The sequence below is a fragment of the Myxine glutinosa genome, chromosome 11 (genome assembly GCF_964187855.1).
Source record: "Myxine glutinosa chromosome 11, kmMyxGlut1.1, whole genome shotgun sequence".
Taxonomy (NCBI): Eukaryota; Metazoa; Chordata; class Myxini; order Myxiniformes; family Myxinidae; genus Myxine; species Myxine glutinosa.
The window spans coordinates 116,783,594-116,995,921 of record NC_136271.1 but is presented as its reverse complement, the minus strand read 5'-3'; the positions used below and the strand labels follow the sequence as shown (position 1 = coordinate 116,995,921).

The following is a 212,328-nucleotide window of genomic DNA, read 5'->3' as shown; positions in this document are numbered from 1 at the left end:
TTTCATCCAAATCCGTTCAGAACTTTTCCAGATATCTTGTTCACAAACACACACACACACACGGACGGACACGATCGAATGCGTTACTCCCTGGCGGGAGTAATAAACCTGAAAATCGCAGAGCCAGAACCAGAATTATTTATTTGGTCTGGGAAGCCCATGCGAGGTTTCTTCTTCTTCAGCCTCACAACCCCGGGTGAATATGCGATCTTTCAAAAAAAAGTTGGAATTTTGCCAAATCTGTTTTATTCATTTGTTGATATACCTCAGCCATTGACAAATCTGGAACTAAGTCTTTATAAGTTCATCAAATACTGACACCGCGATTGACATTCGCTGAGCTAAATGTTGATATCTCTTTGAGGTAAAAAAAAAAACAAGAAAAAAAAGAAGAAAAAAAGTTTTAAAGCATTATACGTATCAAACGATACATTTTATGAAACGGGGAAACCTAATACACACTTTGGTGGTTTTAAAATGACAGAATATGTCTTTATTATAAATTTAAAAAATGAACATTGAAGACGACGCTGCTAAAAAAAATACACTGCTCTAACGCATAACCACGAGTTTAAACTACATTTACAACAAATATGAAAACTATTTTCATATCACAATGTTAAATATAGAATATATAGAAGATAATGTTTAAAAAAATGAGCCCTATCTTCCAATGGTAAAAAAATCCTTCAAAAAATTCCTGGATCCGGAATAATATCCTGAGCTTCACCAAAAACGAATCAATTCTTCCTTATCCCAAGGGCAATCATCCCACCAACTTTCATCCAAATCCGTTCAGAACTTTCCCAGATATCTTGTTCACAAACACACGAACACACACACACACACACTGACACGATCGAATGTATTACTCCATGGCGGGACTAATAAATATAATAATAAATAAATAAATAAATAAATAAAAGGATCTGCACACATTCAAATGGATCTAAATGTATTAATTGCAAAAACCTTGCACAGCATCAGGTCCAATCACGTCTAATAAATAAATAAATACCTCGCTAATTTAGATTCCAACCACTGATCTCTACAACCACTGGATAGCGCATTGGCTGATCGATCTGACGCCAAGCGCCGCCATCTTAACCACTCGCATTGATTCTCCAAGAAAGTTCGCGTTAATACTCCTGCCAATACATATATAATTTTGATTCGTTATTACTATAAATGGACTCAAGATGCCTTCATGTGCTGCGGTCAACTGTACAAATAGGCAGTTCAAGGGTTGCAATCCGACATTTCATCTGTAAGTATAATAAAGTTACTGTTGGAGCTGCGCTCCAACGCGAGTCGAAAGAATTGACGCGACCAAAGACGGAATTCGTCCGAGTTGCTTTATTGAAACAAAACAGCTCAGGTATTCTGACAAAAGCCCGTTTATCGGGCAGCAATATATATACACATTTATGTCGGGAAGTTTGCCCGGCAAAAGCTATACCGGGCATGCCCGGGTGTCAAGGGCGAGCCTTGGAAAGGCGAGTCTGGACCTGCCCGGGCGTGTTTGGCTGCGGCCTGGCAAGTCGAGGCTGGGCGTGCCCGGGCGCTCTGGACGAGCACTGGAAAGGCGAGAGCGGGCATGCCCGGACGCTCTGGGCGAGCCCTGGAAAGGCGATAGCGGGCATGCCCGGACGCTCTGGGCGAGCCCTGGAAAGGCGATAGCGGGCATGCCCGGACGCTCTGGGCGAGCCCTGGAAAGGCGATAGCGGGCATGCCCGGATGCTCTGGGCGAGCCCTGGAAAGGCGAGAGCGGGCATGCCCGGGAAAGACGAGACCGGGCGTGCCCGGGAGGTTCGGGCGTGCCCGGGAACAGTGAGTCCGGGCATGCCCGGGAACAGTGAGTCCAGGCATGCCCGGGAGAGGCGCGTCTGGCCGTGTTCTGGCCGGTGCAAGGCGATTGTGTGCATCCAGCGGTAACCGCTACACACGCCCCTCCAGAATCGACCTGCACCGGCAGGGTCAATTTAAGGGGGGTCCGGATGACCCGGCCGAAGCGACCCCTGGAGGGTCGTGGGGAGGGGTCCGACGTGGTGGTGGGTGGTCGAGCGGGGGGAACTGTGGACGGGGGGCGGCCTCGCCGCGGAGGAAGGGCCACCCGTGGTGGTCAGTCGACGTCCATGTGCGCCGGTTTGAGGCGGTCCACAGAGATCCGGTCCGACCGGCCGCCAACGTCGACGACAAAGGACTTGTCGCCCCGTCGCAGGACCCGGAAGGGCCCGTCGTACGGCGGCCGGAGTGGCCCCCGGTGCGCGTCATGACGCACAAAGACGTACTCCGCTGTGCGAAGCGCCGGGGGGACGTAGGACTGGGGGCCACCGTGGCGGGACGTTGGCACGGGGGGCAAATCGGCGGGCGGCCTCCTGGAGGCTCGAGCACTGGTGTGCGGCGGACCAGGGACTGGTAGCGTCGGGCACGAACTCGCCCGGGACGCGGAGCGGCTGGCCGTAGACGAGCTCGGCGGCGGACGCCCGGAGGTCCTCCTTGGGGGCCGTGCGGAGGCCCAAAAGGACCCACGGCAGCCGGTCGGTCCAACCATCGTCCTGAAGGCCGGCCATGAGTGCGGCCTTCATGGAACGGTGAAACCGCTCGCACAACCCGTTGGCTTGGGGGTGGTAGACCGTGGTGCGGTGCAGCGTGACCCCCAACGAGCGGGCGACCGCGCCCCAAAGTTCGGACGTGAACTGTGGGCCGCGGTCGGACGAGATGTCCGCCGGTGCGCCGAAGCGCGCGACCCAGGTGGCGATGAACGCCTGCGCCACGTCGGCGGTGGTGGTGGAGGTGAGGGGCACGGCCTCTGGCCACCTGGTGGTCCTGTCCACCATGGTGAGCAGGTGGGTGAACCCCCGCGATGGGGGCAGGGGACCCACCAGGTCCACGTGGACGTGGTCGAAACGCCGTGCAGGCACGGTGAAAGGTGCCAGTGGGGCCTGGGTGTGGCGGTGGACCTTGGCCCGCTGGCAGGCCGTGCAGGCGTTGGCCCAGTCGCGGACGTTCCGTCGAAGGCCGTGCCAGACGAAACGCGCCGACACCAGCTTCTGAGAAGCTTTCCGGCCCGGGTGAGAAAGGCTGTGGATGGAGGCGAAGATGTGGCGCTGCCAGGAAACGGGCACGATGGGGCGAGGCTGGCCCTGGGAGACGTCGCAGAGCAGGACGGTGCCCGCGAAGGGGATGTCGGCCAGGCGGAGGCCCGTGTCCGCCGCCCGGAGGGCCTGCACCGCGGTGTCGGTGGTCTGGTCGGCCGCCATGAGCGCGAAGTCCACGCCGAGGTGGACCGCGTTCGCGCTGGCCCGAGAAAGACAGTCGGCCACAGCGTTGTCTTTGCCGGCGACGTGCCGGATGTCCGTGGTGAATTCCGACACAGCAGAGAGGTGGCGCTGCTGGCGGGCCGACCACGGCTCCGTGACTTTGGCCATTGCGTAGACCAACGGCTTGTGGTCGACGAAAGCCGTGAATGGGCGGCCCTCCAGGAGGTGTCGGAAATGGCGAACGGCCAGGAATAGACCGAGCAGCTCGCGGTCAAACGTGCTGTATTTTAACTCGTTCGGCCGGAGCTGCCGGCTGAAAAAAGCGAGTGGCTGCCAAACCCCGTCCACCCATTGTTCATGGACGGCGCCCACCGCGTAGTTGGAGGCGTCCGTAGTGAGGGCGATGGGCGCGTTGAGCACCGGGTGAGCCAGCAGCGTTGCGTCGGCGAGGGCCCGTTTTGCGCTCGCGAAGGCCGCGTCCATGGCCGCGGACCAAACGATGTCATGCTTGGCCGGCTTGCCCCGGAGGGCCTCGTAAAGGGGCCGCATGAGCTGAGCAGCGCGGGGCACGAATCGGTGATAAAAATTCACCATGCCGAGGAACTCTTGTAGGGCCTTGATGGAACGGGGACGCGGGAACGTGGTGATGGCCTCGACCTTGGTCGGCAGCGGCACGGCCCTGGTCTTGGTGATGCGGTGGCCCAAAAAGTCAACGGTCGTCGTGCCGAAGTGGCATTTGGCCGGGTTGACAATTAAGCCGTGCTCGCTGAGGCGACCGAACAGTGTTCGGAGGTGGAGGAGGTGCTCGGCGCGGGACGTGCTGGCGACGAGGATGTCGTCCAGATAGACGAAAAGAAATGGCAGGTCGCGCAGCACGCCGTCCATTAAACGCTGGAACGCCTGGGCCGCGTTCTTGAGGCCAAACGGCATCCTCAAAAATTCGAACAGGCCGAACGGCGTGATGACGGCCGTCTTCGGGACGTCGGCCGCCCGGACAGGTACCTGGTGGTATCCCCGTATCAGGTCAATTTTGGAAAATATGACCCGCCCCGCCAAACGGGCGGAAAAGTCCTGGATGTGCGGGATCGGGTACCTGTCGGGGGTGGTAGCGTCATTGAGGCGGCGGTAGTCGCCACACGGGCGCCATCCGCCCCCCGGCTTTGGCACGATGTGCAGTGGTGAGGCCCACGCGCTATTGGAGCGCCGCACGATGCCGAGGTGCTCCAACGCGTCGAACTCGGCTTTTGCCATGGCGAGCTTGGCCTGGTCGAGGCGGCGGGCCCTGGCGTAGACCGGCGGGCCCGTAGTGGGTATGTGGTGCTCGATCCCATGCCGCACTGCGACGGCCGAAAACGTCGGCCGTGTGAGGGCCGGGAATTCCGCAAGCAGGCGAGCGAACTCGTTCGCCGTCGGGAGGGCGCACGCCAGTTCGGTCTGCGCGGAGCTGCTCATCGTGCACGCCAGGGAGCTGAAGGTCTCGGCGTTGACAAGGCGACGACGTTTGACGTCGACCAGCAGCCCGTGCGCGCAGAGGAAGTCGGCGCCCAGCAAAGCCATGGGGACGCAGGCGGTCACAAAGGTCCACTGAAAGCGCTGGCTGCCGAAGCAGAGGGTGACGTTGCGCGGGCCGAAAGTGCGTATGGCCGAGCCATTAGCAGCGACCAAAGAGGGGCCGCAAACGGCATCCCGCCTGTCCTGCTCGGAGGCGGGTATGACGCTCAGTTGGGCGCCGGTGTCACAAAGGAAACGCCGCCCGGACGCTTTGTCTCGAATAAAAAGCAAGTTGCCCGAGTGGCCGGCGCTCATGGCTGGGAATGAACGCCGGCCCGGCCGTTTCCCGACTTGCCGAAAGTGCACGGGGGTCGGCACGTCCGAGCCTTGTGTCCGAACCTGGCGTGGTAATAACACCACACCTGGTCAGGTGGAGGCCCCGGCCGTCGTGTCGGAAGTGGTCGGTGCGGCGTGGCGGCCGCCAGTTTCACCGGCAGTTCGGCCTCCAACCGCGCAGGGCGCTCGGGCGTCGTGGGCGTCGCCTCGGACGGCGGCAGGCTCCAGGTAGCCGCGCCGATGTGTTGGCCCGCCGAGGAGATCTTATCGGCTTCCCTGGCGAGGGCGCGGGGATCGGTGATCGACGTGCCAGCCAGGGCGAGGCGTACCGGGTGAGGCAGCTGGTGAAGGAACAACTCGCGGAACAGAAAATCCAGAGAGTGCTCACCGAGCAACGACAGCATATAGTCCATGCGCTCGGACGGGCGCGTGTCACCGAGCTCGGGCAGGTCGAGCAGGCGCCGTGCGCGTGCAGCCGGTGAGAGGGCGAAAGCGTCGAGGAGGAGCGTCTTCAGCGCGTCATACTTGTCGGCAGCCGGCGGGTGCTCGAGGAGGCTCAGGGCACGGGCCGCGGTGGCGGAACCGAGCGCTGCCACGACGTGGTGGAAGCGGGTGTTGTCCGCGGTGATGCCTCGCAGGGAGAACTGGGAGTCCGCCTGGGCGAACCAAACAGCCGCGTGAGCCTCCCAGAAGGTAGGCAGTTTAAGAGTCACTACCGTGTCCATGTCGGTAGGTCACCAGTGAAGGAGCTGCGCTCCAACGCGAGTCGAAAGAATTGACGCGACCAAAGACGGAATTCGTCCAAGTTGCTTTATTGAAACAAAACAGCTCAGGTATTCTGACAAAAGCCCGTTTATCGGGCAGCAATATATATACACATTTATGTCGGGAAGTTTGCCCGGCAAAAGCTATACCGGGCATGCCCGGGTGTCAAGGGCGAGCCTTGGAAAGGCGAGTCTGGACCTGCCCGGGCGTGTTTGGCTGCGGCCTGGCAAGTCGAGGCTGGGCGTGCCCGGGCGCTCTGGACGAGCACTGGAAAGGCGAGAGCGGGCATGCCCGGACGCTCTGGGCGAGCCCTGGAAAGGCGATAGCGGGCATGCCCGGACGCTCTGGGCGAGCCCTGGAAAGGCGAGAGCGGGCATGCCCGGGAAAGACAAGACCGGGCGTGCCCGGGAGGTTCGGGCGTGCCCGGGAACAGTGAGTCCGGGCATGCCCGGGAGAGGCGCGTCTGGCCGTGTTCTGGCCGGTGCAAGGCGATTGTGTGCATCCAGCGGTAACCGCTACACTGTAAATGAGACTGTTTAGAGTTAATAGCGTGCAACACATGAACGAGTTAGATGTTTGTACAGACCCATGTGTAGATTCCCTTGTTAGTTGCTGTGTAAAAAAGTTCTATATTTTAGATTTACATTACAATCTAACTTTTAGTTAGGCTACGTTAAAACAAATAGCTTGCAAAACCACAGATTTGTGTGGAGCTAAGTATGAATTATTACTTAATTGTAAGTGAAGAATAAAAATCTGTAAATAAAATGCACAAAATTACGGTGTAAAACTGTAATCAGATCTAGATCTGATTACAGTTTTACACAAATGACAATGTGACTAGATCTAGAGTCTAGACTCTAGATCTAGTCACATTGGCTTTGAAGAGTCTGGACTCGGAGCTCAAGCAATAGACGGATGGATGCTGGTGGACGCCTCTTGAAGAGAAAGAATCGGGGTGGCCTTATCAAATCTTCTGATGTGGTGAAGGTGTGCAAATCTACTGAGCGATGCCTCCAGAGACTGCTCCGTACAACAGACGGTGCTCTACCTCGGTCCGAAGGGATTGCATCTGCCCTATCGACGGCTGTTCTGCATGATGTCGGATCTCAATGTTTGTTTGCACAGCTGAACGATCACATGTTCGACTGTCCGCCAGACCACAATCACGTTTTTGTGCTTATCAAGTGCATTGCAGCATGTTACATCAAGATCCGGATGCATCACCTTGCCAAGTGCTTCACCGAGAAGATAACAGGACCCAAACTACGCAAACAATTGTCAAAGCTCAGCTTATTTAGGCATGAGTAGTTCGAACTATTAGCAGCTTTCATGAACAAGGAAACTACCCGCATCCTATTACCATGGATGGACGTACACGATAACTTTTTAGATATTTTATCTAAATCACTACATCTGTTGACTTTGTCAATGCAAAGCAAAAGCTTGCAAGTCAAAGACCCACAGCAAATGTAGGCATATTAAATGCAACTTGAGTCCCCCTGTGGCAAGTCGCTGTAATGAGAATAGCCTCAGTTGATAACTCATTGTACCAGTACAATTGTACTCCTTTAAATAGCAACGTTGCCAAAGGACAATCAATTACAAATTGCCTTTCATTGCCACAACTGTACTTTTTGCCTTACAAATTGCCTTTCATTGCCACAACTGTACTTTTTGCCTTACAAATTGCCTTTCATTGCCACAACTGTACTTTTTGCCTTACATATTGCCTTTCATTGCCACAACTGTACTTTTTGCCTTACATATTGCCTTTCATTGCCACAACTGTACTTTTTGCCTTACATATTGCCTTTCATTGCCACAACTGTACTTTTTGCCTTACAAATTGCCTTTCATTGCCACAACTGTACTTTTTGCCTTACATATTGCCTTTCATTGCCACAACTGTACTTTTTGCCTTACATATTGCCTTTTATTGCCACAACTGTACTTTTTGCCTTACATATTGCCTTTCATTGCCACAACTGTACTTTTTGCCTTACAAATTGCCTTTCATTGCCACAACTGTACTTTTTGCCTTACATATTGCCTTTCATTGCCACAACTGTACTTTTTGCCTTACATATTGCCTTTCATTGCCACAACTGTACTTTTTGCCTTACATATTGCCTTTCATTGCCACAACTGTACTTTTTGCCTTACATATTGCCTTTCATTGCCACAACTGTACTTTTTGCCTTACATATTGCCTTTCATTGCCACAACTGTACTTTTTGCCTTACAAATTGCCTTTCATTGCCACAACTGTACTTTTTGCCTTACATATTGCCTTTCATTGCCACAACTGTACTTTTTGCCTTACAAATTGCCTTTCATTGCCACAACTGTACTTTTTGCCTTACATATTGCCTTTCATTGCCACAACTGTACTTTTTGCCTTACAAATTGCCTTTCATTGCCACAACTGTACTTTTTGCCTTACAAATTGCCTTTCATTGCCACAACTGTACTTTTTGCCTTACATATTGCCTTTCATTGCCACAACTGTACTTTTTGCCTTACATATTGCCTTTCATTGCCACAACTGTACTTTTTGCCTTACATATTGCCTTTCATTGCCACAACTGTACTTTTTGCCTTACAAATTGCCTTTCATTGCCACAACTGTACTTTTTGCCTTACATATTGCCTTTCATTGCCACAACTGTACTTTTTGCCTTACATATTGCCTTTCATTGCCACAACTGTACTTTTTGCCTTACATATTGCCTTTCATTGCCACAACTGTACTTTTTGCCTTACAAATTGCCTTTCATTGCCACAACTGTACTTTTTGCCTTACATATTGCCTTTCATTGCCACAACTGTACTTTTTGCCTTACATATTGCCTTTCATTGCCACAACTGTACTTTTTGCCTTACAAATTGCCTTTCATTGCCACAACTGTACTTTTTGCCTTACAAATTGCCTTTCATTGCCACAACTGTACTTTTTGCCTTACAAATTGCCTTTCATTGCCACAACTGTACTTTTTGCCATACATATTGCCTTTTATTGCCATAACAGTACATGTATTCCTTAAATGATTTTAAAGATTCCTTCATGCCACCCCCCCCCCCCCCCCCCATTTACTACTGAAAAAGGGTTTACTTCTGACAAGAAATAAGAATGGAAATAAATCACAGGAAAGTAATTACCTTTTTTAAATTACTTTTATTCAGCAAAGAAAACAAATTACCATTCAATAAGAACTGTTAGTGGATGCCATTACTGATCTCGGCTGCAAAATGCTGCAACATTAATAGCATTGTTTTGTTTTGAAGAAGGAAGCAAACGATTGGGACTTGGTGTAGTGGGGGACATTTTTTTGATGATTAAACAAGTTCATGTTGATGTAGGCCTCTATTACGAGAATACAATTTGAAACTATAGTATAAGGGATTTGATATAAAGTCCAGATCTGAAGGAAAGCAGCGAGCTTAGTTGGGAATCGCATGCAAATTACGTGTTGTTCACTCCCTGACTCCTGACGCGTCCGCAGACGATGCGAGTGGTTAAGGTGGCCGACCTGTGTGTGCGGCAGCGTCACTTGTGTGTTACGTTCAGTGGGCGATGCGCTATCCAGTGGTTGTAGAGATCGGTGATTCCAACCAACCCGTTGTTCGTCACGTGTGCCATTGCTGCGACTTTATAGCTGGTGACAAATTGCAGCTTTATCGATGTTTTCAGGCTGAACGACTCGACTTGCGGTAACGAATTGCCTGGTGCTTCGATCGGTGACGACTGGAAATTCCAGAACCAAAATGCAAAAATCTTTTTCATTCCAAGTATAAGCTCTACGTCTTGACTTCCGGACACCACTAGACTAGTTAGTTACTCGTGGAACTACTGAGTTCATGAATGACAAGGATGACATATTGGCACTTGGTGGTTTGCCTTTGCCTTCCCTGTGGTATTCAGGGTGGGAATTTGGAATTTGTTCAAGATTTTATTTATTTATTTTACAAGGGTCGAGGCTCATGGAAGACCGAAATAATTACAACTGAACGTGAGACCCTTAAGCCTCTACCCTCCGTCTCTACCCATACCTTCTTAGCTTACTTACAGAAAAGGATTTGTGATGGATCTTACGGAGAAGATATAAGGCCTTGTACTGGGTGAGGCATCAATGTGTGTGCGCGTCAATGATGGACGTGAAACTGGGTAACACATTAGTTATGGATGTTAAGGATCCCACAGTGTCCTTCGCAAAGAGTAGGCGAGCTATCGCCGGCATCCTGATCAAATTACAAATTCCTGCTCTGACGTATAGGGGGTGTAAGTATTACATCAGCAGAACAAGCGCACCCCAGCGAATGATACTCCTTGCAGCATTGTGTTGCATCGATCGAAGAAGAAGAACTACAAAAGAAGAAGAAGAAGAAGAGGATTTATCCCTTGGCCCGCCCATTGTGGCGGTTGCTATGTTATGTTATGGCACCCCCTTCTGAATCTGCTGACATATTCTGGCCTTGAGGGTTCATGCGCGATCTCCCGACCTCCACGATCCTCTCATGAACCCTGAGTCGATCCACTTGCATCCTGGACATTTTCACTCCCATGCTGGAAGCGTGTGAGATGGTTGTGGCGGTTAACCAAGGTGTGAGCTTTACCTTCTGCCACGCTCATGCAGACCGGGTCAGAGATGGTCCAACCAAGGTCCATGCGCTGGGCCCATGGGTTCCTCTCGGCCCATTGCGAGATTCTCTGACCTAGAGAATTCCGGTCAGTTTCTCCCGATGAGGAGGATAATGTTGAAGTCCTCCCTCAGCTCTGGAACGTTGACCGCCACAGATCTGAGATGGAGAAAATCTAAACACAGTTCCAGAGATGGGATCTCGCTCCTATCCCTGGGGATCTGTAGATTATCGATGATCATCGGCAGTCATTCCATTTTCCCATCTTGGGCCTCCACTATCAGGCCATTTTCAGGTCTTCCTTATGCCGTGGCCTGATGTCTGCAGCAAGTGGAGAGCTCATAGGGCAATGTCGGAGTTTGAGGGCGATCTTGGGGATATATCTTGCATAGAACAATGTTGGAATAAGATCATGTTAAGTGACATGTCAAATGAGTGGAGCATTTCGTGTCGCCTCTGTGGTTTTGGTGTTTTCCTCATGTTTCTCATTTTGGGTTTTCCCGCCATCTAATTTTGGAATTTAATGCATGGAGGAGGCGAGTTCTTTGCTTTTGAAAGTCTTGCACTTCAGTGTTTGGGAAAATAAATAAATAAAAGGCCTTTTCTCTCAAGAATTGTTGAGTATGTTGAATGGTGGGTAAATGCCATTCGCCATGTTGGATTTTGAGGGACATTTTCTCCATTCGTTGTGGATATGAGAAGGTAGTTTTTAGCCGCGTCGCAAGACGCTGGTCATAGAGTGCCCTCTGCTGTTGTTCTTGTTCTTCTTGTTCTTCTTGCAGAGAAGACAAAACCTCAAAGCTCCACCCATTCTGGGAACCATAGCTCCACCCATTGTGGGAGAGGCTTCATATAAACAAATATCCACCATTTTATTAACTCGCATAGGTTTGAGGCCTGTTTTGTAGGCCCGTGGTGTCTTCCTCTCTCACACAGTTTTATTTCAAATCAAATTCGATATATCATTTCATTTTTCACAGTCGCTAACATAGTTTTAGACTCGGTTGAAAAAAAACGGGAAGAAAATCCGATGAAAGTTGCCCTTTATAGAACGAAATGAATTCTCAAAGGCCTGTAACTTCAAGTCCATTGAGATATATTTTTTTTAAATCGCGGCATGCTCAGTCATACACCGCCCGAAATAACAGACGGGAAAATGCCGAGATATATATATTTTGTTTAAATCACGGCATGCTCAGTCATACACCGCCCGAAATAACAGAGGGGAAAATGCCGAGATATATATATATATATATATTTTAAATCGCGGCATGGTCAGTCATACACCGCCTGAAATAACAGACGGGAAAATGCCGAGATATATTAAAAATTCGTCGCCACACACGGGAAATTGCCGAGATATATTTTCACTTTGCACAAAAATAACATCAAGTAATCGAATCAATAGGAATGTCCTGTGCCTATAACATCGACGTTATAGGCACAGCTGCATCTAGGCATTGTGTAACATCGACGCGGCTTTTGTTTTAATTAAAACTTTTTGTACTTGTTCAAGAATCAGGTGGAGAATGTGCGTGTAGTTTCGGAGAAGGACGCAAATATCTATTTTGGGGGGTCAAACCTGGACCCACTTTGACCCTCCATAGACCTCCTTGGACCTTGATTTTTTTCGTGCGGTGAACAAACTTCGGTACATTATGGGTGGTGAAGGTTGTGGTGAAGTTTCATCGAAATAGTGTGTGTAGTTTCAGAGGAAAAAGAAAATTCCTTTTTTGGGAAGTCATACCTGGACCCACTTTGACCCCCGGTAGACCCCCTTAGACCCCGATTATTTTAATGCCGTGAACAAACTTTAGTCACAACACAACAAATATAATTTGTGCCAAATTTGGTCGCAATCCCATCAGCGGTTTCGGAGAAGGGAGCAAATATATATTTTGGGGGGTCAAACCTGGACCCACTTTGACCCTCCATAGACCTCCTTGGACCTTGATTTTTTTCGTGCGGTGAACAAACTTCGGTACATTATGGGTGATGAAGGTTGTGGTGAAGTTTCATCGAAATAGTGTGTGTAGTTTCAGAGGAAAAAGAAAATTCCTTTTTTGGGGAGTCATACCTGGACCCACTTTGACCCCCGGTAGACCCCCTTATACCCCGATTATTTTAATGCCGTGAACAAACTTTAGTCACAACACAACAAATATCATTTGTGCCAAATTTGGTCGCAATCCCATCAGCGGTTTCGGAGAAGAATTTGCAAGTGTTTACGGACTGACGGACGAATGGACGACGCGCCATCGCATAAGCTCCCCTGAACTTCGTTCCAGGTGAGCTAAAACTCGTGCCCTAAGGGGATTTACTGGGGAGGGGCGTTGCCCCCCCCCCCCACCCTAATAGGTATTCCGAAACTACACACACAGTTTTGATGAAACTTCACCACAACCTTCATCATCCATGATGTACCAAAGTGTGTTCACCGCACGAAGAAAATCAATGTCTAGGGAGGTCAAAGTGGGTCCAGGTTTGACCCCCCAAAATAGGTATTTGGTTTCTTCTCTGAAACTACACACACGATTTCGATGAAACTTGACCACAACGTTCCGTTCATCAGCAATAATGTACCAACGTTTGCTGCCAGCCTTAAAAAAAAAAGGGGTCTAAGGCAGTGGGTTTGGGGGTGGGGGAGGGGAGGGCAATGGGCATGTTGCCCCCTCCCCCTCAAAGTAGGTATTTGCTCTTTTCTCTGAAACTGCATACACGATTTAAATGAAACTTCACCACAACCTTCATCACCCGTGATTAGGTTTTGGTTCAGGTCCGAATCCAGATCCGGCTTATCGGTACGATACAAAACGTAACCTGGCGGAGGTATGCTCTCCACCAAATGCCGTTCCAATTACTTTTCGAGCCACTCGATTGTGATTCAGTTCACCTTTTAGCAATACTGCACAGGTGTAATTTATACATCCTAATTTACTACATTATTTGTACGTTCTCAATGACGTACCTGCGAAATAATAAATTAAATTAAATATACACGCAAAATCCACAAAGGTAGCAAGATATTCCAAACAAAAATGTTCACCTTTACCAGGTACTGCAAGTGCAACACGGAATGTGTTTTGCTTTGAACAATTACAGGTCATTGTCGCGCATGCTCAGCTTGGGGTCGTGACGTCAGAGCACACGATACAGGTGACGTGTCAACCTGACGCCTCAGGTTAACAAACGCAAATGGAGCGCCATTACCCTGAAGCAGTTAAACCTGATGAGGGCATCAACAGGAAATTGTTTCTCTTGCAAACCCGACCGTGTTTACAGGAAACCGGGGGAAAAATCCGTTATGGGATGAATTAATGGGTCCCACACGGTATTATTATGGATATTATCATTTGCTGCACCGTTTGTAGACGTTCAGCGGATGATCGAACCGACGAAAGTCCTGATAGACTTTGTGACGAACTGTTCCCGAGAATTACAAAAACGAAACCTGAACATGTGTGGGAAAGGCCACTTTGGGGTGGGGGGTCGAGGACTCGGTGGAACGTACCATTCTGAGAGGGGACGAGACATACCATTTACATTAGCATGTATTACTGAGGAAAAGAACTCTGGGAAAATAAAACATTTGCTTTTATAATTTGATTGTTTTTATCATCACATTACGAATATCGGCGGATTAAGTATTAACGAGGAACGTGGAGGAGACATTTACGGATCGCATGGACAAGTGCCCGAATGGTTGGGTCCAAACCGGCCATGCTGGTTGTTTACAGGCTGAGGCGAGGGAGTGTTGTGGCGCCAGGCGGCCGGCAAGCCGGCTAGAGAGCGAGGCTGCCGGCCGACCGATCGAGGGAGCGGTGCGAAATGGCGCTCTCGCTGTGTCGACAGCAGGTAGACCCGGCCGCACTGCCCTGGGAGATCATCGTGCACGTCTTGGCCTTCCTCCCCGGGCGGGACCGCCTCGCCGCCTCGTCCGTGTGCAGCCGATGGCGGGCTTGTCTCTTCCATCCGTCTCTTTGGCCTCGGCTCCACCTCCGCCTCGCCGGCCCCGCGACCAGGTCGGAGAGGGTCGGCGATGTTAACAGGGGTAACGAGGAGAAAGGCCGCGAGGATGACCGTGACAATAATGGGGACGACGGGGAGAACGTCGGACACTGTCTGCAAGCCGCGGCGTTCCTCGTCCGACGCTGCGGGGCCTTCGTACGCGACTTCTCGCTCGCCATTGAGGTCGTCGGTCGGGGCTTTGTGTCTGGAGATGGGAGCTTGGACGCGCTTCGGAGCCACGCCGCTGCCGCCGTGGCCCTGCTGCGACCTTTGGCGCGAAACCGTAACCTGGAGAAGCTGGCCTTGCTCGGGGACAGCGTGGTGGACGTGCTCGGCCCGACCATCGGGACCGACACCGTTGTTCAGAACCTTTCGTACACTCTGCTGGATCCGGACAACGAGAAGAGCAAAGAGTGAGTAGATCGACAGAGAGTGTATTCGTTTGAGTGGTTGTAGACCCGGTCACCTGCTCTGCTCAACCACCACCACCACCTGTGTTACAACATACTCTAACTTGTATCTGGTATAAACGATAGTTATAATTAATTTATTACGAGATAGCACGACAAGCTTAATAAGCTTACATTGTTAAATATTCATTAAATAATTGGTTTCATGTCCGCGCATGTCTTTTAACAGATCTACTGCAACCTATATACCCTGCCTCTAGCAGATCTACTGCAATCTATATACCCTGCCTCAAGCAGAGCGGTGCAATCTATATACCCTGCCTCTAGCAGATCTAGTGCAATCTATATACCCTGCCTCTAGCAGAGCTGGTGCAATCTATATACCCTGCCTCTAGCTGTCTAGCAGATCTAGTGCAATCTATATACCCCTGCCTCCTGCAGATCTACTGCAATCTATATGGCCTGCCTCCTGCAGATCTACTGCAATCTATATACCTTGCCTCTCGCAGATCTACTGCAATCTATATATCCTGCTGAGTGTGCATTTTAATACGACTTCCCTTGCATTCTTACAAGGAACTTCAACGCAGGAGGAGCCCATTAAAGCCCATCATGCCTGCGCAACAATGACAGGTCTCTCACCAGATCGTTTAATCTATTTCAATAAAAGGAGCCGTGTCTGTCTGTTTGTCGTGTTACAACTTGAGAATGGATCAACGGATTTCAATAAATCCAACTACGGTCGATTCGGGTAACTCCCGCGAGTGTTTGTGATCCCCCAAATTTTTTTAATTTTTTTTTATGGGTTCCCTGGACACCCTGTCAAAACTGCAAATGCCAACGTGGTGTTGGTTATGCCTGCATGGAGAGCAGGATCTTCTCTGAATCCTTTTTTTTTCTTCCCCCATAGATTACCCATCACAGCAAAGATTAGTATTTCCGTCAGTGAAGCGACGGGTCTTATATTCTAGTTCTTCTTTATTTATCAAGTTTGGCTTCTTTTATTCAGACTCAGGTTCGTACAGTTCATCCATATTACCCACGGCATCGTCAGTTGTCATTGCTTTCATCTGCAGCAGCTTCTGGTGGAACTGGCACAGGAGACTCCAAGTCATGGGGGACCGGCTTCAGAGCAGACGTAGTCTGGATATACAATTTTTGACGACTTTTTCGTTGAGAAACCAGCAATATTTGTCATACAAAAGTAGCAGTCAGTCGTGATTCGTTGGCTCACGCCATATTGGCACAACAAAAGGCATTCCCTGCCTTTTACCACTGAACCACTTGGTAAGCCCCGAGTTACACACGGTGCAGCAAACATGAGGTGCCCAGCTCTTGTCTTGGTCTCCAACTTTACATTCAATATATTACTTGTAAGCAGCTTTCACCCTCTTGGTAAGGTTCTTGCGCTGGCTACGTGGAGTGTATTTCCCACAGATAAAACAAAAGTTATCAGGGTGTTTCACACAGCCTCACCTATTCATGATCCGTGCAGTAACATATGCCGAACCTGAAAATATACAGAAAAATATATTCGGTTTTAACCTGAAAATATATAGATACTATTAGCATGATATGAATTCCAAACTTGATACATTCTTAAAATATATACATTGCATTTAAACATTTTAGTATCAAGTTATTAACTACTCTGGTGGCCCTGTGCTGTGTGTAGGAAGGGTGTCGGAGTGAACTCCATTCAATGTACAATGTGCGCTGAGTGGGTTCATCAAAAATGTAGTGGTCTGAGAGGGTCATTAACCAGTGTGGCAGCTACATTCAAATGTAAGGTGTGCACAGAGGGAGCTGCAGATGGAGGAAATGTTGAGTTGGATCTTGGAGACGGCGTGAAGCTGGAAGGTGTGAAAACATTTTGCTACCTCGGCGACATGCTGAATGGAGAAGGTGGATCAGACTCGGCAACGGTTGCTCGAGTGAGATGTGCATGGAAGAAGTTTCGGGAACTGAGTGGCGTGCTGATGAGGAGGGGAGTGTCGTTGAAGCTGAAGGGAAAGGTGTATGCTGCATGTGTGAGAAGTGTTATGATTTATGGGAGCGAGACATGGGTAATGAACGTAGAGCAGCAACGAAGGTTGGAAAGGGTGGAAATGCGAATGGTTCGGTGGATGTGCGGAGTATCGTTGAGAGAGAGGAAGACAAATGATGAATTGCGAAAGATGATGGGAATAGAGCCTGTGATTGATGCTGTGAGGAGGAACAGGTTGAGATTGTTTGGTCATGTGTTGAGGAAGCATGAAAGTCACTGGTTGAGAAGTGATGGAAATGAATGTAGAAGGAAGTAGAGGACGGGGAAGACCGAGAAAGACTTGGCTAAAGATGGTGGAAGAAGAAATGCGGGCAAGGGGATTAATAAGGAGAGATGCAGAAAATAGGGCAAAATGGAGAAGATTGTCATGGGGACCGCAAGGCTAACCCCCGCTCCAGCAGGGAAAATGGCCTTTAAAATGCATGTTGTTGTGTGTTGTTGTTATTAACTACTCTCAGCACGGAAGCAACACGCAAAATTGTAATGCCGCGTGGAAAATTTTACTTAAAAATTCATAGCTTGGTCAGTTTTCATCCATTTTAAATAATTTAAAGTGCATTCTGAAGCTCATTTTATGAGAAATAATATTCTACAACAGTTGTATTGCTGTAATTGAAACAGAAAATACCAAAAAAAAATAATTTATGAGGCTAACCCCCGTTCTAGCGGGGAAAAATGGCCTTAAAACGATCATTCATTCATTCATCACAAAATCACCCACCACGGCAAGCTACTGTAATTGGACCATATGTACAACTCAAAATCCTGACGTGCTGACTTCAGATTCAGAATCGGCGTACTCAATTTAGTCGAGAACACATGTTTCAACCCCAGTAGCAAAATCTTTGTTGTCCAGTGTTATATACCATTTTAAAAGTTGTTTGTATGACTCGGCTTGGGTCGGATTCGAGCCGTTTCACCATCGAGTCTGCTTGATAAATAAATCAATTGGTGGCGACGGTGATATTAGTTTCACAGAAACCTTGGTAAAGAAGTCATGGTCACCTCGTCCTGGTATGATGGCTTATCCGTAGGTGAATGACACCGACCCAAACACACAATATGTGATTCGCGACTGCAGACCCGGTGATTGGGTCTATAGCATACCCTTGTTGGTTTTGCTTCGAAGACCATGGCAGGGTTTATTACCTTTGCCACCAAAGGTGGGAGGAGGTTATGTTTTCACCCTGTCTGTCTGTTTGTGTATGAACAGGATAATCTCAAAAGGCTGTGGATGGATTCGGCCGAAATTTGTGGACAGGTTGGGTGTGTGACAACAACGAAATGATTACACTTTGGTGAAGATCCGAATCCGGTTTATTAATTTTCTAAGTGATACATCACCATTGAGAGATGATACCAAAATATATATAACAAGATTTTTTTTTGAGTTATGACAGGTGGATGAGTTATGACAAAACTATGTGAATAAGTTGGTTAGGTGACGAGAATAAGCAGATTACATTTTGGTTCAGGTCCAAATCCAGATCCAGCCTATCGGTGGAATTCAACATGTAAATTGTTCAGCCTGGCAAAGGTATGTCTGTCTCACCTGTGGTTTTCTGGACTTTTTCTCCATACGCTTTAACATATTCAACAGAAACTTGGTACATGGCTCTAGAATGATAAGTTACAGAACAAGTTTGAGTTTTGGGGAAAGAAAGAAAGTTTTGGGTTTTGGGAGAGAAAGAGAGAGAGAGAGAGAGAGAAAAAGAGAGAGAGAGAAAAAGAGAGAGAGAGAGAGAAAAGAAAGAGGGCAGGGTGGAGGGGAGAGGTGAGGGAACAGTCAAACAAATAACTGTTAAATGGCATGTGATTTTAATATTGTTTAGCTACTGTAAGATTCAACATTCCACATCATACTTTATTACCACATCAACTTTACAGTTGCGAAGAATTTGAGGTAGTGTGCTCTTAAAGACAAAACAAGCGTTATGCCTAGGTCCCCCGTCGGTGAAGTGATGTGAGTTGACAAAGTGGAAGACGCAGAAAACATGCCATGATATGATATTTCGCTCAAGGTTCAGACATACATGGAGGCGGCCATCTTGGATTTTGACGTGGCGACCCAATTTTCAATAGCGTTCTTCCTTATGCCGAGATACACCTACACACCAGATTAGAAGTTGGCACTTCGCTTATTTTTCAAGATATTAATCTCACAAGGTTCAGACATACATGGAGGCGGCCATCTTAGATTTTGACATGGCGACCCAATTTTCAATAGCGTTCTTCCTTATGCCTAGATACACCCACACACCAGATTAGAAGTTGGTACTTCGCTTATTTTTCAAGATATTAATCTCACAAGGTTCAGACATACATGGAGGTGGCCATCTTGGATTTTGACGTGGGGACCCAATTTTCAATAGCGTTCTTCCTTATGCCTAGATACACCCACACACCAGATTAGAAGTTGGTACTTCGCTTATTTTTCAAGATATTCCGCTCACAAGGTTCAGACATACATGGCGGCGGCCATCTTGGATTTTGACGTGGCGACCCAATTTTCAATAGCGTTCTTCCTTATGCCCAGATACACCCACACACCAAATTAGAAGTTGGTACTTCGCTTATTTTTCAAGATATTCATCTCACAATGTTCAGACATACATGGCGGTGGCCATCTTGAATTTTGACGTGGCGACCCAATTTTCAATAGCGTTCTTCCTTATGCCTAGATACACCCAAACACCAGATTAGAAGTTGGTACTTTGCTTATTTTTCAAGATATTCATCTCACAATGTTCAGACATACATGGCGGTGGCCATCTTGGATTTTGACGTGGCGACCCAATTTTAAACAGCGTTCTTCTTTGTGCCTAGATACACCCACACACCAGATTAGAAGTTGGTACTGCCCTTATTTTTCGAGATATTTCGCTCACAAGGTTCAGACATATATATATGGTGGCGGCCATCTTGGATTTTGACGTAGCGACCCAATTTTCAATAGCTTTCTTCCTGATGCCGAGATACACCCACACACCAAATTAGAAGTTGGTACTTCGCTTATTTTCAAGATATTCATCTCACAAGGTCCAGACATACATGGCGGCGGCCATCTAGGATTTTGACGTGGCGACCCAATTTTCAATAGCGTTCTTCGTTATGCCGGGATACACCCACACACCAGATTAGAAGTTGGTACTTCGCTTATTTTTCAAGATATTAATCTCACAAGGTTCAGACATACATGGCATCAGACATACATGGTGGTGGCCATCTTGGATTTTGACGTGGGTTGCACCCACACACCAAACTCGAATGCGGTCCTTCGCTTACGCACACACGCACGCACGGACGGACGGACGGACGGACACACGGACGGAGGGGAAAACCATAGTCCCCCTTTCACTCCGCCGTGCGACGGGGGACAACAAGCATTACGCCTTGGTCCCCCGTCGGTGAAGTGATGTGAGTTGACAAAGTGGAAGACGCAGAAAACATGGAAGAGTCGATAATATTTCCGAGTGGGTTGGAGACACACCCACACACCAGATTAGAAGTTAGTAGTTAGTTTATTAGTCCCCTACCGGTGTACACCGGAGGGGACTATAGGTTTGCACGCCGTCCCTCAGTCCGTCAGTCAGTCAGTCAGTCCGTCAGTCTGTCAGTCTGTCAGTCAGTCCGTCAGTCTGTCAGTCCGTCAGTCCGTCACGCAAAGAACAGTTTTCCGGACTGTTTTTCTAAACGCTTAATGCTAATGATTTCAAACTTGGCGCATCGTTTCCTCATGATAAGTTACAGATTAAGTTCGAACTTCACGATGTTTCGGTCATTTTTGACAAAGTTATGGCACTTTGAACTTTGGGAATTCTGATAATTCTGATGATCCTTAACTCAGTGCCATTTTAAGTTTTAATTTCCTTTAAAAAAGATTTTCTCTGCAATAATAGGACCGATTGAGATCAAATTTTCACCATAGGAGGGACTCGGTCTGTAGAATATTTTAATGGTAATTATGACGTCGCAGGTCACGTGGTTCGGGCGCCATATTGTTTTTCGTGAAAACACGAAAACCCCTTTTTCTCTGCAACGGCTGAACAGATCGAGGCCAAACTTTGCAGGCAGAATCGCATACCCATGACGAACAAAAAAGTCAGCCAGCATGACGTCATGCGTCACATGGTTTCAGAGTTATGACGTTTTTAAGCATGAACCTTTAAAACCGAGCCCCTCCCTCATTTTTGATCCAATCGAGGGGAAACTTCACAGATCTGTTCCGCATGTCAGTCTACTACAATGTCGTTTTGGAATTTGCGATAGCTCACGTGGTTTGGCAGATATCGTTAATTAAACGAAAATATTTTAAAAATGGATATCTCTTGAATCGCTTTATTGATCGACGTGAAACTTCATACTATAGTAGACGTCATGAAGAGTAACAAGTGTGCAAAATTTCAAGATGATTGGATGTACGGTCTGGAAGCTAGAAGTTGTTATTGCTTGAAGAAGAAGAGGCGTCAAGTGTGCGGATTTAATTATTTATCACATGTACAGACTGAAAGCATCGTTGGACACGACCTGTCGCGGTCATTTTAACCTCAAATAAAATTCTAATTTAAGATTTGTCAATAGCTGAGGTATATTAACAAACGAATAAAACAGATTTGGTCAAATTCTGACTTTTTTAACTCGATTGCATTTGACAGAGTTGTGACAAGCTGAGGAAGAAGAAACCTCGCATTGTCTTCTCCAATGTGCCATAAAAAAATGGATATCTCTTGAATCGCTAGTACCTAAGACCGTGAGTTGGTAATAATTTATATAATTCACACAGTGCAATACGTGCAGGCCGCTCCACGGAGCGACCTTGCGGGCTTATCAACGAGGCGAGGCGTGACACACGTGTCTCAGCATACCTCAGATCAAGTTTGAAAACCAGTATCAACCGTGCATAAATTTGCATATTCGATCATTTTTGACAAAGTTATGGCACTTTGAACTTTGGTAGGGGACATGTATTGCAGCGCAATACTCAGAATGCTTGGTTTTCAAGATATTTCGCTCACAAGGTTCAGACATATATATGGTGGCGGCCATCTTGGATTTTGACGTGGCGACTCAATTTTCAATAGCGTTCTTCCTTATGCCTAGATACACCCACACACCAGATTAGAAGTTGGTACTTCGCTTATTAGTCCCCTACCGGTATACACCGGAGGGGACTATAGGTTTGCACTCCGTCCCTCCGTCTGTCAGTCCGTCACGCAAAGAACAGCTTTCCGGACTTTTTTTTCTAAACTCATAATGCTAATGATTTCAAACTTGGTTAGTGGTTTCCTCATGATAAGTTACAGATCAACTTCGAACTTCATGACGTTTCGACCATTTTTGACAAAGGTATGGCACTTTGAACTTTGGTAATTTCCCCAACAGTTTTGCTGACGATAGACTGCCGGTAGGGGACATGTATTGCAGCGCAATACTCAGAATGCTTGTTAGTCCCCTACCGGTGTACACCGGAGGGGACTATAAGTTTGCACTCCGTCCCTCCGTCTGTCAGTCTGTCCGTCTGTCAGTCCGTCACGCAAAGAACAGTTTTCCGGACTTTTTTTCTAAACTCTTAATGCTAATGATTTCAAACTTGGTACATGGTTTCCTCCTGATAAGTTACAGATTAAGTTCGAACTTCACAACGTTTCGATCATTTTTGACAAAGTTATGGCACTTTGAACTTTGGTAATTTCCCCAACTTTTTTCCGGACGACAGACTGCCGGTAGGGGACATGTATTGCAGCTAAATACTCAGAATGCTTGTTTTTCAAGATATTCCGCTCACAAAGTTCAGACATACATGGCGGCGGCCATCTTGGATTTTGACGTGGGTTGCACGCACACACCAAATTAGAATTCGGTCCTTCGCTTCCGCACGTACGCACGGACGCACACACGGACGGAGGGGAAAACCATCGTCCCCCTTTCGCTCCGCTGTGCAACGGGGGACAAAAAACATACCTTAATGGGACATAGAAAACCTCCAAACATTCAGTGGTCGTTGTATACATTATAAAGTGCAACAAAACAAACAAACAAAAAAAACACATTAACAAGCATTCTGAGTATTGCGCTGCAATACATGTCCCCTACCGGCAGTCTGTTGTCCGGAAAACTGTTGGGGACATTACCAAAGTTCAAAGTGCCATAACTTTGTCAAAAATGATCGAAACGTCGTGAAGTTCGAACTTGATCTGTAACGTATCATGAGGAAACCATGTACCAAGTTTGAAATCATTAGCATTAAGAGTTTAGAAAAAAAGTCCGGAAAACTGTTCTTTGCATGACGCACGGACAGACTGACAAATAGAGGGACGGAGTGCAAACCTATAGTCCCCTCCGGTGTACACCGGTAGGGGACTAATAACGCATGGTAAACATCCAATCATTCAGTGGTCATAGTATACATTATAAGGTGCGTATAAGAGCAATTGAAATGGCCTGCAGCTAAAGTGCCAAGTGCATTATAAGCTCAACAACAACAACAACATGCATTTTAAGGCCATTTTCCCTGCTAGAGCGGGGGTTAGCCTTGCGGTCCCCATGACAATCTTCTCCATTTTGCCCTATTTTCTACATCTTCCCTTGTTTAACCCTCTTGCCCGCATTTCTTCTTCCACCACCTTTAGCCAAGTCTTTCTCGGTCTTCCCCGTCTTCTACTTCCTTCTTAATTCATTTCCATCACTCTTCTCAGCCAGTCACTTTCATCCTTCCTCAACACGTGACCAAACCATCTCAACCTGTTTCTCTTCACAGCATCCATCACAGGCTCTATTCCCATCATCTTTCGCAATTCATCATTTGTCTTCCTCTCTCTCAACGATACTCCACACATCCACCAAACCATTCGCATTTCCACCCTTTCCAGCCTTCGTTGCTGCTCTACATTTATTACCCATGTCTCGCTCCCATAAATCATAACACTTCTCACACATGCAGCATACACCTTTCCCTTCAGCTTCAACGTCACTCCCCTCCTCGTCAGCACGCCACTCAGTTCCCGAAACTTTTTCCATGCACATCTCACTCGAGCAACCGTTGCCGAGTCTGATCCACCTTCTCCATTCAGCATGTCTCCTCGGTAGCAAAATGTTTTCACACCTTCCAGCTTCACGCCGTCTCCAAGATCCAACTCAACATTTTTTTTTTTTTTTTTTTTTTTTTTGGATACAAGATCGAGGCTCGTGAAAGAGCTAACATCAATCATACAAAAAGTCAAACCGACACAAATAACATAAAATAAGGGGAGTGGTCGACAAGATGGGGAGAGAGGGGGAAGGACACAAACACAAAATTTGAGAGCAAGGACATCGAGAGAACTGAGGGAGAGGGCTTGGGGGGAGGTGGGAGAGGTATAAAACATATGGACACTGCAAGGACTTCCAGGAAAGAAGTTGGAATTTCAAAAAAGTGTATGTGGTGAAAATTAGCGGGGGTAGAAATGATCAAGGTTTTGGATGGGGGAAGATAAGAGATGGTGGTGAACAGCTGTTTTGCTTTAAAGACCTGGAGGGAGGAGTGGGATTGAAGGGAGTGGGGGAGTTTGTTCCAGAGGCGGGAGAAAAGGGGAATGAAAGAGCGAAGGTGAGCAGAGAGCCTAGATTTTAGCAGTTTAACCATAAGAGGGTTGCCGGCAGATCTTGTGCGACCTGTAGGAATATTTGGGGGACATAGCACAGAGAGAGCTGGGGGAGCAATACCGGAGAGGAGTCGGTAGAAGACAGAAAGACCACCAACCTGCCTGCGGTGAGTGAGTGAAAGGCCCTCGGAGTTAGCTTCATCGCAGGAGATTCCAATGATTTTGAAAGCTTTGGTTTCAACAGCGTGAAGCCAAGCTAGGTGTGAGGCAGGAGCACCGCCCAGAGGGGGGAACAGTATTCCATTGAGCTGCAGATGAAAGCCTTGTATGTGGTGAGGAGCTCAGGTGTGCCGAGGAAGGACCTCGCACGACGGAGGATGCCCAGTCGGCGACTGGATTTGTAGGCCAGCTTGGAAATGTGGTTTTCCCAAGAAAGATCATGGCAGATAGTGAGACTCAAAAGCTTGAGTGACAGAACTTCTTGGAGAGGATTGTTGAGAAAGTGGATGGGAGGGTTTTCCAGTCGGTTTTTTCGGAGAGACATAATAAGAGTGTGAGATTTGTCAGGATTGAAAGACATGTTCCACTTGTTTGACCAGTCTGTGATTTTGTCCAGGTCTGCAGAGAGTGAGCAGGCTGCTGACTGCCGATCTGAGGGAGGAGGAATGGAGCGGCAGAGAGTGGAGTCATCAGCAAAGAGATAGAGAGGATTTTCCAGAGAGTCGGAGAGATCATTGATGAAGACCAGAAATAGCACGGGGCCCAGAACACTACCTTGGGGAACTCCAGCCAGAACAGGAAGGGGAGATGAGAGAAAACCATTCAGGGCCACACGTTGGCTCTGACCAGAGAGGAAATCCGCAAGCCATGCGAGGAGATTTCCATGGATACCATAGGAGAGTTTGGTGAGCAGAGCTGAGTGCCAGACCGTATCAAAGGCACGTCATATGTCAAGTGAGACGGTTCTGATTTCCTGTTTGGCATTGAGGACCTCCATCCATTGTTGAGACAGCAGAAGCAGCATGTCCAGAGTGGAATGACCTTGTCTGAATCCAAATTGATGATCGGAGATCAATCCATTGGAGAAGAGGAAGGATTTGATATCCGAAGCAATGATGGATTCCATGACTTTGCTGATAATTGGGAGCAGGCTGATTGGTCTGTAGGTGCAAGGATCTGTTTTTGCACATTTTTCGTGTAAAGCGGTAATGTTTGCTGATTTCCAAAATGCTGGCAGATGAACTTGAGCAAAAGAGAGGGTGAAAAGAACAGAGAGTGTGAGATAGAACGGCAGAGCAGTATTTTAGGACCCGTGGGCTGATGCTGTCTGGTCCAGTTGCAGAATCAGATTCGAGGTTTGACAAAAACTTCTCCACCTTGTCAGGAGAGAAGGACACAGAGTCCTGGAGCAGTTGGGTTCGACTGGGTAAGGTGGGAACAGAGAGAGATGGGTTTGGGACACAAGATTTTGAGGCAAACACAGAGTTGAGGCATTCGGCTTTGTCATGTGCAGTGTGAACTGTGTGGCCATTTGAGGTAAAGGAGGGGATGAAGGGGGAACAAACACCAGAAACGGATTTGACCAGACGCCACCAGGATTTTGAGGAAGGAGACAGGTTTGAGAGTTCATTCTTGAGTGTGGAGAGATTGTGCTGCCTGGCACTCCTGAGGGTAGACACACTTGTTCCGAGCTTGGTGGAAGGAGCTGAGATTGCCTTCAGTTGGATTTGCCTTCCAAGAGGCAAAGGCCAGTTGTTTCAGGGCAACTGCCTCACCACAAGACTCAGTGTACCATGGATGGGAGGAAGGGTAAGACAACTGAAGACAAGATGGGATAAATCTGTGCATCAGAGAGAGCAGTTTGCTTTGGAAGAATTCCCAGGAAGAATTGATGTCAGAGTCAGTGGAGTTGGGAGACCAGTCCAGATGATTGAAGACTGCTTGCAGACCGTGCCAGTCAGCCTGAGTGAAATGCCAGACTCGTCGCCACTGAGGAGGCTCTCTGAGAATGGCCAGAGAGATGTCCACTTTAACAAGCACATGATTAGAAGAACCGATTGGAGCAAAAGAAGAGCAGCAGACATTTGCAGGGAAGTTTGTCATAACCAAGTCTAGAAGAGAAGATACTCCATTGACTAAGATCCGGGTCGGGAAATTGACAGATTGTGTCAATCCCAAAGAGTCGCAGAAGTCCTTTGCTGAGGTGCCATGGCTGGTGAGAGAGGAACCCACACCCAGCCAGCTGGCATGATGACAGTTGAAGTCACCACATATGAGGAAGAGAGAGTTTGGATGAGTTGATAGAGGTTGGTCCATGTTGTCAGGCAGCGAAATGTAAATGGAGTCATCACTGTTTGGAGGACGGTACAGAACACATATGAACAAAAGGTGGGAGCGGAGAGGAAGTCGTAGCCAGAGGTACTCCTGGAGGTGGGGTGGAGCGAGGGCAGTGCAAGGAGAGTGAGGAAGAGAGTTTTTGATAAAGATAGGAACCCCACCACCAGGACGAGGCTCATGTCTATCATACCGGAGGAGGGATTAACCAGGAAGAGATATTAAGGAATCGGAGACATCTTGAAGGAGGAAAGTCTCTGTTGAGCAGATCAAGTCTGGATTGTCAGAAGCAACCTGAATGGAGAGATCAATCAGGTTTGAGTTTAGGCCCCGGATGTTTGAGGTCCATACCGTTAATGAGGAGAGAGGGGGGGCATCGGGTGCAGGACAGGGGAGGGGAGGGGTCGGGTCAGATGAAGCATGAGAGGGGGAGGTAGGGAGAGCAGTTGATCGTGTGTCAGAGATTACAGAAGAGTTACAAGAAAGGGAAGGATGAGGAGGACGAAAGGTTTGATGGTGATGGGATGTGGCACAGTGAGGGGTTGTTTGAGGGGGGCAGAGGAAAGTAGAAGTTTGGGGGAGGTGGAGGTATGACATAGAAAGGAGACGAAGTGGGGAGGAGGAAGCTTTGAGGAGGGGGGGAGAATTGGTGGGGGATGGTAGGGGGGGGGGGGAGATCTGAAGGGAAGGGTTGGGTGTGAGTTTTGGAGGGGAGGGAAAGGGGGGAGTTTAGGAGGGGAGGGGCAAGGGGGGATTTGGTGGGGAGGGGCAAGGGGGGAGTTTAGAAAGTGGATGATTAATGAAAGACCAACATTTATAACAAATTGGGTTTATTGTGATTTTCAAAGTTTGCGATCCGTTTAAGAACGATGGAGGAGGGGTGGAATGAATGTGAATTTAGAGCATGTAGTGAGAAATAATTGTAAGAGATTGAATATTTTTTTGAAGTGGAATGAGTTGAAGAGGAAATTGAAAAGAACCTTTTAAATAGTAAGAAAAACAGCCTGTTGTAATATACCACTGAATAAAACACTGCAGGGGAAAGGTTAAACATATTTAAAGAGAACTGTGAAGAACAATCTTGTATTCACAAAATACCAACGGGGAGAGGGCCTAGAGGGACAACCACGAGTCATGTGAACAGGGCAAAAGGTCGAAGGCAAAAGCACACGTGGAGAAAGGGAAATAAATGTTTGTTTGTTTTTGTTTTTTTTGTTTTTTTGGTGGTCGGGGGGGTTAAAACGTTAGACAAAGAGTAGATGATTGGGGAAGTTCGGGGGAGAAGGGAAAAATCTAAGAACCAAGCAAAAATAGCGAAGGAAGAAACTTAAGTGAACAAACTTCGACAGGGGACGGGGGAAGCCTGAGGCTACAAGGCCGCACACGCCGGGCAAACAAACGATTAATTTATGAAAGATTAACACCGAGAATCTTCCTCTGGACACACTATAGGGGCACTTAACTTCGAAAACGTGGAGTACGTGTAACAGCTTTGAAAAACCGTGCCATCTGCCCACAAGATCTCGCAAGATCTTCCAACAGTTTTGACCAAAAGAACAGTTTTGTTTGGTTGAACAGCCTTTTCTTTTGTACAAAACTAAACAGTTTTGTACATTTCCTTCACCTGCAGCTCCCTCTTTGCACACCTTCCACTTGAATGTAGCTGCCACACTGGTTAATGACCCTCTCAAACCACTACATTTTTGATGAACCCACTCAGCGCACATTGTACGTTGAATGGAGTTCACTACGACACCCTTCCTGCACACAGCACATGGCTACTTCCCAGTTCTTTCCACCTCACCACATGCTTTACCACTTGCCATCACCTTCGTCTTTTCGATATTCACCTTCAGACCTTTTGTCTCCAACCCTGTGAGGTGATAAAATAATATCCAAGGATAATTGACATCATAGATAATGATACTGGCTGTGAATAGATCCAGATGTGATGATCAAACGCATTGTAAAAATGCCCTATCGGATTGATAAATCTCAGCCAGGGCCGTTGTGTGAAATCCATATGATATTGTTATGTTTGTGGGAGGTGAATGGGGAGGGTTATCGAATACATTGCAACTGTATAGAGTGGTATGGTCTGTGTACGAGTAGTTAACCAATCTTGATTTAATGAGCAGGGACATGCAGCTTGAGGATTGTTTGTTTGAATGTCCACCATACGGAGGGTAGTGTGTTGTAATAAATAGCGAGGGTTTAGAGTGAAGGAAAGGTGTGTAAAACCTGTTGTAATCCACTGGTTATACCAGGTGTTGTCATAGAAGGGTGTATACGAAATAGAATGTCCACACCTCAAGAACAATGTCAAGATTTAATTCATTGTAGAAGCCTCACTCGAATATAATGAAGATTACAACACAGTTAAACAGTACTATGCCGGATTGCCGGCGTACTCAAACAGGACTCCAGACAACATATCGAGCAGGTCTTCTGCCCGATTCGGTCTGCATCTTGTCTTTATAGTGTTTTGTTGAAAAAAAAGAAATTCTTCGGGGCTTTGGGGTGTCGGCTTGAGCAATGAGGGTTCGAACAAGAGGTCAGGGGTTCAGATAAGCAAGCTCAGGAAAGCATCTGGTTCGCATTTCAGCATAAGCCATAAAGATAAGCATTTTAGGACAAAGAATCCAGACATTCCATTTTGGCTGGAAGAAACAGTTTCAGGGTTTCTTGAAGTAATCTACATATATAAAACACAGTTTGTGTGTGTGTGTGTGTAATGTTACCGATAGACTCCTAAACGGAGAGGCTCACGTGCTTGATATTTGGCATAGACATGGCCATTGAGCCTGGGAAGAACATGGCCGACCTAAAAAAAATTATTTCATAATATTTTTTTACCATATTTTACCTCAGCGCATTTCAGCGAGGAATATTATGCACGGAATCTGAGGCGGTGGCAGAGCAGCGCGCTGATTCGCTCAGAGCGATCACGTGATGTTCCTTGCCGCCATAACTCAGTTACGCGATTCGCACGTATTTCAGAGCGAAAAGCGATTGCGTTTTTTCACATTTCAGCGAGGAACATTGCCATTCACACCACATAGGTTTTTTTTCTTTCATCTTTACGAGATCCATATTTTTATTCATATTTACCTCAGCGCATTTCAGCGAGGAATATTATACACGGAATCTGAGCAGGTGGCAGAGCAGCGCGCTGATTCACTCAGAGCGATCACGTGATGTTCCTTGCCGCCATAAACTCACAGTTACGCGTTCGCACGTAATTCACATGTTCAAAACAAACGAGAGCCGCGAAGCGAGTTGGTCGAGTCGTGCTAACCAAGATGGCGACACGGCGGCTTCACTTTTCACGGAGTATGAGCGTTCTATATATTTTCAATTCAGTGCGCCCGACTCGCTCACGTACTTGATTTGTGGCATAGACATGGCCATTGGGCCTTCACGGTGTAATTTGTGCGAGGCTTTTGTCCAAGTGAGCTTGAGTCGAGAGGGCGAATGTACGGGTTGGGAATGTACGGGTCTCCCTTCTCCCGCCCGGCAACGCCGGTACTGGAGGGCGTCACAGGATCGGTGAGTCTCCAAATCCGCTTCGTGCTGTTGCGAAGATGCAGGACGATGTCGCGATTGTTGTGCTGCACTCCGACCATGAGAACTGCAACGTCATTGTTGACTGGCCTCCCCTTCCCTCCCCTTCCCTCCCCCTTCCCCCCCCTCCCACCCCTCTCCCCCTCCCCCCCCCCCCTCCCACCCCTCTCCCCCCCCCTCCCACCCCTCTCCCCCTCTCCCCCCCCCCTCCCACCCCTCTCCCCCTCTCATCCCTCCCCCTCCCCACCTCTTCTCCCCCTCTCATCCCTCCCCCTCCCCACCTCTTCTCCCTCCCCTCCCCCTCCCCTCCCCCCTCCCCTCCCCCTCCCCTCTCCCCTCCCCTCCCCCCTCTTCTCCCCTCCCCCCCTCTTCTCCCCTCCCCCCCTCTCCTCCCCTCCCCCCCGTTCCCCTTCCACCTCCCCTCCCTCCCCCGCCGGCATTGCCGGGTACTTCTGCTAGTATTGTATAACATCGTTGCACAGCTGATCAATGTAAGCTGTATTCCTTTAAGTATATCTAAGCACAGCACATGAGAGGAGAGGAGAGGAGGGGAGGGGAGGGGAGGGGAGGGGAGGGGAGGGGAGGGGAGGGGAGAGGAGGGGAGGGGAGGGGAGAGGAGGGGAGGGGAGAGGAGAGGAGAGGAGATAACAATGGGGCGGAGAAAGGGGGTGGAGCTATGATCGTTTTGTGGATGGGGTGGAGCCCATCCTTTCGAGGGGCGGAGGGTTGTCAGAGAGTGGAGGGGAGCCCGGTACGCTTGGAATCGCACTGATTCAGAGCAGATTCAAAGAGGTTTTAGGAGAATTGGGAGTGTGCCAGGGAGAGCATCGTGCTCTGAGGACTTTAGAGAGCATCGTGCCAAGGAAAATGGCATTGTGATTCTAAGGAGAAACGTGCTTGTTTTGTCTGCTTGCTGCCTGTTCATTCATCGCCCACTCGTCCCACCTGTTTGTGGCTGTTCAGTGCCCCCATCCTGCTCCATTACCACCATCTCTTATCCTCCCCCATCCAAAACCTTGATCTTTTCTACCCCTGCTAATTTTGGTCCCCTTGTGTTTTATACCTCCCCCCCCCCCTCCCCTTCCCACGCCTCCTGCCCCCAAGCCCTCTCCCTCCCACACTTCTCCCTGCTCTCAAATGTTGTGGTTGTGTGCTTCCCCTTCTCTCCCCATCTTGTCTCCCGCTCCCTCTTTTTGTATATTTTGTTTGTCTGGTTGATTTGTTTGTGAAATAAATGTTAGCTCTTTCACGAGCCTCGATTCAGTATACAAAAAAAAAAAAAAAAAGCCACCCGGTTTTTGGCCCCTTTCCCTATTTGTGATGAAGTCCGGTGTGTGATGCCATAGGTTCGTAGTTCTTTTGTATATAGTTATTATTGTATTCAGACTTCCCTGTTTATTTGTTGTGTTCTGGATTAAACCCATTAGTTTTTAAAAGATGTAAGGTTCTTGTCTCTCTCCTCGGTTCTCACTCGCGCGTAGTCTGCCATAATTTGGTTAAAACCATGTTTGTAGATTGCCAGATTTTAACCCCCTACCGCAACTTGTTCAACGCCAGTTGAGCTGTTGGCGCTACAATATTGTCCTGTCACCCGGTGGTTAACATCGCTGGATGACGGAAAGCCATAACCATCCTTGATTGAGGCGTGTAGCCGACATTTTGGCTGTGGTTTTTATGGCACGCACGGTACAGAAGGCAAAAGGGTGCTTACCTGGACGGAAGCCACACGGGTTTATTCTCGGACACACGCACAAATAATCACACACACAAATGAGAAAAAATGCCACAATAATGAATTTAATGAAATTAAATGCAAGACGATAAAATGAAGGTTGAGGTAAAATAAATCCTGCAATGAGGGGACCCTCCATGCGGACTCAAAAACAAAGGGGAAGATAAAATAAAATAAATTGTTTTGTTGAGTCGGGCGGTACTCAGCTCTGGTCCAAAATGTGTTGAGGGGTTTGTTGGTCAGCGCCGCTGGTGTAGCCACTAGCGTGGGAAGTGCTCCGACAATGGTGCCGAACCCCAGCGTCAAACGCCCAGGCACGAAGCAAATGGTGAAACAGCCATTCCTCGCTTCCACTGCCGAATGCAACGCGGCTCCAGCTCCCCCGAAAAGCACCACAGCACAACAACACCCCCTCCTCCAACGTTGCAAAGGTTCGCAGAGCTCCGAAAAGTTCTCCTCACGATCGCACACGAGCCAGGAACAGCCAAGCCAGAGACAAGAAAATGACCGACCGAGAACACACACACACACACACAGAGAGAGAGAGAGAGAGAGAGGCAGACTCTTCTTCTTCCTGCTCTTGAACCTTCCCTGTCACGCCGTCCAATTGCCCGAGCTCCGTCAAATCACCCCATGTCTCCACAACCAATGACGAAGCTCGGGGCGTGGCCTGTCGGTTACGATAGTTTGGAGGCGGGGTTTATTTGCCGTTCGCTCTGCCTGAATTGTTGTAACTGAGGTGTTTATGGCCGGCCTTGTTGTAGTTGTAAAAAAAAAACGTCGGGAAAAGCCACAGGAGGCAATCACAGACGGGAAAACGAACTTTAATCCCTACCTATTTAACATAGTTCCACCCTCCCGTCCCCCCGCTCCCCTCCCGTGAAGACACAAACAATCTTAAGCTCCAGTTCCCCTACTTAATACATCTAGATGTCTCCTACACGTCCACAGTCCATGCTACACCTATATGATCCTGCCTCCACGATTGTAATCCATCATCTGCCCCCACTTACATAACAATATAATATGGTGTCGTGACCCTTTTGAGCCAGGATTTTGTCAAATCAGCTTGCTAAGCAGAAGTCTAGTTTCTTGTGTCCTTGCTGTGATGATTCTTCCCAAAGCAAAATTTAGTTGTGTGATTATGAAAATGTGTTCAAATAGGTGATTTGCAATCTGACTAATGCACCTTGATATTCGTAAATGAGGCTCTCTTTAATAATAATAATCAAGTCTTCGGTTTTTTTTTGGCCTTCAGAAATGACAATGGAGTAAATTTAATTTATCTATATATATATATAAAACACAGTTTGTGTGTGTGTGTGTAATGTTACCGATAGACTCCTAAACGGAGAGGCTCACGTGCTTGATATTTGGCATAGACATGGCCATTGAGCCTGGGAAGAACATGGCCGACCTAAAAAAAATTATTTCACAATATTTCTTTACCATATTTTTACCTCAGCGCATTTCAGCGAGGAATATTATGCACGGAATCTGAGGCGGTGGCAGAGCAGCGCGCTGATTCGCTCAGAGCGATCACGTGATGTTCCTTGCCGCCATAAACTCACAGTTACGCGTTCGCACGTAATTCAGAGCGAAAAGCGATTGTGTTTTTTCACATTTCAGCGAGGAACATTGCCATTTACACCACATAGGTTTTTTTTTCTTTCATCTTTAGATCCATATTTTTTTTCAGCGAGGAATATGATACATGGAATCTGAGGCGATGGCAGAGCAGCGCGCTGATTCGCTCAGAGCGATCACGTGATGTTCCTTGCCGCCATAAACTCACAGCAAGTAGCATAGATTTTAGCATGATTAGCATTTAGCATGATTTAGCATGATTTAGCATAGATAGTGTTGTGAAAATCAATCAAGTCCACAACTTTGTCCCATAGGTAGGTTTAATAACAATCAGATCTCTGGCATCATCCTGTAGAATACAATCATGCAATATATATCAGGATCGTGGCATCATATAGGAAGGATCGATAATATTAGTCAATGCAAGCAAGCCTAGAATGTCTGCATGTACGTACCATCCGAGTCTACATGTCAGAGTAAATGTCGCAGGAGTGGTCCGGAGTCGTGGACGTCCGAGGTCTTATAGTCGCCTCTCAGTGGTTTAAGTGAGCATCACACCTGGGTTCAACTTTGATACATTTTCACTACAGATAGTAGCATGTTTTACATAGATTTTTTTTCAGCAAGGAATATTATACACGGAATCTTAGCCGGTGGCAGAGCAGCGCGCTGATTCGCTCAGAGCGATCACGTGATGTTCCATTCCCGCCGCCAGACCATTGAACATAAAACACAGTTTGTGTGTGTGTAATGTAATGTAACCTCCCCTCCTCCCTCCGTCCTCCTCTCCCCTCCATCCTCCCCTTCCCCCCCTTCCCCTCCATCCTCCCCTTCCCCCTCCCCCTCCCCCCTCCCCCCCTCCCCCTCCCCCTCCCCCTCCCCCTCCCCCTTCCCCCTCCCCCTCCCCCTCCCCCCTCCCCCCATCCTCCCTTCCCCCCTTCCCCCCTCCCTCCCCCTCCCCCATCCTCCCTTCCCCCCTTCCTCCCTCCCTCCCCCTCCCCCCTCTGCTCCCCCCCCTCTTCTCCCCCCCCTCCTCCCCTCCCCCCCGTTCCCCTCCCCTCCCCTCCCCTCCCCCCTCGGGGAATGTAATGTAACCTCCCCTCCTCCCTCCGTCCTCCTCTCCCCCTCCATCCTCCCCTTCCCCCCCTTCCCCTCCACCCTCCCCTTCCCCCTCCCCCTCCCCCCTCCCCCTTCCCCCTCCCCCTCCCCCTCCCCCCTCCCCCATCCTCCCTTCCCCCCTTCCCCCCTCCCTCCCCCTCCCCCATCCTCCCTTCCCCCCTTCCTCCCTCCCTCCCCCTCCCCCCTCTGCTCCCCCCCCTCTTCTCCCCCCCCCCCTCCTCCCCTCCCCCCTCCTCCCCTCCCCCCCGTTCCCCTCCCCTCCCCTCCCCTCCCCCCTCCCCTCCCCTCCCCCGCCCGGCAATGGCGGGTACTTCTGCTAGTATCACATATTTGGTTCAATCAGTGCAATGTCCATGTATAATGATAAATGGCACTTTGTGTGCAGGTTGCAGTGGTTACTACGCCAGTTGCTCCGTAGCTGCAAGAGGTTGCGCTGGCTTTCGCTGGCTTTCATGCTCGAAGCCGCTGCACCTGACTTGCTTCAAACACTCCCAAGTACCACACTCGCCTCTTTGCAACACCTTAGCCTACTACGCCTACATGGATCTCTGCCACTGGACAACAGCGGTGGAGATGCTCTCCCTTTGCTGCGTCCCGCTGAAGCCAGCCGCCTTATGGCACTGCGATGCCTGGCTCTCGATGCACCCGACTTCACCGCAGAGCTGGCGCAGGCGCTGGCCCGTCGTGGTGATGCCACACCACTCTCCCGCCTTTGCCTGTTGCTTCATCACCAGCACCCCCGGCTGAGTAAATCTTTGGACGGGATGCCTCAGGTGCCGTACTGTTGGTGATGCCTTTGTTGGTTTTTATTTTTTGATGTGGTGCCTTTGAGCTTTTTGGTTTACAGATATGTTGTATGTCATTACAGAATTTAGCTGTTTATGACCATGACTAGGATGAGCAAATTGATTTAGCCTTGAGGTATTTTTGCTTCTAGTTTCATGGGAATTGGAGACCCTCTGGACTGTGGCTCGTATCGAGCGATAAAGTTATTGGAGCATGGAATGAAGGTATTGGAAATGTTGTTGGAGAGGAGGATAAAGAAGAAAGTGAAGATTGACGAAATGCAGTTTGGATTTATGCCAGGAAGAGGAACGACAGACGCACTTTTTATTGTGAGGCAGTTGCAGGAGAAGTACATGGAGAAGAGGAAGAAGTTGTTTCTTGGGTTTGTTGATCTGGAGAAAGCATTCGATAGGGTTCCACGTGAAGTAGTGACATGGGCATTGAGGAAGTTAGGAGTGGAGGAATGGTTGATCAGAGTAGTGATGGCAATGTACAAAAGAGCGCGCACAGCTGTAAGGACGAAGGACGGGAAAAGTGGTGAGTTTGAGGTGAAGGTGGGAGTGCATCAGGGGTCGGTACTAAGTCCACTACTATTTGTAGCTGTGATGGAGGTGCTGGCTCGGAATGTAAAGAAGGGTTTACCGTGGGAGTTGTTGTATGCAGATGATCTAGTGTTGATTGCAGAAAGTATGGATGGACTGAAGGAAAAGATGAACAAGTGGAAGGAATGTATGGACACAAAAGGTCTGAAGGTGAATATCGGAAAAACGAAGGTGATGGCAAGTGGTAAAGCATGTGGTGAGGTGGAAAGAACTGGGAAGTGGCCGTGTGCTGTGTGCAGGAAGGGTGTCGAAGTGAATTCCATTCAATGTACAATGTGCGCTGAGTGGGTACATCAAAATGTAGTGGTTTGAGAGGGTCATTAACCAGTGTGGCAGCTACATTCAAGTGTAAGGTGTGCACAGAGGGAGCTGCAGATGGAGGAAATGTTAAGTTGGATCTTGGAGACGGCGTGAAGCTGGAAGGTGTGAAAACATTTTGTTACCTAGGAGACATGCTGAATGGAGAAGGTGGATCAGACTCGGCAACGGTTGCGAGAGTGAGATGTGCATGGAAGAAGTTTCGCAAACTGAGTGGCGTGTTGACGAGGAAGGGAGTGTCGCTGAAGCTGAAGGGAAAGGTGTATGCTGCATGTGTGAGAAGTGTTATGATTTATGGGAGCGAGATATGGGTAATGAACGTAGAGCAGCAACAAAGGGTGGAAATGCGAATGGTTCGGTGGATGTGTGGAGTATCGTTGAGAGAGAGGAAGACAAATGATGAATTGCGAAAGATGATGGGAATCGAGCCTGTGATTGATGCTGTGAAGAGAAACAGTTTGAGATGGTTTGGTCATGTGTTGAGGAAGGATGAAAGTGACTGGTTGAGAAGAGTGATGGAAATGAATGTAGAAGGAAGTGGAGGACGGGGAAGACCGAGAAAGACTTGGCTAAAGATGGTCGAAGGAGAAATGCGGCAAGGGGGTTAACAAGGGGAGATGCAGAAAATAGTTCAAAATGGAGAAGATTGTCATGGGGACCGCAAGGCTAACCCCCGCTCTTGCAGGGAAAATGGCCTTAAAATGCCTGTTGTTTTGTTGTTGTTTGTTTCATGGGAATTGACAAATAATTTCAACCTGAACATTTTTGGCAGGATCAAGACTGGAGAGCTTTGGCAACCCGCAACCCGTTGCTCAGAGTCTATGTGATGGCGGTGGGAGTTGGTGCAGAACCGCTTCACCGTCTTTTCCGCCCAGGTTTACCCCTAGAGCGCCTTCACCTCGATGGTTGTCCCGGTGTATCGACTGCCTTGCTTGATAATGTTGGGCAACAGTACAATCGCTGGCTTAGCCACATGCTTCTGGTGCGTGAGATGAACGACATGGGCCCCCCAGCACTCAACCTGAACACAGACCGAGCTGAGGACCCCCTCGTCCTACTTGCTTGGAAGTGCAGTCATCTTGCACGGCTTACTGTGCACGGTATGGAAAGCTCTGATGAATGTAGGAATGGCTCACTGTTCAGGAGGGAATATATTGCTAAATTATTTTGTTCTGATTTTTTGTGTACTTGAATTTTTGACAAGACCTAAAACACAAAGCAAATCCTGTAACGGTGTGACAATGATCATGTGGTGCTGTGATGGTATCATCATGATGCCATGTAGCATTGTTTTGTTGATTTAAATATTTTTCTGTTGTAAAATTTGAGTCTGCTAAAGATTGTTTTCCCCACCAAGTGTAGAACTACCAGTGTGGCATTTCACGTAGTGGGAAATCACCAAAATAATGTCCCAAATGTGGTGGGACCATTTGAGAATTGTAAGGGATTCTGCAATTGCCCTGCATTTAAGAATGCATGTTATTTGAATTTAATTTGAATTGAATGTTATTTGAAGTTTGACGTTGGAAAAGCAGGAGAATCTGCAGCACCTTCCCCTGCCCCTCCCCCTCTCCCCCACCCCCCTCTACTACTACTTCAACAGAATGATGTTTTATTTTCTTCTTTTGTTTGTATACAAAGTCAAGGTTCTTGGAAGACTCAGAACACAACGGAACAAAAGGAATAGTCGAAAGAGGGGGGAAACTCCAACAACAGGGTTGAGGGACGAAATAGATTGATACTTGGACAAATAATGGATGTAGAGAGGAAGGAGAGGTTGAGGAGGATGCATTGGGTGGACAAGATGGATAAAGAAGCAAACTCTCAGGAAGGAAGAACCGGAAATTTGGAAGGCGTTGGATAAGGGTGTGGGGAGAAGGGGGGAGGGGGGGGGTGGTTGTCGTGGGTAGAAAAGATCATTATTTTGGATTGGCGGGTAATCTGAGATGGTGGTGAATAGCCTTCTTGAAGACCTGGATGGAAGAATAAGATTGGATGAAGAGAATGTGGAAGTTGGTTCCATAGATGGGGAGGGGGGGGGGGGGGCAGGGAACAAATGAGTGGAGGTGAGCAGTGATACTTGATTTTGGTAGTTTCACCAGGATTGGTTGAAGATTGACTGTGTGTGCCCTGCAGAAACCTGATGGGGACAAATTATGGAAAGAGCAGAAGGTGCAACACCAGAATGGAGATGGTAGAAGACAGAGAGACCACCGACCTGTCTGATGGGAAAGTGATAGGCCCATAGACTCAGCTTCATCACGTGAGATTCCAATAACCTTGAAGGCCTTGGTTTCCATGGCGTCACGCTGAGCAAGATGTGAGGCAAGGGAGCCACCGAGAGTGGGCAGCAATACTCAAGCTGTAGGTTGATAGGAGTTCAGGTGTGCCAATGAAGGACTCTGTACGATCTGGGATGCCCAGTCGGCGGCTGGCTTTGGAGGCCAACTTTTAAATGTGGTTTGTCCAAGAATGATCATGGCTGATGGTGAGACCGAAGAGTTTAAATGAATGAACTTCCTTAACAGGATTATTGAGAAAGTAGATGGGAGGGTTTGCCATACGGTCCTTTTGGAGAGGGAGAGGGAAAGGAAGAGGGAGAGTGTGAGAGTATGAGATTTGTCTGGATTGAAGGACATATGTATTTCAAGTGTTTGACCATATTGTGACTATATCGATGTCTGAACAGTGGGAATAACATGCTGTCTGTCTGTCTGAAGGATGAGGGATGTCAACAAGTTGGAGTGTGGAGTGAAGGATGAGGCAGAGGGAGGAGTCATCAGCAAATAAATAAAGAGGATTTTCCACCAGAGATTCCAGAGAGATCATTGATGAAATTCAGGAATAGGACTCGGCCCAGAACCCTGCCTTTGGCGACTCCAGCCTTGATGGGAAGAGGAGATGAAAGAATTTCATCGAGTGCTACACATTGACTACAAGAGTAGAGGATGTCAGTAAGCCATGTGTGGAGTTGTCCTTGGATGCTCTAGGCAAAGAGTTGGAGAGCAATTTGGGATGCCATACTATCAAATGCACGAGATATGTCCAGAAAAACGGCCCTGATCTCATGTCTAACATTGAGGGCCTCCATCCATTGTTGGGAGAGTAGGGGCAGAATGTCCAAGGTGGAGTTACCGGGTCTGAATCAGAATTGATGATCTGAGATACGGCCGTTGGAGAAAAGGAAGGATTTAATATCAACTCTGATGACGGATTCCATGACCTTGCTGACTGACGATTGGAAGTAAGCTTATTCGTCTGAAGATAAAGGTATCAGTTTTTGCACCTTTTTATACAATGCAGTGATTTATGGAAGATGTCAAAGTGCTTATGATGGGGTGAAAAGAGCAGAGAGAGGATGTGCAAGAGCAGTGAAGCAGTTTTTTTAGGAGGTCTGAGCTGATGCCATCCAGTCCTATTGTAAAATCAGTCTCGGGTTACCAGAAAATTAACACCTGATGGAAAGATCCAAGTGGGCATGGAAAATAGGGATGGTAGGTTTGTAGGATTGGGGAGTTATGTGGGAGGCTCAAAGAGAGATTGTGACTGTTTACTCTGTTTATCAGTGGTTTTTATTGGACTTTCATTTCTTTACTATTTCTATTTGGTAATGATGCTGGTTTCTGGGATTTGATTTTGGTGTTGGATAACCTTTGTTTATGCTTTTTTGTCAATTTTGTTTTTGCCCTTGTGCTAACGATTATGACTTTGACATCTACAATGAAACTTGTATTCCTCTGCTTGTCAGGTTACCTTATGTGGGACTATGACATTGTGGCCATTGCTCGGCTCCGAGGTCCAAGTTTGCTGGTCTTGGAGGTGACTGAGGAGAGCTTAGATTTTGATCTGGAAGCACTGCAGCTGGCGGAGGGCTTGGAAGGCCGACAGCCACAGTCAGGTTGGAGAACATATCGAGAAGATCCATTGAAGATGCTCGAGCATCAAGTGGCAACTGCTCTTGGTAGGCAATGGGCCCCAACACCCCTCGGTCATAAGCTGGATGTGTTCAATCAGCCAACGTGGACCTTCTGTCGGGAAGTGGAGAGCTTTGGGATTGATTAGATTGTACTTGCAATGCCATGCTCCTCTTTATCACTCCTTCCATCGACATCACATTCGCCCATCCTTCCAAAAACCCATGCAACATTTTCTTTTACTTTTCACAAAATTTAAATCGCTCCATCTCCTTCTCATCGTCAACGCTTTCACATCACTTAATTTATCGTCCTACATAAATCTTTTCCTTTATGTTTATATTATATGCATATTTGTTTGGGGGGATGAGGCTGCAAGCAGAATCCATTCTGGGATAATTGCTGTTCGCATTCGTACTTTGACGTCCATCTTGGTGATAATCGAACCTCCTCCTGCATCCAGATGCTTTCAGTGGGCTCAACCATTCGCACCTGTAAATGGCTGCGGAGAAACGTGACCAAATGCATACAAGCCCTGGAATGGGTTCATGTCAGGGCCCAATTTTCTTTTTATCTTTTGAAGCATTATCTTTTCCTTTTATCTTTTTTTGGGGAAGGATGCTTTCTTATCTTTTTCCTACACGCCAATAGCTTAGGTTGCAGATCTTAGGCATCTTTGCATATTGTCTGCTTTTCTGATTTGAGATAGCTTTGTGTATCGTGACCGAGACAGATATTTTTCCCTTGGCTTTGCTTCCTTATTTTTTGGGGGTTGGGAGGTTGGGGTTATTTCAGACTAGATAATTGATTAGAAGTGATACAAATCATTTATGCGCACTTGTGGCAACATGCACTTTTTTCCCCCCACATCCCATGATTGCCTGACATGTGGTGTGCTTTATGTACCCATTTTTGTCGCCTTTCTGTACGCACCCATTAACTTCGCCCTCCTCCCCATTTTTGTTGCCTCCAGTGGCACCTCCACAGGCACACTGCAGCTCAGGGTAAGTGAGGGTCGAGCTGCCGGTGCCAGCACAATGCCGTTAAGGCTGTGGAGGTCACAATTAACGAGTTTGTTTTTCAGGCCAGCGTGTCTCTCTCTCTCCTTTCTCCTTGTCCCTACGACCGTGCTTGTGCCATGCAAAGTAGAAGCCTTTTTTGCAAGGCTGGAGTTTGTCGAGCGCAATTGCTTAATATTTATTAGGTGTCACTGCTTTTAAATTGCCTCTAGTGGCAAAATATACTAGTATTGTTGAACCTTTATATTCAGCAAATGCTCGATTACCTTTGCCTCTGGTTATCTTAATTGAAATGTATATTTTTTTTGGAGTGGACAAAGATATCGAATGTGACTGACTGTCAGGTAGCAACAACTTGACTTGCAGCTGAATGTTTTCCTCTTGCTGCTAGGACCCTTAATGAGCAAGCAGTGTTGCTCTCAAGACCAGATAGGAATGTAACCTGCTAAGAACTTGCACCTAAGACCAGTGGGGCAGTGCCAGTCCTCCAAGAAACACTGGCAAGAAGAAGAAAAAAAAAAAGAGAAGGGTTTATTATGAACCATTTTAACAGCCTTAATTATGTTGTACTTGAGAAGCACGGATCAAACATGCACAGCTGCGCTGTGGCTCATTTGCTGCTATGGTCAGAGAGGTGACAGCCACGACGAGGCCTCCATCACGAGCGAACCGGCAGCGCCGTTGTTCGGATCTCGAGGTGAGAAAACAGCTGGGAAGGCTGATTCCTTAATTATAGTTCTCGGATATCGCCCAGCGGGCCATGTTGAGAGAAATCTTCGTCCGATCATCGTTGGGATGTTGCTTTTCTATTTTGAGCGAAACATTGAGGCCGATTTGAATGTGGAATCGTTGTTTATTCGCGAGGGCTCTACCAGTTTCGGAATGAACATAAATAACTGTTTAATCTCCGAATACCGGTCTCTTGCATTGATAGCAGAATCACAGCCGTTCTATCGTTATCTCTAAACTCAGTACTGCGTTTTTGGCCTTCAGAAATACCTCTGGCTCCACGAGATGGAACTTGGTAAGATAGCACTTTATCTGGGGAGTCTATCATTTTCTGCTCCCCCAACATTTCGATCGGCCTGGTACATCTACATCGGCCATTCCACAGTATTTCTCGTGTGCCGATTTGCATTACCAAGCGTTACTGCCTGTATCATACATTTTGAGGCTGACTCGAGTGGGTGCTTACTGGAGAGATTAAATGATGTTAAAAGCAAATGGCCGAATGGCTTTTGCCAGCCATTATTCCCCCCGCAGTGGAGTTTGGTCAGCCTAAGGTCAGCTGAACTAATGAATGCAATGAACACATTCCAAGCTTGTTTTAAACACCGTGTCGTACGGGTGAAAATGCCACCGTCATCTCTGTGAGATCACGGACAAGATCTGTTCTTCTGTTTCATTTAAATTTTTTTTATCTTGCGCGTAACAACAGTGTTTTTAGTTTGACAACTGGAGAGAGGAATAACTAGCTCCTTATTTTATACCCTTTAACATCAGCGTTTATTATTGAAGCCCAGTGCCAGATGCCTGATATATTTATTTATGACCATTTACCTTGTGTATTTATTAGCATATGTGCGTAACCATTTTTAAAAAACACAAACAATAATAATACCTGTTTGGGTGTTTAACGCTGACACTGGTGTGAGTAAAGCTGAGGTGAAGTGCTTGTTCACTCGTACCTCAAGCTGCTGTCATCTGAGCGGTGCATCGTACTGCAAGCTGGCTGAGAGCTGCTCAGTGATGCCACACATGATGGTGGAGGTCCGAAGTCAACTCTGCAGAGTCAGAGGCTTTCATGTTTCTTTTAAATAAAAAAAATTGTTTTGAATATTTTTGGACTTTGGGGATGGTTGATGTTAAACTGTGTGAACTATTGTATTGTTCCCCTTGTATTTTTGTTTTTTGGTTTTTCCTGTCCAATAAAGTGTTTCACAAGCACGATTGTAGAACTTTGTGCTTTCTTTTTTGTCCACTGATGTCCGAAGAAAGCAAAAATTTGGGATTCGATTTTATTATTATTATTATTATTATTATTATTATTATTATTATTATTATTATTATTATTATTATCGCTAGCAGAGTATCCGCCTGGTATGGACGATCTTGTTCCAAGCGTGCAACATGTTCTTCTGACGCATCCCTTTATTTTGGGCAGTGTACAGTGCATTCAGAAAGTATTCAGACCCCTTCACTTTTTTCACATTTTATTATGTTGCAGCCTCATGCTGAAATCGTTTAAATTCATTTTTTCCCTCATCAAGCCACACTCAATACCCCATAATGACAGAGAAAACAAGATTTTAGAAAGTTTTGCAGATTTATTAAAAAGAAAAAAACTGAAATATCACATTGACATAAGTATTCATACCCTTTGCTATGACGCTTGAAATTTTTCTCAGGTTCCTCCCATTTCTCTTGATCATCTTTGAGATGTTTCTACACCTTGATTGGAGTCCACCTGTGGTAAATTCAATTGATTGTCCATGATTTGTAAAGGCACACACCTGTCTATATAAGGTCTCACAGCTGACAATGCATATCGGAGCAAAAACCAAGCCACGAGGTCGAAGGAACTGCCTGCAGAGCTCAGAGACAGGATTGTGTCGAGGTACAGATCTGGAGAAGCCTACAAAAAATCTCTGCTGCATTGCAGGTTACCAAGAACACAGTGGCCTCCATAATTCTTAAATGGAAGAAGTTTGGAACAACCAAGACTCTTCCTAGAGCTGGCCGCCCGGCCAAACTGAGCAATCAGGGGAGAAGGGTCTTGGTAAGAGAGGTGACCAAGAACCCGATGGTCACTCTGGCTGAGCTCCAGAGATCCTGTGTGGAGATGGGAGAAACTTCCAGAAGGACAACCATCACTGCGACACTCCACTGATCTGGGCTTTATGGCAGAGGGGCCAGACGGAAGCCTCTCCTCTGTGAAAGACACATGAAAGCCCGCTTGGAGTTTGCAAAAAAGCACCTAAAGGACTCTCAGACTGAGAAACAAGATTTTGTGGTCTGATGAAACCAAGATTGAACTGTTTGGCTTCCGTCTGGCCACTCTTATTTTATAAGTTTGAGTGTTGCAAAATTACCTGTATATTGTCATTTTACTGGTTTAGCAAGTAAATCTTACTTTTTTGACAATTTTGTTTTTGGTATCGCGAGTTGCAAGGACATAGTCATGGCAGAAAACTTCAGTAAAGAAGACGTCGGAACTGTCGTTGAAAAACCTCACATGAAATCAACAAAACACAACAACATGCATTTTAAGGCCATTTCCCTGCTAGAGCGGGGGTTAGCCTTGCGGTCCCCATGACAATCTTCTCCATTTTGTCCTATTTTCTGCATCTCTCCTTGTTAACCCCCTTGCCCGCATTTCTTCTTCCACCATCTTTAGCCAAGTCTTTCTCGGTCTTCCCCGTCCTCTACTTCCTTCTACATTCATTTCCATCACTCTTCTCAACCAGTCACTTTCATCCTTCCTCAACACATGACCAAACCATCTCAACCTGTTCCTCTTCACAGCATCAATCACAGGCTCTATTCCCTTCATCTTTCGCAATTCATCATTTGTCTTCCTCTCTCTCAACGATACTCCGCACGTCCACCGAACCATTCGCATTTCCACCCTTTCCAGCCTTCGTTGCTGCTCTACATTCATTTCCCATGTCTCGCTCCCATAAATCATAACACTTCTCACACATGCAGCATACACCTTTCCCTTCAGCTTCAACGACACTCCCCTCATCAGCACGCCACTCAGTTCCCGAAACTTCTTCCATGCACATCTCACTCTAGCAACCGTTGCCGAGTCTGATCCACCTCCATTCAGCATGTCTCCGAGGTAGCAAAATGTTTTCACACCTTCCACCTTCACGCCGTCTCCAAGATCCAACTCAACATTTCCTCCATCTGCAGCTCCCTCTGTGCACACCTTACATTTGAATGTAGCTGCCACACTGGTAAATGACCCTCTCAGACCACTACATTTTTGATGAACCCACTCAGCGCACATTGTACATTGAATGGAGTTCACTCCGACACCTTTCCTGCACACAGCACATGGCCACTTCCCAGTTCTTTCCACCTCACCACATGCTTTACCACTTGCCATCATCTTCGTCTTTCCTATATTCACCTTCAGACCTTTTGTCTCCATACATTCCTTCCACTTGTTCATCTTTTCCTTCAGTCCATCCATACTTTCCGCAATCAACACCAGATCATCTGCATACAACAACTCCCACGGTAAACTCTCCTTTACGTTCTGAGCCAGCACCTCCATCACAGCTACAAATAGTAGTGGACTTGGTTCCGACCCCTGATGCACTCCCACCTTCACCTCAAACTCAGCACTGTTCCCGTCCTTCGTCCTTACAGCTGTGCGCGCTCTTTTGTACATTGCCATCACTACTCTGATCAACCATTCCTACACTCCTAACTTCCTCAATGCCCATGTCAATACTTCGCGTGGAACCCTATCGAATGCTTTCTCTAGATCAACAAACCCAAGAAACAACTTCTTCCTCTTCTCCATGTACTTCTCCTGCAACTGCCTCACAATAGAGAGCGCGTCTGTCGTTCCTCTTCCTGGCATAAATCCAAACTGCATTTCGTTGATCTTCACCTTCTTCCTTATCCTCCTCTCCAACACCCTTTCCAATGCCTTCATTCCATGCTCCAATAACTTTATCACTCGGTACGAGCCACACTCCAGAGGGTCACCTTTCCCCTTGTATAGAGGGACGAGGGTACTCAGTTCCCAAGCCACTGGAATGCGGCCTTCTTTCACCACCAGATTACAGATCTGTCATTCTCTTCACACCCCAACTTCCTGCTGCCTTCAACATATCTGCCACAACTCCCGTCGGCCCTCCCGCTTTTCTACTCTTCATTGCTTCTATCGCTTCCTCAACTTCCTTCTCAGTTATCTTCTCTGCCGGTCCTAAAACTGGGTTACTCTCTATGTTGCCATCCCATTCATTCTCTGTATTCAACAGCATTTCCATATATCTCTTCCATCTTCCTTTAATTCCATCTGGGTCCACAATGATTTGTCCCACTTCATCCTTCAAGCAACTCACCCCCATCACATCACACCTCTCTTTCGCTATCTGCTTTGCAATCCTGAATACCGTTCTCTGACCCCCTTCCGAATCCAAGCGTTCTCCGAACATTTTCCTACATGCCTCCTGCGCCGCTGCTACCTCTTTCTTTGCAGCCTTCTTGGCTGCCTTATAACTTTCATGCTCTGCCTTTTCTGCTCCCGTACCCTTCGCCTTCTGCCACTCCTTGTACATGTACATGAAATGTACTTTGATGTACATGAAATCCATTAAAGGAATTTCTTGGAATTCTTCCTAACATTCGTCTGCATTTAAGAGCCGTTCAGCATAGGGCATCATCCTTCCTGGAAGGAAAATTGTGCACAGCCATATCCCCTGTGTTAAGGAGACTTCAGAAGGAAGACTCCTTTAATGGGGGCAATCAAATAATTAGCTGTCCGTCAGATGTGTCTTGAATAGGATGGAGAATGTGTACCACAATGTGACTAAAGTTTGTTATCGATATTATATGTAGGCGGGGACAAATTTTGGAATGACCCTCGTAATTAGAAAACAATTCGGGTTTAGCTAATTATTCCAGCTCACATATTTCTAGCATTAATTCGTGCCATTCTTATTGCAATGTTTACGTAAAAGCCTAAGTATGCCTTCATGCAATGAAAATGAAAATCGAGTTTACCCAATAACCTGTCCCTATTTTTCAAATCCTCTGAGTAAACTTTCCCTACATAATTTGCTCTGTGTATGTAAGATAACCTTCGTCTTCTTTCCATAACCCAACACTGGATGAGGTTATTTAGATTTCCTTCAATATCCTTCATCCCATCCAGATCGTTCGAAATAACACGTAAATATGTTTACGATTTTTCCTACAGAATGAAGAACCTACATTTTTACGCCTCTGCCGACGAATTCACTGGAGGCATTGTATTTTCGGGTTGTCCGTCCGTCCGTGATAGGATAGGTATTCGTTCCCGCGATAACTTGAGAATTGGTGCAGGGATCCCAGTCAAACTTTGTGCAGGTATATATGATGACGAAAATATGGACCGATTTTACTTTGGGGTCAAAGGTCAGAGGTCATGTTAGGTGAAAATCCTGTTACACCTTGTGAACCAGTGATGGAATTTTGACCAAAGTTGGTGCAAGTATGTATTATGATGCAAAAATGAACCGATTTTACTTTGGGGTCAAAGGTCAGAGGTCATGTTAAGTGAAAAATCCTGATTACACCTTGTGAACCAGTGATGGAATTTTGATCAAACTTGGTACAAGTATATATTATGATGCAAATATGAACTGATTAGATTTCTGCATCAAAGGTCAGAGGTCATGTCAGGTAAAAATGTGATACCTGAGAACAGCTGAAGGGATTTAAAGGAAATTTGGTACAAGTACTATAATCTTACTATAATTCACCAAATGTCCGTTCGAAGGTACCGCAAAAACGGCTGAACCGATCGCAACGAAATTTTGGGTGGGTAATCATGGGCCCCCTGGAGTAAAATAGGCTATGTTGTTTTTCCAAATTTTCCAGTTTTTCCAAACGATGGAATAATATTTACCGATATGAACAGTGATGTGGCTATTATTGAAATTCTACAAATACTGTTTAGATTTTGATGATTTGCATGTGATATGATTTAACGGATGTTTATATAAATCGTTTAAAATTAAAAAAAAGCCTTCAATTTCTGATATTTTGCCTTTTCATTTGGGCCTCCTAATTGAAGCCCCGCCCATAGGGCGGGTACCGTTGCTGGTATATTATAATGACGTTTTTAAATCATTTGAATATGTATAGATTGATACTAGTTCTGCTTCACATTTGCTCAGAACAGCAGGCACAACAAGCTGTGAAAGAAAAACAACCGAAAGCAAGATTGGCTGCATGAGTTTGCTCGATGGGCTGATTGCACAGGAGCACACCAGCAGGTTGGCAATGCGAGAGCACAGTGTTTATAAAGCCATAGTGCTGAATGCATGAATATCAAGTGCAGGGTTTGGCCTTGCAATCTCACATACTCCAGCTGGTTTCTTGGAGTTAAAAAGGTGATGAGCCCGAACGTGTCGGTAGGCAGATTTCAGAATGCCAAATAAGTGACGATCGATCTCTGTTATTTCCAGGGAACCCTCACGAGGATGAGCCTGCCTCCAAAATAGAAAACGAGAACGACCCTCGGTAGAGTGCATACTGTTGTGTTTAAGAAATTATATCCGGATCACAGGCTTACAATAAACGGGCTTTACTCAATCACCGCCATATTTTCTCCAGCTCCTTTCTCCGCCCCCTTCAAGAGCGCCCTTCCGTGTCCAAGATCACATGACCATTTACATCACCAATGTAATAACAGGACACAACATACCTCCACCAGGCTAAACAGTTTACGTTTTGTATCCTACATTCCACTGATAGGCCAGATCTGCATCTGCACCTGAACCAAAATCTAATTGGCTTATTTTTGCGCCTACTCAACAAGTCCACCTAGTTTCATCCGAATCCATCGATAACTTTTTAAGATGTCATGCTATATATTGTTTTCCCACTTGTAGAACCACCTTCCACACTCTTCAATGTCATTCTTCTCTCCCAGTCTTTCACACAGCATTTCACCTTCATCTCAGGTCATCTCTCATCCAAAGTTTGTGTAACTCCAAAGCAACATCCTGTGTCCCAAACCCATCGCTCCCTGTAGCCACCTTACCTATTCCTACCCAGATGCTTCTGGACTCTGTGTCCTCTTCTGACAAGGTGGAGAAGTTTCTGTCAAACCTCGACTCCGATTCTGCAACTGGACCAGACGACATCGGCCCACGGGTCCTAAAATCTTGCTCTTCCGCTCTTTCACACCCTCTCTCTATTCTCTTCACCCTCTCTATTGCTCAAGGTCATCTGTCATCTGCTTGGAAATCGACTAACATTACCGCTTTACACAAAAAAATGTGCAAAAACAGATCCTTGCAAGTACAGACCAATCAGCCTGCTCCCAATCATCAGCAAGGTCATGGGATCCATCATCACTTCCGTTATTACATCCTTCCTCTTCTCTAATGGCTTGATCTCTGATAATCATTTTGGTTTCAGACCAGGCCACTCGACTCTGGACATGTTGCTTCTGCTGTCTCAACAATGGATGGAGGTCCTCAATGCCAAACAGGAAATCAGAGCTGTCTCCCTTGACTTATCTCGTGCCTTCTATACAGTCTTGCACCCCACCCTGCTCTCCAAAAGTGCTGCTTATGGTATCCATGGAAATATCCACGCATGTCTCGCAGACTTCTTCTCCTGTTGTAGTCAACATGTGGCTCGAAATGGAATTCTCTCATCGCTTTCTGTCCAGTCTGGAGTTCATCAAGGCAGTTCTGGGCCCTGTGCTTTTCCTGGTCTTCATTAATATTCTCTCAAACTCTGGAAAATCCTCTCTATCTCTTTGCTGATGACTCCACTCTCTGCCGCTCCACAACTCAACCCTCAGATCAGCAGGCAGCAGCCTCTTCACCCTCTGCAGACCTGAATAAAATCACAAACTGGTCAAACAAGTGAAACACATCTTTCAATCCTGACAAATCTCACACTCTCATTGTGTCTCTCTGAAAAGACCAATTGGATAACCCTCCCATCTACTTTTTCAACAATCCTCTCGAAGAAGTTCTGTCACTCAAGCTTTTGGGGTCTCACTATCAGCCATGATCTTTCCTGGGAAAACCACACTTCCAAGCTGGCCTCCAAAGCCAGTCATCCATGCTGGGCACCGTCCGTCGTGCGAAGTCCATCCATGGCACAACTGAGCTAATCAACACTTACAAAGCTTTCATCCACAGCTTGATGGAATACTGCTCTCCCCTCTGGGGTGGTGCTCCTGCCTCACACCTAGCTCGGCTTCACGCTGTAGAAACCAAGGCTTTTAGAATCATTGGAATCTCCCGCGATGAAGCTGATTCTGAGGGCCTTTCTCTCTCTCACCACAGGCAGGTAGGTGGTCTTTCTGTCTTCTACCGATTCCTCTTTGGCCTTGCTCCCCCCTGCTCTGTCTGTGCTCTGTCCCCCAAACATTCCTGCAGGACCCAACAGGATCTGTCAGCAACCCTCTTCTGGTTAAATCGCCAACATCAAGACTCTGCTCACCTTCACTCTTTCATTCCTCTTTTTTTTTTTCGTGCCTCTGGAGCAAACTCCCACACTCTCTTCAATCCCATTCCCCCCTCCAGGTCTTTAAAACAGCCTCTTTTCAACTTTAAAACCACCATCCAAAACCTTGATATTTTCTACCTCTGTTGATCCACCTCAAATCCACCTTCAAATTCCGTCTTCTTTCCCGAAAGTCCTTGCAGTGTCCATCTTGTTTGTCCCGTGCACCCTGACCCAGGTCTCTCCCTTCCACAGATCTCTCGATGTTCCTATTCTCTTTTGTTGTGCTTCCCACTCTCCCCCTCCTCTTGTCTCCCGTTCCCTTTGTTATATGTTCTATGCGTTTGCTCTTATACAAGTCTTGACTTAGTGTACAAAATAAATAAAAGTGTGTAAAAAATAAATAAAAAAGCTTTGATCTGTTCTCCACCACTTAAACCACCCCCCACTCCCACCTAAAATTTGGCTTTATTTCCATCTTGTCCACCCTTTGCGTTCTCCCTTAGCCCTCATCGTTATGTGCCTCCCTTGTTGGTACGTTTCTCTTAGTGTAGCAGCATAGCAAACCTGTTGTGCATTTTGTGATACAAGCACCAAATTTGGCACAAATGTACATTAATATGTTGCGAACATTTTCAGATATTGGGCCACTTGAAATTCCATAATTTTTTTTTTTCAAATTTTTTCAAATTTCGTAATTTCAAATTTTTCGGGTGACACCGTCACAATTTCGGTCTTCGAGGCCGGCCGATATAGTGGGGTGGCTTAGCCCAAATATTCAAAAGAATTGTGCATTTTGTGATACAAGCACCAAATTTGGCACAAATGTACATTAATATGTTGCGAACATTGTGTGGTCAGCAATGAAGACGAGAGTCTGAATTACATGTATGCAAAAGACCTTGTGAACCAGTGAAGCAAATACACGGGTAAGCATGAATTAAATCTAGGGCATGATATAATTTCCATGATGTTTACCTCTACACAATGGTGGAAGGAGGTAATGTTTTGATCCCAGCTTGTCTGTATGTCTGTTTGTCTGTTAGTCCACAAAATTCCAGACAAAGCTTGTAGTAGTGGTAGTTGTAGTGGTAGTGGTGATAACAGAAATTGTTATATAGAACTGAACTTATATTATTATTATATGCAGAAAATAACTTCATTTCTATATGCCCTGCAGTGGACAGGTTAATTGGTTTATGCACTGAAGGGGTCACCCTGGTGTGCACTGCTGTGTTCTGCCTCACTGAGTTGTTCAGGTATGATGTACTCAGCACAAGCTTCCGGTCGGCCCGGAGGTGGGGGTGCGGGGCCTGTCACGGAACGTCAAAACAAACGGCCTGCCGGGGCCGCCCAAAAGTCGGGCGTGAGGGGCGCGTCCACTAATGGAACGCATCTCGCTTCCCAGATCGAGGGCCACGTGGTCAGGAGAACCTCGTCCCTTCCGGTCACACTTTGCCTATCGGCCGGCCTCGAAGACCGAAATTGTGACGGTGTCACCCGAAAAATTTGAAATTACGAAATTTGAAAAAATTTGAAAAAAAAAATTACGGAATTTCAAGTGGCCCAATATCTGAAAATGTTCGCAACATATTAATGTACATGTGTGCCAAATTTGGTGCTTGTATCACAAAATGCACAATTCTTTTGAATATTTGGGCTAAGCCGCCCCACTATCTTGGCTCTTGGTGTTTGCCCTTTCTCCTGCTGTTCCCTTTTCTTATGTTGTGTCCTGATCTGTTCTGTGTCCGAGCTCTTCTACGAGCCTAGACCATGTACAAACTAGAAAGAGCAATCATAGATTGCAGACTCTTGCCAGGACATGTTTGCAGTGGTTTTTAAGGCTTTTGTGTTAAAACAAATATGGTGACCGATGACGTCATAATTTTTTTTTTCTCCACCAATTTATCCCTAGATGCCGCTCAAGAAATTAAATTTTGATCGGATGAAGTTTTGTACTTGTCGAATTATGACTTTATAATGGAGGGACCTATGACGTATGACATTATCATGAACATATTTTATTCCCCATGGAGAGTTCTTTACAATGAGCCATGTCTCAATTCTTTTTATGCAGCGCTTTTGGAGATTTCGAGGTGCAAAGTTTTTCGGTTTTTCCAAGATGGCGGACGAACCACGTGACCTATGACGTCATAATTATCATTAAAAAAAAATCTACAGGTGGAGTTGCACCTATGGTGAAAATTCCCTATCGATCGGAGCAACAGTTGCAGAGAAAATCATATATATTCTGTGTGGGAAAACAAACAGACAAACAAACAGACTCAAATGCAATACCCTATCCTCAGGTGAGCTGTTCAGCTGTTCTCATGTATCGCATTTTTACCTGGCATGACCTCTGACCTTTGATGCCGAAATCCCATCAGTTCATCTTTGCATCATGATATGTACTTGTCCCAAGCTTGGTCAAACTCCATGTTCTATCACTGGTTCACAAGTTAGCACAGTAACAGAATTGTTACCTAATGGGACCTTTGACCTTTGTCCTCTTGACCCCAAAATCAAATCAGTTTGTCCTTACATCATTACAAATACAGGAGACCCTTTTATAATGTGGAGGATGCGTTCCTGAGAAACGCTGTTATCGGAAAATGTGTTATAGAGCAAATATTTATCATGTAAAAATCGGGGTTATGCTCCCAATGTGGACGATTTCAACCTTTTAAGGCTGAAGACCTTTATGAAAACCTCAAAAAAACACTAAACAATGCATACATGAAACATATAACAAATAAATACATTAAAATGAATTACTTTTAAAAAGTGTTCCCATGATTTGAGTGAGATACAGCACATATTGCTTGTGCCAGGCTTATTCAGGTGTGGCAGGTTGTCCAGTTGAGGTTGAAGTTGACTTGAGAAGATGAAATGGAGGCTCATTCGCTTGGGATCTTTTTTGAAGAACTTCATAATGGAGCTTTGAGTGGCTGCTTTCATTTTCTGTTTGTGGACCTCCTTGTAACATTTCAGGATATTCTCCATCTCCCTCCGCACCTTGGGACGTCTCATGCAGTTGGGATAACGTTCATCAAAGATGGCCATGGCTCCATCGACCAACTTGAAACCTTTGTCCATGACCTTTGTCGTGAGGGTTTTAACAGGCACAAACCACTCAAGACTTGATCATTGACCTTGATGCCAAAATCGAATCAGTTCATCTTTGGTATCATAATATATACTTATACGAAGTTTGTTTAAAATCCCACCACGAGTTCACAAGTTAGTGTGGTAACATAATTTTTTACTTTACATGACCTTTGACCTCTTGACCCCAATGTCTAATCAGTGCATCATTCATTATACATACCTACACCAAGTTTGGCTTAGATCCCTTTGGCTGTTCTTAAGTTATCGTAGTGATGACATATTTTTACTTAACATGACCTTTAACCTTTTCACCCCAAAATCGAATCAGTTCATCTTTGCATCATAATTATTAATAGCCGGCGAAGCCGGTGTTGTGAATAAACGCGAACGTATTATGTTGAAAACCAGATTATGCTGGAACCTTTCAGAATTCCAAGCTTTGACGCACCAAATCGCTCAATGGAGGCCGCCATTTGCGGATGCGGAAGTATGCATAAAAAATTTGAAAAAGTTCAATAAGAGTTTGTTTGACCAGTCTTTGTTTGATTCACAATCCATGCACCTCTAATTTGTAATTTAAATACTTTAAGACCAACCTCGGCCTGCACGGGCCTGGTTATCTTCAACGAAAATCGTCACCAAACACCGGAACCAATGAGATTCGAGCATTTGAAAAAATATGTAAAAAACCAAATCACTCAATGGAGGCCGCCATCTTCCGGATGCGGAATTATGCATAAAAAAATTGCGAAAAAGTTCAATAGGAGTTTGTTTCACCCGTCTTTGTTTGATTCACAATCTTATGCACCTCTAATTTGTAATTAAAATACTTTAAGACCAACCTAGTTCCCCGGGCCCACAGGGGCCCTGGTTATCTTCAACGAAAATCGTCACCAATTACCAGAACCAATGAGATTCGAGCATTTGAAAAAATATTTCAAAAATGCTTTTTACAACATTTCGGACGCTGAAAACGGCGTTAAATATTCTAAAATTGACGAAGAATTATTTTTTAGAAATCTCGCGGCCGTAGGGGATAGTTTTTCACGGCTGGAAATATCCGAAGTTGAGACGGAATTCACCGAATTAATCAAGATGGAAATTTTATAAATTTTTATCTCATCCAGAATGCAAATGGTGTCATTTTGAACTACGTACGGTACCTACTACACCTACCTACTACCAACTACCTAACCCACTGATGCCATAGTGATGGGTAAAATAGTGGCAAGAGGCTTTGGCTTCGCCGGCTCATTGCGGCTTTGCAGTCGGGTACTAGTAGCCGGCGAAGCCGGTGTTGTGAATGAACGCGTACGTATTATGTTGAAAAGCCAGATTTTGCTGGATCCCTTGAGAATTTCGAAGCTTTGACGCACCAAATCGCTAAATGGAGGCTGCCATCTTGCGGATGCGGAGGTATGCATAACAAATTGAAAAAAGTTCAATAGGAGTTTGTTTCAGCAGTCTTTTTTTGATTCACAATCTTATGCACCTCTAATTTGTAATTAAAATACTTTAAGACCAACCTCGTTATCTTCAACGAAAATCGTCACCAAACACCGGAACCAATGAGATTCGAGCATTTGAAAAAATACTTCAAAAAAGCTTATTACACGTTTCGGAGGCTGAAAACGGCGTCAAATATTCTAAAATTGACGAAGAATTATTTTTTAGAAATCTCGCGACCGTAGGGGATCGTTTTTCACGGCCGGAAATATCCGAAGTTGAGACGGAATTCACCGAATTAATCAAGAAGTAAATTTTATCAATTTTAATCTCATCCAGAATGCAAATGGTATCATTATAGGTCTGAATTTGCGAAATTTTGTGAGCTGACCAATGAGCGATCAGCTTAGGTCAGCCAATCAGCGCCATCGACACGGTTTGATTAACAGTCTCACATTGCCGTTGAAACGGCGCTATCGTCTGATCTGTCGGCACTGATCTTACTGCAAGCTAACTTCTTCTGGTGGAGGAAGCCGCAGTGCCCGGAGAGAACCAGTCCTGACAGCGACTGAAGTTAAAAGACGACACACATACTGTGAAAACGTATATTAAGCCCAGTTAAAATTTCTTAAAATAGGCCCTAAGCTAGCACATCGTATAGTTACTTCCTGAAGCTTCTTGTGACATTTATTGTATGTAGGTATTGGGGAGGACTGTCTGCTCTTCTCTTTTACCAAGTCTTACCAGGTACGGTACCTACTACACCTACCTACTACCAACTACCTAACCCACTGATGCCATCGTGATGGGTAAAATAGTGGCAAGAGGCTTTGGCTTCGACGGCTCATTGCGGCTTTGCAGTCGGGTACTAGTAGCCGGCGAAGCCGGTGTTGTGAATGAACGCGTACGCAATTCTGTTGAAAAGCCAGATTTTGCTGGATCCCTTGAGAATTTCGAAGCTTTGACCCACCAAATCGCTCAATGGAGGCCGCCATCTTGCGGATGCAGAAGTATGCAGCACAAATTGAAAAAACTTTAATAGGAGTTTGTTTCACCCGTCTTTGTTTGATTCACAATCTTATGCACCTCTAATTTGTAATTAAAATACTTTAAGACCAACCTCGGCCGACACAGGCCTGGTTATTTTAGCTCTTTCACGAGCCTCGATTCAGTATAAATAAATAAATAAATTAAAAAAAAAGAAAATCGTCACCAAACACCAGAACCAATGAGATTCGGGCATTTGAAAAAATATTTCAAAAAAGCTTATTACCACGTTTCGGATGCTGAAAACGGCATTAAATATTCTAAAATTGACGAAGAATTATTTTTTAGAAATCTCGCGGCCTTCGGGGATAGTTTTTCACTGCCGGAAATATCCGAAGTTGAGACGGAATTCACCGAATTAATCAAGAAGGAAATTTGATAAATTTAATCTCATCCAGAATGCAAATGGTGTCATTTTGAACTAGGTACGGTACCTACTACACCTACCTACCACCAACTACCTAACCCACTGATGCCATTGTAATGGTGTAAAATAGTGGCAAGAGGCTTTGGCTTCGCCGGCTCATTGCGGCTTTGCAGTCGGGTACTAGTAGCCGGCGAAGCCGGTGTTGTCAATGAACGCATACGTATTATGTTGAAAAAACAGATAATGCTGGATCCCTTGGCTTGAGAATTTCGAATCTTTGACGCACCAAATCGCTCAATGGAGGCCGCCATCTTGCGGATGCGGAAGTATGCATAACAAATTTGAAAAAGTTCCATAGGAGTTTGTTTCACCCGTCTTTGTTTGATTCACAATCTTATGCACCTCTAATTTGTAATTAAGATACTTTAAGACCAACCTCGGCCCGCACGGGCCTGGTTATCTTCAACGAAAATCGTCACCAAACACCGGAACCAATGAGATTCGAGCATTTGAAAAAATATTTCAAAAACCAAATCACTCAATGGAGGCCGCCATCTTCCGGATGCGGAAGTATGCATAACAAAATTGCGAAAAAATTCAATAGGAGTTTGTTTCATCCGTCTTTGTTTGATTCACAATCTTATGCACCTCTCATTTGTAATTAAAATACTTTAAGAACAACCTCGTTATCTTCAACGAAAATCGTCACCAAACACCGGAACCAGAGATTCGGCCATTTGAAAAAAATATTTTTAAAAAGCTTATTACGCGTTTCGGAGGCTGAAAACGGCGTCAAATATTCTAAAATTGACGAAGAATTATTTTTTAGAAATCTCGCGGCCGTAGGGGATAGTTTTTCACGGCCGGAAATATCCGAAATTGAGACGGAATTCACTGAATTAAGAAGGAAATTTTATAAATTTTAATCTCATCCAGAATGCAAGTGGTGTTATTATTTTGAACGAGGTACGGTACCTACTACACCTACCTACTACCAACTACCTAACCCACTGATGCCATAGTGATGGGTAAAATAGTGGCAAGAGGCTTTGGCTTCGCCGGCTCGTTGCGGCTTTGCAATCGGTACTCGTATATACATATATCAAATTTGGTGAAAATCCAATCACTTTCACAAATTAGCTTGGCGACGGAATTTTTACTTATCTGGGCCTTTGACCTATTGACCCCAAATCAGTTCATCTTTGATGGAGCCTCGACCCCCGGACGCCCGAGAGCGCCCCCTGGAGGCTGTACGTACGTACCCATCCGACAACCCGTCCATACTGGCGCTGGTATCCAGATCTTCAACAAAATCGTATCAATTAAACCTGCAAGTGGGGGAAAAAGAAATAAAACTGCAAGAGAAATGGGTATCATTTATATTTTTACTTTCATTTTGTAACACTTCAACAAAAGGAAGTCTTCGTTTATCGGGAATGAAGAAATACAACAGTTTAATAACGGGCGGTGTATAGGTACGGATTCGGTTGATGACGTCAGGCCGCCGTTTTCTTCGTTCCACCGTTTTCTCCTTGGTTCTTGTTAATGTTATTTGTATATTTAATCGTGTGGGAGCGAAATTGAGGAAATTTGTTATCAACAAACATTTGTTAACAATAAAACACAAGAACGGAGATTTGTATTTCATTTTCTCAATTTCTCCGGTTTCTCGCCGGCTGTTTGTTGCTATTTCAAGTGTGCAAATATTATTTTCGGATCTATCAAATGTTATAACCAAACGTCCTCTTGCGAAACCATAGATATGCGAATTAAGCGCGTTTTTCTTCAACAAAACGTCGTTGAAATTGATCGTTAAGAAAGGAATTCAATTTTCTTTTTCGTGACAGGAACATATTGTGAGGTTTGTATGAATTAACAAAATCTTCATTTGTGTTTCCTTTTTTTTCTACAATCTACGTAATTATTTATTTATTTAATAACGCGCTATTTCTCTCACATTTTAAACGATTAATTGGTATAACGCGGATGTAAAACGGATTTTTTTTGTTACTTATATAATGTTGCATTATTACTTGATAATCTGTATTTAATCCGAAATATATATATATATATATATATATTTCACCCAACATGTTTTAATCAAGAGAAATATTTGTGAGCAACGAGGAAATGTCCTGTACTTGGTATAGAAGAGAGAGGTTTGGCAGAAGTGGTTGGAAATCATGAAAGAGTCCTGTGGGATTATCATAATGCATTAATGGGAGTTTTAGTGAGGTTCTGGTCCAGTAAGGAATCATCCCCATAAAATAGCACAAAATGAAATTACTTGAGTGGTCAGGATGGTTTAGGCTTACCCTGGGCCCTCAAACGTTGAGGGGTCAGGATGGTTTAGCCTGGGCCCACCAAGGCCCCAAATCCTGAGGGGTCAGGCTAGATTAAACTGGGCCCACCAATGCCCCAAACCTTGAGGGGTCAGGATGGTTTATCCTGGGCCCACTGAGGCCCAAAACCTTGAGGGGTCAGGATGCTTTCGGCTTACCCTGGGCCAACCGAGGGCCCAAACCTTGAGGAGCCATGATGGTTTAGACTGTGCCCACTGAGGCTCAAAACCTTGAGGGGTCATGATGGTTTCTTCTTCTTTCGTGTATCATCAGATGGCCAGCTCAGTGTCGTGCAGCCATGCCCTCGGCTCTGGACCTACGTCGAAGAGGCCGGCTTCTGAAGGTGGTCTGTATAGGGGGCAGGTGGTAATTATGTGTTCGGCAGTCTGCTCAGGCTCGCCGCACTCGCGCGGCGCTATCTGCCGGGCCCCACATCTTCAGCGATGATTTGAAGCGGCCGACCCCCGTACGTAGACGGTTCAGCAAGGTCCATTGCAGGCGTGGTAGGTCTTCTCCTACGACGCCTCCTCCTGGGTCCCAGATGTAGCGGTGGATGCGGGTGGGCCCGGCCATTTCCCACACCTGCTTCCAAGAACCCGCCAGCCATGCGCTTCTAGACAGGTCCTCAGGGATAGAACTGAGCATCTCTTGTGCCGCCTTGTTGTTGGGATGGCGGGACTTGAGTCTGCTTGGAGGCGCCACTATCATTGTGGTGTTGTGCAGGATGTGCCAGTCGTGTTTCTGGGCATTCCTTGCCAGGGCAAGGATAGCAGCCTCCCGTCCGAGGCCGGCCGGGGCGATTCCCGCTAGGACTGGCAGGTGTAATGCTGGGGTGGGCTTCAAGCAACCAGCTACAATGCGGAGGGCGTTGTTAATGGCAACATCAACCTTTCTCACGTGTGGGCTTCTGCTCCAGGCTGGGGCGCAGTTTTTGGCTGCAGAGAAGACCAGGGCTTGCGTGGATATTCATAGGGTCTTGGCGGAGGCTCCCCAGGTCGTACCAGCGAGACATCGGATAAGCGAGACCCTTGATGTCACCTTGGCCTTAACTTCTTCTCGGTATTGCTTGAAGAACAGTATCCGATCTAGGCGTACACCGAGGTACTTTGGGGCTTGCTGGAACTCCAGGCGTTTGTTGTCAACAAACACATCCAGTTCCCTTTTTGCTTCTCTGTTGTTAAGATGATATGCTGCTGACACTGTCTTACCAATGCTGAGCTGCAAACGCCACCTCCGGAGGTAGGCTACCAAGGTGCCCTAGTCTTGGTTGATGCCGTTTTCCATCGCCTTCCATGTTGGTCGTCGCAGCATGATGGCCAGGTCGTCCGCATAACCGTACTTTCTGGATGTTGTATCCGGCAGGTCGTAGATGTAGATGTTAAACAGCATCGGCGAGAGAACAGAACCCTGCGGGACACCATTCCTCAGTCTTCTGAGCCTGCTGCGCTGGCCGTCGCTGGTCTGTAGGACGAAGCTGCGGTTTGACAGCATCTCCATGATGAAGTTCACCATATGCCGGTCCGGGATTGTCGTCAGCAACTTCAGGTGGAGTCCACGGTGCCAAACGGTGTCGTATGCAGCTGTCAGGTCCAGGAACACTACGCCAGCTTTCTCATTGTCCTGGAAGCTGTCTTCGATATCTTGTGTGAGTAATGTTACCTGGTCCACTGTTGACCTGCCACGACAGAAACCGGCTTGTGCCCGCGGGAGCTGTGGGTCCACCACTGGGTCGATGCGGCTGTGGATCATCTCCAGAATCTTAAATGGGACGCAGAGCAACGAGATCGGTCTGTCGGACTTAGGATCTTCCGCAGGTTTGTTCGGCTTCGGCAGGGCTATGATGGAAGCACGGCGCCAGGTCTTCGGGAGCTTGGACCTCCGGAGGCACGACGAGAAGAACGAACACAGCCAACCAGATGTTGTGCTCTGGTGGATGACGAACTCCGGATGGATGTTTTCACGGTCTGGTGACTTACCCGGCTTGAGTTTGCTCATGGCGGCACTGAGTTCGGCTGCTGTGAAGTCTCCAGAGAGATTGGCATCGGCGCTGACCGCCCTGGAGAGAGAAGACACCTCATGCAACGTCAGGCGGGCAAAGTTTTTGTCTGCATCCGGGAAGCGACCGTTCTTCAGGAGCTGGGACGCAATGGCATCTGCTGTCACCGGGCACCTGAATGGCATTGTATTTTTGCCTGTCAGCCGGTTGATGGTCTGCCACGCCTTGTGACTAGAGTGGGTAAAATCGATCGACTCAACTATTTCAGTCCATCTGGTCCTACGGGTTTCGACCCGAATCACAGGTAATCGACCTGTGATTGATGCTGTGAAGAGGAACAGGTTGAGATGGTTTGGTCATGTGTTGAGGAAGGATGAAAGTGACTGGTTGAGAAGAGTGATGGAAATGAATGTAGATGGAAGTAGAAGACCGGGAAGACCGAGAAAGACTTGGCTAAAGATGGTGGAAGAAGAAATGCGGGCAAGGGGGTTAACAAGGAGAGATGCAGAAAATAGGGCAAAATGGAGAAGATTGTCATGGGGACCGCAAGGCTAACCCCTGCTCTAGCAGGGAAAATGGCCTTTAAAATGCATGTTGTGTTGTTGTGTTTGGTCCTACGGGTGGCGTCCAGCTCCTGGAGTAGTGCTGTTGCAGTCACGTCCACGTCTTCCCTGGAGCTAGCCTGCTGATGGTCGCGCAGGAGATGGCTGCACTATTTATGGTTTAGTGCAGCCATGATGGTTTAGACTGCGCCCACTGAGGCTCCAAACTTTGAGGGGTCAGGATGGTTTAGCCTGGGCCCACCAAGGTCCAAAACTTTGAGGGGTCAAGATGCTTTAGGCTTACCCTGGGCCCACCGAGGCTCCAAACCTCGAGGGGTCAGGATGGTTTAGCCTGGGCCCACCAAGGCCAAAAACTTTGAGGGGTCAGGATGCTTTAGGCTTACCCTGGGCCCACCGAGGCTCCAAATCTCGAGGGGTCAGGATGGTTTAAACTGCACCCACTGAGGCTCCAAACCTTGAGGGGTCAGGATGGTTTATATTGGACCCACCAAGGCTGTAAACTATATCCCTCGTTATGGCCTAGTGTATCCCATCTTTACCCCAAATGGGAGATCGTTTTGTGTTATTCCATGGAAAGCATTTTTTTGTGATGTAAAGGAACAGGGTGATGTTAATCTATACTATAAGAGAGCTGTTTGTGTGTCTAGCTGAGTGTCTGTCTGGCTGTTTGTCACCATATGTCTTAGAGATGGCTGAACGGATCTTCGTCAAACTTTCAAAGGTTCATCAGTGGGTGCCGGGGAGTGTTGTAGACCAAAATAATATATTAAAAGTTTGATTTTTTGGGGAATTTTTCGTAGCTCTATCGTGTAAGGCTTTGGTAATATTATGTGAATTATGCTATGTGAATAATGCCTTTGGTAACATTATGTTTTGTGAATAGTAATATTAAATGATCCCATTCCCATTCCTAGGGTGTGTAGGGAAGTGTTTTAGGCCCATACCAAAAAATAAAAAAAAAGAAATTTTCATTTCTTCAAAATGCCAACATGATGAAAACAGCATCAGGCAATGCTGTTTTACTTCTAATACTTATGCTAGGTCACAATAAATGAAATGGACAAAGGTACTGGTAGAGATTACAATATTGTGTATTTTGTAATCCATAAAATACATCCACCACTGAAGGTGGACGGAGGTTTTGCTTTCACCCTTGTCTGTTTGTTTCTCTGTCTGTGAGCAGGATGTCTCAAAAAGCTATGGACGAATTTGGTGGACAAGTTGGGTGTGTGACAAGGACGAATTGATTCGATTTTGGTACAGATCCGGATGCTTGATTCGTTTTTTTAATTGTCAAGTGATTCTTCACCATTGAGAGATGGGGCCAAAACCGATATATAGCACGATATTTCAAAAAGTTGTGGACGGATTGTGACAAAACTAGGTGGATAGTTTGGTTAGGTGACAAGAACAAGCTGATTAGATGTTGGTTCAGGTTCGGATGCAGATGGCTGGCCTATCTGTTCTGTTCAGCCTGGCGGAGGTATGCACTTTGCCGAGTACCGTTCCATTTATTATTTAAATAATTGGCAATCTGGCTGTGATTGCATTGGTGTATTCGTGAGTCCTGTGTAATGCAAGACGTTTGTGGTGATTTTCATTTTGATTGTTTCTTGAGGCAAGGCAAGTAAGCTTCACCAGCGATAATCAACAGCAGTAGCATTCCTATGTGTATGACACACTTTAGGTTGGCTGGCTTATCGGTACCAGGGGTGAGGGGAGGGATGTTTGTCATCCTACTTGCGCTGCATGGAAGGTCACCATTCTGGATATTGGTGGTGATGCAGCGAGCGGAACAATTCAGTTCAGTTTGAAGTCATTGAATTCAGGCACCAAAAAATCAGTGGCATGAAGTAGTTTGGTGCGGTGCCGACAGAGCGCCTCATGGGGTCGTTCATCACAAGACGCAGTTGACTCGGGACTGTGCAGCAGTGAGGGAGGTGGAGAGCTGAGGACACTGACTGGTGACAGGCTTGGTATTCAGAGTGGAGGAACTCACTTAACTACACTACAACTACTTAACTTACTTAACTTAACTACTTAACTCACTTAACTTAACTACTTAACTTAACTTAACTACACGTGGCTCTATAAAGGCCGGCCGTGTGGTGCCTTCATTATTCTCTTCCTTTTTTTCTTGTCTGGGCATTCTTTTGATTTGTTAATTTGCTTTTCCCTCCATCCCTGACCCAAAACCTCCATTTTTGGCCTTAGTTAGAAGTATTTGCTTTATTTTGTTGTTCACTCGGTGTGTCTTCATTGTCAGTGCACTGTTGAAGTTCTATTGCTTTTGTTGCCATCAGAAAATAAATTATTCGTTCATATTCAGCACAAGACATATGCAGCAGTGTCACTGAGGTTGTGGCTGTGTTACTGATGCAACGCCCTCTGTAGGTTATGGCATGAATTGGACACCGCTCCTTTCTTATTCCATTTCCAGGCGCTGCATGACGTCATCGCCGGGTACCAAAGGGGGCCCAGCGATCATGCGTGCTGAAAGATATATATACGTATATGTATATATATACATACATACATATAAATTATTATAATTATTATTTTTTGCATACAAGATCGAGGCTCGTGTAAGAGCTAGCGCATTAAACACAAAAAACATAATAAAGGGAGAGGGAGACAATATGGGGAGAGAGAGGGAATCACACAAGCACAGCAGTAGAGAACAGGGACATCAGGAGATCTATGGAAGGGGGTGGGAAGGAGGGAAGGGGTACACGGTATAAATGAAATTGACACTACTAGGAATTTCAGGAATGAAGTCGGATATTGAAAGAGGTGGATTTGGGGTGTATTAGTGGGGGTAGAAAAGATCTAGGTTTTGGATGGGAGAAGATAAGAGATGGTGGTGAACAGCTGTTTCAAAGACCTGGAGGGTGGAGTGGGATTGAAGAGAGTGAGGGAGTTTGTTCCAGAGTCGGGAGGAAAGAGGAATAAAAGAGTGAAGGTGAGCAGAGAGTTCTAATGTTGGCAGTTTCACCAGAAGAGGGTTGCTGGCAGTTCTTGTGTATCCTGCAGGAATATTTGGGGGGCACTTGTTTTTTGATTAATCAATTAATTTATGAGTTACTTAATTATTATCGATTTATTACGTACTTATTTATTGCCTTTCTCATCTGGGAGATATCTCGGGCACCTTTTTAGCTCGGAAGCTGATATTCGGATACATAGTGACCAAGTGATGTGGCTATCTATGTATCTTCTATCTATCTATCTATCTATCTATCTATCTTATATCTTCTATATATATAAAAGAAAGTTTTTGTTTGTTTGTTTGTTTGCACGCGCTAATCTCCTGAACGGTGAAAGATAGGAGGAAACCTCTGAAACAAAAAATGTCGGGACGGGCCCCGCGAAGGTTTTAGGCTAGGTGGCGAGGCCGGTCGAGGCCCACCTCGGCCGGGCTGGGCCCATTTCGCAATAAATCTTCTTCTTCTTTCAAAATTATCTTGAAGTACAACTTATGCACTTAATAGGAATATCTGACTGATTGCAACAGATGCTTTCAAAATTCTCTCTCACGGGGCCCGACAGAAGAAAGAACAAGGAATCGTTGAGCACGAACTGATACTCGGCTCGCGTCAGACGTATGTACAGAAGATTAAATTCATTCAAAAAGAACCCGGGCAACGCCGGGTGCATTCAGCTAGTAAAGGATATTTTTGATTTATTGATTAATCGATTTATTATTTATTGATTAATCTATCGATTTTTTTTTTTTCGATTAATGACATTTAATTTTCAAAAAGTTACAGCTTCGGATGAAACACTGGTGGGTTGAGGTATGCTATTAGCCAATTGATGAAGAAATTATTTTACGATTATTGTTTATTGATTTTATTTACGCAATTAATCAATCAATTTATTGTACCCCTCCCTCCCAATACCGTTACTATGAGCTGCACGGCGGATGCCGCACTGGAGGATGTTATTTATTTATTTGGCATGGGGGTGGTGTACTTTGAATGTATCTGTACTTGTTTAGAATTTATTCAGGATGCCGGCAATATGTCACCCAGTCTTCATGAAGAACGCCGTGGGATCTTCAACATCCACCAACGAATGCTTGCAAATGGGACACCGGTTTAACTTAGTAGACCAAGCGTGTTTGGGTAAAATGTATTCCCCTTCAGATATAAACGTGGCAGCCAAAACCCTGTGTGAGCCACCATTAATACAAATCCCTCTGATCTGTCAGTCAAATCACTGGTGAGTGCCCGTGTCAATATGGACTTTATTTTCACTTTGCGTTTATTGTTATGAAGTTGAATAACTTAAAGTTGTTGATTAAACTTAAACTTAAACTTAAACTTAAATTAAAATTAAATTAAAATTAAATTAAATTAAACTAATTAAATTAAATTACATAAATTAATAAATTAATTAAATTTAATTAAATTAAACTGAAAGTTGAAGTTGGTTGTTGGTTTTTAATAATAGCAAACTTTTTTTTTTTCACTCTGCCAAGAAATATCACTTGGTTTTCATCAAAAAAGGTCCAGCTAGCTGTGGTTCTCTTTAATTAATACACACAACAATGCTCTGCAATCTGAGAGAAGAAGAAGCATTTTCAACTTATAATCCTCCAAATTATTTTGAGACGCTTCATTGATATTCGTTGTTATTCACCGTTTGCTGTAATCCAGATGGTTTCACGATTTCCTGTCTGCTAAAAGCATGAACCAGCTCACCAGGAACCATTCGAAGAGATTTTGCAAGACGGAGCACATGGCAGAGGAGACGTCACCTGATCCTGCCATCAGCCACGGTATACCTGCAGCGGGATCCAAATTGCTAATCGTATCTGGTTGATCTCTGTGAGGTGAACCAGCTATCCCGTACATGAAGTCTAATCATTCTCCGTTTCATGAGCTCCTACCCGATTGCTGAATCATATTTGCGTTCCAATGTTTTTGTGCTAACCTCTGATGGTTTTTTGTTTCTCTTTTCGTACACCGTTTCCCCTGTGCAGAGGTCCAGGTTGACTTGGCCTTACTTATCGAATGCCTGAAGTTCCAAACAGGTGAAAGTAGTTATCAGAAGCAGGCGTTGGGCACCATCGGTGACATCTGTGCGCATAACGGTGCCTGCAATTTCTTCACACACTCTCTCTCTCTCTCTCTCTCTCTCTTTCTCTTTCTCTTTCTCTTTCTCTTTCTCTCTCTCTCCCTTCTCTCTCTCTCCCTTCTCTCTCTCTCCCTTCTCTCTCTCTTCTTCTCTCTCTCTTCTTCTTTCTCTCTTCTTCTCTCTCTCTTCTTCTTTCTCTCTTCTCTCTCTTTCTCTTTCTCTCTCTGTCTCTTCTTCTCTCTCCCTCTCTCTTTCTCTTTCTCTCTCTCTCCTCTTCTCTCTCTCTCCTTTCTCCCTTCTTCTCTTCTCTCGCTCTCTTCTCTCTTCTCCTTCTTCTCTTCTCTTCTCTTCTCTTCCTCTCTCTCTGTAGTAACCTGTCCGAAGGCAGATTCAATGCTGCCAGAGCAGCGCCATAATGAGGATTGCTTTGGGTAGTTTGCCTTTGTTTTGTCAGCAGTAGTCAGGTGGTGGTGTTGGCTTAGCGGTTAGGGTGCCGGCTTGGGATACCTAGGATCCTGGGTTCGAATCCCGGTCGATCGCTAAATTAACGCCAGGGGGGTTGACTCAGCCTGTCATCCTTCCGAGGTCGGAAAATTGAGTACCAGCTTGCTGGGATGAATGATCCCGGTGTGTACCCCGGTTTAGAATAGGTACACCGTATCCCTGTGCATCGTAAGAGGCGACTAAGGGTTGGCGTCAGGAAGGGCATCCGGCCATAAAAAAAACATTGCCTCAAACAGGGAACCATGATTGTCATGGGGCCCGCAAGGCTAACCCCCGCTCTAGCGGGGAAAATGGCCTTAAAACGATCATTCATTCATTCATTCAGTCAGGGCAGGAATTTGTAATTTGTCCAGAATCTTGTTGATATCTCGTATAGACTTCGTGAAAGACACCGTGGGATCTTTAACGTCCTCCTGCTAATGCTAGCAGATGAAAAACTCTGTTTAACCTCCATCCAAGGGACAAATCACGTTGTGATACAACCCCCTGTATCCGAAACACCATTCTGACAATTTACAGTTGGGTCAGGAAGCAAACCCAGACCAGATGGCTCAAAGTTGAGTGCTCTACCTCTGCATCATGCCTGTCAGACATGACAAGGACAATGCGAGACAGTGTATCACGGCAGTGTATGGGCTTTTAACCTGGTCAGATGGCAATGACAAATATGCCAAACTGCATCAATTTATTCACTTTGTTTAATGGAACAGAAGAAGAAGCATTTTTAATTTATGCACTTTCAAAGTAATTTTGAGATGTTTGATCTTTATAGCTTGGTACGTGGCCATCAATCATAAAATGCAACCAATGCTTTGATTGCGTTCAGCAGATATTATGTACTTGTGCTCTGTTGCGTCTCAGCACTCTGCTTGGAATAATGACCTCCGCCACCAAAGGTGGATGGAGGTTATGTTTTCACCCCTGTCTGTCTGTTTATTTGTGAACAAGATATCAAAACGTTGTGGACGGATTCGGACGAAATTTGGTAGAGATGTAGCGTATGTGACAAGGACGAAATGAATAGATTTTGGTGAAGATCCGGATTCGGATCCGGCTACTAGAAATTGTTAAGTGATTCTTCACCATTGGGAGATAGGGCCAAAAACGATACATAGCAGGATATCTCAAAAAGTTGTGGACAGATTTGGACGATACTTGGTGGACAGGTTGTGTGTGTGACAAGGAAGAATCTATTCAATTTTGGTGAAGATCCGGATTCGGATCCGGCAAGTGGAATATTTTAAGTGATTCTTCACCATTGGGAGATCGGGCCAAAAACAATACACAGCAGGATATCTCAAAAAGTTGTGGACGGATGATTTTGATTCAATGCGATTTTGTATTGTGATTTTCTGGTCTACTCTGGGATACAAAACGTAAACTGTTCACCTGGCAGAGGTATGCTCTCTACTGAGTGCCGTTCTAGTTTGCATTGTTTTTTACTTGGCAAAAACATTTTTTTCCACACGTATGTTGATCACTCCAGTTTGTGTGTGTGTGTGTGGTTGTGTGTTTGTTTGTCTGTCCACTCAATTATACTTGCCTACAGGTCACAATTTTAAACTGATCTTCACGAAACTTCACCAAATGGTAGAGTTGGTGGTCCGACAGAATCATATTATTTTTGAGGTCAAAAGGTCAACATAGGCCAAAGGTCAACCACTTTTTTCAAACTTCTAAAATCCTCAATTTCATCTGATTGACTTGAAATTGGAATAGGATTTACATATCAGCAAACTGAATTCAACCAACAACTATTTTGAGGTCAAAATAGGTCACAAGGTTAACATAGGCCAAAGATAAACAACCTCATTGCTGAAATCCTCAATTTTCATCCGATTTGCTTGAAATTTGAATAGGATTTTAATGTCGGCTTACTGAAATCAACCACCATCTATTTTTGAGGTCAACATAGGCCAAAGGTCAGCCCCTTTTTTCCAAATTTCTAAAATCCTCAATTTCCATCTGATTGACTTGAAAGTTGAATAGGATTTGCATATCAGCTAACTGAAATCAACCACCAACTATTTTTGAGATCAGCATAGGCCAAAAGGCCAACATAGGCCAAGGATCAAAAACCTTTTCAAATTTCTAAAATCCTCAATTTTCATCCAATTGACTTGAAATTTGAATAGGATTTTCATATCAGCATATTGAACTCAACCACCAATTATATTTGAGGTCAACATAGGCCAAAAGGTCAACATAGGCCATATTTCTAAAGTTGTTAATTTTTGTCTGATTAACTTAAGATTTGAAAACTATTTGCATATCAGGTCACTGAATTCAACCAATTATTTTTGAGGTCAAAAGGATGCTCAACTGAGTGCCATTCTACTTTTCTCTCTTTTGCCAAGTGTCACTCTATGAGTGATTTTTCATATGTTTTGTTATATGCTTGGAATAATATGCATATATTTTGTCATCTTAATCCAGCTCGAATTCTTCCATTGCCTTGTTCTCAATATTACCGCAGTTGCAGCATGTGAGTACATGTGTGAAAGTGGTGGACTTAAGTTCCTGATGGAGATGTCCAGTTCTTTATGCTGCTTGGAAGTGAAAGAGACAATCATGTACACACTGGGTGTGTTGGCAGAGAGCAGCGGTATGTTATATTCGGTGCATAATTAATGCATTGTAGACACAATTCATGTCTTTAATGAGTATCGATGTGAAAAGATCAGCAATTTATTAATGATTAAATAGCCCCACAAAGAATACTGGACTTTTCAACAATTTCGCCACATCAATTCTGGAACTTTGGTCTGACCAGAGACCAGCAATATATTTTTTTCGGCCTTACATATATTTTTAAGAGCATTTTTCAGGAGTGATCAAGGCAGCGGTCTGTTGCCTATACACCACCACTCGGGTGTAAGAACACCACCCTTGTGTTTCGTATTCATATGAAAAAGTGTAAGTGTAAGAACAGTGTAAGAAAACGGATATTGTCAGTAGTAACTAGATATACCATATTACTTTTCTGCTAAATCTCCAGAGCGATCTACACATTTATGCCAGTGATGCACGAGCTTAAATATCATGCTGCGGTAGAAGTCCGCTCCAACAACTTGCGTCCGTTCCATTGCAACACTTCACAAATAGCTACGCATGGATATTTTGACTGCCTCGTCATTTTCATAGTGCTGGTCTTTCATGTGATCTTTCAAAGGCCTGAACAGATGGTCGTCCAAGGGGGGCAATTCCGGACTGTACGGGAGGTGGGGGAGCACTTCCCAGCTTTTCTTTGAGATTCCTCAAATGTCAGATGCGGAGTGTGAGGTCTAGGGTTGTCATGTTGAAAGATGATGACTTTTTTCATTGGGCGCTTTTCCCGAAGTGCATGCTTCAGTTTTTTAGCGTCTGAATGTAGCGAGCCACATTGATGGTTTCCCCATCGGGCAGGGAATTAACCGGTAGACATCCCAGAACACGCTTCTCATAACTTTTCCGGCTGAGGGTATTCTTTTGGCCTTCTTCTTTTTTGGAGATGTGAAGTGATGCCATTCCATGCTTTGCTGCTTGGTTTCTGGCTCAGAATGGTGGAACCAGCTTTCATCACCAGTCACAATATAGCACAGGAAGTCACCGCCCTCGACAGCACATCGTTGAAGTAACTGTGATGACACATCCATGCGTGTGTTTTTGTGCTCTTTGGGGAACCCAACAGGACAAACCTTCCGATATCCCAATGTCACTATCATCTCCTGTACAGCATCGTGTCCTATGCCAAGCTGCGCTGTGATCTCCCTAACCATCACCCTTCGGTCCTCACTGATGAGCGCATCATCTTTCTGCTCGTTTCATTCAGCCATGGTGCTGCCTGGCCGACCAAAGCGTGTCTGATCGACGATGTCCGTATTTCCGTCTTTGAAGTGCTTCACCCACCCTCTGATACTACCAGCGCCCATGCAGGCATCTCAGTACACCTGACTCAATCGGCCGTAGATATCTGCAGCTGAGTTGGTCTCCTTGATGAGAAATTCAATCGCTGCACATTGGCCTAATGATATATCGTTGACAGCCATTTTGTCACAATAGATTGTGGTAACACCAATGCTGTGCATGTGCCGGGCCTATGTTTATAATGGAATGGATTGATGTTGCTAATACCTTGCATTCTACTATACTAGCAACGGTACCCGCCCTAAGGGCGGGGCTTCAATTGGGAGGCCCAAATGAAAAAGCAAAATATCAGAAATTGAAGGCTTTTTTAAAATTTTAAACGATTCATATAAACATCCGTTAAATTATATCACACGCAAATCATCAAAATCTAAACAGTACATGGCGCCCATTTTGAAAAAAGATTGAATTCTGCAAAACGGAAGCGGCCGCTACACGTCTTTCTCAGTCGCACGTTTATGTGTGAAGAGTGCGCACCGAATCTGTAACACGGAAGCGGCCACTGCATCTGTTTCTCAGTCGCTTTGCACACGCTGCCGTGTTCCTTCGGAGCCGCACGTTAATATAGGAAGAGTTCGTCAGGAGTCGATCTACTCTCTCCTGGTACGTAGAATTTCAACAAAAGCCACGTCACTGTTCATATCGATAAATATTATTCCACCGTGTTTGGAAAAACTGGAAAATTGGAAAAAGTGGAAAAACAACATAGCCTATTTTAACCCAGGAGGTCCCAGGATTACCCATCCAAAATATCGTTGCGATCGGTTCAGCCGTTTTTGCGGTACCTTCGAACGGACGGATGGACATTTGGTGAATTATAGTAAGATTCGGCACAAACGTGTGGAATCCACTCATGCTCATGACTTTTAGTACGGCCCTCGTATAAAGGATGGATGATTTAAAGATGGATAATGATAAAATTTTATAAATCTCAGTTTTTTGGAATTCGACTGTTTTTCTCTTTAACGTGCTTGCAAACATCATACAATCTCTGCAGTTTCCAATTATGTAAAAGGATTATTTTGATCTTGATAACCAAACTCATGCAGTATATAATTCTTTTGATATATATTTATTTAAAGCTCCACATTGATTTTTCTCCCTCCTGCCAGTGCTGTGCCAGCAAGTGCTTTGCAGCTCAGAGTTGTTAGCTCACTGCACCTCTCAGCTGCTTGCCACAGCCACTGTCCCAACCAGACTGCGATGCAGCAGTGCTTATCTCCTCCTTTCACTGTTCTCCAATAATAGTGAGTACTACGCATCGAGGACAAGTCAATTGTTATCCATAGGGTTCTTGGCACAGGTTTTGGACTGGTGTCGAGTGCTAACAATGGAAGGTAATTGATGTACGGTGCTCAACTAGAATTACATTTTCCTTTTCTGCTCTTACTTATGCTGTTGCTGTTTCACTCTTTCTCTCTTATAACTAGGAGCTGGACAAACACTGGCTAACTCCAGCAACTGTTTGAATATACTGTTGGCGGTCTATAGGTATGTTGCCACAACTTTGTATGCACAATGCTGCCTTTTTACTTGACTTCCCTTACCTAAGTCTATTCAGTGTTATCACCAAGTATTACAAGACTTCACCTGTTCAAATATTTGCCATATAATTGGGTTGTTTTTCATCGTAAACTGATTTGATGGAAAGAAAACCCAGTAGATTAATTAATATAATAATTCTCCTTCTTCTTCTTCTTCTTCTTCAATCGGCTCTCAGGCCAAACTCAGATGACATTGATCCTCAGCTTCCAGTCCTCTCGATCAAGCATTGATGTGTGCAATTCCTCCAAGTCACTGTCACTTGGCAGATGTGTGTGAAGTTGAGTATGGTATCCACCAAGTCCCTTCTTGCGGTTCAGAATGAGGGTCCATGCTTCACTTCAATAAAGTAGGACGACTCAACTGTTGCCGTGAACAGGCGTTCCTTGATACGCTGAGAGTGTCGACTTCCATATTCTTGAAAGTTTGTTGCAAGCTCTCCTTGTGGCAGCTGTCCTTTGTTTGATATCCTGAGCAGTCGTGTTAATCCAGGAACCAAGATACATGAAGTCGTTGACTGTCTCAAGTTCTATTTCATCATTTGATATGATTGAGACTTCGCTCGACTGGTTGAACACCATCACTTTTTTATTAGCATGAATTGTTAGTCCTATATTATCGGTGTTTGTTTTGACTACCTCCAGAAGTTATTGAGTTTGTTTAATTTATCCTGACAATAAGGCTCTGTCATCGGCATCAAGATCAGTAGGAACCTTCGGTTTGACTCTTCTACTTTTTCTTCGTTCGAGTTGGAACCTCAATTGCTCCTCCTTGCCGTTGATAGCATTTGAGCATGTAATCATTATCTACTTACTGAATGCATATTTTACCAGGATTCGATTGTGAGTGTATCCTCCTGGTTGCTGTCGTTTTATTTGGTACTTTGGGTGCATTGGAACAGTTGATGCAGTAAACCTTGCAAACTGTATCACTCAGAATATGAATGAATGAATGATCGTTTTAAGGCCATTTTCCCCGCTAGAGCGGGGTTTGGCCTTACGGGCCCCATGACAATCATGGTTCCCTGTTTGAGGCAATGTTTTTATGGCCGGATGCCCTTCCTGACGCCAACCCTTAGTCGCCTCTTACGATGCGCAGGGATACAGTGTACCTATTCTAAACCGGGGTACACACCAGGATCACTCATCCCAGCAAGCTGGTACTCAATTTGCCGACCTCGGAAGGATGACAGGCTGAGTCAACCCCCCTGGTGTTAATTCAGCGATCGACTGGGATTCGAACCCAGGATCCTAGGATCCCAAGCCGGCACCCTAACCGCTAAGCCAACACTCAGAGACAGAGGCAATTTGGTTGCAGGACCAAGCCAAAGACCTCTTTTTCAAAGGGCATCGTAGAAACTTTAACATCAACAACTGAGTTCCAGCAGATATGACAACTGGCTTAAAACCCAGTGAAAGGATGCCCATTGCAGGAAATGCACCATACAGCAGTTTTCTTTGCGCATTGCATCATTTTGCGTAGGGATAAAATGCAGAAACACAGTGTTTAAGTGAGCTCACTGCAAAATTAGCTGCCCCTGCTACTGTAAATTCCATCACATTTTTACACAGGTAAACATTGCAAGTTATATCCCCTAAACTAAAACGGCATTAGGTAGAGCGCATACCTCCACCAGGCTGAACAGTTTACGTTTTGTTGTCGCACTGATAGGCCGGAACTGGATCTGGACCTCAACCAATATCTAACCGGCTTATTCTTGTCACCGACCCAACCCATCCACCAAGTGTTGTCATAATTCATCCACAACGTTTTGAAATATGCTATGCTGCATATCGTTTTTGGCCCTATCACTCAATTGTGAAGAAACACTTTTTTAAATTCTCGTGTCCGGATTCGGATCTTCACCAAAATTGAATGGATTCTTCCATGTCACACACCCAACTCATCCACCATGTTTTGTCAATAGTCGTCCACAACCCTTTAGAATATCATGCTATATATCGTTTTTGGCCCAATCTCTCAATGGTAAAGAATTACTTGTAAATTAAAAAGATTCTCGTATCCGGATCCCGATTCGGATCTTCCCCAAAATCCAATCCATTTGTCTTTGTCACAACCAAACCTATCCACTGAGTTATGTCCGAATATGTTCACACATGTTTGAGATATCCTGCTCACAGATAAACAAGCAGACAGACAGATAAAGGTGAAAACATAACCTCCGTCTACTTTCGGTGGCAGAGGTGAAAGTAAAAACTAATATTTTAGGTTGTTTGCTGCTTGCTTACCTTTAATTATACTTCCACTATTTTTTACATGGTACCCTTTTACTCTAATGAACTTTTTGTCCTTCTTGGTGTATTTGTGCTGTCACTTGGCATTTTGCCAGCATATTAAAACATGTTCTAAATGTCTTCTTTGCTAATTCCCATAATGCAGTGCTAAACTTCAGTTCTTTGTTGTTGGCCAGGGTACCAAGAAAAACATAAATACAACCATCAATATTACAGAAAATTTTATATCAATCAACTGCAGTGCATGGCAAGGTTGCCTATTCTACTTTGTTTCCCAGGGAGGGAATTTCGTGCCTGGTGGGTGGTGGTGGTGATTGTGCTGGCAGTGACGGGCACAGTTCAATAGCACCCCAATTGTGGACTATGGTTGCAAGCATTCTGGCAGCAAGCGCCAACAACCCTCAGAATGGTAGCTATACAAGGAAGGATAAACATTAACAAGAACAACCTTGTAAATTAAATTGCATGTGAGTATGTATGTATGTATGTATGTATGTATGTATGTATGTATGTATGTATGTGTATATGGCTAAACATACACTCGTGTATATATATATATATATACAGTGAAACCTTGACTTACGAGTTTAATTCGTTCTGTGACCGAGCTCGTAACTCAATTTGCTCGTTTCTCAAATTAAATTTCCCCATTAAAATGAATTGAAATGCTATTAATCCGTTCCAGCCCCCCCAAAACCACACCAATTTTTTTTGTTACGTGTTTTTAAATAAGAAAAATGTACTTTATAAATAACAAATAATGTATAAACAAGCACGACCTCGTATATACTGTACATAATAAAAGAGAATGTAAAGAAATAAACTGGTTTTATTAAGTGTATTTACTCACACTCCTCACTGTATTTACTCACTGTATTTACTGACACTGTCAACCACACAAACAACAACTTCTCCATCTCTTCATGGACAGAGGTCCGGAGCTTTGAAATAATCTTAACGCCCTTGGCTGGCGTTATAGCCTTTATCGACTCCTTCTGCTTCAAAATCGTACATATCGTAGAAGTACTATGATCGTACTGCCTCGCCAAGTCGACAACACGCACACCTCGCTCATGTTTTTCGACGATTACATGTTTTATATCCAAGCACATCATCCTTTTCTTCTTCTCAGCACTGCCCTTGGCACTCAATTTCTTAGGACCCATGGTTAAAACTAAGAAATTTTCCAAAATAAACAAAATGCGAAAACAAAGCAACAGCGATACGGCAGAGATGCTTGCACGGCAAGATAACCACGTGACCTGAACGCTCGCTGGGCCACCTAGTGGCGGGTGGCGTAAGCTCGCTCGCTCGTAACTCAGATCTCGGCTCCCATCACAAAGCAAAAAATCGACCGAGTGACGGCTCGTATCTCGGAAAACTCGTAAGTTGGTGCACTCGTAAGTCAAGGTTTCACTGTATATATATATATATATATATATTTAATATATATATTTACAGACTTGGCATTTAATATGGAATTTTTTTTTTGTGGGGGTGAACTTACTTTTCAAGATGTCTTAGAACCAAAAGTTCATTGGAATTATGTTGAAATTATTCTAGATTTTGTTAAGGTGACCTTTAAAAGAAACAAAAACCACATTTGACATTTCGAAACAAATAAATTGATCCTTGAAAGTGATGTAAACTGATATCGAACTCAATTCATGGACAGTACTGTGTTAAACTTCTGTACGTTTTCCAGAAGTATCTCTTTATTTTGCACATTAGCCAAATTTTTTTTATAACAAAAACAAAAGTTAAATTACGACTGGGATTACGGACAGTAAAATTACAGTTCAGTATTTCGTGTAACCCCCACGAGCATTCAGGAGAGCACGTACACGTTGAGGCATGCTGTTCACGAGATTTGCCAAGGTTTGGACAGGAATCGCTTGCCATGCAGTGACAATAGCCTGCTGCAATTCACGCACAGAGGTCGGCTGCTGGTCCAAGTGGTCGATTTGACACGTTAATTCTGCCCACAAGTTCTCTATCGGATTCATATCCGGGGACATGGCAGGCCACTCCATATGCTCTACACCACGGTCAGCAAGAAAGTGTTGGATCATGCGAGCACGATGAGGCCGTGCATTTTCATCTTGGAAGACAAAGTTTCCTCGAAAGGCTGCACTAGCAAATGGAAGCAATGTTTCTTCCAGAATGGCCCTGTGCATGAACTGGTTCAGGTTTCCATTCAGAACAACCAGGTCAGTTTTGCCCCCTGCATGAAAAGCAGAACAAACGGTCACCCCACCACCTCCAGCTTGGACTCTTGGCACTATACAATCTTTGTTGTAGGCTTCATGCACTTGTCTGCACACTCGGACGCGACCATCGTGACGATAGACCAGAAATCTAGACTCGTCACTGAAGATCACGTGATTCCAGTGTCCTGGCTGCCATTGACGGTGCTCTCTGGCCCACTGCAATCGGTGCTGGTGGTGTTGTCTGGTCAGGCGTGGCTTTCTCAGGGGACGCCTGGCACGATAGCCTGCTTGAACCAGTCGTTGGTTGACTAGCCTTCTGGATACAGGCACATTTGTCAGTTTCTGCCACTCAGCCCTAAGCCGATTAGCTGACTTGGTACGGCCATTGCGGACAAACCGGTGCAGCTGGCGATCATCCCTCCTTGTGGTTCTGCGGGGACGTCCTGGCCTCGGTATTGGAGTAGGGACACCCCTCTGAGCATTTAGTTTCAGGATCTTTGACACCTGACCTTGAGTGATGCCATACTGCCGAGCAATAGCACGCTGTTTCATGCCGTAATTTCGTAAAGCCACCACTCCATGACAAACAGCATTGTCGAGTTGACGGACCATCTCCAGAGGAAGCGGCAATAACTTTTGGAGACGTGCAGCAGTTGTTTTCCACTAATACAGAACGCAACAACCCTTGTATACCCGACTGTGAAGCCAATCATCAAATGCACCTGTCCATACATTTTGCCACGCCACCTGTGATATAATCCTGTTGTTGACTTCTTGCTGCGACAGACAATCAGTGACATGCTTCTTTTAACAAATAAATCACCAAAGTGTAAAATAAACTCACTACATTGATATACTGAGTTAAGAAAGTAAACCCACGTCAAGAAAAAAAATATATTCCATATTAAATGCCAAGTCTGTATATATATATATATATATATATATATATATATATATATATATATATATATATATATATATATATATATATATATATATATATATATATATATATATATATATATACTAGCTTGGTGAGGCGAGCGCGTCGATACTGAGGAACGGGCTTATTTTAACTGAGGCTAATGACTGTACCTGAGTTGCTGTGTTGTCATGATTTTCACCAATCATAATACAAACAATTACTTTGCACAAATGTATTTGTTGTGTTTGTGATATTACATTTTTATAGGCAATTTAGGTTGAAGATTTAGGTTGAATGTTTTTTTTTCAAGAAAGAACCCCTCTGCACATACATAGGAGAGGGGTAGGTGCAGACTGGAAGTTTGGGACGATTACGCGTCACCACCACGTAATTCAAAACACCTCACCACCAAGTAATTCAAAACACCTCACCACCACGTAATTCAAAACACCTCACCACCACGTAATTCAAAATACCTCACCACCAAGTAATTCAAAACACCTCACCACCAAGTAATTTAAAACACCTCACAGCCATAAAACACGTAATAAAAACACCTCACAGCCATAAAACACGTAATAAAAACACCTCACCACCACGAAATTAAAAACACCTCACAGCCATAAAACACGTAATAAAAACACCTCACAGCCATAAAACACATAATAAAAACACCTCACAGCCATAAAACACGTAATAAAAACATCTCACCACCACAAAAATAAAAACGCCTCACAGCCATAAAACACGTAATAAAAACACCTCACAGCCATAAAACACGTAATAAAAACACCTCACCACCACGAAAGTAAAAACACCTCACAGCCATAAAACACGTAATAAAAACACCTCACAGCCATAAAACACGTAATAAAAACACCTCACCACCACGAAATTAAAAACCCCTCACAGCCATAAAACACGTAATAAAAACACCTCACAGCCATAAAACACGTAATAAAAACACCTCACCACCACGAAAGTAAAAACACCTCACAGCCATAAAACACGTAATAAAAACACCTCAGCCATAAAACACGTAATAAAAACACCTCACCACCACGTCATTTAAAAACACCTCACCACCAAGTAATTCAAAACCTCACCACCACATAATTCAAAACACCTCATCACCAACTAATTCTAAACACCTCACCACCACATAATTAAAAACACCTCACCACCACGTAATTATAAATACCTCACCACCAATGAACTCAAAACACCTCACCACCATGTGATTTAAAAACACCTCACCACCATGTGAATATAAACACCTCACCACCACGTCATTTAAAAACACCTCGCCACCACATAATTCAAAATACCTCACCACCACGTGATTCAAAACCACCACAACGTTATTAAAAACACTTCACAACCACGGAACAAAAGTTTGAGGGGGTCGTTAAGTGAGAACACAGGCACTACCCAGATGTGTAGATATATAGATAAATGACTGTACCCGAGTTGCCGTTTTGTCATGGTTTAAACCAATCATAATTCAAACAATTATTTTGCACAAATGTATTTGTAATATACGTGATATCACATTTTATAAACAATTGAAGTTGAAAAAAAAAATTATTTCCCAAAAAAATTCCCCAAAAAAAAAAAAAAAATGGAACATTTTTCTAAAAACATACCCTTAGGACATACCGACGGGAGAGATATGTGTATTCCAGAAGTTTGGTACGATTTCACAAACGTTTGAGAAAGTAGTTCAGTGACAACACAACACAACACAACACAGGACAGGACAGACGCTGCACAGATATATATATATATATATATATATATATATATATATATATATATATATATATATATATATATATATATATATGTATATATCCAAGCTCTTCTGGCTAAACAGTTGCATAGGCTCCGCCTATTAGGCATGAGCTTCACCTATTCGGCTCCAGCCCCCTGCTTTTCAATGGGATGTACTGTAGTCAATATTGGGAAGAGAGTTTAATTCTCAGTTTTTATAGACCAGTCCACTCTGGAGAGGGAACATCCACGAACACGTGTTTTGGGTTTGTTGGCCTTCATCAGCTGGAATACAATCCTACGGGACATACGTTTCGGGGTACAGTACAATTGTGCGAAGATGTAGGGGGCTGTAGCTAAGCTCATGTCTAATATGCAGAGCCTATGCAACTGTTTAAGCAAAAAAGCCTTTAAAATGTAAATTGTTCCTGGCTGCTTTTCCACTACATTGGCTCTATGCTTGGGGTCAGTGGCATGTTGGAAGATTAATCCCTGCCCAAAAAGATGTGTTCCTGAGGTAATAGCATGATTGAGCATGATTGAATAGCATGATATAACCATATTCATCTCTGAAGATAAAGATGCATGCCATTGATAAGATTAGCGACTATATTTCATTAATATACACGATAGAAAGACAGAAACACCTAATAAACTCTTATTATTAAGATCAATGTTTTTCAAGAGTTCATTTGGATGAGAATTAAACGATGGGTCTTTCACGGTTTTGGTGATTTTGATGAATAGACAATGTTTCTTTCATTTCCATGATGTGGGCCTAGAGGTAAACCAATGGGCCTGTGCCTCTGCCTTTCCTGCCACCGTGGACCTACTACACTCTACCATGATTTCTGGAGTTCTTCGTACTCTGTGCACATTCCTGTGTGCCATAATTTCCAACAACGGTAAGGTCCATATTTCTACTATATCTCTCAAAGGAAACACAACCCGTAATATTACACTAACCATAACAGTTACTTGCACATTTAAAGAAAACTTATGATCCGATCAAACCTCTAATTTCATGAGCTGGCTGATGAAACACATTTTAATTGCTTTTTATTTTGTTCTGAAGTCCCAGGTCTAAAATCCCAAAGAAACCCAACAGGACAAATACCATAAAAATAGAGGGAATTGGACCTGTGGTATTATCTATTGGTTTCAATAAGGAAAGTGAAATACTGGACCAGTAGAAAATATCAATTAAAAAAACCAGTAGGTCAATGGGGGACCAGCAGGAGACCAGTAGGAGACCAATGATGATGATGATGACCACTCCTGCATCTTCAGATACATATGGCTGCCAAGCAGATTCTTGGCTATTGGGCACAATCCTGGTTGGGGCATCACTCCTATTTAGGATACTTGAATGTCTCATTCATCCCAGTAAGATGTTATTCATTTTTGCCGACCTCAGAAGGATGACATGCTGAGTCAACCCCACCTGGTGTTAATTCAACGACTGACCGGGATTTGAGGTCGGGACCCTAGAATCCCAAGGCAGCACCCTAACTGTTAAGCCAAGTACCAGTGCTCTGCCATCTGATCTATCTGGTTCCTGGATTGCAAACAACTTGCATTCACATATACAACAAAGACTCTACAGGGAAACCCTGTTATAAAGAACATCGTATGAATCAATTCTATATGGAACTGTGTTTTGCGTTTGTTTATAACAAAATATAATTAAAGTATTTTGGTTGGTCTGGGTTTTCAGAAAATGTCTGGGTCTGAAGATGGGTTTTCAGACGAGTTAACTCTAATGGTTTCTACAGGACCAGTTGAACTTAAAGGTTCCGATTGGTTTCCATGGGTTTCAGACCAGTTGCATCTAATGGTTTTTAATTGTCTTTGAACCGAATCTGCTTGGGTTTCTACTGGAAACTCTACCGGTTCCTGTAGAAACCAATAGAAACTGTGATTTCCAATAGAGACCCATGTCCTACAATCTGGCCCAACTGGTCTCCATAGAAATGTCCTACTGGTCACTATTGGTTTCTATGGAATTTTCGACCTGGGGTGTATGTTATTTTCTCTTTATACCATCCAGGGCAATGTCAGACAGCTCTAGTGCGAGCAGGGGGGCTTGAGGCACTGGCGCAATTGCTGACACAGCTGAGCGACGTGGCACAAAGCGATGACAAGGCAGCACAGCTGGCAATTTATGTTGCTCAGACACTTGATAATTGCATCTCGTTGAATGGTTAGTACCATGCACTCACCATAAATGCTACCATATGTGCTTTCCCTTTGCTGCTGTTACAGGTCATGCCAAATTAAAGGTCCTTCGTAGAAGTTGTAAAATTTGATCATGTTGAGGTGTTTGATTTCAAATCAATTAGCTTTGTCTTCCAAGTCCGTCAGTATGATTGAAAATTATGGTGACAGCATGTTGCATACTCCAACTCAATGGTTGAACTGACGGTTCAGTACAACCGTCAGACAGATAAAAGATGGTTATCTTTTCCTCCATCCTGTTCTCCCAACTGTCTCGGCATTCTGTCCACTGGGAAGACTGAGTTTTGCAATCGTGTGTGTGTATGTACAGGTAGTAGACAAAAATATGGAAACATCTGGTTAAATGCGGGACACCAAGCAACGCTTCCACACAAGCGTGGCCCATGTGTTAATTAAGCAAAAAACATCCCAGCATGCTTAAGGTCATCTACAAAAATGCTGCACAGGCCTGGTTCCCCATAATTATGGCTATCATGGCTGCAAGAGGAGACCCCCACAATTTCCCCATTCACAAAACACGTGTGGTCACCCAATGGTTTGATGCGCATGACCCTGATGTTATCCATATGATATGTCATGGCCCTCTCAGTCACCAGATCTGAACACAATAGAGCATTTATGGGATATTCTGCAATGATGCCTGAGACAGCATTTGCCACCTCCATCAAACAGATGTGAGTTGATTGACTTTCTCGTCGAAGAATGGTGCCGCATCCCTCACACAGAATTCCAGACTGGTGGGCCCTATGCTACAGTGCGTACTGGCCGCACATGGTGGCCCAACATCCTATGACGTGACTTTACATAGGTTTTTCCATCTTTTTGTTGTGTGTGTGTGTGTGTGTGTGTGTGTGTGTGTGTGTGTGTGTGTGTGTGTGTGTGTGTGTGTGTGTGTGTGTGTGTCCGTGTGTGTGTCCGTCCATGCCATAATGTTTTTACCATTTGAGCTTTTGTCGTCAAAATCTCAACAAACCTTGATCATGAGAATATAGAGGACATTCATTAATAAAACGAGCATGTTTTATGTTGGACTTTATGTTGGACTTCCGCTTCCGGTCTTGCCGGCGAGGTTTCGTTTATTCGCAGCTGTCCACGCTCTCCATCGAAATCGAAGTTAAGTAATTGTTCCCATTTGTATTTTCGTTATAACTGTATTTATTTTATGGTGTGTGTACGTATAGTGTGTCCCGAAGAAGATTTTCGGTGCAAATCTTTCATACCTGTATAGAAAATCGTGTTAATTAGTGTCGTGTCTTTTGAGGCCTTGTACAGTGTCCAACCTTGAGGCTTTGTTTTTCTCTCAGCGGTCCATCGTTTTGTGCTCCAATAACTTTCGTTCTCTGTTTTTCCCAGTCTTTTCACCCCATAGCCTACTTCCGTGTTTAAAATCTCAACTAAAAAAAAAACTAAAAACCAAAAAAAAAAATTCCTTCTCTGTTCTTATTCGTTGTTCTCATTCGTTTATTCATTCTTATTCGTTCGTTCGTTCTTCGACCACGTGTTTCTCCCCCATTTCCCCAGATAGTTTTCACTGTTAAACTTTAAAATGTTTACACTTTCCCCTCAAGTTCTGTATTCCGTCGTATATTATAACACCTTTTTCTTCTTCTTCTTTAAAAGGTTGCTTTCGACTTGCTCACCAAATCTATTCATCCCAAAAAAAAATTCCATCTCTTACAGTGCCTCTTTTCTACATTCCCTAAACTCTCCTGCACTCCATCCTCCCTCCAACGTCCTTAAACGTATTTTTGACTCGAAGGTCACAAGAAACTCATTTTGCAATAAATGTTTGTTTCCCATTAATCGTACACTTTCTAAAATCCAATCTCACCCCTCCCCTCCAAATCTTCCCCATAACCCCTCCTCTCCAAATCTTTCCCATCACCCCTGCCCTCCAAATCTTCCCCATCACCCATCCCTTTCAAATCTTCCCCCTTGCCCCTCCCCTCCAAATCCTCCCCATCACCCATCCCTTTCAAATCTCCCCCCTTGCCCCTTCCCTCCTAAACTCCCCCCACACCCCTCAAATCCAAGACTCCCCCTCGCCCCTCCCCTCCTAGACTTCCCCCTCACCCCTCCCCTCCAAATCTCCCCCATATCCCATCCCTTTCAAATCCCTCCCCTTGTCCCTTCCCTCCTAAACTCCCCCCTCGCCCCTCCCCTTCAAATCTCCCCACCCTCATTTCTTCTCAATTTCCCCCCTCTCACTCCCCCTCCTCAAAGCGTCCTCCCCGCTTCTTCCCCCTTCCAACTCTCACCTCCATCTCCCCCAAACTTCTGCCTCGCTCGTCCCCCTCCTCAAATAACACCTCATTGTGCCTCACCCAATCACCATCAAACCTTTTGTCCGCCCCATCCTTCCCTTTCTCCGAGCTATTCTGAAATCTCTGACACACCTTCAACAGCTCTCCCTACCTCTTCCACCTCTTCCACATCTTACTCTACCCCTCCTCCCCCCTGTTCTGTATCCGATGCTCCCCCTTCCTCTTCATTAACGGTATGGACCTCAAACATCCGGGTCCTTCGTTCAAACTTAACTGATCTCTCCATACAGGTTGCTTCTGTCAAACCAGAAGTGATCTGCTTAACAGAAACTTTCCTCCTTCATGATGTCTCTGATTCCTTAGTATCTCTCCCGGGTTACTCCCTCCTCCGGTATGATAGACCTGAGCCTCGTCCTGGAGGTGGGGTTGCTATCTTTATCAAAAACTCTCTTCCTCACTCGCCCTGCACTGCACTCTCTCATCCTCACCCCCAGGAATACCTCTGGCTACGGCTTCCCCTTCGCTCCCACCTCTTGTTCATATGTGTGTTGTACCGTCCACCAAACAGTGATGACTCAATCTACATCTCGCTGTCTGATAATATGGACCAACTTCTATCTACTCATCCCAACTCTCTCTTCCTCATATGTGGTGATTTCAATTGTCACAATGCCAGTTGGCTGGGTGTGGGTACCTCTCTCACCAGCCATGGCTCCTCAGCAAATGACTTCTGCGACTCACTGGGACAGACACAATCTGTCAATTTCCCGACCCGGATCTCAATCAACGGAGCATCTTCTCTTCTGGACTTGGTTATGACTAACTTCCCTGAAAATGTCTGCTGCTCTTCTTCTGCTCCAATCGGCTCATCTGATCATTTGCTTGTTAAAGTGGACATCTCTCTGACCATTCTCAGGGAGCCTGCTCAGCGGCGACGAGTCTGGCATTTCACTCAGGCCAACTGGCACGGTCTTCAAGCAGCCATCAATCATCTGGACTGGTCTCACATCTCGTCTTCAGTTGTCATACCCTTCCTCCCATCCATGGTACACGGAATCTTGTGGTGAGGCTGTTGCCCAGAAACAACTTGCCTTCGTCTCCTGGAAAGCTAATCCAACGGAAGGAAATCTCATTTCCTTTCACAAAGCCCGAAACAAGTGTGTGTCCACCCTCAGGAGAGCCAGGAAACAATATCTCTCCGTTCTCAAGACCGAACTCTCTTATCTGTCTCCCTCTTCCAAATCCTGGTGGCCTCTGGTCAAGTCTGTTTCTGGTGTTTGTTCCCCCTCCATCCCCTCCCTTACCTCAAACGGCTACACAGCTGACTACCCACGTGAAAAAGCTGAATGCCTCAACTCTGTGTTTGCCTCTAAATCTTGTGTCCCAAACCCATCCCTCTCTGTACCCACCGTACCCAGTCGTACCCAGCTGCTCCTGGACTCCGTGTCCTTTCCTCCTGACAAGGTGGAAAAGTTTCTGTCAACCCTCGACTCTGATTCTGCAACTGGACCTGAAGGCATCAGCCCACGGGTCCTAAAATCCTGTTCTTCCGCTCTTTCACTCCCTCTCTCTGTTCTCTTCACCCTCTCTTTTGCTCAAGGTCAACTGCCATCTGCTTGGAAATCAGCCAACATCACCGCTTTGCACAAAAAAGGTGTAAAAACAGATCCTAGCAACTACAGACCAATCCGCCTTCTCCCAATTATCAGCAAAGTCATGGAATCCATCATTGCTTTGGATATGAAATCTTTCCTCTTCTCCAATGGCTTGATCTCTGATCATCAATTTGGTTTCAGACCAGGTCACTCTACTCTGGACATGCTGCTTCTGCTGTCTCCACAATGGATGGAGGTTCTCAATGCCAAACAGGAAATTAGAGCTGTCCCCCTCGACATATCACGTGCCTTTGATACGGTCTGGCACCCCGCTCTGCTCACCAAACTGTCCTCCTTTGGTATCCATGGAAATCTCCACGCATGGCTGGCGGACTTCCTCTCTTGTCGTAGTCAACGTGTGGCCCTGAATGGGTTTCTCTCATCTCCTCTTCCTGTTCAGGCTGGAGTTCCCCAAGGCAGTGTTCTGGGCCCTGTGCTTTTTCTGGTCTTCATCAATGATCTCTCTGACTCTCTTGAAAATCCTCTCTATCTCTTTGCTGATGACTCCACTCTCTGCCGCTCCATTCCTCATCCCTCAGATCGGCAGTCTGCAGCCTCCTCACTCTCTGCAGACCTGGACAAAATCACAGACTGGGCAAACAAGTGGAACATGTCTTTCAATCCTGACAAATCTCACACTCTTACGATGTCTTTCCGAAAAGACCGACTGGACAACCCTCCCATCTACTTTCTGAATAATCCTCTCCAAGAAGTTCTGTCACTCAAGCTTTTGGGTCTCACTATCTGCCATGATCTTTCCTGGGAAAACCACATTTCCAAGCTGGCCTCCAAAGCCAGTCGCCGACTGGGCATCCTCCGTTGTGCGAAGTCCTTTCTTGGCACACCTGAGCTCCTCACCACATACAAGGCTTCCATCCGCAGCTCAATGGAGTACTACTCTCCCCTCTGGGCTGGTGCTCCTGACTCACACCTAGCTCGTCTTCACGCTGTTGAAACCAAAGCGTTCAGAATCATTGGAATCTCCCGCGATGACGCTATCTCCGAGGGCCTTTCCCTTACTCACCGCAGGCAGGTTGGTGGTCTTTCCATCTTCTACCGACTCGTCTCCGGCCTTGCTCCCCCAGCTCTCTCTGGGCTCTGTCCCCCAAATATTCCTACAGGTCGCACAAGATCTGCCTGCAACCCTCTTATGGTTAAACTGCCAAAATCAAGACTCTCTGCTCACCTTCACTCCTTCATTCCTCTTTTCTCCCGCCTCTGGAACAAACTCCCTCACTCTCTTCAATCCCACTCCTCCCTCCAGGCCTTTAAAACGGCTCTTCACCACCATCTCTTTTCTTCCCCAATCCAAAACCTTGATCTTTTCTACCCCCGCTAATTTCACCCCAAATTCACTTTTTTGAGGTGCCGACTTCTTTCCTGGAAGTGCTTGGTGTCCTTGCGTTTTATAATTATCCTGCCTCCCCCCAGGCCCTCTCCCTCCCACACATCTCCCGATGTCCCTGCTCTCAAATGTTGTGTTTGTGTGCTTCCTCCCCTTCTCTCCCAATCTTGTCGACCGCTCCCCTTTTTATATACTTTGTTTGCTTGTTTGTTTGAATTGTTTGTTTGATAAATGTTAGCTCTTTCACGAGCCTCGACTCTGTGTACAACAAAAAAAAAAAAAAAAATGTTGCCTGTCACACACGGGATTCTAAATGGAGTAGGAGGGATGGAGACGGCAAAAATGCAAATAGTGTCTTCTGTCATCGAGATGGCAAGCTGGGAGCAGCAATTTGCATTTATTGCCACATCTAATATAATTTAAATGCTCAAATGGTGGCGAGGTGCTCTATTTGAAACTGGTTGTTCGATTGTACACTACATGGCCAAAAGTATGTGGAGACCTGAACATCACACCAGTATATGCTTGTCGAACATCTCATTCCAAAATCATGGCCATTAATATGGAGTTGGTCCCCCCCTTTGCTGTTATAACAGCTTCCACTCTTCCAGGAAAGCTTTCCACTGGATGTTGGAACATTGCTGCGGGGATTTGCTTTGTGAGGTCGGATATATAAATATATATATATATATATACATATACACATACATTCAGCTACAAGAGCATTCGTGAGGTCGGGCACTGATGTTGGGCGATTAGGCCTGGCTCACAGTTGGCGTTCCAATTAATCCCAAAGGTGTTCGATGGGGTTGAGATCAGGGCTCTGTGCAGGCCAGTCAGGTTCTTCCACACCGATCTCGACAAACCATTTTTGTATGGACCTCGCTTAGTGCACGGGGCCATTGTCATGCTGAAACAGGAAAGGGCCTTCCCCAAACTGTTGCCACAAAGTTGGAAGCACACAATCATCTATAATGTCATTGTATGCTGTAGCATTAAGATTTCCCTTCACTGGAACTAAGAGGCCGAGCCCGAACCATGAAAAACAGCCCCAGATGATTATTCCTCCTCCACTAAACTTTGCAGTTGACACTATGCATTTGAGCATGTAGCGTTCTCCTGGCATCCGTCAAACCCAGATTCATCCATCGGACGGCTAGGTGGTGAAGCGTGATCCATCACTCCATTTTCACTGCTCCAGAGTCCAATGGCGGCGAGCTTTACACCATTCCAGCCGACGCTTGGCATTGCGCATGGTGATCTTAGGCTTGTGTGTGGCTGCCCAGCCATGGAAACCCATTTCATGAATCTCCGAACGAACAGTTGTTGTGCTGATGCTGCTTCCAGAGGCAATTTGGAACTCGGCAGTGACGGTTGCAACCGAGGACAGACGATTTTTATGTGCCTCAGCACTCGGTGCTCCCGTTCTGTGAGCGTGTGTGGCCTACCACTTTGCGGCTGAGCTGTTGTTGCTCCTAGACATTTACACTTTACAATAACAGCACTTGCAGTTGACTGGGGCAGCTCTAGCAGGGCAGAAATTTGACAAATTGACTTGTTGGAAATGTGGCATCTGTCGGGGATATTTTCCCTACAGTAGTATGTAATATATGAACCAAGAAATTCAATGTCCATCATTTGTCAGAAGTCACAAATTTAATTCCCGAGGAGGATAACACTTTCTGTCTACAAAGAAATAACAACAAGAAAACAATAACCTTTATCAAACCATATTACAATTCACAAATTACATTTCAAGATTCACAGAAGGTCCCAAGTAAAGGGATGCACAAAGAAATGCCACACCAAACACCAGCATGCATAGAGTACAGTTAACATACAGTGCAAACATACAGAATCATAAGGATACAGTAGCATGCATAGAATACAGTTGACATACAGTATGAACATACAGAATCCTAAGTACAGCAAACCAACATCCTACAGACCCAGTGCTAATCCTAAAGTACAACAAACCATCATCTTACACACCCAGTGATAATCCTGGTTATTTGGTCATTCGTCCTGATTTTTAAAACATTTCAAGTGGGAGGAGCAAGAGGAGGGGGGAGGAGTAAAGAGAGGGGAGGAGAGCAGTAGGATTGGTTGGGCAAAGTTTGGGTGGGAGGGGACAAGTGGAGGGGGGAGGAGCGAAGAGAGGGGAGGAGAGCAATAGGATTGGTTGGGCAAAGTTTGGGTGGGAGGGAGTAGGTGTCGAGGATGAGGTTGCCTCCCGCTGAGAGTAGATTTGCATCCCAAATCTCAGTGAAGTGGATATCTTTTCAGCGCAGGGAGGATTACTTCTTCCATTGTTTTAACTCTGCAATAATTACCAAGTATTTGCATTGTACTAAGTAGATCATTCACAGTCACAATGAAAGTTTGTTTGTCAGGCCCCTTGCTCCACCAACAATGGACAGTTCTGAATACTAATTTACTCAGACATTGCGGTCAGCTGTCAGACATACTAAGAAAACCAATATCGTACTCATGGAACTTCAATAAAATTAAAATAAAAACCACCTTTAGAGGCCATTTTTCCCCGCAAGCGGGGGTTGGCCTTTTTCGGGAACTGTGGTTGTTGTTGTTTTTCGGTCCCCTTTTTGAAGCAATGTTTTACGGCCGGATGCCCTTCCTGACGCCAACCCTTTTTGCCGCCTTTTAACGACAAGCAGGGAATTACCAGTGAACTGGTACTCAATTTGCCGACCTCGGAAGGATGACAGGCTGAGTCAACCCCCCTGGCGTTAATTCAGCGATTGACCGGGATTCGAACCCAGGATCCTAGGATCCTAAGCCGGCACCCTAGCCGCTAGCCCAACACCAGGGACTCATGGAACTTCAATGAGACATATTATTTGAAAAGAACATCCCATATATAATACATATTCCCTTCAGTTAGAGAAATGATTTTGCCATGGCAATATGCGATCTGCCATTGCCTTATTTTACTTTTTCTCGAGCAACTGATTCTGGGCAGAGTGTCGGAGATAACGTAAAAAAACACCTGCAGACTAGGAATGCAGGGTTGAGGCTCATAAAAGTTGCTTGCTTCATAAATTTACACTTCCACACATCCTATGACGGTGCCACGTTGAAAGTCACTGAGCTCTTCAATACGGCCCATTCCACTGTCAATGCTTGTCTATGGAGATTGCACAGCTATGTACTTGATTATATATACCTGTCAGCAATGGGTGTGGCTGAAACAGCCGAATCCACTAACTAGAAGGGGTGTCCACATACTTTTGGCCATGTAGTGTATATGTCGCTTTTTGATGCCTAGGGTCCTTAACAAAATTGTGTGGCGTCAAAGCCAGTGACCTATTGCAAATTAATCGTAGAATTACTCTTTCTTTCCTTTTCTTTTTTTAGCTGCTGTGTTTTCATCAAGTTTAGTTTGAGAACAAAGTTTGAGAACAATTTTTATTGTAATGCTCTGTTTTTCTCCTTCCCAACAGCAAGCATTGCAAAGCAGGTCACTCAATATGGAGTGGTCTCTAATCTGCTGCACCTGCTGAGAGACTGCAACCCTGATCCGGCAAACAAACTTTCTCTCCTGCTTACCATTGGTCATTGTACCGAAAATTGTGGTGAGAGCTTGTGCCTTGCTGTGACCTTTTCTTCACATTCTTTTTCTCTGCTTTCTTTTTAACTTCACTCGCGAAGAAACCGTCCTTACGGACAGGTTGATTTCCCAAGAATTACGAGGAGACGACTTGTAATACCCAACTCCACTGGGAGGTGCGGCACGACATGGTAAACATTTACGTTGAGAATCGGGGTGCTCCTTCAACCCCCATGTTATGATTTTTTTCAAACTTCCTAAAATCCACCCATGTACACCCCAAGTACAACCACCAGTTTTCAACTCATTCCCTCTATCGATTCCGGAGTGCATATATGTCAAACAAACAGACACACAGACACTTCTCGAATTATATATATATATATACACTACCGGTCAAAAGTTTTAGAACACCTCAATTTTTCCAGTTTTTATTGAAATTTACGTAGTTTAATGTCTCAATGTACTTTGAAATTAAGCATAGAACAAATAAACAATTCGAGATAAAAAAAGAAATTGGTTCACAAGTTATCAAGTGACCACTATATTCGTCACGTGTGTGTGTGTGTGTGTGTGTGTGTGTGTGTGTGTGTGTGTGTGTGTGTGTGTGTGTGTGTGTGTGTGTGTGTGTGTGTGTGTGTGTTCGCAGCATAACTACCCGATATCATCCGATCTTGATGAAACTTGGGTGGGAGGTTGATATCATGATCTAGTTGTGTCCTGCCGAGAGTGGGCATATTGCGCCCATTGTGGGCGGAGCCACACCCGAAAAAGATGTCTTTTTACGGGGTAATCGAGTTCAAGCTACATCTTCTCTGAGGGGTTTAGTGGAATCTGACAGGGGTTTCGGTATTTGGTTAGGCCAATGTCATGTGTCTAGCCCCACAGAGTTCGATTTTTTTTCCCATTTTTTTTTTCCCCCATTTCATTTTTTGCCGAATTTTCGGTATTGTGTAGCTACCTAACCTCATAACTGATTATACATTACTAGCTGAGGTACCCGGCTTCGCCCGGGTTGAGTAAGAATAATACAAATATATGATGAAAAGAACATGTATATTTTAGAGCAATATCACAGTACATTTCCTACATGACGTTTTTTCAATTTTCAATTTCTCAAAACCTCGGTATACAACATTTCTGGTTTTCTTACTTGGTGCCAAGACATAAAGATTGCTTGGTTTTCCAACCCTCGAGCAGCCCACGTACAGCTGGCCATGGGCAAACACTTGTTCTGTGAAGTTCAGGCCTACAACCTTCATTGATTGCCCCTGCGCCTTGTTGATGGACATAGCAAAACATAGCCTGATGGGGAACTGAAACCTCTTGAAGGAGAATGGAAGGTCAGGTGGAATAAGTGGTATCCTTGGAATGAATACTTTCTCTCCTCTGTATTGTCCTGAGAGGATGGTTGCCTCTAGGACATGCGGCATCATTTGCTGGATTGTCAATCGTGTTCCATTACACAGCTTTGGTGAATCAAGATTCCTTAGAAGCATGATTGGTGCTCCCACTTTGAGAATCAACCTGTGTGTTGGGAGTCCTTGAGGCTGAAGACTGTTGAGAAACTCAGTTGGGAAGTTTACTGCCTGATCTTCATCTGTCACTTTGTCAAGAGAATCATAATTTCTTTCATGACCGGGAAGTTGGTGGAGGAGCAAATTGTTGATCTCTTGAACAGCATTGTTCTTGGGGGCCAAAATGTCTCTTTCGGCAAGCCATGATGAGTCCTGGAACTGGGTCTCCATATTGGGAAAGACCATTTTGATCAAGTCATCTTTTGTTTCAACAAACTGTCCAAATGGTAGAATTATTTGTTCTGATGCATCTTGAGGGTATAGGCCATTGCCAACTTTCAAAAGCTGGCTTGAGAACTCCCCTGCAGTGTTGTCACCAAGAAGGTGGACTCTCATGTTGGTATTCAGGGTAAGTCTTTGCACATGTGGCCAGAGGAGATAAGAAGACTTGATACAGGCCTTGACTTGATCTGCTTTTGTGCCCCGTTGGATGACTGGGAGAGTCTGACGAAAGTCTCCAGCCAGAACAGTTGTCACACCACCCATGATTTTCTTGTTGTTGCGAATATCTTGGAGTGTTCTGTTCACTGCTTCGAATGCCTGCTTGTGGTTCATAGTAGCCTCATCCCAGGTGATGATTTTGCACTGTTGAAGGATCTTGGCGTTTGCTGAATTCTTGCTAATGTTGCAGGTTGGGGTGTCTTGCTTGGTCAAATCCAAAGGCAGTTTGAAAGTTGAGTGTGCTGTCCTTCCTCCTTCAAGAAGTGTAGCTGCAATTCCACTTGAGGCCACAGCCCGACTGTTGAGAAACTCAGTTGGGAGGTTTACTGCCTGATCTTCATGTCACTTTGTCAAGAGAATCATAATTTCTTTCATGACCGGGCAGCGAACGTCATTATGTGCGACTTTACGTCACTCCTACGGACATGAAAACATTTGTTTTCCTTAAATATATATTTAAAATAAATAAAATAGTACATAAATTAACAATAAAAGAAGCTAAAAAACAATTTAAAATACAATAAAAAGCACATTAAAAATATATAAATATGTATGTACAGTATACTGTACGTACGCGCAACCGCTCATTCTCATTCAAAACAGAGGCGACGTACAGTATTCCTTTACTGTGTCTGTGTTAGCCATGGGTCCGAAGAAGGATAATGCTAGTGTTTCCAAGCGTAATGTGGTTACGATGGACGATAAGGTAAATCTGATTAAAAGGTATGGAAAAGGTGGAAAAGTGTCGGTGATAGCGCATAGACCTTATTGCGAATCGGAACCACAATGCGTCATGGGATCGGAAAGGGGCAATAGCGCCGCCACAAACTACACCATGGAATTGCAGCTGGCGCGGTTTTTTAAACCATTGATATTAAAATAAAAAGTTGCCTATAACCACCGGAATTTTATGCTGATTCCGAATCTGTGTCTAAAACTTTTCTCCGATGTGTAGTTCTTGAGTTATAAGCGGACATCCAGACAGACAGACATTCCTCCTTTATATATAGAGATTTTCTATCTCATTTCAAGGTCAGTAACCTTCGTTTTGACATTTCCGGGCCTGGCCTGTCCGGGCCTGTTTCGGTTACAGTCCATCCTTTGTCAATGAATACCGCTCGCTCGTGAACCATTGTCGTCTCCTGACTTGTCATAGAATCATTTTGTTTAACAAAATTTAATTTAAATTTTTGACTCGGCAAAGTCGCCACCTTTTGCAGATATAACCGCCGAACACACTCGTGGCATTCTTTCTACAATGGAAATCAAATATTGTTCGGGAAGTTCTTCCCAACACTGTTGCAGAAGTTCCCACAAATGTGTTGCACTTGTAGGTTGCTTTGCTTTCACCCTTCTGTCCAGTTCATCCCAAACCAGCTCGATGAGGTTTAAGTCTGGAGACTGTGCTGGCCATTCCATGATTTGAAGCCTACCGTCTTGTTCTTTTCCTCGAAGGTAGTTTTGACATAGCCTGGAGGTATGTTTAGGGTCATTATCTTGCTGTAGGATGAACCCCTGACCAACTAGGCGTATACCAGAGGGTATTGCATTGGGATGCAAAATGCTGTGGTAGCCCTTTTGGTTCAGGGTGCCAGTCACTCTGTGCAAGTCCAGTTTTTTCCACTCTGGATCCAGCAAAAGAGCCCCAGACCATCATGCTTCCTTCTCCATGTTTGACAGTTGGTGTCACACACTGAGGAACCATCCTTTCGCCGACTCGACGGCATACAAAACCCTGCGTGATGAACCAAAGATTTCAAATTTTGATTCATCGGTCCATTAGACCTTCTTCCAGTCTTCAGTATTCCACTGGCGGTGCTTCATGGCCCAGGCAAGCCTCTTTTTCTTATTTTGCCATCTTAGCAATGGCTTTCTTACTGCCACTCGACCTGTCAAACCTGCAGCTCGAAGTCTTCTCTTCACAGTTGAAACTGAGACTTGCTTACTTCGACCATTGTTAAGCTGTGCTTGAAGCTGTTGTCCTGTGAGCCGCCTATCACGCAAGCTGTTGACTCTCAGAAACTTGTCTTCTGATTCTGTTGTGGCTTTGGGTCTGCCAGACCTCTTCCTGTCAATTTCCTCCAGTTTTCAATATACTACTTCCTGCAGTGCATATTGTCCAAATAATGCTTCAGAGGGTGTAATAACAGTCTGTTCCAATAATGCTTTTATACAGACAGGGGGTTTGTAATCAAGTAATCAGCAGAGGTTGGGACACCTGAAAGTATGATTGAAAGTATGTAGTATGATTCTCAGGTATTGCAATTAATCTGGATACAACTTGCTTTCTTTTAATCATTTATATTGAAAATCTGAAAGGGTTTAGATGATTTAGTCATGAAAGGACAATGTATATACACAGATGATGGTATTCATGAAACTAAGATGACAACCCAAATACCACCTTTTTGTGTCTGGGTTTGTTCCTGTTTGTCTTTCTGTACTCAGAATTTTGGGAGTGTATATATTGTTGTGTTTGTTGGGGTAGGGATACTTTAGTCAAGGTAGATTTGTATAGGTACAGTCGGTGCTCCGAATGTGGTGTAGAAACCTTGATGTAATCAGTACTTGTTTAGACCATGTGTTCGGATTAAGCTTGTATCTTCGTCTCCATTACGAAGAATGGGGCAGGTTAACTAGTATAGGGATTATGTTAATTTCCCTGTTCGTCAAACCTCAGTGATTTATCCTTTGGCTCTTTTGGCACTGCACCATAGACACTAGTGAGAAATGCCCATTAATTGCACTAAATAATAACCATAAAACCAACCGGAAGCCAGTTCTGAGCACTACTATTTGGGATGCACCAGCTACATCGCCGAAGACACGCCCCAAGGAACCGTGATTGGCCAGGGCGGAACAAGAAGCAAACTTCCAAAATCATCAATTTTCATCTGAAAAAACCATCAATTTCCATCTGGTTAACTTGAAAATTGAACAGCATTTGCACATTGAGTCATTAAATAGGGAAACCAACAATCAATCAATTTTCAATCGAAATCGAATTTTCCATCGTCAATTTTAATCTCGATGAAATTGACAATTTGATGGATCAATGGCAACCTTTTTTGGGGGAAGGGGGGAATTTTCCAGCTATCGTGCTCTGCATGACGTCTTCTTGTTTATGTCTTGCTTTGACATAAGCACGTCACTTTATTGATATGCTGTCAACAGTATGGACCATCGTTTCATGTGCAATGTAGTTCACTTGAGTGCTGTGCTCATTGAGCTCACAAACATGATTGGCGAACGATTGTGTGTCTGCAGAACAGAACCAGCGGCAACTGCTGGAGGCAGGCGGCATCGGGGTTTTGCTGACCTTAATGGCAGAGACTGAGGGGGATGATGAAATGAGCCATGCTACACTCTTTGCTCTCCATAGCAGTGCTCGTCTTGGTCAGTAACAACTTGGTTTTCCTCATTATCCCCACACCCTTTGACAAAATTTGGGCTCACCTGGTAAGACCAGTGAACACCACTGGTATGTTGGATGACCCACAAAATATATAAAATAGCAGATGGTTTGAACAAACTTGTGAAAACACCATCCAGAGACGATGCCTACCAAGTTATATCTAAATCAGGTGAATACGTTTTTGAGAAGAAGTCAAAAGTAGCGATCCCGAAATTGTAATGACCTTTCACCTTTAAAGTGTGTTACGTACTCCTCCCCAAACCCCGGTCACGGTGTACCTCCGAGCCCCGAGAGGAGTCACGGCAGAAAGATGTGTTATTCTGTGTGTCAAAGATCAAAGGTGAAACCACACCAATATTGTTACCAACAAACAAGTATTGTATTAAGGTCACACAAGAATAACAGTACAATAACAATATTAATCAATTGTACAACCAATATATCATTCCTATGATGGTACCATCAGTTTCGTACAATATAACTCACTGTGCTCCAAGTGAGCGAAAATAACATTCCCAATGTCTCTGTCTCAGCTTCAAACCAAAGTCGATCCACGCTCCAGTGATCGTCAGAACAATGTTGTATCGAGACCAGAATCCCTCTCGGTTGACAGTCACACTGCCAAAGATAGGCAAAAGTGTCCTCAAGAGGCGGAATCACACCTTCGGGTATGGACGTTCAACGGCTCCCAATCGGCGAACCGCAAATTCACACTCAAAATCCACGTTACACACACACCAGGTTAACGTCTGGATGCGGTGAAATGGTTGAAGCGAGGTGAAAAACCTGGAGCGATGCGAAAATCCAGCGCGAGGCAAAATGGCCAACGGTCTGTTCTCGAAACGTAACGGCACTCCAATGATTCTCTTCGGAATCAACCGCAAATCCTGTCATGCAGGTTTATCTGTCACAGCGATAACAACTCTGTCGCAGGAATCCCTTTCCCAGGAAACCCCAAAGTTCGCTAGTGACCCCCGTTCGCCAGCGTTTGCTCCAGACCTCCAAGTAGCTCGGCTCCTTCTCCGACCTTACTCGCTCCGCCTCTTCTTCCTCTTTTTCTTCCTCCTCTTCGTCCGGTTCCCGATCTGGTTTCCGGTTTCTTTTAAAACACTAACTTTTTTACCTTTTGAAAACAGTAATCTCTATTTCACTTAAACGATAACAATAATAGTACATGCAACCAAAAATGTTTACAGTGGATGAGAACCACAACAACGAAAGTGACGAATCCGTAACAAGTGACCTTTAAAAATGATGAGTACAGAAGTCAAGACCCTCCTTTAGACTCCCTTAGACCTGTGTTTTTTAATGCCATGAACATACTTTACTCCGTCACGGGTGATGAAGGTTGTGGTCGAGTTTCATCAAAATGTGTGTGTGTCGTGTCGGGGAAGAAGATCCGAGTGTTTACATACTGACTGACCGACTGATGGACACCACACAATGCTAATACCTCACCTGAACTATGTTCCAAGTGAGCTAAATAAAAAAACGACGGGTATTGTAATCGGCTCCATCTGTCTGTCCTTCATGCAATCTCCTAAACGGTTGTGCAAAAATTCACCAAACCTGGTAGTTATGATCACCACATGACAAGAAGGTGCGAGAGCAATTGCATTTTTACCCCCGCCTCCTGGACTGGATCAAAATGTCAAATGGTCAAATACCAAAAAATGCAATTGCAGGAATATTTTTTTATGAAACTTTGTATATGCAATCAACATTGGGGAACATCTGAAATATTTCACGAATCTGTGGATTTGACCGCCAGTTCATGCCTCAGGGATGGGGACTTAGGGTCGCAGGGGTCAAAACAGAGTAAAAATTAACTCAAAATTTGATATTTGGTCATTACTGGTGGAAGTTTTTGCCATCTTTCAACTTTGCTTTAATCGTTGCGAGCATGTGGATTTGCGATGGTGCGCTACCGACCGCTCTAGTTTTAAGTTAGTGTGATTTATTTTTAATTTTCGGTTAAGCAGAAGTTATCTGTGCTGTTTTAGAATACACATAATTTTAGTACTATCCTGAGTGGTTCTGAGGACTTGGTCAACCACAATGTGTAGCCTGGCGTCATCATAGACCAGACAAGGTAGGGCTAGCAGATTACCTCTTTTGTGAAGGTGATTAATGAGCCAGCTGGGTTTTTTTAAATCACCAATCCCACAGTGTCAAGGCCTGATACTAGCTCGGTTTTGCAGAAGCTTAAAGTCCAAACATTTCCTAATTCTGCCTTCAGCTGCATTCAAATATGCAACCTCTAGGATGTCAGTAGGTCACCACATAATTCCTGTCTTCACTAATCCATGAATGAAACGAATGATCGTTTTAAGGCCATTTTTTCCCTGCTACAGTAGGGGTTAGCCTTGCGGGCTCCATGACCTCATGGTTCCCTTTTTGAGGCAATGTTTTTATGGCCGGATGCCCTTCCTGACGCCAACCCTTAGTCGCCTCCTACGATGCACAGGGATACGGTGTACCTATTCTAAATCAGGGTACACACCGGGATCATTCATCCCAGCAAGCTGGTACTCAATTCGCCGACCTCAGAAGGATGACAGGCTGAGTCAACCTCCTTGGCGTTAATTCAGCGATCAACTGGGATTCGAACTCAGGATCCTAGGATCCCAAGCCTGCACCCTAACCGCTAAGCCAACACCAGGATTCCTTATATCAATATTGATTCCTTATTGATATGAACGTAGAATAAAAAATGGATATCTTGATTGATTCTGTTTCCAGCAAGTATGTTTCCGGAGCCCTGCCTTGGAGTGAACACTCAGCAGCATCTGCAGGAAGAGAAACAGCAGAAAGAACATCAGCTGCAATTGAATCAGCAACAACAGACAAAAGTAAGTGTGGCTGGAATGCAACACACAAGCTACCACCAGTAACATTGAAAGGAAGGCATGCTTGAGGTCCGAGGAGTGTGAATCACAGAAGATACAGATGGATATCAGCCGTGGTGCACGGAGCCAGGTGCTGTAATAATTGTGATGAACACTGCGTTTGGGCGTATGTGCTGTCCATAGTCCTTATTAATGAGATGGTATTATCCATTAAGATCAGCTGCAGTAAGCTTTTGTGAGACTAAACAGTGTTAAGTTTAATGAGGTTGTTGATCATGGCCTGTTTTTGTTTGACGATCCATTTTTGTACATACAGGGTGTTTCAAAAAGAGTGATACAACTTTCAACGTTTATTTACAATGAAACAGAAACCTCAGGAACGTGAACCAAACATTTCTTGAAAGCTTATGACATGGTATTTTCTATCACTGATTGCTATTGAAGTAAGTTATTGCTAGTTAGTGAGAGGCCAAGGTCTGAAATTGGCATTTACGTAAAATCCTTGTAATTGACCTGCTCGATGTGTGCCCCTCCACGTTCAGGCAGGCATTGATCCTGACTCCAAAGTTCTGTCCAACTTTCCTGTAGCTCTCAGGTGGTTCTGCCCACAGGTAATGTTGGTGTGATTGTTGATGGCACTGTTCAAGTGGAAAAGGTCTTCGTTTCGAAATGGGCAGTTGCTTAGTGAGAATACGCCAGATGATGTTGGTTTGATGCCCCGCTCCTGGGAACGCCAGCGGTGGGACTTCTTAGGACTGTCCAATGCAGAATCCCGCACGGCGTCAATGTTGGCTTGGCTCTTGGTTACTGATGCTGGCCTGCCACTGTTGCCCTTGCTCTGGTTGTGCACTGTACCCTTGTTCTCAAAATGTTTCACAATACGTTGAATGGCACAATTTGTGGGTCCATCACGTGTTCTGAGGTCGTATTCCCGGCAGAACCTCCGGCAGGTGTCTACATAAGATTGTCTCATACCACAGAACCACCACTTTTGTCTTCTGCTCCACTGTCAATGGCATAGTTGAGCTATGGAGCTAGAAATCCCAGGGAACAAATAGCATGATAACACCACCAAACCCTGAAAAGGAAAATAGTATAGGTCAAAAAACAAAGAAATGGCAGAAAGTCAAAGTTGTATCAATCTTTTTGAAACACCCTGTATATCATTGCTCTTGAAAGGGCTAGGTTACAGTGGTTATCAACACATAATAAGGAATTATAGTTTGGAGAATCAGTATTACTAGATATAAAAGACGCATCTGATCTGTAAAACTACTCTAGTAATAGGCGTCCACAACCATCCTTGACCATGTTGTGAAATGTTGGTTGAGGCCCTCACTATTTTTTTTTTCTTCCGCCCTCACTTTTCCACCTTAATTCGTTTTTAAATTCGTTATAAACGAATCTCCGCAACCGCTTGAGCGATTGATACAAAACTTTCAACATTGGAGCGCCTAACCATGGAGAACTTCTCAACAAAGTTACGTGATGACCTGATGGAGAGTGTGGACAGCGTTCCAAAAAGTCTTTTTTCAGTAGGCATGGGTTGCAGGGTGTTTCACGTATAAGGAATAAACTACCTCAATGTCGCTTCGCTCAGCCTGGGCCGAATTACCTACTCGAACAATATTTTGTCAAAAACATAGCTTTCTCTAGGTAGTACACAGACAATATGCCAGATTTTAATATTACAAAAATGGGTTTGGCAACATTAACCGAGGGCTCAGTCACAAAATTAAATGCATCATTCACATCACTGCTTGAGCGTGTGTGTTGTGTGGGTGCATGTGCATGTTCGGCGGCATCATTCAAATAATTACATTTTATAAAATGTTCAGTGGTTAATCCATTATTCATTGTACCCAAACATGGGAAATCCATTTAAAATTACAGTTTTTGTACTTTATTAACAGCTTGATTCATTGGTAAGACAAATGTATAATTGTATGTGCGAGGTAATGTGTGATGTGCAAGATAGTGTGTGATGCGCAAGGTAAGGTGTGTATGTATGGCTGGTTGGATTATGTATGCACTGGTTAAGTGAGGGAGCGAATGCATTATATAATGGAATGTACCATAAGGATTATGAATATACGAGTAAAAAGCCCGTGAAAAATGACGGGTTGGAACAGGTTATTCTATGGTACAGCCCCGTGAGCATACCAAAGTCTAAAGCCTAGGCCTAGCATCAGGTGTGCTTCTATCTTTATTCTATCTTTACTTGTGAGACGTCCTACTGAAGTAAATGAACACTCTTCTTGCTCTGTGCGCATTGCACGTCACATGCAGCGAATTTCACCTCACTATATTTGTTATTTTGAAAAAAAAAGCTTCTGTACACTGCCCTTGAGGCTCGGTTTGCAAGTACAATTCCAATAGGAGAGACATAATTACTGTTCTATTGGGTCTTTTGGGGTCCTTTGAGTGTTTTGAGTTCTTGGAGTCTTTTGTGTCTTCTGGGCCATTTGGGTAGTTTTGGTCCTCTGGTTCTTTTGGGTCTTAGGGGTCCTCTGGGTCTTTTGGGGTATTTTGGGTCATAGGAGTATTTTGGGTCCTCGGGTATTTTGTATCTTCTGAGTCTTATACTTTGGAGAATCAGTATTACTAGCGTCTTTTTGGCGTCTTTTTGGTGTTTGGGTTATTTTGGGTTTCAGTCTTTTCAGTCTTTTTAGTCTTCGGAGTTTTTTTTTTTTTTTTTTTTTGTTTTTAGGTCTAAGGGTATTTAAGGGTCTTCAGGGTATTTTCGATCTTCGGGGTATTTTGGGTATTTCGGGTCTTCTGGGTCTTTAAGGGTCTCCGGAGTCTTTTCGGTCTTTGGAGTCTTTTTAGTCTATGGGGTATTTTGGGTCTTAAGGGTCTTCAGGGTATTTTAGGTCCACAGGGTATTTTGGGTTCCGTGGGGTCTTCAAGTGTCTCTGGGATCTTTTGGGTCTTTGGGATATTTCGGTTTTTGGGATATTTTCGATCTTTGGGGTATTTGGGGTCTTTAAGGGTCTTTTGTGTCATTTCGGGTCTTTAAGGGTCCTCAAGATCTTTTGGGTTCTCGGGATCTTTTGGATCGTCGGGGTCTTTTAGGTCTTTTGACAAGTTGTGGACACACAGTCATGTTCAAAGATTTCCCATAAAAACCCCACTAAAATCTCTCCTAAAACGCTACTCAAAGCCTTTAAAACCGACCCTTATGAAGGGGGGCGGACATCAGATATCTGTACAAACACACAAACAGACATTGTGTTTTATATGGTAGGTATGATTAATACCCGAATGCCTTGAGGGAGGACTGGAAGGTATAAACATATTTTGGTAAAGAAATAAGTGATTTGTAGAGAGATATGAAGTGACATTGCATTGCAGAGTTGATTGACTGAATGGACACAGCTGAGGTCATGGATCTATTGATGTAGACCCATGACCAAGGTTGTGGACCCACTGTTTGTCGAGGTTCTGGGCATAAAGGGTCGAAACCTAGATGAAGAATGAAGTCCAGCTGATGATCCAGACAGTCAGAAAATCAGGCAATGGGTTACAAATGACTGAATGCTGATTATACATGAAGTGTCATTAAAATGTTTTAAAATGTGCCCGTAATCGCATTTTTTGACATTTGATATTTTGGGTGGGGCCAAACGCGACGCTGCTCTCGCACCTTTGTGCCTTGTGGTTATCATAACTACCAAGTTTGGTGAATTTCTGCAGAACCATTTAGGTGAAGATCGTGTACCGGACGGACAGACGGAACAGATTACAATATCCCACTGTTTTTTTTCAAAGAGCGTGGGGATAATAATGGTACTGGTAGCAGATATGAGATCAGGGCCATCTGTCTAGACATATCTTCAGCATTCGATACAGTCTGGCATCCCACCTTGCTCTCCAAACACTCTGCTTATGGCATCCAAGGCCAACACGTGCCTCTCAATACATCCTCTCATCTCCTTTCCCTCTCCCTGTCAGGCCCAGAGTGCCCCAATGCAGTATCTTGGGCCCAATCCTTTTCCTAATCTTCATCAACAATCTCTCTAGATCTCTGGAAAATCCTATTATCTCTTTCCTGATGACACCACCTTCTGCCATAACACCCCTCATCCTTTAGAGATGCAGGCAGCAGTATATTCTCTCTTTGCAGACCTTGATAGAATCACAAATTGTGAAACACTTGCAATATGTCTTCCATTCCTGACAAATATGACACCCTTACTCTGACTCTCCGAAAGAACCGACAGCACTGTGGACAGATTCGGACGAGATTTGGTGGACAGGTTGGGTGTGTGACAAGGACGAATTGATTAGATCTTGATGAAGATCCGGATTTGGCTAGTATAATTTTTAAGTGATTCTTCACCATTGTGATATAGGGCCAAAAACTATATATAGCATGATATTTCAAAAAGTTGTGGATGAGTTATGACAAAACATATCTTTATCTATAATTCCACAGTCCTTTTAACAAAGAGAAACTTGAAAATGCATGAAGTGATTGCCATGGCCAAAGAATGGAAAGTGTGGAATCATTTTTTGCAACCTCATCATTCATCGCTAAGGTTTTATAACTGATATACAATAGAACGGGGAGGAATTCCTAATTGTTGCATCATATTTTAATGGACCCCACAACCCCGAGCCTTCAGCTCGATCCTCACGATGGCTTGACACGAGACAAAACCTCTATTTTCCCTTACAGGTAAACGATGACCTTCCTAAAGATCGGATGCTCAACAGCACCTCTACCATTGTGCCCACCTGCTCACAGACAAGGCCCAGCATGGGGTGCATGGCAAGTCATGCTGTGGCTATTACATCACACAAGGGAATGACTTTCAGAAGTTTTTCCAAACCTCTCAAAATTACAAAGGTATGTAGGTGATGGATAGTGTGTATGTAAAAGTGTGTGGGTGGGGATGCGGAAAGGTTAGGGTCGATTTTATTGCAAAAAGGCAAACAAAAATGTTTTTGCTGCATCACAGTACACCTTTACCTTGGAAATAAAATGTAAACACAGCAGTGATTTTTGATGTAGATGCCCAAATAAAAAATAAAAAATGGTAGTGGCACAACTCGTGAATCAGTTTTCCACCTTATAGCATGTGCACCCTCTCTACAGATGAATAGGAACTGGAGAGAGAGAAGGAGAAAGAGAAAGAGAGAGAGAGAGAGAGAATGAATGAATGAATGAATGCTTAAACCTGGAAGACTGATTTAGTGTGGGTTTATGGCGCAGTGTTTGTCCGAACGTAAATCGTGCGATGGCTGAACCACCTCGATACGCACCCTCTAATTGCTGCATCATCATGTGATGTAACATCACACCACTCACATCCACCCTCTGGACTTGCATGTCCTACTGATGGACATTACTTTGTGGTGGTATTGAAATCGGATAACAAACCAAGAACGGCCACCAGTCGGATTTGACGCCCCAAACTGGGGTTACAGGCCTTAAGTCCTGATACCTGGTCAAAGGGCACAAAGCTGACCGAGGGTTACGTGCTCACACAGTGCGCCAGTCATATGTATAACCTAGCGGCTGCTTATGACGCACTGTACATTACTTTACTAAGCGCTAATCACTTTTACCCAATTATGCACCTTAAGGGCACCAATCGTGAAAACTCTACCACAAGTACAGCAGGAATGGAGGCCAGGCAGGAGTTGCAGTTCATGGGTTGTTATTAAAATAAAAAACACAGCAAATCGTCATTAAACAATTCACAACAAACAATAGTTCCCCAAATTACCCACAATGCGATCTCAAACGACCCAGGTTCCTGATCAGTTCTTATCTTAGGACCCGTTCACTCACTCGACAAGAACACAGTACATGGGATACAGTACAAATAATTATACCAAGAGGTTGTTTTCAAACCCAGAGGCAAGCTGTGCAGGAGTCCTGGAGCAGAGTTCTCGGGAGCTCCCTGGCACAATGCAGCGTAAAAACTCCTCAAGGCCCGCAACTGTAACTTCCTCAAAGCCCTCGTTGCTTTTGGGGATTAAGTGTTCACAGCTCTGGTACTCTCCGCCCCGCACATCCAAAGACCGAGGCGCTCTCCTTCCTCCTGCCATTCCTCCAAATAACTCTCTCTCTCTCTCTCTCTCTCTTGGCTTTTACACCTCTCCTTGTCAGCTGCATCACCAACAGACCTCCACATTGCTCCCTCTTTCCAAGCAGCCATTAACGGGCCACACGTGAGATCAACTGATAAGCCCCACGCCGGGCTGTGTGACCTCGTGGTGATGCTAATTGCAGACTTCTTCAATGCAGATTCGCCACACCTGCACATTCTCTTTGCTTGACCTGCAAAGCTCTCGTGTCCGCTTAGTAAAGACATGTAAACAGAAGAAAAGAACATTAACAAGAATGACAGCACTGTGGTTACAACCTGCGACAAAATCCGGTAACAGACCAATTGGGAAGCACGCATTTAAAGCACTCTTAAAAGTTGAACACATTTAATGTGTGTTGATTGGGAAACACACATTTAATGCGCTATTAAAAGATTACCTTGACACCTCTGACCCATGACAGCCTCCACCATGGTTATATCAGAACAAGATGATTTGGATAAACCACGGATTGTTTAACCCCAATATGGGGCCGTTCAAAAATTACGTAACGCTACTTTTTTAGGGAGCCACCCATGTACTGTTCGTGCTGATAGGCTTGATTAAACCTTACTTATACTTTTTATTCGACATTGATTCGATTTTTCGGGTTACCTCATTGTGTGTAACACTCGACCAAAACAAAGGCGACGGAAATCTGATGCAACAAACCCGGGCAGTATATATCAGCAGAGGCCTACAGGTCTGATGTCCTATGCCCACCAGAAAACCAAGATGGTAGCCATTTGTTCAGGTCAGTCTTTTGGGATTGCCACTGGTAACATATAAACCAGTGCTACCTGCCGCATTGTCGGGTTGTCGCGACTAAACCGACACCACTCACCGGCTTAGCTAGTGGGGAGGGTGACTGTGACACCCTACCAGGATCAAAAAAACACCTGGCAAAGGGTGGATGAGCTCCTGCAGGGAGCCAACGGCCATCCAGTAAGGAGATGGTATCGCCTAAAAAACACCCAATCCGGTTTGGACCGGTTAAAGTCATACCAAAGACTTTAAAAACGGTACGTGCTGCTTCCTTGTTTGAAAAGGATAGAGCACTGACAATCCCCATCATTTGGCATCCATGGGGAGGAGGAAATTCCTCTTGAGGAAATGCCCCACTGAGTACGGTGACAAAAGCGGCACCATTGTAATGACGTCACTGACACCCAGAGTATCCCGGGAAGTGACAGCACTTCCCCCAAGCTCAGTGGCTATGTTGTGTGTGTGTGTGTGTGTGTGTGTGTGTGTGTGTGTGTGTGTGTGTGTGTGTGTGTGTGTGTGTGTGTGTGTGTGTACGCTATATTACGAGCCTTAGCCCATGTATAAAATTTAAAAAAAGAACAGTATTTTTGAGTTTATTATTTTATACATGGTACCTGTAAGTACCACATAATTCACAATATTTTCATTTGTCCTTTGTTTATTTTTTGAAGGCTACCAGTGCAGTTCCTGGATCTGTGGATCTTGCCAAGCCCAAGTTCAAGATTGCAGGAAGGAGAGCTATAAACTTCCCAAAAGCATGCAGCAGTGTTTCAATAAATACCAGTCGGTATGTCACCTCCATTTGTCATCTTTGCTTTATGCACTAAATAACCAATGTTTTTTTTTACAAATACCTTTAATGATCTGAATCGGGAAGACCAAGGCATTTTCATTTTCCATACTTTTTGAACCTCTGTATGCTTAATAGGTACATCATGTGAAAATGAACATATCGTTGGGAAATCTCATTTATGCATATCATGGAAATTGAGATGCTGCTTGAGTATTGTTTCCACATTCATCATTAAGAAATGATGGAAATAGTCATGGGAATGTATTTTTTTAAATCAAGAACTATGATAAAGACCAACTTGGGATGCACTGAAATGGTTGAAGTCAAGGTAGGATTATACTCGTGATCAATTTTAAGTCTTCTACTGTGTGTAATGATATTGAAAGAATTGACGAGTAATGAAAGGTTGTGATGCCCACGTAAGTTATTGTACGCTGACTGCTTAAAAATGCAAAAGTGCAATAGAGAAGAGGCTTACATGTCAACGTTGATAAATTTAAGTGATAAAATCAATATGTTCAATATGTGGCAAAGGAAAAGGAGTTGAAAGGAATTAAATTAAATGTAGGCAGTATTATAGCCAGGGCCGGGTCTACAAATGGCCCCCTGGCACCCGACCCACACTCACAGGGGGCCGATAACGACCAAAATTATTACTTTAAAAAAATTAATTATTTGAAAGGTGGGTGTGTGTATGTTATGTGAACCGTGGTGTCTGTGCGTTTGGCTGTCTCTTGTTTCTGGCGACCGCTTCCTGTGCTGCATTTGAAAAGCGCCGCACGGAAAGCATGGCATGATACCAAATGAGATATGTTTTAACCCTAACTGCATTGGTGGGGGTGAGGCAGGTGGGGAGAGGTTGGGATGCCCCTTCGACTTTTTTCGCAACTTCAGGGGATTTTGAATTCTCCTCTCATGACCTTTTTCTCTAAGATCTTGTGTTACGGATTCGTCACTTCCGTTGTGGTGGTTTTCATCCACTGTAAACATTTTTGATTCCATGTACTATTATTGTTGTCATTTAAGGGAGATAGAGGTTACTATTTTCAAAAGGTAAAAAAGTTAATGTTTTAAATGAAACCGGAACCGGATGATGACGAAGAGGAAGAGGAGGAAGAGAAGGCGGAGCGAGTGAGTCGGACAAGAAGCCTAGCTGCTTCGAGGTCTGGAGTGAACGATTGGCGAACGAGAGTCACGAGTGGACTTTGGGTTTCCCAGGAAAGGGATTCCTGCGACAGAGTTGTTATCGCTGTGACAGATCAACCTGCGTGTCAGGTTTTGCGGTTGATTCCGAGGAGAATCATCGTAGTGCCGTTACGCCTCCAGAACGGGCCCTCGGCCATTTTGACTCGCGCGCTTTGCGCGTCGCTCAAGGTTTTTCGCCTCGCTTTAATCATTGTCACCGCATTCAGACGTGGATCTGGTGTGTGTGTGTGTGTGACGTGGCTTTTGAGTGGGAGGTCTGCGGTTCGCCGATTGGGAGCCGTCGGGCGTCCATACCTGAAGGTGTGATTTCCCCGTCGCTTCTCGAGGTCACCTTCACCCATCTTTGGCAGGGTAACTGCCAACCCAATGGGATTGTGGTCTCGATACGACATCGTACGGACGATCACTGGAGTGGATCGACTTTGGCTTCAAGCCGGAATTAACTTTGGCTTGATGCCGGAATAGAGACATTGGGAATCTTCTTCTTTTCGCTCACTTGGAGCACAGTGAGTTATATTGTACGAACCTGATGGTACCATCATAGGAAATATATATTGGTTGTACAATTGATTACTATTGCTGTTGTACTGTTATTCTTGTGTGATCTTAATACAATACTTGTTTGTTGGTAACAATTGGTGTGGTTTCACCATTGATCTTTGACACAGAATAACACATCTTTCTGCCGTGACTCCTCTCGGGGCTCGGAGGTACACAGTGACCAGGGTTTGGGGAGGAGCACGTAACACTTGTGTACATTTTGAAACCACATACGTCCAGATTGGACTTACCGTTCAGGGGTGACATGCCAATTAGTAGTCACATGTCCTAATTTAAAAACTACAATTTTTGCACATGTTTATATACAACAAACACATGTGAATAAGGGTTACATACATTAGGACACTGATGGTGTAAATTAATTGGCCTGTAATTTGTTGTTTTAGCATGTTGTCCAAGACATACTGAATAATTATAGCACAATATAATTCGGCAATAATAAGACAAATTAACATACGAAAAAAAGAATTTTACCATCACGTTCATAATGTTGATATATACGTGTGCAAATTTTGTAGTTTATCAGACCATCGACGGCCGAGATCTGAGCTTTTCCAGTTTGGAAAAGCTCAAAATCACCTAGTGTTGTTAGGGTTAAACAATAAATACAACATGGAATCGGTTTGTTTGACAGTGCGTTAAGATATGACTAGATTTATCACAAAATTGAACAAACCATATCAGCATCGTTAATAGCAGTAACCTATATCGAAAGTATTTGAACAAAGGTTGCAGTGCATTGCGATCATTACGTCCACCACCGAAGGTGGACAGATGTTATGCTTTCGCCCCGTCTGTCTGTCTGGAACAGATTCGGACAGAATTTGGTGGACAGGTTGGGTGTGTGACAAGGAAGAATTGATTCGATTTTGATAAAGATCAGCATCAGAGAATTTTTTTAAAGTGCTTCTTCACAATTGAGAGATGGGGGCCAAAAACGATATACAACACGATAGATTGGGTATGTGACAAGGAAGAAGAACCACCTTTAGAGGCCATTTTTTCCCGCAGAGCAGGGGTTGGCCTTTTTTGGGCACCATGGCCCCCTTTTTGAAGCAATGTTTTATGGCCGGATGCCCTCCTGACATTTATGGTCCGGATGCCAACCCTGTTGGTCGCCTCTTGCGACATACAGGGAATTACCAGTGAACTTGTACTCAATTTGCTGACCTCGGAAGGATGAACAGGCTGAGTCAACCCCCTTGGCGTTAATTCAGCGATCAACCAGGATTCGAACCCAGGATCCTAGGATCCCAAGCCAGCACCCTAACCGCTAAGCCAAGTATGTGACAAGGAAGAATTGATTCAATTTTTGTATATATTGACTTAATGATATGTCACCAGCACCTCCTGACACTATCATGATTACCATGAGCAAAGCACAGAAACTGGACAACATTTCACACTATTCACCGCTGATCAACCACTGTACAAGTTTACCGTAGAGGCCCAGTGGGCTCATCCAGATCTAGTTCCACATCTGATTCTCAGATTAGGTGAAATGCATATGCTGATGAGTTGTTTGGATACTGTTGGAACATTGATGGCAGAGTTTGGCCTAGCACAGATTTTGGAGTCTGTATTTGGAGGTGTGGGCAAAATGCTAACTGGAAAAAGGTTTCCAATGAATATGAGAGTTGTGCGCATGGTGGCTGAGGAGCTACTCAGAGATGTTGTCAGACAAGGTCACCTAAAGCACCATGATCATCTTTTGACTGTGCTGGAAGACCTGACATCTACAAGTCGCACTGCAAAGATGTGGGTTGATATCTTCATAAACCAGTACTTATAATGATGCTGTATGTAAGGGCAGAACGAGAAGGTGATTGTTGGCCTCTTCACCTACAGGCAGTTAAACTTACTTTTTTTTTTTCTTTTTTTTTCTTTTTTGTATACAAGATCGAGGCTCGTGAAAGAGCGAACATTAATCACACAGAAAGACAAACCGACACATAAAACATATAACATCGGGAGCGGTAGACAAGATGGGGAGAGAGGGGGAAGGACACAAACACAACATTTGAGAGCAGGGACCGAGAGACATGGAGACATCGAGAGATCTGAGAGAGGGCGAGGGCTTTGGGGGGGGGGGCATGGGAAGGGGGCGGTGGGAGAGGTATAAAACATATGGACACTGCCAGGACTTCCAGGAAAGAAGTTGGAATTTCAAACAAGGTGGATCTGGGGTGAATTAGCGGGGGTAGAAAAGATCAAGGTTTTGGATGGGGGAAGATAAGAGATGGTGGTGAACAGCTGTTTTAAAGACCTGGAGGGAGGAGTGGGATTGAAGGGAGTGTGGGAGTTTGTTCCAGAGGCGGGAGAAAAGAGGAATGGAGGAGTGAAGGTGAGCAGAGAGTCGAGATTTTGGCAGTTTAACCATCAGAGGCTTGCTGGCAGATATTGTGCGACCTGTAGGAATATTTGGGGGACAGAGCACAGAGAGAGCTGGGGGAGCAAGGCCGGAGAGGAGTCGGTAGAAGACAGAAAGACCACCTACCTGCCTGCGGTGAGTGAGTGAAAGGCCCTCAGAGATAGCTTCATCGCGGGAGATTCCAATGATTCTGAAAGCTTTGGTTTCAACAGCATGAAGCCGAGCTAGGTGTGAGGCAGGAGCACCAGCCCATAGGGGAGAACAGTATTCCATTGAGCTGCGGATGAAAGCCTTGTATGTGGTGAGGAGCTCAGGTGTGCCTAGGAAGGACTTCGCACGACGGAGGATGCCCAGTCGGCGACTGGCTTTGCAGGCCAGCTTGGAAATGTGGTTTTCCCAAGAAAGATCATGGCAGATAGTGAGACCCAAAAGCTTGAGCGACATACTTCTTTGCATCCAGGCACTAGTCAGGTTCACTTTGTTTTTTCATTCAAAATTTTGGTAGATTAGCAAAACTATACATTTTTGGAATATTCAGAGCATGAGGAATCCAAAAATTAATGTTTACATTTGCGTGGACACCTTTGCGAAAATGACACTCAGGACAGTGATGAAGATCTGTAAAAGCATATTCCTGAACGGTATAGACCTCATAGATCCTGTGTATAGGACTTATAGTTCAATCTGATACTACCTATAACTTCCTATAACAACCTATAACTTCAAAGGACTTGCAATATCATGTATTATGTAATACAGTTATATCACAAATATAAAGACAATGGTTTTCAATTACCTTTGTTTGTTGCTTTTCTATAATCCTGAGCACTATTTTGAGGCCTTTATTGGATTCCTTGACCCAGAAAACATAGGATTAGCATATTTAATTAAGTCTCTAGGTTGACTAGAAGCCGAGATAGCGCAAAATATGTATTTTATGGCGGCCATTTTCAAAATCCAAAATGGCGGCCATGCAGGTGTCTGTGCAAATGCCAACATTGATTTTCAGATTCTCCATGCTCTGAAGATTCCAAAAATGTATAGTTTTGCTAATCCCAAAATTTTGAAAGAAATTATATTTGTTAACATAGTGTTGGTGTTGGGCTAGCGGCTAGGGTGCCAGCTTAGGATCCCAGGATCCTGGGTTCGAATCCCGGTCGATCGCTGAATTAACGCCAGGGGGGTTGACTCAGCCTGTCATCCTTCCGAGGTCGGCAAATTGAGTACCAGTTCACTGGTAATTCCCTGTTTGTCATAAAAGGTGACAAAAAGGGTTGGCGGCAGGAAGGGCATCCGGCCGTAAAACATTGCTTCAAAAAGGGGACCAAAAAACAACAACAACAACCACGGTCCCCGAAAAAAGCCAACCCCCGCTTTGCGGGGAAAAATGGCCTCTAAATGTGGTTATTTTTTATTTATAACATAGTGAACCTGACTACACATCAATTATGCAAGATATATGGTGTGTATTATCTGAGGAGCATGGAGGCCTTACCAGCAAGCGTGCTTGAACTCTTCATGAAAGATTCTCATGTGATGAGGCACATACTGTGATTGTGGAATGGCATCTGGAGTGATATGTGTATTGAGACAAACAATACATCGATATTATGCGACCTCAAACATGTCTATATTGAAGACCTGAGTGAAATATACAATATTTATCAGCTTGACAATACTTAGACTATTTGGATATTTGTTCAAGAAGAAATTTTGTATTTTGGCAGCCATTGTGTTGTATGCTAATGATCTCAAATTGCCCAATGCTGACAGAAGTCGAGTAAAAATATTTTTCAAATTTGTGGTCTTTGCAAGTGAAATTCACCAAAAAAAAACTTAAGATGCCAAAACAAGGCTATGACCTGAAAACATAGTTTGGCTGTCGGACTAAACCGGTATACGACTGGTATTGATGTATGGAAGTGAAAAGTGATCATTGGGGATATAATATTTCAAAAATAATGGAAAGAACAGAGTTGAGAATGATACGATGGATGAATGGATAGTCTCGGAAAGAAAAAGTCCAAGCTCAAAAATAAGGAAGAGATTTGAAATCGATACGAGTAGTGTAGAAGAACTTAGGAAGAGAAGACTTTGTTGGTATGGCCAGGTGCACTGAAGATCAAAAAAGATGAAGCTCTAAAGAAAGCAAGGAAGAAAACCGAACAGACGTCTTAAAGAAGCATGGATTGAAAATGTCAAGAAAGACATGGAATGCATGGGTTTGCAGGAAACTGATGAGATGGATAGATCCGTACAGTGGAATGCCATCATCATGGAATGCCATCAACAACGTTGTTGTTGTTGTTGTTGTTGTTGCTGCTGTTGGTTTCATTATTGTTGTTCATCGTGTAATGCAATCATTCTTCTGCAAAATCTTCTGATCGCAGTTTTTCATCACAGAGGCATTCATCCAGTAGGTGTGACTGCTGTGTTGCTTTGCATCACTCACTCACACAGTGCAACTTGCACGATTGGACTCTAGCTCAGTGGAAGTACACTGTACACATCAGCACAACTATAAGCATTCTTGCATGCCAATCATCCAGAAGCCTATTATCATAATTTGTGTGCCGACTTAGGAGATATGTTCCATTAAGCATTAAGGGTAGGAAATTTATAACTGTGTAACTGTGCCTTTTCTTTCCTCATTGATTATTGTGACTGTATAAATGTGTCTCTTTCATGATTAATCCTTGTAAATATTTGCTTCTTTGCTAAATGCTTTGTTTCCATCCTGCCCGTTTCATCTCATTTCCTTTTGGCTTGGTTAAGTGTGTAATAGTTTAGATAGTCGGGAACTTCTTCCCCACTGGCTCCGTAATTTAGCCGGGTATGTAATTGATGGTTCCATTCGAACACACCGAGGGTACGTGCCCCAATTGACAATCGCCAACCCACCCGGAAAGGTAACGAGTTTTGTAAAAGAGCGAGGACCCTGCCAGGTTTGGCGGTATCAATCGGCGTCTGTGGTTGACTAGCAACCCGCCGGACCACGGAGTTATCCGTGGCTTGTGGTCTCGGGACCGGAGTTCGGGAGGAGTCTGAGAAGTCCCCTTGTGGTAAACCCCGAAACCCGGCACCTGTAACAATACTTTTGGTAGATGATGTTAAATTCCAGGTGATTGTTGTGCTGTACACTTCTCTTTCAGGAAGAAAGGAAGTGGGAAGCAAGAAACTCCTTGGCTAGGAATATCAAAAGAGAATATCGGTGAGTTTTTTTTAATCTTTTACTTTCTTCCATTTTATTTGTAAAGTGCATGCTGCTGTTAAAATTGTTTGGGTGTTTAATCGGTTGGACATCTTGACTTTGGTAACATAATTTCAGCCAGTCCTCATTTTCCAAAGCCAAAGCTAAAAATAACAAGTCCAATGTGCTTCCTGCCGCACTCTTGCTCTCCTTTTATTCACCATGACGTTTCTGAAACTTTTTGAATACCATGCTATACCTGCAGATTAAACATGTAGCAAACATTTTTCACCAAAATTGATTTTGTATGCATTTCCCACTGTATTGTCATCTTAACATCCCATCCAACCTTGTTTTGTCTGTTCCCTTCCTCCACGAGGCAGATGTCAACCCGATGCATATTTGCCGAGAAGAGATCGAGCAGGAGATTACAAGGCACAGAAGGAAACTTAGCATCTGTTGCTCCAGCACACGCTGCTTAGGTAATGTCACTCGATTTACTGTACCACCCACAAATGGTCTTGTAACAACTAGGCGGACAGCTGCAGTGCCAGGTGAACATGACCACAGCTCGTAGTTGCAGAAAAGTTCGAAATATTAAAATATAGCTCAATTCCATCAAAGCAAGTGGCTCTTAACATCCCTCCTGTTTGCCTATCAGCTTGCTCGGCCAATGGCTTTCTGCTGAACAGCATCAACTTTGTCTCCACACTGATGAACTGCAATTCCACGTGTGATCTGCATCGTAAACTGTTAGAAATAGAGCGAGCATCCTGCAGGAAAATAGCTGCTCATCATGTTTCACGAGCAGGTAGGCATTTTTCTGTTCTCTGTTGGTGTGCAGACTGTTTAATACCTGATAATTCATATCCAGTAATTTGAATAGGGTCTTCAGTGAACAATATACTCCATTTTGAATCCACCACTGTGTTTCAAACTGATTCAAGACCTGAAGTTAATTTATTTATTTTAGTTGGGACTATCATTTCTGCAGAGCATTCCATCTAGCCAGTTATAATGAATATAATGTTTGACGTATATGGCATACATACGTATATGGCAATTAAAACATACACCCATTCATTTATGCTACTTAATTGTGCAATACACTTTGGGCTCCACTAAGTTTCCAGGAACTAGTAATGCTGAAGGACATACAAACACAAAACTGAATGCAACAAATTGAGAGGTATTTGCTTACCTGCAAAAAATATGTGAAACACTTGATAGAGATGGAGATCAAGCTGCTATGTAGGATGGAAATAGATACGTAGTAAACATTTCTACAGGCCAATGGCATGATGAAGCCTGATACCAAATGTACTTCCTGTTCTTTGACCCAGATTTGCATTCTCGTGTTTGCATTAACAGCATATCCCATTCATGGAAACCGCAGCCATATGGAATCTGCTCAAAGAAATAATGTGATTCTGAGTCATGATAGCAGAGGTTTTGAGCAGTTTTCATACAATGAAGTGCCAGTACTTGATGCATTGCCATAAGGGCCACTTGCTTTTTCAATGGCAATTAAAAGCTGAACGCCAAGCCTGAAGTGGTCTGGTCAAAGCACGGTGTCTGACAGTCGTAATAAGTCCATCTTCACTCAAATAAATAATTGCAGCTGTCAATTACACATTTTTAGGTCATCTCATCTCGATTCTCGAAGAGATTTACTTTAAAAATGGATCGTGACATCCGAATGTCTCTCCCTCCATCCGGTCATCCGTTAACTTTTTGCTAGTCCTCCCTTATCACCCGGCTGATTGTTCTGAAACCTTAAAACATGAATACAAGACAGTAGCCCGCAAAATTGCTGGGGCTTAGATGTTTTGATTTTGGATCATGGGGCTCCCAGGGGTGTTGACCCCCAAACTTTGGATCCATACTCGTCCCTTACTTACCAAGCGGTTGCTCTGAAACCTGATACAGCCCTTCTACTTGATGGTCCACAGGATCGCTTGGTCTTAGATTTTTCGATTTCGAATCAGCAGTCCTCCCAGGGGATCAAAGGTTCTCCCAGGGAGGGGTTATCCCCTGAAACTTTGGATCCCTAGTCTTACCTTATTTACCAACTGATTGCTCTGAAACCCAACACAGACCTTCTATTCGATGGTCCACAGGATAGCTCGTTTTAGATTTTTAGATTTTGGATCAGGGGTCCTCTCAGGGGATCAGCAGTTCTCCCAAAGGGGGGGGGGGGGGGCGGGGAGTATCTCCAAATCAGTAGAGATAATGGACTTTATGCTTTGTCAAGAAAATGGACAAAAAACAGTGGTATAAACCATTTTAATACAAACATTCCTACATTCTACACTGAGATAATACAGCATGTTCTCTCTCTATTATGCATTTATGCTGCACCCCATAGCTCAAATACAAATATCAATTTGAAGTTGCATTGTCAAAATGTAGTTATTTAATTATTTTATCTTCTTATGAACAAAATAATAAACATTACTCTATTTATTTATTTTTTTTTTTTTTTTTTTTGTATACTGAATCGAGGCTCGTGAAAGAGCTAACATTTACTTCACAAACAAATCAACCAGACAAACAAAATATATAAAAAGCGGGAGCGGAAAACAAGATGGGGAGAGAAGGTGAAGCACACAAACACAACATTTGAGAGCAGGGAGATGTGTGGAAGGGAGAGGGCTTGGGGGGAGGAGGCATGGGAAGGGGGGGGGGGGGGTGGAGGAAGAAGTATAAAACACAAGGACACCAATGACTTCCAGGACAGAAGTTGGTATTTCAAAAAAGTGGAATTGGGGTGAAATTAGCGGGGGTAGAAAAGATCAAGGTTTTGGATGGGGGAAGATAAGAGATGGTGGTGAACAGCTGTTTTAAAGACCTGGAGGGTGGAGTGGGATTGAAGAGAGTGAGGGAGTTTGTTCCAGAGGCGGGAGAAAAGAGGAATGAAGGAGTGAAGGTGAGCAGAGAGTCTTGATTTTGGCAGTTTGACCATAAGAGGGTTGCAGGCAGATCTTGTGCGACCTGTAGGAATATTTGCGGGACAGAGCCCAGAGAGAGCTGGGGGGGCAAGGCCAGAGAGGAGTCGGTAGAAGATGGAAAGACCACCAACCTGCCTGCGGTGAGTGAGTGAGAGGCCCTTGGAGTTAGCTTCATCGCGGGAGATTCCAATGATTCTGAATGCTTTGGTTTCAACAGCGTGAAGACGAGCTAGGTGTGAGGCAGGAGCACCAGCCCAGAGGGGAGAGCAGTATTCCATTGAGCTGCGGATGAAAGCCTTGTATGTGGTGAGGAGCTCAGGTGTGCCAAGGAAGGACTTCGCACGACGGAGGATGCCCAGTCGGCGACTGGCTTTGGAGGCCAGATTTGAAATGTGGTTTTCCCAGGAAAGATCATGGCAGATAGTGAGACCCAAAAGCTTGAGTGACAGAACTTCTTGGAGAGGATTATTCAGAAAGTGGATGGGAGGGTTGTCCAGTCGGTCTTTTCGGAGAGACATCGTAAGAGTGTGAGATTTGTCAGGATTGAAAGACACTAGGGCATGCCCGTACTATATCTATATCTAAAATTATATCCCCCCCTCTATTTACATGAAATGGTTTGGTCCATGAAATGTTTTGGTCCATTCGCAACGCCAAAGCGAACGGCGAACGCTTTACATGAAATGGTTTGGTCCATGAAATGTTTTGGTCCATTCGCAACGCCAAAGCGAACGGCGAACGGCTTGCGAGTACAGTGACAATCCCCCCGGGGTCCCCCCCTCTATTTATATCCCCCCTCTATCGAGAAATTATTATTTTCTCCGGAAGAAATCGAATTACGTACCGTAATGGCGCACGCGCTGGGCTCAGCATCAGCTCGCTCTCACATCGGCCACGCCTACGCAATAACGCGTTCTGTAATTGGATGCCGGAAGTGCAGTCCTCACTGTCCGGAAGGTCGTATATCGCAGTTACGATGAATCGCAAATTCGTTTTTATTAGTTTTAAAACATAGTTTAACGCCAACATAGCGCCAACATAGTTTGCAAACGTGAAATAAATGAATACGCTCTCAAATGTGCCATCCGAGGCAGAGTGTGTTCGCCACGTTCGGCACACGCGATAGCTCGCTGCTCTCTGATTGGTTGAATCGTTTTTTGGACATAGCTCGGTAAGTAATTGTCCGATTAATATGAAACCTTGAAAAGGCACATCCTCGGGTCCCCAGCAATATACCTGGCAAGTTTCAAGTATATCGGACCCGTGGTTGTCGAGAAACAGCGGTCACAGACAAACAAACGTACAAACAAACAAACGTACAAACAAACAAACACACAGAGATTACTGGAATTATAGATAGATGTTCCACTTGTTTGCCCAGTCTGTGATTTTGTCCAGGTCTGCAGAGAGTGAGGAGGCAGCAGACTGCCGATCTGAGGGATGAAGAATGGAGCGACAGAGAGTAGAGTCATCAGCAAAGAGATACAGAGGATTTTCAAGAGAGTCAGAGAGATCATTGATGAAGACCAGAAAAAGGACAGGGCCTAGAACACTGCCTTGTGGAACTCCAGCCTGAACAGGAAGAGGAGATGAGAGAAACCCATTCAGGGCCACACGTTGACTACGACTAGAGAGGAAGTCCGCCAGCCATGCGTGGAGATTTCCATGGATACCAAAAGAGGAGAGTTTGGTGAGCAGAGCGGGGTGCCAGACCGTATCGAAGGCACGTGATATGTCAAGAGAGACTGCTCTAATTTCCTGTTTGGCATTGAGGACCTCCATCCATTGTTGAGAAAGCAGAAGCAGCATGTCCAGAGTAGAGTGTCCAGGTCTGAAACCAAATTGATGATCAGAGATCAAGCCGTTGGAGAAGAGGAAAGATTTCATATCTGAAGCAATGATGGATTCCATGACTTTGCTGATAATTGGGAGAAGGCTGATTGGTCTGTAGTTGCTGGGATCTGTTTTTGCACCTTTTTTGTGCAAAGCGGTGATGTTGGCAGATTTCCAAGCAGATGGAAGATGACCTTGAGCAAAAGAGAGGGTGAAGAGAACAGAGAGAGGGAGTGAAAGAGCGGAAGAACAGGATTTAAGGACCCGTGGGCTGATGCCGTCAGGTCCAGTTGCAGAATCCGAGTCGAGGGTTGACAGAAACTTTTCCACCTTGTCAGGAGGAAAGGACACAGAGTCCAGGAGCAGCTGGGTACGACTGGGTACGGTGGGTACAGAGAGGGATGGGTTTGGGACACAAGATTTAGAGGCAAACACAGAGTTGAGGCATTCAGCTTTTTCGCGTGCGGAGTCAGCCGTGTGGCCATTTGAGGTGAGGGAGGGGATGGAGGGGGAACAAACACCAGAAACAGATTTGACCAGACGCCACCAGGATTTGGAAGAGGGAGACAGATAAGAGAGTTCGGTCCTGAGAACGGAGAGATATTGTTTCCTGGCTCTCCTGAGCGTGGACACACACTTGTTTCGGGCTTTGTGAAAGGAAATGAGATTTCCTTCCGTTGGATTTGCTTTCCAGGAGACGAAAGCAAGTTGTTTCTGGGCAATCGCCTCACCACAAGATTCCGTGTACCATGGACGGGAGGAAGGGTATGACAACAGTGCATGAGAGGAACAGGGTATGACAACATATGACAACATGGGTATGACAACAGAAGACGAGATGGGATAAATCTGTGCATGAGAGAGAGCTTTGGAAGAATTCCCAGGAAGAATTTATGTCAGAGGCAGTAGAGATGGGAGACCAGTCCAGATGATTGATGGCTGCTTGAAGACCGTGCCAGTTGGCCTGAGTGAAATGCCAGACTCGTCGACGCTGAGGAGGCTCTCTGAAAATGGTCAGATGACTGATGATTTTAATGACTAGCATTGAACCTGTCGCTTCGCTGACGGTCGTTGAACAATATAACATATATGTTACAGTACAGTAAAACGGTTTATTGACAGTCGATATTTGCAAAAAAAAAATTTTTTTCCAGAAACATTTTGTTTGATGCTAAAAACCGAGTATTAATCCTTACTATAATTCAAGGACCGGGGTGTGTTTGTTTGTGCGTGTGTGTTTGTCGCACTACTCCTTCAGTTCTGGGCTGATTATATCCAGACTTGCTACGTGGGATCAGCATGACCCCACTTAGTGTATAGGGGTGTTTTGATTTTTGCCAGTGGTATTGGTGGGAGGGGGGTGGGGGGGGGGGGGGGGGAGGAGGCGGGGGAGACGCAAATTCTCTGTGTAAATATGTATCGTGTAGCACAACTCCAGGTGGGAAAGGGTATTACAAGTCCCTGCCCTTCACAGTACAGTATTCCTCTCCCCACGTTTTCCAGTGCAGTGAGGTATTTTGAATTACGCAGCGAGAGGTATTTTGAATTGTGCATTTGAATAAGGATAATAACATAACCCCTTGGCTTCTAATTTTAGTAATATGCACACTTATTCACCAAAAAACAATATTATGAATTTGTTTTGTGTTCCCAGGAATCAGATGTTATGCTGGTTTTTTGTTTTTTTTCAAGTTGCAAAATGCATGAAGTCTTTTGTCATTTATACTGTTACTGATCGCGGTTTAGATGTTACGATGGGCCGAGCGGATGGTCCAACCGCGACCTAACAGGATCCCCAATTGGCCCGACTCCCCCAACGTTGACCAGATCGCACCACAGATATTCAATCGGGAAACCTCTAAAGCGACCGAAAGAGAAGGAAAAGAGAAGAAGACAGAGTACGGAAGAAGAACAGATTTATTATACACACACAAGCAAAAAGAAAGAGCGACCAAAATTATTTACAGCAATGGATGGAAGAAGCAGTCACACAGTGCATCGTTAGCTTATACTATTCAATTTACTTAACCCCAGGGCAACGATTAGGACAGACGACGTTCACACTTACACGGGGGATATTGCAGGCAGGTATGGCTTGAGGTGGATTGCTGGAGAGGGAGGCAGGGTAGGAGGCAGCAGCTCTCAATTCCTTGCGTTTTTGGCGGGAAAACCCTCGGCCGCGTATCCGCTGCCGATGCTGTAGACGTCACGCGCTGGCTCGGTCACACCTGTTCCTCTCCTTCTGGTGGAGCCGTCTCCCTCCTCTCAGCGCGTCTCTTTAAACCTTGTTTCCTCCCCAAGTATCTCTCCTTTTTGGGTTTGGAGCGTCTCTCGTCTCACAGCTCACAGCTCCTCTCGCAGGTCACCTCTTCTCTCATCTCCTGAAGCAGTCCCTTCCAGTCGCTTTTATTACTCCGGGCGGAATCAAGCCGCCGGCTGCGAGGGCACGCCTACCGGGTCGCTAACCGCGGTGCTGGTTGGCTGTTAGGGCTGTCCGATTCCTCTTTTGATCATGACGACGTGCCACGCCTGTGAGTTGGCGGCTCCTACCCCCCTCTTCTCCGAGATTAGCACATGGGCAATGGCGGCTTGCGGGATTGAACACCACTCGCACCGCTTTTGAAAGGAACTTTGGGGGAGCGGAGATGATTGGGGAAATTGAAAGGGGCCTACGCTTATTTCGTTTGATACAATGCAGAGTCAATCTAGTGGGAAACACATATTTAGCCTCCATGGAATAAGGAAATACACTATTTAAAAAGATATATCGTGGCCTGTGTGTAAGTTTCATGGAATTAACTTGGAGGACGGCTGCGACCATTATTTACATTACGAGGGTGTTACACACAACAAAACCATACTTTTCACATTCGTTACACTTCCTCCAAAATTGTTACACTTCTCAAAAACCGTTACACTTCTCAAATTCGTTACACTTCTCAAAACCGTTACAATACCTTGTGAAAATTGTTTTATTCCTGCCCTGACTGACTGCTGGGAAGGCAATGACAAACCACTGAGCATAACCCGGGCCAAGAAACCGCTTTGGCAGCACCAACACTCTGTAAAGAGTGTGCTACACATCATCATAACTTTAAGCAAATTTGTCTGAAAGACTTAATGCTTCCCCTTCCTCTCTCTCCTCTTTTTTTCGTTAGCTCAATCCCTCGCTTGTTGAATCCTACTGAGCTAACTGTCCAACTGAGTTTGTTGCCTTATTTTCCTTTTTTTTCTTTACAAGATCAAGGCTAATGGAAAGGTGAGGTGCAAGAGGGTATAAATCCATGAGCTTCCATGAACCTCAGTTTTGTAAAGCAAGACTGTGGCCTAACAAAACTTCATTTTAATACGCACAAAAAAGTGCCCTCGTCGAATTAAATATAGGGGAAGACATTGAAGTTTGCCCTTTCGTTCCTGATGCCATTGCATTGACAAGTGTGTTCTGTTTGTGTTTTGTGCAGCCTTCGTACAACCAAGGAAGAACTAGTTCTTTCATGAGAAAGATCAATGCACAAGTGCCATAGTCATCTACAAAGAGAAGGAATTTTCATATTATTCTTTCCTTTTATCATCTCCTGGATATTTCTTCTTATGTAATTTCTCTTCTTTTTCAAGCTGCACGATTGCCCAGTTGAGTGATTTATTCCTTGTACTTTGGCAAAAAGCTTGAGGTTAAGCATCATTTTATTAGTGAGAATGTTTGGTTGATCACCACCATAACTCATGAAGTCAATTTTGAGACTGCTTTGTGGTCAATTCTTATTGGCATCATACTTGCATTTAGAAATTTCATTTCCATAGAAACATTGAATATATTTAATAAAGACTGATGTACTGTATATTCATGAAAGTAAATAAACTCATTTACCACCTCTCAATTTTAGTCTTAGTCCTACCATCCTTGTAGGCAGGCCAGTGCATTAATGAGCATTCCACACTTTGAAGGGGATTTTAAGCTTACTCTTCCTTCTGCCATGGCATCTTTCAAAAGTAGTAGGCCATTGTGTGCTGATAACCTGGCCGTGATGTTTTGGCAACACCTTGCCATGAAGTAGCGAACCATTCACGCCATATTCTCAGCTTGGAAACGTCCAAGACCCCGATGGACACTCTCTCTCTCTCTCTCTCTCCCCCTCTCTCTCCCCATCTTGTCTACCGCTCCCAATGTTATTTGTTTTATGTGTCTGTTTGTCTGTTTGTCTTTCTGTGTGATTAATGTTCGCTCTTTCACGAGCCTCGATCTTGTATACAAAAAAAAAAAAAAAAAAAAAAAAAAAAAAGACCCCGATGGACACCAGATGGGTAAGTTTTACCATTCACTTTACATGGAGAAAATATTTTCCCACTGAGCCAGGTGAGGTTACGATAACCATTGTTCCAAAAGCATGCCATATACTGTATGTACAGTCTGTACATACAGTATGTACATATACTGTGTAGATGTGTGTGTACAGTCGTTGCCAAAACTATTGGCATGTTTACATGCCTTGAATGTGTGCATGGCATCATGAAATCAGGAGATTATCAAGGCATTTTGGAGCACAATGTTCAACCCAGTGTCAGAAAGCTGGATCTCCATCGAAGGTCATGGGTCTTGCAGCAGGACAATGACCTCAAACACACTTCAGAAAGCAGTTATTTTGCAGTTATTTTGTCCAAAGGTTGTGCTACTAAATGTTAAGTCAAGGGTGTCTATAATTTTGTCAATGCCATTTCTATTTATTTGCTGATTTAAAAGGATATATTATGTTCTGAATAAAAAAGGTTCTGTAATATTAACAGTGAAATAAAGAATTGTGCAGACCAAATACTTTGGTCAATTTCAACTTATTTTTCGAGAAAATGAATGATCGTTTTAAGGCCATTTTCCCCGCTAGAGCGGGGGTTAGCCTTGCGGGCCCCATGACAATCATGGTTCCCTGTTTGAGGCAATGTTTTTTTATGGCCGGATGCCCTTCCTGACGCCAACCCTTGGTCGCCTCTTACGATGCACGCAGGGATACGGTGTACCTATTCTAAATCGGGGTACACGAGAAAATTGTGAGTTATTTGAAACAAGTGCAAAGGTGCCAATATATTTGGCCACAACTGTATCGCTGAGTGTATATATATAGAAGAAGAAATAGAACCGCCTTTCGAGGCCATTATATATATATATATATATATATATATATATATATATATATATATATATATATATATATATATATATATATATATATATATATATATATATATACAGTGGTACCTCGGCTTACGAGTTTAATCCGTTCCGTGACGGAGCTCGTAAGCCAAATCGCTCGTAAGTCAAAGCAAATTTTCCCATTCAAATGCATTGAAATGCTATTAATCCGTTCCAGCCTCAAAAAAAAAACACCAATTTTTTTTGTTAGGTGCTTTTAAATAACAAAAATGTACTTTATAAATAACAAATAATGTATAAACAAGCACGACCTCGTATATACTGTACATAATACAAGAGAATGTAAAGAAATAAACTGGTTTTATTAAGCAGAGGAGAAGAGCATGCCAGGTGAGGTGTGCGTGTTGTCGACTTGGCGAGGCAGTACGATCGTACTCCTTCTACGATATGTACGATTTTGAAGCAGAAGGAGTCCATAAAGGCTATAACGCCAGCCAAGGGCGTTACGATTATTTCAAAGCTCCGGACCTCTACCCATGAAGATATGGAGAAGTTGTTGTTTGTGTGGTTGAAGGAGAAGCAGCTCGCAGGAGATACCGTGACCGAGAGCATCATGTGTTTGAAAAGATTGAAACTCGGATATCGAGCACGGACCACGAGGTGTTTTTTCTTTTTTCTTAATCTCGGTTTCAGTGAACTTTTGCTCTGTGCTCACGTGTACTGTACCTGTACCTGTAATGGTACGTCAGAGGATGGCACCTGTTGTCATCATATTAAGTGCAAGATGTTCTGCATCGTAAGTTGGTACACCGTGGTCTTTCGGCGGTGTTTAAGCCGGCCGTCTTGGCTTCTGTCACCATTGGCATTGAGTCTTTCGATGTAGGTAGGTCGTTGTGTGCCGGTGCCTTGGCCGAATTCCTTCATTGCTGCATTGTTAGCTCACCTGGTTTTTTATACCACATCTTTGGTTATCGGACCAGCGAATGACGTCATCTCCAAAGTATGGCTTATTCTCACTTGTCTTGGACGATCTTCTACTTCTAGCCTTCCACCGTGCATTTGGTGTCCACTGTACTTACTGTACAGTGCCTGGTAAAATTGATGTAATGGGTTTTTGACCGTCAACGCCATGAACCGTCATGAACCGTCATGAACCGTCATGAACCGTCATGAACCGTCATGAACCGTCAACGCCATGAACCGCTAACACTCAAAAGCCCATTTATCGCGCCTTATAAAGCAAAACGCAAACCGAAAGCCATGCCTCTCAAGCGAGGCGTGCTTCCGTGGTCACGTGATCCACAGGTGTAGCTCATTATACCCGCACGCGCGACACGCTTTGGCGGTCACGTGACCAGCCACTCTGGAGGCGGGGATCCCCGCCGATGACGTCACCGGCTGGAGCAAGGAGATTCCTCGCTCATTTATTTCGACGATTGCGTGTTTTATATCCAAGCAGAGATGCTTTCACGGCAAGATAACCACGTGACCGGAACCGGAAGCCACAACCGGAAAATTCAAAAAAATAAATTTTTTGAGCTCGTACATCGGATCTCGGCTCGTATCCCAAAGCAACAAACCGCCCGAGCGACGGCTCGTATCCCGAAAAACTCGTACGTTGGGGCACTCGTAAGCCGAGGTACCACTGTATATATATATATATATATATATATATATATATATATATATATATATATATATATATATATATATATATATATATATATATACAGACTTGGCATTTAATATGGAATTTTTTTTTTTCTTGACTTGGGTTTACTTTCTTAACTCAGTATATCAATCTGGTGAGTTTCTTTTACACTTTGATGATTTATTTGTTAAAAGAACCATGTCACCGATTGTCTGTCGCAGCAAGAAGTCAACAACAGGATTATATCACAGGTGGCGTGGCAAAATGTACGGACAGGTGCATTTGATGATTGGCTTCACAGTCGGGTATACAAGGGTTGTTGCGTTCTGTATTAGTGGAAAACAACTGCTGCACGTCTCCAAAAGTTATTGCCGCTTCCTCTGGACATGGTCCGTCAACTCGACAATGCTGTTTGTCATGGAGTGGTGGCTTTACGAAATTAAGGCATGAAACAGCGTGCTGTTGCTCGGCAGTATGGCATCACTCAAGGTCAGGTGTCAAAGATCCTGAAACGAAATGCTCAGAGGGGTGTCCCGACTCCAATACCGAGGCCAGGACGTCCCCGCAGAACCACAAGGAGGGATGATCGCCAGCTGCACCGGTTAGTCCGCAATGGCCGTACAAAGTCAGCTAATCGGCTTAGGGCTGAGTGGCAGCAACTGACAAATGTGCCTGTATCCAGAAGGCTAGTCAACCAATGACTGGTTCAAGCAGGCTATCGTGCCAGGCGTCCCCTGAGAAAGCTATGCCTGACCAGACAATACCGCCAGCGGGGATTGCAGTGGGCCAGAGAGCACCGTCAATGGCAGCCAGGACACTGGAATCACGTGATCTTCAGTGACGAGTCTAGATTTCTGGTCTGTCGTCATGATGGCCGCATCCGAGTGCGCAGACAAGTGCATGAAGCCTACAACAAAGATTGTATAGTGCCAAGAGTCCAAGCTGGAGGTGGTGGGGTGGCCGTTTGGGCTGCTTTTCATGCAGGGGGCAAAACTGACCTGGTTGTTCTGAATGGAATCCTGAACCAGTTCAAGTACAGGGCCATTCTGGAAGAAACATTGCTTCCATTTGCTCGTGCAGCCTTTCGAGGAAACTTTGTCTTCCAAGATGACAATGCACGGCCTCATCGTGCTCGCATGATCCAACACTTTCTTGCTGACCGTGGTGTAGAGCATATGGAGTGGCCTGCCATGTCCCCGGATATGAATCCGATAGAGAACTTGTGGGCAGAATTAACGCGTCAAATCGACCACTTGGACCAGCAGCCGACCTCTGTGCGTGAATTGCAGCAGGCTATTGTCACTGCATGGCAAGCGATTCCTGTCCAAACCGTGGCAAATCTCGTGAACAGCATGCCCCTACGTGTACATGCTCTCCTGAATGCTCGTTGGGGTTACACGAAGTACTGAACTGTAATTTTACTGTCCATAATCCCATTCGTAATTTAACTTTTGTTTTTGTTAAAAAAAATTTTGGCTAACGTGCAAAATAAAGAGATACTTCTGGAAAACGTACAGAAGTTCAACACAGTACTGTCCATGAATTGAGTTCGATATCAGTTTACATCACTTTCAAGGATCAATTTATTTGTTTCGAAATGTCAAATGTGGTTTTTGTTTCTTTTAAAGGTTACATTAACAAAATCTAGAATAATTTCAACATAATTCCAATGAAGTTTTGGTTCTAAGACATCTTGAAAAGTAAGTGCACCCCCACCAAAAAAATATTCCATATTAAATGCCAAGTCTGTATATACATATATATATATATATATATATATATATATATATATATATATATATATATATATATACTGTATATATATATATATATATATATATATATATATATATATATATATATACATATATATATATATATACATATATATATATATATATACATATATATATATATATATATATATATATATATATATATATATATATATATATATATATATATACGTATATATATATATATATCTGTGCAGCGTCTGTCCTGTCATGCCTCGTGTTGTCTTGTCACTGATCTACTTTCTCAAACTTCTGTGAAATCGTACCAAAGTTCTGGTATGCACATATCTCTCCCGTCGGTATGTCCTAAGGGTATTTTTTTTGGAAAAAGTTTCCAATTTTTTCTAATTTTTTTTGGAATGTTTTTAGGGAAAAAAAAATTTTGCAACATGTTTTCAACTTCAATTGTTTAGAAAATGTGATATCACGTATATTACAAATACATTTGTGCAAAATAATTGTTTGAATTGTGATTGGTTTAAACCATGACAAAACGGCAACTCGGGTAGTCATTTATCTATATATCTACACATCTAGGCAGTGTCTGTGTTGTCACTTAACCACTCCCTCAAACTTTTGTTTCCGTGGTTGTGAAGTGTTTTTAATAACGTTGTGGTGGTTTTGAATCCCGTGGTGGTGAGGTATTTTGAATTATGTGGTGGTGAGGTGTTTTTAAATCACATGGTGGTGAGGTGTTTTTAAATGACGTGGTGGTGAGATGTTTTTAAATCACATGGTGGTGAGGTGTTTTTAAATCACGTGGTGGTGAGGTATTTATAATTACGTGGTGGTGAGGTATTTATAATTACGTGGTGGTGAGGTATTTATAATTACGTGGTGGTGAGGTATTTTTAATTATGTGGTGATGAGGTGTTTTGAATTACATGGTGGCGAGGTGTTTTGAATTACTTGGTGGTGAGGTGTTTTTAAATGACAAGGTGGTGAGGTGTTTTTAATTTCGTGGCTGTGAGGTGTTTTTATTACATGTTTTATGGCTGTCAGGTGTTTTTAATTTCGTGGTGGTGAGGTGTTTTTATTACGTGTTTTATGGCTGTGAGGTGTTTTTATTACGTGTTTTATGGCTGTGAGGTCTTTTTATTTCGTGTTTTATGGCTGTGAGGTGTTTTTATTTCGTGTTTTATGGCTGTGAGGTGTTTTTAATTTTGTGGTGGTGAGGTGTTTTTATTACGTGTTTTATGGCTGTGAGGTGTTTTTATTACGTGTTTTATGGCTGTGAGGTATTTTTATTACGTGTTTTATGGCTGTGAGGTGTTTTTATTACGTGTTTGATGGTGGTGAGGTGTTTTTAATTACTTGGTGGTGAGGTGTTTTTATTATGTGTTTTATGGCTGTAAGGTGTTTTTATTACGTGTTTTATGGCTGTGAGGTATTTTTATTACGTGTTTTATGACTGTGAGGTGTTTTTAATTCCGTGCTTGATGGTGGTGAGGTGTTTTTAATTACTTGGTGGTGAGGTGTTTTGAATTACTTGGTGGTGAGGTGTTTTGAATTACGTGGTGGTAAGGTGGAATCGTCCCAAACTTCCAGTCTGCACCTACCCCTCCCCTATGTGTGTGCTGAGCGGTTCTTTCTTGAAAAAAAAAACATTCATCCTAAATGAATGAATGAATGATCGTTTTAAGGCCATTTTCCCCGCTAGAGCGGGGGTTAGCCTTGCGGGCCCCATGACAATCATGGTTCCCTGTTTGAGGCAATGTTTTTTTATGGCCGGATGCCCTTCCTGACGCCAACCCTTGGTCGCCTCTTACGATGCACGCAGGGATACGGTGTACCTATTCTAATCGGGGTACACACCGTGATTATTCATCCCAGCAAGCTGGTACTCAATTTGCCGACCTCAGAAGGATGACAGGCTGAGTCAACCCCCCTGGCATTAATTCAGCGATCGATCGGGATTCGAACCCAGGATCCTAGGATCCCAAGCCGTCACCCTAACCGCTAAGCCAACACCAGGCTAACATCCAACATCCTAAATCTTCAACCTAAATTGCCTATAAAAATGTAATATCACAAACACAACAAATACATTTGTGGCAAATAATTGTTTGTATTATGATTGGTGTAAATCATAACAACACAGCAACTCAGTTAGTCATTATCCTCAGCTCAAATAATCCCGTTCCTCAGTAACGACCGCTTGGTGAGGCTCGCTGCGCTCGCCTCACCAAGCTAGTGTGTATATATATATATATATATACATACATACACGTACAGTCACGTGAAAAAGTAAGTACACCCCATGTAAAGTTTTGTCTTTTTCAACATATTTCAACATACAGCTATTTGATCTTCATTTCAACAATATTGATAGATAAAGGTGATATAACATAACAAATATCATGAAACATTTTCATTTTGTAGTCCATTGTATAATTTAAATAAACATAAATGCAAATTTCGCATGTGCAAAAAGTAAGTACACCCCTACATTTATCACTACTCCATATACCTAAAATTAGAATCAGGTGCACCAGCTCAGGTGCAAATGATTAGAACATCGTTAGAGAGGATCTTGGAGGAACCTGTCATTCAAACCTCAGACATTTAGTTTGGTTTGCTCTTTGTTGTTGAAGTGTGCGGCGTCACCATGCCTAGATCAAAAGAGATCTCTGCGGCCTTCAGAAAAAAGTTATAGATGCCTACGAGTCTGGGGAGGTATTTAAAAAGATCTCCAAACAATTTGAAATCAATCATTTGACTGTCCGGAAGATCATCTACAAGTGGAGAAGATTCCAAACAACTGCCAACTTGTTCAGGCCAGGCCGCCGCAGCAAGTTCAGCCCAAGAGCAGACCGCAAGATGCTGAAAGAAGTCTCTAAGAACCCCAGAATGTCGTCACGGGACCTACAGGTAGCTCTTGCCTCTGTTGATGTCAAAGTGCACGAGTCGACCATGAGAAAGAGGCTGCACAAATTTGATCTTCATGGGAGGTGTGCCAGGAGGAAACCTTTGCTGTCCAGAAAGAACATCAGGGCAAGACTAAAGTTTGCCAATGAACACCTCGGCAAAGACCAGCACTTCTGGAACAATGTGCTCTGGACAGATGAGTCAAAGGTAGAGCTATTTGGCCACAGTACCAGAAGACATGTTTGGCGAAAACCAAAGACAGCATTTGACCACAAGAACCTGATACCAACTGTAAAGCATGGTGGTGGAAATATTATGGTTTGGGGCAGCTTTGCTGCATCAGGGCCTGGGCAGCTCACCATCATATAATCCACTATGAATTCTTCATTGTACCGGAGGGTGCTTGAGGATAATGTGAGGCCATCTGTCGGTAAGTTGAAGCTCAATCGAAGGTGCACCTTGCAACATGACAATGACCCTAAACATACCAGTAAATCCACCAAGGAATGGCTGAAAAGAAAGAAATGGAGGGTTCTGGAATGGCCAAGTCAAAGCCCGGATCTAAATCCCATCGAGATGTTGTGGGGGGATTTGAAACGAGCTGTGCATGCAAGAAACCCCTCAAACATTGCACAGCTGAAAGAATTCTGCATGGAGGAGTGGGCAAAAATTTCTCCCAGTCGATGTCAGAGACTGGTAGACAGTTATAAGAAACGCCTACTTGAGGTCGTTTGTGCCAAAGGGGGCAATACCACCTATTGGAGCCAAGGGTGTACTTACTTTTTCCACATGCGAAATTTGCATTTATATTTATTTGAATTATACAATGGACTACAAAATGTAAATGTTTCATGATATTTGTTGTATTATATCACCTTTATCTATCAATATTGTTGAAATGAAGATCAAATAGCTGTATGTTGAAATATGTTGAAAAAGTCAAAACTTTACATGGGGTGTACTTACTATTTCACGTGACTGTATATACACACTGTCCCCTAATATGAACTTAGCCTGGGACTCAGGTACAAGCTGGTGTTTCACATGCAGGATGATTCATCAATGTGTGTGCTGTCCCTCAGATGGACGTTAACCTGGGCGTCCCATCTGTCGGCCTTAGTTGGTGGACGTTAAAGATCCCACGGTGTCCTTCATGAAGAGTAGGTGAGCTATTGCCGGCACACTGAACAAATTACAAATTCCTGCCCTTATCTTTCGGGGGCATTCCATCAGCAGCACAGCCACACCGCCTCATACTGCATACAAAAGACGAGGACGAGGACGAAGAAATGTAAATCTAGCACAATTGGAGTACTCGAAAATTTTCACATGATGTGGCAATGAAGCACCGTGTAATGATGTCACATACCAGTTGAATGGAAATTTATTTATTTGTTCACAAAAAATGGGATATTTCAAGTGGGTCAAATGTTTTTGATTTACAAGTATTTGAAAAACTTTCGGGCCATTCCGCTAGGGTTTTATCGGAAACAATTAATTTTGGTAAGAAGATACGCCACGCCATTTTCTTTTTTCAGTGAATATTCTGGATCATTCACTGTGTGTGAACAGCTTCACTGTATGAACATGAAACAAGGACTGATGTTTTCTTTGAGTATTTGAATTGCACCATGTTAAAAAGCAAACATTGTGTCTTGTTTATGGAGAAGCATTATGAAGGATGCACCATATGCACCATGTTAACAGGACTGCTCCAGAGTCTCTGACGATCCAAATTCAAACGTCGTGTTTTTGACATTCATTCAATGTAGTTTGAGGCCTGTAAAAAAAATCAGCTGCCCGGGAGGGGGGGGGGGGGGATCTGGATTGTAAACCATGTGCAACATGGGCACCAAAATGAAATGTTTCGCAAGAGGATGCACGTCGTAATCACAATATGGCCGGGTCACGAATAATGGTCCCTGCATAAAAGAGATTGCTCCAGGCTTCGTGCTTGTGCCTTGTTTGTAGCATAGCTCATTGATGTCTGGACTGCTTAGTGCTTCATTTTCTTACCCCTCACTTTCCTTGTCTTCGTAGAATCCTTTACACCCTTGGTCTGAAAAGAGAAGAATGGCAAGCATTTATTTACATCACAATTCCCTTATTTCAAAATAATCACTTAATTATAACGACTACTGATAACGATATGCTAGATGGTACCAAATGCAGACCTTTCCAAATGACATATATATTGTTACGGATCCGGGGGACGGCACTCCCATTAGCAAGGGGGGGTTATTCCCCATGTCCTGTTAAGCTGGCCGTCCGACTGGTCCTGGTACTTGTAACGCTCTTCTGCGGGGTGGGATTGATCAGGGTTATTGGTCAAGGTATTGTCCCGAATACCTTCACCAATCCCTCCGCAGAACAGGGAGACAAGTACCGCTCGAACCATGGACAAGATGGTATTTGCCGAGCGGTTTAGCAATCCGCAGTTCGAGCCGTTATCAGCAGACTAAACCCGATTAAAAGCGGTTCGGCCAAAATCGCGCCACAGGTACTCAATTGACAGAAATCACGAAAGCGATCGGACGAGAATGAAACCAAAGAATAAGGAGGAACAGGTATTTATTAATTATTTACACAAAACCAAAGGAACCAAAGGAGAAACGAAAGCAATATACAGAAGAAGAAGAAGACACAGCACAAACCTTAAAACAGTCTTAATTATATCCCAGACAACAAACAGGACAGACCACGGACTTACACGACAAAGGGATTGGCAGGAAGGAATGGCTGGAAGGAGAAGGTCCAGGCAGACGACAGGGCAGGAAGGTCCGGGCAAATGCACAGCGTCGAGGTTGGCTCCAATCCACGCTCCGGGCTCGAGGCGAAGCCCCGCGGCAGCTGCACGTATTCGTTTCACGCGGGCTGACAACGTGAATAGACGGCGTACTGTCAGCGGACCCACTCTTCTGCCTCACGATCCTATGCACTCAGCTCTCCGCTCTTTGATGTCGTGATGCACTCATCCCTCTCACTCATCTGCGTAAGCAGTCCCTCTTCTTGCTTTTATTGCCCCCTCTGAAATCAAGCCGCCAGCTCCGATGACACGCCTACCGGTTGGCTCACCTCGGCGCTGGTTGGTCGGTTAGGGCTGGCTGACTCCACCTCCGATGACGAGCTGATGCCACGCCCGTGATCATGCGGCTCCTCCCCCTTCTTCTCCGAGACGGAGCACATGGGCAATGGCGTCTTGGGGCAATCAAACGAGCCAAACCAAAGGGCAGCGAACGCTGCCTGGCTGTTACTTTGCGGAAACGCGGGTGAGGCGATTGTGGAATTGAAAGGGGCCTATCTTATTTGATTAATGAAACGCAGAGTCAAACTATTGGAAACACAGCCTTACCTGAAACACATAATAACGAGATAACTACGAAGAGGGCCTATGGCTCGCTACGTGTTGCGATGTGGACTAACTAGGGGACGACCGTTGACCTTTACAAGAAATGGAGGTATGTACAAAGAGAATTATTTACAAAGGGGTATATTTACCACAATTTACTACAGTGCAGGGTTCTCAAAACCCCAACAATATATATATACAGTCACGTGAAAAGGTAAGTACACACCATGTAAAGATTTGACTATTTCAACATATTTCAACATACAGCTATTTGATCTTCATTTCAACAATATTGATAGATAAAGGTGATATAATATAACAAATATCATGAAACATTTACATTTTGTAGTCCATTGTATAATTTAAATAAACATAAATGCAAATTTCGCATGTGGAAAAAGTAAGTACACCCTTGGCTCTAATAGGTGGTATTGCCCCCTTTGGCAGAAACAACCTCAAGTAGGCGTTTCTTATAATTGTCTACCAGTCTCTGACATCGACTGGGAGAAATTTTTGCCCACTCCTCCATGCAGAATTCTTTCAGCTGTGCGATGTTTGAGGGGTTTCTTGCATGCACAGCTCGTTTCAAATCCCCCCACAACATATCGATGGGATTTTGATCCGGGCTTTGACTTGGCCATTCCAGAACCCTCCATTTCTTTCTTTTCAGCCATTCCTTGGTGGATTTACTGGCATGTTTAGGGTCATTGTCATGTTGCAAGGTTCACCTTCGGTTGAGATTCAACTTTCCGACAGATGGCCTCACATTATCCTCAAGCACCCTCTGGTACAATGAAGAATTCATAGTGGATTCAATGATGGTGAGCTGCCCAGGCCCTGATGCAGCAAAGCTGCCCCAAACCATAATATTTCCACCACCATGCTTTACAGTTGGTATCAGGTTCTTGTGGTCAAATGCTGTCTTTGGTTTTCGCCAAACATGTCTTCTGGTACTGTCGCCAAATAGCTCTACCTTTGACTCATCTGTCCAGAGCACATTGTTCCAGAAGTGCTGGTCTTTGCCTCGGTGTTCATTGGCAAACTTTAGTCTTGCCCTGATGTTCTTTCTGGACAGCAAACGTTTCCTCCTGGCACACCTCCCATGTAGATCAAATTTGTGCAGCCTCTTTCTTATGGTAGACTTGTGCACTTTGACATCAACAGGGGCAAGAGCTACCTGTAGGTCCTGTGATGACATTCTGGGGTTCTTAGAGACTTCTTTCAGCATCTTGCGGTCTGCTCTCGGGCTGAACTTGCTGGGGCGGCATGGCCTGAACAAGTTGGCAGTTGTTTGGAATCTTCTCCACTTGTAGATGATCTGCCGGACAGTCGAATGATTGATTTCAAATTGTTTGGAGATCTTTTTTAATCCCTTCCCAGACTCGTAGGCATCTATAACCTTCTTTGTGAAGGCCTCAGAGAGCTCTTTTGATCTTGGCATGGTGACGCCGCACACTTCAACAACAAAGAGCAAACCAAACGAAATGTCTGAGGTTTAAATAAGACAGTTCCTCCAAGATCCTCTCTAACGATGTTCTAATCATTTGCACCTGAGCTGGTGCACCTGATTCTAATTTTAGGTATTTGAAGTAGTGATAAATGTAGGCTGTAGGGGTGTACTTACTTTTTCCACATGCGAAATTTGCATTTATGTTTATATAAATTATACAATGGACTACAAAATGTAAATGTTTCATAATATTTGTTATATTATATCACCTTTATCTATCAATATTGTTGAAATGAAGATCAAATAGCTGTATGTTGAAATATGTTGAAATAGTCAAATCTTTACATGGTGTGTACTTACTTTTTCATGACTGTATATACACACACACACACACATATATATATATATGTGTGTATATATATATTGTCTATATATATATTGTTCAATATTATATATATATATATATTGTTGTGGATATGAGAATGTTGTTTTTTTTATTGTTGTGTAATGAATTGTTGTAAAATGTCACCCTCCTTCCTGCATTTGTTGTTGTGTAAAGGTCAGAGGGCGTTCCCGTAGTTAATTCCATAAAACATACACGAAGGACACCATATATCCCTGTTCAGTAGTTATATCCTTATTATGTGTATTTGTGTAAGGCTGTGTCTTCCATTAATTTAAATACTCCATTGCACCAAGTGAAATAAGAGTAGATCCCCTTTCATTCCCATTCCCAAAGCCGCAATTGCCAACTGTTCCCTCCGCGACTCCATTCGCCACGAGGTAGGCTCGGAGAAGAAGGGGGAGGAGCTGCCGAATCCTGGGCGTGCCCGCCCATCGTCATCAAGGGTGGAGCCAGAGGGCCGTGCCGACCAATCAGGGCCGAGGCGAGCTCACCGATGGGCGTGTTCTAGAGGCCGGCGGCTTGATTTCCCCGCGGCGTTATAAAGAGTGCGCGCGGAGGCCGTTTGAAGAGAAGTGCGAAAGGAGGGAAGAGAAGTGCGAAAGGAGGGAAGAGAAGTGCGAAAGGAGGGAAGAGAAGTGCGCAAGGAGGGAAGAGAAGCGAGAAGGAAGCCTTTAACACAAGTTCACGAGAGAAGCGCGGGGGAAGCCTTGAGAGAAGTGCACGACGTCACCCTGCTCGCTCCCAGCCTGACGAGGCCCGGTTTGCTGTGCGCCCTGCAAAGCCTTCCAGCTTGTGGTCCGAGCTGAACCTTCCTCCCGGTCCAGCCAATCGTTCCTGCCTCCATTCCCCATTCGTGTGAGTCCGTCTTTGTTTGTTCTGTCCAGGGTATAAGTTAAGCCTGTTTAGATAAGCTAGAATTTCACTGTCACCTTTCCTCTTCTGTATTTTATTTTCTTATCCTTCCTTCTCCTTGGTTTCTTTGATTGTATAAATAGTAGGAATAAATTTAGTAGCATTTCCAACCTTTTTGCTTTGGTGTTCTTCTTCTTCACATCCTTCGTTTTAGTCTTTTCCCCATTGAATATCTGTGGCGCGATTCGGCCAATGTTCAGGAATCGGGTTAGTCGGGGTAACTGTTCGGGTGCGGCGGCCATCCGCTCGGCAAACAACATCCTCGCCGCGGTCCTGTAACAATATATATTGTTGCGGATATGGGATTTGGATCCATCCATATCCGCTTGTAAATATTCCCCTATTTCCCCAATACTTCCCAACTATCCCCAATCCCCCATTCCCTAGTCCCATTGTCTGTAAACAACACTCTGTAGACCCGATCTTCCCCTATTTCCCCCATTAAATGTCGCATCCAGGTCCACCACATCTCACGTAGACAACTATAGGACATCTTGCTAGTTATTCTTAGTCTATGTCAGTTAAGGACTCGTTTCCATTAATTCTGACTCTTCGTTGCACCAGAATGTGATTGTATGGCACCGTTAGAAAGTTTAGGACCTCCCAATACCTCCCCGCAGCTCTTCCTCATGGTACAACAACAACAACAACAACAACAGCGGCGGCGGCGCGGGGAGTGTGCGTCCTCACTCCGGCTTGGTTAGCCGCCATTGAACATGTGCTCCGACGGGGTTACCACGCAGGGGCTCGCTGTCAGCTCCTCGTCAAGGGCGGAGCCCGGTAACCCCCCGCACCCAATGGAAGCGGCGGACCGATTCCATCTGGGGCGGAGACAACGAGCCGAGGGCGTGTCACTCCCCGCAGAGCATGCGCAGAAAGAGGGAGGTGACGTCAGATGCGCCTCAGCTTGGAGAGAGGAAGACGCCACCTCCGAGCGCTGAAATATACCTCCCCGCATCTCTGGACCGGACCGCGTTTGATTCTGCCCCTGAGCCAAGGTGCACCTTGAGCTATCGACTGCCTGTCCTTCCCTGCCATCAATCCCCGTGTAAGTCAGTCTTGTCCCGTTTGTCTGTGGTCTGTCGGGGATAAGATAAGACTGTGTCTAAGTGCCCATCTTTTCTGTGCTTTACCTCTTACCGTGTAATCTACCCGTTTCTGCATCACCAATATTATATCCTCCTCCGGAGGTCTTGAGAACTGTACCCCTTGTGTCGTTGCATTTATCCCAGCCGTTGTGTCCTTTCCTTCATTGATTTAGCATAGCGCGACTTGGTCAACGTCGAGTGGAATCGGGCGGGATAGGGTTCTAATCGGGGAGTAACTGTGCGGACGCGGTAATACCAAACCGCTCGGTAAACTAACATCTAAAACCGCGTCTGTAACAATATATATATATGGACTGTTTATAAACAGTCCACAGTTTACCAGCACAGTTTACCCGATTATACTCGAACGTTGGCCGAGTCGCGCTACGCTAAATCAATTGAGGAAAGGACACAACGGCTGGGTTAAAATGACATGACACCAGGGGTACAGTTCTCAAGACCTCCGGAGGAGGTTATAATATTTCGGAACGTTAGATTACAAGGACGAGAGAGACAGCATAGGAAGGTAGGCACTTAAATACGGTCTTATAGTAGCCCTGACAGACGACAGATAAACGGGACAAGACTGACTCACACCGGGATTGATGGCAAGGAAGGGCAGGTAGTCGAGGCTCAAGGTGCACCTTGGCTCAGGGGCAGAATCGACCCGGTCCGGTCCAGAGATGCGGGAGGTCTCTCAGCGCTCGGAGGTGGCGACTGGTTCTCTTTTCTTCAAGCTCGGGGCGCATCTGACGTCACGTCCGGTAAGTCGCTGCGTATATCCGGCGGGGAGTGACACGCCCTCGGCTCGTTAGCTCCGCCCCAGATGGAATCGGCCCGTTGCTTCTTATTGGGTGCGGGGGGTTACCGGGCTCCGCCCTTGACGAGGGGCCGACAGGCAGCCCCTTCGTGGTAACCCCGTCGGCGCACATGGGCAATGGCGGCTAACCGAGCCGGAGTGAGGACGCACACTCCCCGCGCGCTGTTGTGGTAGTTGTTGTTGTTGTTGTTGTTTCATGGGGAAGATGGGAGGAGGTATGGGGAGGTCCTAAACTCACGACTGGTGCCATACAATCACATCCTGGTGCAACGAAGAGTCAGAATTAATGGAAACGAGTCCTTAACTGACATAGACTAAGAATAACTAGCAAGATGTCCGAAAGTTGTCTACGTGAGATGCGGTGAACCTGGGCACGACATTTAATGGGGGAAAAAGGGGAAGGTCGGTTCTACAGAGTGTTGTTTACAGACAATGGGACTAGGGAATGGGGGATTGGGGAGTATTGGGGAAATAGGGGAATATTTACAAGCGGATATGGAGGCCAAATCCCATATCCGCAACATTGCACCCTTCTCTACCCTCGGGGCGGCCCGACCCGATAAATTTTTACCTACTTTAGTGTGGCACTCAGATGTAGTTCCCTCTACTATTAACTCTACCCTGAGTGCGACAGTTTTACAGATGTTCACAAATGAGTAAATATGTCCCCCTGCGACGTTGCACCCTTCTCCTCACAGAAACACACCCACAGGATAACCGAATCGCGGAAAGAATTCGCAAACTAAACATACAGCCGGTAGGGAGCATTATTTACATAAGACTACGCTGATATTTACACTACGATCCAGGACCTGTTTTTTTTTTGGAGGAACACATGCAGATGTTATGCATAGAGAGAGCACGCATGCCAGCATCGATACACCAACCCACGAGTGCTCTGTGGCCTTACGGCCTTTAATAATGTGCAGAGCACCCCTTCCAAGCACCAAAAGCACCACCCCTTAACACAGTCAGCACCATCCGGTGCACCAATAAAGTGTTTATAAATCACCGGTGGTGTCGCAGCCGGCCGATGTTCTGCCGCTGGTCTTGCCTTCGTGTGGTGCACTTGGCCTTCTTGCTTCTTTCAAAAATAAAGAAAGGCGCCAACCGCGTCCATTTCTTTATTGTGGCCGTCAGGGGGCCAACTATTAGTGGTTCACCTGTCTGGCATAGGTGCCACGTTGACCCATAGGTCCATCAACGGGTGGTGCTTGCCCGCAAAAGACTGCGGTCCATGGTGGGCGGCCACAAACATTGCGGTCCATATGGTGTATCGATCCAGGCAGCAAGCAGCGAAAGTGCAGGCCCACAACTGTGGAGCCAGCACCTCTCTCTCCTCTCTCTCTGCCCCAAAGCCAGATCCTCGGAGGTGGGAGACAAAAGAAGAAAACAAGTGAGTAAGGTGGTAAGGGCGCAAAAGTGCACGCAATACAAGGTGATGCACACTGGGGGCACATGGGAACCAGGTGAGACAGGTACGTTCCTATCGTACGCCCCCCCCCCCCCACCAGGTAACCTACATTGCCCCTCCCTTACCCCTTACTGTATCCACAAAACACAACACTACCCATAAACATCTACTTTACAAATCAACAAACGTCCCTACTGTCTTCCCCGTTCCTCCCATAAACCAAATTCGTCTTCTCTCCCTCCTAACCAAACAAATTTGCCATTTTCAACTCTCATCAAAATTTGCCATCACCAATTCATCATCAGTCCTTCCTAGGGAGGGAGAGATGGAATCACCCCAATGTCTCATCCACGTCGTGATGCGTCTCACCAATCCACACAGCAATTCTCATTTCCTGCACACGGAACAAAGAAAACACAGGTGTGGAGTCATCATCATCACCTCAGGTAAGTGGCTGCGTATGGTGCGACAGGTTCATTAATCCTAACTATTTCCTAAATGACTTTAACAACTTTACATTACCCGGGGTCTTTCCCTGCCAATCCATTGGCCAACTTACACTATGGGTTCTAAAAACCAATTCCCATTGACCAAACTGTGGTGCTTTTCAATTTGGGGTCTCACTCCCCCGATTCATCTCCCGGTGCCCTCGCACAATTTCTGGGCCGCGACGTGTAGCTCTCCCAGCAGGTCTACCCACCTGCACACCTCCACCACTGCAGTTGCCTCCGAGCTTACCTGCTCCTTACCCTAACCTAACTACCTGGGGAAGGCCCTCTGGCGCTCTCCCCACTCGGTGCCCTCTCTGGCACTGGGCTACCCGGGTCCGTCCTCTGGATCCTCGGGCCCCACTGACACTAACGGCTCCCAGAGCCCACCTGCGGCCTCACCTGGCCGACATCCTCACAGTGGTGGAGTGCCCAACCAACTACACACACTAACAGGCTACACGCCCAGCCATTTCCACAACACTAATGCACCCATCCACAATACCATTCTGCAACCGCACCACAAATGCCAATATCCAACCACAATTTACCTATACCCTCTACCTAACACTTACACTACCCGCCCCGGGTATCCGTGATGGGGGTCCACTCTTCCCCCATTCACACCTTCGCACCATGCACACCACTCCGTACCACTTACTCCATGTACTCCACCCACCTGTACTGGCACACCTGTGCTCTCATACTTGGTGCCGCCTGCACCCTTCTCTCCCCAAGCGCATTCGCGCTGATCCACACACTCACTACTCATACACTGCTCCACACACCTGTCCAGTTGCACACCTGTGCAATCACACCTGTTCAATTCTCACACACACGGCATCATCTCAGCTAACTACTCCCTTCTGAAACTTGCGCTTCCCAGTCGTCCCTTTAAACTATTGCGCTCCCACGTCATTATAATCCACACTAATCTACCTGCGTCCCCACTGCAGGTATCAGTCACTAACTAACCTTAACGTTACCTAATGTCATCTTCGCTAGATCCCTATCAATATCCTAACCCACCCGGGCTAGTTTTCACTGCCATACACCCCATAAGCTATTGCTCCTTTGCCCCCACCATGGGAAGGGTGGCAGGGATGCCACCCTTACCCACCGGGCCCATCGCTCACTACCAATTTTGCACATCAAATTTCAACAAATCAAAAATTTGCCAATCACTACCCATCATCTGCCAATCACTACTGCCAATCCCTTGCCAATCATCAAATTTTGTTTTTCTCTAATTTTGGGTCCAAAACACTAACCTCATCACCCAGTCTACTCACTAATGCCTCTCGGTGCGCCAATTCCTGTCCAAAGCCCGGCTTCGTAAAGCCAAGCCATGAATGCGGGTTGTTCTGTGCCAGCGGCTGGATGCGTCCGGCACTCGGTGCAGGGACGGGGGCTTACCCGGGCCGAGATCCCACGCACCATCTCGGCGTGGAGCCATCCAATGTCCCGATCTCGACCTGCCGGAATGCCTCAACAAAAAGTGGTCGCCATGACGACCCTTTCTATCGGGCTGCCCGCTCCGCCTAGTGGAGCACGGACGCGGCCGTTCAAAGCGAGGCCCAGCACGCACCGAGGGCCCGATTCGGCTAAAAGTCGCTCTAACCTCTAAACCGGTTACCGTCGATGCTTCACCTGGACGCTTACACCCCGCAGCCCGTTCCTTGCTCACACATCCAGCCGTTTCCATGCTCCTCGTACCTTTCCTTACACACCCAGGTACACCCATTCCACTCACAGCCTTGGTCACACACCTGACCACCGAACACTTTGGCACACATTCGTTGGTCGCACACCTCACCAACACACCTCTTCGCGCCCCCTCCTCTGTCACCTCCTCTGTGACAATCACAGGTGTGCTCTCATTCGCACACCCAACCACGTGCCTCACCACCAACTCCAGCGTGCATTCCCACTCACGCTCTACCATTCCAGGTGTGCATCCTTCCATCCCAGGTGTACATCCTCGCTCACCTGTCACAACCAACTCACTCTCCTTGTCACTCTCACTACTCTCACCTCCATTCTTGACAGCGCACTCACCCTTACTCTTGACAGCGCACTCTTTCCTCATGCACCTGTCCGTCACACACCTTTCTCGCGCACACTCTCCCGTTACACCCTCTGTAACACTTACCACACCGCGCTTCCATGTGCTCCCTCGCACACGCGCTACGACCGACTCATTCTCGCCAGCACCCTCACTCCTTGGCACGCACTGTTTCCTCACACACCCCAGAGTCGGACTTTCTCGCACACCTCCTTTTTCGCACACCAGACCTGTCGCACACTTCACCACCGGCCTCTCACGAACACCCGGGTCTATCTCGACCCCCAAGCTTATTAAATCCCCTGGCGCATCATACGCACGACCATATTGGTCACCACTTACACCGGGTCCTCTTCCTCTTCGCTTCTCCTCCATCACCTGCGAATCCCTCATCCGGTTAATGAGCACATCATTACGATCCGAACACAGACTTTGGACCAATTCTTTTACCTCCTCTTTTATCTCTTTCTTATCCCCTCTCCGTCGCTTGTTAATTTCGCTCACCCCTTCTTCCACTTCTTCTAATTTCTGCTTCACCTCTTTTATTCCCCGGTACGTCTCCTCAAGCTCGTCCTCCAAGGCTACCTTGACCGTTTCCATGTGCGTCCTCACCTGCCGGTCCTTCGTCTCCATTACCTCTATCACCTCGTCCAACCTCGTTGTCAATCCCTCACGTACCATCTGACATTCCCTCTTCGTCGCTACCAAGTCATTTTTTAGGTCATTTTGTGTCGCTTTTAACCCTCCTATTACCGCAGTGTTCCTTTGTACCTGCTCCACTAACTCCGTCTGTCCCACCGTCAGCTGCTCCACCTCCTGCGTCAGGTCCTCTATGCCCCCTTGTAACTTTACAGTCCCCTTTCTCACCTCCTTCTTCATGTGCTCCTTACAGTGCCTCACCTCCTCGCGCACTCCTCCGACCTCCTCACTCACACCTCTTCTGATCTCCTCTCCCATCACTTGCATCTCCTGCCCAGATGCCACCCTCATCTGCTCCATTTCCTCCCTGTGAGCATCCAGTTTGGTTTCTACCCCCATTCTGACCCCCTCTATCTGCTGCCCCATTTGTTTAACTTCCCTTTCCGCTTGGTCCCTCATGTCCCTCAATTTGCCTTCCATCCTGTTTTCTAACCCCTCTAACCCCTTTTGCATCCCTTCCATTTGATTCTCCTGGGCAGCCATTCTATTTTCTACCCCCGTTAACCCCTCCTGTATTTCCCCTAATCTATTGTATAATTTCCCAAATTTCTTGTCTAATCCCTTAAAATTATTGTCTAACCCCTCACCGGTACCCCTCGCTTCGTCCCTCATTACTCCCAATTGCTCACTCTGAGCATCCATCCGGTTCCCCATTACCCCCATTTTTGCTTCTAGCCTCTCCATAAGGGCCCCCATTTGCAACATAAAAAGGTTCGAATCCACCTGCGGCGCTACCACGGTCGCGGGCGTGGTCGCCGTGGCCATCTGCGAGGCGCCATTTTGCGCGCCCGCTACCTCGTGCGTGACGGCGCTATTTTGCAAATCTACTACCCCCACTGCTTCGCTCTCCTCTTGTCCCTCAATTTGGTCCTGGATCGACCCTGCCTCACTCTCTACCGGAACCCAGCCGTCTTGGTCTGCCATAGCGCGACTTTAAAAATTCGGGTTTTTATTTTCGTAAAACAAAATCAAATTTCGCCGTTATAATTTCGAGCGCGTGAAACGCGCTCCGGATCGAATTCCACTTCCCGACACCAAAATGTTACCCTAATGGTACAATTGGTGTTCCAAAATTTGGGCCTAACTGAATTTAGTCCCAGGTCCGAATCCAACTGTCGACACCAAATGTTACAGACGCGGTTGTGGATGTTGGTTTACCGAGCGGTTTGGTATGACCGCGTCTGCACAGTTTACCCGATTATACTCGAACGTTGGCCGAGTCGCGCTACGCTAAATCAATTGAGGAAAGGACACAACGGCTGGGTTAAAATGACACGACACCAGGGGTACAGTTCTCAAGACCTCCGGAGGAGGTTATAATATTTCGGAACGTTAGATTACAAGGACGAGAGAGACAGCATAGGAAGGTAGGCACTTAAATACGGTCTTATAGTAGCCCCGACAGACGACAGATAAACGGGACAAGACTGACTCACACCGGGATTGATGGGGCAAGGAAGGGCAGGTAGTCGAGGCTCAAGGTGCACCTTGGCTCAGGGGCAGAATCGACCCGGTCCGGTCCAGAGATGCGGGAGGTCTCTCAGCGCTCGGAGGTGGCGACTGGTTCTCTTTTCTTCAAGCTCGGGGCGCATCTGACGTCACGTCCGGTAAGTCGCTGCGTATATCCGGCGGGGAGTGACACGCCCTCGGCTCGTTAGCTCCGCCCCAGATGGAATCGGCCCGTTGCTTCTTATTGGGTGCGGGGGGTTACCGGGCTCCGCCCTTGACGAGGGGCCGACAGGCAGCCCCTTCGTGGTAACCCCGTCGGCGCACATGGGCAATGGCGGCTAACCGAGCCGGAGTGAGGACGCACACTCCCCGCGCGCTGTTGTGGTAGTTGTTGTTGTTGTTGTTGTTTCATGGGGAAGATGGGAGGAGGTATGGGGAGGTCCTAAACTCACTACTGGTGCCATACAATCACATCCTGGTGCAACGAAGAGTCAGAATTAATGGAAATGAGTCCTTAACTGACATAGACTAAGAATAACTAGCAAGATGTCCGAAAGTTGTCTACGTGAGATGCGGTGAACCTGTGCACGACATTTAATGGGGGAAAAAGGGGAAGGTCGGTTCTACAGAGTGTTGTTTACAGACAATGGGACTAGGGAATGGGGGATTGGGGATAGTTGGGGAGTATTGGGGAAATAGGGGAATATTTACAAGCGGATATGGAGGCCAAATCCCATATCCGCAACAATATATATATATATATATATATATATATATATATATATAAATATATATATATATATATATATATATATATATATACATATTACATATATATATACATACGGTACACACATACGTAGTGTGTTCAAAAAGTATCCGACCTTTATTTTTCGTGCGTAAAAAAAAAGAAGCTAGGGAGGCGTTGATTGGTGCACGTATGTAGGCGATCCTAATGCACACGCGTGAATTTTTTCCCACCTGCAGAAGCTGTTATTCGACGGCAGACCGCCGAAGAGTGAGGACATGTAAGCGAGTGCCATCGGATTTTCGTTTTTGACAAAATGACGGAAAAACTTGAACAACGCTACTGCATCAAATTTTGTGTTTGTTGGCCTCGGGGATGTTGGATGCTTCCATTGTGATGACTGCAACTTGGTTTCTGGGTCGTACCCATAAACCCAGGACTCATCGCCAGTGATCACTGTGTTGAGGAAGCTGGGATCGCTGTTCACAGTCTCCAGCATGTCCTGTGCGATCTCCAAACGGAGTTGCTTCTGCTCAATCGTTAGCAGCTTTGGTACGAACTTCGCTGAGATTCTCCTGAAGCCCAAATCCTCCTTCATAATGGAATGAACGGTGTTGAATCTTGCGGATCGTTTCCACTTGGGAATCGCCAAGCTTTACACAAAATTTGATGCAGTAGCGTTGTTCAAGTTTTTCCGTCATTTTGTCAAAAACGAAAATCCGACGGCGCTCGCTTACATGTCCTCACTCATCGGCGGTCTGCCGTCGAATGACAGCTTCTGCAGGTGGGAAAAAATTCACGCGTGCGCATTAGGATCGCCTACATACGTGCACCAATCAACGCCTCCCTAGCTTCTTGTTTTTTATGCACGAAAAATAAAGGTCGGATAATTTTTGAACACAGTAGTATACATATATATATACACACATATATATGCCAAATGAGGCCTTTTGTGCATGCGCTGGGTGTTTTTACATTGACTCGGTTCTGCTCGCTGGACACTTTTATCCTGCCGTTTCTAGCGCAAAATTTATAATTCAAATGGACTTTTAAACACAATTTTTCATCATTTATACAAAAGAGTGGCATTAGTACAATGGTTAACCGTAATTATTGCGTTCCTGGATGCAAAACAGACTCACTAAAATATGGTATATGAATAAGAAAAATATCCGTGGATGAGAGGTGTCAGGTTTTGTACCATTTCCTGTTAATACAAGCTAGCGGTCACAATGATTATAAAACGAAAACGCACACACACACACACACACACACACACACACACACACACACACACACACACGCACACACACTTCTCCTTTTAGCAATAGATGCAAAAATCAACGATAATTTCTCTTGTGGCCCCAGTACCAAACAAACAATATATTTATAACAGCCATCATAGCTCCCACATCCCAAATATGATTAATAGTAAAGATCATAGTTTTAAACTTAGTCTGTACATTCACAAGCTCCATATATGTCCTTCCCATCAGTGTTCAGAAACACCTAATCCAGATACACAGTCCATTCACTGGTAGCGATCCGTCAGAGTTTTGTGTAGCACATGCCCGTCTACTCGGGCCTTGCACAGGCCCACATGTTCAGAGGTGTATAGGCACCTGTTCGGCAAGCTGAGAAAGTTATCCAAATCTTTCATTGTGCAGAGGCACAGCCCTTTTTCTCAGAAACTTTTCCAAGTACTTTTAACTTATTTTAGAAGCTTTTTGAGCCATTTCAGATAACAATCCTTATCCCGTACACAATAAAATACTGTACTTTATTTCGCCCCGTACACGGCAGTTTCCTGGGGTTTCTGCGCATGCGCACCATTCACTCAGTGACAGATTACACCATTTCAAAAGTCCCGCACTGAATGGCACTATTGCCACATGGGTGGTTTAAATTATTTGTTTATAATAGCATGCATATAACCTTGTCAATAGGCCTGATGTTTTCATTGACTAAAAATTTCACAATTATTTGCTGTTCGCACTCTTCATCTCATTTGCTACCCTTATTATTTTCAATAGGTGTCTCAATGCAGGAAACCCGTGATTTTGGGTTTTGGTTACAACACTATACGTGATAAATTCCCTCAGCAATGATTAATCTACCTGCATTACTTTACTCTGCCTTTAACAAAGGATGTACATTATGTGAGATTAGAACCACTCTTGCACAAGTGCTTGGAGCTTTTCATGGTTTGTTTGTTTGCTGGCTGCTTGTTTGTCTCTGGTCTGAATGAACAGAACTATACTGTTCTGCGAATATGGAGAGGTGTGTTTAGCAAAGTCGTTTTGATGTGGAGTAGTTTGTAGAGGGTCATGTAGTGGGGATGAAAGGCAGCATTACTTACGGAAGATGGTAGGTATCCATGTACCAAAAGCAGACTGCGTGCACAGTTGTTAATGTGCTTAAACCGGTCTGGGCCAAGCAAGATACCACCAAACCAACGGGACACCACGACAACAACATCCTTTGCATCCAGAACCTGAGAGTGCACGTACATGGATTTATACGATGACGGAATAATTGTAAAGGAAGAAAGTGGGAATTGATGGCTTACAGGAGGACTAATTACCGGCTCACCTGCAACAAGTGAAGCAATCTACCACCCGCAGCTGCTTCCCCATCATCATCGCAGTCCTGCAGGAATGACTTGCGCTCCTCGCTCCAGATTCTGTAAGCGAACACATAACCAAGTTGCCTTGCTCTCCTATTGGTATTCGAGCGTCATTTGTGGTAGAAATCTTCACTTGCACATTCAGAATAGTTTTTGTTTTTTTGGATACAAAGTCGAGGCTCCTGTTCACTGCGTTGTTCCAGCTTGCGCGGCCAAAATGTAAACGTAGATGTGCCAAGGTTAATTGAGAAATAAAGCGGAAATGGCAGATGTGAGGCTTGTGGAGGTTTTTCGCACACCTTTATCACACCTACCCATATAAAAAATCAGGTATCATTTTAGCATCTTACTATAATTTTAGCATCTGGTCATTTTTAGCATCTTTTTTTTTAGCATTTTAGCAACTTTAGCATTTTAGCATCTGGTTTTAGCATCTGGTCTTTTAGCATCTGTCTGTCCGTCCGTTCGAAGGTACCTCAAAAACGGCTGAACCGATCGCAACGATATTTTGGGTGGGTATTCCTGGGACCCCTTGGCGTAATATAGGCTTTATTGTTTTTCCAATTTTTCCCCAATTTTCCAAGTTTTCCAAACACGATGGAATAATATTTACCGATATGAACAGTGATGTGGCTTTTGTTGAAATTCTACGTACCAGGAGAGAGTAGATTGACTCCTGACGAACTCTTCCTATATAAACGTGCGGCGCCGAAGTAACACGGCAGCGTGTGCAAAGTGACTGAGAAACAGGTGTAGCGGCCGCTTCCGTTTTACAGAATTCAATCTTTTTTCAAAATGGGCGCCATGTACTGTTTAGATTTTGATGATTTGCGTGTGATATGATTCAACGGATGTTTATATGAATCGTTTAAAATAAAGAAAAGCCTTCAATTTCTGATATTTTGCCTTTTCATTTGGGCTTCCCAATTGAAGCCCGTAGGGCGGGTACCGTTGCTAGTATCTCCAAATGAGCCGATGTAACACCATAATTTCAATAACATATATAGTACTGGCTCAATGTAGCTGACCATAACATGAAAAAAGGTTTGAAAAATACCCTGAAATCTTGAATAACAATTTCCAAATATCATTATTTAGTGACAGAAAAGTAGGAAAACAGACGTCACATCTATAATGGCACTCGGTAGAGAGCATACCTCCGCCAGTCCGAACAATTTACATTTTGTATTTCACTGATAGGCCGGATCTAGATCCGGACCTTAACCAAAAGCGAATCAGCTTGTTCTTGTCACCTACTCAACTCATCCCCCATGTTTTTCCAAATCCGTCCACAGCACTTTGAAACATCGTGTTGTATATCATTTTAGGCAGCATCTCTCAATGGTGAAGAATCTCTTAGTAATTCAAAAAAACTCTCGTATCTGGATCCGGATCTGATCTTCACCAAAATCGAATAGATTCGTCCTTGTCACACACCCATACTGTCCACCAAGTTTCGTCCGAATCCATCCGTAACTTTTTGAGATATCCTGCTCACAGAAAGGTGGTGAATACATCACCTCTGTCCATCTTCAAAGTTGGAGATAAAAAGGATTTTACAAAATGATTTTGTAAAAGCAATACACAGCATGTTATTGGCATCGTGAACGACTGCAAGAAATTCCTCGGAGGGAAAAAACGCGAATTGGTAACATCATGCTCTGCCCTATGTTAACTTGCGCAGTCTCGACGTTGGACTTTAACCCTGACTGCACTGGGGGAGGGGTCTGGGAGCCCCCCTCGACATTTTTCTATTTTTCTGGGGAGGTACTGAGGTAGTTTAGTTTACAAAGTTTACAAGCTCGACCGGTTTGAACAAGGAACGTATCGACACGTTTTTACCTTAATCAACATGGATTATCCATATGTTGAAAATGTAGACCCTCACCGGTAGGCCATGATGTTGTGGGTTGCTGTTGCGATTTTTCTTGTCTCTTTGAGTCTTGCAACAACTTGCTGTACCTGGCAAAAGATCAAATCAGTAACGCAAGATGTGTTTGCCGATCCTCTTGCCTTTTCCTTTCCTGTTTCTCATAGCTATCCTCTGACCCTATAATTCCTTTCCTTAACCTCCCCCTCAGTGATTTGTGAAGGGGTTAATTAAAAGATGAAGTATCTGTTGGAATTCTATATATTTGATGAGAACATTTCACCTTGTGTACAATTTGCATTTTCTTGCATCATGTCGTGATGGGTTTTTAAGAAATTCTGAGAAGGTTAGAAACAAACAAATCGCACTCAACCTGGGGATCTTCTTGGGGGTAAGGTTTTTATGAAGGCTTGAGAGATGCAAAAAGGAAACGTTTGGGTCATACCAGTGATTGAAAACTTCTGATGGGGAAAATTACATTGTGTTTGGTTTGATTTAGCTATTCTCTCCCAACGCCTTGTTGGAGAATGTAGTTACAACTTACTTTCCTTCAACAAGGCCTTAGGAGAGCTTGCACTTACAAACAAGAAACAAGAAATGTAGAATGATTTATTGAACAATCAAGTTCAATCATTCAAGAACAATGTAATTAAATGAACAATCAATCATTCAATTCAATCATTCAATCAATCAATGAATCAAATCAATGAATTAATTGAACAATCAATGTAATTGAATCAAGTTCAATTTATAGAACAATCAAGAACAATCAAGTTCAATAAATGAATCAATCATTTATAGAACAAGAAATTTATGTAGAACAAGAAAGAGCAATCGGAGATTGCAGACCCTCACCTGGACGTGTTTTTAGTGGTTTTCAAGGCTTTTGTGTTAAAACAAATATGGCGGCCGAATCACGTGGCCGATGACGTCAGCATTATTGTTTTTCTCCACCAATTTATCCATAGATGATGCTCAAAAAATTTCATCTTGATCGGATTAAGTTTTGTACTTGTCGAATTATGACGTCATAATGGAGGAACCTATGAACCACATTTTGAACCACCTTTAGAAGCCATTTCCCCCCGCAGATCAGGGGTTGGCCTTTTTTGGGCACCGTGGTCCCCTTTTTGAAGCAATGTTTTATGGCCGGATGCTCTTCCTGCCGCCAAACCTGTTAGTCGCCTCTTGTGACACACAGGGAATTACCAGTGAACCGGTGGTACTCAATTTGCCGACCTCGGAAGGATGACAGGCTGAGTCAACCCCCCTGGCGTTAATTCAGCGATCGACCGGGATTCAAACCCAGGAATCCTAGGATCCCAAGCCAGCACCCTAACCGCTAAGCCAACACCAGGCTTATAATCTCCTCCGGCGAGGGTAATAAGGACAATAACGAAAGACGGTAGTGTACTTATGCATTAATTGCAAATACTGCACAATAGTGTGCCTGGTGGTGACTTAAAGGTAAAGGTGGCAGGCTTAAGATTTTTCGGTCTTGAGATTAACAGCAGATGGGTTGACTCAGCCTGTCATCCTTCTAAGGTCGGCCAAATGAGTACCAGCTCACTGGGGTAATAAGCCATTGAAGTATCGTGCATCAGAATGGCGACCCATCCATGATTGTACTCCTTACCCAATGAAACTGCATAGGTAGCCCTAATGCACCTCACACCATGATTGTAATGGTTATTTTACTGTACAATAGCAGAGAATGGACAAACCAACATAGCATGGGATTTGAACCTGAGTGCCCAGTATCATGATTTCTGTGCTCATTTGGGAACACCAAACAGACCAACTACTTAAACGGCCTCAAGTATTCTCACATTATTGTGGTGTCGGCCAGGGAAAATGCTTGGCCCGGGTCTCACAAACCAACTGGCCAGGCCTAACTGACATTTGACTGAAGTTGAGAGGATACGGGCGATAACTCGCCTACCCTTTGTGAAGTACATCAAGGGATCTTTGACATCCACCAACTAATATTAGCAGATGGGACACTCAACTTGATGACCATTCGAGTGACGGTGGACTTTGTGATACAACAAACTACCTGCGAAGCACCAATCTGGCCATTTATAGTTGGGCCGAGAATCAAACCCAGGGTAGACAGCTCAAAGGAAGGTGTGCTACCTCTGCACCATCCTGCTAGGTCTATACACCAAACGTACCAAACTAAATCCCAACATGGTATTCAGCCAAAACACAAACTGCCTGTGATGTGAATGACATCTTCCCTATCCGCCATCCCATGTCAATTCCAACTCCCAATCATTTGACGGACCTTGCTTCTCAGACTGGGAACTGGAGAGCAAGCAGATTTTTCTCTACCTTTTAACACTACCTTTCCACACTATCTATGTAACTGTGCAATTAAGTGCTCAATAGTGACTGCCCCAGAGCAATGTGGGAAAAATATTTGGTTATGCCTAGAATTGGGAAGATGTAAGTGAAATCCTTTAGCTGATGAATCTCCGGCAGCATCCCACATGAGCAAATGCATTATGAGAATTGACTATTGCAGTCACTGCTGCTGCTTCCAGGACAGCTGGAGGAATACATCTCACTTGCTTTGTCTTCACAACTGGAGCCAGGTGAGCTTGAAAGGTGCTTCGTCTGTCAGTTAGCGGCTCTCCGTGTGCGATGACTGGCGTGAAAGGGTGATCTGTCGTAAAAGAGCAACAACTATAACCAGGTGGCTTAAATAGTTTTCTGTTAATCAAATTGCTGCAAGACCAATTTTGAGCATTTAATGCATCCACCATTCAAAGCTAAGTGTCATACCTGCAATGTTGTGATTGATAGAAATGGTATCCAAAAGCTTCAGAGAAAGATTTCCATCATCAAAGTCCTCTGCATCTTGGTCAACATCTTCCTCATCACTTTCTCCATGCCCCTGAAATTAGAATTTGCTGTTTGGCCAGAAGCGACAGCTTATTTGACACTATGGTGCGAATTCGACCTGGACTCTTGTTTATCAAAGGTAACGCGTGTATATTGATAATTGTCGATGGAGTTTGTGTTTATGGTGTTGTTAGCCAAGACCCATAATCACGTGTTTCCTGCATCAAGGAATGTGCTGCAAATAATTGTTATTGAAAATGAGATATAGAGGGTGGAAGAGCAAATAATTATGACGTTTCCGGTCAATAGAACCTGAGATTCATACAATATTTGCTGCATAGTATGTTGATGATTTCCTGTTAAAGGCCTCTGTGTTAAGGAGCATTTTGGGGGCGAGCGGTTTTTGACCGATGAGGCTATTAAGATTCTTTTTCCAAATGAATTCTGCAAGCATCCACTCCGATGTGAGAAGTGCATCCTCAAAAGTAGAAGACTCGGTGGTTTAATGGTTCGAGCATCCTCCGAGTCTGAGGTGGCGGCTCAAACCGAGTCATAGTGACCTGGTCTGAAACCATCCAAAACCTTGATCTTTTCTACCCCCGCTAATTTCACCCCAGATTCACTTTTTTGAAATACCAACTTCCTTCCTGGAAGTCCTTGCAGTGTCCATATGTTTTATACCTCTCCCACCTCCCCCCAAGCCCTCTCCCTCCCACAGTTCTCTCGATGTCCCTGCTCTCAAATGTGTTTGTGTCCTTCCCCCTCTCTCCCCATCTTGTCTGCCGCTCCCCTTATTTTGTGTTTTGTGTGTCTGTTTGATTTTTCTTGTGTGATAAATGTTAGCTCTTTCACGAGCCTCGATCTTGTATATGTATACAAAATATATATATATATACCAAAGCCTTTACAAATGACACGTACTGCTTCCTTGCTAGACGTTCAGGAATTAAAAGCATAGAGCACGGACAATCCCCATAGGGTGGCATCCATGGAGAGGAGGAAATTCTTCCTGCGGAAATGCCCTGTTGAGTGCGATGAGAAAGGCTGCGCTATTGTTGTGACATCACTGGTACCCAGAGTACCCTGAGAAATGATGGCACTTCCGCCAAGCTCAGTTGCTATGTTTGACTCATCTTACAGTCCTGTGTCGTGTTCTCATTTATTCGTCTGTACGTCCGTGTATGTCAGATGCATTTGTGGCAGCTCCACTACGATGCTTAGATCCTGTTAAAAAAATAATTGAAAAGTAATGTACGATTTTCGAAAAAGAGAAAAATGCAACCTTGGTTACGAGTATAAACAAAAGTCCAGGATCAATTTTTAAACAAACTCAAAATACGTGACTTTCAAAATGACGTATGAATGCCAATGAGACCTTCTGCGCATGCACTTTGCATTTTCAGTGACTCATTTATGCTTGCCGGCTAGTGTGAAATGTGTACTTCAAATAGTCTTTTAAACATAATTTTCAGCATTTAGACAGAAGAGTGGCAATTTCAGTGTGGTTAACCCAACTGTTCTGTTCCTGGATGCAAAACAGACTCACAAAAGATAGGAATACGATAAGTATCCATTGATGAGCGGTGTTGGGTTCATACCTTTTCCTGTTGGTACAATTATCGAGTGGTGGCCATGGATATAACAGATACACACACACGTCACATACACACACACAAATATACACACACACACACACACACACACACACTTAATTAATTGTACAGTATCGGTTGTTCCTAAACTTAAATAATTTAAAGGATTGTTGTAAATGATGTTAATTTATATACACATCGAGTACAAATCGAGTACACACACACACACACACACACACACACACACACACACACACACACACACACACACACACACACACACACACGCACATATATATATACACACACACAGACACACACACACACACACATACATATACACACACACATATATATATATATATATATATATATATATATATACATATATATATATATATATATATATATATATATATATATACTGTATATATTGTTGCGGATATGGGACTTGGCCTCAATATCCGCTTGTAAATACTCCCCTATTTCCCCAATACTCCCCAACTATCCCCAATCCCCCATTCCCTAGTCCCATTGCCTGTAAATAACACTCTGTAGAACCGACCTTCCCCTCTTTCCCCCATTAAATGTCGTGCCCAGGTCCACCGCATCTCACGTAGACAACTTTCGGACATCTTGCTAGTTATTCTTAGTCTATGTCAGTTAAGGACTCGTTTCCATTAATTCTGACTCTTCGTTGCACCAGAATGTGATTATATGGCACCAGTAGTGAGTTTAGGACCTTCCCATACCTCCTCCCATCTTCTTCCCCAAACAACAACTACAACAACAACTACAACAACAACTACAACAACAACTACAACAACAACTACAACAACAACTACAACAACAACTACAACAACTACAACAACGGCGCGGCGCGGGGGGAGTGTGCGTCCTCACACCGGCTCGGTTAGCCGCCATTGACCATGCGCTCCGACGGGGTTACCACGAAGGGGCTCCCTGTCAGCCCCTCGTCAAGGGCGGAGCCGGTAACCCCCCCCCACGCACCCAATGAGAAGCAACGGGCCGATTCCATCTGGGGCGGAGCTAACGAGCCGAGGGCGTGTCACTCCCCGCCGGATATACGCGGCCACTTACCGGATGTGAGGTGAGATGCGCCCCCAGCTTGAAGAAGAGCCAGTCACGACCTCCAAGCGCTGAGCGAGCTCCACGCATCGACCCGGTATTGCAGTACCTCCGAGAACGGTGCACCCCCTCCGAGAACGGTGCACCTTGAGCCATCGACTGCCCGCTTTCCTTGCCATCAATCCCCGTGTGAGTCAGTTTTTGTCCTGTTTATCTGTCGTCTGTCAGGGAATAAGATAAGTGTGTCTAAGTGCCTATCTTCCTATGTTGTACCTCTCATCGTTGTAATCTGACCTTCCGCCATAATATAACCTCCTCCGGAGGTCTTGAGAACTGAACCTTTGGTGTCGTGTCATTTTAACCCAGCCGTTGTGTCCTTTTCCTCAATTGATTTAGCATAGCGCGATTTGGCCAACGTTCGAGTGGAATCGGGTAAACTGTGCAGACGTGGTCATACCAAACCGCTCGGTAAACCAACATCCACAACCGCGTCTGTAACATTTGGTGTCAGGAGTGGGATTGGACCCGGAGCGCGTTTACGCGCTCGAAATTATAACGGCGAAATTTGAATTTGTTTTACGGAAATAAAAACCCGAATTTTGAAAGTCGCGCTATGGCAGACCAAGTCGGCTGGGGTCCGGTAGTGGAGAGTGAGGCAGGGTCGGTCCAGGACCAAATTGAGGGACGTGAGGAGAGCGAAGCAGCGAGGGTAGCAGACGCACAAAATGGCGCCCCGCTGGTCACCGCGCCCGCGACCGTGGCAGCGCCCCTGGTGGATTTGAACCTTTTCCTCCTGCAAATGAGGGCCCTTATGGAACAAATGAGTGAGCGATTAGAGAACCAAATGGGGGACATGAGGGACGAAGCGAGGGCTCGGAGTGAGCAATTGGGGGTAATGGGAAACCAATTGGGGGTAATGAGGGACGAAGCGAGGGGTACCGGTGAGAAGTTAGACAATAATTTTAAGGAGTTAGACAAGAAATTTGGGAAGTTAGACAATAATTTTAAGGAGTTAGACAAGAAATTTGGGAAGTTAGACAATAATTTTAAGGAGTTAGACAAGAAATTTGGGAAGTTAGACAATAATTTTGAGGGGTTAGACAACGGGATAAAAGAGGTGAAACATGGGTTAATGGGGGTAGAAAATAGAATGGCTGCCCAGGAGAATCAGATAGAAGGAGTGAAAAATGGGTTAGAGGGGTTAGAAAACAGTATGGAAGGCAAATTGAGGGACATGAGGGACCAAGCGGAAAGGGAAGTTAAACAAATGGGGCAGCAGATAGAGGGGGTCAGAATGGGGGTAGAAACCAAACTGGATGCTCACAGGGAGGAAATGGAGCAGATGAGGGTGGCATCTGGGCAGGAGATGCAAGTGATGGGAGAGGAGATCAGAAGAGGAGTGAGTGAGGAGGTCGGAGGAGTGCGCGAGGAGGTGAGGCACTGTAAGGAGCACATGGAGAAGGAGGTGAGAAAGGGGACTGTAAAATTGCAAGGGGGCATAGAGGACCTGACGCAGGAGGTGGAACAGCTGACGGAGGGACAAAAAGAACTAACGGACCAGGTAAAGAAGAACACAGCGGTAATAGGAGGGTTAAAAGCGACACAAAATGACTTAAAAAATGACTTAATAGCGACGAAGAGGGAATGTCAGATGGTACGTGAGGGACTGACAGCGAGGTTGGACGAGGTGGTAGAGGTAATGGAGACGAAGGACCGGCAAGTGAGGACGCACATGGAAACGGTCAAGGTAGCCTTGGAGGACGAGCTTGAGGAGACGTACCGGGGAATAAAAGAGGTGAAGCAGAAACTAGAAGAAGTGGAAGAAGGGGTGAGCGAAATTAAGAAGCGACGGAGAGAGGATAAGAAAGAGATAAAGGAGGAAGTAAAAGAATTGGTCCAAAGTCTGTGTTCGGATCGTGATGATGTGCTCATTAACCGGATGAGGGATTCGCAGGTGATGGAGGAGAAGCGAAGAGGAAGAGGACCTGGTGTAAGTGGTGACCAATATGGTCGTGCGTATGATGCGCCAGGGGATTTAAGAAGCTTGGGGGTCGAGATGGACCCGGGTGTTCGTGAGAGGCCGTTGGTGAAGTGTGCGACAGGTCTGGTGTGCGAAAGAGGAGGTGTGCGAGAAAGTCCGACTCTGGGGAGTGTGAGGAAAAAGTGCGTGCCAAGGAGTGAGGGTGCTGGCGAGAGTGAGTCGGTCGTAGCGCGTGTGCGAGGGAGCACATGGAAGCGCGGTGTGGTAAGTGTTACAGAGGGTGTGACGGGAGAGTGTGCGCAAGGGTGTGCGCGAGAAAGGTGTGTGACGGACAGGTGCATGGGGAAAGAGTGCGCTGTCAAAGGCAAGGAAGAATGCACACCTGTGGTGAGTGTTACAGAGGGTGTGACGGGAGAGTGTGCGCAAGGGTGTGCGCGAGAGAGGTGTGTAACGGACAGGTGCATGAGGAAAGAGTGCGCTGTCGGGAGTAAGGGCGAGTGCGTTGTCAAGAGTGGTGGTGAGAGGAGTAAGAGTGACAAGGAGCGTGAGTGGGAATGCACGCTGGAGTTGGTGGTGAGGCACGTGGTTGGGTGTGCGAATGAGAGCACACCTGTGATTGTCACAGAGGAGGTGACCGAGGAGGGGGCGCGAAGAGGTGTGTTGGTAAGGTGTGCGAGTGACGAATGTGTGCCAAGGTGTTCGGTGGTCAGGTGTGTGACCAAGTCTGTGAGTGGAATGAGAGTACCTGGGTGTGTAAGGAAAGGTACGAGGAGAATGGAGACGGCTGGATGTGTGAGCAAGGAACGGGCTGCGGGGTGTAAGAATCCAGGTGAAGCATCGACGGTAACCAGGTTAGAGGTTAGGTCGACTTTTAGCCGAAGCGGGCCCTCGGTGCGTGCCGGGCCTCGCTTTGAACGGCCGCGTCCGTGCTCCACTAGGCGGAGCGGGCAGCCCGATAGAAAGGGTCGTCATGGCGACCACTTTTTGTTGAGGCATTCCGGCAGGTCGAGATCGGGACATTGGATGGCTCCACGCCGAGATGGTGCGTGGGATCTCGGCCCGGGTAAGCCCCCGTCCCTGCACCGAATGCGGGACGTGTCCAGCCGCTGGCACCAAACAACCCGCATTCATGGCTTGGCTTTACAAAGCCGAGCTTTAGAAGTGAATTGGCGCACCGAGAGGCATTAGTGAGTAGACTGTGTGATGAGGTTAGTGTTTTGGCCCCAAAATTAGAGAAAAACAAAATTAGATGATTGGCAAAGGATTGGCAGTAATGATTGGCAGATGATGAGTAGGATTGGCAAATTTTTGAATTTGTTGCAATTTGCTGTGCAAAATTGGTAGTGAGCGATGGGCCCGGTGGGTAAGGGGGGCGTCCTTGCCACCCTTCCCATATGTGGGGCAAATGCGCAATAGCTTATGGGGTGTATGGCAGTGAAAACTAGCCCGGGTGGGTAAGGTTATATTGATAGGGCCCTAGAAGATGACATTAGGTGACGATAAGGTTTAGTTAGTGACTGATACCTGTAGTGGGGACGCAGGTAGTTTAGTGTGGTTGATAATGACGAGGGAGCGCAATAGTTTAAAGGGACGACTGGGAAGCGCAAGTTTCAGAGGGGAGTAGTTAGCTGAGATGATGCCGTGTGTTTGAAGATTGAACAGGTGTGATTGAACAGGTGTGATTGCACAGGTGTGCAACTGGACAGGTGTGTGGAGCAGTGTGTGAGTAGTGAGTGTTGTGGATCAGCGCGAATGCGCTTGGGGAGAGAAGGGTGCAGGCGGCACCAAGAGTGAAAACACAGGTGTGCAGGTACAGGTGTGTGGAGAGAGTTGGAGTAAGTGGTACGGAGTGGTGTGCATGGTGCGAAGGTGTGGATGGGGGAAGAGTGGACCCCTTTCACGAGTACCCGGGGCGGGTAGTGTAAGTGTTAGGTAGAGGGTATAGGTAAATTGTGGTTGGATATTGGCATTTGTGGTGCGGTTGCAGAATGGTATTGTGGATGGGTGCATTAGTGTTGTGGAAATGGCTGGGCGTGTAGCCTGTTAGTGTGTGTAGTTGGTTTGGGCACTCCACCACTGTGAGGATGTCGGCCAGGTGAGGCCGCAGGTGGGCTCTGGGAGCCGTTAGTGTCAGTGGGTGCCTGAGGATCCCGGGTGTGGATCGGGCAGCCCGTGCCAGAGAGGGCACTGAGGGGGTGAGAGTGCGAGAGGGCCTTCCCCAGTTAGTTAGGTTAGGGTGAGGAGCAGGTAAGCTCGGAGGCAACTGCAGTGGTGGAGGTGTGCAGGTGGGTAGACCCGCTGGGAGAGGTACACGTCGCGGCCCAGAAATTGTGCGAGGGCACCGGGAGATGAATCGGGGGAGTGAGACCCCAAATTGAAAAGCACCACAGTTTGGCCAATGGGAATTGGTTTTTAGAACCCATAGTGTAAGAGGGCCAATGGTTTGGCCGGAGAAAGACCCCGGGTAGTGTAAAGTTGTTAAAGTCATTTAGGAGATAGTTAGGATTGATGAACCTGTCACACCATACGCAGCCACTTACCTGTGGTGATGATGATGACTCCACACCTGTGTTTTCTTTGTTTTGTGCAGGAAGGAGGATTGCTGTTGGATAGGTGAGACGCATCACGACGTGGATGAGACATTGGGGTGATTCCATCTCTCCCTCCTTAGGAGGGACTGATGATGAATTGGTAATGGCAAATTTTGATGTTCAGTTGGAGATGGCAAATTTTGATGAGAGTTGAAAATGGCAAATTTGATTGGTTAGGAGGGAGAGAAGACGAATTTGGTTTATGGGAGGAACGGGGAAGACAGTAGGGACGTTTGTTGATTTGTAAAGTAGATGTTTATGGGTAGTGTTGTGTTTTGTGGATGCAGTAAGGGGTAAGGGAGGGGCCATGTAGGTTACCTGGTGGGGGGGGGGGCGTACGGTAGGAACGTACCTTTCTCACCTGGTTCCCATGTGCCCCCAGTGTGCATTACCTTGCATTGCGTGCACTTTTGCGCCCTTACCACCTTACTCACTTGTCTGCTTCTTTTGTCTCCCACCTCCGAGGATCTGGCTTTGGGGCAGAGAGAGAGAGGAGAGAGAGGTGCTGGCTTCGCAGTTGTGGGCCTGCACTTTCGCTGCTTGCTGCCTGGATCGATACACCATATGGACCGCAATGTTTGTGGCCACCCACAATGGACCGCAGTTCTTTTGCGGCCAAGCACCACCCATGGATGGACCTATGGGTCAACGTGGCACCTATGCCATACAAGGTGAACCACTAACAGTTGGCCCCCTGATGGCCACAATAGAGAAATGGACGCGGTTGGCGCCTTTCTTTATTTTTTTGAAAGAGGCAAGAACACCAAGTGCACCACACGAAGGCAAGACCAGCGGCAGAACATCGGCCGGCTGCGACACCACCGGTGATTTATAGACACTTTATTGGTGCACCGGATGGTGCTGACTGTGTGATGGGGTGGTGCTTTTGGTGCTGGGAAGGGGTGCTCTGCACATTATTAAAGGCCGTAGGCCACAGAGCACTCGTGGGTTGGTGTATCGATGCTGGCATGCGTGCTCTCTCTATGCATAACATCTGCATGTGTTCCTCCAAAAAACAGGTCCTGGATCGTAGTGTAAATATCAGCGTAGTCTTGTAAATAATGCTCCCTACCGGCTGTATGTTTAGTTTGCGAATTCTTTCCGGATTCGGTTATCCTGTGGGTGTGTTTCTGTGAGGAGAAGGGTGCAACGTCGCAGGGGGACATATTTACTCATTTGTGAATATCTGTAAAACTGTCGCACTCAGGGTAGAGTTAATAGTAGAGGGAACTACATCTGAGTGCCACACTAAAATAGGTAAAAATTTATCGGGTCGGGACGCCCCGAGGGTAGAGAAGGGTGCAATGTTGCGGATATGGGACTTGGCCTCAATATCCGCTTGTAAATACTCCCCTATTTCCCCAATACTCCCCAACTATCCCCAATCCCCCATTCCCTAGTCCCATTGCCTGTAAATAACACTCTGTAGAACCAACCTTCCCCTCTTTCCCCCATTAAATGTCGTGCCCAGGTCCACCGCATCTCACGTAGACAACTTTCGGACATCTTGCTAGTTATTCTTAGTCTATGTCAGTTAAGGACTCGTTTCCATTAATTCTGACTCTTCGTTGCACCAGAATGTGATTATATGGCACCAGTAGTGAGTTTAGGACCTTCCCATACCTCCTCCCATCTTCTTCCCCAAACTACAACAACAACTACAACAACAACTACAACAACAACTACAACAACTACAACAACGGCGCGGCGCGGGGGGAGTGTGCGTCCTCACACCGGCTCGGTTAGCCGCCATTGACCATGCGCTCCGACGGGGTTACCACGAAGGGGCTCCCTGTCAGCCCCTCGTCAAGGGCGGAGCCGGTAACCCCCCCGCACGCACCCAATGAGAAGCAACGGGCCGATTCCATCTGGGGCGGAGCTAACGAGCCGAGGGCGTGTCACTCCCCGCCGGATATATGCGGCCACTTACCGGATGTGAGGTGAGATGCGCCCCCAGCTTGAAGAAGAGCCAGTCACGACCTCCAAGCGCTGAGCGAGCTCCACGCATCGACCCGGTATTGCAGTACCTCCGAGAACGGTGCACCCCCTCCGAGAACGGTGCACCTTGAGCCATCGACTGCCCGCTTTCCTTGCCATCAATCCCCGTGTGAGTCAGTTTTTGTCCTGTTTATCTGTCGTCTGTCAGGGAATAAGATAAGTGTGTCTAAGTGCCTATCTTCCTATGTTGTACCTCTCATCGTTGTAATCTGACCTTCCGCCATAATATAACCTCCTCCGGAGGTCTTGAGAACTGAACCTTTGGTGTCGTGTCATTTTAACCCAGCCGTTGTGTCCTTTTCCTCAATTGATTTAGCATAGCGCGATTTGGCCAACGTTCGAGTGGAATCGGGTAAACTGTGCAGACGTGGTCATACCAAACCGCTCGGTAAACCAACATCCACAACCGCGTCTGTAACAATATATATGCACACACACACACACACACACACACATATATATATATATATATATACACACACACACATACACACACACACACACATATATATACACACACACACACACACACACACACACACACACACACACATATACACACACACACACACACACACACATATATATACACACTACACACACACACACATACACAAACACACACACACTTTTCCTTTTACCAATAGATGCACAAATCTAGTATAAGTTCTCTTGTAAGTATAAGCCCTGCCACAGAACCAAATATAAAATATATATTTATAACACCTGCTCCCACTCAACACTCAACCCAAACGTGATAAATAATATTAAAATATTAATAGCAAATATCACATCATTTTTAACTTATCCTGTGCATTGACAAGACCCAGGTATGACATCAGTGTTAAGAAACGTGAAGGTTTGGGTAGAATGCACCCATCTAAGAACCTTTGGGCCTTGCACCGGTCTACGTCCTCAGTTGTTTGCATTACGCCCCGCTTCAAGCCATCAGCCTTTTGGGCGAGTTAAGAAAGTACCCCAACTCTTTAGTTGTGCAGAGGTACACCCTTTTCTCGCAGGTACATTCCAAAGTAGTTTTGGCTTATTTTAGAAGCTTTGTGAGTGTGAGTCCTTTTTGGGGTAACAATCCTTATCTTGCTTCTGCGCATGCGCACCGAGCATTTTAGAGCAGATTACGCCAATTTGAAAGTCGCGTATTAGCACAAGAATAGTAGAATGCATCAAGTGACGCAACACCGGAAAAGAGCAATGGCCGCCGAGTCGGATTTTTGCTAACCGTTTGGCTTCCTGCACCAGGCTCGTCTGTGCTTTCCAGCTTTTGGAGAAATTCTCGCAGCCGCTCCACCCAGAGATGCACCATACTCTCCCCAAGATGCTCGCTGTCATGGAATGGAAGAGCAGGTGACTATATACAGCCTTCGGCATAGCTTTTGAAAACATTTTTTAAAATTGCAACATTTACAGCAGAGCGCAGCAAAATGCAATTCCATTGATGTCTCTATAATTCACCCGATGTTCTTTAAATGGCTAAGTTTCATCTACCCACCTGAATAAAGCCTGTACTGTGGGGGATACCCCATAGAGGCATAATTCACGAGCACGGGACCGGTGGGTCTATTGACGGTATGGGCGTGGCGTGCGCTCGGGTGTTGGAGCCACGCCCCTTTAGGAGGATCGGGCGGAAGTCATTGGGGATATAAAAAGACATGAGTTCCGGTCGGGTTTGAGTTCTGTGGAAATAAAGGAGCCTTGAACAAGTCAAGAAGTTTTTACCCTATCGTTGTCCGCAACTCCTGCAGTACTATTGTTTTAATCGTCAAGATGTTTAGCTTAAATTATGTACAAAATTGTTTTCCATAATATTTCGACTGATGCTTAAAAATGGTGAGTTTGTACGCCTCCCCTTAAGGGGAGGTCTTTGGGGAGATCGGGGGGGGGGGGGTCTTTGGGGAGATCGGGGGGGGGTCTTTGGGGAGATCTCTCTCAGGAGTGGTGAAAAGTCGAGGTTCATGGAAGAACCGGAACACAGAATAGAATCAAAATAACACAGGAGAAACACACTAACAGTGGGGTAAAAGGAACAGAGGGACACCTGGAGAAAGAATCGGTGAAGGGACAATGAGAGAATAAGGGGACAGGGGGTGAACAACCTGTGGATACAAGCTCAAACACGGAACGAAGCTTTCTCTTATCTGATGAATCTGTCTATTGATTGGTCAATCCAATTTGATGTAAATTACATCACCATAAATGGGACCGACCTGTATATCTGCTCCAAGCTGCATCCCAGGGAATACAGCTGTTCTTGCGAAAGCCAGGCACAACTGGGATATATAGCACATGCAGAACGGTTAAAATGTATCCACATCTTTCTTTTTTTTGGAAACAAGATCGAGGCTCGTGTAAGAGCTAACATCGATCACAAAAAAGACAAACTGACACATAAAACATAAAACATATGATAAAGGGAGCGGGAGAACAAGATGGAGAGCAGGGACATCGGGAGATCTGTGGGAGGGAGAGGGCTTGGGGGGAGGAGGCATGGGAAGGGGCGTGGGGGGGAGAGGTAAAAAAACACGTGGACGGTAATAATTTTAATAATTTTTAACGGTAATAATGGACCCCTGATTTAGATATAGGTCTGGTGTTGGCTTAACCGTTAAGGTGGTTGGCTTGAGATCTTAGGGTCTTGAGTTCAAGCCACTGTCATGCCGTTGAATTAACATCACGTGGGTTGACTCAGTCTGTCATCCTTCCGAGGTCAGCAAAATGAGTACCAGATGACTAGTAATGGAGGGCATTGCATCGGTGGCACAGCCTCACACCCATAAAATGATGACTAGCCACAGTCTGCACACGAACCACCACCACTGATTTAGCTAAGCCCTGTTATGTAAACAAGTCTCACCTGAGCTGGTATAATGGAGGTGCATTGGAAGGGTATTCTGGTGGAAGGGTCATCTGTAGGATAGAAGAGCAGATGATCTAATCATTGTGTTTCCTGCCTGGACTTACAAGGATACACAAGAAACTTGGATGCAGGTGGTGGCCATTTGGCCCATTATGCCTGCACTCTATCAACAACACATCAATTAATTAAATATATCAGCTTATCAACCTGATTTCACTGGGAAGGGTGAGAGTAATATGTAGAGTAGAAGAGTGGAGCATGCATGGGGGAGGGTGGTTGGTGGGGTTGTGGTAGTGTGGGTTGGAGGGGAAGGGGATTGGGGGAGTCCTGTCTGTTTTAGCCTCTTCATACCTTGGCTCGTCAACCCCCGGAATCAATCCAGTCGCTCCATACTGAACTCTCTCCATGGCACCTATTCCGTACGTTTCTTAGACGTGATAACCAAAAATGTAAACGATATTCTTGGTGTGGGCCTCACTAAATTCCTGCACAAAATTTAACTTTAAAAAGTTCAAATTTTGAAAAAACATTCCTCAAAATTTGATATTGGGTCAATCCTGGTGGAACATTTTGCCATCTTTCAACTTTGCTTTAGGTGGAAAGTGTGGGAATTTGTGATGTAGTGACCACTGACCGCTCCAGTTAAGGATTATAAAAGGTAGTGTCGGATCAATGATCAAAGCTGTTGGACAGAGAGGAACACAAAATGTGGAGTGTAGCGTAAACCTGAAGACGAAGGTTGCGCCCATCTGCACAAGATCCATGAAACCAGACGACCCTTTGTTCTGCATCCAGCAAGTGCAATTCCGGTCCGTAGATAGCTGAAAGTGCCTCCAGCTCTTCTGCCTATAAATAAGCAATAATTCACGTGGTAAAATGACAGTTAAAATATTCCAAAACGAAAAAAATCCTGGTGTAATTGATAGTGTTGGACTGGCAGGATGGCCTCGGCCCTAGACCCTGAGATACGCAAACTCGCGCTCTGAGCTGTTTAGCTTGGGTTTGAATTTCAGCCCAGCTATAAACTGTTTCCAATGCAGGGCGACTCATCAATGCGTGTGGTGTCCCTCGGACTGAGGTTGAACCCGTCTGCTGGCAATAGTTGGTTGATGTTAAAGATCCACAGGGTGTCCTTCGTGAAGAGTGGGCGAGTTATACCCGACATCCTGGCAAAAATTCCGAACACTCATATTTAAAAAAAATAATTAAACGGTGTGTTTGTGTTTTTGTTTTTTGTTTGTTTGTGTGTTTTTGTTTTTGAACTCTCCATTCTGCTTCAATAGCGCGAAACTTCTGGAATTTTTAAACGATCTTTAAAATCATCATTTTATTTAAATTTAAGTATACAGACAACATCTCCGGTCCGGTCTGGAGAGGACGCTGGCATTACTTGTTCTCCTTGTTGTTCTTCTCCGACTGGGCCATTGTACATCGTTTGCTTTTCTGGTGGTCGTGGCGGATTTTTGACCGTTGGGTCTGCCCTCTGCTCGGTCCCGGCTCTGCTCCTGGCTTCGCCTGCCCGGCTCCTCCACTGTTTCCTCAGGCCCACTCCCATTGTTTGTGGCCGTTGTTTGCGGCGGTGGCTGTTTGCCGCTGTGGTCTTGATTAGCGGCTGCGGTCGTTTGCCGCTGCGTTTGCCGCTTTGCCTCCTCGACTTTGGCCTCGTACTCGTCCCTTCGCTCCTGCCTGGCATGGCTCTGAGGTACTCCGCCGCAAGGCTTCTTCTGCTCAATACTCACTCCACCCCATCATGCATCTCTGCAATCAAATCCCACGGACTCCTGCGACGACCCAGATACATTCATAGAGGCTCCGGTCGTAAGTTTGTTTACTGACAAACAGGTCACTCCATTCCCGTACTCTGGTCGGCTCAGCGCACTCCCAATCATCGTCCCAGCACACCTGGTCACAGCAACGCACACGATCGCACCTCCTGTCTGCAAACCCTGGCTAAATCACCTGAGTTCATCCCCACCGTACAAAACAACATCAAGCTCACCCTGTTCAATACCCGGTCCCTCAACAACAAAAGCCTCATCCTGAACGACTACATTCTGGATAATAAACTGGACTTTCTCTGTCTCACTGAAACCTGGCAACAACCTCTGGACTACTTCTCACTCAACATCACTACACCCAATGGATATTCTTACATCAATAAACCACGCTCGGAGGGCCGAGGTGGTGGAATTGCCGTAATTCACCGGCAGGACATCAAGACCAGCCTCATCTCCATCTCATCTGCTCCATCATTTGAACACCTGGCTTTGAAACTCTCTGGTCACACACAGTCAGTGATGGCTGTCGTCTACCACCCTCCCAAACCACACCCATCATTCCTGTCTGACTTCTCCTACTTTCTGACCCAGCTATGTTCCCTCTCCCCCTCAATCCTCCTCCTCGGTGATTTCAATATCCACATGGACTCCACTGACTCCACAATAACCACTGACTTCACTGATTTACTCATCTGCTTTAACCTCACTCAACATGTCAACTTTCCTACCCATAACCGTGGTCACATTCTGGACCTTGTCTGCTCTACTGGATTAATTTTGCACCATCTCTCTGGCTCCGACCTCACCCTCTCTGACCACTTAGCCATCACTATGACCATCAACATCCCCACCCCAGCACCAAGGCATTATCGCACTATCAACTTCCGTAAGCTAAACGCTCTTTCACCTACCTCAGTCTCATCCACCCTCTCTGAAAAAATGTCCACTTCTCCCTTCGTTGACCTCCACACCCCTTCTGACCTCACTGACTACTACAACCACACTCTCTCCTCCTGCCTTGACCAGCTTGCGCCTATAAAAACCAAAACAGTTTCTTTCACCCATTCTGCTCCCTGGTTTACCCCTGAACTCCGCCTGATGAAAACTCGTGCTCGCCAACTTGAAAGACCGCAATAAAACAGGTCTCACAATTCACTCCCAAGCCTACAAGGACCACCTACAACACCACAAAGATGCCCTCTCCCACGCCCGCTCCGCCTACTACTCTCAAATTATCCACTCTGGCTCCGGAAACCCAAAAGCACTCTTCTCTACAATAAACAAACTCCTCAGCCCCCTGAACACCACCACCCAGTCATTCACAGTAGACAACTGCATCTCCTTCCTTTCATTCTTCCAATGCAAAATTGACAACATCTACAACAGCTTAACCACCACCGCACCCACTCCCCCTCAAACCACCTGCCCCCCCCTTATCCTGCCAACCCCTGTCTCAATTCTCCCCAGTCTCCCCTACTGACCTCTCTGAGCTCCTCATAGGAATGAAAACTGCCACCTGCACTCTTGACCCCATCCCTCCAGCTTTGTCAAGGCCTCCCTTCCTGCTCTCTCTCCACTTATCACTGCAACAATAAACTCCTCCCTGTCTACAGGCATCGTCCCACCATCCTTCAAAATTGCTGCTGTTACCCCCATTCTGAAAAAACCTGGACTCAACCCTGACACCCTCAATAACTTCAGACCCATCTCCAACCTACCCTTTCTGTCAAAAGTTTTGGAACGCGCTGTAGCCACTCAACTCAAACATCACCTCTCTGCCAATAACCTGTATGAAACATTCCAATCCGGATTCCGCTCCAACCACAGTACTGAAACTGCTCTCCTCAAAATCACCAACGACCTTCTCTTCTCCTCTGACGCTGGCAACCTCAACATTATCATCCTCCTCGACCTCAGCGCCGCCTTTGACACCATCAATCACACCATCCTCCTCACCGGACTTGAAACCACCTTTAACATTACCGGCACTGCCCTCTCTTGGATCAAATCATACCTCTCTGACAGACGCCAGTTCATCTCCATCAATAACTGCAAATCCCCCACTGCTCCCCTCCCCCAAGGTTCAGTTCTTGGCCCCCTCCTCTTCATCCTGTACCTGTCCCCCCTTGGTCACTTAATCCGCCGTCATGGTCTCCAATTCCACTGCTTTGCCGATGACATCCAGCTTTTCATCTCCACCAAGTCCATCTCCACCGCCACCCACTCTATCCTGACAAACTGCATCACTGAAATAAAATCCTGGCTTCAAATCAACTTCCTCAAACTTAACTATGATAAATCTGAAATAATCATCGTTGGCCCAAAAACGCTCACCAAATCCACCCATAACTTTGCCCTCAACATCGACGGTTTCCCAGTATCCACCTCCCCTCACATCCGGAATCTTGGCATTGAAGGAGCGGCGCTCCAACGCGAGTCGAAAGAATTGACGCGACCAAAGACGGAATTCGTCCGAGTTGCTTTATTGAAACAAAACAGCTCAGGTATTCTGACAAAAGCCCGTTTATCGGGCAGCAATATATATACACATTTATGTCGGGAAGTTTGCCCGGCAAAAGCTATACCGGGCATGCCCGGGTGTCAAGGGCGAGCCTTGGAAAGGCGAGTCTGGACCTGCCCGGGCGTGTTTGGCTGCGGCCTGGCAAGTCGAGGCTGGGCGTGCCCGGGCGCTCTGGACGAGCACTGGAAAGGCGAGAGCGGGCATGCCCGGACGCTCTGGGCGAGCCCTGGAAAGGCGATAGCGGGCATGCCCGGACGCTCTGGGCGAGCCCCGGAAAGGCGATAGCGGGCATGCCCGGACGCTCTGGGCGAGCCCTGGAAAGGCGATAGCGGGCATGCCCGGACGCTCTGGGCGAGCCCTGGAAAGGCGAGAGCGGGCATGCCCGGGAAAGACGAGACCGGGCGTGCCCGGGAGGTTCGGGCGTGCCCGGGAACAGTGAGTCCGGGCATGCCCGGGAGAGGCGCGTCTGGCCGTGTTCTGGCCGGTGCAAGGCGATTGTGTGCATCCAGCGGTAACCGCTACAGCATCATCTTTGGCCAAACCCTCTCCTTCGACAAATACACTAAACAGATCACAAAGACAGCCTTCTTTCACCTGAAAAACATCGCCCGTCTCCGTCCATCCCTCTCCTCCACGGCTGCAGAAACCCTCATCCACACCTTCATCACCTCCCGTCTGGACTACTGCAACAGCCTCCTCTATGGTTCACCCTCAATAATCACCAATAAACTCCAATACATTCAGAACTCCGCTGCCCGTCTACTCACCCATTCCCGGACCCGTGACCACATGACCCCCGTCCTTTACAAGCTTCACTGGCTCCCCATCCCCCAGAGAATCCAGTACAAAATCCTCCTCTTGACCTACAAAGCCCTTCATAACCTGGCCCCATCCTACCTGGCTGACCTCCTCTCCAGACACACTCCCACCCGCAACCTCCGCTCTGCTGGTACCAACCTCCTGACCCCCCCCCCCCCATCCGGACCAAATTCAGATCCTGGGGGTACAGGGCCTTCTCCATCGCTGCTCCCATCCTCTGGAACTCACTACCTCACACCATCAGAGACTCCTCCTCACTCACCACATTGAAAACATCACTCAAGACCCACATGTTCAACACTGCATTCAACATTTAACCCACAGCATTTAACCCCTGACTATCTCTTCTCCTTCTCCTTCCTTTCGCTTTGATTATTTACTCATTGATTTTTGTCTTTTTGCACTTGTTTTTTGTACTCTGTCAAAGCACCTTTGGGCTTCTTGAAAAGCGCTATATAAAATAAATGTATTATTATTATTATTATTATTATTATTATACTTAAACACTGTGTGGGGTAACATGTTCTATGAACTCTCCAGTTGTTGTACACCGCTCCTTTCCTATGCCACCTCCAGGCGCTGCATAACGTCATTGCCGGGCACCGGAGGGGGCTTGGCGATGACGCACGCTGAAAGGGAGTACTCAGTTTTCACTCTGGTTGTTTGTTACTTGTTGGAAAAGGTTCCGGCAAGTATGTTGATCTGTTCGTTTGTCTGTCTGTCTGTCTGTCTGTCTGTCTGTCTGTTTGCAGCACTACGTCTACACCGTTGCATGTAGAATCTCCAATCTTTGCATACATATTGGTCTTGCCCTGGAATAGACTGTGCCCAATTGATGACGTCAATGGTCACGTGGTTCGGCCGCCATCTTGGAAAACCGAAAAACTTAGCACCTCTATATCTCCAAAAGTGCTGAACAGAAAAAAATTGAGACATGGCTCATTGTAAAGAACTCTGCATGGGGAATAAAATATGTTAATGATGACATCATCGGTCACGTGGTTTGGCCGCAATATTTTTCCAAAATGGCCAATAAAAAAGTACATTCCGGCAAGTCCTCTGACCGATTTTTCATTTATTTGTTTTCTTGTTTTCTTTCTTTCTTGTTTGTCTGGGCGATATCTCAGCCATCCTTTGAGCTAGGAAGCTGAAATTTTGGCATAATAGTGAGCAAGGGCACCGAAAGGGGCCCGGCGATGACGCACGCTGAAAGGGAGCTACTCAGTTTTCACTCCGGTTGTTTGTTTATTTGTTTTCTTGTTTTCTTTCTTTCTTGTTTGTCCGGGTGATATCTCAGCCATCCTTTGAGCTCGGAAGCTGAAATGTTGGCACAATAGTGAGCAAGTACTTTGTCAAAAAAGGTATTTGTTGTTTTTTGATTAACCAATTAATTGATTCGTTATTTAATTATTAGCGATTAACTAAGTATTTATATATTCCCGGTGTAATTAAGTATTTATATATTTATATATTAAGTATTTTTTTATATTCCCGGTGTGTACCCCGGTTAGAATAGGTACACCGTATCCCTGTGCATCATAAGAGGCGACCAAGGGTTGGCGTCAGGAAGGGCATCCGGCCATAAAAACATTGCCTCAAACAGGGAACCATGATTGTCATGGGACCTGCAAGGCTAACCCCCGCTTCAGCGGGGAAACTGGCCTTAAAACGATCATTCATTCATTCATATTCAATTAAGTATTTATATATTTCCTTTCTCATCTGGGCAATATCTCAGGCACCTTTTGAGGTAGGATTTGGACATGATAATGACCAAGTGATTTGGCTGTCAAGGCTATTTTTGATTTATTGATTAATCAATTAATCGATTAATTATTTATTGATTAATCAATTAATTATTAAATTTTTTATTAATGATTTATTTAATTAAATTTCTAAAAGTTACATCTTCGGATGAAGCACTAGTGGTTTAGTTATGCTTTTAGCCAATTGATTAAGAAAATATTTTATGATCATCTTTTATTGATTTTAATTAAGCAATCAATCAATCAAAATATTGTGCACCTCTCCCTCCAAATACAGTCTCCATGAATTGCACGGTGGTATTGCCGAAGGCGCCCTGGCAATGCCGCGCTGGAGGATATTTAATTATTTGGCATGGGGGCAGTGTACTTTGAATGTATCTGTACTTGTTTTCTTTTTGCTTTTCATCCGAGGGTCTTTTTGACCGTGGATTGTTGTTGTTTTACCACACGTGTTTTTTTAAGCGTGTCAGTGTTTTCAAATTTTCATCCGAGGGTCTTTTTGACCGTGGATTGTTGTTGTTTTACCACACGTGTTTTTTTAAGCGTGTCAGTGTTTTTAAATGATCGGATTTAAAAAAAATAATCGTGTGACTGTTTTATCAAAATGATAATCCACGTACTTGCCTCTCCACGTTCTCATCACGCTCAGCCATTATACTGTATTCTTCTTCACGAAAGTTTCTTCTTCACGCCAAGGCATCGATGACACACTATTTAATCATTACCTAATTAAACTTACTAAACCTCATTCTCTACTTTTGCACCAACTTTAAACACTGTTGCCTCCTTGAAATTTGTAGCAGATGGAGGAGCAACACGCCGCCGATCCGTGGCCACGCCCAACCCGGAAGCTGTCAGCCGTCTTTCCTTCAATAAAAAGAGAATAACAGTGTAAATGTGCATCTAGAATTGCACAATGTTTTGCAAAAATCCTATTTTATTGCAATATTTCGGACGTCACGGCCCGAAGTTCATCTGTACGTGAACACCTTCCTACCTGTGTCGCTCCTTGGGAAAGGTCGGCAACTGTTGACAATCCATTAGGTGTTACAACTTACAACAAAGTGGTTTTACAATCTCTCAGAGTGACATTAAATCACAAAGACTCGACACCTCGCTCACTTGTACAGATGGTGATTCAAAATGTGGGTCTCATGGCCAAAAGACAGATCGTGCGTACGTAATTAATAGACCGCCCTTCAGACATGAAAATGACAGTTTTGTCAGTGTGACGTCGTTGCTCGTAGCCTGAGATGACAATGACAGGCTGTTTTTCGTTTTAATTAAGGTCTTTAAATCTTCTTTTTTTTTCTTTTTTTACCTCGTACTATACAGTTGAATGAACGATGCTTTGTTTACATTAGAATTATGAGGTGAATGAAATATTATTTTGTTTGTATATAATTGACCTCACACAATCCCAATGTCGAGTCTGTCATGTGACAGGGAATCGTTCATTTGATAATTTTATTTTGTTTCACACAAACCTCAATGTAATTTGCGGTGATTTTTGGGGCAGTGTATTGTAAAGCGTCGTTTGATATTTTCGTTCGTTCTTTTTGTAAATAACATTTTAAATCCGGTTTTGTCAACGGTAATATAAAATTGGAGTCATAAAGAAAATTGAATGTGAATAAAATGTCAAGGTGGGTGTTATCTGTGGGGTTAAATGATTTTAATTTTATTCAAATCAGTATCCGTCTGGACGGAACATTTTCTTCAGTTTAAAAAAAATTGTCTTTCATGTGGTTTGATTTGCAGTACAAAACGAAGTCATTAAACGATTTTTTATTTTTCAATCTCCGGCTTTCCCGGAAGCACGGGGTGCTCGTGGTCTCCGGCTGTTCGAGACGCGAGGCCCGAGGTGGGTGTCCCGCGAAGCTTCGACGTCCCCTACAGTAAACGGGGTTTTGCCGCGTTTAACGCGCCTCCATAACCTGGTGCAGCCAGAGGTGTGCTCCCTCTACCCAGCTGTCACTGCCCGTACGCGCCATGCCAGGTGGGGACACGAGGCGGGTACGAGGCCCGGACGAATCGCAATCACCACTGCTGTTCTGCGGCGCTGCCGCTGGGCCCGGACGTGCGGATAGGCCGTTGCTGGACGCGCAAGGAAAGCGCGCCGACGGACGCGGCGCCGACGAACTCCGTCCGCTCTTCTACCGCGCCGGTTTGCTTAACCAGGCCAAGGGCTCGGCGTACGTGGAGATGCAGGGCACCAAAGTGATGTGTGCCGTGTACGGACCCAGAGAGGTACCCAGACGGGAAGACTTTAGCTTCAACGGTCGTCTCGTCTTCGACGTTCATTTTGCTCCGTTTTCCCGCCCGAAGCGCCTCCCGCCGGCTCACGGAGCTCCGGAGGAGCGGGAGCTCTCGTCCGCCATCACCAAGGCCCTGGAGCCCGCGGTCTGTCTCCAGCACTTCCCCAAGGCGCAGGTAGACGTCTTCGCGAGCGTTCTCCAGGACGACGGCTCTGCTGCGGCGGCTGCGATCACGGCTGCGTCTTTGGCTCTGGCTGATGCCGGGGTGCAGATGTACGACCTGGTTCTTGGTTGTGGCCTCAGGTTTTCCACCGGTCGCTGCCTCCTAGACCCCACGGCGGCCGAAGAGTTTCCGGGTTCTTCGGGACCCGCGGCTGGTGTCGCCGGCGGTGAAGGAGCCTTGACGGTGGCTCTGCTTCCCTCGCTCGGGCAGCTTTCGGCCTTGATGGGTTCCGGAGAGTGGTGCGGGGTACAGGAGGTGCGGCAAGCGGTGCAGGCAGCCATGGCGGCTTGTCAGCGGCTCTACCCGGCCGCCCAGCATTGTCTCGCCTGCGCCTTGCGATCCCGTGCGCCTCCGCCGGGGCAGCACGAACGGGCGCAGTCTGGAGCACGACGTACGAAAAGTCAACCCGAGCAGCAGCGGCACGCTGCGGGAAACGAGGACGAAGAGGCCCCGCCTTCCCAAGAACGGGAGAAGCGCACCGAGCACCGACTACCGAAAGCACCACGAGAGGACGACGTGGAGGAGAGTGCGCCCACGGACCCCAAAGAGGCACCGCAGGGCCTGAACCTAGCCGTGTCCCGGCTGATCGTCGAATGCAGGAAGCAGTCGCAATCCAAAGGAGCTTCGGACACACGGCAGCAAATTGAGCCAAAGGAAGCGCAAACCGGAACTCGTATGCAGCAGCAGAAACCACGGAAGCGACGCTAGCACAAGCGCTCTTTATAATATAATGACGATGTAATAACATTTTATCATCTCCTGTGCTCTTCTTATCCCATTTTCTCAGTGTTATTTATCCCTTGCGGGAAAGTCCAATGCCCTCCATTTTTCCCGCTTTCCGCGGTGTTTAACGGATTGCGTCTCCGCTTTGACTTCCTGGACTTGCAACTTCCGTTGTAACTTTTTACTCGTAAATACTGGGTTAGATGTTTCAGGAGTTTGATTGTGTCTCAGGATCTAGACATGTGACCTTGAGGGTTAGGGGAGGTTAAGAGGTCAGGGGTAATGGTTTACCCTGAATCTCCCAATTGGAGTTCAACCTTCGTTGAGTAATGCAAGGTGTGGAAGTTTTAATTTTAACAGTAATTATGGCTGGTTGTGGCCTCTTGATGGTTGGTAGCTGATCTGTCAGTATTTACTAACCTTTTCTTTGGTGTGCAGACCTTTTCCGAACCTCCGCAAGGTTTGCATGTCGCCACGTATTTCCATCATCGTGACGTACAGCTGCTCGGTGCAGACGGAGGTCCCTTGTGTTCGCTCATTTGTTTGGGCCATTTTTATTTTGTCTTTGTAAATGTGACTCCTTGTACGACACTTGAATGCTGCAAGATGGGTCCGTCGATTTGGGTTGGGGTAACTCTTCCTCCCGCCCCCCTTGCCCCTTGTTGACCACAGGTTACGAGACACTAATCAAAGTAATACGTCTTGCTTATGACTATTAAATAATTGATTCTCCCAGAATTTGTGTATTTTTACCTCTGCCACCGAAGGTGGATGGAGGTTGTTTTCATCCCTGTCTGTCTGTTTGTTTGCCTGTCCGTTTGTGAACAAGTTATCTCAGAAAGTTGTGGATGGATTCGGACGAAATTTGGCAGACATGTAGTGTTTGTAACAAGAAAGAAAGAACCACCTTTAGAGGCCATTTTCCCCCTCAGACAGGTGTTGGCCTTTTTTTCAGGCACCGTGGTCCCCTTTTTAAGCAATGTTTTGCGGCCGGATGCCCTTCCTGCCGCCAACCCTTTTGGTCGCCTCTTGCGACACGCAGGGAATTATCAGTGAACTGGTACTCAATTTGCCGACTTCGGAGGGATGACAGGCTTAGTCAACCCCCCTGGCGTTAATTCAGTGATCGACCGGGATTCGAACCCAGGATTCTAGGATGCCAAGCCGGCACCCTAACCGCTAAGCCAACACCAGGCTCTTGTTACCCACCTGAATCCACTAGTGCAATGGTTCCCAACCTGTGGTACGCGAGGGCCTTCCAGGTGGTTCGAGACTCGACCTTTAAAAAAAATGATTTGGCCTGATAATTTTTTTATTTCTGATTTTCTGATTATATTTCATGATTTCCCATGTGCTGTGAGCAAAGTTATGCCCCGCATCGACCAGCTGGTGGAGAAGAAACAGATGCAGCCCTCGCATTAAATTGAAATAAGCCTGATATCTTATGGAATTGAGTTTTTCTGGAACCAGGTGGTACGCGGATTGAGTTTTTCTGGAACGAGGTGGTATGCGGCGACGGTACGGGACCTCCAAGTGGTACTCGATCAGAAAACGGTTGGGAATCGATGCACTAGTGAAAAGGTTAAATGTCTCCATCGCGATAATCTTCAAAAATCGATTTGACATTTTGGGGCATTGTAAAGTTTGAGTATGAACAGCTACCACTTAAGTGTATACACACACACATCTCGTTTTTTCATTTCTGTTCCTCACAATTCTATCTCTCTTTTATTCACAGACACACACACACTCACACACACACACACACACACACACACACACACACACACACACACACACACACACACACACATACAGTGCCTATATAAAGTCTACACTCCCTTTGAAAATTTTTCACCTTTTGTTACCTTATAGCCTGGAATTAAATTGCATCAAATCAAGCTTTTCCCACCTTTATTTACCCATTGTAACCCCCAACTTCCAAGTGAAACACAAATTCTACAAATTTCAGAAAATTGATTAAAAATACAAAACAAGAACATCTTGATTGGATAAGCTCACTCATCTTTATTGATGATGTAACTAATGATGGCATCAGCAGAATTAATTAAGAAGTGCACAGACCATTTTATCTGCCTAGGTACAAGAAAATGCTTCCAGACCCATTGGGTGGCGCTTCACCATGCAGCCAGACAATGACCCAAAACAACCAAGTACAAACAGGCAAAAGCAATGAAAAAATGGGGAAGGTTGTAGACTGGCCAAGTCAATCTGATTTAAATCCAATGAAGCATGCATTTAACTTGTTGAAGAGCAGACGAAATTCAGAAACCCCCAAAACAAACCAATTAAAAATGGCTGCAGTAAAGCCTTGGCAAAGCATCTCAAAGGAAAATACCAAGAGTGTATGTAACAAGGCCGAAATGATTACATTTTGGTGAATATTTGGATTCGGCTCCTAGAATTTTTAAGTGATTCTTCATCATTGGGAGATAGGGGCAAAAACGATACATAGCAGGATATCTCAAAAAGTTATGGACTCATTTGGAGGAAACTTGGTGGACCTGTTTGGGTGTCTGACAAGGACGATTGGATTTTGGTGAAGATCTGAATATGGATTTGGATACGAGAATTTGCCTGTTTGTCTTTTCGCGGACAATTCTTGCTTCATTTTTCTGCCCTTTTTTTGGGAAGCATGGTGTTGTCTTTGCGGTTAAGGTGGTTGACTTAAGATCTTAGGGTCCTGAGCTCAAATCCTTGTCGTGCCATTAAAGCAACACCAGGTGGGTGGGTTGACTCAGCTTGTCATCCATGTGAGTTCGGAAAAATGGGCACAAGCTTACTGGGGTAATAACCTGTTCGAGTGACGACCGACCCATCCAAGATTGTGCACCGAGCGAAGGAAATTTGCATCAGCGGCCTGGAATTAGCGGCCCTGTGTGTCTGAAGACACCAAGTAGTGGTTCTTCTTCTTTTTTGATGCAAATTATGGAATCCACAGTTTATTTTGAGTCACCATCTCTTGCCTTTATGGGACAGAAATTCGTTGTCAATCAAGTCTTATGCCTATTATGGGCAATCGTTGGCCTTATAAAAGGCAAGATAATATGGCTGTCTCAAATTTCTGGCAAATTCACTTAGTTTTTCTGAAATCATGATGTTTTTTTATACAAGGATGAAAAGAAGAAAAACAAGTACAGATATATTCAAAGTACACCGCCCTCATGCCAAATAATTAAATATCCTACAGCGCGGCATTAGGCGCCCCGGCAATACCGCAGTGCAGCTCAATCAATTGGCTAATAGCATAACTAAACCACTAGTGCTTCATCCGAAGATGTATCTTATAAAAATTTAATTAAATAAGCAATTAATAAAAAAATAAAATAATTAATTGATTAATCAATAAATTAATCGATGAAATGATTACTCAATAAATCAAAAATATCCTTGATAGCCACATCACTTGGTCACTGTCCTGTCCAAATATTAGCTTCCGAGCTCAAAAGGTGCCTGAGATATTGCCCAGATGAGAAAGAAAATAAATAAATGATTAATAATGAAAATAAATAAATAATCATTAAAAAAATTAAATAGTTAATCAATTGGCTCATAGAATACATAAACCACCACCATTTCATCCGAATCTAACTTTAAAATAATTAATTAATTCAATCATTCATCAAATAATCGATTAACTAATTAATCAATAAATCAAAAATACCCTTTACAGCCAAATCACTTGGTCATTGTCATGTCCAAATATCAGCTTCCGAACTCAAAAGGTGCCTGAGATATTGCCCAGATGAGAAATAAAATAAAGAAATAATTAATAATGAAAATAAATAAATAATAATCATGAAAAATGAAATACTTAATCAATTCGCTAATAGAACACATAAACCACCACCATTTCATCCGAATCTGTAACTTTAAATAATTAATTAATTAAGTCATTCATGAAATAATTAATGGATTAACTAATTAATAAATCAAAAATACCCTTTACAGCCAAATCACTTGGTTATTGGCATGTCCAAATATCATCTTCCTAACTCAAAAGGTGCCTGAGATAATTGCTAGAAGAGAAAGGAAATAAATAAGTACTTAATTAATAGCTAATAACTAAATAATTAATTAATTGATTAAACAAAAAATAAAGTTTTTGACAAAGGACTTGCTCACTATTGTGCCGAAATTTCAGCTTTCGAGCTCAAAGGATGGCTGAGATATGTCCCGGACAATCAAACAAACAAAACAACCAGAGTGAAAACTGAGTACTCCCTTTCAGTGTGCGTCATTGCCGAGCCCCCTTCGGTGCCCGGCAATGACGTCATGCAGCGCCTGGAGATGGCATAGGAAAGGAGCGGTGTACAAAAATACCCTTTACAGACAAATCACTTGGTCATTGTCATGTCGAAATATCATCTTCCTAACTCAAAAGGTGCCTGAGATAATGGCTAGAAGAGAAAGGAAATAAATAAATACTTAATTAATCGCTAATAACTAATCAAACAATTGATTAAACAAAAAATACCGTTTTTGACAAAGGACTTGCTCACTACTGTGCCGAAATTTCAGTTTCGTAGCTCAAAGGATGGCTGAGATATCACCTGGACAAACAAGAAAACAACCAGAGTGAGAACTGAGTACTCCCTTTCAGCGTGCGTCATTGCCGAGCCCCCTTCGGTGCCCGGCAATGACGTCATGCAGCGCCTGGAGATGGCATAGGAAAGGAGCGGTGTACAACAAACAATCGGATATGTTAATTGGATTGTCCGGATAACTTTGAAGCTCGAGGTACGTGCACTCACCTGTGAACTGTCTCGTCTGGCTTTGAATCCCAATACAGCGATAAACCATCACCCTGGTGTTCCGCAGGCCCGAGGATTCGACACGTGCACCGTCCATCAGAGGGACACGAAGCCGGAGGACCCGTCTACCGGTTGTCGGTGGTCGCTAAACACCCACGGTGTCTTTGGTGAAGAGTGGGCGAGTTATCGCCGGCACCCTGGCTAAACCCTAAATTCCTGCCGGTCGGTTCCAGAAAGACCTGTCAGAAGCATTCCCGACTTCCCATCATTCCAGCTACTCCCAAAGAAGGTGGAAATATTTATTGGTGCATCGTGGAACTGTTCGTTTGGTTTTTCCTTTGTCACTTTTGTCTATCATTTTTGAAAGGAATTGTTCCGAATCATTTGTACAGTGGAGTCGTGCATTGCACAGGAAAGGAGCTAGGCCGGAAGGGGGTTGTATAGATTTTTCTCTTTGTACTTTCGAACCAAATTTGTTGGGAGTGAAGCATTTTTCCATTACCCATGCCCGATCATATGGATGTGTGTGATAGCACATGATTAGTAATAAACAGACTTCCCAACACAGGTGTTTTGTTACACGTTCAGCGGGGCATGGACACTTGGAATTCGGTAACCTGTGTTTGTGTTGCAACCTTGACGTGAGATGAACTCGATCCATGTTGTCTGCTGTGCTTGGGAATGTTGGGTATGTGACCCCCATAAACCTCACCATTACCGGCTTTGCAAATATAGATGACACCAATACCCTGGACGCCCACCTAAAGGTCATTCGACAAGTTCGGAACCGATTATGCTGGTCTGCAGCAACTCACTGAATCGACCTTTAAACCCAGAAGAGTCTTCCAGCTGTTAGGATTAATTTGCCCATGGAGATTCCCATGTCAATATCTGTTCGGTAATGTGTGCACGATGTATTTACAGCTGTTGTCCCTGGGGGCTGAATGGGGTAGAAGAAGAGAATGAATGGAAAATGTAATCGTTGGAATGATGCACAGGTAAAAGTGTCGCTTCGTCTTGCATCGTCAAACCTTAAACAACAAACATTCAATTATTTGTATGTTTAATTACTGATTTAATTGGCCAAAGACATTTAATGCAGACCATTTCCAAATTCCTGCTCTAAAATGTAATGTATATCAGGGTTTGAGGGTTTGGTGGTCTTAAGGGATCAAAACGGTCTTTTGGTTCGAGATTTTCTTTGAAGGTCTAAGGGCGTGTCAGCATTCTAAAGAGTGTTGCGGATTCGTCACTTCCGTTGTTGTGGTTTTCATCCACTGTAAACATTTTTGATTCCATGTACTATTATTGTTGTCGTTAGAGGGAAATAGATATTACTATTTTCAAAAGTTAAAAAGTTAATGTTTTAAATGAAACCGGAACCGGACGACGACGAAGAGGAAGAGAAGGCGGAGCGAGTGAGTCGGACAAGAAGCCTAGCTGCTTCGAGGTCTGGAGCGAACGATTGGCGAACGAGGGTCACGAGTGAACTTTGGGTTTCCCGGGAAAGGGATTCCTGCGACAAAGATGTCATCGCTGTGACAGATAAACCTGCGTGACAGGTTTTGTGGTTGATTCCGGAGAGAATCATCAGTGCCGTTACGCCACGAGAACGGGCCGTCGGCCATTTTTACCTCGCGCAGGATTTGCGCATCGCTCAAGGTTTTTTCACTTCACTTCAACCATTTTAACCACATTCAGACGTTAATCTGGTGTGCGTGTGTAACGTGGCGAGGGTTCGTTTATTCGCAGCTGGCGAGGGTTGGCTGGCGAGGGTTCGTTTATTCACAGCTCTCCATGCTCTCCATCGAAATCGAAGTTAAGTCATTGTTCCCATTTGTATTTTCGTTATAACTATTTATTTTATGGTGTATTGTACGTATATGGTGTCCCGACGAAGATTTTCGGTGCAAATCTTTCATACCTGAATTGAAAATCGTGTTAATTCGTGTCGTGTCTTGAGGCCTTGTACAGTGTATACTGTACAACCTTGAGGCTTTGTTTTTCTCTCAGCGGTCTGTCGTTTTGTGATCCAATAACTTTCGTTCTCTGTTTTCCCAGTCTTTTCACCCCATAGCCTACTTCCTTTTGTAAATCTCAACTCATAAAAAAAAAAAAAAAAAATTACCTTCTCTGTTCTCATTCGTTTATTCATTCTTATTCGTTCGTTCGTTCTTCGACCACGTGTTTCTCCCCCATTTCCCCAGATAGATTGTCAAATTTCAACTCGTTATTTTATCGTCCATGCGTTATTGTTTGATTATAGTTAGTTTTGGTTTGAATTTCCTGTAACTCGTAATTAATTAATCGTGTTCTGCTCCTCGTGTGCGGCCTTGTAGTTGTACCCCCGTCAGTGTTTGTTAACTTGAGTGTTTTGCTTGGCTCTTAGTTTTTTCCCTTCTACCCCGAACATAATACTCTGTCTAATGTTCTAAATCCCCACCTCCCCCCCCCCCCCCAAAAAAAAAAACAACAACCAAAAACATTTATTTTCCTTTCTCCACGTGTACTGTTGTCTCATCCTGTATTTTCTGTCCAGGTGTGCTGTTCGCCCCGCCCCCATTATCTCCTTGCCATCCACCGTTTGCCCTGTTCACGTGACTCGTGGTGGTCCCTCTCGGCTCTCCCCCATTGGTATTTTGTGCATATAAGATTGTTCACGGTTCTGTTTAAATATTATTTAAATATGTTTAACCTTTCCCCTTCAGTGTTTTATTCAGTGGTATATTACAACACGCTGTTTTTCTTCCTATTTAAAAGGCTTTTCTCAATTTCCTCTCCAACTAATTCCACTTCAAAAAAAAAGAAATTCAATCTCTTATACGTCTCCCTCACTACATGGTCTAAATTCACATTCATTCCATCCCTCCTCCATCGTTCTGAATCGGATTGCTAACTTGAAAATCACAACAAACCCAATTTGTTATCAATGTTCGTCTTTCATTAATCATCCACTTTCTAAACTCCCCTCTTGCCCCTCCCATCCAAATCCCCCCCCTTGCACCTACACTCCTAAACTCCCCCCTTGCCCCTCCACTCTTAAACTCCCCCCTTGCCCCTCCACTCCTGAACTCCCCCCTTGCCCTTCCCCTCGTAACCTCCCCCCTTGCCCCTCCCCTCCAAATCCCCCCCCTTGCCCCTCCACTCCTGAACTCCCCCCTCCCCCCTCCTCCTCAAAGCTGCCTCCTCCCCACTTCGTCTCCCTTCTATCTCATACCTCCACCCCCCCCCAACCTTCTACTTTCCTCTGCCCCCCCCTCAAACAACCCCTCACCATGCCTCATCCCTTCACCATCAAACCTTTCATCCTCCTCATCCTTCCCTTTCTTGGAACTCTTCTGCAATCTCTGACACACTATCAACTGCTCTCCCTACCTCCCCCTCTCATCCTTCATCTTACCCTACTCCTCTCCTCCCCTCCCCTGTCCTGTACCCGATGCTCCCCCTCTCTCTTCATTAACGGTATGGACCTCAAACATCCGGGGCCTTCGCTCAAACCTGACTGATCTCTCCATACAGGCTGCTTCTGACAATCCAGACTTGATCTGCTTAACAGAGACTTTCCTCCTTCAAGATGTCTCTGATTCCTTAATATCTCTTCCTGGTTACTCCCTCCTCCGGTATGATAGACCTGAGCCTCGGCCTGGTGGTGGGGTGGCTATCTTTATCAAAAACTCTCTTCCTCACTCTCCTTGCACTGCCCTCTCTCCTCCTCACCCCCAGGAGTACCTCTGGCTACGGCTTCCTCTCCGCTCCCACCTTTTGTTCAAATGTGTTCTGTACCGTCCCCCAAACAGTGATGACTCCATCTACATTTCACTGTCTGACAACATGGACCAACTTCTATCCACTCATCCCAACTCTCTCTTCCTCATATGTGGTGACTTCAACTGTCATCATGCCACCTGGTTGGGTGTGGGTTCCTCTCAAACCAGTCATGGCACCTCAGCAAAGGACTTCTGTGACTCACTGGGATTGACACAATCTGTCAATTTCCCGACCCGGATCTCAGCCAATGGAGTATCTTCTCTTCTAGACTTGGTTATGACAAACTTCCCTGCTAATGTCTGCTGCTCTTCTTCTGCTCCAATCGGTTCTTCTGATCATGTGCTTGTCAAAGTGGACATCTCTCTGGCCATTCTCAGAGAGCCTCCTCAGCGTCGACGAGTCTGGCATTTCACTCAGGCCGACTGGGACGGTCTTCAAGCAGCCATCAATCGTCTGGATTGGTCTCCCATCTCCACTGCCTCTGACATCAATTCTTCCTGGGAATTCTTCCAAAGCAAACTGATCTCTCTCATGCACAGATTTATCCCATCTCGCCTTCAGTTGTCTTACCCTTCCTCCCGTCCATGGTACACTGAATCTTGTGGTGAGGCAGTTGCCCTGAAACAACTTGCCTTTGCCTCTTGGAAGGCTAATCCAACTGAAGGCAATCTCAGTTCCTTCCACCAAGCTCGGAACAAGTGTGTGTCGACCCTCAGGAGTGCCAGGAAGCACTATCTCTCCTCACTCAAGAATGAACTCTCAAACCTGTCTCCTTCCTCCAAATCCTGGTGGCGTCTGGTCAAATCCGTTTCTGGTGTTTGTTCCCCCTCCATCCCCTCCCTTACCTCAAATGGCCACACAGTTGACATCGCACGTGACAAAGCCGAATGCCTCAACTCTGTGTTTGCCTAAAAATCCTTAGTCCCAAACCCATCTCTCTCTGTTCCCACCTTTCCCAGTCGAACCCAACTGCTCCTGGACTCTGTGTCCTCTCCTGACAAGGTGGAGGAGTTTTTGTCAATCCTCGACTCTGATTCTGCAACTGGACCAGACGGCATCAGCCCACGGGTCCTAAAATCCTGCTCTGCCGCTCTATCTCACCCCCTCTCTGTTCTTTTCACCCTATCTTTTGCTCAAGGTCGTCTGCCAGCATCCTGGAAATCAGCAAACATTACCGCTTTACACAAAAAAGGTGCAAAAACAGATCCTTGCAACTACAGACCAATCAGCCTGCTCCCAATTATCAGCAAAGTCATGGAATCCATCATTGCTTCGGATATGAAATCTTTCCTCTGCTCCAGTGGCTTGATCTCTGATCATCAATTTGGTTTCAGACCAGGTCACTCTACTCTGGACATGCTGCTTCTGCTGTCTCAACAATGGATGGAGGTCCTCAATGCCAAACAGGAAATCAGAGCTGTCTCCCTTGACATATCACGTGCCTTCGATACGGTCTGGCACCCAGCTCTGCTCACCAAACTCTCCTCCTATGGTATCCATGGAAATCTCCATGCATGGCTTGCGGACTTCCTCTCTGGTCGTAGTCAACGTGTGGCCCTGAATGGATTTCTCTCATCTCCCCTTCCTGTTCAGGCTGGAGTTCCCCAAGGCAGTGTGCTGGGCCCTGTGCTTTTCCTGGTCTTTATCAAAGATCTCTCCGACTCTCTGGAAAATCCTCTCTATCTCTTTGCTGATGACTCCACTCTCTGCCGCTCCATTCCTCTTCCCTCAGATCGGCAGTCTGCAGCCTCCTCACTCTCTGAAGACCTGGACAAAGTCACAGACTGGTCAAACAAGTGGAACATGTCTTTCAATCCTGACAAATCTCACACTCTTACTATGTCTCTCTGAAAAGATCGACTGGACAACCCTCCCATCTACTTTCTCAACAATCCTCTCCAAGAAGTTCTGCCGCTCAAGCTTTTGGGTCTCACTATCTGCCATGATCTTTCTTGGGAAAACCACATTTCCAAGCTGGCCTCCAAAGCCAGTCGCCGACTGGGCATCCTCCATCGTGCGAAGTCCTTCCCAGGCACACCTGAGCTCCTCACCACATACAAGGCTTTCATCCGCAGCTCAATGGAATACTGTTCTCCCCTGTGGGCTGGTGCTCCTGCCTCACACCTGGCTCGGCTGCACGCTGTTGAATCCAAAGCTTTCAGAATCATTGGAATCTCCCGCGATGAAGCTATCCCTGAGGGCCTTTCACTCACTCACCGCAGGCAGGTAGGTGGTCTTTCTGTCTTCTACCGACTCCTCTCCGGCCTTGCTCCCCCAGCTCTCTCTGTGCTCTGTCCCCCAAATATTCCTACAGGTCGCACAAGATCTGCCAGCAACCCTCTGATGGTTAAACTGCCGAAATCTCGGCTCTCTGCTCACCTTCACTCTTTCATCCCTCTTTTCTCCCGCCTCTGGAACAAACTCCCACACTCCCTTCAATCCCACTCCTCCCTCCAGGTCTTTAAAACAGCTGTTCACCACCATCTCTTATCTTCCCCCATCCAAAACCTTGATCTTTCCTACCCCCACTAATTCACCCCAGATCCACCTTGTTTGAAATTCCAACTTCTTTCCTGGAAGTCCTGGCAGTGTCCATATGTTTTATACCTCTCCCACCACCCCCCCCCCCCTTCCCATGCCTCCCCCCCAAAGCCCTCTCCCTCCCACAGATCTCTTGATGTCTCCATGTCTCTCGGTCCCTGCTCTCAAATGTTGTGTTTGTGTCCTTCCCCCTCTCTCCCCATCTTGTCTACCGCTCCCGATGTTATTTGTTTTATGTGTCTGTTTGTCTTTCTGTGTGATTAATGTTCGCTCTTTCACGAGCCTCGATCTTGTATACAAAAAAAAAAACAAAAAAAAACCTGGCTTTTGAGTGGGAAATCTGTGGTTCGCCGATTTGGAGCTGTGGAACGTCCATACCCGAGGGTGTGATTTCCCAGTCGCCTTGAGGGCACCTTTGCGCAGCTTTGGCGGCTGGACTGTGACTGTCATCCGAACGGGATTCTGGTCTCGATTGGACATCGTTCTGACGATCACTGGAGGGGATCGACTTTGGCTTGATGCCAGAATAGAGACATTGGGGAATGTTCTTGTTTTCGCTCACTTGGAGCACAGTGAGTTATATTGTACGAACCTGATGGTACCATCATAGGAAATATATATTGGTTGTACAATTGATTGCTATTGTTGTTGTACTGTTATTCTTGTGTGATCTTAATACAATACTTGTTTGTTGGTAACAATTGGTGTGGTTTCACCATTGATCTTTGACATACAGAATAACACAGCTTTCTGCCATGACTCCTCTCGGGGCTCGGAGGTACACCATGACCGGGGTTTGGGGAGGAGCACGTAACAGAAGTCAAAAGGTACATTCCAAAAGTACATAATTAATAGACATACATGAAGTCAGGATGCAAACGACGTTCAATCGATGTAATTACCCTGCGCTCGCGAAGCAAAAGGCAGGGTTAAGCATTCGGGTGCGTACGTGTCTGCATTTTTAAAATTCATTTTCTCGGCAACCGTTGGTCTGATTGACACGAAATTTTGCCATAGGAGCGCCTCCTCCTGTAGAATCTTTAATTCATAATTATTACGTCATATGTCACGTGGTATGGACGCCATCTTGGAAAAACGTTTCGCCTCTATATCTCCCAAACCACTCAATGGAAAAAATGTGAAACATGGCTCATTGTTAAATACTCCCCATGGGGAATAAGATATGTTGAAGATGATGTCATCGGTGCCTTCATTATGACGTCATAATTCGACAAGTACAATGCTTGATCTGATTCGTACGAAAAAAAAATTCCTCTGCACCTGTAAGTCCGATAAACACAAAAATTTCAGAATATTAGCGGCTACTCCTGTATAATTGTTTTTATGCTAATTATGACGTAATAGGTCACGTGGCACAGGCTCAATCTTGGAAAAATCGAAAAATGCTGCACCTCTATATCTCCAAAACCGCTCTATGGAAAAAAATTGAAACGTGGCTCATTGTAAATAACTCCATATGGGGAATAGGTGTTGTTAATGATGACGTCATTGGTGCCATAATTATGACGTCATAATTACAGGGACAATGCTTAGTCTGATCAGTTTGAAATTTATTGAGCGTGATCTACGCAACAATTATATTAGAGAATATAAATTTATGATGTCATTGCTCACGTGGTCTGGCAACCATATTGGATCAAAGAAAAAAAAAACCTTCAAAAACAGAAGAGTTGGCTCGCAACAAGTTGACTGCGCAGGGAAAGTATTCTATGAATACCATCGAGTTAATAGACATGTAGTTAAACGGCTTCATGGATTGACCTGGGTTTTTTGTTTACACACATACACATACACACACACACACACACACACACACACACACACACACACACACACATATATATATATGGGATCCCAGCCTGGTTTTTTGGCGGTCACGGTCCTCCCTTGGGATCCCAGCCTGGTTTTTTGGCGGTAACGGTGCTCCCTTGGGATCCCAGCCTGGTTTTTTGGTAGTCACGGTGCTCCCTTGGGATCCCAGCCTGGTTTTTGGCGGTAACGGTGCTCCCTTGGGATCCCAGCCTGGTTTTTTGGCGGTCACGGTGCTCCCTTGGGATCCCAGCCTGGTTTTTTGGCGGCCACGGTGCTCCCTTGGGATCCCAGCCTGGTTTTTTGGTGGTCACGGTGCTCCCTTGGGATCCCAGCCTGGTTTTTTGGTGGTCACGGTGCTCCCTTGGGATCCCAGCCTGGCTTTTTGGTGGTCACGGTGCTCCCTTGGGATCCCAGCCTGGTTTTTTGGTGGTCACGGTGCTCCCTTGGGATACCAGCCTGCAGCCTGGTTTTTTGGTGGTCATGGTGCTCCCTTGGGATCCCAGCCTGGTTTTTTGGTGGTCACGGTGCTCCCTTGGGATCCCAGCCTGCAGCCTGGTTTTTTGGCGGTCACGGTGCTCCCTTGGGATCCCAGCCTGGTTTTTTGGCGGTCACGGTGCTCCCTTGGGATCCCAGCCTGGTTTTTTGGCGGCCACGGTGCTCCCTTGGGATCCCAGCCTGGTTTTTTGGCGGTCACGGTGCTCCCTTGGGATCCCAGCCTGGTTTTTTGGCGGGAACGGTGCTCCCTTGGGATCTCAGCCTGGTTTTTTGGTGGTCACGGTGCTCCCTTGGGATCCCAGCCTGGTTTTTTGGCGGTAACGGTGCTCCCTTGGGATCCCAGCCTGGTTTTTTGGCGGTCACGGTGCTCCCTTGGGATCCCAGCCTGGTTTTTTGGCGGTCACGGTGCTCCCTTGGGATACCAGCCTGGTTTTTTGGCGGTCACGCTGCTCCCTTGGGATCCCAGCCTGGTTTTTTGGCGGTCATGGTGCTCCCTTGGGATCACAGCCTGGTTTTTTGGCGGTCACGGTGCTCCCTTGGGATACCAGCCTGGTTTTTTGGCGGTCACGCTGCTCCCTTGGGATACCAGCCTGGTTTTTTGGCGGTCACGGTGTTCCCTTGGGATCCCAGCCTGGTTTTCTGGTGGTCACAGTGCTCCCTTGGGATCCCAGCCTGGTTTTTTGGCGGTCACGGTGCTCCCTTGGGATCCCAGCCTGGTTTTTTGGTGGTCACGGTGCTCCCTTGGGATCCCAGCCTGGTTTTTTGGCGGTCACGGTGCTCCCTTGGGATACCAGCCTGGTTTTTTGGCGGTCACGGTGCTCCCTTGGGATCCCAGCCTGGTTTTTTGGCGGTCACGGTGCTCCCTTGGGATCCCAGCCTGGTTTTTTGGCGGTCACGGTGCTCCCTTGGGATCCCAGCCTGGTTTTGTGGCGGTCACGGTGCTCCCTTCGGATCCCAGCCTGGTTTTTTGGCGGTCACGGTGCTCCCTTGGGATCCCAGCCTGGTTTTTTGGTGGTCACGGTGCTCCTTTGGGATCCCAGCCTGGTTTTTTGGCGGTCACGGTGCTCCCTTGGGATCCCAGCCTGGTTTTTTGGCGGTCACGGTGCTCCCTTGGGATACCAGCCTGGTTTTTTGGCGGTCACGCTGCTCCCTTGGGATCCCAGCCTGGTTTTTTGGCGGTCATGGTGCTCCCTTGGGATCACAGCCTGGTTTTTTGGCGGTCACGGTGCTCCCTTGGGATACCAGCCTGGTTTTTTGGCGGTCACGCTGCTCCCTTGGGATCCCAGCCTGGTTTTTTGGCGGTCACGGTGTTCCCTTGGGATCCCAGCCTGGTTTTCTGGTGGTCACGGTGCTCCCTTGGGATCCCAGCCTGGTTTTTTGGCGGTCACGGTGCTCCCTTGGGATCCCAGCCTGGTTTTTTGGCGGTAACGGTGCTCCCTTGGGATCCCAGCCTGGTTTTGTGGCGGTCACGGTGCTCCCTTGGGATCCCAGCCTGGTTTTTTGGCGGTAACGGTGCTCCCTTGGGATCCCAGCCTGGTTTTTTGGCGGTCACGTTGCTCCCTTGGGATCCCAGCCTGGTTTTTTGGCGGTCACGGTGCTCCCTTGGGATCCCAGCCTGGTTTTTTGGCGGTCACGGTGCTCCCTTGGGATACCAGCCTGGTTTTCTGGCGGTCACGCTGCTCCCTTGGGATCCCAGCCTGGTTTTTTGGCGGTCACGGTGCTCCCTTGGGATCCCAGCCTGGTTTTTTGGCGGTCACGGTGCTCCCTTGGGATCCCAGCCTGGTTTTTTGGCGGTCACGGTGCTCCCTTCGGATCCCAGCCTGGTGTTTTGGCGGTCACGGTGTTCCCTTGGGATCCCAGCCTGGTTTTTTGGTGGTCACGGTGCTCCTTTGGGATCCCAGCCTGGTTTTCTGGCAGTCACGGTGCACCCTTGGGATCCCAGCCTGGTTTTTTGGTGGTCACGGTGCTCCCTTGGGATCCCAGCCTGGTTTTTTGGTGGTCACGGTGCTCCCTTGGGATACCAGCCTGGTTTTTTGGCGGTCACGGTGCTCCCTTGGGATCCCAGCCTGGTTTTTTGGCGGTCACGGTGCTCCCTTGGGATCCCAGCCTGGTTTTTTGGCGGTCACGGTGCTCCCTTCGGATCCCAGCCTGGTTTTTTGGTGGTCACGGTGCTCCCTTGGGATCCCAGCCTGGTTTTTTGGTGGTCACGGTGCTCCCTTGGGATCCCAGCCTGGTTTTTTGGTGGTCACGGTGCTCCCTTGGGATCCCAGCCTGGTTTTTTGGTGGTCACGGTGCTCCCTTGGGATCCCAGCCTGGTTTTTTGGTGGTCACGGTGCTCCCTTGGGATCCCAGCCTGGTTTTTTGGTGGTCACGGTGCTCCCTTGGGATCCCAGCCTGGTTTTTTGGCGGTCACGCTGCTCCCTTGGGATCCGAGGATCCCGAGTTTGAATCCCGGTCGATCGTCAATTTAAAAACACCAGGCAGGTTTACTCAGCCTGTCATCCTTCCGAGGTGGACCAAAATGAGGACCAGCTTGCTAGGGTCTTCATCACCATAATCATCATAATCAATCATCATCAATGAAAAAGAAAGAAAGATTTTGACTTTTCGGCGCAGGCACGGTACATCGTGTCATGGCGGTGCGTCACAGACACGGTACATCGTGTCATGGCGGCACGTCACAGACACGGTACATAGTGTCATGGCGGTGCGTCACAGACATGGTACATCGTGTCATGGCGGCACGTCACAGACACGGTACATCGTGTCATGGCGGCACGTCACAGACACGGTACATAGTGTCATGGCGGCACGTCACAGACACGGTACATCGTGTCATGGCGGCACGTCACAGACACGGTACATCGTGTCATGGCGGCACGTCACAGACACGGTACATCGTGTCATGGCGGCACGTCAGACACGGTACATCGTGTCATGGCGGCACGTCACAGACACGGTACATCGTGTCATGGCGGTGCGTCACAGACACGGTACATCGTGTTATGGCGGTGCGTCACAGACACGGTACATCGTGTCATGGCGGTGCGTCACAGACACGGTACATCGTGTCATGGCGGTGCGTCACAGACACGGTACATCGTGTCATGGCGGTGCGTCACAGACACGGTACATCGTGTCATGGCGGCACGTCACAGACACGGTACATCGTGTCATGGCGGCACGTCAGACACGGTACATCGTGTTATGGCGGTGCGTCACAGACACGGTACATCGTGTCATGGCGGTGCGTCACAGACACGGTACATAGTGTCATGGCGGTGCGTCACAGACACGGTACATAGTGTCATAGCAGTGCGTCACAGACACGGTACATAGTGTCATGGCGGTGCGTCACAGACATGGTACATCGTGTCATGGCGGCACGTCACAGACACGGTACATCGTGTCATGGCGGCACGTCACAGACACGGTACATAGTGTCATGGCGGCACGTCACAGACACGGTACATAGTGTCATAGCGGTGTGTCACAGACACGGTACATAGTGTCATGGCGGCACATCACAGACACGGTACATAGTGTCATGGCGGCACGTCACAGACACGGTACATAGTGTCATGGTGGTGCGTCACAGACACGGTACATAGTGTCATGGCGGCACGTCACAGACACGGTACATAGTGTCATGGCGGTGCGTCACAGACACGGTACATAGTGTCATGGCGGCACGTCACAGACACGGTACATAGTGTCATGGCCGTGCGTCACAGGCACCGTACATCGTGTCATGGTGGTGCGTCACAGACACGGTACATAGTGTCATGGTGGTGCGTCACAGACACGGTGCATCGTGTCATGGTGGTGCGTCACAGATGGTGCACGTTAAGCCGGGTGTCCCGTCTGCTATCATTCGTCGGTTTATGTCCCACGATAAAAGATCCCACGGTGTACTAACCAAGAGAGGCGAGTTATCACCGGCATCCTGAACAAATTGCAAATTCCTGCGTTGACGAAAGCAATGGCAAACCACCTCGTGTCACTCTCGCGAAGCAGCCAATGACCTGCCTTCAAACAAAGCACGAAATCGCTCAAACAACTTGTCATGCAAGCTCTTCCTCCTCTTTTCCCTCACAATTGTTATCTTTTCTATATACGAGGGGCAGGGGAGGGAGGACACATTGGGTAATCAAGATGACAATTCGTACAGAGCATACACACCTCCGCTGAATGTACAGAGCATACACAACTCGTACAGAGCATACACAATTCGTACAGAGCATACACACCTCCGCTGAATGTACAGAGCATACACAACTCGTACAGAGCATACACAATTCGTACAGAGCATACACACCTCCGCTGAACTTACAGAGCATGCACAATTCGTACAGAGCATACACACCTCCGCTGAACGTACAGAGCATACACAATTCGTACAGAGCATACACACCTCCGCTGAACGTACAGAGCATACACACCTCCGCTGAACGTACAGAGCATACACAATTCGTACAGAGCATACACACCTCCGCTGAACGTACAGAGCATACACACCTCCGCTGAACGTACAGAGCATACACACCACCGCTGAACGTACAGAGCATACACAATTCGTACAGAGCATACACACCACCGCTGAACGTACAGAGCATACACAATTCGTACAGAGCATACACAACTCCGCTGAACGTAGAGTATACACAATTCGTACAGAGCATACATACCTCCGCTGAACGTGCAGAGCCTACACAATTCGTACATAGCACACATACCTCCGCTGAACGTACAGAGCATACATACCTCCGCTGAACGTACAGAGCATACACAATTTGTACATAGCATACAAACCTCCGCCAGGCTGAACAGTTTATGTTTTGTATCCCACTGATAGGCCGGATCTGCATTCCGACCTGAACCAAAATCGAATCTGCGTGTTCTTGTCACCAAAGCAACTCGTCCCCCAAGTTTCGTCCAAATCCATCCAAAACTTTTTGAAAAAGCCTGCTATATATCGTTTTTGGCCCGACAATCACTTAAATTCTAGTATCCACATCCAGATCCAGATCTTCACCAACATCTAATCAATTTGTCCGTGTCACATACTCAACCTGTCCACCAAGTTTCACCTGAATCCGTCCACAACCTTTTGAGATGTCCTGCTCACAGACAAACACACAGACCCACATGGGTGAATACAAAACCTCCATCCACATTTGGTGGCGGAGGTAACCTGGATTTTACATCGACTGATTCTACTCCAGTACAGGCTGGTAAATTGCCATCACAAATCATGTTTTAAATATTGCACCCACACACTCGAGCACAAAAATATTTTAAATGTTAGTTATTTATGATAACATACATCTGGGTTGTCTTGATAAGTGCTATGTGTTACCTCCTCAAACTCCGGTTACGGTGCCCCACAGAGTCTCGAGAGGGAATGCGGCAGAAGGATTTGTTATTTTGAGTGTTCTAATAAACCATGGTAAAACCAATTGGTAGAACAAAACAAGTAATTGTATTAAGAACTCTCACATGCAAATTAACAACACTATAAAAGAAAGTACCATGAAAATATCACTGGCATCAAATGAACAATACATATGATGGTACCATCATTCCCCAATGCTCTCAAAGCAATAAACTCATGGTACGCCAAACGTGAGTGGAAGGTACCATTCCCCAAAGTCTGTGCAAGAATCCCCATGCGGGGTGAAGGTTGAAGTCGTGCAGAACGACGAGAACAGGCAGGTATCGGCACGGCGGCGGACGAGGAGTTACGAGGTGAGCGGTCGGGCAGCTGGTGGCACGGGGTAACGATCCCCCAAAACGTGAGCGCAATCCACGCCCCACGTCCACCAATGATTGAGCCGATATGGAAACCAATGGCGCTCCACACGATGAGGTCGATATGGGAATCCCAATGACAAAACAAGATGCACCAAGCGGACAGTCTCTTCGAGGACAAAATGGCAGATCGGCCTGTATGCTGATCTCAAAAATAGTTGGTGGTTGAATTCAGTTAGCCGATATGGAAATCCTTTTCAAATTTCAATTCAATCGGGTGAAAATTGAGAATTTTAGAAATTCGAAAAAAGTTGTTGACCTTTGGCCTATGTTGACCTTTTAGCCTATGCTGATCTCATAAATAGTTTGTGGTTGAATTCAGTTAGCCAATATGTAAATTCTATTCAAATTTCAAGTCAATCGGATGAAAATTGAGGGTTTCAGAAATTTGAAATAGTTGTTGACCTTTGGTCTATGTTGACCTTTTTGCCTATGCTGATCTCAAAAACAGTTGGTGGTTGAATTCAGTTGGCCGATATGTAAATCCCTTTCAAATTTCAAGAGAATCGAATGAAAATTGAGGATTTTATCAATTTGAAAGTGTTGTGGACCTTTGCCTATGTTGACCTTTTGGCTTATGCTGATATCAAAAATATTTGGTGGTTGAATTCAGTTAGCCGATATGTAAATCCTTTTGAAATTTCAAGTCAATCGGATGAAAATTGAGGATTTTAGAGTTTGTGGTTGACCTTTGGCCTATGTTGACCTTTTAACCTACGCTGATCTCAATATAGTTGGTGATTGAATTCAGTTAGCGGATGTGTAAGTCCTCTTCAAATTTCAAGTCAATTGGATGAAAATTGAGGATTTTAGAAATTCAAAAAAAAGTGGTTGACCTTTGGCCTATGTTGACCTTTTGGCCGATGCGGATCTCAAAAATAGTTGGTGGTTGAATTCAGTAAGCTATGTAAATCCTATTCAAATTTCAAGTCAATTGGATTAGAATTGAGGATTTTAAAAATTTGAAAACAGTGGTTGACCTTTGGCCTATGTTGACCTTTTGACCTTTTGACCTCAAACTATATAGGATTTTGTCGGACCACGAACTCTACCATTTGGTGAAGATCTGTTTAAAATTGTGACCTGTAGGCAAGTATAAGTGAGCGGAGAGACAAACAAACACACACAAACAAACACACAAACAAACACACAAACACACAAACCGGAGTGATCAACATACTTGCAAAAACCACAAAAAATTTTTTGCCAAGTAACAAACATCCAGAGTGAAAACTGAGTACTCCCTTTCAGCGGGCGTCACTGCCGAGCCCCTTTCGGTGCCCAGAAATGACGTCATGCAGTGCCTAGATATGGCATAGGAAAGGAGCAGTGTGCAATTAATAACTTTCCTAAAAATCCCCAAATTAAATAAGTACTAACATTACAGACAGCAATTCAGCTCTACGATAACTCACGACTCTTGATGTGGCAACTTAGCTTAATCAAGCAATTCGCACATTATAAACCCCAGCAGGTAATAACTGGATGAAAGCTCGGTGGTCAGCCCCATTGAAAGGAACAAAGTCTGGAATGTGTACACAAATGGGGAAGCCGACAGGTAGTCCCGTTTCATAAGTCCTCACAAGGTGAATCACCAAAGCATAGAGAGGAACCCGAGTCCGCCGTTAAACACCATAGATAATGAAGACAGGAACTCCAAAATGAAAAGGATGACGTGGTTGAAGGACAGGAGAGGTTGGTGAGACAAATAAGCTCCGAGGGTCCGTACCAGTCAACACGCCGTGTTCCTTCCCGAAATGGCGTGTAAATCACCTAAAATGATGCCAACAAGGGAATATAAGGAGCAGCGTTTGTATTGCCCCCGAGATAATTGCAGTGTCCGACATGCATGTCCAACAAATTGTTGAGTGAGTTTAGCAGAGAAGAATACCTCATGGAGTAGATGTACAAAGATAAGCTGGATCTCCTCTCCGGACCAGCGCACAGTGGGTTAAAGATAAGCCACGGTGGCAAAGGAACCCTCACAGATTCACGTACAGAAGATCCCCGATCCCTCCTTCACTGTGGGTGTCAATTTAAAAATTCATGCAACCACCACACGAAACAAAGCGTGGCAGCTCCATAGAAGTTGCAAAGCCTTCTTGCTCTCCTCGTCATCCTTATCGCTCTCCTTCCATTCTAAAACTGCCATTGCCTCTTCCTTCTGTGTTGGTGTTGTTGTGACTTAACAGGAAACTTAACAGAAAATTTAACATTTTCCAAGCATAATTAAATGAATATACTGGTCTGTAGCAACAGCCTCCATCACCTTGTTCTTCTTTGAGCCACCATCTTGTGAACAAAAGAAAAGAAAAAGAGTTGGATGGAGTGGGAGAGAATGATAACTTTCATTCACTTCCGAATGTCTGCAATTATAGTTAGCCTGTCCACCTTGCAATGGGAGACAGGGTTTTGCAATCGCTTGTGTCTGTCTATCTAGGCCAACTTTTCTTTACCATTTGAGCTTTTGTCATCACATTTTCAACAAGAACAGCACTTGGTAGAGAGCATACCTCCACCAGGCTGAACAGTTTATGTTTTGTATCTCACTGATAGGCCAGATCTGGATTCAGACCTGAACCACAGTCTAATCGACTTGTTCTTGTCGCCTAACCAACTCCTCTACCAAGTTTTGGCATAAGTCATCTCCAACTCTGAAATATCATGCGCTGTATATTGTTTTTGGCCCCCATCTCTCAATGGTGAAGAATCCCTTGTAATATTAAAAATTCTCGCATCCGGATCCATATTCGGATCTTCACCAACATCTAGTTGAATCGTCCGTGTCACATACCCAAACTGTCCACCAAGTTTCGGCCAAATCAATCCTTTCCTTTTTGAGATATCGTGCTATATATCGGTTTTAGCCACATCACTCAATGTTGAACAATCACTGAAAACATTATCGAATCCAGATCCGGAGCAAGGCCTTCAACAAAATATAATAATTTCGCCCTTGTCACAGACTCAACCACTCCACCAAATTTAGTCTGAATCCATCCACAATGTTTTGAGAAATCCTGTTCAAAAACAGACAAACAAGAATACATTGCTTTCAGAAAGTATTCACACCCCTTGACTTTTTCACATTTTGTTGTGTTACAGCCTGAATTTCAGATTGATTAAATTGAGATTTTTTTGGTCACTGATCTAAACATAATACCCCATAATGTCAAAGTGTATTTTTTTTTAGACATTTTTACAAAATTATGAATAAATTAAATGTTTTGAGTCGATAATTGTTCAACCCCTTTGAGTTGACACTCCAAATTGAGCTCAGGTGTATCCAATTTCCTTTGATTATCGTTGAGACGTCTCTACAACTTGATTAGAGCCCACCTGTGGCCAATTCAATAATTGATTGGACATAATTAAAAAGAAACACACCTTTCTATATAAGGTCCCACAATTGACAGTGCATGTCAGAGCAGAAACCCAAAAGAAACCCAAGGTAGCCAATAACCCAATGACCACTCTGACAGAACTACAGAGTTCCTTTGCTGAGGTGGGAGAACCTGCCGGAATGGAAGTCTCTGCAGCATTCACAAATCTAGGCTTTATGGGAGAGTGGCCAGACGGAAGCCACTCCTGTACACTGGAGTTTGAAGAAAGAAAAAAAAACATACGCACGTGAAAGACTGAGAGCATGAGGTCAAATATTCTGTAGTCTGATGAGACTAAAATTGAACTCTTTGGCCTGAATGCAAAGCGCTATGTATGACGGCTCATCACCCATCTAACACCATCCCTGCCATGAAGCAAGGTGATGTCAGCATCATGCTATGGGGATGATTTTCATCACCAGGGACTGGGAGAGTTGTAAGGATAAAGGGAACAATGAATGGAGCTAAATACAGGCAAATCCTTGAGGAGAACCTGCTTCAGAGTGTAAAAGACCGAAGACAATAATTGATGGTTGAATTCAGTGACCTGATATGCAAATCCTCTTCAGATTTTAAGTGAATTGGATGAAAATTGATGATTTTAGAAAATTGACAAAGTTTGTTTTTACCTTTGGCCGATGTGGACATTTTGCTCCTTAAATCAACAGGCTTCTTGCTCCACCATTTCTTGAAGTTTCGTGAAGATCGGTTTAAAATCGCGACCTGTAGGCGACTGACATACAGACAGACGGATTAACGCAGACGACCAACCGACATACTTTTTTTAATCTTCGATTTTTTTCAAATAAAAAACAGACAGGGGTGAAAACATAACCTCCATCCACCTTTGGTGGCGGAAGTAACAAACCTGTATTATGCGTACACAGAGAACACTGATTAATAAATAAAAAGTTTTACTTCTTTTTCTTTGCTGCTGTTGTTTTCATCAAGTTTAGTTTGCGTACAAAGCGGGTGCTTTTCATTTTGGGATGCTTTCTAGTTTTTCTTTGAGTTTCGTTCCCTTTTTCTTCTTTCCTCAAGGCATCAATAAGTCGAGGCACAGGTTTCAATGTCTTCTTCACTTGTTTTCCATTTTATTTTACCTTTTCTTTTCGTTAGAACCAATCTCAAAAGGAGACATCCAAAATTGGTTTAAATTTATGTCTTAAAAAAAAAAAACCTTGCCAGGAGAAATCACCGAAATTTTGGGATTACTTCTACTATTACTATAACTACTTTTTTAAAGGCCCCAATTGGTCCCACACTTTTTTGTGCGGTTCGTTGGTCAGGAAACATCGTTTGGCTCAAGTCTTTCACCAACAGGCTGGCTAAGCCTGACGTTGGACTGGAGATGGCGTGAATTTAGAATTTGCTTAGGGTGGCGGCAATAGTCACCTCATTATGAAAGACACCGTGGGATATTTAACGTCTACCAACGTTTTTGGCAGACTGGTCCTCGACTGACTTAACATCTTTCCAAGAAACGGTGCACACCTTGATTAATCCTCACCTTGCATGCAAAAACACCAGGGCGGCAGTTTATAATTGGGTCGAGATTCCATACAATGTTCCATACAATGAGATTCCATACAATAATCAGTTTGATTCCATACAATAATCAGTTTGATTCCATACAGTGTTCCATATAATGAGATTCCATACAATAAATCAGTTTGATTCCATACAGTGTTCCATATAATGAGATTCCATACAATAATCAGTTTGATTCCACACAATAATGAGTTTAATTCCATACAATGTTCCATATAATGAGATTCCATACAATAATCAGTTTGATTCCATACAATGTACCATACAATGTTCCATATAATGAGATTCCATACAATAATCAGTTTGATTCCATACAATGTTCCCTACAATGTTCCATACAATGCGATTCCATACAATAATCAGTTTGATTCCATACAATGTTCCCTACAATGTTCCATATAATGAGATTCCATACAATAATCAGTTTGATTCCATACAATGTTCCATACAATAATCAGTTTGATACCATACAATGTTCCATACAATGTTCCATACAATGAGATTCCATACAATAATCAGTTTGACTCCATACAATGTTCCCTACAATATTCCATACAATAATCAGTTTGATTCCATACAATGTTCCCTACAATGTTCCATATAATGCGATTCCATACAATAATCAGTTTGATTCCATACAATGTTCCCTACAATGTTCCATATAATGAGATTCCATACAATAATCAGTTTGATTCCATACAATGTTCCCTACAATGTTCCATATAACGAGATTCCATACAATAATCAGTTTGATACCATACAATGTACCATACAATGTTCCATTTAATGAGATTCCAAACAATAATCAGTTTGATTCCATACAATGTACAATGTTCCATATAATGCGATTCCATACAATAATCAGTTTGATTCCATACAATGTTCCCTACAATGTTCCATACAATGCGATTCCATACAATAATCAGTTTGATTCCATACAATGTTCCATATAATGAGATTCCATACAATAATCAGTTTGATTCCATACAATGTTCCATATAACGAGATTCCATACAATAATCAGTTTGATACCATACAATGTTCCATACAATAATCAGTTTGATAGCATACAATGTTCCATACAATAATCAGCTTGATAGCATACAATGTTCCATACAATGTTCCATACAATAATCAGTTTCATTCCATACAATGTTCCATACAATGTTCCATACAATGTACCATACAATGTTCCATATAACGAGATTCCATACAATAATCAGTTTGATACCATACAATGTTCCATACAATAATCAGTTTCATTCCATACAATGTTCCATACAATGTTCCATACAATGTTCCATATAACGAGATTCCATACAATAATCAGTTTGATACCATACAATGTTCCATACAATGTTCCATACAATAATCACATACAATGTTCCATACAATAATCAGTTTGATTCCATACAATGTTCCATACAATGTTCCATACAATAATCCATACAATAATCAGTTTCATTCCATACAATGTTCCATACAATGTACCATACAATGTTCCATACAATGTTCCATACAATAATCACATACAATGTTCCATACAATAATCAGTTTGATACCATACAATGTTCCATACAATGTTCCATACAATGTTCCATACAATAATCCATACAATAATCAGTTTCATTCCATACAATGTTCCATACAATGTACCATACAATGTTCCATACAATGTTCCATACAATAATCACATACAATGTTCCATACAATAATCAGTTTGATACCATACAATGTTCCATACAATGTTCCATACAATGTTCCATACAATGAGATTCCATACAATGTTCCATACAATAATCAGTTTGATTCCACACAATGTTCCATACAATGAGATTCTATACAATGTTCCATACAATAATCAGTTTGATTCCATACAATGTTCCATACAATGAGATTCTATACAATGTTCCACACAATAATCAGTTTGATACCATACAATGTTCCATACAATATTTCATACAATGTTCCATATAATGTTCCAGACAATGTTCCATACAATATTTCATACAATGTTCCATAAAATGTTCCATGCAATGTTCCATACAATATTTCATACAATGTTCCATATAATGTTCCATACAATGTTCCATACAATGTTCCATATAATGTTCCATACAATGTTCCATACAATATTTCATACAATGTTCCATACAATAATCAGTTTGATACCATACAATGTTCCATACAATGTTCCATACAATGTTCCATATAATGTTCCATACAATATTTCATACAATATTTCATACAATGTTCCATACAATAATCAGTTTGATACCATACAATGTTCCATACAATAATCAGTTTGATACCATACAATGTTTCATACAATGTTCCATACAATGTACCATACAATGTTCCATATAATGAGATTCCATACAATAATCAGTTTGATTCCATACAATGTTCCCTACAATGTTCCATACAATGCGATTCCATACAATAATCAGTTTGATTCCATACAATGTTCCCTACAATGTTCCATATAATGAGATTCCATACAATAATCAGTTTGATTCCATACAATGTTCCATACAATAATCAGTTTGATACCATACAATGTTCCATACAATGTTCCATATAATGAGATTCCATACAATAATCAGTTTGACTCCATACAATGTTCCCTACAATATTCCATACAATAATCAGTTTGATTCCATACAATGTTCCCTACAATGTTCCATATAATGCGATTCCATACAATAATCAGTTTGATTCCATACAATGTTCCCTACAATGTTCCATATAATGAGATTCCATACAATAATCAGTTTGATTCCATACAATGTTCCCTACAATGTTCCATATAACGAGATTCCATACAATAATCAGTTTGATACCATACAATGTACCATACAATGTTCCATTTAATGAGATTCCAAACAATAATCAGTTTGATTCCATACAATGTACAATGTTCCATATAATGCGATTCCATACAATAATCAGTTTGATTCCATACAATGTTCCCTACAATGTTCCATACAATGCGATTCCATACAATAATCAGTTTGATTCCATACAATGTTCCATATAATGAGATTCCATACAATAATCAGTTTGATTCCATACAATGTTCCCTACAATGTTCCATATAACGAGATTCCATACAATAATCAGTTTGATACCATACAATGTTCCATACAATAATCAGTTTGATAGCATACAATGTTCCATACAATAATCAGCTTGATAGCATACAATGTTCCATACAATGTTCCATACAATAATCAGTTTCATTCCATACAATGTTCCATACAATGTTCCATAGAATGTACCATATAACGAGATTCCATACAATAATCAGTTTGATACCATACAATGTTCCATACAATAATCAGTTTCATTCCATACAATGTTCCATACAATGTTCCATACAATGTTCCATATAACGAGATTCCATACAATAATCAGTTTGATACCATACAATGTTCCATACAATGTTCCATACAATAATCACATACAATGTTCCATACAATAATCAGTTTGATACCATACAATGTTCCATACAATGTTCCATACAATGTTCCATACAATAATCCATACAATAATCAGTTTCATTCCATACAATGTTCCATACAATGTACCATACAATGTTCCATACAATGTTCCATACAATAATCACATACAATGTTCCATACAATAATCAGTTTGATACCATACAATGTTCCATACAATGTTCCATACAATGTTCCATACAATAATCCATACAATAATCAGTTTCATTCCATACAATGTTCCATACAATGTACCATACAATGTTCCATACAATGTTCCATACAATAATCACATACAATGTTCCATACAATAATCAGTTTGATACCATACAATGTTCCATACAATGTTCCATACAATGTTCCATACAATGAGATTCCATACAATGTTCCATACAATAATCAGTTTGATTCCACACAATGTTCCATACAATGAGATTCTATACAATGTTCCATACAATAATCAGTTTGATTCCATACAATGTTCCATACAATGAGATTCTATACAATGTTCCACACAATAATCAGTTTGATAGCATACAATGTTCCATACAATATTTCATACAATGTTCCATATAATGTTCCATACAATGTTCCATACAATATTTCATACAATGTTCCATAAAATGTTCCATGCAATGTTCCATACAATATTTCATACAATGTTCCATATAATGTTCCATACAATGTTCCATACAATGTTCCATATAATGTTCCATACAATGTTCCATACAATATTTCATACAATGTTCCATACAATAATCAGTTTGATACCATACAATGTTCCATACAATGTTCCATACAATGTTCCATATAATGTTCCATACAATATTTCATACAATATTTCATACAATGTTCCATACAAAAATCAGTTTGATACCATACAATGTTCCATACAATAATCAGTTTGATACCATACAATGTTTCATACAATGTTCCCTACAATGTTCCATACAATGTTCCATGCAATGTTCCATACAATATTTCATACAATGTTCCATATAATGTTCCATACAATGTTCCATACAATGTTCCATACAATGTTCCATACAATGTTCCATATAATGTTCCATCCAATGTTCCATCCAATGTTCCATATAATGTTCCATCCAATGTTCCATACAATGTTCCATACAATGTTCATTATTTTTTCATCTTTGACTTTGTATAAAATTAGCCCACCTACTCTGTTGAAAGAATAATGTGTTATTTATCCGTTTTCCACAGGTATGCAAAGTGGAACAGGATCTGGAGGATGCGGTGCTGTGGTGGAAACACATCTCACAAATATGCCATTAGTCCCCACTTACCTGCTGTCTTCCACGTTCCACATAAGATAGGTTATTGATTTAAGCTTCTCTCGTACCACGTGACATTTGCACTCCTCTCTCTCTCTCTCTCTCTCTCTCTCTCTCTGTCAATGCAGGTCCTCCAGACTGGCTGGTGCAGCCTTCTTTATTTCATCTAGGTGTACTCCATTAATGGACCCGTTTCACGCCTCTGGTGCTTTTCTCTCCAGCCAGGGCTATCTACAGGATGCAGGGATTGCTGACTTCCTCACACACGCGCAGCCACGGGCATTATCGAGCAGTTTCCGGGAAAAAGAGTGGGAAAGTGTGAGACGACGCCAATGTCATAACGGAAAGGAATATTTTGATGACATTCCAAAAAGGCCTTCACACAGGTAAGACTTCGTTTGATTATGCGGCATTTGCTTAAATAAAGAGGTCTGCAGGTGCACAGCAGAACCTTGGATGTCGGATGTTTCGGTTTCTATTCGATCAAATAATCCCTGGGAAAGGGAAGAAAAGAGCAGAGAGAAGGAGACAGGGATTCGAGCGGAGCACCCGCATCGTGAACCTGTGATGAAGATGCTTCCCAAATGCCAGGTGAGTTCCAGATGTCTTCTCAATCCTACTATACGAGGCTTGCTTTCTTATTATAAACTTTACACTCGATTTGCATCTTTTAAAACAAACTACTTCCCACTTGGTTCTTTCCCACTTCTGTGACAGCTGTGTCGTTGCATCGTTTCAAGCAAAGATGGCACGGAGAGCGTGGCACAAGCTCGGCACAATGGCTGGAGTTGCCCACCGCACCCGCTGCAGCTCACTGCCTGGATTTATTTCGGTTTCCAATGTGCAGCCACCTTGGGATACCTCCTGACACTTTTTCCAGCCAGCGCTGAGCGTACGGCAGCCTACGCTGTATCCCACAAAGAAACGCGGGGCGGTATCGGCAATCATATCGGCGTGTATCGGGTATCGTATCGGTGTGTATTGGGTAACGTATCGGTGTGCACCGGGTAACGTATCGGTGTGTATCGGGTAACGTATCGGTGTGTATCGGGTAACGTATTGGTGTGTATCGGGCAGCGTATCGGTGTGTATGGGGTATTTTATCGGTGTGTATCGGGTACCGTATCGGTGTGTATTTGGTATCGTAGCGGTGGGTATCGGGTATCGTAACGGTGGGTACCGGGCATCGTATTGGCGTGTATCAGGCAGCGTAGCAGTGTGTATGGGGTATCGTATCGATGTGTATCGGGTATCGTATTGGGGTGTATCGGGGTATCGTATCGGTGTGTATCGGGTAGTGAATTGGTGTGTATCGGGTAGTGTAGTGGTGTGCATCAGGCATTGTATCGGTGTGTATCGGGTAATGTAATGTATCGGGTTGCGTATCGGTGTGTATCGGGCAGTGCATCGGCGCATATCGGGTGGCGTAGCGGTGTGTATCGGGTATTGTATCTGTGTGTATCGGCGTGTATTGGGTATCGTAGCGGTGTGTATCTGGTACCGCATTGGTGGGTATCGGGCAGCGTATCGGCGTGTATCCGGTATCGTAGTGGCGTGTATCGGGCATCATATCGGTGTGTATCGGGCAGCGCACCGGCGTGTATCGGGTATCATAGCGGTGTGTACCGGGTATCGTATTGGTGTGTATCAAGTATCGTATTGGTGTGTATCGAGTATCTTATTGGTGTGTATCAGGTATCGTATTGGTGTGTATCGGGTATCATATTGGCGTGTACCGGGTATCGTATCGTTGTGTGTCGGGCAGCATGTCGGTGTGTATCGGGTATTGTATTGGGGTGTATCGGGTATCGTATTGGTGTGTATTGGGTATCGTGTCGGCATTTATCGGGCGGGTGAGAGATCCGGTAAAATGTGGGCAAGTGTCACATGTCGTACGTGTGTGTTCCTTAAGTCACTTACTCAAGTCTCTGGCCTGCACGTTTCTCTACCACGCTACCTCCCATGTAGTTTGCGTGTCACTGGATCCCCGAGACCCCGCCGTTAACAACTTCCGCTCGTCTGATTCGTTGCCTCTCTCTGGTCCACCAAGCCCGAAGGCCGTCACAACGTCAACACCTTTCTGCTACATTTGCAGAGCTTACGTGTACGTGGCCTACTTCGGTGAATGGCACTAGGCCTCTGATACTTGTTTAATTACGAGTTGTTGGTCTAATCTCAGAGAAACTAGCACCAGTTTAGTCCGAAGTGATTCGAGGAAATGAGGCCTGATTTGAGGCCTCCTGAAATGAGGAAAATTTCCTGATTCGAGGAAATGAGGCCTGATGCAGCTAAACTTGTTTGTTGAATCAAGTAGCATGATCCATTTTGACTTTCTTGGATTGTGGAGTGTGAGAGAAGCTTCTAGTGCTCACTCAAACAACACCTTTTTATCGTCTCAAGACTTGGGTTGTTTCTCTTTCAAAGCCACTATTATTCCCAACTTCTCATGTGGAGTGGACCGGAGATAGTTTGGCCCAAGTCTTTCACGAAGGAATTTGCCCAGGGTGGAGGATTTGTAAGCATAGTACATGGAGACTTGAACCAATAAATGACGATCTTGAATAAAGAGTGCAAACGTGGAAAGCGTAAAGGTAACCAGACATACACTCGCGACCCAGACATCATATTACACCTGTTTAGCATCACGTGTTCCGAGGGCAGGATAATCACATCTTCGTTTACTATTCCAACATGTTTTGTCATCATAACGGTTTTTCCATAGGAGGGAGACCTATTAATTATTTTTGGATGTGAAATTGTGGGGTTCTCATTCTGATTGTGAAAGGGAAGCAAAACTGAAAGTTCGACTGAGAGTTGTTTATGATTGATCATTCTCATACGAGGTAATCACGTGTTGTGTTTGTGCGTCCCTGATTGGCTGCGAAATCCATTTGCATCCTTCATATAACCATAAGTTCAGCTTGATGTGTCCCAAAGCAAATGAGCATGCAGCGCATGTTATACAGCAATGTATGGGTGAAGCAACTGAGTCATTTTATCCTTTAGATTGAAAGCGATCAACATGTGCCAATTCCTACCATGTTAAGTGGCTTTTCTTGCACAAGTATTCACTTAGTTCAGTAAATGCAGCATATATTTTTCAGGAATTACACAAAAATCACAATCTTTAAATGATCTTAAAATTGGTATTATTGTCAAATTCTCAGTTCAATTCAGCAGCCCATTAAACACTTTTACGTATAAATGTATGTATTATGTCGCAGTATTTGTATGTATATGTATATATATACAGACTTGGCATTTAATATGGAATATATATTTTTTCTTGACTTGGGTTTACTTTCTTCACTCAGTATATCAATCTGGTGAGTTTCTTTTACACTTTGGTGATTTATTTGTTAAAAGAACCATGTCACTGATTGTCTGTCACAGCAAGAAGTCAACAACAGGATTATATCACAGGTGGCGTGGCAAAATGTACAGACAGGTGCATTTGACGATTGGCTTCACAGTCGGGTATACAAAGGTTGTTGCGTTCTGTATTAGTGGAAAACGACTGCTGCATGTCTCCAAAAGTTATTGCCGCTTCCTCTGGAGATGGTCCGTCAACTCGACAATGCTGTTTGTCATGGAGTGGTGGCTTTACGAAATTACGGCATGAAAGAGCGTGCTATTGCTCGGCAGTATGGCATCACTCAAGGTCAGGTGTCAAAGATCCTGAAACGAAATGCTCAGAGGGGTGTCCCTACTCCAATACCGAGGCCAGGACGTCCCCGCAAAACCACAAGGAGGGATGATCAGCAGCTGCACCGGTTAGTCCGCAATGGCCGTACCAAGTCAGCTAATCAGCTTAGGGCTGAGTGGCAGCAACTGACAAATGTGCCTGTATCCAGAAGGCTAGTCAACCAATGACTGGTTCAAGCAGGCTATCGTGCCAGGCGTCCCCTGAGAAAGCCACGCCTAACCAGACAACACTGCCAACGCCGATTGCAGTGGGCCAGAGAGCACCGTCAATGGCAGCCAGGACACTGGAATCATGTGATCTTCAGTGATGAGTCTAGATGTCTGGTCTATCGTCAAGATGGCCGCGTCCGAGTGCGCAGACAAGTGCATGAAACCTACAACAAAGATTGTACAGTGCCAAGAGTCCAAGCTGGAGGTGGTGGGGTGACCGTTTGGGCTGCTTTTCATGCAGGGGGCAAAACTGACCTGGTTGTTCTGAATGGAAACCTGAACCAGTTCATGTACAGGGCCATTCTGAAAGAAACATTGCTTCTATTTGCTCGTGCAGCCTTTCGAGGAAACTTTGTCTTCCAAGATGACAATGCACGGCCTCATCGTGCTCGCATGATCCAACACTTTCTTGCTGACCGTGGTGTAGAGCATATGGAGTGGCCTGCCATGTCCCCGGATATGAATCCGATAGAGAACTTGTGGGCAGAATTAACGCATCATATCTACCACTTGGACCAGCAGCCGACCTCTGTGCGTGAATTGCAGCAGGCTATTGTCACTGCATGGCAAGCGATTCCTGTCCAAACCTTGGTAAATCTCGTGAACAGCATGCGTCAACGTGCACGTGCTCTCCTGAATGCTCGTGGGGGTTACACGAAGTACTGAACTGTAATTTTACTGTCCGTAATTCCAGTCCTAATTTAACTTTTGTTTTTGTTTAAAAAAAAATTGGCTAATGTGCAAAATAAAGAGATACTTCTGGAAAACATACAGAAGTTTAACACAGTACTGTCCATGAATTGAGTTCGATATCAGTTAACATCACTTTCAAGGATCAATGTATTTGTTTCGAAATGTCAAATGTGGTTTTTGTTTCTTTTAAAGGTCACATTAACAAAATCTAGAATAATTTCAACATAATTCCAATGAACTTTTCGTTCTAAGACATCTTGAAAAGTAAGTTCACCCCCACAAAAAAATATTCCATATTAAATGCCAAGTCTGTACATATATATATATATATATATATATATATATATATATATATATATATATATATATAGTTGCGGATCTCAGCACCGGCCTTTTCTCCTTACCAAGGGGGGATTAGTCCCCTTGTCTTTGACTAGCCGACGGGACCCGGGACCTATGACGTCCTTCCCGGACAGCGCGAAATCGGGTTTTAGGACTAAGAATTCGCTATTACCTAATTACTCACGCTGCCCAGAAACGAGGAAATAAGCCCAGCCCGAATCACGGGTGTTGGTGGATACGCCGAGCGGTAGCGAACCCGTGACCCGAGCCGTTATCAATGACTAGACCCTGATCCAAGCGGTTCTTAATCGTGCCACGCTTACCCAATGATGGAAATCACAGAAACGGTCGAATTGGGAAGAAAAGGAATAACAAGATGTATTTACACTTTGTACAATAATCAGAAGAAGAAGACACAGTGCAGTCCTTAATCAGTCTTAACTTATTCCCTGGACAAACGGGCCCGTTCACACTCAGACACACTCACACGGTGTTTGCAGACGAACAGGTCGGCACGTCCAGGGATGGCGTCCGGGCAGCTCTTCCTCCGGCCCCCAGCTCGCACCGCGAAGTAGATGAATGCAGCGGCCAGGAGCTCTCCACGTGTCGTTGGCGCGCACGGGATAATTACGGGGCGAACGGTAGGGCTGGGCTCTGGCGGTTACACTGGCGCGGCTGCGTACATAATAAGCGAATAGGCGCTCACAATGCGCTCTTCAATTCCCAAGTCCTCGTGCATAAGTTCTCTCGCAATCGCCTCTCCCTTCTCAACTGAGGTGGGGGCCTCGCGCAACGGGTTTTATTGCCACGCCCTTGAAACCCTCTGGAACTTACTAGACGCGTCTTGCCACGCCCTATCATGCCATGCCCTCCGAGCCCTGGTTGGCTGTTGCTCCTTACCGTCACCGCCTCTGACGTGCTCCTCGACTCTGCCACACCCCGACCCCGCGCTCCTCCCCCTTTCAGGCCTACCTCGTGTCACTGGGCTAGTTTCGAGCCAACAAAGGGCAGCAAACGCTGCTGGCAGCCAAAGCGTAACAAATTGCGGGTAGCCAAAGCATAACAAACTTGAGGGATGCCAAATGGGGCGCGGGATCAATTATGCCCACTGATGTAATTGGGGGGTGGTGCAAAGGTGAAAGGACCTAAGCTCATTTCTTTACACAACGCAGATATTACTAGGGAAATGGCCTACTCTTACACATACTATAAACCACCGTTTAGAGGCCATTTTTCCCCGCAAAGCGGGGGTTGGCCTTTTCGGGGACCGTGGTAGTTGTTTTTTGGTCCCCTTTTTGAAGCAATGTTTTACGGCCGGATGCCCTTCCTGACGCCAACCCTTTTTGCCGCCTTCAACGACAAACAGGGAATTACCAGTGAACTGGTACTCAATTAGCCGACCTCGGAAGGATGACAGGCTGGGTCAACCCCCCTGGCATTAATTCGGCGATCGACCGAGATTCGAACCCAGGATCCTAGGATCCAAAGCCGGCACCCTAGCCGCTAGCCCAACACCAAGGATCTCTTACTATGACTTAGTCACCAGGGATCTTACACATACTATGACATAACTAATACTCTAAGTGGGCGTACGTGTTGCTTGTGGACTAACTCTGGGGGGCAAACCTTTAACCTTTAATGATGTCATATATACAAATCTCAAAACTGTATGAATATATATACATAGTGTGTAATGAAAATGTATCTAAGTTGAACCCAGGTGTTATGCTCTCTCTAACCACTGAGAGGCGTCTATAAGAACTCGGACGGCCATCGCTCCGAAACATTCCTGTGACATTTAATCCGTGACACGTAGACTCGAATGGTGCGTATATGTAGATGATCCAGGCTTGCTTGCATTGATTGATATTGCTGAACTTTCCCCACGATTCCATAATCCTGATATATTGCATGATTGTACTTTCACAGGATGTTGCCAGAGATCGAATTGTCATTAAACCTACTACTAGGTCAAAGTTGTGGATCTGATTTTCATTACACACTGCATATCAAAAAAAAGGTAATCCGAATTCAAGGGGTTAATATGCAAAGGTTATTTAGTTTGACAATTTGCATGTGATTTACCAATTATGAGGAGATCCTCAGCTTTCCATTGATGCCTTTCATGCATCATTGCTGTTACACATGACCGAGTACATGTTCATTGAAAATGACAAGTTTCAAATCGCATTTTTACAAGTTTGGCTAATCGGTGCAAGATAGTTTGAAATGGACGCATTACTTGTCGACTGCCAAGTTGATTATGTAAAATGGTTAAGCTGGTCTGGTAATCGTTGGTTGCGTCATCCTTTGTTTAAGATGGGTATTTAAGATGGGCCGACAGTGTATGGGTTTAGAGACAGTCTGAGTCATTGAAAAGATGGTTCAACTTACGACTGAACAGCGGACCTTCGTGGTTACAACCTTTCACCAAACTGGAAGTTTGCAGCGAACTCGAGATGCGTTCAGTGAACGTTTCCCCGAACGGGAGCCTCCAGCAGCCAAAATCATCTGGGCGAATGTTAGAAAATACCAAGAGCATGGCACTAGCCTCAACCACAACAAGGGGAATTCTGGTAGGAGGCACACTGGGCGATCGGAAATGAACATTGCAGCAGTAAGGCAGCAAGTTTTGGAGCATCCTAGGGATACCAGCGCAAAACGAAATGGGATGGATCCGATTCAACATTCTTCGAAATTCATTCGATGAATTCTTCGGATTCATTCAATCTTCGGCAACATTCAACCGAATCACAAGACTGGACCTCCACCAACATCCATATCGGATTCACATCTGGCATCAACTTACGCCAGGGGATTTTGCCAGGAGGCTGGTGCTTGCCGGATGGTTGATAGCACGTTGCGAAGCAGATGTCAATTTCCTGTGGTATCTCGTTATCGGCGACAAAGCTGCTTTTGCCATGGACAGCAAGGTCAATACCCATAATGTTCTTGAATATGCACCAACAGGACAACAACAACACAACATGCATTTTAAGGCCATTTTCCCTGCTAGAGTGGGGGTTAGCCTTGTGGTCCCCATGACAATCTTCTCCATTTTGCCCTATTTTCTGCATCTCTCCTTGTTAACCCCCTTGCCTGCATTTCTTCTTCCACCATCTTTAGCCAAGTCTTTCTCGGTCTTCCCCGTCCTCTACTTCCTTCTACATTAATTTCCATCACTCTTCTCAACCAGTCACTTTCATCCTGCACCAACAGGACAACCCCCGGAATTTAATTTTGACACCAACATGAATCGACAAAAGTGGACTGTTTGGTTGGGACTTTGTGGAAGTGGTCAGGTGATCGGACCATTTTTCTTTCAAAGGAATGTCAATGGTAACAGGTATCTGCAGATGATCAATGATGAAGTTTTACCGCAGCTGGATGAGAACTTTGAGCGACAGGTTCATGGTGTCTTCAGATATCTCTGGTGGGCCCAAGACGGCGCCCCAGCACATCGTCTTATCGCTGTCCGAGATCGACTGAGGGAACTCTTTGGAGACCGAGTCATCGCCCTCAACCATGCAGTGGAATGGCCACCAAGATCACCTGACCTCACACCATGTGATTATTTCCTTTGGGGACATTTAAAGAACAAGCTGTTCATAACTCCTCCCCGTGATCT

General features: G+C 45.1%; 5 protein-coding genes across 11 annotated transcripts in view; 4 read left to right on the top strand and 1 right to left on the bottom strand.

Moving 5' to 3' along the window:
- The first annotated feature begins 14,180 nt into the window (after positions 1–14,180).
- FBXO33 (F-box protein 33) lies at positions 14,181–43,466 on the top strand. 2 transcript variants are annotated; one of them, XM_068131181.2, is made up of 5 exons: positions 14,181–14,917; positions 35,263–35,650; positions 37,356–37,683; positions 40,332–40,544; positions 41,471–43,466. In XM_068131181.2, exons 1-5 carry the CDS (start codon positions 14,325–14,327, stop codon positions 41,503–41,505), a joined length of 1,557 nt encoding a protein of 518 aa, XP_067987282.1. In that variant the 5' UTR covers positions 14,181–14,324; the 3' UTR covers positions 41,506–43,466. The 2 variants fall into 2 exon arrangements, with proteins under 2 accessions (XP_067987282.1, XP_067987281.1); XM_068131180.2 differs by having other exon boundaries at positions 14,183–14,917; positions 40,332–43,466.
- A 14,711-nt stretch (positions 43,467–58,177) lies between these two features.
- TERB1 (telomere repeat binding bouquet formation protein 1) lies at positions 58,178–122,776 on the top strand. 2 transcript variants are annotated; one of them, XM_068131182.2, is made up of 18 exons: positions 58,178–58,540; positions 66,242–66,363; positions 66,568–66,678; positions 69,643–69,771; positions 72,185–72,319; positions 72,503–72,563; positions 75,148–75,278; positions 80,560–80,682; positions 81,828–81,980; positions 90,741–90,872; positions 96,133–96,261; positions 99,023–99,132; positions 103,811–103,981; positions 106,665–106,780; positions 114,077–114,135; positions 114,498–114,596; positions 114,776–114,925; positions 122,360–122,776. In XM_068131182.2, the coding sequence occupies exons 2-18, from the start codon at positions 66,273–66,275 to the stop codon at positions 122,383–122,385; spliced, it is 1,926 nt and encodes a 641-aa protein (XP_067987283.2). In that variant the 5' UTR covers positions 58,178–58,540; positions 66,242–66,272; the 3' UTR covers positions 122,386–122,776. The 2 variants fall into 2 exon arrangements, with proteins under 2 accessions (XP_067987283.2, XP_067987284.2); XM_068131183.2 differs by lacking the exon at positions 96,133–96,261 and having other exon boundaries at positions 58,373–58,540.
- Positions 122,777–131,724: 8,948 nt separating this feature from the next.
- IMPACT (impact RWD domain protein) lies at positions 131,725–172,801 on the bottom strand. 5 transcript variants are annotated; one of them, XM_068131184.2, is made up of 12 exons: positions 172,592–172,801; positions 172,215–172,461; positions 165,437–165,556; positions 164,708–164,760; positions 164,061–164,123; positions 163,076–163,178; positions 152,528–152,639; positions 152,311–152,408; positions 149,759–149,832; positions 147,837–147,927; positions 147,604–147,738; positions 131,725–132,415 (listed from the first exon to the last, which is right to left on the bottom strand). In XM_068131184.2, exons 2-12 carry the CDS (start codon positions 172,245–172,247, stop codon positions 132,353–132,355), a joined length of 945 nt encoding a protein of 314 aa, XP_067987285.1. In that variant the 5' UTR covers positions 172,248–172,461; positions 172,592–172,801; the 3' UTR covers positions 131,725–132,352. The 5 variants fall into 5 exon arrangements, with proteins under 5 accessions (XP_067987285.1, XP_067987286.1, XP_078643191.1 ...); XM_068131185.2 differs by having other exon boundaries at positions 149,759–149,826; positions 172,592–172,776; XM_078787065.1 differs by having other exon boundaries at positions 165,437–165,552; positions 172,592–172,776.
- Positions 172,802–173,325: 524 nt separating this feature from the next.
- On the top strand, positions 173,326–175,536 carry EXOSC6 (exosome component 6). The gene has a single exon (XM_068131187.2). It carries the CDS (start codon positions 173,587–173,589, stop codon positions 174,781–174,783), a length of 1,197 nt encoding a protein of 398 aa, XP_067987288.2. The 5' UTR covers positions 173,326–173,586; the 3' UTR covers positions 174,784–175,536.
- Positions 175,537–203,933: 28,397 nt separating this feature from the next.
- Positions 203,934–212,328, top strand: part of LOC137436157 (uncharacterized) — a 36,777-nt gene continuing 28,382 nt past the window's right edge. Inside the window, exons 1-4 of the mRNA XM_078786309.1 lie at positions 203,934–204,136; positions 204,254–204,341; positions 204,468–204,642; positions 205,719–205,854. Of these exons, the coding sequence (XP_078642435.1) occupies positions 203,934–204,136; positions 204,254–204,341; positions 204,468–204,642; positions 205,719–205,854 (602 nt within the window). The remainder of the gene's footprint in view (positions 204,137–204,253; positions 204,342–204,467; positions 204,643–205,718; positions 205,855–212,328) is intronic.

Bases quoted from the DNA above. Each gene is read 5' to 3' on its own strand.
- EXOSC6 (XM_068131187.2), top strand. From the start codon at position 173,587: ATGCCAGGTGGGGACACGAGGCGGGTACGAGGCCCGGACGAATCGCAA.
- FBXO33 (XM_068131180.2), top strand. From the start codon at position 14,325: ATGGCGCTCTCGCTGTGTCGACAGCAGGTAGACCCGGCCGCACTGCCC. The intron at 14,918-35,262 runs GTGAGTAGATCG...CTTTGTGTGCAG, and splicing joins GACAACGAGAAGAGCAAAGA to GTTGCAGTGGTTACTACGCC. The intron at 35,651-37,355 runs GTGCCGTACTGT...CATTTTTGGCAG, and splicing joins CTTTGGACGGGATGCCTCAG to GATCAAGACTGGAGAGCTTT.
- TERB1 (XM_068131182.2), top strand. From the start codon at position 66,273: ATGAACCAGCTCACCAGGAACCATTCGAAGAGATTTTGCAAGACGGAG. The intron at 80,683-81,827 runs GTAAGGTCCATA...TATACCATCCAG, and splicing joins TGCCATAATTTCCAACAACG to GGCAATGTCAGACAGCTCTA. The intron at 103,982-106,664 runs GTATGTAGGTGA...TATTTTTTGAAG, and splicing joins AACCTCTCAAAATTACAAAG to GCTACCAGTGCAGTTCCTGG.
- IMPACT (XM_068131184.2), bottom strand. From the start codon at position 172,247: ATGGCTGAGCGTGATGAGAACGTGGAGAGGCAA. The intron at 164,761-165,436 runs GTTTACGCTACA...TCTATCCTACAG, and splicing joins GGCGCAACCTTCGTCTTCAG to ATGACCCTTCCACCAGAATA. The intron at 164,124-164,707 runs GTGAGACTTGTT...TATATATCCCAG, and splicing joins CCTCCATTATACCAGCTCAG to TTGTGCCTGGCTTTCGCAAG.